A 288,358-nucleotide genomic window follows, 5' to 3' on the forward strand; every position below is an offset into this window, starting at 1 on the left:
ATGTTCTGAAAGCAGAGCCTGCATTGTATTTGCCAAACATGCATAAAAACACAAACAAAACTCATGTTTGCAAGCCCCAAGTAAGTCCTTCTTACGCCTTAAGTGCCTCTGGAAACCATCAGAGCCACAGTGGGTACGCTGTCTGAACAGTCCTTCATAATTGTGTACGCAAAGGCTGCATAGTCACGGTTGCGCGAATGTCTCTAATTGCCTTTGATTATATGGCACGCTCTGTCCTACTCTCTTGAAACGAGGGTTCTTTATAAACCAGCGGCTTCCTAAATTTGATATAGGTTCCCGTGGAGTGAAATTCTGTACAATGGAATTTTCTAATTGGAGCTGGGAGGAAAAGAGAGGGAGGAGAAATGGAAGGGGACACCAAATTCTAAACCGATAAAAAGAAAAATCCAAATGTAAATTATTACATCCCATTGCTTTTCTCCCAAACAACTCTGTAGGCAGAATAGAACTGGCACTTTGGCTAAGTTCTGCTAGGTGGTAGACTTGCGTAGCCTTTAATGGCATCTGATGCTTCTTGGAGCCTTGTTGGATACATAGAAAAGTCAAAAGGGCCAACCATAGGCAAGACAGAAGATGTGGCGGAATGTGTCTCACATTGTCTGTTCATGCCTTCATAGGGCCCAGTATCCACCGTCCCGGTCCACGCTGGGGATGGGGGTGAACAACTTATAAGGGACCCTAGTCACCAGATGGTCGTTGCCCGGGTGGACTGTTTGGATGGGAGCTGGAGAGACTCTTAGGGACCACCCTCACACCAGATGACAAGGACTAGTGAGCTGCCTCCTGACAATCATAGAAAGTGATGGAGAGGACAACAGCTTAGCACTGTCTTGGTTACTCAAAACTCTTCAAAACTCATGTGATAAAGCTGAGCTGGCAGCCCAGCAGTTAGGAATCTGCCTGCCAATGCAGGGGACACAGGTTCAACTCCTGGTCCGGGAGGCTCCCACATACTGTGGGGCAACTTCCCGTGCCCACAGGAGAAGCTACAGCGAAGAGTAGCCCCTACTTGCTGCAACCAGACAAAGCCCGTGTGCAGAACAAAGACCCAATGCGAGCAAAAATAAATAAATATATATACACACTTTTGTAAAAGCTGAGCTGATTCCTGCCTTCTCTGAGTCCATTCATGTCCCTCAATGGTGAACCTACATTTTTGCTAATGTATTTTATGTAGTCTTTCACATTAGGGAAAAACTAATCAGATGTAACAAGCATAGAGGCTATGCTGACAGGGAAACATTTTATAGGCTACACATTTTATTGCTTATACCCCGTTTTCACCCAAACAGGGTACATGTGCTTCAAGCAGGAAACTTAAAGCCAGCAGTGATACATCATAACCAATTTTCTCTGGAGTCTCAAGAATACTGTTGGCCACACAGTGTTTAAAAAAATCATCTTTTTCTGAGTCATAGGTTCCCAGCTAAAATTTTTTGTAATGAATTGAGCCTGAATTTCCCATTTTACAAAAGGCAACCAGAGTACCAGTCACACAAACGGAACACATATAACACACCAGAAGGCAGAACTGCCACAAATCCTCCCAACTGATACTGAATCCCAAAACACTTCCCAACACAAATGGGTCATGATGACAGACACTCGTCAGAACCAACTGGCAAAACACCAAAATAACAGTGCTCACAAACGGTCCTCAACACCAGACTCATGTCAGAACCAGTTGGCAAAGACGCCCAAATAGCACTTCATGCTCGAAAGAGAAGTTAGCCGGGAGCTCACCGACAAACTTACTGGGTCACGGGGCTTGTCAGCTTGTCCAGGTGCATGATCCCGTTCCACCAAGGAAAAGCGTACACTGCCGCCAGCGCTGAGCAGGGGAGAGACAGGGAGAGTCTCCCCCCAAAAATGGTTTCAGCAGCTGCTGGGAACATTGTCCCAAACCACCTATCTGGGAGCAGCGGCTCCCTGAAGGCTTCCCGGCACGTCATCATGGTGGCGGCTCTGCTTTGGGGAAAACCCCAGGAGCCAGATATCGCGAGAGCACAGCCTCACACTGGCACCGCAAACTTACCTAAAGTGGGTTCAGGTGTTTGCCGCTTAAAAGCCAATATTGAGGCAAGGTTGTTGGAAAGGAAAGCTTTATTTTGGAGGCTAGCAACCAGCTGGGGGGTAGAGAAGAGCTTTTATAGTTGCAGGGAGGGGGCTCCATGCAGAAACAGCACGGTCAGCTCGGACAGTCATCTTGGTACTGGCCTTCAGTGGTCTGATCAGTGTCATCTTGCTTGTTTTAAGAACAGTTAGTCTTCAGTTCTGGGGTCGGTTTGTTCCCGTCTGTTTGGGGCCAATTCTCAGGATTGTGGCAGCTTGCTTCATGCCTACAGTTTGTTCCTCATGTAATTAACTTCTTCCATGTGATGGGGGTTTCAGTATCTACAGAACAGCTCAAAGGATATGGGTTGTCTTCCTCTCCCTTTCTCCAGTGTCTTGTGTCTTGTAACATCAAGTTTCAGACAGAAAAAAACCGCTCAATAAAAAATGCAACTCTACTTTTCTTAACTGTGCTCTAGACCATAGCTTTTTTGGTTAGTATTGTGGTTTTCGTTTGGGTTCTTCACAGGATAAATCCAATCCAGCTGTTCAGAGTTGGGGAATGCAAAAGTTCAGCCAGTGGGAGTGGGGAGCATAAATATGTGTCTTTACAATGAAGTACCATGTATTGAGCTATGTGCACAATGGGCACTGCATTATGGGCCTTTTGAAACATTTTCTCCTCTGACAGACATTCAAGAAACTTATTATTCTTGCATTTAAACCAATGGGGAGACTATGGGTCTGAAAGTATCAGAAACTTTCCAAGGCTTGGAATGTAATCAAATTTGTCTGAATCCAGAAGACATGATTTTTCTGATAACAGTCTGACTCATTTTGGAATTCCCAGGGTCTGGCCTCCTGTCCCCATTTTCCCTTGGATTCCCTTTCCTTAACTCCCAGTTCTCAGTGACAAGTCCTAGGGTGATCCTCTAGCATATTGAAGACTGATCTGATAGCAATAATTTATACTATGCATTGCTGATGTTGTTTCTGTTTTGGAATGCATTTCGGAAATGGGGTTTTGGAGGCTAGATCTGTGTAGAATGTTCCGAAAGGGCCTTTCAGATGTCTGAAGATGCTGGAATAAGGTTTGCCAACATTGCTGCTTACAGAGTTTTGGTGAACAAAAGTGAGGCCAAGCGATTGCAAAGGGACTGTGCTGCTGCTCCAATATCCCGAGGGGTTGGACCATTCCCAGCTGCCCTAAACATTGGCTGCTAATGTTTCACACCTGGAAAACTGTCCTGGGCTGAGGGAAGACACTTGGCCTGAAGAGCTAGGGAAGTGACTGATACGGGAGCGTAAGCTCCGTTACTTTAGGCAGTAGTTCTCTGTAGATCAGGACAAGGCCAGACTAACGATACCTGAGCCTCTTTCTCGTCTCTTTGTTCCTCAAGTTCTTCACCTATGAAACAGAAATAACAGTAGTTCCTATCTCCTAGCATTTTAGTGAGTATTAAGTGTGATAGACAATCCATGTGTATCACTCAAGGTTCAGTCAGAGAAGCAGAACTACTTTAAGTTACATAGAAGACAAAGCTATTATAAAGACTGGAATATGCAATTGTAGAAAATGACAGAGGAATCTATGCCAGGCTGTGGTCACTTCTTCTTAGTTAAGCAGGTCGGCAGTAAGATGGGAGAACTGGGTGTGGTTAAGAACAAAGACAAACTGGAAGCCATGAGAATAAACTGGAAGGCATGTCTGTCTCTCCCTACCCACAAACTCAGTGCCATGGCTGACATGCAGGAGAAGCTGGTTCCCTTCACCAAGAGCCATAGATGCCTGGGGAGAAGCTGCAGGAAGAAACAGAGCAAGAGCTGGAGGAAATGACGATGATCACATGAGACAGCTGCCATAGTGTCTAGTGCCTCATACTGACCTTTGGAGCATAAAAAATATGGTGACTGCCTCACTTCCGTATTTCATGTCTCATGCAGAATTTCTCTTGTGACCTGCATTGACCTGAAACCCCTCAGGAAAGGGAATTCTAGGAGATGTAGTTCCAGCTTAGCTATGTGGTCATAGTGCAAAGCCTATGAAGGCTCCAGGAGAGTTAAGAGACTGAGTGTGTGGCATTGTAATAAATGTTAAGTATTGGTGTGGCTGAATTATGAGAAGACGGAGGCAGAGGGTTTCTAGTCTGAGAAAACCAGGAATAAGGGTAGTGGTCCCCCAGGGTCCACTGGAGGTTCACATTTGAGGTGGAGAGGGTTACTCTGCAAGCTGGAAACCTTTCTGCTTCTCGCTGTCATAGCTGCCGACGCTGTCCCAAGCTGGCAAGTTGGACTTCGCCTTCTCAGAGTAGTCTCCCCCTCTTGATGCATAAAGGCCCTCTTCTTAGCCCCTCTGGAGCTCTTTTCCTTCTGATTGCAGAAGAGACTGTAGAAAGAGGCTGGCTGTAACCATAGAAACTCAGCTTAAAGTGGGGTTTTGTGTTCTCCACGGCAGGTACCACAGACTTTGGTGCTCTGGCTTATGGGCTGTGCAACGTGATTCACTCAGATTGGTTTTTTTTTTTAAAGATTTTTTTTTCTTGATGTGGACCATTTTTTAAAGTCTTTATTGAATCTGTTACAATATTGTTTCTGTTTTCTGTTTTGGTTTTTTGGCTGTGAAGCATGTGGGATTCTAGCTCCCTGCCCAAAGATCGCACCCGCACCTCCTGGGTTGGAAGGTGAAGTCTTAACCCACTGGACCACCATTCAGACTCTCTACTCAATCAGTGCAGCCCCTGCCGCAGCAACATCAGCCCCTCCCCATCCTGTCCCATAAGACTGCTAGTCATGTTAGGAGATGGTGAGCTTTCTTCAAGAAGTTATAAACATGCTTTCTGGGGATCCGTGCAAACACTCCGAGCATTTCCATGAAGCACTGGCTGGTCTTCACATATAAACTGAAAGTAAATAAGAGTGAAGAATCTGTACAAAGCCCTCTGATTTGTGCCCCCATGCCTCAGTTTATTTGAAGGGAAGATAAGGTTGTCAGCCACCTTCCTCAAAAGGCTATTCAGAGGTTTCACACTGGAGACTTGACATTTATTAACTAGGGTTAGATGAAACCTCTGATTTAATCTCCAGAAAAAAATGCTCTGAGTGTTTTAGTCATAGGGACCATATAAGCATGAAGAATTTTACCCATAGCTCTTGAAGGAGGCTGTGGTCAGTCAACAGGGGCATGGGCCAGTCCTTGGCATGTTCTGTTTATAGCTGTGTCCAGACAAGTGGAGAATGAGAGGAGATCAGTATATACTAGGTTGACTTATTAACTTTTAACTGTTCACATACTGAACAAATATATTCCAAAAATATTTACCATAGAAGAGGATAGAATCATTTTGGTCAACAGGTTACAACTGGACTACAGCTTCTTAGTAGGGTAAGACCACTCTTGGGGGACGAAACTGTAAATATTGTTGAGCCTTCTGTGTGCCAGTCACTACACTATACACTTTCATATAAACATCTCCTTTAATTTGCTCAATAATTCTTCCAGGTGAGTATTATCAATATTATCTTTGAGGCTCAGAAATGTCAAGTAATTTGTGCATGACCAGAAGCTAGGGGCTTCCCTGGTGGCTTAGTGGCAAAGAACCCACCTGCAATGCAGCAGACGTAGGTTCAGTCCCTGGGTCGGGAAGAGTCCCTGGGGAAGGAAAAGGCAACCCACTCCAGTATTCTTGCCCGGGAAATCCCATGGACAGAGGAACGTGGCAGGCAATATAGTCCATGGGACTATGAAAGAGTTGAACATGACTTAGCTATTAAACAAAGACGATGACAATACAAGCTAGGCAGGAACTAAACCAGAATTCCAACCTAGGCTGTATTAAAAAAAATCCATGCTCTTCTCACTATATTATGAAACACCAATAGTTGCTTTCTAGGTCAACAGCTGTATTATTTAGCACTTACTATTTATGTTATTTTTGCAACAAATAGGTAATCTAAGTAAAGATAAAACAACCTTTTATGGACTATAGCAATTATATTTTAGAGTACACAATTATTATTAATTCTTATTAGTATAATAATAGTATTAATTATAATATTAGTATAATATATAAATTATTTTTATACCTAGGCTTATAAAAAAGCAAATAATGTTACTATTCTTATGCATTTGTGAAACAGATTCTACTCCTTGAAATAAAGATTAGTAACAGATGAATTCTTGCCAAGGTGAGGCCAATTGCATCTAGCTCTGGGAAGGAAGCTCCAGGGATCCAAAGGATACAAACATCAAAGAGAAACCCGAAGCATCATGTAAGAAATCTTACTTGTGCAGTAAAATCATGGTACTTCAGGTCATTCCATTCCTCCTGTTTGGATTAGGGGTGTAATGTCTATTTCTCCCAGAGAAGGCAATGGCACCCCACTCCAGTACTCTTGCCTGGAAAATCCCATGGACGGAGGAGCCTGGTAGGCTGCAGTCCACGGGGTCGCTAAGAGTCGGACACGATTGAGCGACTTCACTTTCACTTTTCATTTTCATGCATTGGAGAAGGAAATGGCAACCCACTCCAGTGTTCTTGCCTGGAGAATCCCAGGGATGGCGGAGCCTGGTGGGCTGCTGTATATGGGGTCGCACAGAGTCGGACACGACTGAAGCGACTTAACAGAAGCAGCAGCAGCAGCAGTCTATTTCTCCGAGACTAAACCATCACCAAGAATCCCTCATTGTTTCTTGTCTGTGGTATGCTGGAAAGGTGACTTTTCAAATGTCATCTATTTGCTGTAATTATCCAAGTTTCAAATCAGAAGCACAATAAAAATCATTTTGTGTTTAGCCTGAAAGGAAGACACTGATAAGCAAATGAGTGGCATTTCACTCACATCAACAGTCAGCTGAATAAACTGATCTTACTCCATACACTTTACTTTTTTTTTTGACTATTACAAAAGTTTATTTAACAAAAAATATCAGTTAAGAAAATGTACATGACCCAATTTTTCTCATAGTGAAATGTGGAGAGGGGATGCACGGAAGAAGTTGATTGCTCTGGTGAACACAGCTATTGTTCATACTCATTCCAAGGCTTCTAACATGATGATAATATTTCTTTGTATTACCACCATTCCAATACATTTTACTTTTAATATCTCTTGTAAATGGAGATTTAAAAATCATAGAATGCAAACTGTTGCTGTTCTTCTCCCCCATTTCCCTACGCAACCTGAGCTGTCTCCAGAAGCAATAGAGGTGGGAAGCGGTAGGTGTACAAAGGGGCCTTGTGGAGGCAGCCATGTCAGCAAGTGCTTGTGGAGCTGTTTTTCTGGAGGTGGTGATGGATTTACCTCACCTTGTGACCTGGACTGCACTCCCTGCCCAGGACAGGACAAAACCACATCTCGAGTCTAGGCTCTGAGCCTGATCTCTGTCTTGGTGGACTTTGCTGACTGATTTTACAGGCTGTAGGCAGACATCATGCTCATCTATTGCCATGGCCTGGATGTGCTAATAGATTCTGTGCTGATCGTGACAGATGGGCTTGGGGATTTTTCTCACAATGTCAATACTCACAAAACTCTGAACTTACCATAACGAGAGCAATTTCCTTCTCCAAGGCAATCCACCCTGGCATTCTACCCTCAAGGAGTTTAGGGTCTATTCACTGAAATAAATGTAAAAAAAAAAAATTACCCTCAGTCAAATACAAAGTGACAGATGCTAACTAAGTGGTTCTGGCCAGGGCCACTCAGCTGGGTGCTGAGCTTGCTCTGGGGTCACTCGACTCACTTCTGTAGAATCTGGGAAGCCACTGGAAGCTTTTAAGCAGACAGGGCAACAGGATCAAAGTGATGCTGTAGGAAGACGATTCTGGCTTTGAGACTGACTCTGAAAAGACCCCCACCAGTCTTCCAGGTGGCACAAACTGGAGTTGTGATGTGATCCTCATGTGACAGCGATTGCTGTAATTTCTCTGTTAAAACTCCCTGACCCTGGGCCTCCCTGGTGGCTCAGTGGTAAGGAATCTGCCCGCCAGTGCAGGAGACACGGGTTCGATCCCTGGTCTGGGAAGATCCCACATGCCATGGGGCAACTAAACTGGTGCGCCACAACTGTTGAGCCTGTGCTCTAGAGCCTGGGAGCCGCAACTACTCAGTCCATGTGCCTTAACTACTGAGATCATGCGCCTAGGAGCTGTGCTCCGCAACAAGAGAAACCAGCTGCACAACTCAGCTACAGAGCAGCCCCTGCTCGCCACAACTAGAGAGAAAAGTCTGCACAGTGACAAAGACCCGTCACAGCCAAAAATAAACAAATAAAACTATTAAAAACAAATAAACCCTCCCTGACCCAATATTGAAGTTTTCCAAGAATATTTTCAGAATCTCTTCACTCAGCACTGGTTGCTTTACTGTTTTCTCCAGGGAGTTAAAGATAAAAACTTACTTAGGAAATTACTTTGGTGATTCATCCCAAATGTAGAAGAGGAAGCCATGGTGGAGATTTTCCTCCAAGGGCTGGCACTAAAGACGTGACCCAAGGTCCTTGCAAGGGGTTTCCCAGTTCAGTCCCTCCTCATCTTTGACAAAGCACATTTGAAAAATAAATAAGAATGTGGATGACCTGAATGCTTTAAGCACTTATTCAGTAGATATATATATTGAGATTTATAGATTGTGGACATAGCTTTTATTTTTCTGCCAGCGTCCACTGAACATTTGCAAAGATGACTCACACAGTAGAGCAAAAAATAAAATCCAATGAATTCCTCAAAGTAGAAACCACGTGAACCATATTTTCTGAAAGTGTTTTTAATCACACACATACACATGAAATAAAAACCTGAGAGAAAAATCAAAACTGTAATTACAGAGTACTTTAAAATGAGTGAAAATATGGTCAAAGCTAAACTCAGAGGAAAAGTCATAACCTTGGATGATTTTTTTTTTATCTTAATAAAGAATGAAAATAAATGAGCTAAGCACATTTTCAAGGAGCTGGTTTAAAAGGAATACTAGAGATAGAGTACTGCCGTGCATAGAAAACCATGGGGCCAGGTGAGTAACCTGAGATCCTGAGTAATGAAACCAGTGAAGGAACTCTGAAGAGGACCCATCGTTCTTCTCGGATACAGGTGCTTCCTCTTCCAGGGTGTGTGTCCAGTACTTCAGTACATCTGAGTTCCATGAAAACACGGAAGATGTTTATTCGCTGTTTAAACTTGATGAGACGATGAGAAAATCTTCCACTTTTTCATTTTTGAAAAGGAGTTATAAAATGCATTGATATTACCTTGTTAAAATTTCAAGGTACAGTTAAAAGCTTGTTACCCACAGGAAGACTGAGTCGTATTTAAAACTCCTTTTTGGAAGCTAAGGAAAAAACATTACATGGGTCAAAAAACACCAGGTGTTGTACAAAGCACACAACAGGATAGCAACTGAGAAAAATCTAAGAGATCATTACGGGGTGTCATTAAACTAGTTTTAATTTTTTTGGTCTGAGTTGTTTGTATGGGTTTTCTGTTTTGTGATAAATCTGTGGAGCACACCTGCTTACTCACTTTCCTGGAAGTGCTATTTTGGGTGATGCTGAACTTTCTTTTAGTCTCAGATTTATACCAGCCTAAGCCCTGCTGGTCAGTATTTGCTGACGTTATCAGAGCATGAAAAAAACGACTCTTCCTCCTGAGTTTTTTATCCCAGATTCAACTTTCTCCTACTCACTGCAGATGCAGATCCCAGAGCAGACTGTCTTTCAGCCTTCATCTTTTGACTAAGATTGTGCACTTTTGTCCTTTTCAAAACTTCATAGGTATCTTAGGGAAATGCAGGAAGAAAGGGGCTAAAATATTATATAGGAATTCTGAACCAAAGATTTTGTACCAAACTATGCTCCTATCTAGCTAATGCTAACAGGTGTTTCATACTTCTAAATCACTCTCTTTAAGCCCCCACAGTTTCTATCTGAGCACAGGACACTTTTTCACAGCTACCTGGGCCTGACTCTAGGCTGGGGCTGACAGTAGGTTTCCTTCTTGGCTCTGTTGTCCTTGGAACAGACAGTGATCTGGACCAGTTTGTGAACTTCCGTGGTGCTTTTTCTTTTGTCTTGTCTTTTAGCAGTACTTGGCACCAGGCTTTTCACATGTCTTGTGATCCTCCCACTGGTTTTATTTTTCTTCCTTTAAAAGCAATGAGGACAAAATCTAATAAGCTCCTGCGTGTGTACTAAGTCAATTCAGTTGTGTCTGACTCTTTGTGACGCTATGGGCTGTAGCCCACCAGGCTCCTCTGTCCATGGGATTTTCCAGGCAAGAATACTGGAGTGGGTTGTTATTTCTTCCTCCAGGGGATCGTCCTGACCCAGGGATCGAACAGACGTCTCTTAAGTCTCCTACATCAGCAGGCAGGTTCTTTACCACTAGTGGCACCTGGAAAGCCTCAGTACCTTCACCATGTACCATCTCACTTGTTGCTTTCAATATGTAACTTTGATGCTGAACTATTCATTCTGATGGGAGTGTGTATGTGCGTGTACTTGTGTGTGTGTGTAGTAGCAGAGTTGGGGTGGGGGATGGTCTGTGAAATCAGTCCTACTGGTAGCCAGCTGGACATCTACACGTGGGCTTTCTTTGTAGCCCACTGCCCACACTGGAGGTGTCACGTGCTAAGCCGCTTCAGTTGTGTCCAACTCTTTGTAACCCTTTGAACTAGGCCCCCAGGCTCTTCTCTCCATGGGATTCTCTGGGCAAGAATACTGGAGTGGGTTGCCTTGACCTCCTCCAGGGGATCTTCCTGACATAGGGATCGAACCCACGTCTCCTGTAGCTACTGGATTGCAGGCAGATTCTTTACTGCTGAGCCACCAGGGAAGCCTAGAGGTGCCACAGATGTCTGCTAATGATAGGGTGAGAGAAGTTCTATTGTTCACCTCCTGAAGCCTTGAGAAAGGTTCAACCGGGTTCTTCACTTCAAATTCACCACAATGGAATCCAATCCCATGGTACCGGTGGTGAAGCGCAGGGGCCGGCGCCCGTGCTTTAGCTAAATGTGTGCCATCCCTTAGCTGGAGGCAGGGGGAGCTGAGGGGGGACAAGGAGATTCTCTCACACTGTGAGGAATATTCCCCAACCCCCGTTTCCTTCTTCATATTAGCACTTTCCTCTCATTTCCTGTCCCCTCCCCAGGTTCTGTCTCCCGAAGTCTTCATCTCATCTTTGTTTCAAAACTGTGGTTCTTCTTCCAGCCATGTCTTGAGTCATAGAGACCTTCCATACTTTGGTAGGTCACAGCAATCCCAGTTCTTGCCATTTCTGCAGATAGGCAGGGGGAGAAGAGCGATAGCTCCTAAAATCTCTCTCTCTGTGAGTATCCATGGCAATCTGTGCTGTGAGGAACATTTTGCTTTTCCTCTGATATCTAGATAGCTCTAGAACTTCAAGGAACACTAGCCGTCGTGCATTTGGAGGGTGCCTGCTGTCAACTATAAATTGGCACTTACCTAGAGCATTGCCAACAACTCACAACAAAGGCATTTGGCATCTGCCTCTGTGGAAATTGAGCCTCATGCTGCTACAGCTGTTGACCTTCAGCAACCCCAGAGGGAGTTCAGGGTGGAGGGAGGCACTCTGTGCTCCAGGGAATCTGATGGGACAGCTCTTTAGATAGTTGGATGTTTTTAGGAACAGATCTTAGGATCTCAATCCCTGCATCTCCTCATATCTAGAGAAGCACTGAATCCCTTCATGGTGACATCAGTGTTAGGGACCAAATGACGGTCTCTAGACCTGAGTCATGTTTCCTTGACCAAATTAGAAAGACTTCCCACACACACCAACCAGAAAGAGACAGGACATGCGCTCATCCTGCCTGGCCAATCATGTAACGCCAGCTACTCCTGTAACTGAGACAAAGAACTGCCTGTATATAAGCCACCATACTCCTTTGTTTGGGGCTTTTGTCGGATTCCACTGTGCTGGATGAGACTTGGGCCCTAGCGCGCTAGAAATAAACTCCCTTCTTGCCTTTGCATTACTGCGGTGGCCTTGCTCTCTCGGTCGGTTCAGAGATACGGGCTCGGTGCATAACATTTGGGGGCTCGTCCGGGATCTCCATCCCACCAGGGAGGACAACTCTCCTGGTAGAAGGGAGTAACCTTGTTAGGAGATAAGAGCTCTGAGCACCGGTGCTAACGTTGCAGAAGCCCAGATTAAGTCTGGGGCCCAGTATCGTACTGGGGAGGCATCCAGGTGTAAAGTGCAGAGGCAAGTCCAGCGTGAGGCCGAGTCCCCGGTAGCGTACCGGGAGGGCAGCTGGCACTGAGGACGTCCTGACGGTAAGACACTTGCAAGTAGAGAAGGGGTTTCTAGTGCTATAAAGAGGACTGAAAGTAATAGTGAGAGTTGGAATCTGTTTGTTGTGTCGTTTCTGTGTCTCTGTGTGCCGGCACTGTCCGTGTGAGTCTCGTTGTTGTTCGTGTTCTTTGTACCCATGGGGCAGACTACTTCTACTCCGCTGTCTCTGATGAATGACCACTTCTCTGATTTCAAGTCTAGAGCTCAGAATCTTTCGTTACTGGTGAAGAAGAGCAAGCTGGTGACTTTCTGTTCCACCGAGTGGCCCACCTTTGACGTCAGATGGCCACAAGAGGGAACCTTCAATCCCCAAATTATCTAGGCAGTTAAAGAGAGGGTGCTTACTCCTAGTCCTGCCGGGCACCCAGATCAGACTCCCTACATTCTGGTCTGGCAGGATCTAGTGAGAAACCTGCTGGAATGGCTTAAACCCTTTGTTCTCGCTCCTTCTAAACCTCCTAAACCGCCCCGTCCCTCTTCCCCAACTCCAACCTCGCCAAGCCCACAGGTGCTAGTCATGAGGGCTTCCGAAGAAAAAGAAGGAAAAAAGGACGAGAATCGACCAAAGCCGGTCTTCCAGGAATCTTCTCTGTATCCTAATCTGATAGATCTGGAGACCGAATTGTTCCCACCCCCGTATGTGGATCCACATCCGCCCTTGCTTCCACAGGTTCCACAGGTTTCATCGGGAGAAACCCGGAGGAGAACCGAGCCTTCAGCTCCTCCCAGAAAAGGGGGCCCTGCCCAGGGAACTCAGGGAAGAACAAGGGAAATGGCCAGCATAGCGGAAGAAGAAGACCCAGAAGTCCCCTCCTCCACCGTTCACGCGTTTCCGGTCCAGGCGGGACCAGCCAGAGAGGGTCGACAGTATCGGGCCTTGGGTGCATTGCAACCACGTATGCCCAGCTACTTCAGCAGAGCAGGAAGAAGCTAAAAAAAAATGGGAAGCGTCTCTGCACCCGTCCAACCCCCTGAGGCTGAAGTTCCGGCATTGTCGACAGGACCAAGACAACTCGTCTGGACCATCTTATGGATGACCATGTTACTCTGCTCCGAAGCTGCCAGCGTGAACCCGCACCAACCCTTCAGAATCACCTGGAAACTGCAAAATGGACTAACACGTGAAACGCTTAACTCCACCACTGCAATACATCCACCAAATACTTGGTGGCCAGACTTATACTTTGACCTTAAGCCGATGGTGAATGTACCCTGGAAGAGGGGCAAGCTCCGGAATCATGCATTCTGGGCATGTCCAGGTGCACCCAGGCATAACTGGAAGATCTGTGGGGGGATACAGGACTCTTATTGTAAATCTTGGGACTGCGTAACTTCCAATGATGGGTCGGAGACTCCAGGGTATAGACGGTGGGATGTAGGAAATCGGGACTTGCTTAACTTCTCATTTGTAGGACCCGTACCTCCGTACTCCGATTGGGAAAAGGATCATAACGTTGGCCAGGTAAAAATACGGTTTAACATTGACAAAGCAAAAAAAAAAAAAAAAAAGGCCTGGGTCAACGGGATATCATGGGGGCTTCAGACCAGAACTGATGGGTTCCCACACCGGGAGTATTATAGTGGGATCATTGTTGTGAGTCAAGTTTTAGAACCGGTACAAATGTATAGTATCAGTCCAAACCCCGTTGAACAGGTCCATGCAACTCTCTACCCGACAACCTCCCTACCTACATCCCAGGGACCAACAAAAGACCTAGAGGCGGGCCCCCTTGCTAAACTCGGACAAACAGATCCACTAAGGAAATTAGTAAAGGCAGCTTATGCTACCTTAAATCAAACCCATCCTGAGGCAACTAAATCCTGTTGGTTATGTTACAACTTAATTCCCCCTTATTACGAGGCAGTAGGCCTCAACGCCTCTTATGACCTGGACAACGGCACCGATCCTCCTCAGTGTCAATGGGGAGACCTAAAAGTAGGACTTACAATGAGAGAGGTATGGGGAAAAGGGTTATGTATGGGCAAGGTATTATCAGAGAGGTCTCCACTGTGTGCGCATGTCGTTGAGCCTACGGATTTGCCCATAGCCAGGTGGCTAATACCACAGATGGGAGGATGGTGGGTCTGTTCACACACGGGGCTGACTCCATGCTTACACAGCTCAATCTTTGATCCCAAAGAAGAATTCTGTGTTATGATAGCAGTCGTGCCAAAGATTCTGTACCGACCAGCGAAAACAATACATGATTACTGGGCCCAAAAATTGACCCTAAATCCTCAAGAAAGAACTTAAGTCAAGAGAGAACCTCTTACTGCCATAACCACAGCAACTATGTTCGGTCTTGGAATAGCCGGGGCCGGAACAGGAATAACAGCTTTGTCCCTGCAAAGCCAAGGATTTAACTCCCTGAGAGCAGCCATAGATGAGGACATCACCTGTACAGAGCAATCTATTAGTCATTTGGAATCGTCTTTAACTTCCCTATCTGAAGTAGTTCTGCAAAACAGAAGAGGATTAGATCTGCTCTTTCAGCAATGGGGGGACTCTGTGCTGCCCTAGGAAAAGAGTGTTGTTTCTATGCTGATCACACAGAAATAGTTACAAAATCTATGGCCAAAGTAAGAGAGGGACTAGCCCAATGTAAACGAGAACGTGAGGCTCAACAAGGATGGTTTGAGTCTCGGTTTCAACAATCCCCTTGTTTGACCACCCTAATCTCCACCTTGCTGGGACCCCTGCTAGTACTTCTACTGATGCTTACCTTTGGCCCATGTATTATCAATAGACTTGTAGCCTTTGTAAAGGAACGCATAAATACAGTACAGCTGTTTGTGCTTCGGCAACAATATCAAACTGTGTCTCAGGACCGAGAGGAAGATTCCTCTATATGATCTAAGGACAGGGGGGAATGTTAGGGACCAAACGACGGGCTCTAGGACCTGAGTCATGTTTCCTTGACCAAATTAGAAAGACTTCCCACACACACCAACCAGAAAGAGACAGGACATGCGCTCATCCTGCCTGGCCAATCATGTAACGCCAGCTACTCCTGTAACTGAGACAAAGAACTGCCTGTATATAAGCCGCCATACTCCTTTGTTTGGGGCTTTTGTCGGATTCCACTGTGCTGGATGAGACTTGGGCCCTAGCGCGCTAGAAATAAACTCCCTTCTTGCCTTTGCATTACTGTGGTGGACTTGCTGTCTCGGTCGGTTCGGAGATATGGGCTCGGTGCTTAACAATCAGATCCTCATGACTAACAAAAACCTTTTGTAAAATGAGTGCTTCATGGTATTGAACTCCCCCTTCACCAAAACCTTATATATTGACTCTCCCCCACTGCCGCTTTGGAGCAGTCTCTCAGAGCTATCTGAGAGGCTGCCTCCCAGGCTGTAGTCCTCATTTTGCCCCAAATAAAACTTAACTCGCAACTCTCAAATTGTACATCTTTTTTAGTCAACAGTTATGGCAACTGATGAAGCGACCCAGAGGGGACTTCCTTCCTTTGACTGGACTCCATGAGGAACCCGAGCTTTGGTACCAGCAGCAGCCCCTTGCACCAATCTGCCTCCTCAGGGAGTGCAGACGAATTTGGGTGTCTCTCCCAGTTCTTGAATCTCCGGTATTGGTTGAGACTCTGAGTTTTATTTGGCTGTGGAGCAGGTTACCTGCCCCCTCCCAGTAGGAAAGATACTGGGAGAGGGCCTGGGTGAAACATCCGGGGCATACCCACTCATGGTCTATACACTGAGTGGTGCTTGGTTGAAAGATACAGAGAAATTCCCACCCAGGCAAAGATACTGGGAGTCGGTGGCGGGGGGGTGGGGGAGGGTGGGAGGGGAGGCTGCTGAAAGATGCCAGGGGAATTACCCACCTGGTGGAAAGGTACTGGGCAAGGGGGCTTGAATGGGGGAAAAAAATCGAGTAATAGCCAGGGCTTGGCTGAAAGATGCCAACAAGTTCACTTGTGATTTTAATTGACAAATTCAGCTTAAAATGGGAAACAGACTCTCTCAAAAACAGAAATGAAGGAGTGTCAGAAAGCCAGCCTCTGACTGACACTCTAGCCAGATTCACGTAGGGAGCTCATACTTGCAAGTACCTAGTTAACTGGAGAAATTATACTAAAAGAGATCTCAACCTAAAATGGCCAAACTGGAGTTCTTTTGATATCCCCAAATTGATATTTTTGCATGGACAGTTAGAAAAGCCTGGCCGTGTTTACTTTGACTGGTATCTAGAAGCTTCTAAAATAGGAAATGATAGAGTAACTTCTTTGCAGGAAACCAACAAGAAATTGCTTGAAACTATCAAAAAAGGCTGCTAGCGCTGACTTGGCCAGGTCAGGTCTAGTGGAACTGGAAAGTCACGTTTGGCATTTATGCCATTTGGCTTTTGATTTTGGGGCTTCTCTTTGCCCTTTGTTTCATTTGGAATGTGACTCCTGGCTGGTGAAGTACTGGTTCGGTTTGGTTTTGTTGGTTTGGTTTGAGTGTGCAGACATCTGGTACAAATTGCTCCAGCTAATATGGAAATTGCTTACTCTAAGGTCCTACACTTCACCTGGAAACCCCGTGGGGAAAAAAAATTTTTTTTGACTGGTTAATCTATAGCTGTGATCCAATGACAAGAAAAAGCAGCCTGGGGTTTATCAAACTAAGACCCCTTACTTCCCCAGAGGACAATCCTTGATGGGACCAATCTGCCCTTGTTATCGGGGTCCATTTGAATATTGTCTGGTCCAAATTCTGGCTATAAAACTATGAGCACAGAAAAATACGATTTTTTACAATGTGGTCACAATATTCTTCAGTCTCCAGGGAAAGCTTACAGAAAAAAAAAAAAAAAATTATTGCTTTAAAAATTCTTGCCCTGAGGAAACAATTCCTCCTATACCTTTAGACCAGAGCTCTCTGGATCACTTATCTAGACCATCTCTAATTCCTAAAACCAAAAGAAAAAAAGGGGAACAAAGCCTTTAAAAATCTTATTCCAACCAATTTTTACAACTAGTATTCATAACTAAGTTTGGAAAACAAAGCTCTAGGATCTCCTATGTCTATTTGGATATATGTATGTCTCATCTCAGATCATGGTCCCATCACTTCATGGCAGATAGATGGGGAAACAGTGGAAACAGTGTCAGACTTTATTTTTTGGGGCTTCAAAATCACTGCAGATGGTGATTGCAGCCATAAAATTAAAAGATGCTTACTCCTTGGAAGACAAGTTATGACCAGACTAGACAGCATATTGAAAAACAGAGATATTACTTTGCCAACAAAGGTCCATCTAGTCAAGGCTATGGTTTTTCCTGTGGTCATGTATGGATGTGAGAGTTGGACTGTGAAGAAGGCTGAGCGCTGAAGAATTGATGCTTTTGAACTGTGGTGTTGGAGAAGACTCTTGAGAGTCCCTTGGACTGCAAGGAGATCCAACCAGTCCATTCTGAAGGAGATCAGTCCTGGGTGTTCATTGGAGGGACTGATGCTGACACTGAAACTCCAGTACTTTGGCCACCTCATGTGAAGAGTTGACTTATTGGAAAAGACCCTGATGCTGGGAGCGATTGGGGGCAGGAGGAGAAGGGGACGACCGAGGATGAGATGGCTGGATGACATCACCGACTTGATGGATGTGAGTCTGAGTGAACTCCGGGAGCTGGTGATGGACAGGGAGGCCTGGCGTGCTGCGATTCATGGGGTTGCAAAGAGTCAGAGACGACTGAGCAACTGAACTGAACTGAACTGATGTCTCAGTGTGTGTCTTTGTTTTTTTGAATAATATTGCTGAGATTAGTTTGTAAATGAGCTCTAATCAAACTGACCTTAAAAAAAAAGTTAGCACTTACAAATCAAATAATTCTAAATACAAGAGAAATTAACCTAAATGAATTTCAGGTTCATGTGAACTGGGAAATATTCAGTATTAAATACTTGATATTAATGTTTGTTGATCTAACTAATGTAGACATGTCTAAGAGTAATTAACATTAAGCAGAATATTTTCATTGTACCTAGGTTTAATATAAGTTAAATATTATATCTGTTACAAGCTTGTCAGCAAGGAAATTACCTTGAGTGAAGAAACTTCTAAAAAATGTAAATGAGATTATGAGCCTTTAGATAAACTCTATTAAGAATAATTATGCTTTAGGAATATCTGTCTAAAATAGTCTCTCCAGATTGGGGTAACTTGAACTTCTAAGGGTTGTGCTGAACTAAGTGTTGGAAGTATACTGAATAGCTGTTTCCAAATAAAATAAGATTTTGAAACATTTACTACCCTAATTTCCTCTTATAGAGAAACTAAAGAGATTTGGGATTAAAAAAAAATGAATGATGTTTGGTGCCATCCTAAAATGTTCTAAGAAAGCAAAGGTTTTAGAAATTATCACTGATATTTATGCTCACCAATCTATAAAATGCTAATATAAAAGTCAGTTCTTGGTTGCTTAAGGGTAGTAGGAAGTGTGTTTTCGGGAAAGAAGGTATGAGGAATGGAATTGCATTTTGTGAAGGGAAAAGGAAGTAAGCCTGACTTACAGGTGGATTTTTAGGATGCAAGAACACAGTCACGGGTGCAGAAAGTGATAAGGGTTGTGAAAAATGAACCATGAGGAAAGAGTTTTGTACATGGTTAGGACTAAGTTTAAAATAAAGTTAAATTTACCTTTTAAATAAAGTAAGCTGGTGCAAAACTTTGAATTTACCTTTTCTCTCTGTTAAGAGGACATCTTTTCTTCAGATATTGAACTGCCTTTGATAATAGATTTAAGTTTCTTTATCTCTTAAATGACCTGTTCTGAAATCCTTTATTGTTACTTTGGCTAAGTGAATAGCTACTGGTCCACAATGACCTATAGTCCTATCTGACTGAATGTTCTAAACCTTTTTGATATTTGTTGACAAAACTTCCTAAATCATTCCACGAAGATTTCTAGCTAACTTTGGGATGCTTCAGAGAGCCCCTGAAACATCCCAAAGAGAGAGATTACACTAATTAGGTTCACTTTGCATACAGAATTACATGGGGAGTATTGTCAAGTGAGTAATAAGTCTCAGGTTATAGTGTATGGTAAATGTTACTAATATAGATATTCTAGAAATTGTATGGAGTTTCTAAAATTCTGATATGTTTGGGTAAAATGTTATCAGGCATAATTCTAGTTGCTATCTCAAAATATTGTCATAGCACTAAGCAAGTTTAGCGAAAATGCTCCTCTTCAAGAAGATTTATAGATAGGACTTTTGGATAAATACCAGTTTCTGAATTGGGTAAGGATTCTAATGGAAAACTTGATGACTTCATAAAGGTTAACAAAAGGCTGAATGAACTGGTGAATATGCTTATAACCTTTAAGGTTTCTATCTGAAAGATTACTGATTTGAATTTGTGTTTTCCAGGTGTTAAGACACACCTTCCCCTCAAACTAATTATGACAGTAATTTGGTAAAATTGTATTTTATAAACAGATTGAAACATTTATCTTTTCTATCTGAACCCTCCAGAGATTGGAAGCTCTTAGTTTCCAGTAACTTTATCAGATAAGTTAGGAAGGTTATCTCACTAACAGGTAGAGAAATCTCAAGGAATATTGGAGACCTTGAGAAGGGAGGAATTTACTTAGATCTGTTAGGCAAAATCTGTGATAAGCCTTTGGCATGACTTTCCTAACCCTGAAAGAAAGAAAGATAGAAAAGAAAGCGAAGTCGCTCAGTTGTGTCTGACTCTTTGCGACCCTATGGACTGTAACCTACCAGGTTCCTCTGTCCATTGGATTTTCCAGGCAAGAATACTGGAGTGGGTTGCCACTTCCTTCTCCAGGAGGTCTTCTTGACCCAGGGATTGAACCCCGGTCTCCTGCATTGTAGGCAGATGCCTTATCGTCTGAGCCTTCAGGGAAGCCCTGAAAGGTTTTGTTTTAAAAGTTCAGTCTGAGACTCTATAAAGTCTCAGCAAAGCAAAAAATTCTATGATCATTTATGGTTATATAAATCATCAGGCCAAGTTTATTGGGACCAGACCTATATTACAAACAAGTCTTAATTTGGTTATATTTGGTAAAAGTGATGGTGATTTTTAGGGAGAAAAAGATGTTTCAATGAATGTTAAATCCCAGTTTGTTAATGGAGGTCTGTATCTACTAAGAGTCATTTCCTGGATAGTCCTTTGCTGTCAGGGTATATTAATGTAAGATTTAATTGAATTATTAAAGGACACTCTAGGGTTGTTTCTGAAGCTTATCTCAGTAATCTGTCTTTGGATGAAGATCAGATGCCTCATGCATGATCTGCAACCAAGATTGGAAAAAGACATCAATTAAAGAACTGTCTCCAACCTGGATGGACGGACCTTTCTATTAGGTACTCTAAACTAGCTCATGCCCAGTGAAATTTATGAGAAACTGACTCTTGAATTAACTCCCATTTCCAAAGGCCCCTATGCTGGGCTGGTCTATGGAGAGGTCTGCTGACCTCAAACTCACCTTGCTCAAACGGAGGAAACTACACCACACTAGGAGAAGACAACGTCAGAAGCAGACAGCTTGCCCAGGATGCTGATCTGACCTGTGTGATCATTTATAATGTTTTCTTGATTCCTTGGACCAATGGCTATCAATCAAATGTTTTTTATCATGGACATGATTCTATGCTAGTTTAAAACTCAGTCCAATTGTTGGGTTGTGGACAATTACCTGTATCTAGAACGTCTGGGTTACCTTGGTGGATTTCTGTTCTCTAGGGCTCTGATTGGATACCCCCTAGGAAATTTATTTTAGATGAGGGTTCAGTCCTGTTCTATCTATTCATGATACTACTAGATGAGATCCTCTCACCTGGCCAATGAATAATACCTGCTCTCATGCTGGCCATAGATTTAAGTTTTCTCTTATGGTCATTCAAACTCAATTGGAGTGCTGAGCTAAGTCTCAATTAAAAAAAATAACCTCTCATCTATTGAAAGGAAAATGCCAACTGTGGAGTGGATCTACATGGTTAACACCAGGCTATGGTCATTTAAGTTTAAAAGCTCCTCTATGTTGGGAAGGGTTAAATCATACTAAAAATGGTCAACCTAGTAATTATGAGACAAGGCTGGGTGCTTTATGAACTATGTCTATTATTACCCTTAGAGAGATTGATTGGTATGGAACTCAGTGGATTTGTGGCACTAATTTATGGCCTTCACATCTACAGGGATGGATATGAAGGTGTAGCCTGGGATTCCCATGAATTTAAGGTCATACATTTTAACAAATTAGAGGTAACCCCAACCAATCTACCATTGGTATGATCCCAGTGGGTCAAGGATCTGTATTCTACTGGTATGACCACTTAGCAGCTTGCGTGTGTGTGTGTGTGTGTGTGTGTGCCTTCAATGGGGATAGAGGATGTAATTGGCCATATTGAAGCCTTAACAACTTTCATCAGCTTTAAATGATAGTAGCTGGGCTCTCAGCTTATTGAATTCTGAGATCTCTATGAGAAAGGCAGTGCTACACAACTACAAGGCCCTGGACACCTCACAGCATCTCAGGGAGATGTCTGCCCTACAATTCAAAGTTAATGCCATATTTTCATTCCTGATAAATCCTTTCATGTAACACATTTGATGAACCATATGAAAAATCAGATTTCTGCTTTAAATGATCCATTCCCTAGTCTTGATGACCTTTTAGGAAACTGGTTTGGTGTGGGAGGCTCATAGCTTAAATATTTACTTTTAATTCCACTAATGTCATTAACTATATTATTTGTATTTTGCCTCTTTCACAAGATTATCGTTTCTTGTGTTGCCAAGTGTATGACTAAGCCGCCAACGAAAATAATGGCGACTAGACTTGAAGCAGCTGATCAAACACATAGCTCGGTATTTGATCAACGATCGTATAAGTCTAGATATGGGAAGATGCAACAGAAGGGAATACTTTCCTGGGCCATAACTAGAAGACAGGTGTCCAGAGATCTTTGACTATGAAGACTTAGTCCAGTAATAGCACAGTGAGTGGCCTATCAACAGAAACCTTCTTCAGAACTGGGAACGAGCCTTCCCAGCAACACGGGACAAAATGGTCATGAAATGCCCCCCAAAGCATGGTTGGATTTATGACCACAAGGGAGCCGTGTCAACTATAAATTGGCACTTACCAAGAGTATTGCCACCGACAACAAAGGCGTTTGCCATCTGCCTCTACGGAGACTGAGCCCCACGCTGCTTAACACCCCCTGAGGGAGTTCAGGGTGGAGTGAGGCGCTCTGTGCTCCAGGGAATCTGGTGGGACAGCTCTTTAGATAGTTGGATGTTTTTAGGAACAGATTTTATGATCTCAATCCTGGCATCTCCTCATATCTAGAGAAGCACTAAATCCCTTCATGGTGACATCAGATCCTCATGACTAATAAAAACCTTTTGTAAAATGAGTGCTTCATGGTATTAAACTCCCCCTTCACCAAAACCTTATATATTGACTCTCCCCCACTGCCGCTTTGGAGCAGTCTCTCAGAGCTATCTGAGAGGCTGCCTCCCAGGCTGCTGTCCTTATTTTGCCCCCAATAAAACTTAACTCACAACTCTCAAGTTGTACATCTTTTTTTAGTTGACACTGCCAATACTTCATGTTTGCAAAAACTTATGGGCCACATTGTGCAGAAAGTTTTTTCCTCCTTTCTAATGCTGGCTTCAATGACAAAGTCCCCATTCCAGTTATCTATATGTGTATAACAAATCACTTCCAAATCTAATGACTTCAAAACATCTTTATCTTGTTCATAAATCTTACATTTGGGCAGAGCTCAGCCTGATGACTGCCGCTCTGTGAAGTCTGGGTTGTTTGCTGCTGCAGTAATATGTGGTCTCACAACGGCTCTCTCCGGGATCGTGGCCTCAGAGTAGATAAACTTACACAGTGGCTCAGGGTTCCCAGGGGTAGAGATCCCAGAGATCAAGGCAGAAGCTTCGGGGACTTTTCTGACCTAGCCATGGCTGTCACGCAGGATCACTTCTGTATTCTGTTGGCCACAGACCAGCCCTGACTCAGTGTGGGAGGGGAACTACACAAAGGCAAGGCTATCAGGAAGCAGAGCTCAACCATGAATATTTATTGGAAGAATAGATGCTGAAGCTGATGCTGTGATACTTTGGCCACCTGATACGAAGAATGACTCATGAGAAAAGACCCTGATGCTCCTTAGAAGAAAAGCTATGACCAACGTAGACAACATGTTAAAAAGCAGAGACATTACTTTGCCAACAAAGGTCTGTCTAGTCAAAGCTATGGTTTTTCCAGGAGTCATGTATGGATGTGAGAATTGGACTATGAAGAAAGCTGAGCACCAAAGAATTGATGCTTTTGAACTGTGGTGTTGGAGAAGACTCTTGAGAGTCCCTTGGACTGCAAGGAGATCCAACCAGTCCATTCTAAAGAAAATCAGTCCTGAGTAGTCATTGGAAGGACTGATGCTGAAGCTGAAAACTCCAATACTTTGGCCACCTGATGTGAAGAATTCACTCGTTGGAAAAGACCCTGATGCTGGGAAAGATTGAAGGTGGGAGGAGAAGGGGACAATAGAGGATGAGATGGTTGGCTGGTACCACCAACTTGATGGACATGAGTTTGAGTAAGCTCCGGGAGTTGGTGATGGACAGGGAAGCCTGGCGTGCTGCAGTCCATGGGGTCGCAAAGAGTCGGACACAACTGAGCAACTGAACTGAACTGAGGATGTGACCAAACTGTACCCCAGAGCTTCAGTGGATGTTCCAGTGGAAAGAAGAGATCAGGACACATGTTTTCTGTGCTCCTTCCAGCCACTGTGTTGTCTTTATTAGATGGGATTAAGAGGCAGAGAGCATTTGTATTAATTCCCTTCAATGGACTGGCAGTCACGTTATCCATCCTGGCTCTTGAAGAATCCATCTTGACTCTGCACACTCAGTTTTCATATTGTATCAGAGATGGAGGACATTCTGGATGCTGGCTTTAAAATGAGAGTAAGGCATCCAAACTACTGCGGAAGCAGCAGCCATCCTGTCTCAGCTCCTAACTTCACACTGAGTGGTAAAAAAAGAAACAAATGGAGACAAACGGTGCTTTGGTTTGGGAAATAATGTTTACGTGCACAGGATGCATCCACTTAAGTCTTTTAAAAACCAATTGTTCTAATGACTTTATTGCTCTGTAACAAAATAAACCAAACTGACATTGATTGCAAGGTCACTGAACTGAAGTTTAACTGTATTAATAAGATGCGAGTCTGAATGCTAGGAGGAGGCTGGAGGAGGAAGGCATCACAGTATATTGCGTTCTTGTAAACAATAGTACATACAGAGTAAGAGGGACTCCTCTAGTTGATGCTAAATAGGACCAAGTGCCTCCGCTTGCAGAGGGATGAAGCATTATGGATTACATTCCATTTTACATCTGCTGGGGCAAAATATCCTGCTCTAAAGAAGAATGGATTCTAATCTGGCTACTTTCCTCCTAAGAGGCTGTTTCTGTTTCTCCTCCATGATTCCGGTTCCCTGTAAGGTGGGCTCAACCTCCGAAAGGGAGTCCTACGGGATGGCAGGAGGGGGAGCTTCCCCCAGTACAGAAGATGTCAAATGAAGACGAAGCTCTCATGGAGACTTTCTGCCACATTCGCATCCCCAGCTCCATCTCCTCAGAGAAAGGACTTCATCATTGAAAGGAAAGGGCTGTATAGTCGTCAATAAATAAGAGCTCTCTGCCCTACCTTCCCCCACTTGACCCACCATTTCCATGCTTCGTATCCACATCTGGTAGTGAGAGTGGCAGGAGGGACTGCCTGACGGCAAGTGCAGGGCAAATCAGGTCTTCAGGTTGCTGCCACATCAGCTTAGCCCGCATATATTAACACACACCACCAGGAGGTGCTCTGAGGACAGAAATTCGGCTGGATTGTAACGTGGGGCTGGGGGTCTGTGGGGAGCACTGGCATGTTGTTAGGGGTTAGGGAGTAGGGCTTTCTGCTGCTCTGCAGAAAGACTGCAGGGTTCTCACATGTGACGATGCTGACTGGTGGGTACTGGGGACAAAGGTCTGGAACCAGAATCACACTTGGCTACGTGGATCCGAGCCTCACCCGGGGGCCACCCCTCAGACTGGAGCGCCCTCCAGCGGGTTAACTTACACCACATGGAAGGGGAGGGAGGTGAGTTCTGGGGGACAACAGTGGTTACCACCTGCTGGGTACCGCACTTGGCTCCACAAGCTGAAGCTCTCAGCCTCACCCCCACCTTGGGCAGCCTGGACGTGCTGTGCCATGGGCCCCCTGCCTTGAGGCTGTTCCCCCACAGTCTCAGACCCTTGAGTCTCGTCTCACTGTTTCCTGGGTAGCTGGTCAGTGCGGCAGCTCCTCTGGGTTAACACAGTGTGAGATGAGGCGTCACCCCAGGGCTTGCCGACTTCCAAGGGAGGGGTCGGCAATCAGATGTTTTCTAGAACATCGAGTGGGACCAGGCCTCTCTTCTTTCCACTGAGCACTCTGATAAAGCCATCTTGTTCTTCTTCAGAAGCCACACAGATCTGAATAAAAGGAAGGAGAAAAAAAAAGACATGTGTAAAAAGGAAAGAAGCCAGAACCCACGGCTTGTGTCACTGCTGGCTGAGGTCAGCGGACACCAAATTGGAAAAGAGGGACTGGTTTAGGGAAATTCTGGCTTGGACAGAAAAATAATTCGTAAGAAATTAGGCACCACCCTGGGTTTGGAACTAGATCCAGGCATTGAATGTTTTCTGAGATTCAGCTTTATGAATGAGGATCAGCACAGCAGGACTGGAGGTGATGATTCTGTGTTCCCTTCACAAGTGTCCTTGTTGAGAGACCCCAGGACAGAATGAGATAACATTTAGCACAGAGCCTAGCATGCGCCACTCAGTGAGTCCTTGATGCATTAGTTTATAATCCAAAATAACAGTCTCTACTTAGAGGGTTCCTGTCATATACCTGGAAGTTTATACGTAAAATATCAGGAAGTCAAAGGAAGCTATTTCATTCCTGGTCCCAAACAAACAGATGCTAATATCTTGCATACTTTGGGGCTTCCCAGGTGGCACAGTGGCAAAGAACCTGCTTGCTAATGCATGAGACACAAGAGACGTGGGTTTGATCCCTGGGTTGGGAAGATCCCCTGGAGAAGGAAATGGCAACCCACTCCAGTATTCTTGCCTGGAGAATCCCAGGGACAGAGGAGCCTGGCAAGCTACACTCCATGGAGTCCCAAAGAGTTGGACATGACTGAGTACACACACACTCATTTCTTGTATACTTCAGAGCAGGATCGCCTACACTAGACTTTAAAAGGAGGTGGTTAATATCCACTTGGGTACTTTGTCATTCACCCTTTACATGACATTGAAGGGCATGTAAGGGCTTCCCTTGTGGCTCAACGGGTAAAGAGTCTGCCTGCAATGCGGGAGACCTGGGTTCAATTCCTGGGTTGGGAAGATCCCCTGGAGAAGGGAACAGCTACCCACTCCAGTATTCTGGCCTGGAGAATTCCCTGGACTGTATAGTCCATGGGGTCACAGAGTTGCACACAACTGAGTGACTTTCAAATGGAATGGAAGGGTGTTCCAGCTGTAAGTGAGAAGTGGTTTCAAAGGGCTGTTACTGTGTTGTGAGTTTCTCCTGTTGAACTTGCTCCCAAGGGTGGTGGGTTGTGTCTTAGGTTGAATTCTCTAGGAACAGAGCCTGAGATAAGAATCCTTGCACAAGTGGCCTGCTGTGGGAGTGCTCTGGGGAGGTGGGAAGTGAGGGAAACAGGATGGGGCAGGAGAAGGAGCTGGAAAGCTTGTGGGCTCAGCTGGACGTGAACCTCAGCCTGATCCCACAGCAAGCTCCAGAGTTTTAACTGTGTCATTGACGCCCTTAGAAGCAAGGGGTCTGGCAGTTTGGACCACATGTTAGATATTAGATATCACTGTAGAGTGAGAAGCATAACCTCTCTGGGAGGCAGCTCTCTGGGGGATTCGCTGGAGAAAGGGCAGCTATGAGTTGTTAGTCACTGAGGCAGCAACTAGAAGATGGTGCCCACGTCTAGTGAAGGAGATGCAGGCAGGGCACCAACAGAAACCAACAGAGTGGGCTCTTCTTTGACACAGAATAAGGAGCTTTATAGTTACATAGCAGGATACTTCGAGAGCCTGATGTGTGACTCCTGATGCTGGGGCACACCACGGACTGGTGTCTGATTCATGTTTCAGAAATCTCCTACCTGTGGGTCAAGTGCCCCCCTTGGCTCCATCCCATGTTGGGCCTATCTGGCTAAAGTCCTACAGTCTAACTCACTTCTGAGAGCACATATGCTAATAAGGTTTCCCCTTGCATTGCCTCCAAGCTAGTGTGTGTGTGCGTGCTCAGTCACTTCAGCCCTGTTAGACTCCTTGCAACCCTATGGACTGTAGCCTGCCAGGCTCTTGGTATTGGCATTTTCCTGGCAAGAATACTGGAGTGGGTTGCCATGCCTTCCTCCAGGGGATGCTCCCAACCCAGGGATCAAACCCATGTTTCCTGCATCTTGGGCACTGCAGGTGGATTCTTTACCTCTGAGCCACTTGGGAAGTCCTGCCTTCAGGCTCATTAACATTCAAATATGCTGCCACTTAAAGCAGATAAACAGTCATTTTATTTCAAAAGATTTCTTGCCTACCACTCTTGGATTCAGTCTTCCTCTCAAAATACCTGGGAAAAGATAGGGAACTGGAGGTGGAGGAAAAGTGTCTAAATACTCAACACACAGACTGACAACCATTCCAGAAGCCGAAATTTCTCTAAGACCTTTGGAGGTGAGCTCAACTGAGGACAGGAACAAGTTGTGCTGCTGGACTAAGGATAAATCTACCAGACTAAAAGGTGCCACAGCCATGCTTGGTTGACATCAACAGCCATCACTGCCCTCTTCCCACGCAGCAGAGTGGGGACTTTTGTTCTGTTGTTGCTCTGTAGCCTGCAGGACTCAGAGAAATCCTAATTGGTCCAAATGTGTTTCTGTCCTCTGTGCCAGTGATTCTCCTAGTGGTTCCCATGGGACTCGTTCTAGCCAATGAAACAGGAAGGACTATCTGCTTGGAAACTTCTGGGAAGATTTCTTCTCTTCTTCTAAGAAATGCACTGGGAAGAAAAATCTCTTTCTTCTGGCAAGGATTCTTGGAGGGCCTGCAACCCTCTATGACCATGAGGGGAGGTGGCTAACATTTCACTGTTAGCAGAACAGAGGGATGGAGGAATCTAGATCCTTGATCCTGGGATCAAACTGCTGAATTACAAATCCAAGAACTGCCCTGTATCCAGATCTCTTATTATCTTAGTAAAACATACCTTTGGAGGGGGACTCAATTGGAGTTTTACGACTTGAGATATGTATTGGTTTACTACTGCTATCATAACAAATTACTATGAACTCAGTGGCTTTCAACAACACAATCTAATATGTATACATATAGCTGACTCACTTTGTGGTACGTTGTAAAGCAACTATACTCCAATAAAAATTAATCTTAAAAATAAAATTAAAAATATTGGGGCTACCAAAACAAAACAAACACCCCAACAGTCTGGTGTCACAGTTATCTAAGCCCTATATCTGGTGGGCTTGGCTAGTTTTCTCTGCTCTGGGTTTCACAAGGCCAATATCAAGGAGTCAGTAGGTCCTATTCCCTTTTCTTCTCTCCTGTTTCTCTAGGAGAGAATGCTGTTCCAGGCTGATTTAGGTTGTTGCTGAATTTAGTTACTTGTAGCTGTAGGCCTGAGGTCCCGGTTTCCTTGCTGGCTGCCAGCCCTGGATCATTCTCAGTTTCTAGAGGCTACTGGAATTCCCTGACTTGAGGCCCCTTCCTACCTCTTCATCCAGCAAGGGTGGGCTGAGTCCTTCCCACACCTAATCTCTCTCTGACCTACCCTTCTGCCTCATCTCTCTTCTACCCTCTTTTGCAGCATCTTTCTGGCTCCCAGAAGCCACACTTCACTGCCTTTAAGGACCCAAGTGATTAGGTTTGGCCAATTTGGACAGTCCAGGCTACCCTGGCCACAGGGTCCATGACCTGTGACATAATTACGTCTGCCAAGTTGGTTTTGCACATGAAACAAATCTAGATTGGTTTCCTGTGGTTGCTGTAACAAATTACAGTAAGTCCCTTAAATACAAACCAGCTCCATTCCAAGACATGTCTGTAAGCCCAAGTTGTTCATAAGTCCAACAAAGTTAGCCAAGTTACCCAACTAACACAGTCAGTTATATAGTACTATACTGTAAAAGGTTTATAATATTGGGTTAGATAAAATGTACCTTCAGTTTTTAAGTAAAAATAAAAGACAGTTTTCATTTTCACCAAGAACTTTATTGAACAACATATTCACCATTTTGTTCCACTACCTTCTGCCTCCATCTTCCCAACTTTTTATCTTTTTGAGCAAAGAACTATTCCAGGTGCCTTTTACAGTCTTTCCATGATCTGAACTTTTTTTCCATTAAGAGAATCTTATAAAGACTGAAATAAATAGATACCTGAAGGTGCAGTGTCTTGTGAATACAGCAGATGAATCATAACTTTCCAGCCAAGCTGTAACAGTTTTTGCCTGGTTATCAAAGAAATATGCAGTCTTGCATTATCCTGTTGGGAGACTGAGTTTTCTGTTGACTAATTTCAGATGCTTTTTATCAAGTGGTGCTTTCATTTTGTCTAACTGGGAGCAGTACTTGGACTTAGTTGTTTCTTTTTCTTGGAGGAGCCCATAACAGAGGAGTCTCTTCCAACCCACCATATACAAAACATCACCTTCTTTGAATGAAGAGCAGCCTTAGGTCTGGTTGGTGGTGGTTCGCTATCTCTTCCATTCTACATTATTGTACAGGACCCACTTCATTGCTCCTCACAATTTGTTAATGGAATACATTTTTGATACATTTAAGAAGAGAATTGAATGTGGAAATATGGTCAAGAAGGTTATTTTCACTTAACTTATGTGGAACCCAAATATCAAAGCAATGAACATAACCAAGCTGGTGCAAATGATTTTCAATGCTAGATTTGGATATTTTGTGTATGTTGGCTATCTCCCAAGTGGTGTAAGGTTGACTGTTCTCAGTTAATGTCTCGATCTGATCACTATCAACTGCAACTGCTCTACCTGACTGTGGAGCATTGTCTAGTGAGGTATCTCTAGGATGAAAAGTGCAAAAGTGCACTTTTGGCACTTTTGATCAGTCACAGCATCTTCTCCATACAGTGCACAAATCTTTTTCTGCATTTCAATTGTGTTTTTATCTTTCTTGAAATAATAGAGCATAATATGCTGATAATGTTGCTTTTTACTTCCATCTTCAATATAAAAATGCTACACAAAAATTCACCAATTTTGATTTTTAAAAAAAATGCATGCTGACACGACAGATGTCACACTATACAATCCAACAAAATTGTTTTGAATGAAGTGAAAGACAACTAAGCACTACTAGAGCCAACTTATGAAAAAAACAAAAGGAACTTTGGGGCCAACCCGATACTTCCCATGCAAATAACACATAACAATGAAACACAAAAAATAAAGAAGACATTTTTACAGGACAGTACCTTGAAAAGTACAGCAGTACAATACAACAGTTGGCACTGCGTAAACAGGCAAGAGGAGTTACTGACTAGAGGACGGAGAGAAGGTGGGAGACGGTAGAGCTGAAGGATCGTCAGCAATAGAAAACGGAGGGCAAGCTGTAATTTCACTCACACCTGACCCTGATGGCAAAGGTTCTGGTTCCTTGCTGGATTCAATTCTATCTACCCTCTTGAAAAAAAATGATCCAGCGATGTCTGGGAAGTAGTTCTTTTTTCCTCATCATAGATGACACAGAAGCACTGGACTGCATTCTGAACAGCTGCTTCAACCTTCGTGGACCATTCTATGTTCAGGTCCTGCATGTCAAAAGCTAACAGTGCCTCCTCAGATAAAGAAAACCCCTTTGTCACTTCCTGTGGCATGAATCCCTTCAGTTCCTCAGCAGTATCAGCTATATCACCACTGCTTTCACACGTGTTTCTGGACATCCTGGGTTTGAAATAAAGATACTGTCTTACTGTGCTCTATACAGAACTGCATGTAAAGTACATGAAAGCGCAGCCACTGTGGAGGATACATGCACAGACAACACACACCAGACACGTGAACTAATAACTACGTGACTGGACATGTGAACACATGTTCACATCTTTGAAAGTTTGCAACTTCAAGGTTCCTATGTAGGGTACTTACTGTGCCACAAATTTGGTGAACTAAAATAACACAAATTTATTATCTTGCAGTTCTGGAGAGCAGAGTCCCCAGATCAGGGTGCTGGCAGGGCTGTGGTCTCTCCAGAGGCTCTAAGTGAGAATCTATTTCCTTGCCTTCAGCTTCTTGAGGCCACCCGCATTCCTTGGCTCGTGGTCCCTTCCTTTATTTTCGAGGCCAGCAACACAGCATCTTCACATTCCTCTTTCTTCCTCTCTCTACTTCCATTGTCATCTCCTCTGACTCTGACCCTCCTGTCTCTTATACGACCCCCTGTGATTACATTAGGTTTACCTGGATAACCTACATCTCAAGATCCTTAACTGAAAGACCTGCTGCAGAGGAAAGAAGGCTGATTAAGGAGAAAACACTGTGAGGAAATAAACACTAAGTTAAATTCAGTGTCAGGAGTGATCGAAGTCTGCATAAAAACTTCAGAAAAATGAAATGAAGTGGGGGACTATCTTGAAACATTCTCCTAAGAAGTGAAGTGATACGTGGGAAGCAATAAAGAGATTGAAACTGTAAGGACAAAACAGTAAAACAGATGATCCAACTGAAGAGTTATTAAGCTCCTGAAGGAAGAAGCATTAAGATCAAAAGGCAAATGACAAACTGAGGGAAATGTTGGCCACGTATGGCAGATCAGGTGTCAATAGTTTTAAGGGAGAAAACGTTTTCAGTAGCATAAGAAAGTACGTAAAGAGATTATTCATAAGGAAATATAGGGGTTTCTCTGGTGGCCCAGTGGTTAGACATCAGCCTTGCAATGCAGGGGACATTGGCTGACTCTCTAGTCTGAGATGATTCCACACGCCGCTGGACAACTAAGCCTGTGTGCCGCAACTACTGAACATGCTCTAGAGCCTGCAAACCCCAACTACGAGCCTGTGTGCCACAGCTGCTGAAGCCTGAGCGCCCTCGAACCTCTGCTCCGCAACAGGAGAAGCCACTGCAATGAGAAGCCCAACCAGAAGCCCGCAGCTAAAAGAGTAGCCACTGCATAGCAACAGAGAGCCATCACAGCCAGAAAGAAAAACAGACAATTTCTTTTTAAAAAAGAAATACAAATGCCCAATACATACACGATAAAATTTCAACTTCCCTAACCACCCAGGAAATAAGGATTACCATGAAATACTACCCACTTCTAAAAATGACGGATATCATTTGTATGCTATACAAATACGTAATAAACAGTAATACTCAGTTCTGGCAAGGATGTGGTAACCTAATTATTCTCAAAAATAGCTAATGTGGGTGTAAACTGGCATAAACTTTTGGGAGGCAGTATGTATCAAGAACTGGAAAAATGGTTTATTGGTTTTCCTGTAAATTGTAAAGTATTTTCTAAAGAAGGAATCAGAGTTATGGAAAAAAACTTAGATTTAGAGGTGTTCATTGCAGTTATCCATAATAGTTTTTTTTTTAAATTCTGAATATCCAGTCACAGAGGAATACTAAATACTTTCTTGTCCATCTGTACATCCTGTACAGCTGGCAAACTTTTCCTGTAAAGGACTAAATAGTAAATATTTGCAGGCCTTGTGGTCTCCACTGCAATGACTCAACTTAGCTGTTGCAGTATGAAAGCAGCCATAAGCAATATGTAATGAATGAGTGCAGCAACGTTCCAATAAACTTTGTTTTAAAAACAGGGCCAGACTGATGCAACCTCTGATCTATATGATGATATAATTGCTAAAACCTGTGTTTTGATAAACATTTAATAACTAAGTTGATAAAAGTTGGGAAACTAAATAGAATATGATATCAAAATAAGAAAAATTTGGTGGGAAATAACACAAAGGTATTTATGTTGATCATTGCTTGATGGTTGAACTACCTTGATCTTGGTTTTCTTCTTTATAATTTTGGGGGGTATTTTTCAAATTTTCTCCACAATAAATGCATTTTAGTTTTATAATCTAAAAATGATTTATACATTAAAATGCTTTTATAGAACATAAGAATCAATTAAAATAGTTCTCCAGGGATGATGGAATCATGGATGAATTAAAAAATAGTTTTATGGTATTTAAGTTGATCTCATAAAGATAGTTTTTAAAATTTTAAAAACGAAGAAAACATACTTTTATGTCAGTGCAAACTCTAGATATGTTCTTGACAAAAAGATAACTTAATTCTGTTTGTAGCAAAAGTTCTGTGGAAACAATAATGTAATAATTGTAAGACAAATGAACCCCAGAGGCAGAAATGTGATTTAATCACAGAGATGTGTTGAATTTGTTTTCAGAATCAAATTTCTTCTATTTCCCTGCTAATGACCATTTGTCTCTTTATATTTTTAGACTTATAAATAGCATGCTATTTTCTGATGTTTGCTGCTGTTGTTTTAGTTGCTAAAGTTGTGTCTGACTCTTTTGGGACCCCATGGACGGTAGCCTGTCAGACTCCTCTGTCCATGAAATTTCCTAGGCAAGAATAATACTGGAGTGGGTTGCCATTTCCTCTTCCAAGGGCTCTTCTCTATCCAGGGATTGAACCTGTATCTCTTGCACTGCGGGCAGGTTCTTCACCCCTGAGCAACCAGGGAAGCTTTCTGATGTTTATTAGGTAATTTCTCGGGAGGCCTTGGCTGCTGCAGATGGATGTCCCATTTAGGCAGCAAGGGTAATGGCTCTGCTCAGCACTGATCCGTGGTGGCTGGGCACTGTGCTGGCACTTTACACAGGTGATAGACGTGACTCTCATCTCCATGCCAAGAGGTAGACACTGCTGTGCCAATCTTACAGATGAGAACACTGACATTCAGAGGTGATTTTGCCAAAATCACACAGGGTATAGACCATTTCTGTATGACACTGGAATCTGTGCTTTTGCTACTACAGTGAACTCCCCTCAATCAATAAGCAAGATTCAAACTTTTACACCTAAAATAGTTTAAGACACTAAAGTGGAGATAAATTTAAATTTTTTCTCAATAATTGATTTTTTTAAATGTAATTTTCTTTCAGGGGGCTGATATTTCCAAAAATTGCTTGCCACATTGATGACAAAGACTGAAAACAGAGAGTCTGTGTAGAAGCAAAGAGACCTCAGTGCATTTTGCTGACGCACATGTAACTGGAAATAAAAATGCCTTCAGTTGTCACAGAACTACTAGAGGACACAAAAGTGAGAAATGGAAATGAAGGTCATTCTCGAATTTTAGCTTTGATCGGAACACTCAGGAAGTCTGTAAAAAGACTAATTCCCTGCCTTTGCCCTGAAGGTTTCTGCTTCAGCAGATCTGGGGTGGAGTCAGAAACCAGCATTTTCAACAAGCTCCCATATTATTCTGATTCAGATGGTGCAAAGGCCACCCTTTAGAAATATCAGGCTGGACAACTACCAGAGGTTATAGCATTTTCCTACAATTATCGGCAGATCATGTGGTTCCAGGTTCAAGCTGAAACGCTGTGCTGGGTCTTGAAGATGACTCATTAAAGATGCTGGGTGGTTTGTCTCTCCCCTGCCCCAGCAGGTTGTCAGCTCAACCATGAGAGTGGAACACACGTATACGAGCTCATTTCCAGAAAAAAATTGGGGGTTGGGGGGATATGGTCCAGGGATTGGCGGAAGTCATTGACTGAGCAGCTGTTCCACTTTTGGAAACTGATCAACTTAAGCACATTTTAATTTGCCTTCTGGTTGGTTTCTTGCCATTCCCTTCTCCAGGGGATTTTCCCAACCCAGGGATCAAACCCGGGTCTCCTGCATTGCAGACAGATTCTTTACCCTCTGAGCTATCAGGGAAGCTCTATTTGTATTTTAGTAACATAAAATAATGTTTAATCTCAAATGGGGAAGCACAAGATTATTCTGAGAATAAAAATCAAACAAGCTAGCAAAATTACGTAATAATGCTTTGCCAATAAAGATGAACATCCTTCCTGGATGTATTTCATTCAGAAGACTTTCCAGATTTTGTAACAGGAAGGATACAGTTGAGTAATCTTGGAGAAGTTTGAGACATTGACATGGAATCCAGATGGGAAATGTGACCGTTTGCTTTGTGGGGTGTGTATGGCGTTAGAGATGGGGTCTCAGTCTGATGTGGGTGACTCCATTGCCTGGAATCAAGAATGACTCACTAAGGCTTCTGTGGCTTCTGTATGAGCAAGAATTTGTTCCCAGGGGTCCTTCTGGTCCTAGGACACTTGCCTTTCCTGGGAATTGACTATGCAAAAGGCACTTTGCATTCTGAGTTTGTTCCACATCGTCCAGGGCACATGGCTCAGTGGAAGGCACTGACTTGAAGCTTGCAGGTCTATCTTTAAGTTCCAGCCTGGCCACTTGCCAGGTTTTTGCCCCCGAGCAAGGCACATCACCTCTATGAGCCATTGTTTCCACATTTATAGGGCATGTGTAAAACTTCAACAAATAAAATATACTGGGTTGGCCAAAAGGTTCACTGGATTTTTTTTCTATAAGATGGCTCTAGTAGCATTTAGTTGCCTTAATAACTTCATTTGAAACAATTTTGTTAGATTGTATTGTGACATCTAGCATATCAGCGTGCATTTAAAAACACATCAAAATTAGTGAGTTTTTGTGTAGTTATTTTAATACTGAAGACGGAAGAAGCGACATTTTTATTATGCTTTATTATTTCAAGAAAGGTAAAAATGCAACTGAAGCAAAAAAAGATTTGTGCAGTGTATGGAGAAGGTGCTGTGACTGGGCGAATGTGTCAAAAGCGGTTTGAGAAGTTTCATGCTAGAGATTTCACGCTGGAGGATGCTCTGAAGTTAAGGTAGTGGAACAAAATGGTGAATACGCTGTTCAATAACGTTCTTGGTGAAAATGAAAAATATGTCTTTTAGTTTTACTTAAAAACCAAAGGAAATTTGTAGCCAACCCAATAGGTATATAAGCTTTGTAAGTATTATATAAGCTATATGTTTGGTTCCCAGGGAAGGCAACTGAGCTTCCTAACATTTTGGTTTTGCCTGTTTAGATCCTGCTACACTAGTATCAGGCTTCCCTGGTGGCTCAGATGGTAAAGAATCCGCCTACAATGTGGGAGACCTGGGTTCGATCCCTGGGTTGGGACGATCCCCTGGAGAAGGGAAAGGCAACCCACTCCAGTACTCTTGCCTGGAGAAGTCCATGAGGTCACAAAGAGTCAGACACACTGAGCGATTAAAACACACACACACACACACACACACACACACACACACACACACAATATCATTGGACTAAGAATATCTTTTCTCAAAGTGAATACCCTCACGTGACTCTACTCATTCAGATTTATTGGTATTTGTCAAATGACTATTACTCTATTTTGCTCACACTTGGTGTACTCTGGTGGGCTTTACTCACCTGATTCTCTTTCAGTGTAATCTGCCCCTGTTCCTTACACCCAATGAAGGTTCTAACACATCTAAAAATCTTCTCATTTTGGTGTACTCTCTGAACAAAGTTGGCTGGAAAGAAGCCAATTCTGTCTTGAATTTTCCCCTGAAAGCAAAAAAGAGGCATGCAGCCATAATTGTAGCATTCATGGTAATGATAGTTACCAAATGATTTTTCTTAAAGACAAAGAAATACTTACTTTCCACCAGTCTTCATTAGAGTCCTCTAGAAGAGTAATCATGTCTCCTGGCCTAAAATGAAGAATGAATGAGTTGGGTGGAGGGTAGAGGGGGTGAAAAAGAGAAAGATGGTATTTTCAAGTCAGAAGTGGTAGCTTTTCACTCACCCAAATAATACTAAAATAAAAATGACTTTTATCTGCTCTTCCCACCCATGAAAATAGCTTTGTTAGAGGCTGAATGTATTAAAAAATTTTTTTAAACTTTATTTTTATACACAGATGATCATCTCTGCATTGTAAAAAATTCTAAAGTGTGGAAGTCTAAAATATGAAAACCGGAGTTTTTTCATATTCTGCTCCGTAATCCCCCTCCCGCCGTCCAGAGGGGACCACTGTTAATAGTTTCCTGTGCCTCCTTCTGGACTCTTTTCCACACACTGACATTTACACAGAGATATGTAGGTGTATTTGCTGTTTCTTTTGTCTTCCATCGACATCTAGCATGAGGCATTGTCTTTATTATTAGCTGCATCTTCTCAGTACCTTCTTGAAACCACTTTTACTTAATTTCCATTGCCCTTGCCTGTCACTTTTTATATTGGTATAATCAGGAAGCTTGTTTTAGACTTGTGTGTGTGTGCATGTTATATCCTTCATTAGGAATTACTTGGGTTTAACTGAAGACATATATGATGTTTCTGCTATGGGTGTTGCAGATACGGTGATTATTTGCCATCTCTAATTTGATTTTCACGTCCACCTCTGCGTGCGTGTGCGTGTGTGTGTATGTGTGTGTGTGTGTGTGTGTGTGTGTGTGTATGTATCTTTTATTCCTTCTACTCAGCACGAATGGCACTTTTACTATCTGAAGACTCATATTATTTTTCAACTGGGGAAAATCTTGTCCATTATTTTTTCACTCTTTTCTCCCAGTCATTTTCTTTCTTCTTTTTTCCTGGAATTTCTAGTCAACATGTGCTGGACTTTCTAGATCAATCATCTATATCTTTTGTCTTTCTTACACATTTTCTGTCTTTAACAAGAAATCTAGTCTAAAATTTTTCTCAATTTAATCTTCCTAATTGCTTAGTTTGTGTATGGGCTTATCTCTTGTAATATTTATATTTATTACAGTACTGAGGGTTTTAGGGAAATTTTAATTTCCAAGAGTTCTTTATCATTTTCTGAATGTCTCCTTTTCACATTTGTCAACTTTATCTTATGGACGGAAGAGCATGATGGATGTTGCTGAGGATATTATTAGATACTAAAAACAATATTTCTTCCCTTTATTAAATTTGTTTCCATTAGGATTAGTTATATTGTTCTTTGTCTTATTGCTTCTTTTTTTGATTGTGCTGAGCAGCATTTGGGATCTTAGTTCCCTGAGCAGGGATTGAACCCGTGTCCCCTGCAACAGAAGCACAGTTTATCTTAACACTTTACTTTTCCTTCATGCCAAGGGATTTTGTCCTGCACCTGTGTTTCTTGGCTATTTCTTTATATTCATAACTGAAAACACAGGGTATGACTCTCTGGGTGATTCTCCACTATCAAATACATCTGCGTCTGCAACGAGTGAGGACTAATTTCAAGCTCTGCTTAAGACAGCAGGGTGTGCCAGTTGATGCATCTCATCTTCGGATGCTTGAAAGTATAGCAGACAAGCAGTTTGGGGACTCCCACCACCACCCCAATGGCAAAAACAAGAGCAGCTTTCTTAGCCCTGGGAAGGAGAAGGTTCACTTCTTTTCCTCCATGTAAAGCTGCCTTTTCTTTCCCTACCAGTCTCTACAAGCTCTGGAGGTCCAGAACTACCTCCAATTCTTTTTCTTTCTCAGTCTTTTGGGCCACACAGGGGCACACTTCCCTGGGCACGGGTTCCCTTTCTTAGAGCGCAGGTGATGGTTTAATTCTAGAGTCAAACACCACTGCTGCCTATTGTTCATTCTAAGCAGTAATAATGGGTTATGAATGAACACTGTTGGGACTCTGTATCAGTTATATATTGCTGTGATAATGCTGTGTAACAAACAATCCCCAAATCTCAAAGGTTCACTGACATTCTTGGGTGCTGGCTGGGATGACCGGGGTGATTTTGCCTTATTCCATGTTTCTCATACCCAAGAAGGCCAGTTTGGACATTCATGGCATTGCCAGGGCAGCAAATGGAGATGTGAAAAACACGTAAGGCTTCTAATGAATAGGCTCAGAACCGACACATTGTCATTCTGCCTCAAAGCAACTCTGGTGAAAGGAACTGTAAAGTCTCAGGGCAAAGAGCATGGATACAGGGACAGTGACGAATTGGGGCTATTAATGCAACTCAGCCACTGGGACACTTGCACGCTCTTTTGTGAGATCAGTGTCTGTTTGAATATGCTCTTACATAGATGTTTCTCTCTGAGCATTCTTTGGACTCTGGTCATCTTCTTTGACTCTATTTGCTGTAGTCTCCCAAGAAATTCCTAAGATTTTGGGGTTTCTGATCGTGTTTTTCTTATTTTCTAGTACTATTACGGAGATATTCTTGGAAAAATATATTTCTCACACTTTAAGGGATTGGCGCAAAAAGGGAAGCAGATTTGTGTGCTCTGTTTGCTATTCTGGTTCAATCTTCTCTGCTGTCATTTTCAATTCTCAGTTAATATCTATCTTTGTAGGGGACTCCAAATATAACAGGCTTGTTACACCTGAAGCATTAAACACAACTGGCATTTTGGTATTTCAACAGTCACAGTTTCATGCTGATGCCACAGAAAGTGAGGAGGATGAAAATCACTCTTTTCCCAGGTGAGGGATTTAATTAAGCAGCACGGATGAAAGTCAATGTAGAAAAATGCTTCTAGCTCCAGCAGGTTTATTTAACCTAGTAACCTAAGAAACTGTGTGTTAGCATCAACTAGAGTGACTTTGCTGATGGTTTGGCAGAAATTATAAGTAGGGAATCAAGATTGGAAGAGGCATCTTTCCCTGGGTGTAAAACAGTGCTGCCTGAATCCAACCTCTATTAAAAAAAATGTATTTATTTATTTGACTGCACCAGGTCTTAGTTGCAGCATGCAAACTCTTAGCTGAAGCACATGGGGTCTAGTTCTCTGACAGGGATTGAACTTGGGTCCCCCTGCATTGCAGAACGTGGAGTCAGCCACTGGATCACCAGGGAAGTCCCTCCAACATCTATTTTTATGGTCTGGATGGTCAATCTTGACCATGCCCAGAGGTGGACAGGCCCTGAGCCCATGACCCATGTGAAATAAACCACACATTAGAATAAAGCATTCACTGGAATACAAGCTATAATTGTATGAGAAAGATCAGATATCCTGACAGTGTGATGGGGATTCTGTCTTAGGAAAGAGCACTGCCAGCAAACTGCTGAAAATTGCTTGGTGAGTGAGGAGAATTACATTCATCCCTTTATCCTTTGCTGTTCTGTTTACCTGCTCATTCCACAAATATTCTAGACCACTGACTCTGAAAGGATGATTTTACTAGGGATTGGGTATACTTTGCTGAGTAAAGGCCTCACGGGAGCTAATATTCTAGTAAGAAAGATGGATAATAAATAAGCAAATGCATAATTAAACATTTCATAAATAATAAATATAGAATGTGTCTGCATAACTAATAAATATATAATTGCAAATTGTCTTCAGGGCTATCAGGGAAATAAACAGGATGCATAAAGAATGAGTGATTCCTACTGATATGACTTAAATACTCGAATCAGGAGGCAGAGACAGCTAATGTGGTTTTCATTTTGGGAAGGATCTTGCTTTAGGGTGGTACTTGAACCCAAAACAACAACAACTCTCTAATATCTGGGTCGGTACATGTGTGGCTTGTGGGGCTTCTGCAGCCCTCATGCCTCTGCCTGGCACCCCCCCAGCAATCTCAGCATTCTTTGCCACTGAGCCCCCCTTAGATCCTTTCCCACTCTGGGCTCTGGGCAGTTGATCTGAGCAGGCATGTAAGGTAAAATCATTCAGTGTAATGTAATATTTTTAATTTATTAAAAAAATGCCTTGACCCACTTTGAAACTCTGTCTAGGGACTGATCAGTTCCTCTTAGACAACTGATTAAATTAACAACCCACACCACCTCCCTTTTGGGGCTTGAATGCTCTGGGGCACTATGTACCAGCCTCATCCTTAACTGCCCTGGCGTGGGTTCCGGACAGCTCAGGACAGCCTCTGTGACTGGAGCCTGGGACATTATTCAAATTAGCTAACCCGTAGGGAGCCTGGGAAACCTCATTAACCCAGCTGCTGACCACCTGTAAGCTGCCCCTACAGCTCCAGCTGCTGTTACCCCGACTCCCCAGTCACTGGTGTGGTCCTGTGTGGCCACACCACACACTTCACTCTCAACTGTGGGTTCTCTTCTAACCTGTTCTCAACTTAGTCCTCTTCCCCTTCCTTCTGCCCACCTGCTCTCCTGAGGCAGAGCCTTGCCCTGGATCTTGGTAGAATGGAGGCTTAAGGCTTAAAATTCTCCTTCCCTGGGTTGTTCCTAGGATGGACACTGCCAGGGTGTGACTCTGCCTCCAGCTGTTTTACGCCTCTGTGTTGACTGGAGCCCTTTCCATGAAATAATTCTTTCTTATTTTGTGTTATCACACTCTGTCAGTAGAAAGTCCTGCTCTGGTATATCAGTTATTTTCTTTCTTTGAGGTGACTTTATATTCTGATCCATTATATATAGATTTTATAATTTAACTCTATATTTCCAAACCTTGGAGATGAACTCAAAAGAAAGTGAAAGTCACTTAGTTGTGTTGGACTCTTTGTGACCCCATGGACTATACAGTCCAGGGAAGATGAACTCATCTGGCTCCCAAATACTTAAAAGTAATACTTTAAAGTATTAATACTCCCAAAGTTTGTGCATGCTAAGTCACTCAGTCTTGTCCGACTCTTTATGACCCTACGGACCATAGCCCACCAGGGTCCTCTGTCCATGGGATTCTCCAGGCAAGAATACTGGAGTGGGTTGCCATGCCCTCCTCCAGGGGATCTTACTGTTTCTTTTGCTTCATGCAATCAATCAGAACATCCTAAGTTCAGGTAAAAATTCTGCTGCATTGTAACCCAAAGTTATGTTGTTGTTTTTGTTCAGTCACTCAGTCGTGTCCAACTCTTGCAGCCCTATGGACTGCAGCTCGCTGGGTTTCCCTGTCCTTCACCATCTCCTGGAGCTTGCTCAAACTCTTGTCCATTGAGTTGGAGATGCCATCCAACCATCTCATCCTCTGTCATCCCCTTCTCCTCCTGCCTTCAATCTTTCCCAGCATCAGGATCTTTTCCAATGAGCTGGCTCTTTGCATCAGGTGGCCAAAGTACTGGAGAATTATATACATTGATAAAATGTACAATGCACTTCAGAAACAATCCAATTTGGAGCAGAGAGATCAGAACACCGCAGCTGGCCTTTTCATTTGCTCAGTGAAATGGGTCTTAAACCTTGAGGAAGACTTTCAGGTTGCCAATATCATGGTTCAGGGAACATCTTAAAATTCTGAGGGAATTGTGGGCTATCCACAGGAGTAGGAAGAAAGTAACAAAGCTAACTACAGAATCATGGCCTTGCGGTGAGGAGGACAGAGTTTATTTGTGAGTGTGTATATGTGTGTTTACGTGTATGTGCATGTAAGTTGGACGGTTGCTGTCTGGGGTCGTTTCCAGAAGTCCTCTGCTTCCCTCATGTGGTTTCCACTCGGGCACAGCAACCCATCTCGCCCTCACCCAGGTACACTGGTTTCAGGGACTGTGAGGGCACAATGTTCACAGAGTGCATAAATGATGCAGGCAAGCCCAGCCACCTACAGGGAGCTCTTCTGCAAGGTTAAGTTATGAAGATGCTTGAGTCTTCCATGGGTGGGGGCTCTCGAGGGTCGACTGTGAGCTGTCTCGAGGCCCCCCCATCCAGCCTGTCTCCGGTCCCCACATCGAACACAGATTCCTATGGTTGGAGATAGTGACACCTTTTTAATGAGGTCACGTGTTAGGTCTTAAGTGTGTATTCAGGATAAAAAGATGCTTCAAAGCATCAGTCATCTTAACTGTCAAGTGAAGATAATAATAGTACATTCCTTACTTTTTCAATGATTAAATGAGTTAGTACTTGAGAAACACATTTAGATAAGCCCACAAGAGATGGTGGTTATTATGGTTGTTAAGACATAGTTACTGTCCTCAAGATGTTGGTGATCTCAACCGGTAACTTAACAGTATCACTGCTAAATGAGAAGAAATACACTCAAGGGGCATAGACATGTATGGAATTAAGCCCAAACAAAAATTCCAAACAAATATGCTTCTTTGAGACTGAGCTACCTCGATGATATTCACATAAGGACATACTCCAAGGTATCTATATCTCCATCTCTCTATACAGTGAACTATATTGACTTTGCAAAGTTGCTATGTGGATTAAATGAGAAGACCTATGTGGAAGTCTTCAGCACTGTGAATGATATACAATAAAGGCTTAAAAATTATAATTTCCTTCTAAAAATTTAGTTTTTCACTGGGATATGAGAAAATTCAGTGTCCCCTTAGGTTTCACAGGGACAATTGCTTAATGTAATAACTTTAGACCTCCTAAGTGGCTTCCAAAACTGACCTTGGATGTAATTCAGAGTTTTGGAAAAGTTTCTCTCTCTTCACATCCCCAACCCCCTTCTCTCTTCCCCTTGACTCCAGGTAGAGACCACAAAGTTGTGGCAGGGTCAAGGTGGAGGGAGGAATCTACTGCCCACATAGCTGACTTCAGGGGAGATGCTGGAAGGGTGCAGGTCCCCGCTACCCAGAGCCTGGGGGACAGCAAAGTTCTCTGAATGAAGTGGGGGAGACTAGTAGCAATTACACACAAGGAAGAAGATCCAGAGAGACTTTCTCCCTAAGAGGGTTTGATTCCACCACTAAGTCCACTAAATCATGCTGCCTCTTGTACCGCTGAAACTTTGTGAAACTCCTTAAAATTGCCCATGTTACTCTGCAACTATCTGGGAATTAAAAAAATTTTTTTTACAGTTTCCCATTCATTTGGCAAAAAGAACCCCAAATCAAGCTTACATCAACCACTCTTACTCAGGCCAAACAAATCTCCTGGAGAAATACAAGCCAAGGGGAACAGAAAAGTAAAAGTGAAAGTCAGTCAGTTGTGTCCAACTCTTTGTGATCCCGTGGACTATAGCCCACCAGGCTCCTCTGTTCATGGGATTCTCTAGGCAAAAATACTGGAGTGGGTTGCCATTCCCTTCTCGAGGGGATCTTCCCAAATCAGGGATCAAACCCACGTCTCCTGCATTGCAGGTGGTTTCATCACCATCTGAGCCACCAGAGAAGCCTCAAGGGGAACAGAGAAGGAGCCAGCCGAACTGCTCCATTAGCTTCAGATCTATTGCTGAATTTCCCCCTAGACTCTTTCCTTGATTTCCATTATCCTGGTCCGGAGCCTTTAAAATCTTAGCATATGGTTAGGGAACAGGGAACTCCTAAACTCTGCAGTGTGATTTTGTCTTAAGCTTGGCATCCAGATGACTTGCCTGCACCTTCTCAAGTCCAGAGACCAGCTCAGAGAGAAAGCATTCAGCTAAAGGGCCATTTGGATGAGACTTGGTAAATGTTCCTGAACTGTCACATATCATGCTCTCTAGAACCTAATTGAAAAAGGCATTTGAGTGAGAGAGAGGCTGCTAAACACATTAGTGATATTCGGGAAGATCTGGGTTTCTTGACATAGCACAGCGTCAGAGCATAATATGCATCAGAGACTTTCCTCAAATAGCCCTTAATTGTATTTTGATGTCCTGGTGACTGTGAAGATTATTTTTAAATCAAATTGGTGCATTAGAATTACATTTAGCTTTAATTAAGTTGATGCATTTGCCAAGCAGTAATGTACTTAAGAGAATGGAAACGAAACACCAAGTCTTATTTTGTCTAACACTGTCTCGAGGGCTCTCCTTTTCTTATTTTATGGAGGATTTATAAAACCTTATAGAGTGAAGGACGTTACCAAATAAACCACAGGCCAAAGCCCCAGTGCTGACCAGTGTATTGAGCACTGGCTGAGGATCAGAAACCTGCATCCCATTTGGGTCGGCCGCTGGCCCACTGTTCATCTCAGGAGAAATCAGTTAAGTTACAGTTGTTCTCAAACCTGGCAGATTACCAGAGTCTAAGGGAATATTTAACCATACAGATTTCCAAGTGGGAATTGAGTCTCCAGTATGGGTGTAACCCAGGAGTCTCTATTTTAATAATGTTCTCCTGGAGATTCATACGGATTGTAACATGTGGTTTAACCATCCTAACCATTGTTCTCTCTTTTGCAAAATACTGCTTGCTAGAACCACCTGACATCAGTTGAAAGAAGGCAAGGGGCTGTCAGGGACAATTTGGAAGACTCCGAAATGGGCAAAACTGATGATTGATCTGGGGTGCTGTCTGGTGCCCCCTTCTGGGTCACCTCCCCCTTTCAGTGTCTTTGAGTTACTGCACATCTCTGCAATAATGCAAATGAGCCTTACCCCGAGAAACGTTAGTGAACTGTGTCTGGCAGAAAGTAGTCAATGACTACCCTGTGAATATTATCTACTTTTGCACCTATTTGTAAGTTCACATCAGCACTCCTAATTGCCTATATGTGGGTGCTGAGTGAATTTTCCTTTGAATCAGATGTGAAAGTGTACTGGTTCTCTCATTCATTAGTGATTCGAATTAAAATTCTGACATTAAAATGATTTTAATTTTAAAAAATTATCCTTGACCAGGAGTGACTTTTCATGAACCCCACTCTATAATCACACAGTTCTGTTCTTTTGAACCAAATTTAACAATCCAAATAGATTTATAAGGAGTAATGTGAGTGGCCAAAAAGGGCAAAATTAACACATTATCTGAATCTGCTAATATAAATTGTCTTTCTTTTCAGAGAGGAAACCTGCCACCTCAGTGTAGGATGGAAAGCCTGGGGTAGAAGAAAAACAAGTGGATGAAGGGTCTGCCTCCCCAGGTAATAGCTCCAAGCCTCCACTTCCGCCTGTGGGTTCCTGGACTTGCTTCTCTCTCTCTCCCCTCAAAAGGGTAAAAGACCATAAATTGTCTCCTTGGAATATGAACTAAACAGCCAAGTGTCCATTTACTAAGGTTTACTGAATTTTAAGTCAGTCTTTCCAGAATGAAGGCTGGGATGAATATAAGAATCTAAATATGCTCCTGCAGTGAATTTCCACAACTTCTTTTGTAATGGGATTTGCGATTGGCTTGCATCTGGCACCAGTTGTTCTTATAGTTGAACTATTCTTCTGTTACCCTTTCCTCAGTGGAAAAGAGAATGACTGCTCACTATTTAAGCCGTACAGGTACTCATGTCCACCCTTTCTGAAAGTCTTGGATGGGTTGCGATGCTACTCCTTAAATCTTCCCTGGCTTCCCAAGGCTGCTTCAATGCCTTCTTTTTATTTTATTTCTTTAAAGATTTAAATGAAATGGTGTAGTGTAAATAACTTGATACACAGTGAAAGTGTTAGTCGCCCAGTTGTGTCCAACTCTTTGCACCCCGTGGACTATAGCCCGCCAGGCTCCTCTGTCCATGGAATTCTCCAGGCAAGAATACTGGAGTGAGTTGCCATTCCCTTCTCCAGGAGATCGTCCCCACCCAGCAACTGAACCCAGGTCTCCTGCATTGCAGGCGGATTCTTTACCGTCTGAGCCACCAGGGAAGCCCTGGATACACAGTATATGCTCCCTAAATATTAGCTTCCTTCTAAGTTTTAGATCACGGTTCTATTCTGCAGTGGGATGATGTGGTCAGAAGACCTGATTCGTCCCAGTTGATGTTTCAGCACCTCCCTGAGGTGCAGCAGCAGCATCTGGAACTACCTCTCCGCCCACAAGTCCTCGTATTGAAGGGACTTTCTTTCGAGGGCCTGCAGCCTTATGGCCATGGGAGCTCTTTGATAACAGAGCCTGTGAACTGTGGACACTGCAGAGAGCACATACTCATTCACCACGAGATGAGCGGTGGTAGATAAAACAAATCCTGGAGATAGCCGCACAAGGGTTAGGGTCCCCCTTGACCTTAAAGTGGTGTTTTCAATAAATCAGGAAGAGGTGAATTCAGACCATCCCACCTCCAGAGGATTTTGTGAATATTAGCTAATGGGACAACTGGTTGCCTGGTTTTGTTCAGACTCACACACAGAAAAATCTGGGACTTATGGCTTCCAAGAAAGAGTCTGGCAATTCAAGACTTTAAATCAGGAATCTAATTTGGAGTTACAAAAGAAGATATGTTTTTCTTTTACGGGCCCCAAATTTAGGTATTCTGACACAAACAGATTGAGAGGCAATTAATTTACATCTCTCTTAAAATTTAATAATATTCAAACAGCAGTTTCCTCATTCCCTCTTTTGGCTCATAGGAATTTTTCCTCTCCTCTTCACCCCTTATGAAACATGGCCATTATCATATAAATCTGTTTGGAGAGAACTAATAAAAATGAAAATGATTTAGATGTGGAAAATGGATTCTTTGGAATAGACATACGTGGTCACTTAAATATGTATTTGAACCCTTGAGTTTCTTGTTTATGCTTGATCTTTTATTTCAGAGTCCCTACCAATGTTTCTGGGGTTCATGCTTCCTCAGAGTTATTTATATATGCCTACTATTCAAATACTATGTCAACTTGGCCAAGCCACTGAAGTTATTCTTACAGATTTTAAAAATATGCATCAATGTGAATTAATAAGTGATATCTCCAAGAATATTTTGCAGACTTTCAATGAGACAGGTTACATTGTAAATATGGACGGCAGGATTTACTTTCATCAAAAGGCTAAGCATGGGTTATCAAGCTTTTGCTAATATGTGTGTATAAATGCACATGTATTTGAGTGTGTGTGTCTGAATCTGTGTGTTTGTGTGTGTGAGACTGTGTGTGTTTGTGTGTATCTGACTGTGAGTGTGTAGAGATTATGTGCATATGTGAGTGTGTCACACACAGTCACGTACATGGCCAGGAGAATGATGGACACACGGCTTTTGTGAATTTATGAGACCGTCTCTGATCATGATACCAGTCCTGATTATAATTGGGTTAACCAGTTTGTATTTCAAGTAGCATTTTGAAAAGCTTTGCTCATTAATTAAGCTGGCATTCCATAAAGTGTAATTTTCAGGACTTTTAAAAAACTAGACAGTAAAGGTGTTTGGTGGAGACTGTCTAAGACCCTTAATGACAGAGGTTATCTACTATGCAGGCTCATTACACTCAGACAGAGGAATCCAGGTGGCTCTTTGATGTTATCAGACCTCAAATTATCTGCAAGGACAGCTTGGAGAGTCCTCACATGATGGCATCACATCTTGTATATCAGTGGTGAGATTCCGTACCTGGAGCATGTCCTGTCAGCAACCACAAAACCTACTCAGAAGGTAAGAGACAGGGTGTCACAGCCTCCTTATCGCCAGACTAATTAGATAAAGTCTCCTTGGATGTGTTCAAAGATTAGACAGAGTTTTGAACTATATATCTATAAAGATATATATACTATATATCTTTAGAGTAATTGATCAGAAGACCAGGAAAATAAAATGTATTATGAAATGATACAAATGATGAAGAGATGGTATCTAAATATACTGTACACCTCACTTTGTACTGGGCACGAAATCTCATCTCATTTTTTTTTTAACATTATCTCATTGCTCAGTCTCCCTAGGAAAGAGAAAATGGAGGCTGCAAGAGATTAAACAGTTTGCTCAAACTGATGCAGCTAGGATGTGTCAGAGCTGGAAGGTGGACCCAGGTCTTTGTGACCCCCAGACACCGCCTGCTCCTTTCTGCCCTGCACCCTTGCTCTCCCCTACTCTCTGCCCATGATGGTGGGAAGATTATCATGGCTTCCATCAGTGCCAGAGTTTTGGGGAGGTGACAGCAGATGAATTTATGAAGGAAGTTTGCACTGAAAGTGTAGCAAAGCTGACTGTGCGGAGCCTCTGCCTTCAGGCAGTGTGTGGAGACTAACGATGGGACCACAGCCATTCTGAGAGGGGCAGGCACTGTTCTGGGAATAAGGAGGCAGAGCCCTACACCCCCTCTCCCTGAGGCTCACCCTACCATGCCCAAACTGTGTTGGCTTAGCAGCACCTCTTCCACATTGTCTTCAACTCTTCGCTCTCTGTGAATATGACTATGGGCTACTGTTGGTCTCTTTTTACAACTTCTTCTCAACAAATCATATTCATCCTGAGTTCAAGGCCCATCTCCTTCAGGAAACAGGTCCTGGTAAACCACTCTGAGCTGGGTTAGCTTCCTCCTTTATAGTTTCCATTCTATTATCATGGACTCTATTTGCCCACTAATTGTATATGCCAGCGACAACACTAGTTCATTTATTTAATCTCCACAATACTCATTCATTCATTCATGGAATATTTAGTAAGCATCTACTAAGTCTCAAGAGAAGAAGGCACTGGCAACCTACTGCAGTACTCTTGCCTGGAAAATCCCATGGACAGAGGAGCCTGGTGGGCTGCAGTCCATGGGGTCGAGAAGAGTCAGACACGACTAAGAGACTTCACTTTCCCTTTTCACTTTCATGCACTGGAGAGGGAAATGGCGACCCACTCCAGTGTTCTTGCCTGAAGAATCCCAGGGACGGGGGAGCCTGGTGGGCTGCCATCTATGGGGTCGCACAGAATCGGGCACGACTGAAGCGACTTAGCAGCAGCAGCAGCAGCAGCAGCAAATCTCAAGAACTGGCCTATACTCCAGGGACACAGGGTTATTTAACAAATACAGATTTGTTCTCATGGGCTTTACAAGGGAGAGGTAAGTTAACCAAACATTCCCAGAAATATATAAATACAGATAAGTGCTTTGAAGAAAAGAAATATGGTGTCATGAGAGTATATCATAGAGGATCTCACCCAGGTTGCACCAAGGAAGACTTGAGATCTAGTGGGTGCATAATAGTCAGTGGAAGAGGGTGTGTGTGTGTGATGGTGGTGGTGGTGGTGGGTGAGTAGAAGGGTGGGAGGAACAGAGGGCAGCCGTTAAAAAGACTTCATTTGAATCAGTTCTGATGAGATGGATGAAACTGGAGCCGATTATACAGAGTGAAGTAAACCAGAAAGAAAAACACCAATACAGTATACTAACACATATATATGGAATTTAGAAAGATGGCAATGACGACCCTGTATGCAAGACAGGAAAAAAGACACAGCTGTGTATAACGGACTTTTGGACTCAGAGGGAGAGGGAGAGGGTGGGATGATTTGGCAGAATGGCATTCTATCATGTATACTATCATGTAAGAATTGAATCGCCAGTCTATGTCTGACACAGGATACAGCATGCTTGGGGCTGGTGCATGGGGATGACCCACAGAGATGTTATGGGGAGGGAGGTGGGAGGGGGGTTCATGTTTGGGAACACATGTAAGAATTAAAGATTTTAAAATTAAAAAAATAAAAAACTATTAAAAAAAAACCCCCTAATCCACTTATAAATTGAAAAAAAAAAAAAAGAAAAGAAAATTTCTTTGGCAAGAGTTGAAAGTGAGTGTAAAAGTCGCTTAGTTGTGTCCGACTCTTTCTGAGATCCCATGGACTATACAGTCCATGGAATTCTCCAGGCCAGAATACTGGAGTGGGTAGCCTTTCCATTCTGCAGGGGATCTTCCCAACCCAGGGACTGAACCCAGGTCTCCCGCATTGCAGGCAGATTCTTTACCAGTTGAGCCACAAGGGAAGCATGGTCCTTTGGGGGAACAAATGATGGAGCAGAGAGGCAAGGAGGACAGTGGTGCCAGAAAAGCAGAGAAGTCACCAGGGTGAGAGAAGCCACCAGATGTCTGTAAATATTCTGGTCTAGACCCAAGGGAAGTGGGAGGGCATTAGACAGTTCTAAACACACTTGTGTGTCATGAGCAGACCTAAGGCAGGCGCAGTGATTCTCTTTGTGAGTGTATTATAAAAGCAGAAGCTTGATGGCTTGTGGAACCGTCTCAGGCTTCATGGGGGTCACACAGCTAGTGAGCGGCTTGGCTAGAGCTTAAATCCAGGTCAAGTGATGCCCACACTTTTTATTCTTAAATATTCAGTGAATCCATGTTATATGTCATTCTCTTTCTCCCTCATTTTTTATGTCTGCAAAGGAAGCATCTACCTCTGGCATATGAACAGAACTGACTGGAATTAACACTGTTAAACTCCTACTATGCTATTTTATTTAATGACAACCATCCTATAACGGCTTCCCTTGTAGCTCAGTTGGTAAAGAATCTGTCTGCAATGCAGGGGACCCGGGTTCGATTCCTGGGTCAGGAAGATCCCCTGGAGAAGGAAATGGCAACTGACTCCAGTATTCTTGCCTGGAGAATCCCATGGACAGAGGAGCCTGGTGGGCTACAGTCCATGGGGTTAAAAGAGTTGGACATGATTTAGCAACTCAACCACCACCATCCTACAAGGGCAGGCCTTATTATCTCTACTTTCAAGATGAGAAGACAGAGGTTCAGAAAGTTAGGTAAGATGCCCTATTGTCAGCAAACAGAGGAGCAGGGACGGGACATGAATCCATTCTGTTTGACTCCAAAGTTTAGACGATCCCAGGACACTGGGCTGTCTTTGCAGCATCCTTTCCAACCAAAGTAAATGGGAAGGGAGGAATGGGGTGAGGGGGTGTAAGACTAGACACAGAGACCAGGTGGATCCCACAGCAATCCAGGGAGTGGTGAAGGTGGGGCTGGATAAAGCAGATCTGAGGCAAAGAGAACCAGTAGGAACTGAACATTGAATGCATTTTGGGCATGGGGTAAAAGAAAACCTCAGGTGGCTGGCTTGAGGCCTGGGCAGATGGTGACATCATTCACCCTGGGGACAGGTTTGTGCAGGGGAGGACAGAGGTCCTGGGTGCCAGGCACTCCTGGGGTAGGCATGGAGGAGACCCTGGAGGTTTGGAGAGAGGTCTGGACTGCTGGCTGTTGGCAGAAAAAGCTTTCTTATTATTGAGCAGATATATAGCAAACTCTGGCTGAAGTGATGGTCCATCTGCTTTGATCTGTGACTGTTGGCTTTGCCAGTTGGACCTCCTTTGTCCTCAAGCTCATGCCCTCAACATTCCCTCCACTCTTGTATCCTTTGTTTTCTTTCCTGAGGATAATCTCCAGCATGCCCGCTGGGTCAGAAGGAAGGTGGATGAAAATAGAGTTTTGTTAAAAGGATTTTTACTACCTCATGGTTTAAGGAGAAAAAGATAATTTACGAAGCCCTAGTTCATTCAAGGAATGATACTAAATCCCCAAAGCATTGCCTTACACATTCTAAATCAGAGCTTGGCTTCTAAAATGGGAACCTACAATCTCTTAGCAAAGAAAAAAAAAGTTAAGTATGATTTATCACTTCAATCTTGCAGTCTATGCAATGCAGACATTTCATTCCTGGGAATGAATAGTCCTGTTTGCCTGGGAGCAGAGTGTAAACGTTTGATTCGTGACCAGACAACTTGACTTTTAATGGCCTGCAACCGACTAACATAAGCACAAAAACGTACGACCACCACCAGGCAGTTAAAACTTCACTCCTGAGTCATATTTCTCTGGAGCTATTATTTCCATCTAATAAGTTCAGGACAATTTTCTAAGATAAAGCTGTGGGACCTGCACAATGGGGTGTCGTTAAATTTTTAATTCTAGACACTCAAATGATAATCTCTAGAAGAACCCAATATACTGTTCTTTGCAAAGTAAATATAGGTCCTCCTTGTCTTCATCAGCAAGATAGTTAACATGGACTGTCAGTTGAGGGCAAGGGACCACACCAGTAACAAATCCTAGGTAGGTTCTGACTGGCAGGGTTTGCTGTACCTTGATAGAATGGGGCTTCACCTGACAAACACCATCTCATTCTGCTGTACCTAACCAGGCTGTTTAGGTAACATTTACAACTCCAGCCAGTGAGTTCAGCATAGTGAGTTTTCCTCAAGGATGGAGAAAATTCAGATGTACAAGAACCTAATTGTCTGAACGAATCTAAGGAGGTAGGAACCAAGCCTGAACTCTGCCTGGGAAAAGCCCGAGAATCAGCTGGAAGCAGACCACAGATGAACTATGAAAGCTGACCTTGGGTGTGAGCTAGGGGAGCTGCCAGGCTTCGGCCGTCACCCACATCTGCTACGGGGCCCACTGGGCGTTGTACCAGGAAGGGCGGCTGAGCGATCCAGGTTGACCCCAGTGGCAAATGGGACCAGGAAACAGGGTCTAGATGGAGGCTTTTGATAGTTCTTTTCTCTTCAGGGACTTTGGAGAAAGTGGCAGAGGAGAAAGCTGATTTCACTGAGGAGGAACCATGTTCAGGCAAAAGCCAGAGGAGTCACACCAGGGAAATGGACAGACCTGAGATGTGAAAAGGACTTCCCAGGTGGCGTTAGCGATAAAGAACCCGCCTGCCAATGCAGGAGATGTCAGAGATGAGTTTGATGCCTGGGGTCGGGGAAGATCCCCTGGAGAAGGGAATGGCAACTCAATCCAGCATTCTTGCCTGGAGAATCCCATGGAAGAGGAGCCTGGTGGGCTACGGTCCCTAGGGTCTCAAAGAGTCAGACACAACTGAAGTGACTTAGCGCACGTGAGATGTGGGAAAGCTCAGAGAGCTCCAGGGTGCAGACAAAGGGTTCCAGAGCCTTCTGCAGGGTGGACCAGTGACACAGCACGTGGACAGTGGAGTCCACCGTAAAATGGAGGCTGTTTTCCTAATGCTCTGACATATAAATGGTTTTCTGTGCTAGTTTTTCTCTCCATGCTCTTCAGAAGAGGAAAGAACCCATCTCTAAGGGCCCGTGTGGCTGCAAAAGCAGCCCCTCGTATCCTGCTCCAGGGCTGGAAAATACCAAGTGCTTGTCTTGAGAGCGCTTGAGGCTTGGGTCACGAATAGAGGGAAGGAGTGAAGTCTTTTCTTTGAGACAAGCTGGGGAACACGGCATTACATAGACTGTACTGATGGCCAGTTTCTGAGTATCTACCGTTACTGTGCTATATACTTTATGAACCTTATTCACTTTATCCTCACAAATGCCTTAAGGGGAAAAGGTCATTTTTATCCTTTTATCAGTAAGGAAACCTGGGAAACACGATGTTTGTACATTGCTTAAAATCGCACAGCAAGGAGGATGTGGACACAGTACGGACTCCAGCCACACTACCCCTGAAACATGAGACTGTGTTCCAGAGAAAGGTTTAGATCTCATGAGCGCCCTGAGGCTCACCTGTCTCTCTCTTTCAGTGACCATGAGGTGGGATGGTTCTGAAACAGAAGAACCTCTAGGTGCGAGCCAGGGGGAGCAACCAGTCTCTGGCAGGGATAAATAGAGTTTTAGCCTGATTTGTCAGTCAGTGTTAATTTGGGCAGCAAGTACATTTTTGGTTCCCTATTAGACCCCACAGGATGCCAAGTGCATCTGATGCTCAGCCTTCATGAAAACTCCCGGTAGCAGCTCTACTGATGATGTACTAACCACGCTTCTCAAGGTGTGGTCCCTGGGAAGCAGCGTCAGCACCACCTGCAGACCAGTTAGAAACTCGGATTTTCAAGCCCCACCCAAGATGCGCTGACTCATGCTGAGTCAGAAACTTCCAGAAAAAGGCCCAGCAATCTGCATCAACCGGCCCCGCACACGCACATTTGAGAATCACTGCTCTAAGGCCCTTGGACGCAGCGCACATTAAATTATTTTCACATTGAATTATTTTCACTGACTTTAAATCTTTCATTCTTCTTCTTCCTTTAAAAATATTTTTACCTCATTTCCAAATCTTCATTCTCTTGTGGTACAAATTTGTACAAGGCAACATAGGTGTTCATCGGTAATGGGTCTTTGGAAAGAGGTCCCTGAAAGAGAAATATAAAAGAAAAATGAGAGGAGGAAGGAGGCAGAAATGGAGCAAAGGAAGAAGACAGGAAATGGAGAAGTTGAATGTAATTCTAGCATAATCTTTCGCGTTAAAATACCTAACCATTATTATTTTGTTCTGAACATAGGTTTATTTTTAATTTCCTAGCTGAGTTTGATTTCCTTACAAACTACTTGAAAGCACTTATGTGGAACGTTTTGTCAGAAATACTACAGTTTTCTTCAAATCACTTTTTTCCTTTGATTTAGTTGTTCATGAAAGGTGATGCAGACTTGAGTCCAAGCAAGAGAATATTCTCTCTATAGAGAGGGGGCAGGTGGCGAGTAGTAAACAGCTTCTATTCCCTAAAATGGACAATTTTGTATCTAGTATATCAAAGGGATCTGGGTGTATTCGTCCAGAAATAAGTTCATTCATGCTGTGGAAAAATGAAAAATGTTCGCCTGAGGCTGATTTGATTTGTTACGGTATCACCATCCACTGACTATGAAACTGCAATAACGATAATAAAAGCTACCCTTTTTGGATAGCTTGCTATGTGAGAGGCATGATGGTATATGGATTAGCATATGCAAAGCTAACAACAGCCCTGTGAGGTCGATTTTATTGTGTCCCTAATTTGTAAACTATATAAGAGTTTTACAGGTATTATATAAACATAAGCTGTTATTAACTACACAAATATTATAGCTACATAATTGTTTCTGCTTTATAATATACATGACAAATTAAAATTATACAACATGTAATATTTATAGTGTATTATTTTACATGTATGCAGATATATAATGTATAACTACACACTTAAAGATATAATAATATAATGAATAGATGCCATATCTAGAAAACATAAACAAAAGCTGCACATAACTATATTCTTTCTGTGATTCAGTTTGCTGCCCAAAGCTCAAGTACTTTATGCAGTATTATTCCATCCTAATGATATATGTAAATTAACATAAAATATAATACTTAAAAGTTGAAAGTGAAGTTGCTCAGTCGTGTCCGACTCTTTGTGACCCTATGGACTGTAGCCCACCAGGCTCCTCCGTCCATGGGATTCTCCAGGCAAGAGTACTGGAGTGGGGTGCCATTTCCTTCTCCAAGGAATCATCCTGACCCAGGGATGGAACCCAGGTCTCCTGCATCGCAGGCAGACGCTCTAACCTCTGAGCCACCAGGGAAGCCCACTATGAAATATAGTCATAATATATAATTTACATACTGTGGGGCACATATCAGCTTGTAGGTAGCACACATAACAGAAACAAAAGCACCCAGTAGAATATTTATCCTCTGTACCTTGGGTGCATTGGTATTTGTTTCGCTCAGGGCTGCCTATGCTATATACACCATGGTACCTTATTCTCTAAAAGTGCTAGTCTGGGCCCCACTAAATTGATTTCATGACCCACTTGGGGGGTGACCCACAGAATAATCTAAGGACCCTGTCTGGCCAGCCTTCTGAGATGTCCATAAATACCTGGTGGTTTATGTTCTTTGCTTGGTCTCTGAAATCGTCGGTGCCATTTTCTGGATACGTGAACACTGAAAGAGACCAGAAAAAGGAGGAGATTTATGAGCCCAGTCACCACATTTGGGAAACACACTTGAAAGACGTAGCTTTATTTATTCCCTGTACCACAGTTTCCTTTCCTTATCCTCAGCGACCCAGCTCGCGTGTCATGCTCCATCTGTTGCCCTCTGCACCCCCTGCAGGGTCCGCACCACACTCTCTGCACAGCCACACCCTCGTCCACGCCTCCGGGCCAGCACACATCCTCCTGCATTGCTTGGCCTCATTTGGCAGTGCCCTTCTCAGGAGCAGAAACCATGTCATTCATCTTTGTTAAATGTATCCAGTCGTTTGTTAAGGGGAGGGTAGCGACTTCACTTTCACTTTTCACTTTCATGCACTGGAGAAGGAAATGGCAAGCCACTCCAGTGTTCTTGCCTGGAGAATCTTAGGGACGGGGGAGCCTGGTGGGCTGTGGGGTCACAGAGAGTCAGACACGACTGAAGCAACTTAACAGCAGCAGCAGCAGCAGCAGCAGCAGCAGGGTAGGTCAGGTATGGCACAATTAAACTGTATTTGAATACACTTTTCTAAATACCAGACTCTTTGATCTCTATTCAATATCTTCATGCTAGTTTCCTGATGATCTCTGTATTCTACTTGCAGATTAGAGTTTCAAGCTTCAAAATACTTCCTCGATCTCTTATTTGGCAGTGCACTGGGGGCTATTTTTGAGAAAAAAAATTAAACAGTGGTTTCTCATTTAGTATGTTCTTAAAATACATAATTCTCTACCTTTTGCATTTTAGCAGCCATTCTGTGACCTTTGATGAAGAAAAAGATGGGTAGGAGTTGTCACTGTCTACACACACAGCTGTGGAAGGTCCCTGATGGGTTGATGGGTATTGGGGGGCTCTGCCTTAGCTAGTTCAACCATCTAACCCAGGAGACCAACATCATGTATCTTTCTTAAACAAAAATAAAAGATGGCACATGTTTCCAAGTCTATACGATAGGGCCCATAGGGTTGAAATCAATCTACCTTGTAGAAGCTTTGATAATCAAAAATAATACATTGCTGTTTTAGTCTTCCCTTTGGGTCTCCTTCAGAGGGTCAAGGAAACCAGCAGAGGAAGAGAAACACATCACAGAAAGCTCTGTACCCTCTGTCAGTTAGCCCTGACAGTCTCCACTGTCCTGCAAATGGACTCAGTAACCGTGATGAAGGAGACACACTTCCGAACAAGAGCCCCTGTAAATGTACCAATGCTCAGTAAACACCTGTTGTCCATGGTTTATGGTTCCAGGGATCTTCCCTGGTGGCTCAGACGGTAAAGCATCTGCCTACAATGCGGGAGACCTGGGTTCAATCCCTGGGTCGGGAAGATCCCCTGGAGAAGGAAATGGCAACCCACTCCAGTATTCTTGCCTGGAGAATCCCATGGACGGAGGAACCTGGCTAGGCTACAGTCCATGGGGTCGCAGAGATTCAGACATGACTGAGCGACTTCACTCACTCACTATGGTTCCAGAGCCTGTAGACGCAGCTCCATTATCCCTAGGAAGTCAATATGCAGTCACGGGAGGAGCTCCGCTTTGTAGGCAAATGGAAAATGAAGGGCTGATGCTTACAGACCTTGTCTGTCTGAATATTTGGCTATGCAACTTCCTGGTTTAAGAAGAGTAGAGACCAGCAATACTTTTCTCTGTTTTAAGTGATTACTTGAAATCTTGGCATAATACTTGATTCTATAAATATAAAACTGGACACATTTAACGAATACTGAGTAGTTGAATGGAAACAACAAGACCGTCTTCTTAGAAAATTATTGATTGAAACTAAAATTGAGACTACACAAGATGCATGTGCAATATTCAGTTTGATTTTACAGTTTTGTAATTTCAAGTTATCTTAGCTTTTCATGGACTATCCATTAGCCATCACAACAATGTGCATCATTTTTTGAACTATGCTGAACATTATTTGAAGTGACTCCAAATGTGTTTTAAGTCAAATGGTTACAGGCAGAAATGGAACACTGCAAAAATGATTTTTTAAAAAACCCATTCCTTCTGGCTATTTCTAAGATGTTGATTTGAGGGGAAAGGTATAAAGAAAGGTATAAAGAATATTTTTTGGGGTACTATTTTACCAAAATAATGTGTCAGATGCTTTTTTATGTTTGGTACTTTCAATTCATTTTATGAAAAATAATTTGGCTGTTGATGGAAACATACACAATCTGTGTTAATTCTACAGGGATGTTTTCTAATGCTACAGATGCAAAATCAACCTTCAGTTTTTGCTAGTTCCCCTATAGCTTTCTTCTCTTCCTTTTCTACGTTCTGTCTTTCTCTTTTACTTCGCAGTCCTGGGAGGCCCATGTCTCCAACAAGCTGATGGTGTGGACTTTCAGCTTTAACCTGATCATGTACAAGTGACATTATCAGCTTATTGACACTGACTCACCTTGTATCCCTGGAATAAATTCAACGTGGCAATTATGCACTGCCTTTCTAAAATACATTACTGGATTCAGTGTACTGAGGTGATTTTGTTTCAGATTTCTGCACCCATATTCAAGAGGGGGATGAGCCAGCGATTTTCTTTCTCATGCTGTATTCCTTTGGTTTTGAGGTCAGTATTATACCAGCCCCATAAACTAAGTCAGAGAATGCTGCTGGCTGGCACTATCTGTTGTCCTGAAAGAGCTTAGCTAATCTGGAAATTTTATCTTCCTTAAATGTTTGGTCACGTTTACTTATAAAGTTGTCTGGGCCTGGCATTTTTGTTGTGAAAAAACTTAACATATTGATTCTGTTTCTATCATAATTGGAAGCCAAGTCAAGTTCTCTAATTACTGATTCCTCTTGAGTCATACTTTGGTCACTGATAACTTTCTTGGCAGCTATCCATTTGAAGTTTTAAATCTGCTGGTGTGAAGTTGGTCGTAAGATGCTTTCCGGTCAACCTTTGTTGACATTCCTCCTTTTAAAATTATTACTTTTGTTTCATCTTTCTCTCTTACTCTTGAAATTATCAATTGTAAATTCTACTTTTTTAAAGAACGGTTTTTAGAATTTACTGAGCTACCTGTGTCGCATAATAATTCCTTGTCTTTATTACTGTTTCCTTACCTATTCTTTTTCCTTTTACTGACTTCTTCTCTTTTTTAATTTCTTTTTTTACCGACTTCTTGAATATGATGCTTAGATGATTACTTTTCAGCTTTAATTTTTTAATGGAATAATTTTAGAGCTAAATACTCTAGGCACAACTTTAGCTGCATCCCACAAGTTGTGATAGGGATGTGTTCTTAAAAATTATTTATTTATGGTTGTGTTGGGTCTTCTTTGCTGCATGAAGGCTTTCTCTAGTTGCAGCAAGTGGGGGCTAATCTCTAGTTGTGGTTCACAGGTTTCTGGTAGCAATGGCTTGTCTTTTTGCGGAGCAATGCCTCTAAGGCACGCAGACACCAGTATTTTGTGGTGTGTGGGCTCAGTAGATGCAGCTCAAGGGATCTAGAGCTTGGGCTCAGTAGTTTTGGCTCACGGGCTTAGCTGCTCCACAGCATATGGGATCTTCCAAGATCAGGGATCAAACCCGTGTCTCCTGCATTGGCAGGCAGATTCTTAACCACTGGACCACTAGGGAAGTCCGGTAGTGTTTTCATTATTGTTTAGTTTTAAATATATTTCAATTTTCATTATGAATTCTTTGACATATCAGCTTTCAAAAAGTATGTCTTTAATTTCCTAAAGTGTGGGTTTTCCTAGTTATAATTTGGATATTCGTTTCTATCTTGTTTGCATTGTAGTTAGAAAGATGTGTTCTATATCATATTAATTCTGTGAAATTTGTGAAGTGTGCATTATAGTCTAGTAGGTAAGCAATAGTTCCATGTGTTCTTAGAAAGAATGTGAATTCCTCATTTGTTAGATGAAGCATTCTTTTTAATTTTAATTTTTTACTATTTTTAATTGAAGTACAGCTGGTTTATAATGCTGTGCTAGTCTCAGGCGTACAGCCAGGTGATTTAGGACACATATGTATGTATGTGTGCTGTGCCGATTTGCTTTAGCCATGTCCAACATTTTGCTACCCTATGGACAGTAGCCTGCCAGGCTCCTCTGTCCATGGGATTCTCTAGGCAAGAATACTGGAGTGGGTTGCCATGTCCTCCTCCAGGGGATCTTTCCGACCCAGGGATCAAACCCATGTCTCTTACGACTTCTACATTGACAGGCAGGTTCTTTACGACCAGCGCCGCCTGGGAAGCCACTTTGTAATATATTAATATATTCATTCTTTTGGAGTGTTCTTTTAAAGTTAAATGCAGAGTGAAGTAAGCCAGAAAGAAAACACCAATACAGTATACTAACGCATATATATGGAATTTAGAAAGATGGTAATGATAACTCTATATGCAAGACAGCAAAAGAGACACAGATGTGTACAACAGTCTTTTGGACACTGTGGGAGAGGGCAAGGGTGGGATGATTTGGGAGAATGGCATTGAAACATGTAAATTATCATGTGTGAAATGAATTGCCAGTCCAGGATCGATGCATGAGACAGGGTGCTCGGGGCTGGTGCACTGGGATGACCCTGAGGGATGGGATGGGGAGGGAGGTGGGAGGGGGTTTCAGGATGGTGAACAGATGTATACCCATGGCTGATTCATGTCAGTGTATGGCAAAACCACTACAATATTGTAAAGTAATTAGCCTCCAATTAAAATAAATAAATTTATATTAAAAAAAGAAATCAAGAGAGAAAAAAAGTTAGTTAGGTTAGGATAGTCAAGTACGTCCTCAGATCCTCCATGTCTATACTGAATCTCTTTGTCTATCTGATTTGCCAATGACCAAGAGGTGTGTTAAAATCTCTGATTATGAAGTGCAATGCCAATTTCCTAATAGTTCTGTCAATTACTCCTTTACTTTTTGTCATCTTGAGGCTATGTATTAGATAGATGCTTCACACTTTGCTTATGACCTTGCTTCCAGGGGACATTCGGCAGTTAAGGCAAAAGCAAAGACCAATCATTCTGCCCCTGTCAATTTCGGAGGCACCAAGGAATAATGTTGAAAACAACAACCAGAAATCCGCAGACCTGCCCAAGAGATTCATAACATAAGACAGAAAGCAGAGACTATATTTTTATCAGTAAAGAGATGAATATGAATTGTACTTCTTCTGAGGTGGCCTTGGAAATATTCTTCAAGAATTTTGACACAACACCTGGCTGGCAGAAATAATACCTGTGTGCCCTGTGTACTTTTCAGAACGCACATGAAGCAAGTAATACAGAACAGGAAGCTCTCCTTGCCAAAACTGTGAGAAGGTGAGTGGGAACTTGGGCTCTATGTAAGCAAAGTGTTTTCTCTATGTTGTTTCTCAAACTGCACAGGCAGTGCATTAGATCCAAATCAAAGGAACATGTTTTGAAGCAAACTGCTGCATAATTACTCACCCTCGCTTCTAAGAGGGCATGTGAAGAAAGCTACCGCTGATCAAAGGAATATTTGATAGATCTCTAAAGCGTTTTAGAGGTTTACCCTTTGCTAAGCTCTTTCAACAGATTTCTTTGAATAAGACTGTGAAAATGCCCCTTAATGGGAAAAAGAGACAGCAGATAATCAACTTGTGTTCTTGGGTGTATTACTCAGTGTCTCAATTTCCTTAATCTAACTGGTATTTGTTGTGTATGTATGTCTATGTATCCTTGGGTGTGTATGTTGGAGGAGAGGGTGTTGGACTAAATGGTCTCTGATCTTGCTTCTCAAATGTTAACAAAAATGTGAACCACAGAGTCATCTGCAAATTCTGATTTTGCAGGGCTGGGGCAGCCTGAGAGTCTGCACTTCTCATGGGCTCTCAGGTTCTGCCCAGGTTGCTGGTCCATGGGCCACACGTGAAGTAGTGAGGCTCCCGATTGTATCTTCGACACTCTGTGACCTTATAATGACTTCAGTAATAGCAATAGTGCTTCAGGGTGATGATCCTTAAATACGGCTGTTCATAATCTAAAACTCTAAGAAGACTCCCTTTAACAAAAAATAATGTATGGTTGTGCTGTCTTTGCTGCTGCATGCAGGCTTTCTCTAACTGTAGCAAGCGGGGCTGCTCTTCATGGCTGTGCATGGGCTCCTCATTGCTGTGGCTTCTCTTGTTGTGGCACATGGGCCCTACAGAGCTCGGGCTACAGCAGCTGCAGCACATGGGCTCCGGAACACGAGCTCAGTGGCTGTGGCGCATGGCTTAGTTGCTCCATGGCGTGTGGGATCTTCCTGGACCAGGGATTGAACCCATGTTCCCTGCATTGACTGGACTACCAGGGAAGTCCCTAGAAGACCACTTTTTGAGTAAAGAAATCCCCAGGGCAAATAGAGACCTCATCTACTGAGGAATGGCTGACAGCATCCATCAAGCTGGTTCAGGCTGGTGGAGGCAGAGAGGGAAGTGGTGGGCACAGGCTGGGTGTGATTCTGAAGACCAGCATATAAAATCTGCCAACAGACTGGACAGGAGGTGTGAGAAGAAGAGTGTCAAGGATGATACCAAAAGCCTTGGCCTGATAATCTAGCAGAATGACTTTCCTACAAGTGAGTAGGAACAATGAAGAAGAGCCAATTTCAGTGGGTGGGTGGCTGGGTGGGAAGGCAAGTGAGGGACTCAAGAGTCCGCTTGGGTGCGTTAGCTTGAAGATGCCTATCCTCCATTCACGTGGCCATGTCCAGTAGGATACAGGCATCAGAGGCAGCCAAGAGGCCTAATGCTAGGAATGAAGCTTCCGAGTCTTCAGTGAATGGGTAGTATTTACATTCATTATCTCATTTAAAGATCACGAGGCTTTATGGATTTGGTGTTATTAGCATCGTCATTTTAGAGGTGAAGCGACTAAAGCAGAGAGAGGTGAGGTCTCTTGAAGGCCACATGATCACTAGTGAAGCCCAGCCTTCACTTTCAGAGCAGGCAGGGGCCCAGGGCCAAACACATCCAGTGCAGTTAGTAATGAGAGGCCACCTGTGGTTTGGCGAGAAGTATCTGGGGCAGGTGTCAGTTGCTCAGTCGTGTCCAATTCTTTGTGTCCAGCTCTCAGGCTCCTCTGTCCATGGGATTCTCCAGGCAAGAATACTGGAGTGGGTTGCCATTTCCTTCTCCAGGGGATCTTCCTAACCCAGGGACTGAACCCGGGTCTCTTGCATTGTAGGCAGATTCTTCACTGTTTGAGCCACCAGGGGAGCCCACTGTCAGGGGCAGGAGATGGGCAGAATCAGACTCAGGGGAAGACCAGCTGACCAGACCTGAAGCACTGAGATGCAGCTCTGGCTTATACTCGAGCCTCTGGTGAATTTGGTCCTGAGATTCTGATGAACTCCAGGGCTGCTGTCCCAAATTCAGTTGCTGGATCTGCAGTGCTGGACAGACCTAGGCTGGGTGCGTGCAGGGTTATGGCTCTGCCTCGAGGGCCCCAGCAGCTGGCGTTCTCTGGTCTGTCTCCCTCACGGCACTGCTAAGTGCTCCCTGGGTATCTGCATGGATCCCAAAGTACAGTTTTCCCCATGTGATGCCAAGGCTTCTTACTCTAGCGGTGTGCTTTAGCAGCCTATTTACAGGCTTGGCAACAGGGGCACCCTGATGGATGCTGACAGTTATTTAGGAAGGAGGGTCATCACAGAGGCACAGTCCTAACTGGAGAAGAGACATAAGTGAATTCCTAGAGCTAAAGAAGTGGAAATGGTACCTCATTGTATGACAGCTGCTGACAAGGCAGCTACAGGGTATTTGATGTAGAAGTTCTGTTTCCAGTCTGGAAAAGGCAGGGACAACCAGGCAAGTAGAAAATCTGTCCAAGGCAGCATTCTCCAGTGCTTCCCACATGGGGATTAGAGCTGTGAGGGGTAACTTCTGCCAGGAGAAGGCATTCAGCCCAAAGTAACAACACAGGTCAGGGCCTGCAACATTGCTGGGTTATGAATGACCTGAGCACAGCTCTGTGACATATGTAGTTTTGCTGGTGGTAGAAAACACTTCATAATTTTTTTTTTTGATAAATGAGAGGAAGTTAAGTAGTTGTTGACATCAAAGAGGCTCATCAAGATTCAAGTATTAGGTGCTGGTTATGTTTCTTTAAGCTAAGAGGAGATTCTTTCTCAATGTTAGCAAGCGGTAGCATGTAGTTAGTATTTAACAAGTATTCTAGGAATTATTTTTAAAAGGGCTTATGCTATTAGAAAACTAAATGATATTAATATAGAATATCTGTCTTGATTGTGCAGATCAGTTTTTGAATCTTAGTCATCTCTGCTGTGGAGGAGCCCAGGGGAGGCCCACACTCCTCAGCACCACCCCTCACTTGAGCAGGCACATCACTGTGAGTACTTCTGATGTTTTCTCTCTGGATGCCCTGTTCATCCAGTGTAGGTCAGTGGGGGAAGTGACATGTTAACAAAAAGCTCTGGAAGGACCTCCATGTCCTTATAGCATGAGAACTCAGGAGCCAGAGCTCAGGGAATGTTATAACTGAATTCCTGAAATCCACCAAAATTTATCTGTTCCCTTCCATATTATCAAACACTGTCCAGTCTGAATTCCAGAGGTGGCCGAGAAAGAGGGGCCTGGAGGTCACGTGAGCCTGTCCGCTGACCTGGATGATGGATGAGATTCCCGTTTGCACTGGACGGTGGTGCCTGATCCCCGACTTACCACTGTTGCTCCGCTTCCGCAGGTCATACCCGTCTCCTGGCCCATCAGCCTCTTCGGGAACCTCCACGAGATCTGAAGTCTTGAAAAGAGAGTATAGCAGTGAATGAGCAATGTCATTTCAGTGACTCAGTGAGTAGAGACTGTGATACCAGTAGAGGAACTAAGGTGGAATTTGCAAGATACTGTCTTAAGCATCTCATCATTGCTCTCTTGTCTGTTTGGCTAACTTCTGAGAGGCTGTGGACTCCCTCTTGGGCACTGTCCCTTCCTCCTGGTGTCTGGGGCAGGCTCAGGGGCTGGCACAAGAAAGATGCTCAGTGACAGGTGAATGAGTGCCTACATGCACTGGCCACAATTAGTCTGCTTCCCAGGAACAGACGACAGACAGAAATCAGAATTCCTGCCCACATCCTGTTACTTAAAATGTTCAGTAGAACTATAGCTCTTTCTAGGTGAGTGCTGAACATTAATTCTGGAGAACAAGATGCACTTTTGAGGTTGCATTGCTTAGGTACGAGTTAAAGCCTGTTTCCATTGCTGCAAAAAGTAATTGTTTCAGTAACATCAATACTTTTTCTGCCCTTTCTTATGTATAGGAAGAGTTATAGTCATTGTGGGGCTTCCCTGGTGGCTCAGACGGTAAAGAATCTGCCTGCAGTGTGGGAGACCTGGGTTTGATCCCTGGGTCGGGAAGATCCCCTGCAGGAGGAAATGGTTACTCACCCCAGTATTCTCACGTGGAGAATCCCTTGGACAGAGAAGCCTGGCAGGCTAGAGTCCATGGGGTCACAAAGAGTTGGGCATGACTGGGAGACTAACGCTTTCACTTTTTTTTCCTATAGTCATTATTTAGGTTCCAGAAATAACAACAACAATAATAAAGCAGCACTCTAAATAGCTAATTGTAACCAGTCATCTATCGCGTGCTGTTTTTACGTCCTTTATATCAATCGTCTCATTTATGCTTCACAATAATTCTATGATAAACCTATTTTTCAGATAGGGATCTGAAGCCCAGAGAGAACTAAGCTTGAGGGCTCAGAGTTCCTAAGTGGTAGAGCAGGGGTTAGACCTCTGGCATTGTCTCCAGAGTCCATGCTCTTTTTTTAAAATAGAGTTGATCTACAATATTATGTTAGTTTCAGGTATATAACATAAAACGTCAGTATTTTCTGCAGATTATACTCCATTAAAGGTTATTTCAAGACAATGGTTATAATTCCCTGTGCTATACAGCATATCCTAACTGCCTGTCTACTTTGTAATTGTTTGTGTCTATCGATCCCATAGGCCTAATTTGCCCCTCTCCCCTTTGGGAACTATAAATTTGCTTTTATAATCTGTGAGTCTGTTTCTGTTTTGATGTACATTCATTTGTATTTTTTTTAGATTGCACATATAAGTTATATCATACAGCATTGGTGGTTCTCTGACTAATTTCAGTAAGCATAACATCCTCTAGATTCATCTCCTAAGCACTGGGAGATGCTTATTTTTGCTTATTTTCTTATTATTTTTTGGCCATAATACACGGCATGTGTGATCTTAGTTCTCCAACCAAGGATCAAACCTGCGCCCTCTGCAGTAGAAGCATGGAGTCCTAACCACTGAACCACCAAAAAAGCCCCTCACCTCTCTAAAAGAGGAATTCAGGGGACCTTAGAGGAGAGTCACATACTTTTAAAACAATTTACATCTTATTAGAGAGGAACGCGTCGGCCTTCCTAGCTCTTCTCATCAGCTCTAAAGTCCCATAATGCTGCCTTTCTGAGACTGATTTCTTGTTACAGTTTAGCTTTAAGATTTGTTTCAGCCATTCTTCCTTTCATGACACATCAGAAAGAAGAAAAAAGTAAATGTCACAGGTCTCTAAGTCACTTGGACCCTTCTCCTCTGAAGCTCACTGTTTCTGAACAAAAGTTGCCATTATGATGTTAATTTAATCTCACAAAACTGAAGGTCATTCCTAAATGAGCTAACCAACTCCTAGAAAGTTTTTGAATTTGGTTTCTGCTGGCTTTCCCAAAGCCATGAAGCTTTTTATATTCTACAGCGTTTGAAAGCACATGAGAGGAAACCTAATAATTTAGAAACAGCCAGGCAGCCACTTCCCGACAATGTAAAGCAAATGCCTCTATAGCCCTGGAAGAAAAGAAACCTTTGCTACGTGGGAATATGTTCCCTTCAGGACATAACAACACTGCCAGAATGGCAAGAGGCTGAAGTTCATTACTACTGACCCTGCAGGAAGGAAGCAAAGTCATTTTAAAGTAGCGATCAATTGTTTCTGTTTGCTTCCACCAAGGCAAGTTGGGCTCCAGGGAAAGAGTGAAGTGACAGATATTTAAGCACAATTTGATTTGTCTTTGTCTCCCTGCAGCTCTCAGAATGATGCCTTCACAGAACAAAATTCCAGGAAATATTTCCTGGTGGAACCAGTGCCAGGAAATATAAGCGGACCATGATGAACCAACAAGTTATTGACATACAGCAAATATGCTTTTTTGCCCCTAAAGCCAGTCTGTAGGGTCAAGACAGACACGAAAGGAGACTGGACATCTCTCAAATGCGCCTGTGATGTTCCTTCTGCTCCAAACACCAGTCACAAATGCAGGGATGATGTTCACTGCCTCCCGCCGAGTGCTCCCTGCGATGTCTCTGTGCTAAAACTAGCTAACCAACTAGTTAGTGGAGCTAGTTCTAGCAGAGCTCACAACTGCAGGAGTGGACATTGCTGCTGATGTGGCCAGGTCAGACCTATCTCTGAGGTGCCTTCTCTCTGCTACAGAGCTGCGTGGCACCTTGGGGCATTCACAGAAATTCTGGTTAGGACAGCCAGAGAGGACGATGATACCAGGTCACAGAAATGCACAGAACACTCATTTTTAGGTCAGTTCAAACGAAGGAGCATCCCTGGTGGCTCAGATGGTAGTAAAGAATCTGCCTGCAATTCAACCCCTGGGTGGGGAAGATCCCCTGGAGAAGGGCATGGCAACTCACTCCAGTATTCTTGCCTGGAGAATTCCATGGACAGAGGAGACTGGAGGGCTACAGTCTGTGGGGTCACAAAGGGTCAGACACGACTGAGTGACTTCACTACTATACTACTAAGCGTGGGAGAGGGGCTGGGGGGATGGTGATGTGTCCCATGGAGGCAAACACCCCATGCCTCCGGGGAGGGCAGTGTTTGTGCAAAAGAAATCAAAGGGTGGATCTTGCCTTAAAGAGAAAGGACTGAGGACATGTGAAAAAGGGCTGTATTCTTGAACTGGGACGTCGCTGGAAGGAGAACTGGACACAGCTGGGACATTCCAGCTTCTGCCCCTTGTCTGGGTTGAACCTTTCTACCTGTTGGCAGATACGCTGTCTAATGGAGGGAGGGGGAGAGGTACACGGGGCAGAGTCAGGATGGTGAGGCCAACAGTGTGGTCTCTGAGGATCTCCGGGGACCTGCCACAGGAAGTTACCCTTCAGTGCCCCAAGGCACTTGGAGGCCCCTCCGGAGGCTGCGTGACTCCCGCGGACGCCCCTCCTGAGGCGCTCTGAGCTGCTCCAGGTCTGCCCTGCCTGGGACCACGGCGGGTTGCGCGAGGGGGGGGGAGGCAATCACCGAGGTTCTGTGAGGCGAGTCGGAGCCGCTGCCTGAGCTGCTCTTCTTCGTCCTCTGGGCCAGCGAGGTGCCGAAGCGGAGGGTCTCATACACAGGGTCCACCTTATTGCCGCAGGCTGCGACAGAAGAGAGAGCTCGTCTGAGACAGCGTTTCCTCAAGTCACGGTCGGGGACACAGCCAACCACCGACCACACCTCCTGGGTTAACGACGCCAGAAGTAGGTTCTGCACAACGGACCCGCTCACCCCTGGGAGACCCCTGGGGAAGTGAGGCTTCCGTGGTCAAGTATCCTTGGGGATGTGCACCTCCCCCCCCATGACATGACGTGTGCTCCACCGCACTCAGCCGAACGTCCCCTGACTGGCTGGCTCTCCTCTTTGTTATCCATCGCCAGGGCTCCAATGCCAAGGTTCTTCCCAGAGACCGGCTTTATTTCCTCTAGTGAAAGGCTCTGCTTGCCAAGGTACAAAATCTCGTGACACAAAGCGGGCAGGAGGAGGCAAACGTTTGGAAAGAATGTCACATTACTAGGCCTCCTGAATGTCTAATTAAAAGCTTTCTAGTTCGTAAATTTCTAGGTTAAAACTTGTTCCCCTTGCCTCCACCAAAAGGCAAACATAAATGTAGAGATTTTCAGAAAGAAAGAAAACAGAAGAAAACTGAAAGATACTGCTGAAGAATATGTTCAAGCCAGAAATATCCGTAAGACATTATTTGTCTTCGTTAAAGAATAACTGATATTCAGTGAGTTCCTTCCACACATTGGTCTTATAATGTATCTCTGTTTATTTTCATATACAAAGAACTATGAAAAGCAGCCAGGGCTGTTCTCAGTGTATAGGGTCCAGCAGGCTGAGTTACTTGCTCAGATACACAGCTGGCCAGTGGGGGAGCTGGGCTCTGACCCAGGTCTCGGGGAAGCCATGATTCACCCTGCTTCCACTCTGCCATGGTGCTGAGAGCTGGCACAGCACGTCAGCAGCCTTTGGGACCTGGGTGTCTCTCAAGTTTCATCAGGGAAAGGAAAAAAAACTTCAGGGGAATTTGGTCCACCTTCAGCTTCCCCTCCAGCAAAACAAATGACCATAACCCAGTTATCCACCAAATAAATGCACTCAGCCCTGCCCCTGCCACCCCTGCACTGCTGCTGTGGCCCTGGGACCCTGGAGGAGAGCAGCCGTCAGCGTGGATGTTGCTGCTCAACCCCACTCAACCCAACAAGGTCTCAACTCACCAATGGGCATAACTTCTTTAATGCATCCAAACTGTTCATGAATGAGCAAGGGGGAGCTGTAGTAACGCCGAAACCCCTTTGGCTGGAGAGAGAGAATGGGAAAGAAAAGCGTTCAGTGTCACTGCTGAGATGGAGACAACCACTGGAGAACTCTAAAAATGAAACCAGTTGGTTTCTCTAGGGACGCCTCCCTGTTGCCCTTTAAGATGCTGACATGGCCTGTAATTTCTCCCTGGTGGGGGCGGGGAGGTACAGCTGTCAATAAGCAAGCTCACTCCCTCCAGAAAGCAGGCCCCCAGCCCTGCCCTCCCGTCCTGCCTCTCCTCTGCCCACTGCCTGCTCCCGCCTGCTTTCCGCTGGGCTCATTAGCCCCTAGGATACAAATGGACCCTCGTGCAGTATCTCACCATATGGTTTATTACACTCATTCAAAGGCCTGGGCATGGGCAAGCGGACCTCACAGGGAGACCTCAAGTCCCTTGTATGTCTGATGAGCTGTGTGTTCCAGATCCCGTTCTGTTTTCCTAACCTCTCATCCATGGTCTCTGCCCTGGCTTGTGGGAATCACTGTGGGAGGAGGAGGAGGAGGGGGGAGCAAGTGAGGCAGGGGTTTTGGAGAAGAGGATACTGCCAGTCAAGAGTACAGAGAGGAACTTACAGAGAGGAACTCTAAGAATCCTGATTTTTGTACCCCAGGGTCAAAAGGGAACTTCAGGGCCCTGCCCCTACAAGAATCCCAGAATCCTCTCCAACATTCCTGGCAAGCGTTCCTCTGGTGAACACTGCTGGGGACGTGGGTGGCAGGAACTCTCACTAACCTGGGACGGAGGACCTTAGTGACATTATCTCTGATTGTTAAGACGTGGAACCTACTGATCCGAGGTGCTTTCCCTGGAGCCGTAGAGGACAACAGAATTCTGTGTGACAGATCTTAAGTTTTTCTGAATCAGCTATCATGACCTAAGTATCTCTAGGGCAGACATTCTTGGTCCCTTCTAGTAACAGAATTCTTTGACCACCCCAGTATCAAATATTTTCAAAAGTGTTCTGGGTGGCTTTCTATCATTGTGTAGTACCAGCACGGAAGCCCACTCCTGAGATGGGACGATCAGCCAGCCCGGGCCAGGCCGAGGCTCCCTCTCTGGGTTTGGCCGTCACGATCCATGATAGTAGTGTAGATTTTTACTACTCCACTTCTGTGGGGTGGTTAATCTCCATCCCATTCTTGATATCCTCTGAGCTGTCAGCCCATTAAACTGGGACTGAGGAGGTTCCTGGGATGCTTGACTTTTACTTTCAAAACCTGGACAGTCCCGGGGTGTGGGACTTGGGTGCTAACACTGACAAAGTCCTGACCCGAGACAAGCTGTCCACTTTACTGAAGACCCGGAGTTTTTTCTACACACAGAACTTGCACCTCTTCAGTTGATAAAGCTCCTCCTTACTCAATCCTACTAGGAAGCCAGGCTGACCAGCCAGAGATCTGGGGTGGGGTGGGGGATGCTTCCTGGGGTCCAGTTCTCAGGGTGCTTCCAGGAAGAAGTTTGAATGGAGTGATTTCATGATTTCATCAGGCAGGCAAGTGCTCTGAGCAGGGTTCCAGGGTACACTCTGGGCATGAGCCCTTACCAGCTTGCCCATGCACCGCTGGGGTGCCACGCCATCCATGCACTTGTGGTGGATGCTCATCTTACAGGCCTTGCAGCGCAGTCCGTGCTTAGCATTTGTTCCTGTTGGATATATGGTGAGCTTTGGTTAGGACATGGGCCACACGGTAAAGCGTCTGTCTACAATGCGGGAGACCCGGGTTCAATCCCTGGGTTGGGAAGATCCCCTGGAGAAGGAAATGACAATCCACTCCAGTACTATTGCCTGGAAAATCCCATGGACAGAGGAGCCTGGTAGGCTACAGTCCATGGGATTGCAAAGAGTCGGACATGACTGAGAGACTTTACTTTCCACTTTCACTTTTGGTTAGGACACAAGGTACTTTCCCAGCTACTTGTATGAATTCTTTCCTGTGACTTATACAAAGCTTTCAAAATGGGCAAAATATTATGGTAAATTCTTTTACCTTCTTCCCTATTTTCTATGCAAAGTATCAGCTCTGGTTTCCCTCCACTCCTTTCCTATTCATTTCTCCGGGAAACCTCAATCTTCTCTGCTTTCATCTCTCATTCAGTTCAAACTCGCAAATCCCACTGTCTTGGCTCTTCCTATGGGTCACATTTCTGCTCTTTTATGTACCTCACTAGGTAGCCCAAGTCCAGACATTCTGTCCATTTACCTGAATTCCTATCACAGAGTCTGAACTCGTGGGCAAACTCTCTGGAAAATGCCCAATACAGGGGAACAGTGTGGTCTGTGTGAAATCAGGGCTGATGAGGCTCTGAGGTGGGCGAGAGAGGGCTCGACCAGACACCAGCGGTGGCCTGGGGGAGGAGGAAGGGCAGTGGGTGGCAATTAAACCACCTCTGCAGTGAGTCACTTAGTGTCCTGGGACAGAGTGCCATAGCACGGTGAGAAGGAAGAAGGCAGAGGAGGGGAGGACAGGAGAGAGGCACCCAGGGAACTGTGTCGCTGCACCAGGCCCATGGCAGCAGTGCTGGAGCGGCACAGGGAGGACAGACCGGCGCGCTGGATGTGGCAGCTTCAGGAAGATGGCGGTGGAGCTCATGTGTTGTTTTAGAAAGTGGCTAGAAGGAGACAAGGAGGGGATGTTAAAATGGGCTGTGTCGTGTCTCCACTGAGTCCAGGACAGAGGATACAGACGGCACAACAGGTGCGACCGACTCTGATTTATTAAAGGGAAATAGGTGCTTGGCTTCCAGGCGGGCCTTAGAACTTTGGTGCTGAAATGCACTTCACAGTTAAGTGACCGAGCAATTCAATCCTATCAGGAAAGAGGAAGGGAGGTGGGAGACTGGAGGGAGCACTGTTTGGGCATTAAGAGTTTCATCCCTAAAACGATCCTTCTCTACATAATGAGAAGAACGTGGTGTTTTCTTCTCAGTCTCCTCCTACTGAGAGGGGTTTGGAGGAGATTTGGATGTAGGGCTGTGGCCACATCCTTGGGAGAGTGTAAAGGTGAGAGATATGGGTGACCAGTGCTCCTGGCAGCCTGTCCAGGAGACACAGCCATAGAGGCGAGACCTGCATCCTAGAAGCTTGTCAGCAAAGGGATGTGTGAATACCTGCTGTGGATCACGCTGAATGCTGCCTGCGAAGACCAGCTAGAAAGGCAAAGGGCCTCCCTCAATAGGAATTAGTATGTCCATATACCGTGACACATGAGGGCATGGGTCTCCCTCTGCATATCGTAGCTGGCAGGCAGGTCTGGTGGCTCAGATGGTAAAGAATCTGCCTGCAATCGGGAGACCTGGGTTTAATCCCTGAGTCAGGAAGATCCCCTGGAGGAGGGCATGGCAACCCATTCCAGTATTCTTGCCTGGAGAATCCCATGGACAGAGAAGCCTGGCAGGCTCCAGTCCAAATGAGGAGAGCTCGAGATACGTAAGATCCACCTCCATCTCCTCCTCCTCATCCAAACCACCACCATCCCTTGTCTGGACTAATTCCTGACTGAACTGTCTTTACCTGCTTTTATGTTCCTCCCTGGTGTGTAGAAAGGCCAGACAAACGTACTCAAATCCACTCCTCCTGCTTAACTGTCTCTCAGGAGGTTCTTCCTGCCTTTCTGATGTTATACAAATGCTTACCGTGGTGGCAAGACTTTGTACGATTTGGTGGGAACCTTCACCCGGGTACAGCTACCTGGCCTTCTTCAAGTTCCTTAAATGCACACGCTCTTGAATCTCCGGGAGTCTTCACACATGCTGCCCTGTGTGCGTGGAGTGCTGTGCCTGTCCCTCCTCACTCGCGTCCCTGCTCCTCATCCTTAGGGTGGCTTGTCATTTCTTCAATGAAGGCGTCTTAGAACACTCCCCTTTCCCTGTCTAAATTACATTTTTTCCCATTAGTCTTTTCATGGCACTCTGTTGCCATCTTTCACAGTATCTATCACAATTATTACTTACTTGAGATCTTTTTTTTTTTCCCATCTGAATTATGAGCTCAGCAAGGCTAAGGACCGAGTCTGTCCATTTGCCTCTGTCTACCAGCTGTGGGTGTGGTGCCCAATAAGCACACCTCAAAGAAATTAACGAACAAACTCTATTCTATTGTCAGTCACACGCGTCCTGAAGTCAGCAGTGACTGATCCACATAATTAATTGGAGTGTTTTCACTGATGTTGTAGAACAGCATTCAAGAGCTGAAAGAGGATTTGGAGAGCATCTATTTCACAGGTGAGAAGCCTGAGGCTCCAAGCAGTAGAGTGACTTGCCTCCGGTCCGAGGAAGTCCTGCCTCATTTCACTCTTTCTGGACTGGATCCAAACATTTCCTTCTTTTACTCGATTGTTTCACTGACAGGAGGATGCACTTGGGGATGCGGTAAGTAGCTTCAGTCGTGTCTGACTCTTTGTGACCCCATGTGACTGCTCTGTCCATGGATTTCCCAGGCAAGAATACTGGAGTGGGTTGCCCTGCTCTTCTCCAGGGGATCTTCCTGACCCAGGGATGGAACCCGCATCTCTCATGTCTCCTGCACTGGCATGCAGGCTCTTTACCACTAGCACACTTGGGGAGAATGAAATGACAAAATAAGGAGCTATGAGAACCCGACGTTCAGCCAACAAAAGCAGCAAGAAAACCCTTGACAGGACAAAGTCCTAGAAACTCTTCAGCAGCTATTACCTGAAAATCCTATCCTGAAGGCACATTGGACAAAAGAGTGTCTGCTATTACAAACACAGAAAGTTGAAGTGACACATAAATGCACCACAAATTACTGGATATGTGTGTTTGTTCATAAATACTAGTTGGACAGTCTCTTCTTCACTTTGACAATAAGCACTTAGTTGAAAGGCTACAGTGCCTTCAAAAGACTGGACTTTGAAAGCAGTAACTTAATTTTTGTTTTCAAATTGAAGAATGCTATTTGTGCCTTATGTGAGAATGTAACTAAAAGCTTCAAAGAGGAAAGTTATTTCATTGTGTGCTGGACTCTGAAATAGAGCCATTATATATTAAGGTATGTTTTCTTTCAGACTTGAACACTGTAATTTCAGTTTTCCTTGTTTGTTCTAACACACTCCACTGTATTGAGTCAGACCACTAGCAATTATTCGGTTTTAGGTGTTCCTACCGTGTAATAACAAAAGTGATTGAGGAGGAAAGCTTGTATTCTGTGACTTAGAGAATAGTTCAAAGGAATAATTTACCTCCCAGCAGTGGCATTAGTTTACTGTAGCAAAATATGGAGAAGCTATGATCTAACTTGTTTTATTACCACCAACCTCCATCACAAAGGCATCACTGAACATGACCCTTATGCCTCAATAGGGTGGGAAAAGTATGGTTTTAAATTTTAATCTCTCATGCAGGCTCTTTAAACTAACATTCTTGGAGCCCTAGCTGTCTTATCGTCAAATGGAAACAGTACTAACTACTATCAGGGTTGCTAATAGTAACAGCATCATAATATATACAAAGGGGATAACATGGGTTTACATACTTGAAAATATAAAAGTATAAGTGGATTTTGAGTAAGCTTGGTGGACAAGTCACAGGAATTTCCTACTTACTCATACCAAAACTCCATTAAAATTAGCAAGGAAAAAAAGATGGTATAGACCCCAAATAATATGATTATCAGAAGGAGTTGCAAGGGTATAAGAAAGTTCAACATATATTTGGAAGATAGCAATTGGAGGTACCATAAGAAGTTAAGCAGAAGAGACGAAGATTGGATTTCTCAATAGCAACTTGGAAACTAGAAGATCATGGAGCTTTAAAAACTGTGGAATTTCAAATATCTGAGAGGAAATAATTCCCAACCTAGAATTTTATACCCAGTCAAATTACCAACAAGTATGAAGGCAGCATAAACACATATTCAGATTTTCAAGGAATTAAAACTGTTTACCTTTCACATACTCTTTCTTAGAATACCAGCAAAGAATATGCCTTAAAAAGATGAAGAAATAAATCAAGGGAGAGGAAAATATCAGACTCAGTGTGCAACACAAGAGCCACATAGAGGAGAGATAATGATGTGCACACAGGACAACACTGTAATAGCCCTAAACAGGAGCCACAGATGAAATGAAGCTAGGGGGGAAATGAAACTTAAATGTTTATGGAGCTTTTAAAGATTTGGGTATCTTAATAGATATGGCATTTGATAGGTATATGGGGGCATATAAAAAAACAATTACAGGTGTACGAAAAGTCAAGGAAATGATAAAGGCAATTTTCAATTTGGGGCAACATAAAACCTGTGTAAGGAAAGAAATGTAATAGTACAATACTTGAATCAGATGTCAGCAACACAGATTTCCCTAGGGAACCAGTGGTTAAGGATCCTCCTGCCAATGCAGGGAACATGGGTTCGATCCCCAGTCCGGGAAGATCCCACATGCCCTGGGCATCTAAATCCATGAGCCACAACTACTGAGCCCGTGCACTCTGAAGCCTGTGCTCCGCAACCAGAGAAGTCGCCACAGCGAGAAGCCTGAGCACTGGAACTAGAGAGGAGCCTCTGCTCCCTCCAGGTAGAGAAAAGCCCCTGCAGTAAAGAAGACTCAGCACAGTCAAAATAAATAAATAGTTTAAAAAACTTCAAAAAGAGAAGTTAGTAGCAGCCATAAAAATGCATAAAATGGCCAGCTAACACCAAATTGTGATATAACCACTTGGGAAGGTGAGAGAGCAAGGGAGCAGCAAAGATTGTGATATTACCCTTATGAGGAGGACAGAGCGAGAAGGACAGGAATAGGCAGGCGTGTTGGAGGGTGAGAGCTGCATCCTCATCCTCTACAGCAGGAAGCCAAGACACGTTTGTCAATAAGTATCAATAGTACTGGAAGCACAGGATTTAGAGATATTGACGTAAAGGCCAGAAGCAACTATTAAAGAAGATGAAAGTGGTTGCCTTTCAGAAGCAAGATGATACAGTTTCCATTGTAGTATTTTCAGTACTATCTTTAAACTAGTCTCCTATACTACTGTAACGAAAAGCAAAAGCTGAAGATGCTGGAAACTGGCTCAGGTCAGGCCCTTGGAATGAAGTGGTCCTTGGAACATGGAGACACAGGGAGGATATGGGGCCAACACATCAGTTCTTCCCTGGGATATGAACTCCTAGGATAAATCTAAGATAGCTCTATGAGTTACAGTTGAAAATTGTTAAGAATGTGAGCTATGATCTTAAGATGGATTTTGGAATGGATCGATGCAAACAAGTAAAACACTGATTAATTGTTGGGCACCGAGCTGTGTTATGAGCCTAGTATCATTTGCCACTATGGATAAGTGAGCTGTCCATGGAAAGCCAAGTGCTGAAGCTCCAGTGAATGAACATGTTCATACAGAGATGTTGGGAGAAAATACTGGAGGGGTTTTCTGAATGCAAATGACTGAAATAACTACAGTGGATGACAGGCTTTTTAAAAGAAATGATATTGATTACAGACATCTAAGAAACAATTGGCCAGGCTCATTTTGATAAGATTTTGCCATTGAGGCACTGCTTAACCCTTGGTTGAATTTCATATATTAATAGTATCAGAGTTAAAGATAAAACTGTGGTTGCCCCTGAGGTCATTTACCTAGAGAAATAATATGGAGAATGAGTAAGAAAAGAAAGGTATAAGAAAATAAATGTAATCATAGGGAAGGGAAAGTAGCTCAGTCGTGTCCGACTCTTTACGACCCCATGGACTTTATAGTCCATGGAATTCTCCAAGCCAGAATACTGGAGCGGGTAGCCTTTCCCTTCTCCAGGGCATCTTCCTAACCCAGGAATCGAACCTGTCTCCTGCATTACAGGCGGATTCTCTACCAGCTGAGCCACAAGGGATAGTCAGTACTTAATTTAGCAGTGAACAATAGTTATAATTGTTACCGATAATTAGTTTGCTTCCAGACTGTACAACCATAGAAACACTTCTATAATTTATTTGAAAAAATTAATATAAATTAGACATTAGGAAAGATACTTTATGGGACTTCCCTAGTGGTCCAGTGGTTAAGAATTTATCTTGCAATGCAGGGGATGTGAGTTTGATCCCTGGTCAGGAAACTAAGACCCCTCATGCTGCAGCGCAACTCAGCCTGTTTGCTGCAGCTACTGACCCTGAGTGCCATAATTAGAGAGTGCGCATCGTAACAAAAGACCTGAAGCAGCCAAAATAAGTAAAAATAAATAAATATTAAAAATAGAAAGATGCTGTGATTTGTGGGAAAAAAAACCAGAATATAGAAACATATATTATATATCTATGAGTATCTAGAAAAAGATACATTAATATTTCTTGGATTACATACAATATGTATAAAAGATTCAAAGGTAAATATAGATGAGATAGTTCAGAGATGTTCCAGGCCCCTGTTCCTATCAGTTTAGCCACTGGACTCCCCTCAGCCTTGGGCAGGACAGGCCAGGGGTAGGAGAGGAGAAGGCAAGCAAGCAGGAGACTGCCGGCATCAAATCTGCAGTCTCTGAGGACCAGAAGCCTGGATCACAGAACGGCCTCTGAGCCGGAGACAGGAGAGCAAAAGCCGTGGGTGAGTTTTCAGTGCCTGGGCCGATCAGAGGCATTTAAGGGCTAGGGACTGCGCAAACAGTAGTAAAGATGACAGAGTCAGTATTTTTAAAGTAAAGGTGGCAACCAAACCTCTGCTGGGTAATAAAAGCCGGTACTATAATGCAGCTAGCATTATTCACGGGCCATTTGCCTTTGAATAAACACTAAAACAAGAAATGAAACAGAATTCCTTAGGATCCCCTCCGTGATGGGACCCCTGCTGATTCTCTTTGCTTCATTTTCAACAGGCTCCACCTTGATCTCCTCCTCAGTTTTACCAGATCATTTGTGGCTCCTGGCAAGTGTGGCCAGATCACGGCACTCGAGGGTTGCTCACACGCCTCCTCTGCCTTTCTTGTTCAATTGCTAAACAGCGTCTCATTTTCTTGAAGCCCTTCTAAGGATTTTTCAAAGCCTCCTGCACACACATTTTCCCTGCTTCCGCTGTCTCAGGACCCGCACTCTCCTCTGTGCTCTCATCGTTGCCAGGTACCTTTCACAAGGGGCCCTTGATAAGGAGTATCCACCTCTAGAACTCCTGTGGCCAGGAGAGGGCTTGGCACAAAGAAGACTACTGCCCGCGAGGAATGATCAGCCTTTGCAGATCGGGGCCAGAGAAGCACCCAGGCTGAGAAAACGCTGAGGCTCCACCAATCATGTTATGGAAGGAGTGAGGCTCCTTCTGTGGCCCCCGGTCCCTGGGGGTTTGTGTAACTGTCTGGTTCTAGTTGCCTGCACATCTTTACTGCCTGGGCTTCACCTGGCTGGCTTGCTTTTCATGCCAATATTCCAGTGTGACTGCATCCTGGTTTGCTGGGACCTAGAACTCTCCAAGCTTCCGGGACCTACAATCCAGGCCAGATACTGTTTCACCTGATGCTTGCCTGACCTAGGAAGAGGGCTGAAAGTCAATTCTGGGAAATCATGCTTTCCACCTCTACCACTGGCTCTTCAAACCCTCCTCAAAGCAGTTGCTGACAAGTACCTGGACCTGTCCTCCTAGGGTGGTATAGTTGAAAGAGTTGGAGCTTTGGCATTAGGGCAGTATAGCTTAAATTGCCCCCAAACTTTGGGTATCACTCAATAGTTAGAAAGTTTTCTGATAAGGGAGGAAAAGCAGGAAATTTTTCCCATCACAGTCGAACTCTAATCATGAGACCTTGATTAAAAATAACCCATGCTCTCTCTCCCCTACCATGAGTTCAACTGAACAAGATGGTTTCCAAGTTTTCCAGGAAATTCACTAATATAGTCATTCACCAGTGACTTGAAATAACATTAAGCAAGCAGGAAGGATCATTAAAGATATAAAGACCCCTGGGCCACCTTTCCCTGAAGACTATATTCCCCACTCCCTGACACATTACTTTTCCAACTCCTTCCTAGCTTAAAAAAAATTAATGGCATTCGTTGTTTATAAATGCCTCTGTTGATCTTTCCTATTTCGGTTCCTGACTGCTAGTGGAAAATCTCTCCCCACTTCTCCTGGCCCTCACCCGCACTGAGCTTCAAAAATAGCAACGGGAGTTGGGTTGGTTCAGGGCTTTTTGTTTTGAGTCCATAGCCTTTGCCCTCCAGGTCATCGGTTCATGGCCTAACACCATGGCCAGCAAACTTTCATTCTGTTACATGTGTGTGGCTTGAAGTTTTGAGGCCCTAATGATCACTTTCTCATGACTGTCTTGAACACCCTTGAGCTCGGTATAAATGATCTCTGCTCCTGTCTTCTCCTTCTCTTCTCTGAGGTCTGCAGATTTCACAGTCTTGTTGGCTTTCTTCAGAATTGTTCTTTTAGCTTGCTGGTGCTGCTGCTAAGTCAATTCAGTCATGTCAGACTCTTTGCAACCCCATAGATGGCAACCCACCAGGTTCCCCCGTCCCTGGGATTCTCCAGGCAAGAATACTGGAGTGGGTTGCCATTTCCTTCTCCAATGCATGAAAGTGAAAAGTGAAAGTGAAAGTTTTCCCAAGAATGGATTGGCTAATCTCTGCTAAACCACTTCTCTCCATCCCCAAGGTGCCTGCTATTAAGCTCAACTGTTCATACAAACAGATATATCTAACCATCAGTTCAGTTCAGTTCAGTCACTCAGTCGTGTCCAACTCTTTGCAACCCCATCAATCACAGCACGCCAGGCCTCTCTGTCCATTACCAACTCCCGGAATTCACCCAAACTCATGTCCATCGAGTTGGTGATGCCATCCAGCCATCTCATCCTCTGTCATCCCCTTCTCCTTCTGGCCCCAATCTCTCCCAGCATCAGAGGCTTTTCCAATGAGTCAACTCTTCACATGAGGTGGCCAAAGTATTGGAGTTTCAGCTTTAGCATCACTCCTTCCAAAGAAAACCCAGGACTGATCTCCTTTAGAATGGACTGGTTGGATCTCCTTGCAGTCCAAGGGACTCTCAAGAGTCTTCTCCAACACCACAGTTCAAAAGCATCAATTCTTCAGCACTCAGCTTTCTTCACAGTCCAACTCTCACATCCATACATGGCCACTGGAAAAACCATAGCCTTGACTAGACGGATCTCTGCTTTTTAATATGCTATCTAGGTTGGTCATAACTTTCCTTCCAAGGAGTAAGCATCTTTTAATTTCATGGCTGCAATCACCATCTGCAGTGATTTTGGAGCCCCCCAAAATAAAGTCTGATACTGTTTCCACTGTTTCCCCATCTATTTCCTATGACGTGATGGGACCGGATGCCATGATCTTCGTTTTAAGCCAACTTTTTCACTCTCCTCTTTCACTTTCATCAAGAGGCTTTTTAGTTCCTCTTCACTTTCTGCCTTAAGGGTGGTGTCATCTGCACATCTGAGGTTATTGATATTCCTCCCGGCAATCTTGATTCCAGCTTGTGCTTCTTCCGGCCCAGCGTTTCTCATGATGTATTCTGCATAGAAGTTAAATAAGCAGGGTGACAGTATACAGCCTTGACGTACTCCTTTTCCTATTTGGAACCAGTCTGTTGTTTCACGTCCAGTTCTAACTGTTGCTTCCTGGCCTACATACAGGTTTCTCAAGAGGCAGGTCAGGTGGTCTGGTATTCCCATCTTTTTCAGAATTTTCCACATTTTCTTGTGATCCACACAGTCAAAGGCTTTGGCATAATCAATAAAGCAGAAATAGATGTTTTTCTGGAACTCTTCCTTTTTCCATGATCCAGTGGATGTTGGCAATTTGATCCCTGGTTCCTCTGCCTTTTCTAAAACCAGCTTGAACGTCAGGGAGTTCACGGTTCACATATCCTGGCTTGGAGAATTTTGAGCATTACTTTACTAGCATGTGAGATAAGTGCAATTGTGCAGTAGTTTGAGCATTCTTTGGCATTGCCTTTCTTTGGGATTGGAATGAAAACTGACCTTTTCCAGTCCTGTGGCCACTGCTGAGTTTTCCAAATTTGCTGGCATGTTGAGTACAGCACTTTCACAGCATCGTCTTCTAGGATTTGAAATAGCTCAACTGGAATTCCATCACCTCCACTAGCTTTGTTCATAGTGATGCTTTCTAAGGCCCACTTGACTTCACATTCCAGGATGTCTGGCTCTAGGTGAGTGATCACACCTTTGTGATTATCTTGGTTGTGAAGATCTTTTTTGCACAGTTCTTCTGTGTATTCTTGCCACCTCTTCTTAATATCTTCTGCTTCTGTTAGGTCCATACCATTTCTGTCCTTTATCAAGCCCATCTTTGCATGAAATGTTCCCTTGGTATCTCTAATTTTCTTGAAGAGATCTCTAATCTTTCCCATTCTGTTGTTTTCCTCTATTTCTTTGCATTGATCACTGAGGAAGGCTTTCTTATCTCTCCTTGCTATTCTTTGGAACTCTGCATTCAGATGATTTTATCTTTCCTTTTCTCCTTTGCTTTTCGCTTCTCTTCTTTTACAGCTATTTGTAAGGTCTCCCCAGGCAGCCATTTTGCTTTTTTGCATTTCTTTTCCATGGGGATGGTCTTGATCCCTGTCTCCTGTACAATGTCACGAACCTCATTCCATAGTTCATCAGGTACTCTGTCTATCAGATCTAGGCCTTTAAATCTATTTCTCACTTCTTACTGTATAATCATAAGGAATTTGATTTAGGTCATACCTGAGTGGTCTAGTGGTTTTCCCTACTTTTTCAATTTAAGTCTGAATTTGGCAATAAGGAGTTCATGATCTGAGCCACAGTCAGCTCTTGGTTTTGTTTTTGCTGACTGTATAGAGCTTCTTCATCTTTGGCTGCAAAGAATATAATCAATCTGTTTTCAGTGTGAATAATTTTTGAGTTTTATACTCCACAAAGAACATTCACTTGTATCAATTTATCAGTAAATTCTATGAAGCAGGTATTGTTATTTTTAATCTCATTTGTAAGATGCTGGGATTAAAAGATCCTCAATAGTGCTAACTGAGAAATGCAAATCAAAACTACAATGAGGGAACTTCCTTCACGGTCCAATGGTTAAGATTCGGCACTCTCAATGCAGGGGGCCCAGATTCAATCTTTGGTCAGGGAACTGGATCCCCATTGCTACAACTAAGAGTTCTCATGCTGTAACTAAAAGATCCCAGTATGCCACAACTAAGACTAAATAAATAAATAAATATTAAAGAAACCACAATGAGGTATCATCTCACACTGGCCAGAGTGGCTATCATAAAAAAATCTACAAATAATAAATGCCAGAGATGACATGCAGAAAAAGGAACCCTCCTACACGGGTGATGGAAATGTAAATTGGTACAGTCACTGTGGAGAACAGAATGGAGGTTCCTTTAAAAACTAAAAATAGAGCTCCCCTATGATTGAGTGATCCCACTCCTGGCCATATGTCCAGAGAAAAACAATTCAAAATGACACATACATCCCAGTATTCACTGCAGCACTATTTACAATGGCCAGGACATGAAAGCAAGCCAAGTGTCCATCAACAGGTAAATGGATAAAGAAGATGTGGTACGTATAGACGATGGACTATCGCTCAGCCATAGTACAGAATGAAACAGAGCCATTTGCAGCAACATGGATAGGCCTAGAGACGACCATACTAAGTGAAGAGAGCCAGATGGAGAAAGACAAATACCATACGACATGGGTTATAAGTGAAATCCAAAAGCTGACACAAATGAACTTATTCACAAAACAGAAATAGACTCAGAAACACAGAAAACAAATTTATAGTTACCGAAGAGGAGCCACGGCAGGGATAAACTAGGAGTTTGGAATTAAAATATACACCCACCACTATATATAAAATAGATAAACCACAAGGATCTACTGTATAACACAAGGAGCTATACTCAATATCTTATAATGGTCTATAATAGAATAGAATGTAAAAAGAGAATATATATTTATGTATATGACTAAATCACTTTGCTGTACAGCTGAAACTAACGTAAGACTGTAAATCAACTGCATTTCAATAAAATTTTTTAAAAAAGACATTGGGATTGAGGGAAGGTAAATTAATTGTCCAAGGTCATCTGATCTACCAAACACAGAGCAGAATGCAAACACCCACCCTGACCTCTCTGCACCGTTGTGCCTCTCTGCTGGATCTGTCTGCAAGCTCTGTGTTTTGAATCTGCTTGCAATGATCCACTTGCAGGTGTTCACTAGTGCCAGTGATGATGACTGTCAGGGCAGTGGACAAAGTTTCACTTCTACAAATCTGATGGTACAGAGCCCTTATTTCTTTGCCTCTGTCAGCTACTGGAGGTTTCAGAGTAAGCATCAAGCTAAGGAGCTTGAGCACAATTCTTTGGGCAACCAGGTAGGGCAAGCATTCCTAAGAAAAGCAGGAATTCGAAGGCAGTTTGCTTTCAGAAGAGGGTTGGCAGCAGTGTAAAGGGGATGAGGTGGTAGAAATGGATAAGAGAACACAGTTTAGGAAGTTCTTGAGACAGTTCAGGTGAAGTGTGCTGAAGCCTGGACTGGGACAGGAGCAGCGGGAACAGAGGAAGGACCTGGCCATGGAAAAGTCACAGAAGGAGAACTGACAGTGTTCCGCTCAAGGGGAGGGTTTCTAGAGAAAGGGGTTGGGAGGAATCAAAGGTGGCCTTGAGGTCCTGGGTGCTATGAGCCCCAGCAGAAGAGGCCAGCAGTAAAGCAGCAGGTTTTATGGGGGCAGGCAGTGCTGTGGGAAGATGTAGGCGTTTCCTCATCCACATGGCATCTGGGCAGCAGAGTTCTGGTAGCCGAAGTGAGAGACCGGAGCCTGGGAGGGAGGCTGGCCAGCAGCAACACATGCCTTCAGGATGGCAGGACAGGAAAGCAGGGATCCCCGGATCTCACTGTCTGTTAACTGAGCATCACTGTTTTGGGCACTGTCTCATTGAATCTCTATGCCACATCTGTCAGAGAGGTATTTCTATTTTTAAAATGAGAAAATGGATGCTCAGAAAACATTCCGTGAAATCTTCCCAAAGAGGGCTGTCAGGGTGATCTCACCCAAAGGGATAGAGTCCTTCTGGGTCAAAGTCCAGCTGGTTTACTGTCTCTAGTTACAGCTAGTCATTCTTGTCACTTATCTTTATGGCCTTTTGGTGCTTGGATATTAGACTGTAAGGGATCAGAATGAAGCAGATGTCAACTCTTGAAACCATGTTCTTGCCATGTTAATGGAAACACGCATTTCCCTGACTGGAGGTGAAGTGTGTGTGTGGTGTGCACACAAGCACACAGGTATATGTGTACTCCTGTGCTTGCCTGTTGTCACACTGTTGGGGCAAGGAATACAGGGCAGCTATAAGCTTCTGGATTTTCTTTCCAGGTAAGCTTAGCACATGATAGAATAATCTATGCTTTGTTTTTTCCTGTTCAGCAACCAGTGTCTGCATCACAGTGCATAAGAAAAGTGTAAGAAAGTGTTAGTCACTCAGTTGTGTCTGACTCTTTTTGACCCATGGACTGTAGCCTGCCAGGCTCCTCTGTCCATGGAATTCTCCAGGTAAGATTGCTAGAGTGGGTTGCCATTCCCTTCTCTAGAGAATCTTTCCACCCAGGGATTGAACCTGGGTCTCCTGCATGGCAGGCAGATTCTGAACCACCAGGGAAGGCAGTGTGTAGGTGTCTCCCACAGACACAGACAGACACACACACATACACACCTGCCAGATGCTTTGAGCCCCAGACACACACAAAGGGCTGTCCTATTTTCTTTCACTGCTGGCCCAGTTCTGTCATTTATGTGATATCCCTGTGGCTGTGCAAGCAAAGGGACCTTTCTAAAGTAGGTCAGTGGAGCATTCCCTGCCCTACACACATCTTCCAACAGGTCTCTGCCCCACGTCTGTTAACAGGAGATGGCCTGTCCCCGGAGATCCCTAGCTTCCAAACACAGAATTAATCATGGGCCCTTTCTACATTTGTCTGTCATGGCTTGGTCTTAACTTCAAGCAGGAAAGCATAAATCAGCAACATCACAGTAAGGAAAAAGCTTTGCAGCTGCAAGTTTAGAAAATGCTTAAAGTGTATCCAGAATGCACTGTCTACTTTCTGTCTCAACTCCACCTTGACTAATTTCTCTCCTTTCCTCTGCCTTAGGCAGCTTTTTAGTTTCTTGGCAGGTGGGACAAGGAGAAAATAAATGAAGCCCAGAAGGTCTCAAGAGGACATGGAAGTATATATATTCAGAATCTGTTGGTTATGATATTACTACATAGCATCTAGCTGGTGACCTGGACCTGAAGGGCATAACTAAAAATATAATAAAAGACCACTTTGAATTAGCATTCTCCCCCATCAAGCCAGTTATTTATGCACTGAAAACACTCTCCTGTGTTGTCATTTCTTTCCACTAAGATATGATCTTGAAGGGCTCTTGAAGTGCAGAGCTCTTCTTTGGGGCACAACAAAATTATTTCTCTGAAAATCACCTCAATGTCGCAATTCTAGAACTCACCAAAACACTTGCAAACATCATGTTGGATGATTTAAGAGGGACAGCCTCTCTCCTCTGGCTACCTTTCTTTTTTCACATTTTCCTCCCAAATTTGACCATTTAAGACTTTGGCCAATTACCAGTAAAATGAACAGTTGACAGAAATGAAGTCCTGCATTTTCTCTCTTATGCTGAGAGGATAGCAGCAGTGCCTGGCAACTCGGGGAATTTTTATGCATATAAAGATTCATCACCACATGCCCCTTTTTTAATGATCATGAGATGCCTAAGGACAGCGTGGGAGGCAGTGTCCATGGCATCCCAATGTCACAACACGTGTACCTTTAGAAAAACAATTTCAGACACAGATGTGGAAGTATGGCCAACAGCACTGACATGACCCAAACTCCAGCAGTTTCTTTGGGTCCTGACTTCCCCAAACTGGTCCCCCCGACAGGATTCAGATGTTCTCCCATCGGTGATGTGGCTTTAGGACATCCCAGTCTGATGCCCCTGGATGGGAGTGAGAGGGTGGGATGGCCCTGGCAGGCAGGCATCACGGGGCCTGTTAAACCCACCCTGCCCAGTGGACACTGCAGGATCTGCACGGAAAGAGACCAGTAGGTCTTCAGCAGGAAGAGTCCAGGGCTTCTCCTCACTTCTTCCAGTTTCTACATAATTCCAGTCCCTTTTCCTTTGGTACCTCCCGGTCTCCTCACTCGAACTTATGAAGGTGTCAGACATCAGCACTGGGCTGGTACACAGTTGGTGCTCAATGTTTGATGGATCTATAGCTATTGAGATTACCCATAGTTCTATCTTTTTAATGGTGAACATTTTTGTGTGCAATAAAAATAATCATAATTCTGATGATAATAGTTATCAATGGCTGATCATCCATTTATCTATTCATTCACTCAACAAATTCACATTGAACACCTGTTACAGGCTGGGTGCCAGGCTTAGCGCCAAGGTTGCCACAGCAAACATGGCGCATCACAGAGAAGCACCCTGCCCTCAGGAGTACGCACAGTGCCATCGGCCATTCACCTTGTCTATGTGACAGCATTCATTAAGGATTATATTATACTAAACAGAAAACAATTGTAGACAGCATCAACTTTTAGCTGACAGTAAAATACAAGAGAATCAGATACTATGATAAAAGAGTCAAAAGACGGAATAAAAAACCCTGAAAGAATGCATAGGAAATATAGGAGAGCAAACAACTTTCATAATCAAAATCCTTATTAGGAGAAGTGAGGGTCAAAGCTGATGGTACAGATGATTTAGTTACTATCATAAAGTAGAAGTTCTAAGATCTTTGGATTTCGTGTACTAAAGTAAAAGAGGAGACTGTGCAAACAGTATCAGTGAGAGCAGACTGGACAGAGGAAAGAGCTGCAGAACAGCCTGAGGGACATTAAGTGGAAGCCATGAGAATTCCTAGATTGGACTCTGCTCACCATTCTGCTCCATCCTGCGAGAGGTTTATCAGCTAAGCAAGGGGGCCCATGGCAATGACCTCCCTTATGCCTTTGGTACTCATATCCTCTGGGAAAATATTACTGAACAAGTGAGACACAAAAATAAGAGTGAAGAATGGAGACATTATGTAAGAATAGAGCTGGTGGTAAATACTGCTGCTGCTGCTAAGTCGCTTCAGTCATGTCTGACTCTGTGCGACCCCCATAGACGGCAGCCCACCAGGCTCCCCCATCCCTGGGATTCTCCAACACTGGAGTGGGTTGCCATTTCTTTCTTCAATGCATGAAAGTGAAAAGTGAAAGTGAAGTCGCTCAGTCGTGTCTGACTCTTAGTGACCCCATGGACTGCAGCCTACCAGGCTCCTCCGTCCATGGCATTTTCCAGGTGGTAAATACTAGAATCACTTAAACCTGGAAATGTCTAAATTGATGTACAAATCTTGTTATAAAAAGGTATATGTATCTTAAGGTTTATTCTCAATCAAATGTCTGAATTGCAAAATATTGGAATAACAATAAAATTTTGGATTGGTAAGAGTGTTGTACTTATTTACAAAAACAAGAAGTTGAAATACTATTGCTGGAGGATGGGAGTTGTGATTAAAACCTCAGTAGGCTTATTTGGAACAACAGAGCAGTAAAAATACCATATTCTCACTTTTTAATAAATCTAAAATCCAATTATGTTTATTTTCAAAAGAAGCACATAGAACGCATGAAAAAGAAAGGTTTGAAATTACAGGTTGATAAAGGTGTATCAGGCAAATAGGTGGAGGCATTAATAGTGGAATTCATGACAAAAGTATTCAGAACACTTGCTGACATAAATCACAACAAGATTTTTTTTGACCTACCTTCTAGAGCAATGAAAATAAAAACAAAAATAAATAAATGGGATCTAATTAAACTTGAAAGCTTTTGCACAGCAAAGGAAACCATAAACAAGATGAAAAGACAACCCTCGGAATGGGAGAAAATATTTGCAAATGAAACAACTGACAAGGGATTAATCTCCAAAACATAGAAACAACTTATGCAGCTCAGTATAAAAACCCCATCAAAACCTGGGTGGGAGATCTAATTAGACATTTCTACAAAGAAGACATGCAGATATCAAGAGGCATCTTGACATCTGAAAAGATGCTCAATACCACTAATTATTACAGAAATGTAAGATAAAACTACAGTGAGGTACCACTTTACACTGGTCAGAATGGCCATCAACAAAAAATCTACAAACAATAAATGCTGGAGAGGGTATGAAGAAAAGGGAACCCTTCTACACTGTTGGTGGGACTGTAAATTGATACAGTCACTACAGAGAACAGTATGGAGGTTCCTTAAAAAACTAAAACTAGAACCCCATATGATCCAGCAATTCCACTCCTGGGCATACCTGGAGAAAACCGTAATTCCAAAAGATACGTGCATCCTAATGTTCACTGCGTCACTATTTACAATAGCCAGGACATGGAAGCAACCTAAACGTCCATCATCAGCAGAGGAATGGATAAAGAAGAGGTAGTGTAGGTACACAATGGAATATTACTCAGCCATAAAAGGCATAAAACTGCGCCATTTGCAGAGATATGGATGGACCTAGAGACTGTCATACAGTGAAGTCAGAAAGAGAAAAACGAGTATCATGTACTAAGGCATATATGTGGAATCCAGAAAAATGGTACAAACCTATCTGCAGAGCAGGAAGAGAGACAGAGACATAGAGAATAAATGTATGGACACCAGGGGTGGGGAGGTGGGATGAACTGGGAGATTGGGATTGACATACATACCCTACTATGAAGAAAATAGAAAACTAATGGGAACCTACTGTATAGCATAGGGAACTCTACTGAGTGCTCTGGTGACTTAAATGGGAAGAAAATCCAAAAAACAGGGGATATACATACACGTATCGCTGGTTCACTTGGCTATACAGCAGAAACTAACACAACATTGGAAAGCAACTAAACATCAATAAAAAACATTTTTTTTAAGTATTCAATGAAATTGGATTTCATTTTATTTGGCTATGGATATAATTCACAAGGAAGGAATCCCTGCTATAATCCTTTGTGTGCAGGGTGACTTCACCTTAAAATATACAACACAAAGGAGAAATGAAGAGAAAATTGTCAGATGCGAAAATAGGGCTTCTGTCCCCAGCTTCATTTTGGGCAGGGTGGAGACCTGACATACCAGGGGAGCAGCTTTTAAATGATTAGGGAGGTTTCCATGTTCTTCTGTTTCTGTTGCTGGGTATTTAAGGCTGATGACTTTTCTTCCCACTCACTCACTACTCTTTAAAGTACTCACTATGAGCCAAGCGTGTGCTGCGCTGGCTGCTGTGGGAATAGGCACCTACATTAGACCAGATCATGCCTTAAAAAAAAAAAAAAGTTCTGGAAAGAAGGTATCTGGCAGTAAATAGAATGGAGTCTCTTGGAAAAACCTCCTTAATTGATGGAATGGACTCATGCAATGAGTTAGTTATTCTCATAGTACACATTGACTTGTTCAAGTCTTTAATTCCAATGAGATGCCGAGTACCACAAGGAACATCAGTGCTCTCCTGAAATGAGTCATTGCAGACAGTTCAATGTAAAGACAGAGTGCCCTAGATGGAATACATGTAGTGGGTGTCCAGTGAAGATGAGTCCCCGACACTGCTAAGATCTAAGGATGGCAAGAGTGGATTGTTTTCACAGAGAAAGCATTTTCCTTCTAACCAAGTACTAGAGGATTCTCCTAGTCTAAGACTGGGTCCTGAGTCCTGTTGGCTCAAAGGATGTGGTGTCCAGCACTGGGGCTGGTAAACACACCTGACTGCCAACTTCTCTCATGTCTCCGTGAAGAGTGGGCTTGATCATCTTTGGTTTGCATAGGTAACAACATTTCTGGGATGGAGGTGATCAAAAAGGCTAGTCACATCCTGGAGGCAAGATTAGATTAGTAGGGGCCAGGTCAGCAGGGGAGGAGCAGTCTCAGGTGTCAAGTCCAAGGTCAAGGGCAACACTGGCACTAGGATGGAGTAAATGCGTCAAGGCCATGGGCAGGGAATGAGACTGCGGCACCCGTCTACTTTTATTGCCACCTTCCTATGGCAAATGTTTAGCCTTTCCAGTTTTCAGGCCAGGCAGCCAGGGGAGGCACACGTGTGAGGCCTTGTAAACCCAGCTCTGCGTGTCTGCTCCAAGTTAGAAATTCTCGACAGTGGCTGGATTCTGTTAAATAAATAAATGTCCATCAGCTAGAAACTACACAAGTGAGATCTGATTTTTCTTGGTCATCATTAATGTTACCCTTGGTTCTCAGTTGAAAGGAAAAAAAAACTTGCTTTAATATGTTCTCTGGAATGCCATTCTAGGGGGTTAACAGCAGGTGGTTTTTCCTTAGAATTTAGAATCTAAGGACGACCTGTGGCTTGAAGAAAACAAAGCTTCAGTTGATTATGTAGAGACAGGACATCAGGTTTGCAGAATAAAGAAACAGGGCAGGACTTCCCTGGTGGTCCTTTGGTTAAGAATCCACCTGCCAATGCAGGGGACACTGGTTCAGTCCCTGGACTGGGAAAATTCCACATGCTGTGGAGCAACTAAGCCTGAGGGCTGCAACTACTGAGCCCATGCTCTAGAGCTCATGAGCCAAGAGGTCATGGCTTACTGAGCCCATGAGCCCCAGAGATCGTGCTCTGCAACAAGAGAAGCCACTGCAATGAGAAACCCATGTACTGCAACGAAGATCCAGTGCAGCCAAAAATAAAAATAAATAAACGGATAAACACTAAAAGAAATGAAAAGGGGAAGATCAGTCAGCTGTGCTCTCTCACAGATAACAAGTCCTGTGCAGTGTTTCGGGAAGGATGACGCCCATCAGCCTCTGCTTCACCTAACTCCTCACCTCTCCTTACCTCCTTCCCATGCCATCTCTCCTTACCTGTCCCCTTTGGCCTCACATCACCTCTCTAATCCCTTTTCTCCATTCACAGAAGGAGCCTCTATTTGCTTTACTTGGTTTTCATCTTTGAAAAGAGCAGTGTGCCTTGTTGATTGTTTTTATCTCTTTCTTAAGATAAAAAGGCAGTTACACTATACATTTAATTCCAGAAGAGAAAAGTAGAGTGAGATTCTCTTTAACACAAAGCGTTTTGGGGGGTGTGATTTTCAAAACAGAACCTTTCCAAACTGTCGCTCTACTTGAGGTGTACCTGGAATCCTCCTTAGGGCTGAGGAATGTTACATTCCTCAGAGATGAATTCATTTCCGTTACTTGTTTTAAAAAGACATGGGCTGTTTGTCTTTTTACACTCGTCACAATGAAATGGAAAATAGAGACTCATGATCACCTATTTAAAGGTTATGAATAGCAGTGCCTTGAAAAGGCCTGGTGGAAATCTGTGTGGAAACTGACAGTGAAGCATCAGATTCCAAAGCAAGGAAGGCAGACACGAAAACTAAGTTGGAGACCAAACTGCCTCAGAGTTCTGAGCATGAGAGATGATGAACAATCTATCCCACCTCCCCCGCCCTCCATCCAAACCCCTGCCACGGAAAGAGTCAGGAGCCAGGCATCACTTCCAGATGCAGAAGGGACATGGAAGGTCGTTCAGCTCCAAGAGTCAGCAGTGTCTCCCAGACAAACAAGGCTCCATGAGGCAGAGCCATCCTAAGCCTGGTGATGGGCTGGATTATTAACATTTTTCACCCTGTCCTCTGCCAGGTGTCTCTGCTGTTCCTGCTGCTAGGGGCAGAGTGTATTCTCCATTCATAGACAAGGGTTTGACCCACATCCTTGGTGGAGTGTCCGCAGAAGTGACAGGGTACCATCTCCATCCCAAGGTCCTGGGGAGCTTTGTACAGTTCCACTTGTCCTTCCCATTAGAAGGACATGGCTTGACCAGATCATGTATCCAAGGAAAAGGTGAGAAATAAGGAAGAGACAGAAGATGCAATAACTGAGCTGAGTCTGGATCAGCCGAACCCCAGCAGATCTGAAGATGCTAAGTAATAGTAAAAGGAAGCTGGAATCTTAAATTAGTTGTGACAGTTTTTCTGGAAATCCTTGACTGACGCAAAGCACTGTTGCTAAGTGTGGCTTGTTGGAAGGAAGAACGTGAGTAATAAAAGTGACTAGAAAATGACAGTGTGGTTATGTAAGGGTTTTCTGAGGATGAGGACAGGCCTGTGTGCATGGTTGCAAGACGGGCTGATGTTGCTCCCCATTTTGAATCACCTCTCCCCCTTAACTGGGTCTTGGCAAAGGGCACCACTCAACCTTGGTTCCGGCCATTTGGGAAACCACTGATACGTCCCTGGCCAATGATGACACACACTGAACTCTCTGGGAAGCAGCACACATTCTAAATCTCATTTCAAAGACTATCAGACAGTTAAGTAGGGGGCCTACTTCCAGATGACCTACACCTGGGAGAAGTTAAAACTACTTGCTACTCAGAAGGTAAACCCTTCAGTTACCAATTACATCAGTTACATGGCTATCTTCTCCCTGAAATTTATTTGCCTTTTAACTTTACCCCTTGTCCCCAACTCTTCCCTCTAAAGCCATAGCGAGTGAGTCTCTTGACTTTTCCAATACAGGATTTTAAAACACCATTGCACACCCAAAGTCTTTTTCAAATCAAACTCCCAGAGTTTCCTCACAATCTTATCCTGGTATGCATTCAACATTCTGATCACTCTCTTCTAGATGCCTGCTCACTCGTTCACATCCCTCACAAAATAGGCAATGCAGAATCATAGACAATCTTTAGGGTGAACAAAAAACATGGCTGTGCTAAGTTGCTTCAGTGGTGACCGACTCTTTGTGACCCTACGGACTGTAGCCCGCCAGGCTCCTGTCCATGGGGTTCTCCAGACTGGAATACTGGAGTGCATTGCCATGCCCTTCTCCAGGAGATCTTCCTGACTGAGGGATCGAACCAGTGTCTCCTGGGGCTTTGGCATTGCAGGCAGATTCTTTACTACTGAGCCACCAGGGAATCTATGGCTGTGTAGATGAGGGACTAATTATTTTGTGTTACCTAGACATTATTTTTTCAAATTTTTATGCCTATAAAGTGTAAAAAATTTTTTCTGATACACTAATTTGGTCTACCCTCCAAATAGCTTTCTCTTCCTTAGAAAAATGACTATTTTCTTGTTCCATAATAATGATAATGATATTAACTCCAATGGCCCTCCTTTACCGAGTGAGGTGTATTAGATGCCTGATACCTTCCTTCTGCCAGCTCATTAATCCACACAAAGTCCTGAGGGTTGTATTATCATCTCCACATAAAATGAGGACACAGGTTCAGAGATGGTGAGTCACTGGCACCAGGTCACACAGCTACATGGGACTCAAATCCAAGCTCCTAGTCTTTCTGCCATCCTCACACCCTCATTTCATTTTATCTAGGAAGTGTGTTTAGTCATTCAGTTGTGTCCAACTCTTTGCAACCCCATGGACTGTAGCCCGCCAGGCTCCTCTGTCCATGGGATTCTCCAGGTAAGAATATTGTAGTGGGTTGCTAGTCCCTTCTCCAGGGGATCTTCCTGACCCAGGGATTGAACTCGGATCTTCTGCACTGCAGGCAGATTCTTTATAATCGGAGGCACCAGGGTAGCCCTTTACCTGGGAGAGGAAAGGGCTAACTGTGTCATAGGAATAGTCAGGAGCAAAACAGGGGTCAGGGCTTTATCCATTCTGTGCACCATATGGAAAGGTACCTCTCTGCCCACTTCAAACAAAGATGGTCTCTCACCCTGTGACATCACAAAGCCTGCAGTGGGAATATAACACTCACATGATTGGCATCAGGGCCAGGATGGAAAGGAATCAACAGAGGCCAGTCCTGCGATCTTCAGCTCAGGTTTCCTTCCATTGCTGTGGTTGGCACTGCTGATGCCCTGCCCAGATACCCTTTCCTGGGCATGAATAGGCAGAACAGTGGCCTCCCAAAGATGTCCATGTCCTAGTCCCCAGAGCTTGAATGGTTACGTTATGTGGCAAGGGGAACTCAAGGGTACAAGTGGAAGTAAGGCTGCTAATCAGGTGACTCTGAGATGGGAAGGTCATATGGCTTATTCAGGTAGGTCCAGTGTAATCACAAGGGTCCTTTGGGAAAGGGGGAGAGTCAGGACCAAAGAGATGGTGGTGAGACCTGCCGTGGCCTTGCTTCACTGCACTGAAGATGAAAGGGGCCACAAGCCAAGGTGTACATAGCCGCTAGAAGCCGGAAAAGACAAGAACATGGATTCTTCCCTCCAGCCTCCAGAAAGGACCGCAGCTCTGTGCACACCTTGATTTCAGCCCCGTGAGACTCACTGTGGACTTCTGATCTCCAGAACTAGAAGATGATAAAACTATTGTTCTAAATTACCAAGTTTGTAGTAACTTGTTTTAGTAGCAAAAGCCCACTAATACACCAGTGGTATCTCTGTGGCTGGTCAGAGCTCACAGCTGCCCCTTTTCTCGAGAGAACTGCCTTTAGCAGAGCACGAACCACTTTGCTCAGGGGTTTGAAATGGCCTCTGTTGTGGGAGAAGGGGAAGCCCACTGATGCCACAGGCTGGACTCGAGGAAGGACCAGCTGCTCAAACCAATGCTCCAGAGCTCCCGCAAGATCCACCTGAGACACGTCCTAGCACAGTCCCTCCCTTGCCCACTGGTTTCCATTTCCCCTTCTTGTCCTCTCAACAGATTACGGGCATGTGTCTCTGCTCTGCTTCTGGGGAATCCGGCCTAAGACAACTGTCATGCTCAGAAGAGACTCTGGGCCATGGGAAGTGGGCACTTAAGGGGAAACTGGGGGCTGGGAGAGGTGGGTGTTGGGGCTGAGGAGCCGGAAGGCGAGAGGAACAACATGTCAGGGTCACTGGGGCCCTGGCTCTCAGCTCGGGAAACAGGCTCTTGATCTTAAAGTGTTCTTGTCTCAAGCCTTGGCGGCCCAGCCCAGCGCCACAGCATCCCGGCCATAAGTGAGCAGAAGGCACGGTGTGGGCCCCGCCCTGGGACCCCAGCTGGGGAAGGGCTGTCTCCCACACCTGCGTCCCTCTAAGCCACGGTCCAGGTGCTCCGGGTTTCACTTGGCTCCGTCTCTGCAGGATAAGTTCCCAGCTCAGTCAGCTTTGCGTCTTTTTGATTTTCAGCCTCATTTCCTCTCTTAATTCCAGGCTTCTGCCCTTCAACTTCTCCTAGGGTGGGTGCATCCTAACTGCCCCCTTGAGAGAAACGTGGGCATCTCCTTCCCCCTTCCCCCTTGTTCTGTAGTGGACCAGTCGATCACTTAGGACATGCTGCTGTCTTGAAATAACTGGTTTCAATTCACTCTGGGTCCCACCCGAAGTCCCTTTCCTTTTATGGTTTCCTCTATATGTTTGCTCACTGGGTTTCTGCCACGAGGCAGGGGGTGCCAAGTGTGGAGCCTCTGTGCGTGAGATTCCAAATGGCTGTGTTTTCCTTCCAGTTGGGACATTTTATAGGTCGCCTCCTTCTGGGCACAAACCCTAAGACACTCAGGCCACCACCATTTCTTTGTGGTACCAGGAGTGAGTCCTCCCCAGGGTCCAGAGTTGGTAATCACCATTACCACTGAATCCTCTGTTCTGGGTCAGTGCCTCCCTGAGGTCTCCTCCCTTCCACACCTGCCTGCCTCGCTCATTCACCTGTAACTCACCATGCCACAGATCCCCTGCCCAGGCGACCTCAGGCAGACACGGCCGCGCAAGCACGAATGGACCCTGCAATGCAGTGCTCAGATCCCCTTACAGAACGGAGGCATGCGAACTCCAGCTGCCCAGTGTCTTGGTTGCCTCCCACAGCATCCCTCTTGGCTAACTGCCCTTGGGAGTTTTTAAGAGCTGTTTTGTCCAAGATGTGGCCCTCTACCTGGGGGCTGCCGATATCCAGTGAGAGGTGATGCAGGGTACAAAGTCCTGGACTTCTGGCCTCAAAGTGAGATGACTGAATGGGGCTGGAGAGCACCCCGGGGAGCAGCTGAAGGCTCTACACACCCACACCATTACCCAGCTGCTCCGCTGCCCAGCCCTGCTTCCCTTACCTTTGACACATAGTGTTCTCTCATGAGTGGGTGCATGCTAGGTTGCTCAGTCGTGTCTGATTCTTGGTGACTCTATGGACTGTTGCCTGCCAGGTTCCTCTGTCCAGGGGATTCTCTAGGCAAGAATACTGGAGTGGGTTGCCATTCCCTTCTCCAGGGGAGCTTCCCAACCCAGGGATTGAACCTGCATCTCCTATGTCTCCTGTATTGGCATGTGGGTTCTTCATCACTAATGCAATCTGGGAAGCCCAGTGTTCCTCCGGAGGATCCCAAACAATCCTCCCCGCTGCCAGACAGTCCAAGAGTCTGTCCACAGGGACCTCGACTCAGATGCACCCCTCTCACCTGGCTTTCCAGAGATGTGGGGACCTGCAGGAGGCGGGCAGGGGCAGGGCTTACCCACGATCATGTGGTTGCAGACGTCACAGAAGGTGGGCTTCTTGAAGATGTGCTCCTGAAAGGCATGGGCCTTGCCGCCACCGCTGGGGTACAGGCCGGCCCTGGTGGGTGTGGAGGTCAGGCTTCCAGGGGCAGGGAGCGGGCTGGAGCTGGGGCTGACCTCCGCCAGCACGTCCGCCTGCAGCTTCACGTCGCTGTTGGTTCGCTGGAAGAAGTTGTCAGCACTTTTGCTCCGTAAACTCTTGGTCTTGAAAGAAAGTGATCGTTTTAGTTTCTGGAGCTGCAATGCAACGACAGAACAGACTTACGATCAACCATGCAGACTCCTGCTCTGTGTGTTGGGGGGGGGGGGGGGGGTTAGGCCTGCTCCGTGGGCTGCTCCGTTCCTGACACCCTCAGCCTCTGTGGAGGCGCACAGCGGTCTCTGTGGGGGTGGCTGGTGTCAGCAGCCCCCACTCCACCCCTCCTCCTCCTCCTCCCTGCCTCCCTGGGCACCCACCCGTGTGCTTCAAAATAGCTCATGGTTTTTGACACTGTTTGCCTTTTGAATTGGAATCACTGGAAACATTAAGTGTATGAACTCCTGGGATCACAGGCTGGGTCCATCATGCTGGGGTCTGTGCCGGCCTTTCTCTGCTGTGGTTCCTTGGCCTCCATTTGTCTGTTTATACAGCAAAGCAGAGGAAGCCATCGACCGGGAATTAAAGTGGCTAAAGCATCACAGAACACAAACCAGAGCCTCCCAAGCCTGCTGGGCTCCAAAGCATATGGCTGTGTGTATGTGTGTGTGTGGGTGTGTGTGTGTTTGAGGAGAACACCATGTGGAATTATCCACCTGACCTTCTCTGCTCCGTCCCCTGCCCTGCCTCTTGGTTTTGATCCTGGCAAAACAAGGCCATTTCTCCTCTGCCTTTGGGACCTATGCAGAAGCACCACATGGGCTGGAGGAATCCTAACGTGGTTTGGTCCAGCCTGCTTCTCCAATCTAGTCTTCCCATGGGAGCTGAGAGGATATTTTGGGAACACAGATGTGACCACGTGAGCCTGTTGTTCAAAATCCTTCACAAAGTTCCTTTTGTCCTTTATAAATTAAATTTGTTTTATTCTTTTGGCCATGAGGCATGTGGGATCTTAGCTTCCTGACCAGGGATCGAACTCATGACCCTGCACTGAAAGTGCAGTCTTAACCACTGCACTGCCAGGGAAGCCCCTGTTCTCTATAAATTTAAAGAAAAGCTCCTTGCCACGGGCTCCAAGAACTGGTAGATTCTGGGTTCCAGTGACAGCTTAGTTTGCCATCCACCTTGCTCTTGCCATCCCAGCCACAGTGACCTTTTAAAAGTCTAGGTTACTTATTATGCTTTTTTTTTTACCCTTCTACCTCATTTTGATTGCTTGGTTTTTTTAATTTATTTTTTAATTGAAGGATAATTGCTTTACAGGATTTTGTTGTTTTCTGTCAAACCTCAACATGAATCAGCCATAGGTATACATATATCTCCTCCCTCTTGAACCTCGCTCCCATCTCCCGCCCCATCCCACCCCTCTAGGTTGATGCAGAGCCCCTGTTTGAGTTTCCTGAGACATACAGCAAATTCCCATTGATTATCTATTTTACATACGGTAATGCAAGTTTTCATGTTACTCTCTCCATACATCTCACCCTCTCCCTTCTTATTATGCTTTTAAATCATCAGCTCTTAGTGCAGAGTGTCCCCTCTGCCCAGACAAAAGAAATGAACCACTTGGCAGGCAGCTGCATGACCTGTCATAGGTCACTTCACCTGAAAGGTAGCTTTTCCCTTGTAATTGAATATCCATGCCTGTTGCCTGGAATTAATGTCTAAGCCCCAAAAGCTGTAGACAGAAAGTGCTGATCACACTGTTCTAATGAAGCCCTCCATTTATTACACAGCCCTAGTGGACATACAGATGACTTCATCCGGACTTGCCGAGTCTAGCTTGATACCTCCGTATCAAGCCCCCAGCCTTCCCTGCAGGAGATCGGGAAGATGTGGTGGGTTTAGTGCTTGGGGTGGATGCCACAATTCTCTACTTTACCCTTCCCATGCTCCTTGGCAAGGTGACCTCAAGATTCTCCCATCCAAGCTGGAGCTCCGTGAATCCTGTTGGCTTGTGGGTATTTGGCCAACAGCAGGTGGCAGAAGCAACTTCAAAGCCATTTCCAAGCCCAGACTTGAAGTTGTCCTGCACACCTGTCTTCTCCCTCGGAAACCTGCCCAGCTGCCATATGTACAAACATGACGTAGCCTGAAGGACGATAGGAGACACACGGTCCAGAAACCACTCCCATCACTCGAGTGACATCCCAGAAGCAGAGCCACTCTGCTCGCTGCAGGGAATCAAGGATCCAGATGGGAACAGAGGAACTGCCCAGCTCAATTCTGGTCAAACTGTCGACCCACAGAGTCATCCACGGAAGAGATGGCTGGTGTTCTGAACCATTAAGTTGGGTATCTTCTGTGTGTAAGTAGCAATTCAGTGCTGTTCTCCCCACCTTTTAGATATGTGCTAGGAATGTGCTTTGCTGTCCATCTGAAGTTGGCAGTGGCTATATGAAGCCAGTGCTCCGCTTCAGGGAGCTGTCTGGGGAGGGGGTTCTGGGGGAACACCCTGCAGGGCCCTCAAGCTCCACTGAGACCAGTGATGGAGCATCAGCAGTCAGAAAGGGCTAGCCAGAGAGGCAGCAGCAACCTACAGAAAAGGTCAGAAACTGGGCCGTCAAGACTCTTGTCCTTTCCCTCCGACCTACAGGCCAGACGCAGCAGAGGGGCTAGACCTGACAGGAGAAGAAGGTGCTCCTGGGTTATCCTGGGGTGTTTGTCACTGAACCATAATCTTGCGCATCCTCACTGATACAGAAGAAGGAAGTCATGAGCCCTTGTGAGCACTGCAATTATTTTGAAGAGAAACTTCCACCTCCATGTAAGCTAACTGCGAGGGGGCTATGAACCACTCACTCTGTGAGCCTGAGCCACACAGAGGGGAGGCCCTGGAACTAGCAAAGAAGCAGAGCATGCGCTCTTCACGTCAAGTTCTTCTGGCTATAAACTGGACTGGTGCTGAAGGAAGGCAGACTTAAACTGGAGGCAAGTGACTGAAATATATTACATACATATATATATATTGTATATTGATATAATATCAGTTCAGTTCAGTTCAGTTGCTCAGTCGTCTCCGACTCTTTGTGACCCCATGAATCGCAGCACTCCGGGCCTCCCTGTCCATCACCATCTCCCGGAGTTCACTCAAACTCATGTCCATCGAGTCAGTGATGCCATCCAGACATCTCACCCTCGGTCGTCCCCTTCTCCTCCTGCCCCCAATCCCTCCCAGCATCAGAGGCTTTTCCAATGAGTCAACTCTTCGCATGAGGTGGCCAAAGTACTGGAGCTTCAGCTTTAGCATCATTCCTTCCAAAGAAATCCCAGGGTTGATCTCCTTCAGAATGGACTGGTTGGATCTCCTTGCAGTCCAAGGGACTCTCAAGAGTCTTCTCCAACACCACAGTTCAAAAGCATCAATTCTTTAGCGCTCAGCCTTCTTCACAGTCCAACTCTCTCATCCATACATGACCACAGGAAAAACCATAGCCTTGACTAGACGGACCTTAGTCGGCAAAGTAATGTCTCTGCTTTTGAATATAATATCTAGGTTGGTCATAACTTCCCTTCCAAGGAGTAAGCGTCTTTTAATTTCATGGCTGCAATCACCATCTGCAGTGATTTTGGAGCCCCCAAAATAAAATCTGTTTCTACTGTTTCCCCATCTATTTCCCATGAAGTGATGGGGCCAGATGCCATGATCTTCGTTTTCTGAATGTTGAGCTTTAAGCCAACTTTTTTGCTCTCCTCTTTCACTTTCATCATGAGGCTTTTTAGCTCCTCTTCATTTTCTGCCATAAATTATACATATACAATATATAATATTAAATACTATATATATGGCTAATAAGAGGTTCAAACTACTACTATTTATTTATAAAATAAGTTGCATGGGTGGACCTCCAGATTGTCATACTGAATGAAGTCAGTCAGACAGAAGGGGAAATATCATATGACATCTATTATATGTGGAATCTAAAACCAAATGATACAAATGAACTTACAGAACAGAAACAGGTTCACAGACTTAGAGAACGAATTTACATCGCCAGGGGGTAAGAATGGGGGAAAAGGACAGTTAGGGAATTTGGGACAGTCATGTACACACTGCTATATTTAAAATGGACAAGCAGCAAGGACCTACTCTATAGCTCATGAAACTCTGCTCAATGTTATGTGGCAGCTGGGATGGGAGAGGAGTTTGGGGGACAATGAACACATGTATATGTATGGCTGAATTCCTTTGCTGTTTACCTGAAACTATCACAACTTTGTTAATTGACTATATTCCAATAGAAAATAAAGTTTTTAAAAAATAGTTGCAAAGATGGACAGCACAGGGAATATAGCCAGTATTTTATAATAACTTTATATGGAGTATAATGTATAAAAATATTGAATCAGTATGTTGTACACTGAAAACTAATACAATATTGAAAATCAAAAGTTAAGTTACTCAGTCGTGTCTGACTCTTTGTGACCCCATGGACTGTAGCCCACCAAGCTCCTCTGTCCATAGGATTCTTCAAGCAAGAATACTGGAGTGGGTTGCCATTTCCTTCTCCAGGGGATCGTCCCGACCCAGGGATCAAACACAGGTCTCCTGCATTGCAGGTGGATTCTTTACTATCTGAGCCAGCATGGAAATCTACTATAAGTTAAATATACTTCAATTAAAAATAAAAACTTGACCCCAAGTATCTAGGTCCACATCTGGAGACCTTTTTCATACCCTCATTCTTCTATTTTGTATTGTGTTAACTCAAGAAAAACTTGCTTGGGTCTTAAAAAAAGTGGTTAATGGATTAAGTCAATTTATAAGCTGAATCCTTTGTGTATTTTATATGCTATGTCTGATCCTTGACTTTTCATTTTCAAAGCACTGCAGAACCCCTCTAAAGCTGCACATTAGATTTATAGGAACCCAGTAAACGATTTTGGTTTAACAGCCTGCACTTTGTAAAGGCAGGCTGGAGAATCAGAAGAGCATGTAGAATCCCATCTCTGTTTAAAGCCTCACTGATGCATTCTTTGGTTTTAACATCTACTTAGCTAAAGGTAAGATACGGGTTAGGGGCAGTTTCCTTAGTCAAATGAACAGAATTGCTACTTTCAGATAATTAAGAAAGAAACCCAGAGTTAGGTTATACCAAATGAGGGGGAAAAATTACTGATTTTAAACATTAGCTATTAGATGGTTAGAAAATTATTCGGAATTCTTCACTTCAGCAGGGCTCTGGAGTGTTTCTCTATGAAAGACCAATCCAGTGAGAACTGCATGACCTATTCTTTTTAAAAAAAACTTTTATTTAAAATAACTTTAGTAATACAAAAATTGCAAAATAGTAGAATCCCTATATAAGTTTCACTCACTTTTCTCTAATGTTAACATCTTATATAAGTATAGTAAATTAACTGTAACCAAGAAACTAACACGGATATAACTATTACCTATAGATCTTATTTGATTTTTTCCAGTTGCCCATAATGTCTTTTTCCTGGTTCAGGATCCAATTCAAGATTACATATTGTATTTAGTTACATCCCCATAGTCTCTTTTTTAAATTGAAGTATAATTTATTTATAACGTTGTGTTTGTTTACTTATTTACTTTAAATTTTTGACTGCACCCTGGTACGTGTGGGATTCTGTTTCTCCACCAGGGACTGAACATGCACCCCCTCCATTTGAAGGTGGAGTCGTAACCACTGGGCCACCAGGAAGTCCCTCCAAGTCACAGTCTCTTCAGTCTATATCAGGTCCTCACTTTTCTTGTCTTTCTTACTTTGATTTTTTGAAGACCGCTAAGCAGTATTTTGTAGAATGTTCTTCAATTTCAGTTTGTCTGAGGCTTTCTCGTTATTAGATTGAGGTTTATATATATATATATATGTGTGTGTGTGTGTGTGTGTGTATATATATATATATTTATATATATATATTTGGTAAGATTTGGGCAAAAGTGATGTGTTCTTCTCAGTGCAGCATATCAGGAGGTATTTGATGTCAGTTTGTCCCGTTACTGGTGATACTAACTTTGGTCACTTGGTTGAAGTGATATTTGCCAGGCTGTTCTACTCTAAAGTATTTTTCTCTTCGTAATGAATGAGTTTCACACAGGGGGACTACTTTGAGACAGTGTAAACATCCTGTTTCTCATCACACATTTGTTTTCTAATTTCAGCATCCACCAATGACCTCTGCCTGTAACACTTCACTACTTGGTGCTTGCCTAATGGTGATATTCTACTTCCATTATCCTTCTATGTTAATTAGTATTCTACTGTAGAATTCTTCTTTTCATCTATTTATTCAATTGGCTATTTCTTTTAGTATGGACTGATGGATCTTTTCTTTATTCTACGAGTTACAGTTTACTACTACTGTTATTTATTTTGTTGCTCGACTTGTCCCAGATTTGGTCACTGGAAGCTCCTTTAGGTTTGAATCTGTGTCCTTTTCCATGTGCCCTGATTATCTCTGAAGACTTCCTTACTTTCTGACACTACAGGTTCTCCAGGCTTATCTCATATTCTCCTCATTCCAGTCTTGCAGCCAGCATTTCTCCGAGGAGCCCTGGTTAGTTTTACTGGGGTTCAGTTCAGTTCAGTTGCTCAGTTGTGTCCGACTCTTTGCAACCCCATGAATTGCAGCATGCCAGGCCTCCCTGTCCATCCCCAACTCCCGGAGTTCACTCAAACTCACGTCCATGGAGTCAGTGATGCCACCCAGCCATCTCATCCTCTGTTGTCCCCTTTTCCTCCTGCCCCCAATCCCTCCCAGCATCAGAGTCTTTTCCAATGAGTCAACTCTTTGCATGAGGTGGCCAAAGTACTAGAGTTTCAGCTTTAGCATCATTCCTTCCAAAGAAATCGCAGGGCTGATCTCCTTCAGAATGGACTGGCTAGATATCCTTGCAGTTACATGACCACTGGAAAAACCATAGCCTTGACTAGACAGACCTTTGTTGGCAAAGTAATGTCTCTGCTTTTCAATATGCTATCTAGGTTGGTCATAACTTTTCTTCCAAGGAGTAAGTGTCTTTAAACTTTAAACTGCTATCTGGGTACCAGATGTGCTTATTACTATTGGGGTGTCAGTGCCTTTAGTTGTCTCAGTGGACAGAACTAGGAAATACATTAACGACTACTCATAAGCCCATATTCACACATCTATATTTATTTTTACATGAATCTATACAACTATTAAAAAACCACGCATTCATACTGAAGCACTCATTCATTTATTAAAACATGTTTGATTGTACCCTGGTTGATATACGCATGGTTGGACTTTAAGATAGTGTTCTTGGGACTTTGCTGGTGATTCAGTGATTAAGATTCTTCCAATGTAGGGGGCACCGGTTCCATCTTGGGTCAGGGAATAAGGATCCCACATGCTGTGGGGCACAGCCAAAAACTTAAAAAAATAAATAAAAAATGAAGTTAGTGCTCTTAAAGTACAGCCAGAGGAGATGGGGATAGAAACTGGTTGGGAGGAAATAAACACAGAACAAAGTAGAGAAACTGGAAAAAATTTGAGGAGTGGATAAGATACCTGAGAAGACTCATGCAGCCACTGAATAAATGCTTTTTAAACTAAGTGGGTAAAAGGATCTTTTCACTTCAGTAAATACTTATTGATTATCTGCTTTGTCACATATTCCACTAGGGACAAGGAGAAGCAACTGGTCCTCAAGTTTTCATCTCACTCAGAGAGATACATGGAAAGATCCATGATACTCATATTATAGCACTAAACTCAGTCTTGTAAGTGGAAAAAAAGCATGGGGGATGTAGGTCTAATATTCCATAAAATGGAGGCATTGGATTAACTATTTCTCCATTGATGGATATTTGACTGCTTCTAGTATTTTTGAGGCAGAGATCTGCTTTTGTTTGCCAAAATTCACTTCCATTTCTTCCTGGCTATACAGTTATATTACATATCCCAAAGCTTTTGGCAGGTAAGTGAAGAAACGAGACAGCGTTCTTGCTCATGGAATATACTGAAACGATACGTGTCCCTTCTGAAGCTAGACCTGTAGGCTGGGTGCACACCTGCACATCCTCTCTTCCTGCTTCACTCCAGCTGCAACGTGGGTGTGATGCTGATCCTGCTTCAACTGTGGAGCTTACAACATTGCCTTAGAGGATGGTGGAGCACGTGCTGGAAGGGAATGGGTGCTTGGGTGACTCCAGGGAGCAGAGCTGCCCTGCTGACCTAAACAGTTTACCCTGAAGTCTATGTGAGGGAAAAGTAAATGTCTGCCTTTTTTGAGGCACTGACTACTGACTGGTGTGCTTGTTACAATAGTCTCTCCTTACTCTCACTAGCATATTTTCTATTATAAACAACACTGGGATGAATATTTTGTACATACATCCTTGTACACATGTGCAAAGATAAACAGCTTTAGTGCTGGAAGAATACTTGCTTGTCTGTATCTGTATTTTTACAGCCACAGTCCACTAGCTGGTATAGGAGAATGTCTTTCTCTCCATACCTTGGTTGATACTTCTTATAATTAACTTTCAAAACATATGCCAATTTCATAGGCAAAAAATGGTTATAAACTTCCAACTCTCTAATTGTCAGCAGGGATAAATTTCCTTCTTATATATTTATGAGCTAAACTATGTGGCTTGTATGGGCGGAAACTAACTGCTCAAAATTCGATCAATTTCTAGGAGGTGACTAGATCATTTTATTGTTATGTACATATCGTAGAGATTTATAGAAACTTTGCCATTTGTGTGGCTAACATTTATCTCAGTTTGTCACTCATCTTTAACTTGATTCATTCGACATGCGTCTGGAGGATGAATTTAAAATTTTACCAAGTCAAACTGATCAACACTGCTGCTGCTATGAGCTCCCCAGGCGCCGCGGTGGTAAAGAATCTGCCTGGCAATGCAGGAGACAGGAGAGGGACAGGTTCCATCCCTGGGTCAGAAAGATCTCCTGGGGAAGGAAACAGCAATCCACTCCAGTATTCTGGCCTGGAAAGTCTCATGGGCAGAGGAGCCTGGCGGGCTATAGTCCATGAGGTCGCAAAGAGTAGGACACAGCTGCGCAATGGAGCGCACACACACAGCTGCTGCCGCCAACGGCCAGCAGGTACTGAAGGTGCACTGTCAGCTCTTCCATGTGATTCCGGAGGCTGCTGTGTCAGTCGGCTAATGATATGTACTTACACTGACCTCTCTTCTGGCTCAAGACATAACACAAGGACTCGGACAACATCTACGTGAATATTCAGGTGATCCCAGGTGACTTTTCTCGCCACATTTAGGCAGAAATTCCGGATCTTGAAAAGCTCATTTCACTTAGAAATTTAAGAACATAAAGCATCATATGGTGCCTGTGAAACCTCTAAAACATAAAATAAGTAAACACTATAACACTCGGGTGGTAAAGGGAGAACATAGTTATGAAAATGCTTACTACTGGAATAAAAAGTAAATTTTATTTACACTCTATTTTGTGCTTTCAATACATTTGGAAAGGTATAATCTCTAAAAAAAAGATACGAAAGCTGAGATGATCAAACTCAATCAGAAAGGAAGAAGAGATCTGCTAGAGTTAAGAAAAGAATTTACAGCAACCGGTAATACCAGAATAAAATTTAAAACAAGAAAGGTAAAAGCAAAAAGGACTTGTTCTGCAGAAGGGTGATCTTGTGAGGTGGGGGCACGTTTGAGAAGCTCTCACAAAACACCAGACTTACTGTAAAGACACAAGACGTGGACAATCATCAGAGAGGATAACATGAGAGAGGATATGAAGAAACAGCTGGGTCCTGAAGAAGAATTTGGAATGACTAGAGCAGAAGCATTATCAAAGATAAGAGAGAATTCCTGGGCTAAATGGGGGAAGGGGACTTAGACCCATCAGCGAGGGAACCACCAAGGGTCGGGTCATCCGGCTAAAAGGACACAATCTCTTTTCCTGCCAGCAGGTTCAAGTGTCCTGTCAGAACATCCAGGTGCCAGAAGAAAAGGAGGACATCCAAACACATAGGGAGGAAAGTGGGTCTCCATGAAGAAAGGAACCGAAGACTCACTTCAAGTTTCTCTTCTCCAATATGAAACAACGTAAGGCAAAGTTATGACCAAGTCTCCTTAGCCCAGACAAATGACTGTTCAGGAGCAGAGAAAACAAAAGCATTGGAAAATTTGGAAAACACAAGGCGTCAAAGAACTTGTGCTTGAAATAATTCAAACGTGGTTAAGTTAAAATGGTATAAACGGTTCACAAAGACAATTCACCTGTTATAAATACTTAATGAAACAGATGACATATAATTTAGAACAGATGACACATAATTTCATTTTCACAGTAATAAAAATACCACAAGTTGTAGTAACAAAACGCAAGTAGTGAGGGGGTGGAGGATGGGGGAGGAAGCCAGCTTGTGTTAACTTCCTCATTTTATGTGGAGGAGAAAACCAGGGTATTAGTTACAGCTGACATTTGAGTCTTCAGGATGTGTCATGCACTCTTCCTAAAACTTCACATATATCAGCTCCTTTAATCCTCTAATCCACCCTATGAGGCAGTTACTGTGTGGCAGACACTTTGCATGCACTCTCCTATTAAACCCACTCTACGGCTCTTGGAGGGACTATTATTCCAATTTGCAGATGATGATCCTGGAGGTCATAATGTAAGTGGTAAAGCCAAGTGGTAAGCCACAGTCCTGCTTATCGTGACCAAGCCAGCATTTGCAACAAGCCCAATCTGACCATATTCCTCACTCGGAATTTCAGCCACAAGTGACCGAAGAGGATGATATGTTCCTTCCTCTGAGCCTTTGTTCATGCTGTTCCTCTGCCTAGGTACCTTGCAAATACCCTCTCCCCCTCAGGGAAAGCCACCTGCTATGTTGGACTGTCACAACTGGAGTTCATTTTCTTTATTTGTTCATTTGTTTCTTGTGTCTGTCCTTCTTTTTAAAGAGCTCCATGTGAGGGCAGGCAGGTTTTCTGTCTTGTTCACTGGGGAGACGTTAGCAATTAGTGTTGAAATGCCTGGTACAAAGGGAGTGCTCAAAGAGATGAATGAAGTTGCCTCCATCATTCCAAGCAGAACTAATTGCTCCTTGGGTCTACAATAACAATGTTTGCATCACAATACAGTTCTTACTTCAATTTGTAACACTTTACTATCTTTTTGTGTGTCCTGCGTGTGTGCATGCATGCTTAGTCACTCAGTCGTGTCTGACTCTTTGCAACCCCATGGACTGTAGCCCACCAGGCTTCTCTGTCCATGGGATTTTGCAGGCAAGAACACCAGAGTGGGTTGCCATTTTCTTCTCCAGGGGATCTTCCCAGGGATAGAACTCACGTCTCCTGAGTTTCCTGTACTGGCAGGTGGATTCTTTACCACTAGCATCACCTTTTGTGTGTCTCCCCACCCTAGATTTGTAAATTCCTTATAGACTGGATTACATCTCGATCAACTTTAGATCTCTCCCAAAGCACTTCTCAACCTTTTGTTTCCCTGCAGGACTCTGCCTCCCCACTCCCCGATCCCCACCCACGGCAGACTCTGTGAGCTGTGTTTCCAACTCTCAGTCTCTACTTCTCTTTCTCTTACAAACCCTTCATTCTTCTTGAAACACCAGTACATCCAGCTTTCCTTACAGCTGGAAATAGCTTATGACGCAGTCCTGACCAAGGCAGTGCACATCCAGCGCAGATTTCTCCAGAGTTTTGCTTTCCTGATAAGAGAGGAGGGACTGGGTTTGTCTGACCTTTCTCTCTTCCTGCCTGTCTTGACGTAATGTCTAGAGCCACAGCAGCCCTCTTGCTACCCCATGACAATGAACAAGAGGACATAAGCCAACAGGCCAAAGTGACAGAGCGGAGATGAGGAAGACGGTGATGGCTTTGCTGAATGACTAAGCCAAGGCCAGCAACTTCTTATCTCCAGGCTTCTTACTATGTGAGAAAAACCAACCCACACTTGTTTACATTACTGTAAGTTGGATTTTTTGGGTCACTTTAACCAAAATTATCTTTAACTTGATCCTGCTGATATTTTGAGTTGGTTCAGCACTTGCATGCTACACTCCCATAGGTATATGCAGATTTTTGACAAACCCAAACTATTACTGCAGAAGCGTGAATCATTGCAAAAATTTGAACTATGAGGAGACTGAGACTCCAAGAGGTTAAGTGTCCACCCACTGTTACTCTGACAAGAAGCAGTGGAGTCAGAAATCAAATCCAGGCCTCTCAAGACTGCCAAATCCATGCTTGTGCCCTCGTCACCCCATCACAGTGGGCATGTGTGCCGACTGCAAAGCCGTGTCCCCTGGCCTAATGGAGACACGGAGCCTCTGACCACCACTCTTCAAAGACTTCACCCTGGAGGAACACTCTTTCTGGGGGTTAGCTGCCACGACCTCACTTCCAATGATGGGGGTGTGACTTTGTTGGCCAAATACTGTCTCCTCATTCTGGATACATTTTTAAGGGCCACTTTAGGACACCCCCCACCAGCATCCTGTGATCCTGGTCATCCTCCCAACCTAAGCTGGAAATGTGTTCTGTGTGTGTGAGGAACACAGGGAGCTTAAGCACCAGTGAGTGGGACAGACTGAGAGGGAGAGGAGGAGGCAGAGGATAAAGGTAAGGTTATACAGGCAGAGGCTGATCTTACAGGACCTCAGAGGCCTCGGGAAGGACATTGGATTCTTGCCCAGTGTGATGGAAAGTCAATGCCCGGCTCTGAGTGACCTGTATCTGTAAAGGATCGCACTGGTTTACATGCGGAGAAGGGCTTCCCAAGTGGCACTAACGGTAAAGAGCCCATTTGCCAAAGCAGGAGATAGGAGACGTGAGCTTGATTCCTGGGTAGAGAAGATCCCCTGGAGGAGCCAGTGGCACCCCACTCCAGTATTCTTACCTGGAGAATCCCCATGGACAGAGGAGCCTGGTGGGCTACAGTCCACAGGGTTGCAAAGAGTCGGACACGACCGAGTGACTTACCACGCACATGCATGGAGAAAGGACTAGCATTTTCATAGATGACAGCTTAAGCGAGGGCCACTGCGGTGGAAATGGTAAGAAGTGGTGTGTTCTTGGCATGTTCTGGAATAGAGTCCACAGAGTTTCTCAGTGAGTTGGAGGCGCAGTGTGAGAAAAAGAGAGAAGCTAAAATGAGTTCAAGGCTTTTTTTCCTGAGCAGTTGCCATTGGAGAAATGGCCACTTACTGAGAATGATGGACAGTGGGAAGAAGCCAGTCTGGTGAGGAGAGGGGATGACTATTGGACAATTGTTTTTGGTGGGCTAATTTTGAGATGACTACTAGAAATCCATGTAAAGATGTGGTTAAAGAGAGTTCTGCTACTGCTGCGGCTAAGTCACTTCAGTCGTGTCCAACTCTGTGCGACCCCATAGACGGCACCCCACCAGGCTCCCCCGTCTCTGGGATTCTCCAGGCAAGAACACTGGAGTGGGTTGCCATTTCCTTCTCCAATGCAAGAAAGTGAAAAGTGAAAGGGAAGTCGCTCAGTCGTGTCCGACTCTTAGCGACCCCATGGACTGCAGCCTACCAGGCTCCTTCGTTCATTGGATTTTCCAGGCAAGAGTACTCGAGTGGGGTGCCATTTCAAATCCCTGAAATTTCCAGTCTCAAACATCACAGGTTTTACCAGCTAGAGGCCAGATGCAAGGCACCAGAATGAAAACTGTATGGGCTACGTCTGAAGATGAAGTCAAAGAACAAACAGGAATTACATGCAAACACACTGAGAGTTTAGCTTTTTCAATCTCATTTTGCTGCTGAACTCAGTATGTTACCAAGAAGATGGGTGTGTTTGTGAGAAATATAATTACTTATTCTACGGTAACGCAGATAACAGAACTGCCTCCCTTTAAGACAGGGCTTCCCAGGTGGCGCAGTTGGTAAGGAATCCGCCTATCGATGCAGGAGACACAAGAGACGTGGGTTCCATTCCTGGGTCGGGAAGATCCCCTGGAGCAGGAAATGACAACCCACTCCAGTCTTATTGCCTGGAGAATTTCATGGACAGAGGAGCCCGGTGGGCTTCAGTCCAAGGGTTGCAAAGAGTCGGATACGACTGAGCATGCACGCACCCCTTTAAGATTGTCTCCAAAACAAACACAAGATACACAAAGACACACATACACATGGTTCTGCAGCATGGTAATGTAATCAGTGGTCGAGGGCTCTGGGGAGCTGACTGCCTGAAATGGTCAAGCTGCCTGGCTCCAAATCCTGGTTTTGATTCCTAACAGCTCTGTTAACCTCTTCATGATTGGAAAACATAGGCTGCAGAGATAATTCAAGGAGATAATCCCCATAAGACTCTTAGCAGAGTCTGGGACACAGAATCAGCCCGATAAATATTAGCTATTATTACTTACATTCACGGAAACATGTAACACAGACACACATAACCCACTGAACACACACCTTCATGCCTGTGCACTAGATAAACACCCTAGTAAATCCACATCTGCAGTGCATGTATGCCTGCATACAAAAAAATGTCTTAAATTTTCTCATTCTCTCGCTGATATCATGCTTGTCTTTGACTTGAAAACATTCCTTTTTAATGATTTTCAAGAATGGAAGGATTATTTTCTTTTCTTCACAAGAGCTGGCTCTTACTACTGATGCCTGCCAGGGCTCAGGGCTGGCTGTCCTCCTGAATGAATGACAAATACCCTCAGCGAATCACTTTCTCTAAAAATAGACCGCCCCAAATGATGTTTGGCTTCAATTCTCATTTCCATGCACCTTGAAAAGAAAAGAAAAATTCCATTCTTTTTAGAGACTTAGCACTAATCTATCTCAAGTAATATGATTTGATAAAAATGAAAAAAAATCTCTCAAGTTCTGCAAAAGCCCTAGTTTTGCCTCATTTATTTATCAGATTTATAGAAAATATAAATGGAAGGTTGACCAATTTCTCCATATTCTGCCCATTGAATGTGCATTCTGTTTGGCTTTATGGAGCCACTTACTTAGAGTATGATACCTTGATAACTTAATGTATGACTTGCCTTCTCTATTTCTTCTTCCAGATGCATGTGAATGGGTTGAATGGCTACAAGATACCTTTCAAGTTATAGTCACTATGTAGAAACAGATGAATTGCTCTCAGCATTACTAGCCAACTAAACTTCTGATGGACTCAAATCCCCAAGAACTCATTTGACTTTTCTGAGTCAAGGACTATGCAGTTTATATCATCTGTACTGCTGAGATGCATGTTTGTGGCAAAAAAAAAAAAAAAAAAAAAAAAGGCAAACAAAAAACAAATTTAAAACGAACATTTAGAGTGCATTTTATATTTGGGAAAATCAATGCTGTTGGCCCAATGCTAATAGAGTATGAGCATGAATTCTATTAATCTACTTATAACCTTAATATGCATAAACCAACTAAATTCTGACTTGGACCACCCTGCTGCCTTGATGTGGATCAGATAGAGGCAATCAATCAAGATCTTAACACCAGATCATCAGCATCTCTTTCACAGTCTGTCTTGGCACACTTACTCTGGATGCTCAAACCGGGGAGCACGGAATCTGGAAGACTACAGGAAACAGGTCAAATCTATACTTATATCCTTCTAGATGCCATTCAGTAAAACCAGAGGCAATGGATTTGCATCTGTTGCACGCTGGTAACTTTGACGTCATTTCCTGGACACAGGAAGCCCCTCTGCACATTACCGCTGTTACTCTCGTTGTCTTCATCATCATCATCATCCTGCCAGCTGCAGTATGTAAAGCAAGAGAGCCACAATACTTCACACTGATTCACTCTGCTCTGGGGTGGGTGCCACAATTTAAGACTGATACCCGTGCACCCACTCACATACAATCATTCAGGTACCTACAGCTGCAAGTCTTAGGAAGCCCAGATTCAACCTGGCTTAAGGATAATGAGACCGCTTCACATTAAGAGAGGGTCCTAATGTGGGAGACGACACTAGAGACAGCTAATTCAGTGGCGGAATGACATCACAGAGAACTCAGGTTCTCTCTATCAGATTACTCTGCCTTCTTCATCCCAGACTTAAAGCTGGGATGGTCAAAAAAACGGCTGCCTGTTTGCAAATATTCAGCAGCAGAAGAGTGACAGCCTCTCCCTGTACGTCTGTTCTTATTGGCCTGCCTGGAAAACCTTTCCTTTGAGCTCATCATCAGATTTCCCTTCTCTTATTGGCCAGAATTGTAACCACATGTCCTTCCTAAACCTTTCTCTAACAAGGAGAGTGACTGGCTTAGACCAATCCGGATTCACTTCCTTGGTGCATGGGCTGAGAACAGTGTTTACTGAAGAACACAGTGATAGAGAGAAGGGTGGGCACCAGAGCGATATGGGCATTTTATCAGGAAGGAGAAAGGCAAACCCCTGTTTGTTGCCTGGGGTAGGCAACCAACAGGGGTCCTAAACGCATGGAGCCACGGGTGGAGAGCAAGTGGGTTAGTGAAGGAGGAAGAGGGGAGGGGGATGTTAGGAGAAGATAACAAGGACTTAGGGGAGCAAAAACACATTATTCCCTCCCCTAGAATATGGGAGTTCTTTCTCATATTCTAGGTTTCCCAGGTGGCACTAGTGGTAAAGAATTTGTCTGCCAATGCAGGAGGTGCCAAGAGACAAGGGTTTGATCCCTGGGTCAGGAAGATCTCCAGCAGAAGGAAATGGCAACCTACTCCAGTATTCTTGCCTGGGAAATCCCATGCACAGAGGAGCCTGGTGGACTACAGTTCATGGGGCCACAAAGAGTCAGATACAACTCCCTTGTTAGATTACTTTGTATGAGAAAAATGGTGGGATAATTGCTCCAGGGTTACTGTGCTGGGTCGTATAAGACTATCCTAGCAGGCTGGAATGAGATCACCCTGCTGAAGAAAGCTTGAAGAAGCTTCCATGTTGTAGGTGAGGGGGTGATGGCCTGTGGCAAGGACCAAAGTGGCTTCCAGTTACTGAGGCCATCCCTGGCCTGCAATTAGCAAGAAAACCTCAGTCATCCAGCTGCAAGGAGTTGAATTCTTCCCATAACGAGTGAGCTTGGAAGAAGATCCAGGCCTCAGGCGAGACTGCAGCTTTGGCTGATGCCTTAATTTCATCCCATTAAGATGCTAAGCAAAGGAGCCCACTAACCTCTACCTAGATTCCTGACCCACAGAAACTATGAGATTAAATGAAATATGTTAAGGTGCTAAATTTGTAGTATTTTGTTAGGCAGCAACCGACACTCATACACCCACTTTAGTCCATCAGGTGAGTGAGAAATAAACATGTTTTTTGTGTTAAGCCATTGAACTTCGGCAGTTCATAGCAGCATGTTATCTTAACTAAATAAATACAACAGCATTAACAAGGTTGCTCATATAAAGGCAGTCAAAGCCCCATGAAATGCGCTGTGACAATCTCCTCTGGAAATCTTGTCATAGAGACAGTTCCCTGGGGCTCACCACTGTTGAAATGGAATTCTGAACAGCTATGACCTATTCGTTGTCACTCCCAAATTACAGCACTTTTCACTTATGGGATCTGGCTTGCTTCAATTAATTAGAATCTGTGCCAGAAATTATGATACCTCTGAAAACCATCAGGAGGACTGCCTGTCATATTTATGCAGCAGGAAAGGCCTTGCCTTTCTGGCAGGTACTGAGGTCCTGCTTGTTTTTTAATAAAACAAACAATAGTCTACCCAAATAGGGACAAAGGATTCCAGCCTTTTTCAGCACTAAAATGTCATATAACTTTTTGAATAGACAAAATACCCTCAGCAAATCACAAAATGGCTCCCATTTTAGCGTACAAATAGCATTTACGAAGTACTGTGACAGAAACCTATATGTGCTTCCTCCTTTAATGCTTACCTCAACCCTGAAAGAGAAAATATAAATCCCATCGTACTGATGAGGAATGTGAGGCTTAGAGAGGTTGAACAATGTACCTGAGACCACAGTATCTGAATGGCAGAGCCAAGCATCAAACACAAGTTTATGTGATTCATTCATCCATACATGAATTCATTTGCCATTCATCCATACATGAATTCATTTGCCATTCATCTATACATGAATTCATTTGCCATTCATCCAAGATTCCATTTCCAGGCACCAGTGAAATTCCACAGGTTTACTCACATATACTTTTACTTGAAAATCTTCATCATCAAATGAGTACAAGGAACACTGGACAAATCTGAATAGGTGGATTGTATGAATGTCAATATCTTGGATATGATACTGTAACTTAGCAAATGTTATCACTGGAGTAAATGAAGTGTAATGTACAAGGGATCTCTCTGCATTATTTTTTATAATTACATATGAATCTGTAATTATTTTAATAAACACTTCAATTAAAAGAAATTGAAAAATTTCCATCATCTATCTTTTGATCTATTTAGCTATCATTTCAATACTTCTTACATACATGAATTATTCTATGCATTTTGTCCTGTGTTTTGCTTTTTCCACATCAGATTATTGACACACTAATTTCATGAATGTATTTTTCCATGCTATAGTGAATTGCACTTAATCATACTATTGATGGAGACTTGAGGCTGCCCTAAATTTTGCTATTGCAAGCACTGTTCCAGTGAACATCATCATATGTATATCCCCAAGCAAGAGTACATTTGGTAAGAGTAATAAACTAAAAACTAATATCAGTGGGTGCTACTTACAGATCGGTGTTTTGGTAAGTGCTCGGCACGTGTTACTCATTTAATTGTCACAATTACCCTTTGAAGTAAGTTTCATTAGGACCCCAGTGCTACAAATGAAGAGACTGTGGCTTGGATAGCTGGCACTAATTCCTCAAGAATGATGGCAGAATGGACTTACTGGTTTTCATTTTGAAAAAGCATGTTGTGGTTTTACGATTGGAAGTCACTTGAGTTTATGTGATTGACACCCTGACAATACTGAGTCTTCTCATCTAAAAATGTCATGCCTTTCCACTAATTTAGATCTCCTCATTTGCTTTCCATAATGTTGGCATGTTTCTTCACATTGCACATACATATTTCTTGCTAAAGATACTCTTCCGTATGTCACAGTTTTTGCTGGTGTAAAGAAAATTAATGGGTTTCACATTTTTTTATTTTGAACTTGTCACATACAGAATTGTCTTATGAGTCATAAGGGTTTCAACTGATTAAATAGACTTTCATGTAAACTGCTCATCATGGCAATTCTGCTCTTCATTTTACTATTTATTCTTGTTTATTTTTCCATCCTGGGACTTCTAGAGCAATACTGGGTAACACAGGCGACAGTGAGTTTGTCTTGTTCCTCACTTTAAGGGGATACATGGTTCACTGCTACATGGTATGTTTGCTACAGTTTTCTGGTGAATAGTCCAGCAAGTAAATACAGCCTAACTTACTAAGAATCTTTTTGATAATCAGGAAGTCTAATTGATTCTGCATTGGTGGCGTCAAAGCAATTTTCTCCCCCCTCCACTTTTTTTTTTAATCAAAGTAGTGAATTACATATTTTTAAAAAAGTTTTTTTGCCCTTGATTTTTGTGGGTCCGTTCTCCTTGGTTATGAGAAATTCATTTTTAAATCCACAGATGGCTTTGTGAATGCTTTATGCAGAATTTAATTTGTATCTATGCTCTTTTGGAAGATATGATGACTTTTTTTTACGGAGTCTTCCCAATGACTTGCTATTGAATTCCAAGTTGAATGTACCTTCTGTCACAGTCTGAAAACCCTGGATTTTCACTCTCAGTCCACTGTGACTCTAGATTCTCATTATGAGAAGGTCACCTGTTTTTTAGTTTCTGGAGACATTTAGAGATTTTCCTCTATTTTTGAAGTTTAGAAAGGTCATCATGACTCTTCTAACTGCGCATATATAGTTCTTTCAATTTTATTTTTCATATCATATTTTTGCTTTTACTGCCTAACACAACTTATATTTGACTTTTATTGCTCAGCACTTATTGAAACTTTTCAATTTTAACATATAAATGCAATTTCTTTCTATCCAACTTTTGATTACTTTTCTTTATTTTTTATATTTAAAAAATCCTTAAAGTTTTTTAAAAAATTATCTTGTCATCTCCATTTCAGCTGTTCTAGCGGAGGTGACCTGCTGGTCTCCTGTTTCTACTTTCAGTATCTCCAGACCTTTCCTTTTCTATCTCTTTTGGGAGATTCCCTACTTTACCTTCCATTTTACTGATGCAGTCTTCAGATCTGTTCATCCTATTTTTCAGACCTTTCAGCATTATTTTTTAAAATTTCAGAAATCTTACTTTTCCCCCCAAATTTATTCATAGCCTTTGTTGCCCCCTCTCTTTTTTAAAAATAAAACCCCATTCTTTTGATATGGTCACAATTCTTTTTGAATCTCTCTGAAGATACCAATTATAAAGTAATTTTATAGAGTTGCCATATGACCCAGAAATCCCACTCCTTGGCATATATGCAGATAAAACTCTACTTTGAAAAGACACATGCATCTCTATGTTCACAGCAGCTCTATTCACAATAGCCAACACATGGAAACAAGCTAATAGTGTCAGCCATGAGAGAAGACGTTCCCAGCAGAGCTGAGAGTTAGCTGATGCAAAGAGTAAGGGTGGATATTTGCTATCCATTGACAGATAAGAAGATAAAGAAGACGTGGTGGATATATACAATTGAATGCTACTCAGCCACAAAAAGAAAGAAACCATGCCATTGGTAGCAACATGGACCTAGAGATGATCATACGACCATACTAAGTGAAGTAAGTCAGAAAGGGAAAGACAGATACCATATAATATCACTTACATGTAGAAGCTAAAATACAACACAAATAAACTTATCTATGAAACAGTAACAGACTCATAGACAAAAAGAACAGACTTGTGGTCGCCAAGTGGGGGATGTGGGGAAGGGATGATGCAAGCTATTATAGAAAATGGATACAAAACAAGGTCCCACTGTATAGTACTGGGAACTGTATTCAATATTTTGGAATAAACCACAATGGAAAATAATTTTAAAAAGAATATATGTGTAACTGAATCAATTTGCTGTGCAGCAGAAATTAGCACAACACTGTAAATCAACTACACTTCAATAAAAACGAAGCTTATTATAAGTCATAATCCTTGTGTCATCTCCCGTCCCTGGGTTATTTAGCTGTGCACACATCCTTCTCCCCTATGCTTTTGTTGTCTGTCTGTATTTAAGGGTGAAGAACTAGCCTGGGCACAGAGGTGGTTGGGATGAGCTTCCTCTGCAGATAAGGCTCTGAGTAGGCCACACCATGGATCCATGTGACTTGGGAACAGGCAGCCTCTCCTGTAGGGTATCTGGGTGGGGATGACAAAGGCAGGATGGAGGGCCCCACAAATGCCAACATATAGGGGGACTTTACTTTGAGATGTGAATGCTTTCCTGTATTTCACTCTTGGATAGAGCTGTCTTCTGTGAACTATTTTCTTGTAGTTAAGGGTTTTTGAAATCAGGAATTATCTTGGGCTCTGCTTCTCTGTCTGGCCTCTGAAGCTACTCTGAGTGACTTCCTACGCTATGCATTAGGTTATTTAGACAGTATTCTGGAGGTGTTTGCCTCCAGCAGAAGCCTACACTGCTAGCTCTTTGCATCCTTGGGGGAACGAGGCAGAATGACAGGACCTCTGTTGTGTAGTTTGCTGCTGATACCACCCTGCTCTTTGCATCGGCTAACTCTCGGCTTGGGCAGGGTGGATCTCCTGAGCTCCATTGGGAATGTCTGCTCTCATGGCTGTGAACTATTAACTCCAGAACCTGTTTTGAGCAAGTTTGCTATGAATTTGCTTTCTCTGCTTCAGAATTTCCACAGTTTCCTCACAAATTCTGGACTGCGGGTAGTATCATTTCTCATTTTACCACCATTACTGATATCATCGTTTAACGTACATTATCTGTTATATCAAGGGATTTTTGTGAGGAAAGGCAATTAAATATCTCTCCCAATCTAGATTCTGAAGTATGCGTTCTTAATGGTCTTTAAAGTGGGGCTGACCAATCACTTGGACAAGTTACCTCCTCAGCCTCAGTTTGCTCACCTGTGGTTTGGATCGAATATTAACCTGTTGCAAAGGGACTGTTGTAAGGATTAGAAACTAGATTCAACATACCTGGGTGATGAGACTCGGTACACGGCACCTGCTTTTACTGTCTGCACCACAGTGACATCATTGTGCCTCGCTGGATGGACGGCAAGACTCAGCCTGACATAGAACACAGCCTGCACCACTTTCCTTATAGAGGAGAAACAGCGAGCAGCCTGTAGCACCCAGCCTCAGCCACACACAGCGTGGGGAGGCTGGGTAGAGGTAACTAACGGCTGTAAGCTTCTGGCTCCTCATCAGTAAAGCAGGCATGAAAACAAGGTCTGTTTAGGAAGGCTACTGTGTGGACGAAATGAAATAAGGTCCAGAAGGTGGGATGCAGTGACCGGTCCTTCCCTCCCCCTCTTTCTCTCCTTTTCATACTCATCCCCTCCATCCATCCACCTCCTTTCCTTCCTCCTCTCTTCCTGGGTTTCCACTCTTACTGTTGTGCACACATCCTCTCCCCCCTGCTTTTGTTGTCTGTATGTATTTATGAGCACACAGGTGGTTGGGATGAGCTTCCTCTGCAGATAAGGCTCTGAGGTGTTGTTGTTGTTACTGAACCAGAATCCAGAGAATTAATTAATCCTTTATCTCATTAAAAATCATTATTGAGTATTGACGTTCTTTAGCCTCGTAGGGGAAAAAATCTGGAAACAGATGTAAGTGCTTTTTCCCTACAAGCTGTTAGTGCTTTCAGAACGTGGCTGCAGAAAAGGTAAACCAAAGAAGCAGCAAACCAACCAGCAACCAATCAACCAACAGGGACTCAAAGCCAGAACTGGGTACAAATTTCAGCTTACACACACATCAGTCATATGCCCCCAGGGAAGTCACTTTGCTCTCCTGAGCCTTGACCTTTGTGGCTTCCTCATCTGTCAAATGAGGATGAATTGGAACCATGTACACAGATCACCCTGCACAGCAAGGCACAGGGAAATGTCCATCCCCTCTTCCTTCCCACGCCCCTCACTCTGCCAAACCCAAATCACCGGTGGTGACTGCCAAGCGAGGCTGGCTGTATGGGGTCACAAGCTGTGTGCTGCTGTGCTGTGCTGTCGTGCCCGACTCTCTCCGGCCCCATGGACTGTAGCCTCCTAGGCTCCTCTGTCCGTGGATTTTCCAGGCAAGACTACTGGGGTAGGTTACCATTTCCTCCTCCTGGGGATCTTCCCAACCCAGGGACTGAACCTGCGTCTCCTGCATTGCAGGCAGATTCCTTACCGCTGAGCCCCTGGGGAAGCCCCCACTTCCTGTGTACTGTCACCAAAAACCCTGCACCAAGAAGAGCCCTGGATTTGGTTTAATTCTCTGCTGCTGCTGTTGAAATTCTTAATAATGTTTGAACAAGGAGCTCTTACAGTCATTTTACACTAGATTCCTAAACTATGCAGCTGGTTGTGCAGGCTGTGGCATAATGCTTGGGAGAATCCATATTTCTGTCTTCTCCGTAGATAGGGAAGAAGCAGGTTCCCAGGTGCCCAAAGGCAGCAGCTACGGAACCCTACTGCTGGCTGTCTGTGGCCTCCCCTCTCCCAGCATCATTTCTATCCAAGTTCCCAAGGCAGCCGGTGCAGGCTTCCTTGGGTTTCCTGCAGCGTTTCTAACAATAGCGCTGATCTGACACACTTGTTATTTTCTCTCCAGGTCCTCAAGGTAGTTCTCTGCAAGGTTTTGGAAGCGATGCAGCTTCCTTTTTGTTAACGACTTTAAAGGAATGAGCATGTTTGTGGGGCAAGAAAACTTCTAGGAACAGGCTGGAAAAGGCAGGCTCACGCTGTGCATGGACTAGAGTACATCCTCTAGTGCGAAAGCCCAGCCAAGGAGACGTGCGGCTGGGAAGTGCCTCTGCTTCCTTCCTGAACCTTCAGTTGGCTACCAGCTCCTTTATTTTCAGAGGGGACAGAGACTGCTTTTCACAAGCCAGTACGACTTCACAAGGGAGGGACAGCAACTTCTTTGGAGGTTTGATTTCCCGCTCGTTTCAAAATGAATCCTGGAAAGTTGCTTATAGGTTTGAGTAAGTTAGTCTCAAACATGTGAAACTGATGTCCATTGCCTTCTTTATCCAAATCCAGCCCCACAGGGATGTTCCAGCCTTAAGGCAATACTGTAGGGTGCTCCACCCAGATCCTCTCTACTGGAGCCCCTGCACTCACCTCCCAGTGCCTGGGTTAGCAGATCACTCTTCCCAGAATTGCCTTTAGCTAATGGAAACAGACGGGGAAACAGTGGAAACAGTGTCAGACTTTATTTTGGGGGGCTCCAAAATCACTGCAGATGGTGATTGCAGCCATGAAATTAAAAGATGCTTACTCCTTGGAAGAAAAGTTATGACCAACCTAGATAGCATATTCAAAAGCAGAGACGTTACTTTGCCAACAAAGGTCCGTCAAGTCAAGGCTATGGTTTTTCCGGTGGTCAGGTATGGATGTGAGAGTTGGACTGTGAAGAAGGCTGAGTGCTGAAGAATTGATACTTTTGAACTGTGGTGTTGGAGAAGACTCTTGAGAGTCCCTTGGACTGCAAGGAGATCCAACCAGTCCATCCTAAAGGAGATCAGTCCTGGGTGTTCATTGGAAGGACTGATGTTGAAGCTGAAACTCCAATACTTTGGCCACCTGATGCAAAGAGCTGACTCATTGAAAAAGACCCTGATGATGGGAAAGATTGAGGGCAGGAGGAAAAGGGGACGACAGAGGATGAGATGGTTGGATGGCATCACCGACTCAACAGACATGAGTTTGGGTAAATTCTGGGAGTTGGTGATGGACAGGGAGGTCTGGTGTGCTGCAGTTCGTGGGGTCACAAAGAGTCGGACGCGACTGAGCGACTGAACTGAACTGAACTGATGAGAAGAGCCAACTCATTAGAAAAGACCCTGATGCTGGGAGAGATAGAAGGCAGGAGGAGAAGGGGATGACAGAGAACAATTGGTTGGATGTCTCACTGACTCGATGGACATGAGTCTGAGCAACTCAGGGAGACGGTGAAGGGAAGCCTGGCGTGCTGCAGTTCATGGGGTCACAAAGAGTCAGACATGACTGAGCGACTGAACAACAACAAAAGCTGTACTGACCTATTGCTTTAAAGCCAGGATACCCCTGTGTGGGCGTCCCAGGTGGCTCAGCAGTAAAGAATCTGCCTGCCGACGCAGGAGACACAAGTTCAGTCCCTGGGTCGGGAAGATCCCCTGGAGAAGGAAATGGCAACTTGCTCCAGTATCCTTGCCTGGAAAATCCCATGGTCAGAGGAGCTTGGCGGCCTACAGTCCATGGGGTTGCAGAGTCAGACACATCTTGGCGACTAAATAGCAACAACAAAACCCCACGGTGCTGTGTGTGCCCCAGAACCCCTCTGTGGATCAGGCCAAAACCACCGGAGATTACATTCCTGATCAGCCTCATCCTGTCCTATGCTGCTTTCCTTGCACTTTCTAGGTTTCTCTTGAGTGCATGCCCTCCATAAATTACATGCTTCTGATCCTCATGCTTTCTTTTAGAGACCTCAATTTAAGGTGAAGGAGAAAGGGAAAAAAATAAACTCAATACCTTCTGAAGCTACAGCCACTTTATATGTTGGAAGCCAGCTGCTTCAAAGTTGAACTTATATGATGTGATGATTCTGACCACTGGGAATGAGGTCAAAGTTGCTCTCCTCATTGGCCTCTCTCTGTTCCACAGCTGCTGTCAGAGCCTGGGAAACCAAGGGCATGGGCGCCAGAAATGAGATTCAGGCTCTCAGTGCAGCTGTCCAACCAGGTTGTGGACAAACTTACAAGACAAGGTCCAGTTAAGAACCAGAAAGTGTCCAGCCATGGAGACAGATGGCTTAGCATATTGCTCGTGGCTCTTGACAGACAAGTTTAAAATATCTGCCATCTTCAACCCCATGATTTACTATAAATTAGAGTATTAGGTTTTCAACTTCCTGTTGCCTGCCCAAGTCACCCTATAGGCAGTCTATAAGTGGAATTTTGCCAAAATAATTCTAACCACAAGAACAAACAAACAAACACATGTAAAACTATGTACACTGCTTTCTCAGACAAGTTCATAAAATTCATGAAATTCTAGAACACTTGGGTTATCAGAACCAGATTGAAGTTATTCCTTCTGGAAAAGAGACCATTCAGTGGTTGAGAATTTGCCCATTTGAGAGGCCTTCAGTGGGTTGAGCTGTGGTCTGACATGAAGCCTCCTAATTGTACACCGTGTTCTCGCTTGTGTTCACTGGAAGAACCATAAACTGCAAGCTTTAATTTTGCAAGTTGCACTTTTTTTCTTTTGCTCTTTTTTTTTTTTTTTTCTCATACAACATATTCATGGAACATTTATTTTGATCAGTTTACTTCCAGGCTATATACTTGGGGAGAAGAGATAGAGCTCAGTATAGCAACTAGAAAAACATCACTCCATAGAAACTGATAGTAATGAGACCTTCTATTTTGAAATTAATCTTTTCAAATGTTACTGGAAGGTCAGATCCACTGGGGATGATCAGCAGCAAAGTAATGAATACATGAAAGATCCAGTACAAATGGATTAATGAAAAAAATGGATACCAGCAACTTGAGTTTAATCAAGTTTTGTTTTTAACAAGAATTAAGAAATATTAAATTTACTGGGAATTCAGCAAGTGACTTATAGAAAATGCAGCTAAGAACCAGAAGATGTAAGCAAAAAGTCTGATGAGCCAATCACTAGGTAAAGTCACTAAGTAAAATAAAAAACAAAATACTGAAACCCCCAAGTCCTCTATTTACTTCCCTGATAGTCCACTGAGTGCAGTCTCTATTTTCTTTTAAGGAAAGTGAAAATCCCAACTAGTTTGATGATTTATTTTCCAGTATAAAAGCAAACAAGAAGAAGTGTATTAGAAGATTCAAGTAGCCTGCACAGAGAAGGTGGTCTTTGTGTAGAAAGAGTTAGAAAGTTGTTAGATACAAAACTAGGAGAGCACAGCAAAATGGGAGTCATTAATACAAGAAAAAATAAAAAAAAACCTCTCCTGCATGCAAAGAGTACAATAACTAGTGTTTACAATGGTGAACCTGATTAGGAAAAGGATATTACAAAAGTAATATAATTGCTTTGAAATTTACAAAGCATTTGCAACTCTGTTAGACTGAATGAAAATCCATGTGGCATATTCTGCTTTTGAACACACAGAGATGTGAACCAGATAATAGAGAGTTACAAGCAAAATTCTCAACAGGGAAATGCCTGGAACATGCAAGAGCATGTTCTCTGCTATCAGGAAGGGTTGACCCCCTCAGAATGACTCCTTTCCTGAGCATCTTTGCCTGAAAAGTTTGTCTGTACATTTTTACAATTGGAAAAATAGTGCAATCATTGTGCAAAGTCTTGGGAATGGCCGCAGAAGTGGGTGGCAACATGGGAGAGACTGGAAGGCGAGATCTTAGGAGGAGAAACGTTTAAGGACTTAAGAAGTCAGGACATTTGGAAGAGTCATCTGCAGTGTATGGAAACCATACAAGTGTTTGACAGAGGTAGGGTTGCAATGAGGGAGAGTGAGCCTGGAGCACGGAGAGATCTTCTCAGGTTGGTAGGTGACTGCTGATGTTAGCAGTGGGTAGAGGAGCCTAAGGGTGTAGATTTTAAAGCTATACATTTTAGAGGAGGAGAGACAAGATGCTGGAAGCAGTAGGAGATTGCCTCCCCAACTACCAAGCCTGATTGATGGAGAAAAGAGCCATAGTTTGAGAGGCTGCAGGGGGAAGGACTCGGCATCAGAGCCAGAAGTGAAGGATACTTCAGAGAAGCTGAGGAGAGGGGATTTGCTGAAGAGTCGATTCCAGGGGGGAGAGTAGAGGTATTGCCCGCTGAGGAGGGTGGCAGGCAGAGCTGATGATGTGCAGATCTGCATGGAGATTAAACTGTGAGAAAGGAAGGGGGCCCTGCTGCCCTGTGCTCGTCTGGTGATTGACATCCCGGGGGAACGGGTATTATGGGAATCTTTTCCAAGGTCTCCAAGTGACCTGGTTCTGATAAAACTGAGAGTGTTGGAGATGAAGGGAGGGAATGTGAGGATCTTGCCAGGGCACATGGAACTCTGGGACCTCTTTTCACTGCTCTCTCTCACGTCAGTTCGGAGGGCAAGGGAATAGGAGCATTCTTGGGAGCCTGGCGTGTTCTAGATCCCTCCTCTTTATTCCTTCTCTGTGTCTGACCTCAGTCCATGCTGTGGTCACAACTGCTCTCAGATCTGAGGAACACACTGATTCACACTTCAGCTATGGGGGCCCTTAGGAACAGACATCAGGTCCAAGTTTCATTTTCAGATAAATGAAGCACCCTCTAAGGGTTGACAGACATCCTGTCTCCTGTCCACTGGCTTTCAAAAACCTCTCTACTCAGGTTCCCTGGGGGTCATCAAGGATGAGTTTTGGTTTCAACCTGGCTGACTCACTCCATGGATGATGCTCGTCTCTGGATGAGAACACAGGACGAACACACAAGAACTGAGCTGGCATCTGAGCTGAGAATGAGTTTAGTTGAGAGTACGCTGAATTTAAAATATATGGAGGAGATCAAGACAGGTTGTTGAAAAGGCAGTTGAGTATGTTGGTCTGAAGCTCACAAGAGTGACTTCTGAAGTGTGGTGGGCTTCAGATTTGGGAGTTACTAGCTGCAAGATGAAATAGAAAGAATAGGTAAGACGTTCCGGAAAGACCCAAAGAGACTGTCAAGAGTGAGAAGGGCTGAGGGCAGAGAATAGAATGCTGGGGAGGACCAACCCTTGAATGATGGGTGGAGGAAGATGTGAGAACCAATAGGAATAGAGAGGAGCTGTTATAGCAGTTGAAAGGGAATCAAAGGAGAAAGGGATACTTAGTGAAAAGTGAAGTTGCTCAGTCACGTCCGACTCTTTGCGACCCCATGGGCTGTGGCCTACCAGGCTCCTCCGTCCATGGGATTTTCCAGGCAAGAGTACTGGAGTGGGTTGCCATTTCCTTCTCCAGGAAGGAGCAAAGACGAAACACCTTTTCTCTAGTAAGGAGGAAATGTGAGTACTGGTATTTAACTTTCCTGATTCCAGATCCAGACCTAAGGGATCACTGTTATATAAACACAGAGGACCACCATAAGAGGGTTTTCAGGAGATAGGAACGCATAGGAAGCCTGCTAGAAACTGAGTGAGAATAAGAGGAAATTGAAGGAAGGTGCCAGGGTGGTGCTATAATAATTAATCCAGAGATATTCTGATGATTTAAATGAAATAATTTGCTGGCAAAATACAAATGAACACCATTGATTCACATCAATTTAGAAAAAAAGACAACAGAATAAAAAATACAAAAATGTATTCAAAATTTATTTTAAAATAGGTGTAGGTTTAGACTGGCTTCCCATGTAGCTCAGTTGGTAAAGCATCTGCCTGCAATGCAGGAGGTCTGGGTTCAATTCCTAGGTTGGAAGTTTCCCTGGAGAAGGAAATGGCAACCCACTCCAGTATTCTTGACTGGAGAATCTCATGGACAAAGGAGCCTGGCAGGCTACAGTTCATGGGATCACAAAAGTTGGACATGACTTAGTGCTATCTTTCTTTCTTTCTTTGTTAGGTTTAGATATGTTTCATTTTTCTTTTTTCAAACATTCAAAGTGGAGATCTAGGCTCTACAAATTGTTTCACAGGGGAAAAAGACAAAAAGAACAAAACATGTATATCTTCCCAATAAAATTTTAAAACTTGGCATATCCTTAAAAATAAAAATCTGACCAGAGGACATAAAATGTCAGTTAAAGAACAACCTTTCTTATGTATATAGATATAAAAATAATAAAGTATTGGCAATCAAAACTTAGCAGTTTATTAAAAGAAAATCCCCATGGTCAAGTGGGACCATTTCCAGGAATGTAAGAAGAGTTTAATTTAGTCTATCTATTAATATAATCCATCACATAAAGCGGCCAAAGGAGAAAAAAAAAAATCACATGATTACCTTGATTCTTGCCAAAAAGTCATTTGAAACAATTCCACATCCATTCCTAGTGGAAATTCTTAGTAAGCTAAGAAGATTACCCAAATTTAACATAAGAAACACTGACTCAGTTTAATCGCAAATATAGTGGGAAGTCTGGAATTCATGTAGAAGAAAGACTTAAAAGAATGATTTAGTTGGAAATGGATTTGTCTTTTTAAAGTTGCAAATTACCACCTAATGTTTCTCAGGCTGAATGTGTAAATTTGCAGTAGCTTGCAGAGTAACTTGAGATCCAACCGATCTAAGAGCACCCCTTAGCACCAACACTGTACAATATACACCTATACACAATGGATACTCACAGGACAACTTTGGCAGCTCAGCCAGTCCATCCTAAAGGAGTCCAGTCCTGGGTGTTCTTTGGAAGGACTGATGCTGAAGCTGAAATTCCAATACTTTGGCCACTTCATGTGAAGAGCTGACTCATTGGAAAAGACTCTGATGCTGGGAGGGATTGGGGGCAGGAGGAGAAGGGGATGACAGAGGATGAGATGGCTGGATGGCATCACCGACTTGATGGACGTGAGTCTGAGTGAACTCTGGGTGTTGGTGATGGACAGGGAGGCCTGGCGTGCTGTGATTCATGGGGTTGCAAAGAGTTGGACACGACTGAGTGACTGAACTGAACTGAACTGAACTGAACTGAAAGTTAGTTAGGTACTCGCTCAATACCTCCACTAATATTTACCATATTTTGGGATATCTAATGAAATAATATCACGTCCCTACCTAGCCTACTCCTCCACCTCCCAAAAGAGAGAATTATAGTTAGAGAGGCAAAATTATTATAGATTTTATGAGAATCTAATAATAACAGTAACATTGCCTTACTATGTGCCACGCACTGTGTTAGGCATTTAGGATACACCATTAACCTAACCCTAAGGACAGTGCAACAGAAGGACATTATTATGCTAATCGTACGGAAAGACTAGAGAGGCTCAGGGAAGTGAAGGTCAGGGAAGCTTGTTAGGACTCACAGTGAGAGTTGAACAAAGTCTCACAGTGAGAGCTAAACACAGCTGCTTCTGACTCCAGAGAACACTCTCTGAATCAGTAAGCCACACTCTACCTCCTTGTTAATGAATAAGAAATGGAATCTAAATGATATTAGAGGACAATATTAATATAAAACTAGTATAAAATACCTAGGAAATAGCTACCAGAGGATCAGGCAAAAAGTACTTGAGGAAAATTTCTAAGCATTTATGAGTGACATAAAAGACATTTCAATAACTATATATATTATGTTCCTGGGTGATAAATCTTCATCATATGTAAAGATTTCACTGAAATGATCTTAAAAGTTTCATGCAATTACTCTCAAAATATTATATTTATAACTGCATGGAAAATCAAAAAGGTGAGTAGACAGCCATTAAAAAGAATATATTTGAATCAGTTCTAATGAGGTGGATGAAACTGGAGCCAATTATACAGAGTGAAGCAAGCCAGAAAGAAAAACACCAATACAGTATACTAACACATATATATGGAATTTAGAAAGATGGTAACGATAACCCTGTATGTGAGACAGCAAAAGAGACACAGATGTATAGAACAGACTTTTGGACTCTGTGGGAGAGGGAGAGGGTGCGATGATTTGGGAGAATGGCATTGAAACATGTGTAATATCATGTAAGAAATGAATCGCCGGTCTAGGTTCGATGCAGGATACAGGATGCTTGGGGCTGGGGCACTGGGATGACCCAGAGAGATGGTATGGGGAGGGAGGTGGGAGGGGGGTTCAGGATTGGGAACTCATGTACACTCGTGGCGGATTCATGTTGATGTATGGCAAAACCAATACAGTATTGTAAAGTAAAATAAAGTAAAAAAAAAAAAAAAGGTGAGTAGAGCTAAATAAATAAATAAAATTGATAAAATTATATTATCAATTATTAGTATTATATAAAACTACAATAATTAAAACATTATAATTGGAATGTCAAAGTATGGCATAGTAATAAATGCACAATCATTAAAATATAACAGATGATTATAAAAGAGAACCTAGTACATACTACCATTTATTACATAATAGATGTAACACTTCAAATCAGTGAAAAAATGAATTGTTCAACAAATAGTTTTAGAAATAATCATTCAGGAAAAAATTAAAAGTTCTTCCTTACCACATAGCAACAAATTCCAGATGGATTAAAGTGATGAAAGTAAAAAGTAAGTAATAAGGAGCTAGAGAAGCATATAGCTTAATATTTATTTATTGCCAGGAGCAAAAGACCTTTCTAAATATAGATGGAGGAAAGAAGCCATAGGTAAATAAATTTGAGACATTTAACAACATAAAAAAATAATCTGCTATGTTGAAAATGTAATAAAATTGAAAACCAAATTTCAATCTGGGAAAGTGTTAACATATATGAAAGATCATGATTTCAGTATTTATAAAATTTTTTGAAAATTAATAGGAATTAATTGCTCTATTAAAACAGACAAGGACATGAATATATAATTTGTAAAAGAAAAAATATAAATATTCTAGTGAATAACTTTAATAAAATAATAAAAAATTTCAGTATATCATCGCCCTTCAAATTTACTAATAAAAGGCTATGAATAACAAAAATTACTAGCAAAAAAAGAACAACTCAACTAAAAATGGGCAAAGGCCTTGAATGGACGTTTCTCCAAAGAAGATACACAGATGACCAACAGTACACAGGTCACCAACATCAAATGAAGTTTAACAACACTAATCATTAGGGAAATGCAAATGAAACCACAATGAGATAGCATCTCATACCTATTTAGGGTAAAAAATAAAACAGAAAATAACTAGTGTTGGTGAGATGTAGAGAAACTGGAATCCTGTTCATTCCAGGTGGAAATCTAAAATGGCACAGCCATTTTTGAAAACAGAATGGTGATTCCTCAAAAAATTAAAGAGAGAATTACCATGTTATCCAGCAATCTCACTTCTGGCTATACACCTAAAAGAAATGAAAGCAGGGACTTGAACAGATAATTGTACACCCAAGTTCATAGCAGCATAATGCACAATAGTTCATTGATGGATGAGTAGATAAAGAAAATGTGGTATATATACACAACAGAGTATTAATCTTAAAAAAGGACATTCTGACTTATACCACAATACAGATGGACCTAGAAGATTTATATAAAGTGAGATAAGCCAATTACAAAAGGACAAATATTATATGATTCATCATAGATGAGGTACCTAGAATAGTCACATTCATAGAATATTAGAATGCAGAATAGTAGTTGCCAGAAATAAAGGGAGGAGGAGATAGGGAATAACTGTTTAATGGGTACAGAGTGTCAGTTTGGGAAGGTAACAAGTTCTAAAGATGGTGATAGTTACACAACATATGAATGTATTTAATGCCACATAAAATTACATTTCAAATGTAACCATTTAAAAATTGTTAAGAAGGCAAATTTTATGTTATGCATATTTTAACTCAAATAAAAAAATATCTTTGGAAGATTGAATTTTACTGCCTACATAGAGAGGAGATTTGAAAAGAAAGAATGAAAAATAAATTTCTCATCAAATCAGGTCAGGTCAATGAGAAAGAAATCTTAGTAAAAACATAAGGTGGACAACAAACAAACAATTATTCCCTGGGAGTCATATCACTGATCTGCCTTCACACAGACTTGAAGTTTAAATTTATACAACACAACTTGGTTTGAGAATCCCTCAAATGAGAAAGAGTAGCATAGAGTTAGGTTCTCAGGTAATGATGCCCTGGGGCACTTGATGGAAGCAAAGCTCTGTGCAGTGGGCACTATTATTGGAAGAACCAACAGTAGGAGGATGTCCATTCTCTCCAAATGGGTGTAGATTTAATGCAACCCCAACCAATATCCTAGCAGGTGTTTTGGTGGAAACCGATTAGCTTAATACATGGAAATGTCAGGGCTCCCAAATAACCAAAACAGTTTTGAAAAAGCAGAGCAAAGCCAGAAGGCTTGTTCTGCCAGATACTAAGACTTTTGAATTAGGTCATTATATTTAAGTCAGTGCCATACTTGTACAAGGACAGAACAGCCATCTCTACATAAATCAAAAACACAGCCATCTGATTTATGGCACAGGTGGCAGTGCAATGCCATAAAGTGTCTTGACCCCTACCTCACACCTTGGCAACTTCAAAAGGATTATAGACTTATGTGTGAAAGGCTAAGTAATAGCATTCCTAAGAAATTATATAAGAGAATACCCTCATGCTTTTGGGGCAGGCAAAGGTTCCAAGGGAAAGTGAAAGTGAAGTTGCTCAGTTGTGTCCCACTCTTTGCGACCCCATGGACTGTAGCCTACCAGGCTTCTCCATCCATGGGTTCCAAAGGGGAACACAAAAAGCACGTAAGCAAGAAAATGAATGAATTGACCTCATTGAAGAAGAATTTTTGGGACTTTCCTGGTGGTCCAGTGGTTAAGAATCTACCTCACAAATGCAGGGGACGCAAATTCAATTCCTGGTCGGAGAACTAAGGTCCCACATGCTGTGGAGCAACTAAGCCCAAGCACCACAAGTAGAGAGTCAGTGAGCTGCAACGATCCTGCATGGTGCAGCGAGCATCCCGAGTGTTGCCACTCAACCAAGACCCGAACAGCTAAATAAATGAACAAATAAGTAAGATAGTGAAAAAAAAAAAAAAAAGAATTTCTGTTAAGAAAAGAGATAAGCCACAGGATGGGAAAAGATACCTACAACATATTTATCTCTATAAGTACTTGGATCTAGAATATGTAAAGAATTCCTACCAATTAAAAAATGACATACAGCCTAACAGGAAAATGGACAAAAGATTTGAATACCTGCTTCACAAGAGGACATTCAAGTGCCTCAATGTATTAAAAATGCTTAACTCATTAGTCACTGGGGACATACAAGTTAAAACCACGGCACAACACCACTAATCACCTACGAGAATGGCTGAACTGAGAAATACAGACAATAGCAAATGTTGGTGGGATAAGGATCAGATGGAACTTCTCTTCATGGTTGCTGAGATTATGAATTGGCACAGATACTTTGGAAAGTTGATAGTACCTACTATCAACTTAGGCATACCCCACAGCCCAAGCAATGTTGCCCCTGGATATACACTTAAAAATAAAAGTGCCACAAGGAATATGTATAATAACGGTCAAAGCAGTACACCTCTAGCAGACAAAACCAAGCAGCAATCCAAATTCCACCATCAACAGAACAGTTAAACAGTGGTCTGTTTATATAGTGGAACGCTATACAGCAATGAAAATGGAAAACTATTGCTACGTGTGATAGCATGGATGAGTCTCACAACACAATGCTAAGTGAAAGAAACCAGACATAAAAGAGTGTACTTTGTATGATTCCACTTATATTTATAAAGTTCAAAAATAAGGAAGGTTAATTTTACCTTGTGAGAAATCAAAAATTTATTTACCTTTGGGGAGCTAGTGACAGAAAAGGGTTATGAGAGAGATTCTTGGGTACTGATAACATTCTATTTCTTGATTTTTGTGTTGGTTACATACAAATCAGTAATTTATTTTCTGAAAATTCATTAATGTGTAATCTTATTATGTGTACACCATTTGGTATGATGTCATACTTCACTAAAAAGTTTACAAGAAAAAAAGGTATGATATATCTTTCTAGAGAGCACTGTGTCAGAGAGAATAAAAGATCTTTGAAGTGTTTATAACCAGACCTAGTAATGCTACTTCCCATGACACTAATCAGAACTGTATTCAAATGCTGAGGTATCAGGATGCCCATTTCAATATTTTTTAAAGCATGAAAGCTAAGAATCTAAACTATAATTAGAAGAGACTGATGAAACAGATATGGTACAGCAATGAAACATACCATCTTTAATATTTAATCAGAGAGTACAAAAAACTATGTACAACATTATGTATAAGAAAAAATATAACATGCATTTATGTATGTGTGCATGCATGCTAAGTTGCTTCAGTCATGTCAGACTCTTTGCGACCCCATGGACTGTAGTCCACCAGGCTCCTCTGTCCATGGGATTCTCCAGGCAACAATACTGGAGTGGTTTGCCATGACCTCCTCCAGGAGATCTTCCTGACCCAGGAATCAAACCTGCATCTCCTGCAACCCCTGCATTGCAGGTGGATTATATACTGCTGAGCCACCAGGGAAGCCATCATTTCAATTTTGTTTCAAGAATGTGTGTGGGTGTGTGTGTATAAAGAAATATAGCAAAAACTTCACAGTTCTTATGTCTAGGTCTGTGCTTACTTGCTCAGTCATGTCAGACTCTTTGTGACCCCATGGCCTGTAGTCTGCCAGGCTCCTCTGTCCATGGGATTCTCCAGGCAAGAATACTGGAGTGGGTTGCTATGCCCTCCTCCAGGGAATCTTCCCAACCCAGGTCTCCTGCATTGCAGGCAGATTCTTTACTGTCTGAGCCACCAGAGAAGCCTAAGAATACTGGAGTGGGTAGCCTATCCCTTCTCCAGGGGATCTTTCCACGAATTGAATCAAGTCTCCTGCATTGCAGGTGGATTCTTTACCAGGTGAGCTACCAGGGAAATCCATGTCTAGGTCATTATGTGATAAATTCATTTTTATATTTTCTCTGCTTTCCAGTTTTCTACATTTAGTACTTATTACTTTTACAATCATGAAAATACGGACATAGTCAGCCCCATAAATCTAGCTACATCTGAGCAACATGTGGATTCTTTGGCAGAAGGGAGGGAACAGTAGATTACCTTTGCTAGAGCCATCATTTGGATTAAAGTATAAATGGGAAGTGAAGAAATAGAGATAGAAAATACAAATGGTTCCTTCAAGTATCTTGGTTGGAAGGGAAAAAATCCTGCTTTCTTTCACACTCTATAGTTTTTTTTAGTCTAGACAAGTGTTTCTTAAATTCAGCTGTACAAGGAAGCTTTACAAAAATACTGATTCCTGGGACCTTCACTCACAGATTTCCATTTAGCAGGTCTAGCCTATGTTCTGGACTCGCCAGGGGATTTGAATGCAAGGCCAGGGTTCCATTTGCTTTCATCTTCCCTGCTGAGTAGAAGTTAGAAGTTAAATTCCTATCAATAATAGCTTCATATGTATGTAATGGGTCAGCTGGCCACAAAGTAGGCAATCCACAGTTTCTGATTATTGGACACAGAAGCTTTTCTGGGAGATGCAGGGCACATCTTCATTGTTAGGGATTGCTTCTTGCTAGCTTAGAGGGTCATCCAGGTTCAGAGAGAACCATTCTGGAATGAGCAGACACTTTGGTCCACGGCTCCAGTGGGGCCCTAGGTGGCTTACATCAGCCTTTCAAAATCAAAGTCACTTGCCAGGGAGTCTATGGCTTAGCTTCTTGGGGATGCAACACAGCTAAGATGAAATCTCACTGGAAACTGAAGTGCAAAGGGAGGAAAACTCAGTTATATTGTAAGAATGTCAGTTTTGATTACTGAAATTTTCCCAATGATGAAATTTGCTGTTGGCCAGTGACAGAGTCATCTAATTTGAAGCGGGAAGAGAAAGTAAACAATGCTTTATGCTTACAGAGGCTTTCAACATATTGGGGGTTTTACATATTCTCAGACCTTACCAAAAAACCCATGCCAATAGGGAATTAGCATCCTCATTCTAGATTTTAGGAAGCTGAGACTCAGAGAGGTTAGGCAGCTTCCCCGTGGACACAAAGATGGCATGGATAAGAACAGATCTGAAAGCTTATTTGTCCTCAAAACCTATAATCCCTTCACATCATCAAAATGTGAGTACTTGTCATATAAGTGATGGCAAAGGGAATCCATACCAAACTCCATGTGACACTCCAGTAAGATTTCTACATTGTCAATAAGTCAGTATAAAAAGAGACATTCATTGCAATAAAGGATGCTGAAACATGAAATTTTTCCTAGTATTCAATGATCTCTGTCAAACGCTTAGACAATGAATTAGATTGTGGTCTTTCTGAGATAGTTAGTAGAAAGATAGAGGGGTGAGGTTCATTAGTGGCTTTGAAACTCTTTCAACTCAACTAATTTTATGAAAAAACAAAACCACACAGATTACATTATAACTTGTGCTTACTGGAATTTACTCTGAGGAAACTGTCCTAGAGTATCTAAGGTCCTGTGCTTCCCTGGAAGCTTAGATGGTAAAGAATCTGCCTGCAAGGCAGGAGACTCCAGTTCTATTCCTGGGTCAGGAAGATCCCCTTGAGAAGGGATAGGCTACCACTCCACTATTCCTGGGCTTCCCTGGTGGCTTAGATGGTAAAGAATCCGCCTGCAATGCAGGAGACCTGGGCTGGATCCCTAGGTTGGGAAGATTCCCTGGAGGAGGGCATGGCAACCCACTCCAGTATTCTTGCCTAGAGAATCCTCATGGACAGAGGAGCCTGGTGGGCTACAGTCCATGGGGTTGCAAAGAGTCTGACATGGCTGAGCGACTAAGCACAGCACAACATCCAGGGTCCTAGCTGGGATTCTTAGGTGGGGGTATTGGCAGTAACTACCTTTGTGACCTTAGGCAAGTCACTGCCTCTCTCTGGGCCTCTATTTACTTGACAGAGGGAAAAAAGAGAGAGAAGATTTAAATAAACTGAGAAAGTTATGAGCACTTTATTGATTTGGTATAAGCTACGGATCCCTTCCCTAGATGATGCACATATACACGTACATGAGCAATTTTGAAAATTCTGGCTGTTCACACGTATTCCAAAGACAATATGTAGACCTCCAAAGACTATACTGACCCATGATTTAAAACACCTCCAGTATGTGATAAAGGATTGTAGTCATGTTTACAAAAAGAGCCCTTATTCTTTAGAGATACAACTGTAAATATGTACAAATGAAATGCTTTGGTGTCTGGTGTGTGCACATATGCTCAGTCGCGTCCGACTCTGTGACCTCATGGACTTGTAGCCCACCAGGTTCCTCTGTCCATGGGATTTTTCAGGTAAGAATACTAGATGGGTTGCCATGCCCCCCTCCAGGGGATTTTCCCAACCCAGGGATCGAACCCATGTCTCTTGCATCTCCTGCACTTGCAGGTGGATTCTTTCACCACCTGGGAAGACCCTTGATGTCTGGAATTTGTTTTAAAATGAACCAGTGTGTGTGAGGAAGGGTGGAGGTACTGGTGGGGGTTACAGATGAAACAAGATTGTCCGTGAACTGATAACTGGTAGAACCAAGTGATTAGGTACATGATGGTTCTTCATAGTGTATTCTCTGCTTTTGTGTGTGTTGAAGTTTTCCATAATGAAATAAATTTACATGATAAAATTATCCATTATTTAAAAAATACCCAGAGTAGATAATCTCCAGTGTTTTTGGTTCTTATATTTGATTCAGCATTCCAAGGAATCTGCAGAGGAAATGGCATTCCAGAAAGATTTTATGTGCTCAAGGCACTGACTCATTATCATTCTTCTCTAATGGCCCCTCTAGACTAAAGGGTTTGTCGTGGTCAAGTTTTCCAGATGGTTCTGTGAAGTTCCGTTTAATCACTTCCATAAATATACTTTTGGGGAAAGAGTAGCAAAATCAAAGAAGCTGGATAAGAGCTGGTCTTTAATCATCATTTTACATGATAATGTGGCTCAATTTATTTTCAAGGATTTCTTGAGAAGAACAAAACACAGTTGCAAATGGCTTTTAGGGGCATATGAAATACTTGGTTAGGATGTTAGGTGAAAAGGTATAGAATGTAAGGTGGACATGGGCGTAAAAGACAGCAGCACGGTGGTCATAAACTTGTGCTCCAGAGTCATGAGGCCCAGGTTCCTGTCATTGCTGTATCAGTCAACTCACTACACAACCATGGAGAAGTCACCTACCCTTTCTGAGCTTTCAGTGTCCTATCGATGAAACAGAAATAACGGCACAATGTCCCTCACAGGGCTATTATGAAGGGTCAAGTTGTGTCTGACACCCACCAAGCACTCAGTAAATGCCTACCATTGTTCTCTCAACTGGGTAAATATAAAAAACAATGAAAAAAGGAAAATAAACAACCAAGGCATTATCAGTAATTGCCTCTGGATTGTGACTAATGTGTGATTTTTTTTCCTTCTCTTTATTTTTTTTTCAGGACTTTTCAAATTTCCACAAAGTAGTTGTTACTCTTATCAGGAGAGAAAAAAAGTTATTTAAAAAATGCATAGTGAAATCTAATAATCAAAACAAATGAGCAAATATAACCAAACAGAAACAGACTTGTAGATACAGAGAACAAACCAGTAGTTGCCAGAGGGGAGGGAGGTGAGGTGAATGAGTGAGTGAGGTGAAGAGGATTAAGAGGTACAAGCTATTAGTTATAAAATAAGTAAGTCACAGTGTGCAATGGATAGCACAGGGACTACAGTCAATAACACTGAGTTAATTTTGTATGCTGATTAATCTAGAAAAACACGGAATCGCTATGTTGTATACTTGAAACTAATACAATACTGTAAGTCAATCAGACTTTAATAAAATAAAAGAAAAAATGAATTTCAAAAGGCCTTCTTGAGAAAGGTTACTGTTCAGGGGGCCTGAACCATGCCTGTCCCACACGGTATTTGGACAAACAGATCGCTTCAGAGGGGAGTAGTATGGGATGACGAGCTGTCCATGTTCTCCTACCAGACACTCGTTGTCGGATGGAAGATCCTTGTAAACGCCAAGAAACGTTCAAATGTGGTGCTCCTGGTGCAGAATGAATAGAGCCTGCCTCTGTTCCTGTTTCTTGCCATCCTGCTGATGCCTACCGCACAGCCTCCACATCAACAGTTTAGCCCTTTTGAGAAGCATGGGCCCCTTGGAGAGTATCAAAAACACTATGCCAAAAAAATTTCACATTCAGGCACAGTACCTTGCATTCAGTTTCTTGGGGTTCATGGACAACCCCCCATAGCCTGTCTCCACTGATCAAGAACACCTAAGCTATGACAGCACATTTAGGAATATATAAATACACATAGAGAAAAACTGACGTGTACAAGTCTGAAACCATAAGCCAGATAAATTGGTGGATAATGATGGGTATTACATATGTAGTCTTTGCTTTGCCAAAGAATTTACATTAGGGTATCTATAAATAGCAAGCCCATACAGTGTGTTTGAACCATGCTGCTATAAAATCAAATGCTAAGCCCCTTCCAGAACATACCTACTGCAGAGCAACAGGCCCAATTATAAAAGCTGATTGTTAGTTTCAGTCTTGAGTTTAGTTACATTCATTTCCAGGATTCTAGATCACCTGTGAAGTGCCCACTACCCCGTACCACTTAGGTGAAGGACCATCAATGACACACAATGGTAGAGAGCCAGTAACATCTGATTGCAGGGGCAGTGGTCCGTGTGTGTGGGTTGTGAGACCTATTTGGAGTGAATTGTCTGTGGTGAGATGGATCCCATCTCCTTATCTCAGGAAGGAAAACAGTGAACAAGACTGAATCCTTACTCTGTACTGGGTGGGTGTTAGGTCATCCCTCTCTGCCTCTCAATGATTCTGGAAGGTGGGGTTTTTGCCCCTGTTTACAATTAAGTTTTAGAAAAGTTGACACACATGTTCCAGGTCAGACATTTGCCCCCAAAATAAAGATAATGCCAAGCATTATCTTGGCATTGTCTTGGATTAGCATCTCTGATGGTTAACCTTCAGAGGCTGGGATACTGTCCAGAGGGCAGGATCACTTAGGATGGGAGTCACTTAGCTATGCTTGTGATCCTGCTGATTTGCTGATGGCTTCCAGGGATGGGTGTGAAGGCAGAAAAGGACGAGACTCTTCTTGGCCCCATCTGACCTGCTCTCCACACTGGCATCCTCCTCTCCTTCATTCCTCCACAAGAACTGCCCCACATTCCAAAGACACCCAGGGAACCCACAAGAAGGTCTGGAAAAAGAGCCAGGAGCCCTGCGCTTAAGGAATCCATATAACTACAAACCCCATCTTATGGTTTTTACTCCCGACTGAGATGCCATTTGGCATCGCACAGCTAGCAGCCGCATTTTACTTGATCCTCTTCCAAGATTTCCAAACATGCGCCTGGCACCCGTGAACGTTTCAGAGTAAGTGTAACAGTGACGGAAGTGCCGCGGGGTTGATTTTGTGTATATCAGTGTAACTCTCACAAAAGCAAGTTTAAGTTCGAGGACTAACTTCCACAAGAGGATCATCAACTTTCCCGAGAAGGTAGCATTTACCTAATTTTTCTGAAATCAGCGGTATCCGAGGTTAGGGATGAGTCCGGTTAGCCTAAGGGTCTCAGGCCCTTGGGATACAGGCGAACCTTTGCTGGTTCGCAAATGCCCCGGCTTTTCTGGAGGAGTGTCCTGGGCTGTCTGTCCCTCAGCCTTCAGAAGCCGCCTAATATCCACACGCGCTTTAGGCACATGCAGGTTCAAAGCACACAACAAGCACGCCACCACCACCCAGGAAAGCGATCCGAACCCGGAGCCACTGTGAACTGCGGGTGCTCGCAGGGCAGGAGCCCAGCGCAAAGCCCCGGGGCCGTGCGGACAAGAAGACTGGATCCCCAGCGGCGTGGTCCAGCATCGCCAGCAGCGAGTCCTGCCGGACATTCAAGTCTCAAGGGAGCACAGTCCTTGAGAAGAACTAGGGACGCGTCTTAGCCTCCGGCGCCAGCGCCAGTAGGGAGGAAACAGAGGTGGACAAGAGAGGAAGAGGAGTGAGTTTGTGTCCTCTTGGGGCAAGCGTGCGCGGTACCTTGGATTCCTGACTGCCGGTGGATGCAGGAGAGGGCGGCTGCTCGGCGCTCGCCGTCTCCTTGGGCAGCCCGTCCACGCCGTCCTCGCGGGCGCCGCTCGGGGGGATCATCGTGGCGGCGCGGGAACGGTGTTGGGCTCCCGGAGGAACAGCGAGGTTCGCCTCCCTCCGGAGCGCCCTCCCCGCCGCGCGCAGGCTCGCTCAGCTTCTGAGGCCGGGGACTCCCATCCTCGCCGAGGCGTCGCCTCGCCCTCCTCCGGCCTCGCCCCCGCCCCGGCCCTGCCCACCTCCCGGCGCCCGCCCGGGCTGGGGGAGAGCGCGCCCGCGGCCACCTCGGCGACGACCGCACAGTCGTGACTGCCGCTCGGCCGCTTGCGAGTGGGCTCCGGCTGACCCGCTCTCCGGAGAAGGGTGGGTGGGGGTGGGTGGCTCCGGGGCGGGGCTGCGCGGGCCCTCGCGGGGAACAGGAGGGGGCCGCGCCCTAGGGAGGCCCTGCGACCAGGCTGGGCGAGCTCGGGTGCTCGGCACGGTCCCGGGATGCTTTAGGAGGTAGAAGGAAAATTCAGACCAAAGCCCGAGTGATCCAGCGGGAAGGACCACCTGCAGCAACTCCCTGCTTCTGCACCCGGAGAAACTGCGACTCTCAGGGAGCCGGGATCCGGTGACTTAGCCAAGTTATTTATAGGGTTCAGTGACGGAGGAAGCAGAGCTGGGGTTTCCTGGCCTGAGGGCGCTCCTCTTTCCTCGGTTCAGCTTTGGACTGAAGCAGAGAGATACTGCAAAATGTAGATGTGCCCTAGTTTGGTTGTGCGTTTATGTGTTAAGCCGGTCACACTTTTTACATATTTAATCCTCAGAGCCACCCTATTAAGCTAGGTGTTATTAATATCATTCTCATTCTTAGATGAGAAAACTAGGAGACTAACTAATTTGCTCTAAGTGGCTGAACTATAAATGGTGGAGCTGGGATTTGAACCCATTTTGGCTTCAAAATCCATGCTTTTTGGACTGTGGGGCCTCAAATCCAGGCCAAATCTTCTCAGCTGTGGAGTGAGTGGGTATTGCAAGATAGCAAGAATGTCAGGGCTGTTTGCGGAGGGGCAAACCAGGGTGTCTTAGTACATCTTTAGGAAACAGAGAGATGGCCCCATGGAATAAAGGGGCAGAAGGACCTAGTACCTTTCGAAGAAAAACCTCGATGTGCAGGGGAGGAAATACATCTGGATATTTAAACCACCCTCTGCCCCTATACAAAACTGCTTAATTTTCTAACAGGCAACTATAAACTCATGTTCAGATTTTATTTATTAACTATAAATGTTTGTAAGGCCAGCTTCATGGTTTTACTGAATGCAAGCTCATGTGCCCAATGCACAGTGAAGCCAAACAAACTGCAAAGTTGGAGTTTGGGGCAGTACTCCAGGGCTTGTGAGGAGACAGGTGGCTCATGTCTCAAAACCCCCAAACTCCTCGCAGGGTTTCAGCAAAACACTTTAAAAAATCATCTGATTTATTTACTTACGGCTGCGCATTGCTGTGAGGGCTTCTCTCTAGTTGTGGTGAGTGGGGCCACTCTAGTTGCAGTGCATGGAGCACAGGCTCTCGGGCACGCAGGCTTCAACAGCTGCTGCATGTGGGCTCAGTAGTTTTGCTTCCTGGGCTCTAGAGCACAGGCTTAGTAGTTGTGGCACATGGGTTTAGCTGTTCCATGGCATGTAGGATCTTCCCAGATCGGGGATCAAACCTGTGTTTCCTGCAGTGGCAGGCAGATGCTTTACCACTGAGCCACCAGGGAGGCCCTCAGTTCAGCTCAGTTCAGTCACCCAGTCGTGTCCGACTCTTTGCGACCTCATGAATCGCAGCATGTCAGGCCTCCCTGTCCATCACCAACTCCCAGAGTTCATTCAGACTCACGTCCATCGAGTCCGTGACGCCATCCAGCCATCTCATCCTCTGTCATCCCCTTCTCCTCCTGCCCCCAATCCCTCCCACCATCAGAGGCTTTTCCAATGAGTCAACTCTTCGCATCAGGTACCAAAGTACTGGAGTTTCAGCTTTAGCATCATTCCTTCCAAAGAAATCCCAGGGCTGATCTCCTTTAGAATGGACTGGTTGGATCTCCTTGCAGTCCAAGGGACTCTCAAGAGTCTTCTCCAACACCACAGTTCAAAAGCATCAATTCTTTGGTGTTCAGCTTTCTTCACAGTCCAACTCTCACATCCATACATGACCACAGGAAAAACCATAGCCTTGACTAGACGGACCTTAGTCGGCAAAGTAATGTCTCTGCTTTTCAATATGCTATCTAGGTTGGTCATAACTTTTCTTCCAAGGAGTAAGCGTCTTTTAATTTCATGGCTGTAATCACCATCTGCAGTGATTTTGGAGCCCCCAAAAATAAAGTCTGACACTGTTTCCGCTGTTTCCCCATCTATTTCCCATGACGTGATGGGACCAGATGCCATGATCTTAGTTTTCTGAATGTTGAGCTTTAAGCCAATTTTTTCACTCTCCTCTTTCACTTTCATCAAGAGGCTTTTTAGTTCCTCTTCACTTTCTGCCATAAGGGTGGTGTCATCTGCATATCTGAGGTTATTGATATATCTCCCAGCAATCTTGATTCCAGCTTGTGTTTCTTCCAGTCCAGCATTTTTCATGATGTACTCTGCATAGAAGTTAAATAAGCAGAGTGACAATATACAGCCTTGACATAATTTTTTTCCTATTTGGAACCAGTCTGTTGTTCCATGTCCAGTTCTAACTGTTGCTTCCTGATCTGCATACAGATTTCTCAAGAGGCAGGTCAGGTGGTCTGGTATTCCCATCTCTTTCAGAATTTTCCACAGTTTATTGTGATCCATACAGTCAAAGGCTTTGGCATAGTCAATAAGGCAGAAATAGATGTTTTTCTGGAACTCACTTGCTTTTTCCATGATCCAGCAAAGCACTTTTAAAGGCAGTGTGAGGGAGGGGCATGGTTAGTTGTTGCAAAATTTTTGTCGTAAGAATTCTCTATTCTTGTAGCAGTCCACATAGTTCACAATGTTCATGTAAACCTCCAACAAGGCAAATGTTATTCTCTATTCTTATCTCTGTATGGATGGACGTTTAAAGGTCAGAGCCTTGAGAATAGTCTCTCCTGTATATTTCAGCCTATAGGCAACATTCTTTTACAAAAGGCACAGGGCCACCATGACTAAGCTCCTGGGCAACAGAACACAAAGATTAAAGTGAAAAGGCACAGGTCTAACACGGAGTTGGTGATGGACAGGGAGGCCTGGCATGCTGCAATTCATGGGGTCACAAAGAGTCGCACACGACTGAGCAACTGAACTGAACATGGAGTCAGATGTTTTCTTCCCTATTACAGCGGGTATATGGTCTATGCAGTCACACAAGGGCCCTGTGCTTGTGTGAATGCTCTTCCGTCACTATCTTGAAATTCTTGACACTTCTTGAGCAAGAGGCCTTGCATTTGCATTTTGCACTGGATCCTGTGAATAATGAATGTATTTGGTCCTATGTGTCTGCCATAGCTTATGTCCCTTGGAAAAAACAAACTTATTATTCTTTTCATCCTGGACATCACTTGAAAGCTTCTGTTCTAAGTGACAGTCTCTTACCTGGCACTTGGCTCTGAGAGCTCTATATACCCCCATGACCCTTAACCTTTTATATGACCAGGTCATATCCACTAACCTGAATGACTTTAGCTTTCTCCTCCTCATAACACAATTCTTGTTTGCTCAATAGAGACAAAATTCTAATAGTGAAAATCACAACAGAAGAGTACACAATGGCAGGAGCTGCAGAATCAACACATCTTTATCCAACATGTACTTTGTGCCAGACCTTGTGCTAGAAACTGACGATAGAGTAGAAAGAAAACAGATTAAAACTGTACTCCTAGAATGTAGAACAATTGCACCTCACACACATGCACACACCCACACAGACACATTTTTCATGAACTGTGATAAAGAACAGGGCAGGACTCTAGTGTGTACAAGTGCAAGGTCTGACCTAGTGTGGGACCAGAGGGGGGTTTCCTGAGAAAGTAAAGCCCTCAAGTTCAAGGAAAATTCTGACCTTGTTGGGCATGCACACTGTGGCTTACAACAAGGCATTTTTCATCTTTAGATTTTTTTTTTTTTAAGAATTGAAGAGCAGCTATAAGATGTCATCCTTCATTTTATAAATGCTTACCTTTGATTAACACTAGTAATTCTCCAATAGCTTAAGTTTAAATGTGGTCCCCTTGTGGGAAATGTTAAAGGAGCTAGTACATCCTTCCTCCTCACTGTACCCTCATCCTAGTAACAGAAATCTTTGGTCTGATAAATAATAGCTGTCTTTCCTAGGAGACTGTGGAATTACCCATAGCTGCTAAAACTAATCAAGCCTTTCCTCATGTATCGCTTTCACACACATCCCTTTCCATCTCATGTTTTGTTATTTAGCTAACTCCTTTTGTTCTTCAGCACACATCCCCAAACCTTTATTCTTCTTGAAGTCTCTCTCCTTGACTCTTTTTGTCTGATTTAGGTTTCCAAACCAATGCCGTGTTCTCACGGCATCCTTCCCTGAATAATCAGTGGCAAAGTTGCCTGCCTTCCTACTGGGCTCTGAGCTCCACGGGGGCAGGACCACGCTGTGCTCATCTTGTTTCTTCAGCCCTTGGCTGATGGGGAAAGGAGACTGCTCTTGTAGCCCTGGAGCTTTAAGATGGCCTAGGCATTTGATACTCCAAGTGTCCTACACAATCTGAATGGAGAAAGACTGGGATGCTTCTAGAAAATAGTAGGGTTTAAAATCAAACAAGCTCCTAGATAGCAAGGATTTTGTCTTCAGTGGCTTAAGAGAGGATCTCACACTGAGAGTCACGCTGTCTATGAACGTGGTGTTCACTGGTTTGGGGAGGTAGGGGGTCTGCACAAAGGCTGTTAGGTCCACAGCTCGTCTCTGGGATCAGGAGTGCAGGTGGCCAGAACACCACTTTGTCTGAGTCTGTGGGGAGAGGGCTGCTGGCAGAACTAGGATGCCCTGAGGCCTGGGTCATAGGCCACTTCCACTTTGGGACCTAGGCTACTGGGCCTGATTTCAAGTCCTGGAGTGATGAGAGGCCTCCTATGTTGTCATGAAAGCCTGCCCTGGCCTGGTACTAAGGGGACATTGGTATATTTAGAAGCTATGCCCAGAGGACAGTGGAGAGGACTGATGGTCTTCATGTACTGGAGTCAGTGGGTGGTGATTCCAGAGGCCACCTCATGAAGCTGACATCCCTGAGAAGTGGACTTTTTCACGTCTCCATGTGAGATGTCCTTTCAGGACTCCTAGGTATCCTGGGGTGAGACCTCAGAGAAAACTGGATGGAAGTGCTGCATTAGAAGCTGGGGTGACATTTCAGCCATGGCTATCAAGACGGCCTCATTTCTACCAGAGGCTGGGAAATTCAAGTTGCAGATAATTATCCTAAGTCTCGAGCCTGGAGCAGGACCCTGTGATTTTCATGATCCATTTCACTCCGGTTACTGGTTAAATATCAAGGGAGTAGAAGTGTGAGGTGTGCAGAAACGCATCTTCACAAACTTGATGCTCCCTCTCCTGGTTCATTTATTAATTCATTAATTTGTAAAGAGAGCAAGGCCCTCCTCATTAGTGCATGCAGCGGTTTTTTTGCAGTAACACTGATGAGCAGAAGAGTGTATACTGTTATCAACCTTCTCCCGTTGCTGTGCTCCAAGTGGGGGTAAAGAGACTGGACTTTCATCATATGGACTTTGGCTTCTTCTAGAGCCAGTAAGTAAAAAGATACCATCAAGCCTACTTAAATAAAACAGCCAACTTAAAAGGGTACAAAAAAGTACAACAAGGAGGGAATCCTCTGGAGGTCCAGTGGTTAGGATTCTGTGCTTTCACTGCCGAGGGCATGGGTTCAATCCCTCGTTGAGGAACTAAGATCCCACAAGCTATGCGGTGCAGCCACAGGAAGGAGAATAAGGACAACAAGGTAAAGGGGAAAGGGAAGATCATCAGAATGTCCTGGGGGTGGAGAATGACAGGGGTAAAGGAGAGAGGGTCTCAATAAAGGAGTGTTTCTCAATGTCTGATATATCTGAGTCATCATGGGTCATGACATATATGACTAGGGCACAGGGTTAGACAATTAGGTTGTTGATAATAACAATGGCTAACATATATTGGGCTCCTACTATGTTATAGACATTTTCTATTTTAGTTCACTTCACCTCTACAAAACCATAGCAAGACAAAGAGAATTAACTTAGATTCCACAGTGAGCTTGGGAACAGGATTTGAACTCAAGATTTGAACTCCTGCTTCTGGGCCAAGTTTTGGCTTTGCTCTGCTGATGTCCAGATAACAGTAGAACCCAGATCTGGCAAACAGGCAGCAGGACTGAAAGGGAAAGACTGACACAATTGAAGAGCCGCAGGCCTATTAGAAGACACAGGGAGAGTCCGCAAAAGAATGAAGGATTGTTCACTCCATTCTTTTGTCTTAAGAGTAAACAATAACCACATCTACACTTTGAAAGTGACAGCCAAGAAGTCAAGACAGACTGGGCATTCAGCTTGTGAAGGAGACACTGGGAATCCCAGCATGAAGCCTTATGCTCTGGCTACTTTGTCTGAAAACCTGCCTTAAAGCCCAGAGAAATCAAGACTTTAATTTTTTACAGCTAACACAACAACAGCAGCAGCTCCCACTGTTAATGACAGTCCGCAGTTCTCACAGCAACTCTGGAATGGTCTGGCCTCAGCACCAAAGTGAATCATTGAGTCTGGAGACTCTGATTGTCAGGGTGACTAAGATCCAGAGTAAGCATCCCCGCCCTGTTTTCTCTAAGTACCAATCAATAAGCACAACAGCAATGTGAAGAGGAAACAATATGTGACTAGTGCCGTTTGGCTGCATTGGAATTCATCTCCCACTGGAGATGCTTAGAAAAGGGCATGAGGTCCACACCTCATGTAGCTGCTTTCTGGTTAAAATCTGCCTCTTTTCTCTAGAGAGAGCATGTGTGGGCTTCTCCTAGTTGGTTATAATCTATGAGAAGAGGGTGCCTTGAATCTTTATTCTACATCTACTGGAAAGGCCATGTCCTTGAACTCCAAACATCCCAGCTCTTCTGCTCACAAGCAAAGAGATCTTGGACAACTAATTTGCTCTCTTTCAGTCTTGGTTTCCTCAAGTACAAACTGGGATAACAACCACTATTTCAATGGATTTCTATAAATATTAGAAGATTTATATTTATATTTATAAATGCCTGGTCCTGATATTATTAGTCCTATGATTTTGGTCAAATATATTAGCTATGAGTTAGCTTTTCTATTCATTACAGCCAAATGCATGCTGCTGCTAAGTCGCTTCAGCCATGTCCAATTCTACGCAACCCCATAGACGGCAGCCCACCAGGCTCCGCTGTCCCTGGGGTTCTCCAGGCAAGAACACTGGAGTGGGTTGCCATTTCCTTCTCCAATGCGTGAAAGTGAAAAGTGAAAGTGAAGTCACTCAGTTGTGTCTGACTCTTAGTGACCCCATGGACTGCAGCCCACCAGGCTTCCCTGTCCATGGGATTTTCCAGGCAAGAGTACTGGAGTGGGGTGCCATTGCCTTCTCCAAGCCAAATGCATAGACAATATCAAAAGCGAACCTTTTCTGCATTTCCAAAATTATTAATATCTCCTTTCTGAAGAGTTTGGATTCAGCAGATACCTAAAGTTTCTTATAGATTTTGCCCCTTTGGTTAGTCATTAGCATTGAGCTCTGGGTATCTATTCTGAGTTCAGGGTCACAGTTTAAAAGTCCCAGAGTCCAGCTCCCTCTGGCCACTTTGCTCCTCAAAAATGCCTGGTCTGTTCCTTCCCCCAGCTTCGGTGCTTGTCACTCTTCCCTGCAGCTGAGGAGCCCTCACCATTCCCAGTCACCACCGGACCTCAGCACCTGCCAGCTGAACACATCCTGTGTCTTTCTCTTAGTTGGTGTCCTTTAGAATGTAAGTCCCATGGGGTCACAGGCTTCATCTCAACTCTTCATCACGTGTCTCTGATGCTTAAGTGTTCATGTGATAGGTGCTCAGTGAATATTTGTTAAATGAATGAAAGAGAAAATGTCAGTGCTGGAGAGGAACTTGTAGGTCTAACGAAAAGGTATTTTTTAGCAAGAAAAATGGAAGCTTCTATGCGTTACATACTTATACAGAGTAGCCTAATATGTGGCACAGTGAACCAGTGTCTGATTATTGCTCACCAATTCCAATGGTCGTTGCAGATTCAGCTTTGGAATATACAACCAAATTACCAGCTACATATGTTTTTTCCTCCAAGTCTTCCAATTTATCATGATACTATGCATGGAATTCCTATGCATGGATTCATTTCCAAAACAATAGCTTTATCATTATTCAGGCAGTATTCAAAAAGAATAGTGAAGAAAGTAAGAACCTTCCAGAAATCCACAACCTACTGGTAATAATTATTAGCATTTTGGTAAGCCTCCTTTCTAGAAGCACAGTCATATATGAGTACATTTTAAATTTATATACCGTTACATAAAAATGATCTTGGGACACTAAGTGTTTTTGTGACTTCCTTTCCTGACAATCTGCCTGCCAATGCAGGGGACACAGGTTCAACCCCTGGTCTAGGAACTAAGATCCACATACTGAGGGGCAACTAAGCCCCTGAGCCACAGCTACTGAGCCCGCTTGCTGCACCTGCTGAAGCCCACAGCCTAGACCCCATGCTCTACAACGAGAGAAGCCTCCTCAGTGAGAAGCCCCTGCACCACAGCTAGAGTGTAGCAGTGCAGTCAAAAGTAAATAAATAAAAATATGAAACATAACAAAAGAAAACTCATTCTCTCTTTTATGCCAAATGTCAACCTGGTGAGGCAAGCACTATTAGACTCATTTTGCAGATGAGGTCATTGGAAGTCTGAGAGCTTTATGACTCCCCCAGTGGGGTATGGTAAGTGGAGAGTAGAGATTCGGGCCACATCTTCAGATTCTAAAGCTCAGGCTCTGGACAACATGTAGGCAAACCATAAAACTTAGTGAGACTGCAGCTGTTTAAGAAGCCTGCACAACACATTCGGGAGCATAGATGGGAAGAATGGTGCCCACCAAGTAGGGAGGGTGTTTGGGAAGCTCCCAGTGGAATCTGAAAAGTGACTACAATTTTTCTGTGGAATCTGTGGCAGAATGTCTACTATCAATACTGACATGAAAAGGTACTTGTGTAGGATCCATTGCAGCTTGTTACAAAACAGTTTCTTTTCTTCATGAGTAACATTTACCAATCACATAGACAATGCTCAACAAAGGGAAAGGCTAGAGAAATTCTCTGCCTAATAGTTTCAAGTACTTTTATAAATTGCCCTGGGGGGAGTTGGAGCTCAGTCAGTCTGGGAGGAACAGTATTGGTCAGTAACAGAGAGAAGAAAAAAAGGCCATTAAAAGGGTTTCTGGAAGGTTAAATGGGTCACGGAGTAAGAAAGGCCAGCATTCAGAGTTCTGAGACACACGGAGAATCATCACACCAGGCAACCAGGCACAGGGAGCTCTAATTCCCTCTGAAGCAGGAACCCATTCAATAGGTTCAAAACATATGTGTAACTTGCACATTGTAACCTCGAAAGGATTATGAATATTCAATTTGTGCTCTGTTGATCATGATGTATCTTGGGTTTTTATGTGTGTGTTTTTTAGATTTATTTTTAATTGGAGTAATATAATGTGCTTCCTGGGGCTTCCCAGGTGGCACAGCAGTAAAGAATCCACCTGCCAATGTAAGAGACACAGGTTCGATCCCTGGGTTGGGAAGATCCCCTGGAGTAGGAAATGGCAACCCACTGCAGTATTCTTGCCTGGGAAATTCCATGGACAGAGGAACCTGGCAGACTACAGTCCATGGGGTCACAGAGTCGGACATGACTGAGCGACTGAGCATATATGCATAATTGCTTTACAATATTGTGTTATGTAAGTTTCTGCTTTGACATCCCTAGAGGTGAGCAGTAAGACTGATGTTCTAAAACACAGAATGGGAACTCCAGAAAAAACACCTAATAGTTCTTGTTCTTTATCCATAAAGCTTTGCACTTATTTTGAAATATGTTCTAAAAGCTTGTAGAGTCATGCTGTGGGCAAATGAATCTCAAAAATTCTCTTTACAGTGTTTTCCAGGGAGGGTTTATATTACTGCTTTGTCCTTCTGCCTTTTGTAACCCTCTGTGTTCCTCTAATAACTCACTTGGCAGCCCTAAGGCATCCATCAGGCACTTGACAATTGGCCTGGAAAAGATGACTCAGGCCTTAGCTTTAAATGCCACTTTCTTCCTCCATAGCCAAGGCAGACTTAACCATAGAGCCTGGACTTAGGAAACATACCTATGCTTCATCTATCTTTATTCTTGCAGAGATGGCCAGGAAAATGGGGATTCTGTCTCCTCAGTTAGTAAGGATAACTTATCTGATGCAGGGTATAGTGAGATAGTATCGATGGAGTTGTTATTCAATAGACCTTTGGAGGTGGTTGTTATTTACACCTTATTCTCCTGTTTCCTTCTTTAAATGCAAGTTGCTAAAATGTCCCATGTCTACGAAGCAATGGCCAAGAACATTGAGGAAGCCCAGGCTGGCTAGTAATTCTACTGTGTGGGAACACTGAGTTCCTTAGAAGGCAGTTCGAGTTGCTAATGTATACAATGAGATGAACACCCAGATTTTAAGTAAGATTCCCCCTAGTTTACCATTTGCTTATCCTCAAAGCTCCCTCCCCGCCCCCCTGATTTGTGAGTGACCATGTCTTGCTGCCTCTACCTCTTACATGGTCTTGGAATAAGGAGTTAAGAGTTGGATACAACTGAGCGACTTCACTTTCACTTTTCACTTTCATGCATTGGAGAAGGAAATGGCAACCCACTCCAGTGTTCTTGCCTGGAGAATCCCAGGGATGGCAGAGCCTTGTGGGCTGCCGTCTATGGGGTCGCAGAGAGTCGGACACGACTGAAGCGACTTAGCAGCAGCAGCATTCAACTTTAGATATTTGAGATCATTATAAACTAAGGTAGAGATGTTTACATGGATGAAGTCCTTATTTTATTCACTGATTTACTTATCAACAGTTGCTGAGAACTGCTATGTAGCAAGCATTTTATTGTTCCAGCGTATTTCCTGACCCAAAGGAAAAATCCAGCTTTGTGAGGATGGCAGAACTGGGACAAAGAGTAACCCCTATGTATGACCAGCAGGCTGTAGGAACCAGAGGAAGAATGAGCTAATTCGGCTGAGAAGCAAAGAGGAAGATTCCCCAAAGGAAAGCAAAATGATCAATAATGCTGTAAGGTAACATAGTTTTGCAAAAGGAGCAGAAGGTCATTCTTGCTATCTTAAGATAAGTATACTTTTCTGCTTATATTTTCTGTGACTATTTTATTATTATTACTTTGAGGCTTTGAGGGGGTGGTGAAGGGATCTGGAATTGTCACCATCAATTCTTGTAATTCTCCTTTCTCATTGAATTTGCTCTAGTTATTGTCCTGATATAACCCAATTCTCACTCAAAATTCCCTTCCTTCCATGACACCCACTATGATGTTTTTAAAGCATATATCTTAGATCTGTATGCATATTGGAAAAGTATGGGCAGTTAATTCGTGTGTATGAGCATTTTAAATTGCATAAAACATATTGCACTGTAGCATATTTCCTCTAACTTATCTTAGGAAACACAGTTTGATTTTTAAAACCAGATTACAAGTAAAATATGTAAAAATCATTTAAAATGGATGAAGACCCATTCTATCGTAAGACTGCCATGACTGACTTAATCCATCCTCTATGGATGGTTAGGTTGTTTGCATTTTTTGCTTATCATGAAGGGTGCTGCTTTGACTATTCTTGTCTATGACTTTGGGTGCAAATGCATAAGCATGAATTATGGGTTCCAGTTGTTTTCCCCAATGTGGACACTGCACTATTTTAAAATTTTATCACTGTGGTTTTATTTGTATTTCACCATCGCGCTCTAATTTTCACATTGTCAGTATTCTTCCGTTGTCAGTCACTATCACTTTCTGGCAACCAGATGTGGGGCTGACCGCCTGCAAAGGAAGCTGCTCTTCACACTGACAGAGACAGCAGACACTTGCCATGCTGTGTTTTGCAGATGTGTTCAGACACCTGAGTTGACACGTATCTCTGGCCATTGTACTCAAATCCATGCAGCATCTCACCTCAGCTCCTCCTTTCTTTCTTGGACTTACATCCCCATGATTTCATATCATAACAGTCCCAGACTATATAAAGGATCATATAATAGTCTTTGGTCCCAGAAAGCCTGACATGAGATCACTCCATTTAGTCAGCCTCTGTCTTAGATGAGGGTTCGACTACACTGACTCTCGTGACTCATCCATAAACAGTGACCTAAGCCATGGCGTTTAAAACACAGGAGACATTCAGCAAGGGTCAAAGGCACCCCTCAGGAGCAACAAGCATGTACCGAGTGCTTTAACGACCCAGTCACTGTCTTAAGTGCTTTTACATGCATTATCTCACCTAATTCAGGAAGGTAATAACATTATTTACCCTTTGCAGATGAGGGCCCTGTGACTCAGAAAGGCGACACATTTTGCCCAAAGAGCACAAAACTAGGAAGTGAAGGCATTCTGATTAGAATCTTGCTTCTGTATGCTATACTCCCTCCAAACTGAGCACCCTGTTAGTATTCAAAATACAAGTGGGAAATTCAAATACACTCTTGTGACTTACCTTTCATTTACAGGCACATACAATTAGGGCCTATGGTATGAATTAGTTCAAACAAATTGGAAGAACTGAGGCTATGAACAAGGCTCTTATTGAAAAACTCCCTCAATTTCAGTTTTGTAGCCATTATGCATGTTCCGAAGTGGTTTGCCATTCCCTTCTCCAGCGGACCACTTTCTGTCAGACCTCTCCACCATGACCCACCCATCTTGGGTGACCCCATGGAAATGGCTTAGTTTTTGAGCACCGAAGAATTGATGCTTTTGAACTGTGGTGCTGGAGAAGACTCTTGAGAGTCCCTTGGACTGCAAGGAGATCCAACCAGTCCATTCTGAAGGAGATCAGCCTTGGGATTTCTTTGGAAGGAATGATGCTAAAGCTGAAACTCCAGTACTTTGGCCACCTCATGCGAAGAGTTGACTCACTGGAAAAGCTTCTGACGCTGGGAGGGATTGGGGGCAGGAGGAGAAGGGGATGACAGAGGATGAGATGGCTGGATGGCATCACTGACACAATGGACATGAGTCTGAATGAACTCTGGGAGTTGGTGATGGACAGGGAGGCCTGGCGTGCTGCGATTCATGGGGTCGCTAAGAGTCGGACACAACTGAGCGACTGAACAGAACTGAACTGAGGCATGTTCTTAGAAACATTCATCTTCTATGTTAAGATGGAACTCAGAATGAAGATTCAATAATATTCAGTTGTCTACCATTGTTTAACAATCTGCTGTTGTCTACCAAGAAACAGCCATCTGTAAATGTATTACTGAAGATATTTTTGATATAAGGAGGGATCTGTTACCTTGAACAAACTTTTACATTTCAGAATTACTGCAGTTCAGGGGAGCACTGAAGGTCAGGTGGAGCTTGGTTCAAAGGTGTGAATTGTTAGTTTACAACTAATTCAAAAAAAGGAAAAATATCAAAATATAAGTTTTGTACAGTATAATTACAGCTAGTTTAAATTTATGTCAATTTCTGACTTCCATTGGAATATGAATGCTCATGGCTGTGAGATATTACTTGAAGTTACTTAAAGGGGTAAGTAAATTAAACCTACATAATTGAAAAGGGAATGTTCACATATTTTCCTAATTGTGTTCCATTAGGACAGAATTTTCATTTTTAGGAAATTAATTCCATTGAACTTGATGTTAAAGACAGAGAAGTGGAAAGAATCAAACCACTTAGCACTTAATTTTTTCAGGCCATTAGCAAACCCTCATATCCTTCCTGTGATGTACTTGTATATTATATTCCCCATGCTTCCCCCATGGGAGATGAGTCAGAAGATATTATGTGCCACTGAAGTCACAGAAAACAGAAACTCCAGCTGCTCAGACTTTGCTGTCCAGAGTTATTGTTCAGTCACAAGTCATGGCTGACTCTTTGCAGCCCCATGGACTGCAGCACACCAGGCCTCCCTGTCCCTCACCCTCTCCTGGAGTTTGCCCAAGTTCATGTCCATTGAGTCAGTGATGCCATCCAACCATCTCATCCTCTGTGGCCCCCTTCTCCTCCTGCCCTCAGTCTTTCCCAGTGTCAGAGTCTTTTCCAATGAGTCGCTCTTCACATCAGGTGGCCACAGTATTGGAGCTTCAGCTTCAGCATCAGTCCTTCCAGTGAGTATTCAGGGCTGATTTCCTTTCAGATTGACCGGTTTGAGCTCCTTGCAGGAGCAGTCCAGGAGCAGCTCCTTGCAGTCCAGGGGACTCTCAACAGTCTACTCCAGCACCACATTTTGACGGCATCAATTCTTCGGTGCTCAGTCTTCTTTATGGTCCAACTCTCTTATCCATATGTGACTACTGGAAAGACCATAGCCTTGACTATATGGACCTTTGTTACATTGTCTAGGTTTGTCATAGCACTCTTTCCAAGAAGCAGTCGTCTTCTAATTTCATGATTGTAGTCACCATCCACAGTGACTTTAGAGCCCAAAAAGAAGAAATCTGTCACAGCTTCCACCTTTTCCTCTTCTATTTGCCATGAAGTGATGGGAGATGATGCCATGATCTTAGTTGTTTTTTTTTTAATATTGAGTTTTAAGCCAGCTTTTTCACTCTCCTCTTTTGCCCTCATCAAGAGGCTCTTTAGTTCCTCTTCACTTTCTGCCATTAAAGTGGTATCATCTGCATATCTGAGATTGTTGATATTTCTCCTGGCTATCTTGATTCCAGCTTGTAACTCATCCAGCCCTGCATTTCGCATGATGTGCCCTGCATATATGTTAAATAAGCAGGGTGACAGTGTACAGCCTTGTGTACTCCTTTCTCAATTTTGAACTAGTCAGTTGTTCCATATAAGGTTCTAACTGTTGCTTCTTGACCCGCACACATGTTTCTCAGGAGATGGGTAAGATGGTCTGGTATTCCCATCTCTTGAAGAGTTTTGTGATCCACACAGTCAAATGCTTTAGCGTAGTTGATGAAACAGAAGTTGATGTTTTTCTGGAATTCCCTTGCTCTATGATGCAGCAAATGTTGGCAATTTGACCTCTGGTTCCTCTGCCTTTTCTAAACCCAGCTTGTACATCTGGAAGTTCTTGATTCAAGTACTTCTGAAGCCTAGCTTGAAGGATTTTGAGCATAACCTTGGGAAGTGGGTGCAACTGTCTGGTAGTTTGAACACTCTTTAGTACTGCCCTTCTTGGGAACTGGGATGAAGAATAACCTTTTTCATTCCTGTGGCCAGTGCTAGGTTTTCCAAATTCGCTGACATATTGAGCGCAGCACTTTCATAGCATTATCTTTTAGGATTTTAAGTATTTCCACTGGAATTCCATCACCTCCACTAGCTATCCTGGCAGCAGCGCTTCCTAAGGCCCACTTGACTTTACACTTCAGGATATATGGCTCTAGGTGAGTGACCACCCCATTGTGGTTGTTCCAGTCATGAAGATCTTTTCTTGTACAGTTCTTCTGTGTATTCTTGCCATCTCTTCTTGATCTTTTCTGCTTCTATTAGTTCTTTACCATTTCTGTCCTTTATTGTGCCTATCGTTGCCTGAAATGTTCCTTTGCTATCTCCAGTTTTCTTGAAGAAATCTCTAGTCTTTACCCTTTTGTTCTTTTCCTCTGTTTCTCTGCATTGTTCATTGAAGGAGGCCTTCTTGTCTCTCCTTGCTCTTCTCTGGAACTCTGTATTCAGTTGGGTATACTTTTCCCTTTCTCCCTTGCTTTTTGCTTCTCTTCTTTCCTCAGTTATTTGTAAAGCCTCCTCAGACAATCACTTTTCCTTCTTGCATTTCTTTTTCTTTGGGATGATTTTAGTCAGTGCCTCCTGTACAATATTACATATTTCTGTCCATAATTCTTCAGGCAATCTGTTTACCAGATCTACTTGCTTGAATCTGTTCGTCACCTCCACTATATAATCATCTGGGATTTGATTTAGGTCATACCTAAATGGCCTAGTGGTTCTCCCTGCTTTCTTTAGTTTAAGCCTGATGTTGTGCAGAGACAATTGTTAAAAATAAGAAAAAGTGTATTTGGGGGGAAAACCCCACAGACTCTTGAGAGTTCCTTGGACTACAAGGAGATCCAACCAGTCCATTCTGAAGGAGATCAGCCCTGGGATTTCTTTGGAGGGAATGATGCTAAAGCTGAAACTCCAGTATTTTGGCCACCTCATGCGAAGAACTGACTCATTGGAAAAGACTCTGATGCTGGGAGGGATTGGGGGCAGGAGGAGAAGGGGACGACAGAGGATGAGATGGCTGGATGGCATCACCAACTCGATGGACGTGAGTCTTTGAGTGAACTCCGGGAGTTGGTGATGGACAGGGAGGCCTGGCGTGCTGCGATTCATGAGGTCGCAAAGAGTCGGACACGACTGAGCGACTGAACTGAACTGAACTGAACTGAACCCCACAGAACCATAACACTTCACCAAATAGCATTTTAAGGCCTATTATCTGATGTAAGAAACGCCCAAAATAAGCTGAAAAATCAATCAAACAAAAAAAATCACCATTGTTTATTTTAGAAACATGTCCCAGGAAATTTTATGACTTTAGTAATTACAGAGCATGAAGCACCCAAAGAACCACTCTTGACCTCCAGAAAAATTAAATACTAAATATAAGCATGTAATTATACTATTAGTCACTATCTGGTCACTATTTTGTAAGTACTTTATATGCATTATTTTATTTAATACTCTCAGCAACCTAAGAGATAATTACTATTATGATTTCCATATTATAGAAGTGGAGACCCAAGTTTCAAGAGGTGAAATAAATTATCAGAGCCACTGAATGTACCAATTAGTTTCTATTCTACAGCATACTTATTCTATAATAAACAGCTTCATTTATTCTGCTCAGAAGTCTGTGGGCAAGCAATTGGGGTGGGCTTAGTGGGCAGTTCTACCACTAACCTTGCTAGGCTCACACACATGTCTGAGGGTACCACCCTATTTCATAGTCTCTGATCAAACGATAGGCTATTGGGCCATGCACATGGCAGTCCCAGGAATCCAAAGAGAGGGCAGTTCCAATGCCCAAGCTTCTGCTTGTGTCACAAAGCAAATGACATGGCAAAGCCAGATGCAAGGAGTAAAGAAATAGACTCTTATCTCTTGACTGGAGAAGCTGCATAGTCACAGTGTGAAGAGGAATAGGATTTTTGGCTGCTTTGAAATCCATCAGTCAGAGCCAGATTTTGTCCAGATTTTGATAAGTTATAGAGCCAGCCTTTGTCCAGATTTCAAAATCCAAGTCCCTAATACTGATCCTACTGTATTAATACTGATCAGTATTAGTTACAGTATTAACACTGTAATTAATACTGATTAATATACTAATTAATACTGATTAATATCAGGATTAATACTGATCAGTCCTAATACTGATCCTCTCAAAAGTGGATTCCTTCAAAGTTTTCAAGATGACTGTTCCACTTTTTGAAGGGTACTTGACTTCTCTTCTTTTCTAAGTCCCTGCTAGGATTGCTGAGTCAATGGACATGAATTTGAGCAAACCCTGGGAGATAGCAGAGGATGGAGGAGCCTGGTGGGCTATGGTGTTGCAGAGTCGGACATGACTGGATGACTGAACTACAACAATAACAACAATCTTCCAACCCCTGACAAACATTAGTTCTGTGTACCCCTGTTCTGTGCATCCATTCACTAGAGCATTTATCACATTATAACAAAGCATTTATCATAATACAGTGTTTACTCTCTAGACTAGGCAGGGATTATGTCTATTTTCTATAGCTCTGATCCTTGACCCAGTCTTTGGTACAGAATTTGTGCTCAAAAACAACTTGCTGAAGAAAGTCATGATGATTTACATGTTTATAATCATTCACGTCCATTGTAATTGACAACATCATCGAATAGCTGGCAGTGTTTATGGCTATCACCTTCAGTTAAACATTCACAAATGCTTTGAAAAACAGCAATGATAAACATTTTACTTTTGGAAAAGTTTTCCATTTCTTTGTTATTTTAGGTGTCCCTGATAATATCAGTGGGCTTCCCAGATGCCCCTCATGGTAAAGAATTCTCCTGCTGGGGCAGGAGACATAGAGAAACACAGGTTCGATCTCTGGGTTGGGAAGATCCCCTGGAGGAGCGCATGGCAACTCACTCCAGTATTCTTGCCTGGAGAGTCCCGTGGACAGAGGAGCCTGGCAGGCACAGTCCATAGGGTCGCACAGTGTCGGACAAACTGAAGTGACTTAGCATGCACATAGTATCAGTAATATTAATTTAAAAAAAAAAGAAAATTAGATGCACAGAGCAAGAAAGGAATTGGGAACCAATTTCACATCCAGTTTAGTAATGTTGAGGATGGAGCGTGCACAAGGTTCTCCACCTTGTCTGAGCTTTTTAAGAAAGCCACCATCAGCACCTCAAAAGAAACAGGTGCTCAGAAGCCCCCTCCCTTCCTGGAAATTGAGTGGTACCCTTTGACATACTGCCTGGAAGGCCCCATGGCTTGACTGAGAATCACTGCTTTTCTTGTAAACTCCTCTTTAGTAGCCGATGAAACTCTGGGCTGCTTCCACAGACATTTCAGTTCTTTTCTCCCCCACACTCCTCCTACTTCTCCATGCCATGCAGGGCCTCACTCCTCATCTGCACTCTGCTGTTTGAATGTTCCCTGTATACTCTAGTGCGCTCAGAGGAATGTTCCTTGCACACTCTATGCACACTCAGAGGCAGGTATATGGGCACGCACAAAGGAATAGGAAGTTGGTGCACTTCACACCAGGTGCAGGAGTGAGAGAGGTGTAAGAGAAAAATACTGAGATCCAAAGCTTAACTTTTTCTTTAGTGTTTCTAATACCACCAAAAAGCTGGTAGAATGCTGATTTATCTATGTTCCCCGGATGATATGAACCAATATTTACTTTGACTGCTATACACATAGCACATCTGTACTCGACACTTGCCAGCTGGGAGCCCTTGGCAAGCTGCTAGTTTGTGAGCTCCAGTTTTCTCCTATGTATCTTGTGGAGCACAGTATTGATGGGATGATTAGACAGATTATGCAAATAGAGCAGGCCGAACCCAGGGGAAGTGCTCAACAAAATGGACTACTAGTTTTTACCATTGTTAGTATTAGTACACCAGGGTTCCTAATTAATCTCAATTCTTAGCTTAACTTTCTGTATTTTATTATTTTTGAGTTATAAAGATATTTTAAAGAATAAAGATATTTTAAAGTGAATTCCTTGGCTGTCCAATGGTTACAACTCCAAGCTTTCACTGCCATGGACATGGGTTTAATAAGGAAAAAAACAGATTAAAGCACATAAAATTTAAAAAGTAGAACCCAAATTCCCATACCATTAGCAAATCCAGTTGTCTTCATTTTCCATGTTGCTGTTCAGTCCTTATCCATACATATAGGTAGTTTTTCTCCTAGTTGTAATCATTACGAAGGGAACTACTTTGGTGTATGTAAATATTTTTTCACTAGTGTTATACCCTGAAATATATTTCAGTCTCCTGAATTTTAAAGGTTCAAGTAACAATAGCTAGCCAGAATGTTAGTTTTGTCATCTACAGTAAGTTACATAGTTCTTTTTGTTTAGATACTGCTTTGCAATTTTTCATATATGCATTTTTATTTAACATGGTAATCTTGGAAGATTATAATAATGGAATATGAATTACTATAAATAACACTCCTTAGTGCTTACTATGTGCCAAGTATTCTCATCATTATTATCCCTGTTTGACTCTCAGGGAAGCCAAGTGTCTCACTCAGTCTCACAAGTCCAGTGAAACACTGAAATGAGTCTAAAGACCCAATCCTCTAGCTACTACTCCAGTCTTCTTTCCAATTTACCCCCTTCCAGAATATCCTGGTTGTTGGGTCATTAAATCTGGAGCGCTCTCAGTGTAAACAATTGTTTTGTTGGTTCCTATGAAACAAAAGTCAAATTAACCTAGGAACTCTTTTGAACAAGAAAAATTGGTTTAGGAAGCTTCATTGAGGCCTTCTCAATGGGCTTTACAGATGGTAACAAGAACAATTAAGAATATCACAAAAAACTTGGAAAAAAACAAACAAAAAAGCTATTATTTCAATGAGGTAAATTTTTTTTTTCTTTTAAAAAGGGAGTTACCACAAATGAATTTAAAAAATTCTTTTGATGTTTACTTAGAATGGGATAAATAAGATAGATATTACTATACTATCTAAAGTTGGCTTTCCTGGTGGCTCAGACTGTAAAGAATCTGCTTGCCAATGCCTGAGACCGAAGTTAGTTCCTGGGGGCTGAAAGATCCGCTGGAGAAGGGAATGGCAGCCCACTCCATTATTCTTGCCTGGAGAATCCCATGGTTAGAGGAGCCTGGCAGGTTACAGTCCATGGGGACACAAAGCATGTGACACTACTGAGTGACTAACACACTTTCAAATCCTTTGTGGCATACAATCCCTCTGGGCACTTGTAAACTTTGCCTTGGCCACACATCGTGGGCACTTATGTTGCCAGGATTAGTCTAACCTGTAGGCACTTATGGTAGCATTTATTGTCCTGAATCTTTTAGACAAGTACAACCCCAGTGAGTAAACCAAGAGCAGAAAAACCAAGCATGTCAGCAGGAAATCTAAGCAGAATGGTCTACCCTTCATTTTAAATATGAATGCTCTTTCTGTGGGTATCTTTTCTACATTTCTTTATCTAGGGGCACACTAAGTCCAAGTATCATCAGGTCAAGAGTTCTTTCTATGTGCAGTCTTTTCTTCTGGCATTATTAAAACCTCACTAAACACAAGCTGGAATCAAGATTGCCGGGAGAAATATCAATAACCTCAGATATGCAGATGACACCACCCTTATGGCAGAAAGTGAAAAGGAACTAAAAAGCCTCTTGATAAAAGTGAAAGTGGAGAGTGAAAAAGTTGGCCTAAAACTCAACATTCAGAAAACGAAGATCATGGCATCTGGTCCCATCACTTTGTGGCAAATAGATGGGGAAACAGTAGAAACAGTGTCAGACTATATTTTGGGGGGCTCCAAAATCACTGCAGATGGTGATTGCAGCTATGAAATTAAAAGACGCTTACTCCTTGGAAGAAAAGTTATCACCAACCTAGATATTATATTCAAAAGCAGAGACATTACTTTGCCAGCTAAGGTCCGTCTAGTCAAGGCTATGGTTTTTCCAGTGGTCATGTATGGAGGTCAGAGTTGGTCTGTGAAGAAGGCTGAGCACTGAAGAATTGATGCTTTTGAACTGTGGTGTTGGATAAGACTCTTGAGAGTCCCTTGGACTGCAAGGAGATCCAACCAGTCCATTCTGAAGGAGATCAGCCCTGGGATTTCTTTGGAAGGAATGATGCTAAAGCTGAAGCTCCAGTATTTTGGCCACCTCATGCGAAGAACTGACTCATTGGAAAAGACTCTGATGCTGGGAGGGATTGGGGGCAGGAGGAGAAAGGGACGACAGAGGATGAGATGGCTGGATGGCATCACCAACTCGATGGACGTGAGTCTTTGAGTGAACTCCGGGAGTTGGTGATGGACAGGGAGGCCTGGTGTGCTGCGATTCATGGGGTCGCAAAGAGTCAGACACGACTGAGCGGCTGAACTGAACTGAACCAGCACTTCAATCCAATTATTCTAGTAGTAGTAGTATTCTAGTATGGATGTGAGAGTTGGACCATAAAAAAGCTGAGCACTGAAGAATTGATGCTTTTGAACTGTGGTGTTGGAGAAGACTCTTGAGAGTCCCCTGGACTGTAAGGAGATCCAACTAGTCAATCCTAAAGGAAATCAATCCTGAATACTCACTGGAAGGACTGATGCTGAAGATGAAGCTCCAATACCTGATGTGAAGAACTGACTCACTGGAAAACACGCTGATGCTGGGAAAGATTGAAGGCAGGAGAAGGGGACGACAGAGGATGAGATGGTTGCATGGCATCACTGACTCGATGGACATAAGTTTGAGCAAGCTCTGGGAGCTGGTGATGGACAGGAAAGCTTGGTGTGCTGCAGTCCATGGGGTCACAAAGAGTCAGACCCCACTGAATGACTGAACTGCACCCGCATCTGTCACTCTTGTTTAAAAGGTTCTAGACAGGTGCTTAGAGTTGTGATTGCTATTTACACAAAGTCAAAGTTAACTGCTATGGCATGCTGTAAAAACAGGACCAATCTGTTCACTGACATTCATCCCTGTCTCCTTTTGGGCAAATTGAGACCTTTGGTGAGATGTTCTTTACTTTTTTACTTGCATCCTTCCTGTACTATGCTTGTTTCCTGAGGTATTCACCTACCCACAACTACCTACTTTATTAACTGTCTAGTTGAAGTTTTTAAAAATTCTGTAAGTGCCATCACAAAGACATTCCCATGGGAGCATCACATGTGCCCAGTTTCCTATTAATATAACTACATTAAAGTGCCATTCAAGTTCTTTAGATTCTCTCTGTGTGGGTGCCTAAAGTATCTTATTCATTCACTCAACACATAAATTAAATATTAGCATTGCTAAAATTATAGACACAATGACTAATGCCCAGAGGAAGATACATAAAATAGCATAAATTCAAAAAGGAGACATAACTTCTAAAACTAAATTGCTTATAAGTATTTGGCCTTGTAATTTCTACTTTAAGATCCTCAGAAACTGGACATTTTAGAATTTATCTTTTGTTTGTAATTTACGTTTGGTTGATCTCTCTTATGAGATCGAGAGTTTGTCCTATTAAATCCATCAGACTTTTGAATGTATTAATTTGAAAAAGATAAATGTGGTACTTTGATAGCCATAGAATATAATCTATTAAAATGATGCATTAAGTATGAATTCTTTTAATACTGCTATAATTAGCAATTATTTTATGCTTCAAACAAGTGTTAGTTTCTGCATATTTTTTGTTTCCAAATTTGCCCAAATCCTGCAATCCAGATTCTATGATTTTCATTTTAAAATTCAAGAAATTGAGATTTAGTGAGTGACTTGAAACACTGATCTCAGAATTGATATCAAAGAGTAATTCAGTTTTTCTTTATGAACTGGTATAAAGAAAACCACCACTTGTTTATTAACTGGTCATATTTTGTTTCCTTGGGTGGGTATATTTTTTAGGTCCTTCCCCTCTTTCTTTCTTTCTCTTTCCTTTCTTCCCTTCCTCCCTCCCTCCTTCTCTTCCTAAATGCATATAAGATACATGACAGGATGGCAATTATAAATAAAAATAATAACTATAAACACTCATGTACAAGTGATCCAGCTTAAAAACAGCTCTATCAACACCTTCACTGATTCTCACCCTATGCTACGGCTTCCTGGGGAGTTTCCGAAGACAAGTTAATGGAGGAGGAAAACGATAGTATCTCAGTCTCTTTGCACTGCTGTAGCAAAAAAACCACAGTGAGTAGCTTTTAAACAATAGATATTTACTTCTCACGGTTCTGGAGTCTGGTTTCAGAGAGGGCTATGACTGAACTGACATTATCCAATGGTGATATGGCAGTTTTTGTGATCTCATGCATTCCCTATGTTAGAGTTCCAAACTCTTCTACTTGAAAATCTGGGTAGACTTAGGCAAAAGGGGTGAGTTCATGGCTATGTCAATCTATTTCACCTTTGCCTCTCAAAGTCCACTTCCCCACTGTCTCTTATACTTTCCATCCTGCTCTCTCTGCTCAGGGAGGCTGACCTGTATGGCATTTATAATGATCTGTCATCTAAAATTGCACATAAAATACATGACGCAGAGTTAATATTTGAATTTCAGATAAATAACAAAATTTTAGTATGTTCTATGAAGTATTTAGGATATATGAAAAATTCATTTGTTGTTAATCTGAAATTGAAATTTACCTACATGTCCTGCACTTTTAATTTGCTTAGTTGTGTAACCCTACTTCCATCCTCTTTGGTTTTTGGCTGAGAATCTCCCCTGGGGAACGTCAACAGGGAGGTAGGGGCGGGAGTCCACAACGCACACTTTCCTGCCTCCATCTGTGTGAGTTCCTTCACTGAAGCCCACTGCTCCTTGTAAAGAGACTTTTTCCATGGGACTCTCCTTCCAGGCTCCAGGGACCAGTTTTTCCCCTTGATCCTGAGAGATGGAGACAGCTCTACTGGTGTTCGCAGTTTTGTGTTACTGTACCATCCCTGTGATCACCTCAGATCTCATCATAGCTTTGTAAACAGTCTCTTTGAAAATTAACCCTCCTTAAATTATCTTACTGACAGAGCACTGCCTAGACCTAAGTCAAGGTATTTCCAAAAAGTTGATTCTGTTGCAGAGTGAAACATAAATAGAATTTAATCTTACAATTTCTTGTTTCCCTTTGGATCTGTTGGAGTCCTTGACGTGTTTAGCCAGAGGGTGTGTCTCCATCCTCATGGAACTTACGATCTAATAAAGACATCGAATGGGAAGGAGACCAACTTCAGTTCATCTCCAAAGGAAGGTAACTTTTCCAGTGAGACTCAGAAAGTTTAATAGGAAATTTAAAGCATATTTTCCAAAGATTTACCACCAGAACATGCCAGAACCGTAGTTCTTATGAGGTTCACTTTCTAGGCACCATTCTAGTCAAGATTTATTGAGCATATACTATAAGCCAGGTGTTGTTCTTAGCACTTTTCATATATTTACCAATTTAGTCCTCTCTAAACTCTGTGATGTAGATACAGATATTAAAACTATTTTCCAGCTAAAAAATTTAAGCAGAGAAAGGTTATTTTCCCAAGTAGTTTCACAAGAAGGATAAGTGGTGGGACCAGGGTTTGTGTCCATTTAGATAGGCTCCAGAGCTCAGATGCCCACCCATCATGCCTCAGGGTCATGTCTTGCTCCAAATGAGGGCTGCTCTTAATTCTTGTGTGCCAACTGCAAAAAAGCACCTGAGATAAGGCAACTGATATGGGTATCTGGAGCAGTAGCCTGCCTGGTGTTGGGCAAAGGGTTGGTCTTTTGTGCAATGAGATGCTGAGCAAGCCCACTTTTGGCTGTTCCCGGAGTTCGTCTGCACAGGGGATGGATGGTCTCTAGTTCGCAGAGAGCAGCAACAGCTGAGGGCCTTGTTTTCCTCTGGCCTTTCAGAGGAGCTGGTTGGCCTGTTGCCTCCAACTCTCCCAGCAAGACCTCACCCTCCAAACTTATTCTTCAGAAATTGGCTATACTGAATCTTCTACCTCCCTTCAACTCCTAAAAGTCACCATGTTATGGGAACTTTGAATTTTTCTCTGAACCTCAATTATTCCCATTCCAACATAGAGAGAGCATTTTCTTTCTAACGATATGAGACCATCTAATTAAGGAAGGTAGTTAGAACAGGGAAAAGGAGAAGGATGTAAGAGGGAGAGATGTAGAAACAAATTAAATTATTAGTATTATCGTTTTCAGATAGCATAGTTGTCTACTTGAAAAGCACAGGGAACTAACTTAAAGACTATTAAAACTCATTAGAAGATAAACCAGGTCCTACTGTATAGCACAGGGAACTATATTCAAAAGCCTTTAATAACCATAATGGAAAAGACTATGAAAAAGAATATGTGTGTGTGTGTGTGTGTGTGTGTGTGTGTGTATGTGTGTATCTGAATCACTTTGCTGTACACCAGAAGTGTGTGTGTGTGTGTGTGTGTATCTGAATCACTTTGCTGTACACCAGAAACTAACACAACACTGTAAATCAACTACAATAAAAAAAAAATGGTGTTGGGAAAGTTGAACAGCAGCATGTAAATAAATGAAGTTAGAACACATTCATTTACCAAACACAAAAATAAACTCAATATGGCTTAAAGGCATAAACAGAAGGCACGACACCATGAAACTCCTAGAAAACATCATAGGCAAAACATTCTCTGACATAATTTGTGCCAATGTTTTCTTAGGTCAGTATCCTAAGGCAATAGAAATAAAAACAAAATTTAACAAACAGGACCTAATCAAACTTACAAACTTTTGCACAGCAAGTGAAAGTGAAAGTCTCTCACTCGTGTCCGACTCTTTTCTTTCTTTCTTTCTTTTGTTAAAAAATTTTTACTTTTACTTTATTTTACTTTACAATACTGTATTGGTTTTGCCATACATTGACATGAATCCACCACAGGTGTACATGAGTTCCCAATCCTGAACCCCCCTCCCACCTCCTACCCCATATCATCTCTCTGGATCATCCCTGTGCACCAGCCCCAAGCATCCTGTATCCTGTATCGAACATAGACTGGCGATTCATTTCTTACATGATAGTATACATGTTTCAGTGCCATTCTCCCAAATCATCCCACCCTCTCCCTCTCCCTTAGAGTCCAAAAGTCCGTTCTATACATCTGTGTCTCTTTTGCTGTCTCGTATACAGTGTTATCATTACCATCTTTCTAAATTCCATACACAAAAATAAACTCAAAATGGATTAAAGATCTAAACGTAAGACCAGAAACTATAAAACTCCTAGTGTCCAACTCTTTTCGACCCCATGGACTATGAAGACCATGGAATTCTCTAGGCCAGAATACTGGAGTGGGTAGTCTTTCTCTTCTCCAGGGGATCTTCCCAACCCAGAGATTGAACCCAGGTCTCCTGCATTGCAGGCGGATTCTTTACCAGCTGAGCCACAAGGGAAGCCCTTTGCACAGCAAAGGAACCTATAAACAAAACAAAAAGACAGCTTACAGAATGGGAGAAAATATTTGCAAATGATCCAACTGACAAAGGCTTAATTTACAAAGTATACAAAGAGCTCATACAACTTGACAACAACAACAAAAAACCAAACAGCCCAATAAAAGAATGGGCAGAAGACCTAAACAGACATTTATCCAAAGAAGAAATACAAGGGCTAATAGGCACATGAAAAGATGCTCAACATAGCTAATTATTACAGAAATGCAAATCAAAACCATAATGAGGTATTACCTCACACAGGTCAGAATGGCCAATAAAAATCTACAAATAAATGCTGGAAAGTGTGTGAAAAAAAGGAACCTGCTTATACTGTTGGTGGGAATATTAGTTGGTGCAGCCACTATGGAAAACAGTATGGAGGTTCCTCAGAAAGCTAAAAGTAGAGCTACCATATGATCCAGCAAGTGGGCATATATCCAGACAAAACACTAATTCAAAAAGATCCATGCACCCCTATGTTCATAGCATCACTACTCACAATAGCCAAGACATGGAAACCACCTAAATGTCTATCAGTAAATGAATGGGTAAAGGAGATGTGGTACATATATGAATGGAATCACGCTGCTGCTGCTGCTGAGTCGCTTCAGTCGTGTCTGACTCTGTGTGACCCCACAGGTGGCAGCCCACCAGGCTCCCCCGTCCCTGGGATTCTCCAGGCAAGAACACTGGAGTGGGTTGCCATTTCCTTCTCCAATGAATGAAAGTGAAAAGTCAAAGTGAAGTCGCTCACTGGTGTCCAACTCTTAGTGACCTCATGGACTGCAGCCCACCAGGCTCCTCCATCCATGGGATTTTCCAGGCAAGAGTACTGGAGTGGGGTGCCATTGCCTTCTCCGGAATGGAATACTACTCAGTCATAAAAAAGAATGAAATAATGCCATTTGCAGCAACATGGATGGAGACTATCATACTAAGTGAAATAAGTCAGAAAAAGACAAATACCAATATCACTTATATGTGGGATCCAAGCTATGACACAGATGAACCTATCTGTGAAACAGAAACAGAATCATGGACGCAGAGAGCAGACTGGCAGTTGCCCAGAAGGAGGGGGTTGGAGGAGAGATGGAGTGGGAGGCTGGGATTAGCAGATGTGAGCTTTTATGTACAGAATGGATACATAACAAGGTCCTAATGTATAGCACAGAGAACTATACTCAATACCTTATGATAAAACATAGTAGAAAGCACATAAAAAAGAATATGGACCACTGGACCATATTCTTTACCACTGGACCTAGTGGTAAAGAATCTGCCTACAATGCAGGAGACCCGCATACATACAGATATAACACCAAAAGTTACTACATGCCCGACACACACACTAGGCACTTAGTCTGTAACTGCTGAAGCAGTAAACAGGGGACAAAACTGGAGATTTTAGTAAGTGGTGAGAGGTGTCTTGTTTCTGAATGGGAAGACATATTACCAAATGGATGTTGAGTGTCACCAACATAATCATCAATTTTATTTTCTGTAGTCCAATATTTGCAATGTTTGAACTCGGACAAGACAATGAACTCTCCTGAGTTTTTATTTCCTTGTCTTTACAATTTAAATCACCCCCATGTAGTTGTCAAAACAACTAAATAAAAAAATTGCCTTTGAAAGCTCTATAATGTGACTAATTATACATATGCTCTTTGGTAAGAGAAGTCAGACCTGTTGGTGGAGTCGTGCCACAGAAAAGAAGTCACTCTGTGGATCCACACTAAGATCCTGTTCTCTCCTGCCGGGACTCAGGCACTCACACACATTGCCACTGATCCCCACGACCGTGCGGGCAGCCAGGGAAACAGGTGTCAGATTCAGGCTCCTTGATACTACTTAGAATGACCAGGCAGAACATGCGTTCAGTTTGAGGACCGCCTCGGGGATCTTTGTGCTCTGATGTGTTGCTCTTTCAGCCTCCTCGTGAGTGACAATGGCAGAACATCCTGCAGGTGACTACCCATCCCATGTACATTAAAAGAGAATTGTGACCCCCGCAGAGTTACAAGGGGCTTCCCTGGTGGCTCAGAATATGCCAGCAATGCTGGGGACCAAAGTTTGATCTCTGGGTTGGGAAAATCCCCTGGAGAAGGGAATGGCAACCCACTCTAGTATTCGTGCCTGGAAAATCCCATGGACAAAGAAGTCTGGTGGCTCCACAGTGTCGCAAAGAGTTGGACATGACTGATCAGCTAACACTTTCACTTTCTTTTGGAGCTACTGGGTTTAGTAGAAAGCATAGAGGAGTATGACATTACAGGCAGATATTTTAAACTTTTTAACATAGAGGAAAAAGTGGGCAGAAGAGTTTGAGAGTCCTCTGCAGAGAATCCAACTGGAGCTTACATGGCTCCTAAACTGTGCTTACCCACCCACCCTCCTCCAACCTCCATCCTAATTCCTGCTTCAAGATTTGAGATCCCTGGGGAGAGCACTTCCTTGGAGTTGGTTGTGAGAAAGCAGCCACCCCTGAAAAGAAATGGAGCACATCAAATGCGGGACTGTTCCAAATTAGTCTTGAAGCTGGGAGCTGATAATGTAAATTACCTTGGTAGGACCACCTAACGGGAGCTTTCTTTGGAAAGTCTATTTTTAACTCAGGCCGAGAGCAACAAAGACCCAGCAAGAAGACTGCTCCCGCCTGACAAATGACGGAACGCACACACCCTGGAGTGGGCTTCCCATCCCCTTCCTCCAGCGCCACACTGGGAAGGAGGAAGGTACAGCCTAAGGATTAAGGATGTCAGCAAAGGCTGCACAGCCTCAGTTTCTGGCACGGTTGTGAGGATCCCAATTTTTCTCCATTTCAGTGGTGGAATTCTGTATTTTAAGGGACTGGAGAGTGGTAGGGAACTTCTCAGCTGAAGCACTGTCTAAACACAGCATGCCATCCCAGGACATGATCGGCATGGCGGTTGCCCCTTTCTGCACCTCGGCAGCTTTCCTCACTAGCAGGTGAAGGATGATTCTGTCTTTGCATATTTGTGCTTTTCCAGCCCCTTCACCGTTCCCGTGACCACCTCGCTTCCCACCCTCTGTCCCTCTAAAAGTTAAACAAAGAAAAATTTGTGAAGGAAAACAATACAGGACACCATCTCTTGCCTAAACTATTAAAATCAACTCCCAGATGGTTTTTCTTTTTCTTGTCCTCCTCATTCTTCTGAAAAAGTGCCGAAGGGATATTTCCAAAACAAGCTGACTGTGAACCCCTTGTAAGTCTACAGGCTCCTCCAAGGAAGTAGTCATCTTTGTGTCTTTGGCTCTGGACCTAGTGCCTGGCACACGGTAGATGCGGAACCAATGTTTGCTTAATTGGGACAGAACTGAAGGTCTGTCATTCATTAACATGCATGACCAAGCTTTCTCCTCAACCCGAGTGGAGGTCTTGTGTGGCTCCCCACTTCCACCAAATTACCACAGGCTGCATGACCTCACAGCTAGTCCATAAAACACATTGTTCTACAAGTGATTCCTTGGCAAGAAACTGGAATTACCTAACAAGGCATTAGTGGAAACACTCAAGCTGGAAAACCTTTGAGTCCTGTGTTACAGCCTTCCACTAACCCATGGGAGGTGCTCTGCTGAACAACCCATATGTCAAAGGTGTGCCTTAAAGGCTGTTCTTCTAAATTGCTAATATTAGACATTTATGACAAACAAAGCAGCAGTTTCACACAGTTCAATATATTTATTGAGAGCCCACTAAATGCTGAGGCTTTAAGGGATGTAGAGGGAGAATAGGCAGACCCAGTTTCTGCCTTCATGGACTTGAAAAGTCTCACGTATAACACATGCCCTGAGCTTTTTGACACCGGACGGTCAGGTGCCCCAGGAGTACATAATGGAAGGTGAGCAGGCAGCATCTGCTACCTTGCCAAAATCCATATTCTCCTCTTATTCCTGGGAATACAGCAGGATGAGACTACCCCATCTCTTTTGCAGTCAGGCATGGCCCTGTGACTGATGGAATGTGCAAAGACGTGATGTGTGCTGATGTTCAGTTTGGCCTATAAAATCACCCATATACACTCCTCTGTGCTCTTACCCTGATCCAGCTGCCTGGGCTGGAGGTTATCATGGTGATCTTGGAAGCCGCTTGTTGAAGGAGTTGATAACTACATGAGCCTGTGCACTTGAATGATCCTGCCTTGCATGGCTACATGAGCGAGACACATAGTTCTACTGGGTATGAGCCATTTTTGTGCTGAAGTCTATTTGTTATATACAGCAGTTAGATTTACCCTAATAATACAAGAGACTATTTAGTTTAAGTCAGAAGAGGCCTGGTGGAAGTAACATTTGAGTTGGGACCTGAAAGGTGAACTAAAGTTATCTGGGCCATGCCTGAAGGGGAAAGTTAGAAGGCTGCCGGATAGTGTCTGTAAAGGTGCTGAGGAAGCATCTGGGGAGTGGAAGAGAGGTCAGTAAAGTTGGGAAGCAGGTGGCCTGAAATACACTCAGAGAGGAAGGCTGAGGCCAGATTCCATAGGATCTTTCAGTGGTATTAAGGATTTTCAATGATATTAAGGGTTTTTTTTTTTTTTTTTCTGGGGGAAGAGCAGGAACCCTCAAAGGAGTTGAACCAGAGAAGTGACCTATTGCTCAGCTACATGTAAGCATTTTGTGGAAACATACATGTAACACTGTCCTCTTGGTGGCTCTGGTCCCTGATACTTGCCCTTGCATAGAGTTCCCTATCCCTGAGGACGAGTGTGCTTGTGAAAATGAAACACAATCAAATTACTTTCTCCTCCTTCACCAGTTCCTCCTCTCTTCTGCCTTGCAGCTTGAGATTTGTGAAATTTTAAAGCAAAGGAACAAGGAGTTACTTCCTTAGATAGACAGAAGAGCAAGTCCACGAAGGCAGAAGTGTTTCTGCCTTTCTTTGGTGTTTCTGCATTCGCAAATTTCCTTATCTTAGTCTTATTCCTAGAGTGTACTTCCTTCACTTCTAGTGTCTAGTATAGGAACACAGTATGTATTTAGTTTTTCAATAATTTAATAACAAAAATTTGGAGAGGGCCTACTCTGTGCCAAGAACTCTCTTAGCCTCTAGAATTGATGTAACAGTGAGTGGAGGAGGCAAAATTCACGTTTTGTGAATTTTACATTTTAGGGTATGAGATGGACAATAAGAAATATCATGCCATCATGCCAGTCAGTATAAATATCATGGGGAAAAAATAAAACAAGGAAGCAACCAACGAGGGGCTGCTATTCTACTAATATATAGATTTGCCAGGGAAGGGTTTTATTTGGAAATAACATTTGACTCAAAACCTGAGTGAAATGAGAAAGTAAGCCATGGCAATATCTGGAGGAAGAACTGTAGAGAAAGAAGGAGAAGCAAAGGTGAAACTCCTTGGATGGGAGTGTCTGGCATGAAGTTCATGAATGTGTCAGGGAAAGAGATGGTCAAAGAGATCCCTAACTGAACCATTCTTATTTCAGGAAACACTGCACTTCACTGAGGACAAACATCAGAGGCTTAACACTGCAGGACAGTGCTAAAGGGGGACAGACTTCACTAAAATAATCCAGTCAGTCACTGGACAAATAAAAAATCAAATAATAATAATAGGCCCAAGAAGGGGTACCAATATCCAGCCACAGTTGTTACAATATTTTATCTGAAGTATCTAGTTTCCAACAAAATTTATAAGGAATGCAAAGAAATAGGAAAATATGATCCATTTATCATAAAAATGCAGGCAATGGCAATTGCTTCTAAAAGAGACCAGATGTCATATAAAAAAACTTCAAAGTAGCCATTATAAATATGTTAAAGAACTAAAGAAAAGAATGTTTAAAGGAGTAAAAGAAGGTATGATGATAATGTTCCACCAAACAGGAAACATCAATAATGAGACAAAAATCATATTAAAGGGCAAAGTGAAGCTTCTTAAATTGAAAGTAGGGTAAGTGAAATAAAAAATTCACTTGAGGGACTCAACAATAGATTTCAACTGTCAGAAGAAAGAATTGGCAGACTTGAGGATAGAGCAATAGAAATTATGTAATCTGAAGAAGAGAAAAAAATAATAAAAATAAACAGAGCCTCAGAGAAACACTAGTGCATTAAGTGTGCCAACATGTATATGATGACACCAGAAATAGGGAAGCTGAAAACAACAGAAAAAATACTGATGAAATAATGGGGATGGAAACATCCCAATTTTATGGAAAAATGCTAACTTAAACATCTAGGAAGCTCAACAAACTTAAAGTAGAATAAACGTGCAAAGAGACACAAATAGATACATCATAGCAAAAATGCTGAAAGCCAAAGACAAGATCTGGAAAAGCATCAGGAGAAAAATGATTCATTATTAACAAGGGAACCCAATGAGATTAACATCTGACTTCTCAGTAGAAATAATTGAGATCAAAAGGCAGTGGAAAAAGAGTATTCAAAGTGCTGGAGGAAAAAAACCTGTCAATCAAGAACCCTAGGATTCAGAAAACTAAGATCATGGCATCTGGTCCCATCACTTTGTGGCAAATAGATGGGGAAACAGTGTCAGACTTTATTTTTTTGGGGCTCCAAAATCACTGCAGATGGTGACTGTAGCCATGAAATTAAAAGACGCTTACTCCTTGGAAGGAAAGTTATGACCAACCTAGATAGTATATTGAAAAGCAGAGATATTACTTTGCCAACAAAGGTCTGTCTAGTCAAGGCTATGGTTTTTCCAGTGGTCATGTATGGATCTGAGAGTTGGACTATGAAGAAAGCTGAGTGCCGAAGAATTGATGCTTTTGAACTGCGGTGTTGGAGAAGACTCTTGAGAGTCCCTTGGACTGCAAGGAGATCCAATCCATCCATCCTAAAGGAGATCAGTCCTGGTTGTTCATTGGAAGGACTGATGCTAAAGCTGAAACTCCAATACTTTGGCCACCTCATGGGAGGAGCTGACTCACTGGAAAAGACCCTGATGCTGGGAGGGATTGGGGGCAGGAGGAGAAGGGGACGACAGGGGATGAAATGGCTGGATGACATCACTGACTCAATGGACATGAGTTTGAGTGAACTCTGGGAGTTGGTGATGGACAGGGAGGCCTGGCGTGCTGTGATTCATGGGGTCGCAAAGAGTCGGACACGACTGAGCGACTGAACTGAACTGAACTGAACTGAGGAGTGATGTCATCAACATTTAATGACATAGGTTGTTTCTAACCTCACTCCTCCTCACAATAAGAACAACTAACAACTACTCAAGAACATTTTCACCACTGAGAGACTCATAGAACGTGGAGATGGGGCTGAATCCCTGCCCGGCACCACAGAGACCAAGATAGACAGCATTAGAAGGGTAAGAGAAGTGGTTATATCTGGGCCGGATGTCTAACATTGAAGCACAACTCCAGTGAGAAGTTCATGTAGCCAGGTAGTTGTTTACAACAAGGAAAGACTAAACTAAACATTTTTTCTGAAATGTATTACTTTCCAGTCAGGTAGACCTGAAAAGTGCTGTGAACAAGCTGCAGGGAACAGGCTGGGGGCTGCTCAGCTCTTTAATTTTCAGTTGCTTTGTGGTCTAGACTGCAAAACAGATTGCTGGAAGGCATTTGTAATGCATTTCCCATGGCCCTTGCTGGGACTCTGGGAGAGAAAACTGACACTTTTCAGGACACTGCTTTGTGGTAGGTACTGGGCTAAATTCATGAGTCCAATTTTAAGGAGAAGAAGACAGATTGAGAATGTTCAAATGGTGTACCCAAGGACAGACAGCTAAGAAAACCAAAGGCAAGGTTTATACCAAGGTCCAAAGCCCCCTGATATTTCTACTAAACCATAGTCTTCTTTTATAGGTTAAGTAAAGTTAAAAAGCAAACCAACTTATTTCTCCAAATCTGTCCCCAGATGTCTGTTCTGTAGAGGAACTATATTTTCTCAGGCAAAACCCATTGTGTGAAAATACTGAACATGAAGCAGAGGTTGGCAAACTCTTTTATAAAGGGAAAGACAGTCAATCTTTTAGGTTTTGTGAAGCTTACCATCTCTTATCCTAATTGCTCACTCTGCTGCTATACTGTGAAGGCTGCCTTATTGCAGATAATATGTAAACAAACAGGTGTGACTGTATTCCAGTGAAACTTAGGGACACTGAAATTTGAATTTCATATAATTTTCACTTGTCATGGTATTTATTTCTTTCCATGCCTCTCAATCATTAAGAAAGCTTTTCTTAACTCCTGGACTGTACAAAAACAGGATGAAGGATTTGGTTTGGTGTGCAGGCCATAGTTTGTATAGTAAATGAGTTTGTATATGAACAAGTTCTGTTCTGAGAGTGAATTCATGAGTCCAATTTGTTCTAAGTCCAACAAAGTTAGCCTAGGTACCTAAGTAACACAATTGGCTATAAAGTATTGTACTGTAATAGATTTATAATATTTCTCACACAAATAATACATAAATACAAAAAATTAAACATTTTTAATCTTGCAGTAAAAAGTGAAAGTGAAATCCGCTCAGTCCTGTCTGACTCTTTGTGACCCCATGGACTATATAGTCCATGGAATTCTCCAGGGCAGAATACTGGAGTGGATAGCCTTTCCCTTCTCCAGGGGATCTTTCCAACCCAGGCATTGAATTCAGGTCTCCCACATTGCAGGCGGATTCTTTACCAGCTAAGCCACAAGGGAAACCCAAGAATACTGGAGTGGGTAGGCGAACCCTTCTCCAGCGGATCGTCCCAACCCAAGAATCAAACCGGGGTCTCCTGCATTGCAGGCAGATTCTTTACCAACTTAGCTATCAGGGAATCCACAATCTTGCAGTATGGCACCTTGGAAAGTACAGTGATACAGTACAACAGCTGACATACAAGTGCTGGCATCCAGCGAACAGGAAAGAGGAGTTACTGACTGGAGGAGGGAGAGGAGGTGGGAGAAGGCAGAGCTCAAGGATCATCAGCAATAGGAGACACAGGGCAGGCTGCTGTAAAGGTTCTATACTATTGCACTCTAAATAGTGCTGTACACTGAAGCACAACCACTTGTCAAGTTGTGCACATGACAATGTACACCAGACGCGGGAACTAACTTACGTGATTGGACATGTGAACGAATGTTCACCCCTTTGAAAGTTCGCAACAGAAGGTTTGTAAGTAGGGAACTTACTACACACACACACACACACACACACACACACACACACACACTGCTTGATGGTACTCTGATCATTAAATTCCTTGAATCTAGAGGGTCTTTCTCATGCTGAATTTCATTTTTAATGCAACACACAGTGCTGAAATAGCAGTGTTTCAGAATGAGTAGAGGAGATACAGAACATGCTATGAGTAGGAAACAAACGACAAGCAACACAAATAAAAATGAGATGTGCTGAACTTCTAGAACATGGTTATGCACAAGTAATGTATTGATCAATTTGTTGAAACAATACTAGGTTTCTGTGTTTAATTTAAAACAGTCTCAAATAGGATTTTATAGAATTAATTTTTAGAGCAATCATTCAATCGAAGATTGAATAGAGACTCTTGTTAAATGAGTATAACAGAAAAAAGCCTTTAATGGGATTCAATTATTTTGCTGTTTGGCTAGTAACGTTGGAGTAGACTTCATGGTTAAAGGAAAAAAAGAGAAAAAAAGGAGGAATGAGTTTTACAAATGATTGAATGACAAGGGCTGTCTCTGGTTGGGAAACCATTTATCATATTTCATGTTCAAAGAATTGAATTAATGAAAATAACACCTAGCATTTGTGTAATATTTCATTAGTTACAAAAAAAGCTTCCCCATATGGCATCTTATTTAATTCACGTATTGATAAATGCTTTGCTGAAGTAGGTGTTTCACTAGCTTAATAATGGAAACTGAGGTTTGTAAAATTTAAGCGATTTTCAAGTTCACTTAAGAACTTGTGTTTAGAACTGGAACTCAAATATGTTCCGAGTCTTGTTTGACTGTCCTTTGGGATGTTGCTGGTATTGCATGAAAAAGAAAGTTCTATGACCAAACTATTTGAAAAATGCTGAGATAAACTGGTGTCTGCTTCAGGACTCCCCAGAACCTTTCATTAACTAACATGAAATGTAAATTCCCAAAAGGAGAATATAGGAGGTGGTGTTTCTCAAATTTATTTGGTTCTAGAATCCTTTCTAGAAACAGTGATCAAGTCCCTGTGTTTCATGTGGCCCTGAATAAGAATTAAGATTGGGCAAATTACCTAAACCTCTCTACATCCCTGTGTCCTTGTCTCTAAATGGAGGGATAATGATAGCTTTTCCACAGGGTGGTTGTGAGGGTTCAAAGAGTTGATGCACTTGGACCAGTGTCTGCTATATGTAATTACTTAATTACAAGTAATTGCTGAATTACACATAACTGTTTGATAGCCACATATACATCTGGCACACACATCGGCAAATCCAATCTCTTTTTAAAGATGAAGAGCGATTCAGGGAAATGAAATGATTCTCTCAAGGTCATGAGGCCAGGAAGAGGGAGCTGGAATACAGACAAGTCTTCTAAACCCAAGGGCACAGTTTTATTTATCAAAACAAGAAAAATGAAACCATATATCCATTTTGACATTCAGGTCTGAATGAAAACTGGAAGATCATGGTCCTTACCTAAAATTTTTTAAAAGAGATAAAATAAACATCTGAATATTTGTCGAGAGAGGGATGTCTGGCTGGTATTTTTGCTCACTTTCTGTCTGAGGGGTGCATTTTCCTCTTTGATGAGATTGATTTGTAACTCCCTGCACTGCTAAACCACTGATCTCAATTTAACTATACAACTTGGGAGAGCTGGAGCTGTGCCATTTTCCCAGAAAATGATTAAGACCAACTCTAAGAATATTGTGAACTTTATCAGGAAAATCAATTCCTCTAACAAGGAAGTGAATCACTATTGATTTTTTCCCTCTCTAATTGGACTCTGAGCCCTGATGGCGTTTCATAAGTGGTGGCAGCTTGCTTTCAGCAAATGCGTTTTTCACTCAGCAGTGGAGCATAGCATGCTCTCCAACACCTGTGACATTCTCTTTCTTTCTCTAATTTGTATTCCAACTTGAAGGTGAACACAGAAGCTTTCAGACACCTGCTATTCACAGCAACATGATGTTCATGAGACTTTTGTTGCCCTAAATGGACAATTTCTGTGTTCCTGTAATACGTAGATATATGGGGGTTGTGGAAAGGGCTTGGTACAACACAGATGATGCACAATGAGAAAATGGCTAAGATGTAACTAAGGTGACTGGTGAAGCAGCAAGCCATACACTCTCAATCCAAGATCCCTACAGGGATGTGCCCCTTAATTTATGATATTTGAATTACTTATAGTACAAAAAGGAAAGTTTCCAAATTATTTTTATCAGATGGATACACATTTTTAAAAAACTCTGCCAAATATAGTACAATAGAAAAAAAAAAAACTACAGACCAAATTTAGTTATAAATACTCATGCAAATATCTTAAAGTACAAGTGTATTCCAGTGTACCTGCTGTGCCTGATGCTTAGGAGATGTAGTAATGGTCAAGTTGCAGTGCCTGTCCTCAAGTAGCCTAAATTTAGACTGGGATTTCAAACCAGAAAAATGATTTTACTACACAGTCAGGTAAGATAAGGACAACTGCAGATAACCCATATATTGCTAGGAAGGCTCAAAGGAAAGCAACTGGTAATATTTGGTTTGGGCATATGAATAACAATTTGGAAGAGCTGCTCTTTGAGTTGAATGGTGAAGAAAATCATGGTTAAAGGTCTCAGTTCTGCCCTTGTTCTGCCAAGTCCAAATCCCAAGTCTGGGACTTCATTATTTTATGCTGTTTAATTGATGTATCTTCAGATGTGGGCTCATCTCTAGAGTCTGGGTACCTTGAATAATACAGGGACATAGTAGGTTATTCTTGGAACAGATCACTTTCCTCAGGTAACTGTTGCTGCTGCTGCTGTTGCTGCTAAGTCGCTTCAGTCGTGTCCGACTCTGTGCGACCCCAGAGACAGCAGCCCACCAGGCTCCCCCGTCCCTGGGATTCTCCAGGCAAGAACACTGGAGTGGGTTGCCATTTCCTTCTCCAGTTCATGAAAGTGAAAAGTGAAAGTGAAGTCGCTCAGTCACGTCGACTCCTAGCGACCCAATAGGGAACAGATAGCAAACATGACCACAATTCTTTGTAGCATCTCCCATCAAGAAGTGGAATTTGAGACTTCCTTGGCTGTCTGTCCAGTGGCTAAGACTCTGTGTTCCCAATGCAGGGGGCCCTGGTTCAATTCTTGCTCAGGGAACTAGATTCCACATGCCACAACTAATACCTGGAGCATCCCCCAAAATAAAAAAAGTAAATATTATAAAAGAAGCAAAATCTGTTTCCTTATCCCTTGAATCTGGGTTGGCTTTTCCATTGACTTGGATTAGCAATGGGATGAAAACGGCAGTGTACCAGTTTCATGCCTGGTCTTTAAGAGGTCTTATATTTCCACTTACTGTTATTTTCTTCTTTATTGTGTTTTGTTTTGCTAACATTTGTATTTATTTTTTAATAGGATTACAGAGCTGGAAAGGGTCTTGGAGATCTTGTCCTCACTCTTTTTAAAAAAATTTTATGCTGTAGTATAGTCGATTCACAATGTAGTGTTTGTGTCAGCTGTCCTGCCACTTGATTCAATTATACATAGACATATATCTGTTCTTTCTTTTTCTCTTTTCCTGTATAGTTTATTACAGTGTTGGGTAGAAGTCCCTGTGCAATACAGTAGATCCTTGACTCTATTTTTATATAAAAATATGGAACAGTTTCCAAATTTGCATGTCATCCTTGCACAGGAGTCATGCTAATATTCCCGTATGGTTCCAACTTTAGTATATGTGCTGCCGAAGCAAGCACTCATCCTCATTCTTTTAAACTTCTGAGAATCTTCTAAATTATAACCAATGCTCTTATGACAATTTCACATACACACTTCCCAGCCATAATTTGGCGCAGGCTCTTTTAAATTTCTGGAACTGTCCACCATTCCCTTTCACTGAGGAGAAATTCACTGATTTTTAAAAGATTTATATGTTATTGAGGTACATAAGTTCCATGTGTACAATACTATATTTCTACCTCCATATATCTTAGTTTGCTCATCACCAAAAATTTAGTTTCCATACATGACCATACAGTTGATACCCATTTTGCCCTACCTCACTCCCCTCCTCATCTGGCAACCACCACTCTGTTCTCTGTATCTACATGTCTGTTTTGGTTTTGATTGTTCATTAATTTTCTTCTTTTTTTATATTCTACACACGCATGAAGTCATATGGTATTTCTCTTTTTCTGACTCATTTCACTTAGCAAAGTGACCTCAAGGTACATCCATGTTGTCACAAATGACAAGGTTCATCTTTTTTTGGTGGCCTGTCTACTCACTGTTGATGGAGCCACATGAACAAGCCTGGACCATACTGCTGGAGGATGAGGCTGGGTAGAGAGGGAACTCAGTCATTCAGCTGTCCCAGCCCAAACCCAGACATGTCAGCCTCACAAGTCAAGCCTGGCTGCTGTCAGAAATTTCTGAAGATTTTCCACCTTTTTGTTCATGAGTACTGACTGCATTTAAAAGCTATTGTGTATTCTCTGAAGTGTTCTAGCTGTGTGTGAGACACAAAGTTGATGGGCTTAAGTGAACAGTTCTCATTAAGGCTGTGAGGCAATCTCATTCACCATTGCAGCAAAAAGAATAAAATACCTAGGGATAAACCTACCTAAAGAGACAAAAGACCTGTATGCAGAAAACTATAAGACACTGATGAAAGAAATCAAAGCTGACACAAACAGATGGAGAGATATAACATAGTGAAAATGACTATACTACCCAAAGTAATCTACTGATTCAATGCAATCTCTATCAAATTACCAATGGCATTTATCATAGAACTAGAACAAAAAATTTCACGATTTGTAAGGAAACATAAAAGACCCCAAATAGACAAAGCAATCTTGAGAAAGAAGAGTGGAGCTGGAAGAATAAACCTTCCTGACTTCAGACTATACTACAAAGCTACAGTCTTTAAGACAGCATGGTACTGGCACAAATACAGAAACATAGACCAATGGAACAAGACAGAAAGCCTAGAGTAAACCCGTGCACCTTATTTTTGACAAAGGAGGCATGAATATACAATGGAGAAAAGACAAGCTCTTCAATAAATGGTGCCAGGAAAACTGGACAGCTACATGTAAAAGAATGAAACTAGAACACTTTCTAATGCTATACACAAAAATAAACTCAAAATGGATTGAAGATTTAAATGTAAGGCCAGAAACTATTAAAGCTCTTAGAGGAAAACATAAGCAGTACTCTTTGACATACATCACAGCAAGATCCTCTTTGACCCACCTCCTAGAGTAATGGAAGTAAAAACAAAAGTAAACAAATGAGACTTAATTAAACTTAAAAGATTTTGCACAGTAAAGGAAACAGTAAAGAATATTAAAAGACAACCCTCAGAATGGGAGAGAATAATTGCAAATGAAACAACTGACAATCTCCAAAATATACAAGTTCATGCAGCTCAATACCAGAAAAACAGACAAATAAATCAAAAAATGGGTGGAAGACCTGGACAGACATTATTCCAAAGAAGACATACAGATGGCTAATAAACACATGAAAAGATGCTCAACATCACTCATTATTAGAGAAACACAAATAAAAACTACAATGAGGTATCACCTCACACAGGGCAGAATGGCTATCATCAAAAAATCTACAAACAATAAATGCTGGAGAGGATGTAGAGAAAAGGGAATCCTCTTGCACTGTTGGGAATGTAAATTGAGACAGCCACAATGGAGAACAGTATGGAGATTCCTTAAAAAGCTAGGCATTGAAATACCATATGACCCAACAATCCTACTACTACTGGGGATATATCCTGAGAATGTACCAAAAAATTGTTCATTGCAGCACTTTTTACAATAGCTAGGACATGGAAGCAAACTAGATGTCCATTAACTGATGAACTGTAACAGAAATTTTGGTACACATACACAATGGAATATTCAGTTCAGTTCAGTTCAGTCACTCAGTCATGTCCGACTCTTTGTGACATCATGAATTGCAGCATGCCAGGCCTCCTTGTCCATCACCAACTCCTGGAGTTCACTCAGACTCACGTCCATCGAGTCAGTGATGCCATCCATCCATCTCATCCTCTGTCGTCCCCTTCTCCTCCTGCCCCCAATCCCTCACACCATCAGAGGCTTTTCCAATGAGTCAGCTCTTCACATGAGGTGGCCAAAGTACTGGAGCTTCAGCTTTAGCATCATTCCTTCCAAAGAAATCCCAGGGCTGATCTTCAGAATGGACTGGTTGGATCTCCTTGCAGTCCAAGGGACTCTCAAGAGTCTTCTCCAACACCACAGTTCAAAAGCATCAATTCTTCGGCACTCAGCCTTCTTCACAGACCAACTCTCACATCCATACATGACCACAGGAAAAACCATAGCCTTGACTAGACGGACCTTAGCTGGCAAAGTAATGTCTCTGCTTTTGAATATGCTATCTAGGTTGGTCATAACTTTTCTTCCAAGGAGTAAGCATCTTTTAATTTCATGGCTGCAATCACCATCTGCAGTGATTTTGGAGCCCAAAAAAATAAAGTCCGACACTGTTTCCACTGTTTCCCCATCTATTTCCCATGAAGTGATGGGACCGGAGGCCATGATCTTCGTTTTCTGAATGTTGAGCTTTAAGCCAACTTTTTCACTCTCCTCTTTCACTTTCATCAAGAGGCTTTTTAGTTCCTCTTCACTTTCTGCCATAAGGGTGGTGTCATCTGCATATCTGAGGTTATTGATATTTCTCCCAGCAATCTTGATTTCAGCTTGTGTTTCTTCCAGCCCAGCGTTTCTCATGATGTACTATGCACAGAAATTAAATAAGCAGGGTGACAATATACAGCCTTGACGTACTCCTTTTCCTATTTGGAACCAGTCTGTTGTTCCATGTCCAGTTCTAACTGTTGCTTCCTGACCTGCATACAGATTTCTCAAGAGGCAGGTCAGGTGGTCTGGTATTCCCATCTCTTTCACAATTTTCCACAGTTTATTTGATCCACACAGTCAAAGGCTTTGGCATAATCAATAAAGCAGAAATAGATGTTTTTCTGGAACTCTCCTGCTTTTTTCCATGATCCAGCAGATGTTGGCAATTTGATCTCTGGTTCCTCTGCCTTTTCTAAAACCAGCTTGAACATCAGGGAGTTCACGGTTCACGTATTGCTGAAGCCTGGCTTGGAGAATTTTGAGCATTACTTTACTAGCGTGTGAGATGAGTGCAATTGTGCGGTAGTTTGAGCATTCTTTTGCATTGCCTTTCTTTGGGATTGGAATGAAAACTGACCTTTGCCAGTCCTGTGGCCCCTGCTGAGTTTTCCAAATTTGCTGGCATATTGAGTGCAGCACTTTCACAGCATCATCTTTCAGGATTTGAAATAGCTCAACTGGAATTCCATCACCTCCACTAGCTTTGTTCGTAGCGATGCTTCCTAAAGCCCACTTGACTTCACATTCCAGGATGTCTGGCTCTAGATGAGTGATCACACCATCATGATTATCTGGGTCGTGAAGATCTTTTTTGTACAGTTCCTCTGTGTATTCTTGCCACCTCTTCTTAATATCTTCTGCTTCTGGGTCCATACCATTTCTGTCCTTTATTGATCCTGTCCAAGAAGCAGTGGCTGCGCGGGTGCAGGAGAGCCTAGAGGAGCTATACCACGTTGAAGGTCAGGAAGGGCGGCGGTGAGGAGATACCCCTCGTCCAAGGTAAGGAGCAGCAACTGCACTTTGCTGGAGCAGCCGTGAAGAGATGCCCCACGCCCAAGGTAAGAGAAACCCAAGTAAGATGGTAGGTGTTGCAAGAGGGCATCAGAGGGCAGACACACTGAAACCATACTCACAGAAAACTAGTCAATCTAATCACACTAGGACCACAGCCTTGTCTAACTCAATGAAACTAAGCCATGCCCACGGGGCAACCCAAGATGGGCGGGTCATGGTGGAGAGGTCCGACAGAATGTGGTCCACTGGAGTAGGGAATGGCAAACCACTTCAGTATTCTTGCCTTGAGAATCCCATGAACAGTATGAAAAGGCAAAATGATAGGATACTGAAAGAGAAACTCCCCAGGTCAGTAGGTGCCCAATATGCTACTGGAGATCAGTGGAGAAATAACTCCAGAAAGAATGAAGGGATGGAGCCAAAGCAAAAACAATACCCAGCTGTGGATGTGACTGGTGATAGAAGCAAGGTCCGATGCTATAAAGAGCAATATTGCATAGGAACCTGGAATGTCAGGTCCATGAATCAAGGCAAATTGGAAGTGGTCAAACAAGAGATGGCAAGAGGGAACGTCGACATTCTAGGAATCAGCGAACTAACATGGACTGAAATGGGTGAATTTAACTCAGATGACCATTATATCTACTCCTGCGGGCAGGAATCCCTCAGAAGAAATGGAGTAGCCATCATGGTCAACAAAAGAGTCCGAAATGCAGTACTTGGATGCAATCTCAAAAACGACAGAATGATCTCTGTTCATTTCCAAGGCAAACCATTCAATATCACGGTAATCCAAGTCTATGCCCCAACCAGTAACGCTGAAGAAACTGAAGTTGAATGGTTCTATGAAGACCTACAAGACCTTTTAGAACTAACACCCAGAAAAGATGTCCTTTTCATTATAGGGGACTGGAATGCTAAAGTAGGAAGTCAAGAAACACCTGGAGTAACAGGCAAATTTGGCCTTGGAATGCAGAATGAAGCAGGGCAAAGACTAATAGAGTTTTGCCAAGAAAATGCACTGGTCATAGCAAACACCCTCTTCCAACAACACAAGAGAAGACTCTACACATGGACATCACCAGATGGTCAACACCAAAATCAGATTGATTATATTCTTTGCAGGCAAAGATGGAGAAGCTCTATACAGTCAGCAAAAACAAGACCTGGAGCTGACTGTGGCTCAGATCATGAACTCCTTATTACCAAATTCAGACACAAATTGAAGAAAGTAGGGAAAACCGCTAGACCATTCAGGTATGACCTAAATCAAATCCCTTATGATTATACAGTGGAAGTGAGAAATAGACTTAAGGGCCTAGATCTGATAGATAGAGTGCCTGATGAACTATGGAATGAAGTTCATGACATTGTGCAGGAGACAGGGATCAAGATCACCCCCATGGAAAAGAAATGCAAAAAAGCAAAACGGCTGTCTGGGGAGGCCTTACAAATAGCTGTGAAAAGAAGAGAAGCAAAAAGCAAAGGAGAAAAGGAAAGATATAAGCATCTAATGGAATATTACTCAGCTACAAAGAAGAATGCATTTGAGTCAGTCCTAATGAGGTGGATGAAACTAGAGCCTATTGAACAGGGTAAAGTAAGTCAGAATGAGAAAGACAAATATATATTAATGCATGTGTATGGAATCTAGAAAGATGGTGCTGATGAACCTATTTGCGGGGCAGGAATAGAGGCACAGACATAGAGAACAGATTTGTGGACACAGTAGGGGAAGGAGAGGGTGGGATGAATTTAGAGAGCAGCATGGAAACATATACATTACCATGTGTAAAACAGCCAGTGGGAATTTGCTGTGTGATACAGGGAGCTCAAGCCAGGGCTCGGTGTCAACCTAGAGGGGTGGGAGGGGTGGGAGATGGGAGGGAGGTTCAAGAGCAAGGGGATATATGTATACCTGTGGCTGATTCATGTTGATGTTTGGCAGAAACCAGCATAATACTGTAAAGCAATAACTCTCCAATATTAAATTTTAAAAAAGTCATAAAAAAAGATGTGAGGCGTTTAAAAGCTATTTCCTAACTTTAAACAGAAGTCAGAGAATCTGGTTACTGTACTAATGAACTACAGGGATTCAAGCAAGACATTTGGCCCAAAGGGTTTTGGTTCCCTCATCATGAAATGAGGGAGCAGAATCGGGTCTCCTGAGTTCTCGACTTCCTGCCATGCTGAGTCACTTTCCGGGTCCTCTGGGCACTAGGATTAGTAGCAATTCTCTGCTATAAGAGAAAATGATGTCCGTCTTCAAGCTTATATTATCTTATTTAGCTTTAACTATGCTAGTTACTCATATACCAGTGATCCACTAGTATTTAGAAAAGAGAGTATTCAGATATGGAAAATAATATTCCCATAATTCAGCTGTAAATTGTGTGAACACTGTTAACAGTCCATCCTTATTTCTAATCACCTGCCAATGCTGGAGCCATAGTAGACTTGGGTTCAATACCCTGGTTGGGAAGATCCCCTGGAGGAGGGCATGGCAAGCCACTCTAGTATTCCTGCCTGAAGAATCCCACGGACAGAACAGCCTGGGAGGCTATGGCTCAAATGGTTGCAAAGAGTTGGACATGACTAAAGTGACTTAGCACAGCACAGCACACATGTATTAAAAAATAAATTTGTAAAGTACATATCCCCCTACCAGTTGGTGTTTCAGTATTCTAGCCCAAGGATAGAGATTAAAGGGCTGCACTGTGTTCCATAGACAGACAGTGTCTATGGTTCCATGACCAAGTTATGCTGATTTTTACTCTTATCAACAATGTTGTGACAAACAAGGCTGAATTCCCCAAATCCGAGGAATAAATATTTGAAAAGCAGAGGACCAGGCAGAGATTTGGTGAAGATCTAGTGCACATGGTGAAAAGTAAATCTATATTTTGATATGTGTCATTGTGACATCACATATTAGCCACAGTTTCCTAAATTTGTGTCTGAAGTGAAACACTGAAAAATTCTATAGACGATGAAACTGTGTAGACCCCCTGCTGATTCTGATTAAAGCGAGGGTCTCCAGGGCAATCTTCAGATGCACAGCTAGCAAAAGCTTGCAAAGATAGCATTTCTTTCGTATACTTGTTTATTGACCTAATTAGAAAAGTGTCAGAGAACAAAACACTTTTAAAACCTTGTCCCCGTTAGCTATAGATGATGAGAGGTCCCCAGACTCAAAAACACATTCTGAGATCAATGAAACGAGCATCCAGAGAAATAACCTCCTGCTTCATTTCCAGACAGGCAGCAGGATTTCATTTTAGTCACAAAGAAGATTTAGAAGCCTGGCAGAAATGATGGAAGTGGGAACTGCCCCTGAGCACAGACCAGAAAATCTGAACATCTACAGATTGAGTGGCACATTGCTCCACAGATGGTCACAAGTGGTCTCCCATCACACCCTGCAGACCTTTACCTTCTAATAATTTTTCTTCACGCCAAAGAAATTTTGTATACCTCACATATATCTGGCCAGGTACATTTTTCAATACTTCAAGTCAAATCTGCCTTAAAATACACACACTCATGTCTTCTCTGTATCTCTTACTAGAGTGTGAGGCCACTGACTGCATCTGGCACGCAGGAGTGATAAGAGTTGTTACTATGTGCTGGACATCAAGCTGGATGGGTTGCATATACGGCAGGTTAACTAGACTACTTTCTTCCTTCTGGAGCTTCTGTCCTTTGTTGGTTATCAGTGGGCAAGCAGCATTTGTGTTTCTCTGTCACAGGGATCTTCACAGGACAGGAAGCAGATGTTGTAGGTATCACTCGTTCTCCCTATTGATTAGGACTGGAGAGCTTGTGCTTGGTATACTGGATAGTGAGGGAAGAGAGTGGCGGGTGGAAAAGAGGGCAGAGAGTTAGATTGCCCTTCCCCAGCTCAGACCGTTATAGGTAAGTTAGAGGGCCAAGTACCCAGAATGTGGGATATTTAGGTTTTAAACCACAAAAGTCTCTGGCAAACTTGGATGGCTGGTCACCCTAGATGAGATGACAGTCCCTCAGAGAAGGCAAAGCCTTCAGTTGGAGAGCTTGTGATATTCACCTGGAGACAGAGGAAGACTCCACATACAGGTGTTCCTACATTTGCCAAAGAACCTTTTGCTCCAAGTGCAACCCAGAGAAGACAAGGAAAGCCCTCTGGACTCAAAATTTTACTCTGTGGAGACACATTCACCTCCCTTTAGTCCAGTGTCTGGGACCCCTGTGTTTTCTTGTTTCATCAATTTCTCTGTCCCTGCTGCCTAGGAATTGCCCTGAGTCATTGACGTGTATGTAGTGTAAACCTCATTAAGTTGCAAGCTCCTTGAGGAAGTCTTGAATGCACCCTTGCTTTCTCTCTCCCTTTCACATAAACTCTCAGGGGTAGCTATTGACCAGCTACCCAGCAGCATCGTCATTATCTGGGACGGCATCCCAGCACCCCTGTCTCCAAGGAGCAAGCCCTGGGTTCTTCACTCTTAAAAAAAAAAAACAAAAAAAGCTGTTTTTGCAGCTTTTTCCAGAGTGTGGAGTAAATTTTATTTTGTCTCCCTCAGTCTTTCAAGTGTCTTGCTAGCCATCTTTGTATCACCAGTTCATCATGCAGTACTAGCCACAGGAGCTCAATAAATATTTGGTGACGTGAAGACATCAGAGAAGGAAGGCTCTAACTCTGGTTTCTCCTGAACTCCCTGTTGTTGCAGATTCTAGGATGTCTTCAGGCCCAGACTCCTTGTCATCTCTGGATGGCCGAAAAGAGACTGGAAAGTAAAGTGAAAATAAACTTTCACACTTTAAAAGTGAAAGTCAATTGAATGGAGAGCTTTCCTCTGGATAGCAGCCCGCCCCCTTCTCTGGAGGTGTGTATTTAAACAGAAAAGGCAAGATCTGGAGGGAAGAAGGTAGGAGATGAGACTGGCTTGATTACTTCTCTCAACAGTACAATTTGGGCCATCATGCTAAGGACTCTTCAAATTTTCCTCCAAAATTCAGAGAAGATCTTCACCCTCACTCACCAGACCAGTTGCCTTCAAATTTGGTTCGCAAGAGGGTGGTTCCAGGTCTCACTCCCTTGATTCAATCAGAATCACTCTATTTTTGTCTTGTTGTTATGTTTTACAGACTTAAATCAGTTTTATTCATGTTCCGAGTAAGCTGTTTGAAATCTGCTCTAAAGATGAAAGCCTCCATGCTGGACCATGACTGCGTCGTCCCTGGGAGTGGAAGTAGCTTCTGGTCACCACAGTGCCAGCATGGAGCCTGTCCTGGGGAAGCCCCATAGCCCCCCTCCCAGGAGTGCAAGGGCACGCCTGGGCACGTGGAGCTCTGGGAGAAGTCAGATGAATGGAAAGACAAAGGATTTGCACAAATTCCTTAAAAACACTGGCCATGCATCTCAAAATGTCTAATTAAGCAGAGCAGCGCTGTCCTCAGTCAGACAGAGAGAACTCTTCCTAAACAAGGCTGCCGCTTGTAAGTGCATTCCCTCCTCATGAATTACCAGTGAGACAGGCTTCCCATAGAGCAGCTCTTGGGATCTAACTGGGCCCAACATTTGTGTCAGGACAGCTCTCCCTCTAATAACATTACAGTTGTTTGAAAATGGGCTGAGACTCACTCAGCTGAATCCTGTAACAACTCCCTACAAATGTTACTAGCACTGCAGCCCTTTCTTCTCTTTCCCGAAATTCCCTCAAACTCAGATCGACAGTGCACATGTGTAATAACTTAGGGATAAGAAAGCAAAAATATGTAGTCAAACGCCCATATGAACACACTCCCGTTAGTGCCCTGGCAGGTGAGCTGCTCCTGCCTCCGACTGCCTGTGGCTGTGGAGAAGTTCATGGAAGCCTGCCTTTGGAAGCACCACCTCCATGGGTCTGAAGCCCAGGATCCTGTGTGGGGCTCTGGGCCACTGTTGGTTTGTAGGACCAGCAATGGGAAGAACAGCTGGACAGAAAGCAGGTGGAGGGTTAGGAGAAACAGGGCCCATCAGGTCCTCTGCACTGTGTGATGACCACATGTGACAACTTCGACCTTCTCATAGTGGTATCCTCAGCTCTGGACAATTACTTGTGTGTGTCAGGAGGTCAGGAGAGAAATCTGCACTTAAAAGTAGATGACTGGCTCAGATCATGAACTTCTTATTGCCAAATTCAGACTTAAATTGAAGAAAGTAGGGAAAACCACTAGACCATTCAGGTATGACCTAAATCAAATCCCTTATGATTATACAGTGGAAGTGAGAAATAGATTTAAGGGCCTAGATCTGAAAGACAGAGTGCTTGATGAACTATGGACGAAGGTTCATGACACTGTACCTGAGACAGGGATCAAGACCATCCCCATGGAAAAGAAATGCAAAAAAGCAAAATGGCTATCTGAGGAGGCCTTACAAATAGCTGTGAAAAGAAGAGAAGTGAAAAGCAAAGTAGAAAAGGAAATATATACCCATTTAAATGCAGAGTTCCAAAGAATGGCAAGGAGAGATAAGAAAGCCTTCCTCAGTGATCAATGCAAAGAAATAGAGGAAAACAATAGAATAGGAAAGACTAGAGATCTCTTCAAGAAAATTAGAGATACCAAGGGAACACTTCATGCAAAGATGGGCTCAATAATGGACAGAAATGATATGGACTTAACAGAAGCAGAAGATATTAAGAAGAGGTGGCAAGAATACACAGAACTGTACAAAAAAGATCTTCATGACCCAGATAATCATGATGGTGTGATCACTCACCTAGAGCCAGACATCCTGGAATGTGAAGTCAAGTGGGCTTTAGGAAGCATCACTATAAACAAAGCTGGTGGAGGTGATGGAATTCGAGTTGAGCAATGAGTGATTGAACTGACCTGAACTGAAATCCTAAAAGATGATGCTGTGAAAGTGCTGCACTCAATATGCCAGCAAATTTGGAAAACTCAGCAGTGGCCACAGGATTGGAAAAGGTCAGTTTTCATTCCAATCACAAAGAAAGGCAATGCCAAAGAATGCTCAAACTACTGCACAATTGCACTCATCTCACACGCTAGCAAAGTAATGCTCAACATTCTCCAAGCCAGGCTTTAGCAATACATGAACTGTGAACTTCCAGATGTTCAAGCTGGTTTTAGAAAAGGCAGAGGAACCAGAGATCAAATTGCCAACATCCACTGGATCATCAAAAAAGCAAAAGAGTTCCAGAAAAACATCTATTTCTGTTTTATTGACTATGCCAAAGCCTTTGACTGTGTGGATCACAATAAACTGTGGAAAATTGTCAAAGAGATGGGAATACCAGACCACCTGACCTGCCTCTTGAGAAATCTGTATGCAGGTCAGGAAGCAACAGTTAGAACTGGACATGGAACAACAGACTGGTTCCAAATAGGAAAAGGAGTACGTCAAGGCTGTATATTGTCACCGTGCTTATTTAACATCTATGCATCATGAGAACATCATGAGAAATGCTGGGCTGGAAGAAGCACAAGCTGGAATCAAGATTGCTGGGAGAAATATCAATAACCTCAGATATGCAGATGACACCACCCTTATGGCAGAAAGTGAAGAAGAACTAGAGATCCTCTTGATGAAAGTGAAAGTGAAGAGTGAAAAAGTTGGCTTAAAGCTCAACATTCAGAAAACTAAGATCATAGCATCTGATCCCATCACTTCATGGCAAATAGATGGGGAACAGTGGGTGACTATTTTTTTGGGCTCCAAAATCACTGCAGATGGTGACTGTAGCCATTAAATTAAAAGACGCTTACTTCTTGGAAGGAATGTTATGACCAACCTAGACAGCATATTAAAAAGCAGAGACATTACTTTGTCAACAAAGGTCTGTCTAGTCAAGGGTATGGTTTTTTCAGTAGTCATGTATGGATGTGAGAGTTGGACTATGAAGAAAGCTGAGCGCCGAAGAATTGATGTTTTTGAACCGTAGTGTTGGAGAAGACTCTTGAGAGTCCCTTGGACTGTAACGAGATCCAACCAGTCCATCCTAAAGGAGATCAGTCCTGGGTGTTCATTGGAAGGACTGATGCTGAAGCTGAAACTCCAATACTTTGGCCACCTGATGCGAAGAGTTGACTCATTAGAAAAGAACCATATGCTGGGAAAGATTGAGGGCAGGAAGAGAAGGGGTCGACAGAGGATGAGATGGTTGGATGGCATCACCGACTTGATGGACATGGGTTTGGGTAAACTCTGGGAGTTGGTGATGGACAGGGAGGCCTGGTGTGCTGCATTCCATGCAGTCACAAAGAGTCAGACAAGAGTGAGCGACTGAACTGAATTGAACTGTGAGTCAGCACCAAACTGATTAAAGATGGAACGTGAAATGGAGAGAAAGAAAAAGTTGAGGTAGGGGCAGAGGAGACAGAGTGTCTAGACAGGTGGGCAGAACCATTTCCAGTGATACCTCAACATCAAGCAGAGAGGTTCAGGGAGGACCTGCCATCAGCAGAGTCACGTGTAGAGGGGCTGAGTGAGGCCAGGAGCAGTTGGGCTCAGTGCTGCCTGAAAGCCAACTGGCCGCTCCAGAGTTCTCAGCACCTTCCTTCCAGGACCCAATATGCAGCAGAACCTTGCTCAGAAAAGGCAGCAGTGTGCAGTGTTTGGGTTCAGATCCACTGAATTTCATTATAAATATCTGATTCTGATTTTAAAAAAATTTGAAAAGTGGCCTGATCTTTTCCTATTTACTAAATCAGTCCATAGCTGTTTATCCTGAAACTCCCATGTAAAAAGTCTCTGAACCACATGTCTGAGTTCAGCTAAATTAAACACACACATACACAAACACACACACACCACCACACACACTCTGATATGAGGATGTATGTACACATATACAAATATAAAGAATGTAATTTTTTTCTAGCCATAATATTCATCATTCCTTCACCATGCCATTAAGATCATTCGGTTCTAAAATAAGAAAACCCTAAGTATCTATTTGAATGGTTTTCATAGACTTTGAAAGTTTTCTCTGTGGTATATTTTAAAATGTGCTCAATCACGTATGCTTCCACATGTTGTTCTCCTACATACTGTGACTTTACTTATTTCATGCATTTGATTTGTTGGTCTACAGATCCTGCCTGTTTTAATAAAGAGAGAACTGGAGTAAAAATATTACTTTTTTCTTTAAAGAATTTTATTAGGAAAAGTTAAGTATAAAAATACCTATAAACTACTCTTTAGGATTCAAAAATGTTTTTGTTATATTTTTGTATATTTAAAAATATAAGGCATAAAAACATGACTAATAAAATGAAAATCCTCTCTGTACCCCCTGGGATTCCATATACGATTTGCCTGTTATATAACAAATTCCCCTAATGAATTATTTTGTTTCTGGGTTATTCATTTAGACTTACTGTTTCAGATTCTTCTAACTATTCCTCCACTGGTGATGTAATTACTGGTGATATTTTAATTACTATATGTTTATTTTAAGCTTTGATATTTTTGCCTTTTGCTATAATTTTTAACCTTGAATTGCCATTTCTAGATAATGTTGTCTTGTGACTTAGAAAAGTGATATTGATTACATGGATGAATCTGGGGAGAATTTATCTCTTTAACATATTGAGTCATTTCATTCATGAGTACAACCTACCTTTCTCTTTATTTCTGTATCTTCATTTGTCCTTTATCTCCTATTATAACACTAGGTGATTTCTCCAGTAAGGTCAGATTTATCTTTTATTAGATATGTTCCCAAGTACCTTATGCTTCTTGCTCTTATTGTGAATGGGAACTTAAAAAAATTTACCTTTGGCTACTATTGAGTGACAAGAATGCTGTTATCTTCTGAATCATCTTGTGCTCAGAAACTCACTTATGGTTCTTACACTCCATGTAGACAAACACAACACCTGAACATACTTTTTCTGCCTTTTTATTTCTAGTTATTGTATCTCCCACTCCCCTACCTACTGGCTCTGTCTTCCTGAATTGAGGGGTGCCCTTTCAAATTGTACATTTTCTGACCTTGAAGTCAGATGTCTCCCATGTGGGTGTCTGTGCTGTCTGTTGCTCAGGTATTTTCTCATGTCTGTCTGTGAGCTCATTTTTAACAAGAGTCTTCTGTGTGGGTTTTACGTGGGTTTTCGCTTGTGCAGATACTCCTATTGGAATGACAGAGTTACCTTCTGAGTCATATCTCTTCAGGCCTCCTTCATAGTTCACAGGTTCTGGACAAGTTTTTGCATCAGGTCACTTTGTGCTTTCACATCACAGAGGTTTTGGAGATTGTGGATCCCCAATATCCTGGAATTTACTCAAGAAACTTGGCTTTCTTGCTGCTTGCTATGTTTCTACCCAGCCCTAGGGCCCTCACCAGCCCCTGGGTCCTATCTTTGGGCTGATCATGTGACCTTTCATAGACAGGAACACACTGCATGACTCCCAATTTTTTTTCATTGAGGTACAACTGAGTTACATTGTGTTAGTTTCAGGTATACATCAAAGTGATTCAGTGTGTGTTTATGTATTCTTTTTTTCCAGTTCTTTTCCATTATAGGTTATTACAAGATATTGATTATAGTTCCCTGTGTTATACAGTAAATTCTTATTGTTTATCTATTTCATATATAGTAGCATGAATACTATATAAAGTAGTTAAACAACAAGGATCCCAGATTTATTTTTGCAGGGAGCTCACAGAGGAATTGGGCTCTTGACTATCATAGCCCAAATGCATTCTTTAGGATAATTATTTTTTAAAGTGAGAGCAGACTCTACAGTTTGTAACTGGTTTGGTTACTCTGATAGACCATGTGATTTTAGTTTCACTCACAACTGAAGATTTTCTCTCTAACTTTCTGGCACTAGATAAAGTTTTTTTCTTCATTTTGAGCAGGGCTTTCTACTTTAAATTTTTAAAATATATTTCACAAGCATATGTGTGTGTGTGTGTGTGTGTATACTGTTTTGAAGACAGAGTCTCATCAAACATCAGTTTCTTTCAGAAAATAATCTAGTGCCAGGGAAAAGAGTCCAATAGCAGTGACAAAAGGTACTTCATGAGAGCACTGCAATCTTTGCTCCTTGGAGGTGGGGCAGGAAGAGAAAAAGACCAGGATATTTAAAGATTTAATGCATAATTTATATGCAGGGTTATTTTTGCAGGCTGTTGTAATAGCAAAGGAGATGAGACGGCATCAGCAAAAATCAAACGCTAGGGAGCTTTGATTAATCTCAAAATAAGTCTCCAAGAAAGAAGCCCCAGGAATTCCATAGTTCCCCCCTCAACAATTATGGGAAGGTATGTCTATTTAAGAGCCTCAAATAACTGTGAAGAAAGAAAAACAGGCAAGACCCCATTAGTTCTTCGGATGAAGTCACTGTACACGTCAGTGATATCCCTGGCATTGGTAATCTGCAGGGTAGAGATGGGGCATCTTGAAGCAAAAAACTGGAGCTCTTTAACCCCAAAGCTAAAGCTTGATGAGTGCTAGGCATTTATCATAGGCAGTGCACAAATCACTTGTTGGTGAGTAATTAAAAAAAGCTTATAAATATCTTTCAATAAATGAGTTACAACTGTGCTCTCAGCAACACCTATCTGTGGACTGCCTTCTGGGTCTCCAGCCCTGCTCTAGGTTCTGGGTGTTGGGCAGCCAATGAAATTCCTCTAAACTCCCTTCTAGCTGTGGGGGAGAGATGATAAGCACGTAAATAACTATCAATAACATAATTCTTGGAAGTGGGAAGTGGGAAAGTGGAGAGTTTCTAGGTAGGGAGAGTAGCCACAGTCAGAGCAGACAGAGGAGCTTGCCATGGACAGGAAGTCATTTAACCTGAGTTCTGCATTATGAGAAGCAGGGTGGTAGGGAGAGGAAGAACAAGATGCAGGAGGTAGTAAGGGCACTGGCCCTCAGATTGGAATAAGCCTAGTTCTAGACCCTGAGAGCAGCCCAGTGCAACTGGAGTGTGCAGGAGGCATGGGCAGATGGCACACTGTAGCGTGATGGAAGACATGCATCTGCTTGTCTAAACAGGACTTGTATATACAAATCTGGACTTCAAGGGTGAAGCCTAGAGTTTGTTGAATAACTAGAGGAAGGGTGGTGGGTATTTGAAAGACTTCCTATAGGATTCCTTTCAATAATAATGTTCCTTAACCACCTAGAGGGAAGGATGTAATTCACTGCTGTTGTTTTGTCACTCAATTGTGTTCAACGCTTTTGCGACCCCACGGACTGTAGTCTGCCAGGCTCCTCTGCCCATGGGATTTCCCAGGCAAGTATACCAGAGCGGGTTGCCATTTCCTCCTCCAGGAGAACTTCCTGACCCGGGGGTCAAACACACGTCTCCTGTGTCTCCTGCATTGGCAGGCAGATTCTTCACCACTGAGCCACCAGGGAAGCCCTAATTCACTGTGCATGTGTCAATCTGACTATACTTCCTTGTTTTATGTTTTCGGGTATGGTTATCTTCTAGGCTATGGACAGCCCGTGGGATTGCAAAAGTTGTGTCGGATACAACTTAGCGACTAAATGACAACAATGATGTTGAAGCTCAAGGAGGTGAAAGGACTCCCCAAGGTTATAAACCAGGGCTGGTGTACAACCCTGGCAGATGTCAGTCCCCTCATGAAGGAGGGCTATGGGACAGGAGGCAACTTCCCTGCCCCCAGCTCATGGATGGTGAACCATCCCACTGGGCATGATATCCCAGTCCCTTCATGGTTTGTAAAGGAAGCTGTGCTCACGAAGGCAGAAACACACCAGCAGTGCCCATGACACTTGCAAGAACCTCACATTTCCAGTGTAAACTGTCCTTTCAACAAAATAATTTCAAAAGACGAAAATATGAACAATATAGTTGTCCAAATAAGGAATGCACAAAATGCTAGGCTAAGGACAAGGAGGATTTGTCTCTTTAAGAATTCACTCATGCACAGATGTGTATAACGGACTTTTGGACTCAGAGGGAGAGGGAGAGGGTGGGATGATTTGGGAGAATGGCATTGTAACAGGTATACTATCATGTAAGAATCAAATCGCCAGTCTATGTCCGACGCAGGATACAGCATGCTTGAGGCTGGTGCACGGTGATGACCCAGAGAGATGTTATGGGGAGGGAGGTGGGAGGGGGTTTCAAGTTTGGGAACGCATGTACACCCGTGGTGGATTCATGTCAATGTATGGCAAAACCAATACAGTATTGTAAAGTAAAATAAAGTAAAAATAAAAATAAAAAAAAAAAAAAAAAAGAATTCACTCATGAAAAAAGTAGCACTTAGTGTTTGCTGAAATGACCCCACAATGTGTAAGAACAAGAGCAGTTTGAAACCAACTTGACAATCAATTTCAATAGTTCTAAAAATGTTCAGTCTTTTGATCCAAGAATTTTCCTCCTGGGAACCTAAAAAAAGTTGAAATACTGTAAGAATGTTACTTACACATGAGTATATAATTTATAGCACTATTTATAACGCATGAAAATAAAACAGAATGTAATATCCTCAAACAAGGCAAAAGGTAGATTGCTCATGGAACTGGCTCTTGATGAATTACTGTGCTGACATTTAAATTAATTCTTATGAAGATGACATAGCTCCATGAAAAATGACCTAAAATGTAATATTTAGGTGAATAAAGCAGAAAAGGAAAGAATGAGCTAACCTTAATAGCATTCTAAAAAATGTATTAGCACATTTAGAAGACCAAAAATGAACAAGAAGAAAATGTTAAAACTGGCAGTCTATACCTACGCTGCCATTTTAAGAATTTCCTTTTGTCACCCTGCCTTTTATTCTATTTCTATAATAAATAAAACACCTTCTAGCAAATAATTTGTTTGGAGACCTGCTTTTATCTGGACATTGGGAATCGCATCCTTCTATCACAGTCCTATCTTCTGTCTTCAGGTCATCCTGCCCAGAGCTGTGAGGCAAGGGGAACAGAGGCAGTAGGCAAGGGAGTTGGGTTGGGGGGCCCAGCATGGCCTACTCTTGCTCAGAATCATGGATGGATGCTGGTGGCAGAAGAACTTGAACTTCTTCTGACGGAGGTCATTCATCCATATCCTGAGAAACCTTCCTCCCTTGAAGATTACAAAGGAGATGCCATCATGACAAAGTACTGCAGACGGTCTGAGATGACAAGCCTTCCATCTGCACCTTCACTTTGTAGAAATAAAACTCAATGCCAGAAAAACTGCCAGATATAATGGGCCAACAGAAAGGCCATGTAAGATGTTTGTTTCTTTGGCATAGATGCATCCAAAATAATTGCACTCCCTCTTTTTCTCTAGTTCATAGTTATCGGCCCCAGTGGGGTGAACAGTACAAAGCAACTCATAATCCTAATGCCCTGAATGCCTCACTTGTCATTGTTAGCAGATTTAGCTTCCTACTGATCTTGTCATTGATATATCTGTGAAAACCCACATACAGACACAAACAAAGTCTTGCAATGTACTGCTAATGCAGGATATTGCTCAGCAATGGACTACATTTTTGTAAAAATTCCCCAAAGGAATTGAGAAATGTTGGAAGTTCAGTCATCCCTAAAGCCTGTCAAAGCAAGAGATAATGAGAAGGGCTTTTACTCCCGCCACTCTCACCCCTGTATATCCTTATGTTAGAAACTCAAGGTCTGTGTTGCTGAATATAACACCTGACTGAATATCCTCCCTGTCACCAAGCAGCACTCCAAGCCATCCACAGGCATTTGGTCCTCTCTTAACTATCCCGCTGGCCCAGCGGTACCACCCTTTATATGCCAGAGACAACTCTCAGGAATGTGAAGCAAATGAGGGTGAGAAAAAGGAAACTAACCAGTGCTTCCCGGAAGAAGAAGAGGCAGCAGTGGCAGGGATAAGAAGCCCACTGGGAACAGTGTGATAAGGGGATTTCACATCTGCTTCTTATACTGCTTCTTACATATGATTTTTATAATTATTTCAAGATAAGTCAACTCTCCAAGAGCCAGGTACTAGTAGTGCTGCCCTAGATATGGGCCAACATTTCTTATGAGCTGTGCTCAAACCCTTGCCCTCAACTGACTGAACTGACTGAATACCAAGGGAGAGGGTGATAGGAACCATAGAAACACTCCCCAACCCCGGGTGTTGGAAAATGTGGCCCCTGCTCAGAGCTCTCTTCATCCAATCCACAGAAATGCAAGTTAAGACTCACAGAGAGTCTCTTACATAACAGAAGGGACTATGTTTCCTGGATTTGCAGAGGAAAGGTGAATTTGTGAAAATTATTTCCAAAAGAAAAATCTTGCGAACATTTACTCTTTGTTCTCACTGATGTATGAGATAATATTGTTTATAAAATTAGAGATTAGGAGGGGAAAGTTACAAATAAAAGTTCAAGAATTAGAACGACCTTAACTTCCTGTTGGCAAAGCTGGAAAACACTACAATGGATGAATGTCCTTAATATACTGGGGAAAGGACTTCCTATCTGGAATCTCCACCCAGTTATAAAGATTGTCTCCTATGTGAAGCCTCACAAAGTGAACCTCCCATACTCTCTTTTTCAGAAGGCTGCTAGCACTCTAAATAGAGAAGAACCCTGAAAACCTAGTCTTTTGATGCCTTGAATGGCAGGGTGCAGGAGATGTCTTTCTTGCCTCTGGTTCCACACCCCATTCTTCACCTCTGAACTTTATAACCATCGGATTCAACATGTCACCAGCATTTCCACTGCACTATTTCCTGCACAATAGCTTTCTGAGAGTTCTGGTCTCTAAAAATGGGAGCAAGCAAAAATTTTAGATCCTTCAAAGAGCAATAACCACTTTGAATCAGCAATTTCTGGCCTAGAAAGCATCCCATGGACTTCTCACAGCAGGCTGCAGACACAGATGTATGAGAACCAACACTGCAGCGTTGCTTGAACTGGTGAAAAACTGGGGGTCCAACCCATCACTGAGTTCCCTCTAGAGTAATTCCACAGAATGAAATTCTATGTGACAATGAAAAAAGGAGGTGTATGCATAGAACAAACCTGCCTGAATGTCCTATGTTTATCAAAAGCCAGAGTTGCAGGACAGTAAATAAAACATGCCAGGGCTTTTCCACTGGTATTGCCCCCTCCATCATTTCCATGGGTCCTGGGGACAGACCTGTCCTAAAAACCTCAAACTATGTCCCTGCCCTCTGGTTCTGGTTATAACTCAGAAGAGACTGGAAGGAAGAAGTAGAGGGCAGACTTACTTCCCTGGTTCTCTGTCTGCAAGCTGGTTGGGCCCCATGACTTGGGCTTCTGTGGGGCGCATCTTCTCTGCCTTCAGGTCTAGAACTACTCCCTCCATTCTAGGGAGGTGACAGCACCTGCTGTTAAAGTCAGAGGGGCCTGCGATTTTCCTTCATTCACGCTGCTACAGCTTTATACCTAATTCGGATGCTAAACTTTTCTCACTTTGTTTTACTTTGATGTGCTAATTGGTTTATGTTTTGACCCTAACTGGTACATATAATACAATCTCATTTTTGACAACAATGCTTTTCATATATGGGCAGATGTCTGGAAAGATGAAACCAAACTGTAAATAGATGTAAACTGTAGAAAGTAGATTTGAGAGAAGAAAGATAAGGGACTATAACTTTTATATTACCTACTCCTGTATTACTTGAATGTTTGTAATGAATCTATGTTACATTATATAAAATGAATTATAAATTTCTTATAATGAACTACTAACTTAAATAACAAAAAACACCCACACCCAAATACAAAACACAAAACCAGTAACTTAATTTCCTGATCAATAGACCTTGGGTTTCTGAACCACAATCTAGCTAAGAAAGAGCTCATTTATCCAGCTGATTTCACGTCAGCAGGCTTCTGAATTCATAAAAATACACATTTCAAAGAATTTATTGATGTTTCTGGATATAATGGGGGTAACTTAGCAATTTACAAAAGTTCTTTCAAATTTCCTCAATGAGGCTTGATGAATGGAATTATTGGATCTCATGATTTAAAGTTTTACTTATAACTTCTGGTTCAAGATGGCAGTGTAGAAGGACGTGTACTCATCTCCTCCTGCAAGAGCACCAAAATCACAACTAGCTATTGAACAACCATTGACAAAAGGACGCTGGAACTCACCAAAAAAAAGGTACCCCACGACGAAGGACAATACAGAAGCTGCAACGAGATGCTAGGAGGGGAGCAATCACAATAAAATCAAATTCTGTACCCATTGGGTGGGTGACCCACAAACTGAGAACAATAATATGAAAGTTCTCTCACTGTTTTCAAGGTTCTGAAGGCCACTTGCCAGGCTGAGGACCTGAAAAGGGACTGAGAATCCCCAGGGAATCTGACCGTGAAGGCCAGTGGGATCCACAGGACTAGGGGAAACAGACTCTAGTCTTGGAGGGCACAAACAAAAGCTTGAGCTCACCAAGACTCAGAGGAAAGGAGCACTGACTCACTCCATATGAATTTGAACCAACACTGACTGCTAGTGTTGAAGGGTCTCCTGTGGAGGTATGGGTCAGCAGGGGCTCACCATAGGGATGAGGGAACTGGCAGCAGCTATCTGGGAAGGTCACCTTTGGTAAAAACCCTCTTGGAGCTCACCATTAACCCATCCATAGAGCCCAAAGACCCCAGAGCTGGGTGGCCTCAGGCCAAAAAACTACCAGGGAGGGAGCACAACCCCACCCATCCGCAGATGGTTGGATTAAACCTTTACTGAGCAAGGCCCTGCCCACGAAAGCAAGACCCAGTTTCTCCCATTACAAGTCTTTCCCATGAGGAAGCTTACACAAACCTCTTAGCCTTCTTCATCAGAGGGCAGACAGAAGAAGCAAGAAGAAGCACAATCCCACAATGACTAAAACAAAACCACAATCCAGAAAACCACATGCAGGCATGGCTTGGTTTCATTGAGTTAGACAGGGCTGTGGTCCTAGTGTGATTAGATTGACTAGTTTTCTGTGAGTATAGTTTCAGTGTGTCTGCCCTCTGATGCCCTCTTGCAACACCTACCATCTTACTTGGGTTTCTCTTACCTTGGGCGTGGGGTATCTCTTCACGGCTACTCCAGCAAAGCACAGCCGCTGCTCCTTACCTTGGACAAGGGGTATCTCCTTACTGCCACCGTTCCTGACCTTCAATGTGGGATAGCTTCTCTAGGCCCTCCTGTGCCTGCGCAGCCACCGCTCCTCAGGTTGCTCCTCCCAGCTGCAGGCCCTGGCCTCGGGCGTGGGTGGCTCCTCCCAACTGCCGCCCCTGGCCTCAGGCTTGGGGTGGCCCCTCAGGGTCACCGCCCCTGACCTCGGACACGGGGTGTCTCCTCCCAGCCGCCACTGGCCTTGGACATGGGGTAGCTCCTCTCTGCCGCCGCCCCTGACCTCAGACGTGGGGTGTCTCTTCCCGGCCACAAGATAAAACCCCAGAAAAACAACTAAATGAAGTGGAGATAAGCAACTTTCCAGAAAAAGAATTCAGAATAATGATAGTGAATATGATTCAAAATCTTGGAAAAAGAATGGAGGTAAAGATTGAGAAGATGCAAGAAACGCTTACCAAAGACCTAGAAGAAATAAAGAACAAACAAACAGATGAATAATACACTAGAAGGAATCAACAGCAGAATAACTGAGGCAGAAGAATGGATAAATGACCTGGAGGACAGAATGGTGGCAATCACTGCTGCAGAAAAGAATATAGAAAAAAGAATTAAAAGAAATGAAGACAGCCTAAGAAACCTCCAGTGAAGAGAAGTAAAGTCGCTCAGTCGTGTCCAACTCTTTGAGACCCCATGGACTGTAGCCTATCAGGCTTCTCTGTCCATGGGATTTTCCAAGCAAGGGTACTGGAGTGGGTTACTATTTCCTTCTCCAGGGGATCTTTCTGACCCAGGAATCAAACCCGGGTTTTCTGCATTGCAGGCAGACGCTTTTCCCTCTGAACCACCAGGGAAGAGACCTCCAGGACAACATTAAATGTACTATCATTCACATTATAGAGGTCCCAGAAGGAGAAGAGAGAAAGTGAAAGGATCTGAGAAAATATTTGAAGAGATAATAGCTGAAAACTTACCTAACATGGGAAAGGAAATAATCAACCACATCCAGGAAGCACAGAGAGTCCCAGGAAGGATAAACCCAAGGAGGAATACACTGAGACACATAGTAATCAAACTGACAAAAATTAAAGACAGAGATAAAATATTAAAAGCAACAAGGGAAAAATGACAAATAACATACAAGGGAATTCCTGTCAGCTTATCAGCTTATTTCTCAACAGAAACTCTACAAGCCAGAAGGGAATGGCATGACACATTTAAAGTGATGAAAGGGAAGAATCTACAACCAAGAATACTCTACCTGGCAAGACTCTCCTTCAGATTTGATGGAGAAATCAAAAGCTTTCCAGACAAGCAAAAGTTAAGAGAATTCAGCACCGCCAAACCAGCTTTACAACAATTGCTAAAGGAACTTCTCTAGGCAGAAAACAAGAGAATGAAAAGCCCTACCTAAAGAAAATAAACCCAAAACAATTAAGAAAATGGTAATAGGATCATACATATAGATAATTACATTAAATGTCAGTTCAGTTTAGTTCAGTTGCTCAGTTGTGTCTGACTCTTTGAGACCCCATGAATTGCAGCACCTCCCTGTCCTCCCTGTCCATCATCAACTCCCGGAGTTCACTCAAACTCACATCCATCGAGTCGGTGATGCCATCCAGCCATCTCATCCTCTGTCGTCCCCTTCTCCTCCTGCCCCCAGTCCCTCCCAGGATCAGAGTCTTTTCCAATGAGTCAACTCTTCGCATGAGGTGGCCAAAGTATTGGAGTTTCAGCTTTTGCATCAGTCCTTCCAATGAACAACCAGGACTGATCTCCTTTAGAATGGACTGGTTGGATCTCCTTGCAGTCCAAGGGACTCTCAAGAGTCTTCTCCAACACCACAGTTCAAAAGCATCAATTCTTTGGCGCTCAGCTTTCTTCACAGTCCAACTCTCAGATCCATACATGACCACTGGAAAAACCATAGCCTTGACTAGACGGAACTTTGTTGGCAAAGTAATGTCTCTGCTTTTGAATATGTTATCTAGGTTGGTCATAACTTTCCTTCCAAGGAGTAAGTGTCTTTTAATTTCATGGCTGCAATCTCCATCTGCAGTGATTTTGGAGCTCTCCAAAATTATAAGGAACTGAAATGCAAAAGTGGGAAGTCAAGAACCACCTGGGGTAACACGCAAATTTGGCCTTGGAATACAGAATGAAGCAGGGCAAAGGCTAATAGAGTTTTGCCAAGAGAACACACTGGTCATAGCAAACATTAAATGTAAATGGATTACATGCACCAACCAAAAGACATAGATTAGGCAGATGAAAACATGTGCATGTATGCACTTCCACTTACCATATCACTCTGCTTGAGCCCTCACATTGTATGTAATTATTTTATATTGTTAGGTTAATCATGTTCCCATTATGGCTTGCGGTTGTAATTGTCTTTTTTGTCTGGCTATTGACTGTGAAAACTGATAAACATTTTTTACTATTGTGATTATGTAACTATTACTCACTTAATAGCATTGTATCATGATTGGTCAAAAGATAAACTATTGAATTCTATCTCTCCAAAACCACCACTTAAGAGAAAAACTTGCAATCACTTTTTAAAATCTAGATGCATATCAGAATTATCTTGGAATTTTTTGAAAAATACAAATGCCTAAATATTGCTTTTCTTTCTTTTTTTTTTTTTTTTGCCAGAGCTCCAGATAGATTTTTAAAGAGCAGCTTTGTTTAAAAACAACTGGACTATATGAAGATCTTTTACAAGCTAGTTTGTTTCACCTTTTCTATTTCATATTCAGTGCTCCCATTTCATTTAGTTTATGTTTTACAATTTCTCCATCTCTCTTTTTTTTTAATGTTCTAAAAAACTCTTGTATACATATATACAAATGATATGTATAATATATTTTAGAAAACATGAATGTTTGCCTAACTAAAAAATTTATGACATTTTGATTCCACTTGTTTGATTTAGTATGAATAGGATGCTAGATTTCTAGTTTTGAAAAATAGATATGCAAGAAACAATAAAGTTGTACTGTATAGCACAGGTAACTATAATCAATATACTATAATAACTTATAATGGAAAATACTTTCAAAAATAACATATGTATATATGCATAACTGAACCACACACACAAAAAAGAATTCTACTTTTTGAAATTTAGTAATGTTTATCTTTTTGCCAGTTTTTCTAAATGTCCTATGGACATCTAATAACAACATATGAGATACAAAATTTTAAATATATTTCTGTAGGATATGATTAATATAAATTAAATCCATTATATTTAAGTTATTAATGAAACCATTCAAGATGCTCCTATTCTTTTTTCTGCATTTGATAAAATATTCTCTAAGAAATGTTAATATGTCTCACTATGATTATACATTTCTTTCTTCTGATTTTTGCTTTATATATCTTTGTTTCTTTGTTGTTAAGGTATCTAATGGTTTATCATGTCTATCTTCTTTGTGAATTGTACCTTTTATGATTAAAAATATTTCTGTTTCATTTAAAATAAATAAATGAATTAATTTAAATAAGAAATGATAGAATTTTTACAAAAACTAAAGTTTTACTTATATTACATCATATATCAACTTTCTTAAGATTTCAGCAACAAATGTTTTTATTTCATTTTCTGGAAGATTTTTTTTTAGAATATTCCATTACAGCATAATATCTGAGATTTAAAGTTATTTTTATGCTCTGTTTGTACTTAATTGGTGGGTTTCAGTTCCTCACATGGAAATTTCATTTTGTGTCAGGACTTTGGAATTGGAGGTTTTGCTACTTCAAAATATAGCACTTCCTTTGGGAGTTGGGGCCATTATAATAAAGCCAAGTGGGATACAAGATACTTTCCAGAAAAACCAAAGCATGTAAGAATGCATATTTTTTACTGCCAGAATTTTACTCCCATGAAATCAACACATGTCTAGTAAATTAGACATGTTAATTATCAAGTTTTTATTGAGGACAAATTTGATTTTTAAAAAGGCTATATATTTGAGGGGGCTTCCCTGGTGATTCAGTGATAAAGAATCCACCTACCAACGCAAGAGACATGGGCTTGATTCTCGGGTTGAAAAGATCCCCTGGAGAAGGAATGGCAACCCATTCCAATATTCTTGCCTGGGAAATTCCATGGACAGAGGAGCCTGGTGGACTACAGTCGATGGGGTTGCAAAGAGTTGGATGTGAATGAGTGACTGAGCCCCACCCACCCACACACACATATCCACAATCCTATTCACGAATCCATAGACCCCTGTTTAGGAAATTCTCATAAATACAATATCTATTAAGTTTAACAACATATCTATCTATTTAAATTAAACAAAATATAACAATGCAATTCTCAATAACATAAGTAGTAAGAAAACTATGGAAATGGACAACATGATTAGGAAAATGAAAATCTTCTGGGTGAACTGTTGGGAATGTTTGAGAAGAACTGAGAAGAATTTAATTCAATTTGAGAAGAATTACTTTTTAAATTTCACTGTTAAAGAAGGCTCTCAGGTGTTTTTTTTTTGTTGTTGTTTTTTCTCTCAGGTGTTTTTTAAGGGGGGAAATATTCTTTCCGTTGACTCTTTGTCAGAAATATTATAGGTTCCCCCATGAATTACATGTTTTCTGAAATACCGCTTTGCAAATGCCACTCTATTCATAACCGGAAGCTCAGCGTGTTCCTTAGAGCTGAATTCCAGTTGGCAAGGCTTCAATTTGTCTAATTCCTCACCAATAGAAGTTTGTTTTTAAATTCTCATTAGGCCACAGCAGGTCTTTGAGGCCACAGGTTAAAACTCATTAAGGTTCTGGAACATAAATGCTTAGTTTCTTGTTTTTTTAATTGCCAATTTCAACTTCTTTATGGCAGGTTACCTGGAGCTCAAATTTTATTTCCGGAATGGTCCTTTGAGTCACCAAACCCTGGGACATCCCTGAGCAAGAAATGCAATTGCCTAAAGAACAAGCAAATTTAATATGACAAATAACTTGTGCAGCCTAGCATAAAAACATCTGCATAGGTATATGTATGTATTTAAATGCATATAGCTACATCTATTTATAAAATGCTGAAACCAACATCAATAAGTAAACCTGCAACAAGTTGGGGACTTGGCTCTTGACAAGATTTATGCTGATTGGTGATTTGGATTCAGCACTTACACTTATAGTTCATAACTTATTTACCCTTTCACGCTAAACAGGGCAGAAACTGCTTTTACTTCTTCAGCTTTCCAGACCTGTTTCCCCCAATTGTCTGGAAAATTTATATGGTAATTTTTCCTTAAATTTTTTATAGTTCAATTACATTCTTAATGCCAATGATTCTAATATATAGAACAAACACAGACATCCTTGCTTCATGGCCCCAACCTTTCTTTTTTCATGGATAACCCTGTGAATAGATATCAGTGTGTCAGCCCCTTTTCTTGTACTTCATGTTTAGAAATGTCTTTCTAGTTTTCCTCGTCAACAGTATTGTACTGCATCTGTTTTTCAGAGGCACACATGTTCACTTAGCAGCATGAGTAGGGAACATTTTGATGTTACTAAATTATATTTATTTCACGATTTTAATGGAAATAAATACTCAGTTGGATTGATATCCCATAACTAAACATTCCCTTTCTGAGGGGCATTAAAGTTGTTTCCATTATTCCATTATGTACAATTCCACAATAAACATCCCTGACTGTCCAACTTTACGCACATGGGGTAGCCTGGGCTGGCTTCATGGATGGGCAATGTTTGCATCCACACAAGGCTGCATGCTCAGAAGAAGGCCCTCTCTGGTTTAATGTTTTGTTGTTACTGTCTTGAAATTCTTGATTATTTTTGAACAAGGGTCCTTTTGCTTTTGCACTGAGCCCTACAATTTAAGTAGCCAGTCACATGGTGGTCTTTTTGAAAGATTAGAATAAAATTTCTGGGTCACGGTGTGTGTATGCACTACCTTTTGTTAGGTCCTGTCCAACTGCCCTCTTCTCTAATACTGCACTAACAGAATGTGAGATAGTTCCTGTTCACAAGACAACTGTTTTTGGCCAATAGAATGCACACACACACAAAAAACATTTCATTGGTGGTTAGCATTTCATTTTCTGTTAATATTTCACTGTTATTTAGTCTGTTTTCCCTGAATAGTGGAGTTGAGATCATAATAGAGTTGGATGAATAGTTTTTGACCCCATTGTTTTACTTTTTTTCTACCTTTCAAGTATTTTTCACCTTGTGATGCTTGTTGAAGAGGATACCAACTCCCCTGGGAAGAACTGGAAATTCTAGCCAGCTGTGAGTACAGACCTGTGGGAGTCCTGGAGGAACCGAGCAGACAGAGATCTTGGCTACTGGGATCAGATCAGCTTTGTGTCTGTTTTCATTGTACCCTTGGACAAGGTCCCTCATTTTTCTGAGCCTCAGTTTTCTCATCTACCAAATAGGAATAATTGAAATCCAGACCTCATTTGGCTGTTGGATTCAATGAAATAAATTATACATGGGCCATTCTGAGTAGTGTTAGGAGTCACCTCACTGTAGTTTTGATTTGCATTTCTCTAAGGATGAGTGATGTTGATCATCTTTTCATGTGTTTGTTGGCTATGTGTATGTCTTCTTTGGAGAAATGTCTGTTTAGGTCTTCTGTCCATTTTTGATTGGGTTGTTTGTTTTTCTGGTATTGAGTTGCATGAACTGCTTGCATATTTTGGAGATATATAACGGAATATAGCTGCTGCTGCTAAGACATTTCAGTCATGTCTGACTCTGTGCGACCCCGTAGACAGCAGCCCACCAGGCTCCCCTGTCCTTTGGATTCTCCAGGCAAGAACACTCAGCCACAAAAAGGAATGCATTTGAGTCAGTTCTAGTAAGGTAGATGAACCTAGATCCTGTTATACTGAGTGAAGTTAAGTCAGAACAAGAAAAACAGATATCACATAGTAATATATATGGAATCTAGAAAAATGGTACTGATGAACGTATTTTCAGGGCCAGAACACAGGTGCAGACATAGAGAGCAGACTTGTGGACACAGTGGGAAGGAGCGAGTGGGGTGAATGGAGAGAGCAGCACTGAACTATGCATGACCACACAGAAAACAGAAAGCTAACGGGAAGCTGCTGGGTGACACGGAGCTCAGCTTGGCACCCTGTAATAACACAGGGAGGGATTTATGTCAATGTATGGCAAAACCAATACAGTAATGTAAAGTAAAATAAAGTAAAAATAAAAATTTAAAACAAAACAAAACACAGGGAGCTCCACTTGGCACCCTGTAACCACCTAGATGGGTGGGATGGGGCAGCAGGTAGGAGGGAGGTTCAAGAGGGAGGGAACATACGTATACTTATTACGTATACTTATGACTGATACATAGTGTTGTATGGCAGAAACCAACACAACCTTGTGAAGCAATTATCCTCCAATTAAAAATAAATTTTAAAAATTGCACATGGGGCTGGCTCTTTCTTAAGGCCCATAGGCTTAAGCAATCTTTCTCTTCTACTCACTCTCAAAACAGCTAACATTCTTACCACCTTTAGAAAATGCAGGGAAAGCAATGCACATTGATCTCAGAAAAAAAAAAATCTCATTTTTATCTGTGATGACATTTATAGACACTGGAAAGTTTTCATATACCTCTTAGATAAAGGTTATAACCCAACAAGTCTTTTGTAAGAAGGGTTGGAGGGGTGGGGGACCCAGGAACATGCATTTTGATAAGCATTTCAGGGGATTCTAATGCAGGTGGCTGATGCAACACACTTGGGAAATGCTGTCCTGGGAGCTGAATTTAAACTAATCTTTCTGATGCTGTTTAATTAAAAGACAGTAATAAAAATAAGCAATTGCTTTAGAGCTGCTCAAGTTTGCCTTTCCAGGTAAATGAGCAGGTCTTCGTGTCTCTCCTCACCACCTGTCTTCTTCCTGTTCCTACAATACTCATACTCTAGATATTCCAGATCTAACACATTCATACTTTTGCTCACACTGTTTTCTTTCCTGGAATGTAAGCTCCTACTCATGCCTTAAGGCCCTACTGAAAAACCTCGTTCCCTCTGGGGGTGTCTATTGCCACACTCAGGCGGCATCCCGGGCATCCCTCTTTGTGTCTTCATGGCACACTTGTCCTTTGAATGAGTCTTTGTTTATATGAGTATTGTTTCAGGGTTAAGCTGTGGCCTCCTTAAGGCCAGAGACCAAAGCTTGTGCATTTTTGTATTTTCAGCTTCTGATGCAGATGATTCCCACTGATATGCCATCTTTCTCCAACTGTGTATGCATCTATTTCCCACTTCCACGACTGGAGTCCTGGAATCTCCTCTCCATGCTTTGATCATTCTTTTAATGGTTTCTCATCCTCTGGTGAGTGCTTACATGCAGACAAGCTTCTTCCTACCAAAGGGATTTTGCACCTGCCATTCCTTTTGCCAAGAAAGTTCTGCCTGTAGATCTTCATGCAGCTTATTTTCTTCTCTTATTCAATTCAGTCTCTGCTCAGACTGTCCTCTAGAAGAAAGTTACTGACTACCCATTCCAAACACATCACCAACCCACAAGTTACTCTGTTATCTTGGCCTGATTAATTTACTGTATGGTACTCCTCATTATCTGAAATTCTCCTGGGTATATATGCACTTCTTTACAGTCTGACTTAGACATGGTATTGCCATGGTGGTGCCAGTGGTAAAGACCCTGCCTGCCAATGCACGAAACACAGGAGTCGTGGGTTTGATCCCTGGGTTGGGAAGATCCCCTGAAGTAGGAAATGGCAACTCACTCCAGGATTTTTGCCTGGAAAATTCCATGGGCAGAGGAACCTGGTGATGGGGTCACAGAAAGTCAGACATGACTGAGCATGCATGCATGCAAAATAGAGAAGAGCCTTATTCATTTTTGCAACCTTGGCATGAAACTAATACCTGGCATCGACAGCGGATGTTTGCATTTTATTGAATCAGTAATGCTTGCCTTTTTATGGACTGAAAGCCAAGGAGTGATCAAATCTCCAGAAGAGTTGTTACAGACACTCTTGGTGCCCAGCCAGCCTTCCCTTAATGACAACCCACTCCTCTAACTTCCATTAGTGCTGGCAGTTAAAGCTGCCTCTTCTCCGAAGACTGGGAGTGCCCTGAACAGGGGATTACACATCTCTTTTCCTGGGGCTGACGGTAGTCAATGACTGATTGGTATGGATTTGCAAAAGGCCAGCCCTTGCTTCTAGACAGGAAGACCTACGCAGTGTGATTTATGTGCCACAGCCTCCTATGGAAGAGGACAAATGTAGAGTTTCCAGAGATTATGTCTTCACTCAGTTCCTTTTCTTCCCTTCCATTATTCTCTCCTTCCTTTTCTTACAGATTTATCTTGAGAGCTCGTCCTCAATAAATCACTGGTATCTGCCTCCCTGTCTCAGGCTCTGCTCCTAGTGAGTCCATTCCATGACAGTGGTGTTCCCTGGAGGAATATAAGACCAAAAATCTATGTCTTTATTCCTAAGAGGGCAGGAAAATACAGAGCTAGTCACGGATACATCAGGAAGACAACCCGAAGTGAAACAATAATAGATTTAGGATTGGATGCTATTCATGTCCTGCTGACCAAACTCGCTACCCAAAGTGAAATAAAGCAAATCTGATTCCCAGTTTTTTACTCTGGCCTCCAGTATCAATTACCAGACTGATGGGCTATTTCCTGAATCAGATTTATTCAATAAAAACTACATGTTGGGCATTGATTTCAGTGATGAGTTTTCAATAGTGAATAAGACCAACAGTCTAGGCTCTGGGGCCAGAGAGCCTTCGCTCAAGCACATCCCAGCAATGACTCTAGACATATCAGTGAACTTCCTGATCCTCATTTCCTCACATGAAAAGTATATCAATACCTGCTTTATGGGGTTAATATGGGGATTCAACCACTCTGCATGGCATTTAATAAGTTCCAACTTGGTGCTAGCAATTAGAGCTAGCATAAAAGACTGTTTCTCTCCATAAGTGATTCATGTGTTAGTATGGGAATCCCGTGATTCCTAGCAAATTGAGAAATCAAACTTGATCAGGGGACAGAACATCTGGGAGCTCTTTGAGCTATAATATGAAGTATCAATAGATTAAATTTAATACAACTAGATATATAAACTTATGCAAAAGAGATATCATCTCATTCTCATTATAATATTGATGATGGTATCAGCTTTCAACATTTAAAGAAAATTTAAAACAGGAAAATAATTTAGGTTAAAATGTAAGTATCTGTTTCTTCTGCAAATTTGAGAAAAACAAAACAACCACCTTCTATTTTGTTAGTGGTGTCCCCAGAAAATACTAAGTTCCCGAGGGAGGCTCACTTGGGAGCCTCTGATCTGAGGTCTCTTCTGGCTGTGGTCTACAAAGTAAATAGCTGGAGGCTTTTTCTTTTATTTCTTTCTGCAGTGGAAACTAAGGACAGGGATTACATCATTAGCTCAGGTGAATTTTATTTTTCGTATTAGCTAAGGCCCTGAAACATTGCTGCGAATCAATGCTTTGCCAGTCAATTTCTGTTTTAATTGTGTGAGAAAGTTAGTATTTAAAGAAAATAAAAATGCTTTGTTGAAGCTTACATAAATCAAAGTTCATTTTTGTTTTCAATGAGAACAACCTTTTGCCACTCCTTTCTTCTTGAATTATGGTCTGTCCTGTGTGGATTATATAAATGTGTGCCCCAGAGATGATCCAGCTGGAATATGCCAGCTTTTCACAAGGCAGTTTGACCCAAAAACTGGGTGGCAAGGATGGGACCTACTGGCTCCAGGGGTATGCACTGCAGAAGGAAGGAACGACACCCTAGTTTGCTTTTTCCCTGCACAGTTCTAGAGAAAGTTATGATTTTCCTTAAGGAAGAGGGTTTGAAATAGAGAGCATTTTTCTGCCCTCAGAAAACAGAACTCTCAGTTAAGGTTCAACACCTTTCTCACGTGTCCTCATTTCCAGACTCTGGAAATGTTAATATGGGAATTAACATTAAGAGTTCTGGCCCAGTTGGGGAGACACACTTTGCTTTTCCTCAGGGGTCTGTTTCATACACTGTGCCTGCCGGGAGGCTTATTGTACTAGTCAGTTACTTTGGACACAGCGGCGGTGCTGCCGTCTCAAGGAGAAGCCTGAGCCTTTAGCAGCGACAAGGCAGCTGCCTACACACTTGCATCCTTCCCTGGAGAAGGGTGGAACGCGGCTCGTCTCTGGTGTCCTCTGATCTGTGTTCCTCTTTGAGGACTCCTGTCTGAGGGAACAGCTGCTCCTCCTGCCCTCGGGGACTCCGTGCACAAATAAAAGCTGAGGAGTTACAGGACGAAGACTGTGGCAATAACCAGAGCTGGTGAGTGCTTTAACTCAAGAGGGCAAAGGAGGTTCTTTGAGTTGGAATAAATACCTAAAAGTTTTAACAGGTTCTTCTGCCTTGGTCCTGCCTATTACAACATCATTGAAATAAAAAACAGTAGATTTCCATTTCCTTCTGGGAAAATTAGAGCCTGGGGATCCAACTCGATGATTTCCTTCCTCCTCCCCCACCCCTCCCCATGAAGAAGCCTTGAGTTTAGGGGCTTGAGTTCCTAGGAATGAACTTCCTCTCTGTTTTTTCAATGTAAGAAAAAGTATCTTTCACATCTGCCTTCCCTTCCTTCCCACCTAGGCTCTAAGTTGTTTGAGGACAGGGGTAAAAACCTGTTTTTTTATTTACGTATCTTATGTCTAAACCTTAGTGGGTTGTTTTGGAAAGAACAGATGCTCATTCCTTCTTGTTGAATGAACTTAGGAAGGAAGGAAGCAAAAAATAAAGGAAGGAAAGGAGGGAGAAAAGGAAGGTAGGAGGTTGTGGGGAGGAAGATCAGTTTTTGAATAATTACCACATGCATAGGTCTGAACACAGAAAAAGAAAATAAAAATAAAATTGCTTTATATATCATTACGAAGGATTACTATATTTCTGATTCATCTTCTAAATAATTTGTATGTAATATATCCATTTACCCGTACAGTACCCTTTTGAAGAAGATTTTCTCTCTCATCCTCATTTTATAGATAAGCAAGCTGAGGCCTGAGCCAGAATACTTTAGAGTTAGGGCAGAAACACTGACCACTCAATTCCAAAGCTTCAACTTTAAATGTTATTATTAGAATTTTAGTTTACATTCTTTGCTTGATTTTTAACAATTTTTTATTTTTGAGAATCAGAAATTAACAAAATTGTAGACATAAATTTAGAGAAATATCAATAAAATTACTAAGAGAAAATGGTCTATACACCACAATTAAAAGCCCCAAATTGTCAGACTGGATAAACTAGCGAGCCCCAATATGTGATGCTAATACAAAATTCAATTTAAATAAAAAGAGACAACTAGGTTAAAATCATAAGGCTAGAAAAATATATACAACATTTATACTATAAAATATGTAGTGACCATCTTTAAATGAGATAAAGTATTGTTGTTGTTGTTGTTGTTCTTTAGTTACTAAGTCATGTTTGACTCCTTTGCGACCCCGTGGGCTATAGTCCACCAGGCTTCTCTGTCCATGGGATTTCCCAGGCAAGAATAATGGAGTGGGGTGCCATTTCCTTCTCCAGGGGATCTTCTTGACCTAGAGACTGAACCTGTGTCTCCTGCAATGGCAGGCGGATTCTTTACTGCTGCCATCAGGGAAGCCCTGAGACAAAGCATATGTTTGAACAAATATATTACCCTGGATAAAGATGTTTCATAATGGTAAAGGGGTTAGTTCATCAGCAGAATATAGTAATCCTAAACTTTTATGCACCTAATAAAAAACTACAGAAGACATTAAGCAAAAACAAATATAAGTGAAAGAAGTACACAAATTCACAATTATTTTCTGAAATTTTTAACTTCCTTTCTTAGAAATTGTTAGGGCAATTAGATGGAAAATCAGTAAGGATATGGGAGACTTGAACAAAATGGTGGACTCAAACTGGACCTAATTTTCACTTATAAAGTACTCAAAGAGTTGGACACAACTTAGGGACTAAGCAACAACAACAATCCAATACAGAAGGACAAGCTTTTCAAGTACACATGGAACGTTTACTAAGATGGTAAAATTTTGGCCTTTGAAACAAATCTCAATGAATTAAAAAGATTCAAAACATACAAAGATCACAATAGAACTTATATTAGAAATTAATATCAGAATGATCTCTAGGAAGTCCTCAATATCTGGAAACTAACATACTTTCAAATAAACTATGCATCAAATTAAAAAATCAAAAGGGAAACGAAATACCATTTCATTTCTGTACTGGATGGAAATATGAACAACATGTCCTAATGTGTGGTATGCAGCTACAGCAGTATTCAAAGAGAATTTTATAACGCTAAATGTTGATATTAGAGGAAAAAAAAGTCTCAACTCAGTTACCTCAGCTTCTATCTCAAGAAAGCAGAAAAAAAAAGAGCAAGTTAGACCAAAGCAAGCAAAACGAAGAAGAAAAAGAAAATAAGAATGCAGAGTAATGAAAAAAATCAGAAAAACAGAAGAGAAAATCAATTAAACCAGAATCTAGCGTTTTGTGATCATTGTAATCAATAAACTAGCACTCACGCTGGTCAAGGAAAAAAAGAGACAGAGAGACAGAAGGTATATAAATTATCACCATCAGGAATGAAAGAAGTGACATCCCCACGGATTGTCTAGATATTGATAGGATAACAGGCAAATATTTTGAACAACCTCAAGCCATTAAATTTTGCAAAGTAAATGAAATGGATAGATCCCTTGAAAGATAGACTGTCAAAACTCATTCAAAAGGAACAGATAACTTAGTACCTCTAAATCTACTAGAGAAATTGAAAACTCCAGACTCAGATGGATTCACTGATGAATTCTACCAAACATTTAATGGAGGAAATATTAACAATTCTAAAAACCCCTTTCATAAATTTTAAGAGGAGAGACTACTTTGCAACTCATTTTATGAGGTCAGTGTTTTCCAGACAACAGAACCAGGTAAATACATTACATGGAAAGAAAGCTAAATACTAACATCCCTCCAGAGACATTACTTTGTTGACTAAGGTCCGTCTAGTCAAGGCTATGGTTTTTCCTGTGGTCATGTATGGATGTGAGAGTTGGACTGTGAAGAAGGCTGAGCACCGAAGAATTGATGCTTTTGAACTGTGGTGTTGGAGAAGACTCTTGAGAGTCCCTTGGACTGCAAGGAGATCCAACCAGTCCATTCTGAAGGAGATCAGCCCTGGGATTTCTTTGGAAGGAATGATGCTAAAGCTGAAGCTCCAGTACTTTGGCCACCTCATGTGAAGAGTTGACTCACTGGAAAAGACTCTGATGCTGGGAGGGATTGGGGGTAGGAGAAGAAGGGGACAACCGAGGATGAGATGGCTGGATGGCATCACGGACTTGATGGACGTGAGTCTGAGTGAACTCCGGGAGATGGTGATGGACAGGGAGGCCTGGCGTGCTGCGATTCATGGGGTCACAGAGAGTCGGACACGACTGAGCGACTGAACTGAACTGAACATCCCTCATGAGCACAGATGCAAAATAATTTTAGTAAATTAAACAATATCAAAAGGAAGTTGCATCCTGACCAAGTAGAGTTTATCCTAGGAATGCAAGGTTAGTTGAACATTCTTAAAGCAAACTATATAATTTACTATATTGAGAGACTGAAAAAGGAAAAACAAAAAAGATGTGATAATCTCAATGGAGAAAAAGCATTTGGTAAAACCATAACCCATTCTGGATAAAAGCTCTCATCAAACCTCAAAAAGAAGAAAACATCCTTAACTTGAAAAAAGGCATTTACAAAAAGTATATCGCTACTAAAATATTTAGTAGTGGAAGACAATGCTTTCCTCCCAAGATAAAGAACAAAGCAGGAATGTGTCTCTTCATCACTTTTATTCAGCATTGTACTGGAGATTCTAGTTTGTGCAATGTGCAATAAAAATTAAATGAAATGCATCTGGGTTGGCAGGGGAGAAGTGAAATTATTTTTATTTGGAGACAAAGTGATTATTTGTACAGAAAAAATCCTACAGATCTACTAAAAACCTACTAGAACAAATGACTAAGTTTAGTAATTTTCCAAGATCAATATACAAACATTAACAGTATTTCTTTATTCTAGCAACACATAATCTGAAAATGGAATTGAAAGTGCCACTTGCCATTGCATTAGACGTTGCAGTTATTGGGGAAAGTTCTGCAGCTAGGACCCTCTCATTCTCTCTCTCTCTGAGTTAGGTATCCTGGAGAGTGAGCTATTTTCAGCACTGCTTTCACTTGTCCCCAGTCCAGAGGGCTCAATTCCTGCTCCGACAACTCCACCAATACTGTGCTCATCGATATTGCCAACAGCCTCCATGTGGACCAGTATATTTCCCCATATACAAATGACTGTTCCATAGTTTTCAAGGCAGAAGCCTGGTGTACCTCCCTTTGCCTGGCAAAGCCATAAGGCTATCCTTTTTAACTTCACGCCCCCTCCCACCCTTCAACCAGTAAATAAATAAATAAAAATTACCCTTCTTTCTTAATCTCTTCATTGACTCTCTTGGTTCTTTTAACACCACTAGGAAACATTTCAATAAATTTTGTGGATTACATTCTGGAATGATCTCCATGATTATGATGTTTCCTTTGTCCATTAAGTGTGCACTGATGCTGAAACTGAAGCTCCAATACTTTGCCCACCTGATGCAAATAATTGACTCACTGGAAAAAGCCCTGATGCTGGGAAAGATTGAAGGCAGGAGGAGAAAAGGACGACAGAGGATGAGATGGTTGGACAGCATCACCGACTCGATGGACATGAGTTTGAGCAAGCTCCGGGAGCTGGTGATGAACAGGGAGGCCTGGCGTGCTGCAGTCCATGGGGTCGCAAAGAGTTAGACACGACTGAGTGACTGTGCACAGAATTAGCCATTGAATTTTACATATTGCATTAAAAATGCACTTATATTGTGGGGATGATATGCCCAAAAGAATTCTTGTTCTAGGGGAAATATACGCACTTCCCATGAATATGTGCTTCAGCAGCGTGGGGCAGGGATGGCACTCTACGTGGGAAGAGCATGGACTAAACATGAAGACAGAAAGTAGCTAAGTGGGTAAAATATTTATCTGGCCTTCTGTTTTTGAATAATTTGTCTAATTCATAGTTTTCTTGTCTAATTCTCTTCCTGCTATGATCCAGGATGACAAATGCCTGAATGAATGACTCAAAACATCTTGAGTTCATATTCAATGATCTCCCACGGCCACATCCTGAACCTTGCAATCCCTGGAATCTGCTCCTTTGCCTCTAAGCCATAAATTTAGATTTTCCAGTTTCTGACCACAATTTCCAGTCATTTCAGCCTGCTCAGGGAGTTTCTCCCATATCCTCTACCCTTTGACCTCATCTAATTCTCCCAGTCTCTCTAACTTCTCTCTATTTAACTCCTTCTTCTGTCTCCGATACCCTCAAACATTGCCTCTGTCACTCTTTAGACTGACAACATTCTTGGTTTCCTCCACCCTCTGACCTTTGGTGCATCTCTGTGTGCTCAGACTTTCCAGTGCCTCTGAACTGATCTGATTTCTGGAGAAGTAAATTAAGTAAACCAAGACATATGCACCCAGTAAACTCACATGCATGTGCAGGACATGTGTTTCTAATCTACCACGCCATCTTACTCTGTGTGTATGGGGTATTGTATGTGCTTGAGTGTGATACATGTGCAGTGTTGGGGCTTCTTATGTTCTCAGTCCAGGCTGTCTTTTTTTTCTGGTGTGGAAGTACTTGGAAAAACAGCTTTGTGATTAGAAGAATGTCTGGTTAGCATAACATGTGAACAAGAGTAATGGTCCTTGTGACCGAGTTATTTTTACCAAGCAGACAATTTTGTCATCATTTCTCCAGGGCACCCACTTGCCTTAGGGCTGAATGGACACCACAGTATTTGCTTCCCTAACTTCATTCCTTTTCCCAGTGTTTCTTAGTCTAGACAATTGCTTCTTCTTGGACCATTCACGTTTAGAGATATTTCTAGCCTCACTCAGGATGATGTCAAATCTTGCTGACCCTGGAATCATTTTATTTCTTTAAGGTAACTTCACATATTTCTGTTTTGATCCCTTAACATGTTGATTTTTTATTTTGGTACTTATTTCCAAATTCTAGGGTTCTTCTTATGTACTTACTGACACATACAAACAAGCACTCACACACACACATTCATGAGCACAGAACGTTCACAAATAATTATACAACTATGTTCAATCCAAAAGGAGGAAGGGTTTCACCAACTACATATTTTATGATAGCATACACACAGATGTCATCAGCTTAGCTAAATGACACAGTGAGTCACCAGAAACCAGTGGCACTAAAGGAAATGGGGGATATTTCCAACTTTTTGACAAGCTATGATTGCAGCCCAGGCTCAGATGCAGAAGGACAATGTGCACAACCTGGAGGTAATGGCTGCTCCCCTCTTCCCTTCTGGTCTCTGAACTGCAGCTGTCACTATACATCACATAGCAAATTGGAAGCCAAGTCTGTTGAAAATGAATGTCTGAAGAATGTAGATAAAACTGGGGACAAGGACCTCTCTACCTTAGAAACTTGCATATTGAAAAACAATCACATACTTCCTGGATTCCTGGTTCACATGAGGTTTTGAGGATCAATTCAAACATTTGCTGAGAACCAAGTAGGTGAAAAGTGCTGAGGCAGATACTGAAGGAGAGGCTCAGATAAGTACAACTTGGGTCACTGACAGGGGAAAAAAAAAGTGCTCACAAAGCAGTAATTGATGAGTAAATACTTCAGAAAAAAATCCATATCAGAAACACATCATATATATGTATATATAGATACTATAATCCTAAAAGAAGCAGATCTGTGTTTGTCAATTGGTTGATTGACAGTAGACTTTAGTCAGTTTTTAAGGATCTGATCTCCCAATCTTCTCCTTTGTAATTACTAAGAAAACTTTAAGTCATCTGTCTATGGTCTGCACAGGTATGATCTCACTTTAGGTTTTTGGTGAATTTATGTTACCTGATTTCTCTTATGATACTCTGGTTTCTCTTCAGACCGTATAAATCTTACGCCTTTTACTAAAGATTTCCGTGGAGATTAGGGCTCAGAGGTTAAAGCGTCTGCCTGGAATGCAGGAGACCCGGGTTCGATCCCTGGGTTGGGAAGATCCCCTGGAGAAGGAAATGGCAACCTAGTACTCTTGCCTGGAGAATCCCATGGAGGGAGGAGTCTGGTAGGATACAGTCCATGGGGTCGCAAAGAGTCAGACACGACTGAGCGACTTCACTTTATGTTACCTGAACTAACCCTTAAGTGCATAAGCTCTAAAATAGAAACTTAAGGCAGCAGGAGAAGGGATGAGCTCCACCCTCCCTCAAGAAGCTGTGCTGTGCTATGCTTAGTTGCTCAGTCATGTCTGATATTTCACAACCCCATGGACTGTAGCCCTCCAAGTTCCTCCGTCTGTGGAATTCTCCACGCAAGAATCCTAGAATAGGTGGCCATTTCCTCCTCCAGGGAATCTTCCCAACCCAGGGATCAAACTCAGGTCTCCAGCATTGCAGGTGGTCTTTTTACCATCTGAGTGACCAGGGAAGTCAGACCCCAAGAAAGAGTGGAGCCATTAACATCACGCATCCTACAACCACTTACAAAGGATTATAGGCTGTTTTCCTTCAACCCCATAGCCCTGATTTAAGAACAGTATGAAAACTGAGGGGATGAGTCATTCCAGGGAGGATAACAACATGGGATAGGCAAAGATGACATATTCTTCAACTGCCCTAAAGCTTAGGATATTTGAATCCCTGTCAGAAATGGCCATATGAATGACATACTCATCTGTTGCCTATCGCATGAAATCTATTTATCTATCTAAATCTACCATCTGGCAAAGGAAAGTTTCTGTATTATTACAGAGGGTAGAGTTAGCTATAATTTATCTTTTCTTTCAGAAATTCCACCCTAAGTTGACTTTTATTCTGTTCCTATTATTCCCTGAGAATGCTGCTGACAAGCATGACATGGCAGTCAGTCAGTCCAATCTTTTGCTCTTCATTTGTTCACTCATTCACTCATTCGTACAGAGCTGTTCAGGTTCAGGGACAATGATATGAAAGACATAGCCTTTACTCCCCAGTAGGTCTTAGAGTAGTGAGTTGGACAGATAAATGAATAAATGACTCAAGGGCAATTATGCAAATAATGAGACAAGATGATAAGACTTTAAAGGAGGATCAGCTGAGCTAGAACTGCAAGTGTCAAAGATGGGAAGACGTCCCAGAGAGGATAGCGTCTGAGGTGTGTTTGGAGGGAGGAAAAGAGCCAGACATATCCTTGAGAGGAGTTGTATCATATGCAAGGTTCTGTGTGACAAATATGTTTTCGAACCTTTGAAACATGAAAGGCTAACTGGGGACTGTGAAGAGATGAGGTTTGAGAAGAAAGGTAGGGGTCAGATGAGGACTGTCTTGTAATCTGATAAAGTGAACTGAATCCCATAGAGGGAAACAGAAGGCTACGTATGATCAGAGCTGCATTTGGAAGGACCCATTGGGCAGCAGGAAGCTGAACTGATTGGGGAGTAATGAGAGGGAGGTACAGAGATGAGTTAGGAAGCTGTTAACAACATCCAGGGAGGAAAAATGAAGGTCTGAATGCAGGTAGTGATGATGGAAAGGAAAGCAACACCCTGAGCGATGTTGAAGAGAATGAAACGGAAATGAGAGTAATAAAGAATCACTGGTTTAATGGAAGAAATGTCCTTTTTCTCCCATTTAATGCCTAGTATAAGTCTTTACATACAATAGGTGCTCAAAATCTGTGAAAAGTGGGAAAAACATTTCTGATGTGCATGTCACCTAGATGCCTATGTAATTCTTTTAAGGATTGTTGATGATGTTATTACCCAGTTTTTTGGATGAAGAAGGTGAAGCTTAAGAGAGCAAATAACTTTCCCAAAGTCACATAACCATACCTGCCTTGTAAGCCATTAAATTCCATTACTGTACGCAGAACCTTCAAGTAGTAGTAGTAATAATAATTGTAGGTATCATAGAGAATACTCTGAACAAAAGGCATAGCAGTTTGACAAAGAAAAACAAATGGCAAATTAATAAGAAAAAATGTTCAATCTCACTATTCAAAGTAGTACAAATCTAAAGTATTTTAGTAGTGCCGTGTTCACAAGAGAGCAAATTCAAAAATAAGGATGTATGATATCTTCTTCAAAATTTATCAAGTGGGCAAGTATTTTTTTAAAATAAAATGATACATGTAATATTTAAAACCTGGGAAACATATATTTGGGAGGTAATACACTTTTAAAATAGATTTTCAAATAATCTTACTAATCTATTTAATTTTTAGGGTGCAGGGTCTTCCCTGCCTGCGGGCTTTTTTCTCTAGCTGTGGTGAGTGGGGCTACTCTCTAGCTGTGGTGAGTGGGGCTACCCTCCAGCTGTGGTGAGTGGGGCTACCCTCCAGCTGTGGTGAGTGGGGCTACCCTCCAGCTGCGGTGAGTGGGGCTACCCTCCAGCTGTGGTGAGTGGGGCTACCCTCCAGCTGTGGTGAGTGGGGCTACCCTCCAGCTGCAGTGAGTGGGGCTACCCTCCAGTTGTGGTGAGTGGGGCTTCTCACTGCAGGGGCTTCTTTTGTTGCAGGGCACAGGCTCTAGGGCATGCAGACTTCAGTAGCTGAGGCTCTTGGGCTCTAGAGCACAGGCTTAATAGTTGTGGCATCTGGGATTAGCTGCCTCAAGGCACGTGGGATCTTCCTGGAGCAGCGATTGAACCTGCATCCCTTGCACTGGCAGGTGGATTCTTTACCACTGAGCCACCAGGGAAGTCCTGGTAAGACACTTATATTAAAGACAAATTATAAAGTATAACAAGTGCATTGAATGGTTTATGAATCAAAGGTACATCGCCTGATGTGCTTTCATAAGGAAAATATATTGTTGAATGCTGACAGCATTCCAGAAGCTTCCCACTCACCATCATCTTCCTATCCAAAGGTCACCTCTCTCCTCACTTTAACATCGTAAGTTTATTTTGCCTATTTGTGGATTTTGTATAAATGAAATAGTTTGGTCTTGCTTCCTTTATTCAAGATTATGTTTATGAAATTTATTCACAGTGCGGGTATGTGGCAGTACTTTGTTTCACTGTGGTTGCTGTGTAGCATTTATAGGGACATATCATGATTGGTATATTGTTATTCTATTGTTACCTAACAGAAGCAGAAGATATTAAGAAGAGGTGGCAAGAATACACAGAACTGTACAAAAAAAGATCTTCACAACTCAGATAATCAAGATGGTGTGATCACTCACCTAGAGCCAGACATCCTGGAATGTGAAGTCAAGTGGGCCTTAGGAAGCATCACTACGAACAAAGCTAGTGGAGGTGATGGAATTTCAGTTGAGCTATTTCAAATCCTCAAAGATGATGTTGTGAAAATGCTGCACTCAATATGCCAGCAAATTTGGAAAACTCAGCAGTGGCCACAGGACTGGAAAAGGTCAGTTTTCATTCCAATCCCAAAGAAAGGCAATGCCAAAGAATGCTCAAACTACCACACAATTGCACTCATCTCACATGCTTTGCTAGCATACCTTTGCTATGCTCAAAATTCTCCAAGCTGGACTTCAGCAATACATGAACTGTGAACTTCCAGATGTTCAAGCTGGTTTTAGAAAAGGCAGAGGAACCAGAGATCAAATTGCCAACATCTGCTGGATCATTGAAAAAGCAAGAGAGTTCCAGAAAAACATCTACTTCTGCTTTATTGACTTTGTCAAAGCCTTTGACTGTGTGGATCACAATAAACTGGAAAATTCTGAAAGAGATGGGAATACCAGACCACCTGACCTGCCTCTTGAGAAACCTGTATGCAGGTCAGGAAGCAACAGTTAGAACTGGATATGGAACAACAGACTGGTTCCAAATAGGAAAAGGAGTACATCAAGGCTGTGTATTGTCACCCTGCTTATTTAACTTCTATGCAGAGTACATCATGAGAAATGCTGGGCTGGACGAAGCACAAGCAGGAATCAAGATTGCCAGGAGGAATCTCAATAACCTCAGATATGCAGATGACACCATCCTTATGGCAGAAAGTGAAGAAGAACTAAAGAGCCTCTTGATCAAAATGAAAGAAGAGAGTGAAAAAGTTGGCTTAAAGCTCAACATTCAGAGAACAAAGATCACGGCATCCCGTCCCATCACTTCATGGCAAGTAGATGGGGAAACAGTGGAAACAGTGGCTGACTTTATTTTTTTGGGCTCCAAAATCACTGCAGATGGTGATTGCAGCCATGAAATTAAAAGACGCTTGCTCCTTGGAAGGAAAGTTATGACTAACCTAGACAGCATTATTAAAAAGCAGAGACATTACTTTGCCAACAAAGGTCTGTCTAGTCAAGGTTTTTCCAGTAGTCATGTATGGATGTGAGAGTTGGACTATAAAGAAAGTTTATAAAGAAAGTTGGACTATAAAGATTGTGGACCTTATATCTTTTAAAACTCGCAGCATAAATCAAAACCACAATGAGGTATCATCTCACGCCGGTCAGAATGGCTGCTATCAAAAAGTCTACAAACAATAAATGCTGGAGAGGATGTGGAGAAAAGGGAACCCTCTTACACTGTTGGTGAGAATGCAAATTAGTACAGCTACTATGGAGAACAGTGTGGAGATTTCTTGAAAAACTGGAAATAGAGCTGCCATACGATCCAGCAATCCTACTGCTGGGCATAAACATTGAAGAAACCAGAACTGAAAGAGACACGTGTACCTCAAGGTTCATTGTAACACTGTTTACAATAGCCAGGACATGGAAGCGTAGATGTCCATCAGCAGATGAATGGATAAGAAAGTTGTGGTACATATACACAATGGAATATTACTCAGCTATTAAAAGAACACATCTGAGCCAGTTCTAATGAGGTGGATGAAACTGGAACCTATTATTCAGAGCGAAGTAAGTCAGAAAGAAAAACACTAATATGCAATGTATGCATAATATGCATATTTTAACACATATATATGGAATTTAAAAAGATGGTAATGATGACCTTATATGCAAAACAGCAAAAGAGACACAGAGGTAAAGAACAGACTTTTGGACTCTGTGGGAGAAGGTGAGGGTGGGATGATTTGAGACAACAGCATTGAAACATGCGTACTACCACATGTGAAACAGATGCCCATTCCAAGTTTGATGAATGAGATAGGGCACTCAAAGCCAGGGCACCGGGACAGCCCAGAGGGATGGGAGGTGGAAGGGGGTTTGGGATGGTGACGTATGTATACCCATGGCTGGTTCATGTCAATGTATGGCAAAAACCACCACAATATTGTAAAGTAATTAGCCTCCCATTAAAATAAATTAATTAATTTAAAAAAATTTAAAAAATAAAATTTGCAGCATATATATGAGCCTTTTTTTATATCTGTTCTAGATATCTTCTCCCATTCTTTGGGATACCCTTCCAATATCTTAATAAAACAATTTTATGGACCAAAGTTCTTATTTTAATCTAATCTATTACTTTTTTACTTTTTGGTAAGTGCTCTCTGTTTCCTGTTCAAAAAAACTTTTCTATTCCAAAGTCATGAATAAACTATCATAGTTTTCTTCTAAAACCATTATTATTTTACTTTGCGTATGTAGATTAAATAGCTCTAGTATTGATTTTTGTTTAAGTTAGGCATCAAAATTCATTTTTCTATATGAATGTGTAATTGACATAGCATTAATTTATTGAGATGACTACCTTTCTCTCACTGTTCTGAAAGAACTTCTTTTACTTAAATCAAATGTTCATATATTTGTCTGTTCCTAGAATATTCTGTTCTATTTGCCTTTTTGTATGTCTTGCTTCCGTACCACACTATCTCAATTATTGCAAAATGAAAATGTTAGTTGCTCAGTTGTGTCCAACTCTTTGTGACCCTGTGGACTGCAGTCCTCCAGGCTCCTCTGTCCATGGGATTCTCCAGGCGGGAATACTGGAGTGGGTTGCCTTACCCTTTTCCAAGTATCTTCCCCATCCAGGGATTGAAACTGGGGCTCCTGTATGGCAGGCAGTTTCTTTACCATCTGAGTCACCAGGGAAGATCCTCAATTACTGGAGCTTAATAGTAAGTCCTGATGTGTGCTGGTGTAAGTTCTTTAACTCACTCTTAGAATTTCACCCTCAAGACTGTCATAGACACTTTTAGTTCTTTGGATTTTCATCTAATTATTAGAATTAGCTTGTCAACTGAAAAAAACATGCTTAGATTTTGACTGGAACTTCTTAGTCTTTAGATCAATTTAAAGGTGTTCCAGGTGGCACTAGCGGTAAAGAACCCGACTGCCAATGCAGGAGACATAAGAGACGTGGCTTCAGTCAGGGTCAGGAAGATCCCCTGGAGCAGGGCATGTCAACCCACTCCAGTATTCTTGCCTGGAGAACCCCATGGACAGAAGAGCCTGGCAGGCTACAGTCCATAGGGTAGCAAAGGGTTGGGCATGACTGAAGCAACTTAGCAGCAGCAGCAGAAAAGGTAATTTAAGTCTTTGCAACATGAATCTTCATATCCATAAATTTGTATAGCCCTGTTTATTTAGGTGTTAGGTCCTCTTGAAAATGTTTTGTAGCTTTCAGTGTAGTGATGCTACAAATCTGTTAGACTGATGTCTAGGTATCTGATATGTTTTGAAATATGTTGAATTATATCATTCACCAAATTTTATTTTCTAATTCATCACTTGGAAATAAAATTGGCTTGATACATTGATCTTGTACCCAGTGATTTTGCTAAATTCACTTATTAGTTCTAATAGGTTTTAGATTTGTTTGGATTATCTGAGCTTTGTCTTTTTGCTTTCCAGTTGTTTCTTCTGTTTTTTTTCTGAAGACATTTGGGGAATTTTGAGAGTTATTTGGGCTGCCCCTGCTATCAAAGCCTCCTGTTATTCTTTTGCTTTATTATCTCCATTTTGAACCCTTGTATTTCCTCTTTGAGGTCTTATTTCATAGAGGCTGTGTCTATTTTTTTGAATAATTTTATAAAGATGTTGATCCATTAAGTCTCATGGCATAACTTATTGTTTTTGATGTAAGTAATTTGTTTGCCTTTGTTGCTGTTCAGTCACTAAGTTATGTCCAACTCTTTGCAACCCAGTGGACTGGAGTACACCAGGCTTCCCTGTCCTTCACTTTCTTCTGGAGTTTGATCAAATGTGTCCATTGTGTTGGTGATACCTGCAGCCATCTCATCCTCTTGTCATTCTTTTGCCTTAAGCTCAGAGAAAGACTTCTTGGTGCTACAAGTAATTCTGAGTAGCCTTGGTGCCTTAGGTAAAGCATCTGCCTGCAATGCAGGAGACCTGGATTTGATCCCTGGGTTGGGAAGATCCCCTGGAGAAGGGAATGGCAACCCACTCCAATATTCTTGCCTAGGAAATCCCATGGCTAGAGGAGCCTAGTGGGCTTCGGTCTATTGGGTCGCAATGAGTTAGACATGACTGAGTGACCAACACTTTCATTTTCACATATTGTTTATTTCTCTACAGCACTTGTACAGCTGTTTGACACCCACTTTTTTTTCTTATCCCCTCCTTCTCTCCTTCCTTGCTTCACATAACAATGTCTGGCATCTGCCGTGTATTGCTGGGTCATCTTTCTGCCTTATCAATCTTCAGTAGCAGGTAGAATCTTTCCCTGGGGAGGTTTGGTGAAGCTTCTGCTTCCTTTGCCAAATCTAGTCGATGCATCCTCCTCTCAGTTTCTGCTTCCCAGACTCAATATTTATGGCATTATGAAGCCCTTCTTCATAGAAAAGTTCATCAGTGTGGCTGCATTCTAGCTTATCAAAGATCTTATTCTATTTTTCTTTTTTTGCTTTTCATTGTCCTCTTTCATCAGTTTCAGGGAAGACAGGAGGACAGAGGCATCTTTACTGTTTCTAAATATACATTGATTGCTTAAACATATATAAAATATTACACAAAAATCATATGTGCACAGTACAAAACTCACTAAGATCTGGAAGGATTTGAATACTGGAAGGGATAAAAATAGCACTTTGTAGGCTGGAGGCTTGAAATAATAAAATTGACTTGAACTATCTGGGACTCAATTAAGTATGTTTTTTCACTGTTGCTTTACACTCTTCCATGAAAAACAAATGAATGCTTCTGAGAGATTCAGAAAGACATTTCAAAGTTTATATTGCTCTGTTTTACTGACTGATCTCTTTTTATTTGTTTCCTGTGTGCAATTTTTGCTCACATAAACACAGCCATTTGATGTTGCAATTGAGGCAATCCCCTTTTCTTTAAAACCTTGTTGATCTATTATGCAGGAAGAAGGGTTTTATCTTTCCATGAACAGATGGTGAAAATGTTGATCTGATTGAAACTAACCTTCAGCTCTTGCTACAGCAAGTGCTACGTGTCATTTCGCAGAAAGCAGAAAATTTACCATCCTTTGGCTTTTTCAAGTCGTTGAGTTTATGGTGTTGATAACATCCTGTTACTGACCAACAATTACAACCAGAGATTTCCATTGCTAAGTCCTCAGTCTACAGCTGTGGTTTTCACTCACAGCAAACATTCTATCCTTCCAAACAAGTGATACATGCCAGGAATCATCTCAGATTTTTGACTGAGTTTGCTTCTTTTTCTCCCAATTATCCTTTTTGACTCCAGAGATAAGTTTGGAAGCAAAGGCACAGGCCGACAGGGAATGAGCATAGCACTTACTGAATATTTTACATGACCTAGGGACTGAGCCATAAACATGTTACAGGTTTTTTACTGTATTTCATCCTCACAACTTCTTCATCCTTATTTAAAGCTGAGAAAACTGGTGCTCAGAGACATTAAGTACTTATTCGAAATCATACAGACAGTAAGTGGAAAATCTGGAATTTGAACTCAAGTTTTTCCTGATCCCAAAGTCCATGACTGGTTTCCATAAAGGGCTTCCGAAAATCATAGTTACTGAGAGACAGACAGTGTAACACCTGCTCTGCCTGATTTTAGAACATACTCTTTCCACTGTCTTCCTGGAGGGTTATTGTTGTTTAGTCACTAAGTTGTATCTGACTCTTTGGGACCCCATGGACTGTAGCCTGCCAGGCTCCTCTGTCCGTGGAATTCTCCAGGCAAGAATACTGTAGCAGGTTGCCATTTCCTTCTCCAGGGGACCTTCCCAATTCAGGGATCGAACCCATGTCTCCTACATTGGCAGGTAGATTCTTTATCACTGAGCCATCTGGGAAGCCCCTTCTTGGAAAGAAGAGTCATTTATTCTCTTCATGTAATGGTACAGGGCTGGATATACATCAGAGACTCAATGATTGTTTGTTTAAAAATGAAAAATTAAAGAAGTTGGCATTCTATATACCCAGCATGTTTTGCTGCTCAAATCAGAAAAAAACTATAGGCAAATAGATATTCCAAGGATGTCTGGGCTTCCCTGATAGCTCAGTTGGTAAAGAATCCACCTGCAATGCAGGTGACCCTGGTTTGATTCTTGGGTTGGCCAGATCTGCTAGGGAAGGGATAGGCTACCTACTCCAGTATTCTTGGGCTTCCCTTGTGACTCAGGTAGTAAAGAATCTGCCCACAATGTAGGAGACTTGGGTTTGATCCCGGGTTGGGATGATCACTTGGAGAAGGGAAAGAGTACCCACTCCAGTATTTTGGGCTGGAGAATTCTACAGACTGTATAGCTCATGGGGTCGCAAAGAGTCGGACACAACTGAGTGACTTTCACTTTCACTTTCTTTCACTTTCAAGGATGTTTATTGTCTTTATTTCCCAATGTTTCCTTGTATTCTATCTTTCTTCTGTGTAGTAAAAATCTGTAAGTCTATATAGCGGCTAGATATCAGAGGCAAAATGTTCAAATTGACAATAAAAAAAAATCACCCTAAACTGCATGGCGAAATAATCAGAATTTACTAAAAATGTTTCTCTCTATAGATTACTATGCCAAATCTAGGCATAGGAGGAAAATGTAAATATTTCACCTTTTTGAAAGGCTTTTAGTTTAGAAAGTTGAGATAAAAAAATCTGAAGATATATTAGGGTTTAATCAAAACAGCTCCTAGTTTGATCACTTGAATCACTTGATGGGATGGGTGATTATCATCTTTGAATCAGATTTCATCTCTTATACTTCACTGTCAGTTTTATACCATTTCATATAATAAGAATTTTACTCTTTTGGGAAGTGCTGTAACCATGTTCTAGTGAACAATATTTGTTCTGCATCCTGGTCCCTCAATAAATGTCTGATAATTGAGTAATATCCAAATTAACATCAATTTTTGATTATTGAGTGAAAGAATGAATGAATGGCTTTGCAGGTTTAGCCAAAGAACACTCCTCAGAATACCTGTAAGGGAAATGCAGAATGGGAGGGTGAAGGTGGAAAGAAGGGGACCCATCTACTTCTCCTGTACTATGCAGATGAACTGAGTTTCCTTTAAACTAAAAATGTGAGGGAACTTGGTCCAGAGGTTAGGACTCCAAATGTTCACTGCCAAGGGCACCAGGATCCTGCAAACCGTGTGGCAGGGAAAATTGAAAAAAAACAAAACAAAACAAAAAACTGTATTAAAAACTGAAAATGGCAAATCTTCTGTTCAGACTCACATCTTGTGGAAACTTTTTGCTATTACCAGTGCTTTTATTCCATAAACATGCTTATTTTACCTTTTGTTTCATTAAGGCCCAAATCAAGTCTGTTTGTCTGAACAGATCAATGCCAATTTCTCTGAATCCTCTGATGCCTCATAAACAGGGTCCATTTTGCTGGTTTTATGACCATACACTCTCAGTTATAGAACTTTTATTATTTATAATCTTTTAAGGACAAGTGAGCTTTTACTGTCTAAAAATTTATTTTTCTGAGAAAGTAGCTATTTCTCTTCTGTGAGGCTAGAAATATGTTTTGGTTAAAATAAAAGCAAGATTTGACAGATCTAGAGTATTGTTTCATTTCTGGTTTAATCCCAGGGTAGCAAAAATGCCTTTGGGGGCCCAAAGATTGCATCCGTCTGGTTTGGGAAGGCATTTGTAGATGACTGTACTGGGGATAGAGACAGTTCTTGCATTCCACCTACAATGGCTGTGCCACGTTAAAGCTTTCCTTGTAACGTGTTTGGGATTTTGGGCTTATTCTCTCAAGTCTGCCTGGTAGAGCTGCCCCCACCTTTAATGTGAGGTCCCACAGTCCCCAAGGTCCTTCCATCAGCAGCCTTTTCAGGCCATGTTTCCTTAGGATGTTGGATCCTGATTCTCCCTGGTGGAGACATTTCAGTCTGCTTTGGTCTCTCTCTTCCATGACATTCCTCTGGGCTCTGGTCACCGTTTGAAACGTCTTCACAGTTAAGACAACTCATATTTCTTCTGATTCCCTCTTTAAGAGTAGCTATACCTAGGCATATCTTCTTTCCTCTCTTATTTCCACCTACTGTGTCCTTTAGTATCTGTGTGTATGTGTGCTGTGCTCAGTTGCTCAGTCGTGTCCGACTCTGTGACCCCATGGATTGCAGTCCACCAGGCTCCTTTGTCCATGGAATTCTCCAGGTAAGAATACTGGAGCAGGTTGCCATTGCCAGGTTGATCCTACTTCAGGGGATCTTCCTGACCCAAGGATCAAACCTGAGTCTCTTGAGTCTCCTGCACTGGCAGGCAGGTTCTTTACCAGTGCGCCACCTAGGAAACTTCCCTTTAATGTCTAATTTCCTCCATGATATCTGCCTAGATCATAACATTGTGAAAGAAAGTGAAGTCACTCAGTTGTGTCCAACTCTTTGTGACCGAATGGACTGTTGCCTGCAAGGCTCTTCCGTCCATGGGATTGTCCAGGCAAGGATACTGGAGTGGGTTGCCGTTTCCTTCTCCAGAGGATCTTCCCAACCCAGGGCTCAAACCCAGGTCTCCCACATTGCAAGCAGACTCTGTACGGTCTGAGCTATCAGGGAAAGTTATAACATTGTAACCTTTATTTAAAGAATAGATCTTTTTTTCTTCCAGCTTAATCAATCTATCTTTCCTTATTTTGTCACAAGATGAATGTCACTTTTTAAATGTTTATTATTGCTTAATTTCTTGATTAATCTTAGTGTTTCACACAGGCTTATAATATTATTTATAATCTATTAGTCTGTAATAACTTCCTAAAAATATTTTTCTTATCCCTGAAAGATGCCATATTATTTCTAAAACAAGGACTCTCATTAAAAAAAAATTGTTTCTTAAATAAAACTGACCATTTTTCTATGGGTGAGGTCTCCATTTGGGTATCTGAAATCTATAGACAATGTTAAAACTAAGGTAAAAAGCAAGTCCAAAGTCATGTTGCATATGTGCTATGGGCAGTTTCTTTGAACCCATGGACAAGCCACACACAAACTCTTTTTGTAGTCCTAAATCCATAGTGTCTAGCAACTTGAAAGCACCAGAGTCAGCCTCTTAATACTAAAATAATTTAATCCTGCCTCCAACTCCCCTTTGAAACCAGGTGAAGCGGGGACTCTCTGGTTCAAGGTCAAGCTGCTGCAGCAGCTGCACCTTAAAGATCCTGGCCTGGCCCACCTCCTTTGTCAAAGCTTCCGGGCAGGGGCAGGTATTTGCTGAAGACCTGAGTAGATTGTGTTTTCCTTGTGCCCTGTCTCAGCTTCTCTTCCCAGGGCAAAGCAATCATAAGCTGCAGTGACTAACCAAGGACAACACTTGCTCAGGGTAACTTACAGCTCCAATCTAGACTCTGTTAGATGAAATCCAGCCACATACAATGTAAGCTGTCACAAGTCATCAAGATCAGAAACCCACAAGGCCAACTCCATGAGAAGTCTTAAGGCCTATTGTTCCTTTGCTATTCCCAACTGATATTCCCTATTTTTTAAGAGTCATAATCCATCGCTTAGATTTGGGGTTTGAGAGGAACCACATAAATGACTCATTAATAAACAGAAAGGATTCAAGTAGAGAGCAAAATTACCCAATTATTTTTTCTCAGCTGATAAAACCAGTCCAGAATGTGGTTTACATTAACATGTGCAAGCAGCTGAGCTTCCTAATACAAACCTAAGAATCACAGAGATTTTGCTACAGTAACTGCCATCACTGGGGAACGCAAGGATTCTCATATGCAAGTCTGTTATTGACTCTGTGAAACTCTTCATGGAGCTCTGAATAGCCTGACTCCCAAGAGAGAAGCAGACATGGTTTAAGCTCAAGGAGGTTATAACCCATTGAATAGGCAAATATTTCCTTACTTTGCATTTATCTGGTAACTAATGAGATTGAGCATCACTTACCACATGGCTAAGACTGGAGAGAGAATGCTTTGACCTTGGAGAGTCCCTTGGATTTTTACCTGCCTCTTCTTCTAGGGGCCACAGACAGGATTCACAGGAACACAGTAGCTCCATATTCTTTGAACACATAGACAACTGTAATTGATGGAAGTTTTAGAGTGGTGATATCTGCATAATTGAGTTTTCTGACCCTTTTAGAATTTCAAGGTGGCAAAATCTTATCTTTATAATAATGAAGATATTTGCATGATATACAAGTAACTATTATATGCATTACACAATCCTTTGCAATGACTTCTAAAGTAGGACATGTTGCTCTTTGTTTTATAAAGAAGAGAAAATTTTCAGAATAGTAACTGATCTTTGGCCTAATGCCATTAAAGCTGGTTAGGAAGAGGTGCAAAGACTTAGGAATCAATATATCTTGGCTGTAATCTCATTTCTGTTTCCACCAAATCAACCTCTTTACCAGGTGGCGCTAGTGATAAAGAATTCGCTTGCCAATGCAGGAGATGCAGAAGACTTGGGTGTGATCCTTGGGTCCGAAGGATCCGCTGGAGTGGGAAATGGCAACCCACTCCAGTATTCTTGCCTGGAAAATTCCATGCGCAGAGGAGCCGGGCAGGCTACAGTCCCTGGGGCCGTAAAGAGTTGGACACAACTTAAGAGACTTGCAGGCACGCAGGTAAGCAACTGAGCATACACACAGCCAGCCTCTTTTTTTCATAAGAAATGAAAAGACTGGAAAAGTATGTGTTTGCTAGTGGTATGCGGTCATGGCAAGGAGAAGGAAATGCAAGAAGGACCAAGAAATTCCTCCTCCCTCTGAAAGAGTGCTCACCTTTTATATATGTAAAGAACTGCTCACAGGAGGTTTCTTAAAGGCCAAGTGGGGGTGACTTATGGGGATGATGATCAGGACTCTTCCTCTTTCCCTCTTAAATTCAGGTGATAACACAGTTACCCAAGGTTACTGAATAAATGCATACCATTGTTTACTGGGCAGGAGAGCTAGCTTGGTAAACAAATGACCTTTAGTGAAGTCCAAAATGCTGATTACTTCCACTTGACATAAGAAGAGTAATATTACCTCAGCTGTTCAGAGACTAATTTAGTGATACTTTGCCAAGTATGAAGAATTCCTCATTTTGAGTTTAGCCAAAATAATGGTTTGTTAGGATATGAAACTTTTTTACAGCAAGAAATTGATCTATCTACAGAGCTGCTGTCAGAGTGATTCAGGATGCCTGAAAAAGCCACATTAAGACTGCTCATAAATCAATAATCATCCTAATGAAACTCAGAGAGAACAAAGACAATACAAAGTTTGTAAACTGTGGAGAATGAATGAAGCCTGTGATCAGAAAAGCTAAGAAATAAAGATTGGCTATTTCTTATTTGCTCTTTTTCAAACAGAACTGGAGAACATGCACGAAAACTTGCACGTGTAGTTTGTGAAGAAAAAGGAAAAAGAAATCAAGAATAAACTCCAAACTCTTTCTCACAGTATTTTGGTCCAAAGCCACCTTCTCTACTCTAAGGCTATAGACACACACACCTCCTTACCACACTCTAATTAAGTCTCACACTCTGACTCCTGGACAATTTCACCCTCCTGTGGCTTTTCCTGTAATAGTCCCTCTGCTAGGAACGCTTTTCTTTGCCTTGTATTTATAAAAGCTTTACTCTTCCTTCATGGTCCAGGTCAAACATCACCTTCTCCTTTACGACTTCTCGGATTCTCCTTGTTCAGAGAAAGGCACTGTGCTCTACTTTCTTCTCCAGTGTTCTAGAGACATCTCTGTTAGCGTATTTGCCACACTGGGTCATGCTGCCTTCTCCCTCAGCTTCTTAGGAAATCACGGATCACAGGGATGGAATCCATTTACAGTTACAGTAACTAACAATGGGCTTCGACTCAGTAAATGTTTGTTGGGTATAGATTGCATGTTACTGAGTCCAAGCTCGTATTGCTTGCTGCACAACAGGCTAATAAACTGAGAGACGAGTTGCTGGGGGCAAGGAATAGTGACTTGATTCAGAAAGCCAGCAGATCAAGAAGGTGGACTAGTGTCCCAAAAAACTATCTTACCTGAGTTAGAGTTTATGCTATTTCTACCACTTCAGTGGTTTTTCTTAAGACCACTTACACTAATGTAATCAAACAGCTAAGCAATTCATAGATGCTTTTTCCTACCGCCTGATGATGTTCCTCTGGCCTGGAACATCCTTAAAATATTTCAACTCCTGCCTTGCATTCCCTTCAAGATATTTTCATAGCACTTCCTGTTCCAGTCTTCGAGTCTAAAAGACATTTATTGAGAGACATCTTTCCTGATGAGTCTCACTTATGTCAGTTCCTTGCAGTTGTCTACTCTGCTATTTCCACCATCATATTTAAAGCAAATGGTGTCATCTTATTACTGCCTGTGATGACAACTGCACTGTAGACATCATGAAGCAGAGGCCAAGTCTCTCTTAATCATGCAGTATCCCAACAGTTAGCACAGTATTAGACATATTCTAGACAAGTGCTGACTACTGAAACTTAATATGAGCCATGTATATAATTTAAAATATTCAGGGAACCATATTAAAAAAGTACAGGGAAATAGGTGAACTTACTTCAACAATGTATTTTATTTAGTCTATAATATATATTTAATATTATCATTTCAATATGTAATCAATAGAAAAAGATTATTAGTGACCTGTGTATTACCTTTCTTTCTTACTGAGTCTTCAGAATCAGTGTTTATTTTACATTTACAGCATATCTCTTTTTGGACTAGACGTTTTTCAAATGAGCAATAGGCAGGACAATTGTAGATTGTCAATAAATATCTGTTGACTGCAAGGAAGCTACAGTCTGCTGAGTGTGGATGTGTGGGTGGAGCCATGACCAGTTCCTTTCAGATCCCTTTTATCCTCTCTGTGCACACATCCCCAGCTTCTCAATGCTTCACTGTGAACAGTTATACCTTCATCTTTCAGAGGACAGAGGAATGCTCTGGCACCCTGGGGTCTCCTTACTGGTACCTATAGCTGGAAGTGTCCAGGAGTTTTATATGCTCCCAACTCACAGACAACAGGAGACTCATAGAGCCTACCAATGACTAATGGGAGGACAAACTCCAAGTTCTTCTGTCTCCATGCAAGGCACTGAGGTCTGACTTACACTCCAGAGCTCCCTGCTGGATCAAGCTGAGACTTGGTGTTGGCCTGAGATCATCCATTGCTTGGATTTCTTTCCCTCTCTTAATTCTCCTACTGACTTGCTAAGTTCTCCTGGAAGCACTTTCTCAATAAAGCATTTGCTCCTAAATCCTTGGTTCAGGGTCTGCTTCTGGGAAACTCAAAGTGCTCCAATTGTATGGTGTTCCTAATGCACAGTTGTGGGTGTTGCAATGGCTTAAGCAAGAGCACAGGTGGATTCTGTGTGCATCAGGAGTAATCATAGTGTCCACTGTGTCTTCTTGACCCAGATACAACACACTCCTGATAAAAACTAATTATATGAAGCAACACGTGAAAAGTATGTGTTCTGCTCCCTCTCTCCCCTCCATAGTAATTGCTAATTTGTTCCATGTATCCTTGAATAAATTTCTTATGTAAATGTAGTATACTTGTATAAATATATTATCATATTTATAATATATTTATATTCATCAAATATAGTTAATATTTATATTGATATAATTATTAATAATGATATAAAATATTATATTATAATATTTATAATATAACACAATATAACAATACAATATATTATATTATAATTATATTATATATTATATTATATTATTATTATATAAGACATAATAATTCTATATAATACTATTATTATATATTATATACTTATTACATAAAATTAATTAATTATAATTAATTCAACAATTATATTTATATTAAGTAATATATTTATAAAATATACCTTCCATACAGTGAGGTCAGATATTTTCTTCTGCACATTGCTTGTTCCCTCAAGGTTTTCATAAAATATCTTTCATATTTTTATTGTTGTTCAGTCACTAAGTTGTGTTCACCATCACCCCATGGACTGCAGCATACCAGGACCCCCTGTCCATTATCTCCTGAAGTTTGCTCAAATTCATGTCCATTGAGTCAGTGATGCCATCCAACCATCTCATCCTCTGTTGTCCCCTTCTCATCTTGCCCTCAATCCCAACATCAGAGTCTTTTCCAAGGAGTCAGCTCTTCGCATCAGGTGGCCAAAGTATTGGAGCTTCAGCATTAGTCCTTCCAAAGAGTATTCAGGGTTGATTTCCTTTAGGATTCACTGGTTTGACTGTCATTCAGTCCAAGGGATTCTTATGAGTTTTATCCAGCACAACAATTTGAAAGCGTCAATTCTTCAGCACTCAACCTTCTTTATGGTTCAACTCTCACATCCACACAAGACTACTGGAAAAACCAGAGCTTTGTATGGATCTTTGTCGGCAAAGTGATGTCTCTGCTTTTTAGTACACTGTCTAGGTTTGTCATAGCTTTTCTTCCAAGGAGTGAGTGTCTCTTAACTTCATGGCCACAGATATTATCTGCAGTGATTCTGGAGCCCCTCAAAATAAAATCTGTCATTGCTTTCACTTTTTCCCCTTCTATTTGCCATGAAGTGATGGGACCAGATACCATGATCTTAGCTTTATGAATGTTGAATTTTAAGCCAGCTTTCCCCCTCTTCTCTTTTACCCTCATCAAGAGGCTCTTAAATTTTCCTTTACTTTCTGCCATTAGAGTGGTATCATCTGCACATCTGAGGTTGTTGATATTTCTCCTGGTAATCTTGATTCCAGCTTGTGATTCATCCATCACATTCTGATTCCAGTGATTTATTCACATGATGCACTCCACATAGAAGTTAAACAAGCAGGGGGGTGACAATATACAGCCTTGTTGTACTCCTTTCCCAATTTGAGACCAGTCAGTTGTTCCAGGTCCAGTTCTTGATTTGCATACAGGTTTCTCAGGAGACAGGTAAGGTGGTCTGGTATTGCCACCTGTTTAAGAATTTTCCACAGTGTGTTGTAATCCACACAGTCAAAGCCTTCAGCGTAGTCAATGAAGCAGATGTTTTCCTGGAATTCCTTGCTTTCTCTATGATCCAGCAAATGTTAGCAATTTGATCACTGGTTCCTCTGCCTTTTCTAAACCCAGCCTGTACATCTGGAAGTTCATGGTTCACGTACTGCTAGGACCTAGCTTGTAGGATTTTTTAGCATAACCTTACTAGCATGTGAAATGAGCACAACTGTATGTAATTTGAACATTCTTTGTCATTGCCCTTCTTCGGGACTGGAAAGAAAACTGACCTTTTCTGTCCCATAGCCACTGCTGAGTTTTCCAAGTTTACTGGCATACTGAGTACAGCATTTCAGTAGCATCATCTTTTAGGATTTGAAATAGCTCAGCTGGAGTTCCCTCACCTCCACTAGCTTTATTTGTAGTAATACTTCCTAAGGTCCACTTGACTTTACATTTCAGAATGTCCAGTTCTAGCTGAGTGACCACACCATCATAGTTATCTGTGTCATTCAGTTCAGTTCAGTTCAGTTCAGTCACTCAGTCATGTCCAACTCTTTGTGACCTCACGAACTGCAGTATGCCAGGCCTCCCTGTCCATCACCAACTCCCGGAGTCCAACAAAACCCATATCTGTTGAGTTGGTGATGCCATCCAACCATTTCATCCTCTGTCATCCCCTTCTCCTCCTGCCCTCAATCTTTTCCAGCACAGGGTCTTTTCAAATGAGTCAGCTCTTCGCATCAGGTGGCCAAAGTACTGGCGTTTCAGCTTCAATATCAGTCCTTCCAATGAACACCCAGGACTAATCTCCTTTAGGATAGACTGGTTGGATCTCCTTGCAGTCCAAGGGACTCTCAAGAGTCTTCTCCAACACCACGGTTCAAAAGCATCAATTCTTTGGTGCTCAGCTTTCTTTATAGTCCAACTCTCACATCCATACATGACCAAACCATAGCCTTGACTAGATGGACCTTTGTTGACAATGTAATGTCTCTGATTTTTAATATGCGGTCTAGGTTGGTCGTAACTTTCCTTTCATGGCTGCAATCATCATCTGCAGTGATTTTGGAAACCAGAAAAATAAAGTCAGCCACCGTTTCCACCGTTTCTCCATCTATTTGCCATGAAGTCACGGCATCCAGTCCCATCACTTCGTGGGAAATAGATGGGGAAACAGTGGAAACAGTATCAGACTTTATTTTGGGGGGCTCCAAAATCACTGCAGATGGTGATTGCAGCCATGAAATTAAAAGATGCTTACTCCTTGGAAGAAAACTTATGACCAACCTAGATAGTACATTCAAAAGCAGAGACATTTCTTTGCCGACTAAGGTCCGTCTAGTCACGGCTATGATTTTTCCAGTAGTCATGTATAGATGTGAGAGTTGGACTGTGAAGAAGGCTGAGTGCCGAAGAATTGATACTTTTGAACTGTGGTGTTGGAGAAGACTCTTGAGAGTCCCTTGGACTGCAAGGAGATCCAACCAGTCCATTCTGAAGGAGATAAACCCTGGAATATCTTTGGAGGGAATGATGCTAAAGCTGAAACTCGAGTACTTTGGCCACCTCATGTGAAGAGTTGGCTCATTGGAAAAGACTCTGATGCTGGGAGGGATTGGGGGCAGGAGGAGAAGGGGAAGACAAGAGGATGAGATGGCTGGATGGCATCACTGACTCGATGGATGTGAGTCTGAGTGAACTCCGGGAGATGGTGATGGACAGGGAGGCCTGGCGTGCTGCAATTCATGGGGTCGCAAAGAGTTGGACACGACTGAGCAACTGAATTGAACTGAACTGAACTGATGGGACTGGATGCCATAATCTTTGTTTTTGAATGCTGAGCTTTAAGCCAACTTTTTCACTCTCTTCTTTCACTTTCATCAAGTGGTTCTTTAGTTCTTCACTTTCTGCCATAAGGGTGGTGTCATCTGCATATCTGAGGTTCTTGATATTTCTCCTGGCAACCTTGATTCCCACTTGTGCTTCATCCAGTCCAGCGTTTCTCATGATGTACTCTGCATAGAAGTTAAATAAGCACGGTGACAACATACAGACTTGACATATTCCTTTTCCTATTTGGAACCAGTCTGTTGTTCTGTGTCCAGTTCTAACTGTTGCTTCCTGACCTGCATACAGGTTTCTCAAGACACAGGTCAAGTGGTCTGGTATTCCCATCTCTTTCAGAATTTTCCACAGTTTATTGTGATTCACACAGTCAAAGGCTTTGGCATAGTCAATAAAGCAGAAATAGATGTTTTTCTGGAACTCTCTTGCTTTTTCCATGATCCAGCAGATGTTGGAAATTTGTTCTCTGGTTCCTCTGCCTTTTCTAAAACCAGCTTGAACATCTGGAATTTCATGGTTCATGGTCCAACATCTGGGTCATTAAGACCATTTTTGTAGAGTTCTTCTGTGTATTCTTATTCTTGCCACTTGCTCTTAATCTCTTCTGCTTCTGTTAGGTCCTTGCCATTTCTGTTCTTTGTAATACCCATCCTTGCATGAAATATTCCCTGATATGTCCAATTTTCTTAAAGAGATCTCTAGTCTTTCCCATTCTATTGTTTTTCTCTATGCCTTTGTATTGTTCATTTAAGATCTTTTTCTCTTTCCTTGCTATTCTTTGGACTCTATATTCAGTTCGGTGTATCTTTCCCTTTTTCCCTTGCCTTTCAATTTCTCTTCTTTCCTCAGTTATTTGCAAAGTCTCCTCAGACAACCACTTTTCCTTCTTGCACTTCTTTTTCTTTGGGATGGTTTTGCTCAGTACCTCCTATATAATGTTACAAACCTCTGTCCATAGCTCTTCAGATACTGTCTAGCAGATCTAATCGTTTAAATCTATTCATCACCTCTACTGTAAAAACATAAGGAATTTGATTTAGAGCATACCTGAATGGCTTAGTGGTTTTCCTACTTTCTTTAATATAAGCCTAAATTTTGCAATAAGGAGCTCATGATCTAAACCACACTCAGTTCCTGGTCTTGTTTTGACTGACTGTATTGAGCTTCTCCATCTTCGGCTGCAAAGAATATAATCAATCTGATTTTGGTGTTGACCATTTGGTGATTTACATGAGTAGAGTTGTCTCTTGTGTTGTTGGAAAAGGGTGTTTGCTATGACCAGTGTGCTCTCTTGGCAAAACGCTGTTAGTCTTGGCCCTCCTTCATTTTGTACTCTAAGACCAAACCTGCCTGTTACTCCAGGTAGCTGTTGACTTACTACTTTTTCATTCCAATCCCCTATGATGAAAAGGACATCTTTTTTTTGGTGTTAATTCTAAAAGTCTTGTTGGTCTTCACAGAACTGGTCAACTTCAGCTTCTCTGGCATATTTTTATTTGTGGCTGTTTAACTTTATAAACGTATTTCAATTTACCACTTTTATTCTTTGTCTAATTTAACTTAATCTGCCTGTAAGGCAGGAGACCCGGGTTAAATTCCTGGGTCAGGAAGATCCCCTGGAGAAGGAAATGGCAACCCACTCCAGTATTCTTGGTTGGAGAATCCCATGGACAGAGGAGCCTGGCAGGCTACAGTCCACAGGATTGCAAGAGATGGACACGCCTTAGCGACTAAACCACCACCGTCAATTTAACTCTTCATTGCTTCTACTCCCTGATATAAACTCTGTATCTTTAGGTCTCCGACATGGTTCTCTGTTTATCTGCCATTCTTGTCGGCTGATTTCAACCAAAAATATTCAAATGAAAAGTAACTGCATAGTCTGAGCCCAAACATGTTTATGTGCCATTCTTGTCGGCTGATTTCAACCAAAAATATTCAAATGAAAAGTAACTGCATAGTCTGAGCCCAAACATATTTTCCTTCATCCTGAAGCCGAGGTTCTGAATCTGGGCTCCAGTGCAATCCTGACCTTAAAAGCATGTGTGTTATTGTATGTATGTATGTATTTCTGGGAAGAAGGATCAGCACTTTCACTAGATTATAAAAGACTTCCATGGTATTCAAGTGCTAGGCTTAACTGTACAAATATACACTGTGTGATGTACTTTATATAAATCTCTTGCAGTTTCATCTTCCTGTCTCTTCTCATTAGATTTAATTAATTAGCAGCTCCTAGATTAGAGTACAGATTCTTCAGAGGCTGGGATCCAGCCTCACCCACGTTTGTATTCCCCTGGCTGCCTCGTTCAGTACTATAGTGAGTGTAGTCGCTAATAGTTTCTTGAAAAATGGCTATGTTTTCTCTTTTGTATTTATGAATTCTCAGTAGGACACATTTGCTTTTCTTCTGTTTCTGTCTTTTACTCTGCTTTGCGTTGATTTTGGGGGTTTAAGGACAGAATTCCCTTTTCTGTAGAGATGGCACATAAATCACTTTGGACCATGTGTACCAACTTGAAGGCATCGAGCAAGAGGCAGACCAGAAACAGCCATCCATTCCTGTGTCCTCATTAGGGCATGGTTTCAGCTGCTGCCAGCTCCAGCATTCATGCCTCCACTCAGGTCAAGGACGCTAGTGCAGATTTGGTTTTTCCTATCTCTTTGATTATTGATAATCTTGTTTAGAAACACAAAGTAATTTAGAAATTTTTAAAAACAGTGAGTGGCCAAGCCATGTGCTGTGCCTGCCAAATCCATATGTTGAATCCTATGCATTAGGATTTAAATATATGGATTCTGTGGGGACATATACATTGGGGCTTGATTATTTAATCACTTCCATTCTTCTCATTCCTTCCCTAGTCTATAACATTTTGAGGGCAGCACCTATGTTTTACTTCATACATATTTTTTAGACCACCACTATGAAAATGGTTCACTGCTTGACACTAGAAATAAGAGACAAATGAGGCAGTGCCAGCCTCCAAGGGACTCAGGTTAGCATTGGAAACTCTTATCTCTTGCAATCAATTGCTCCAACCAGCTCCAGCAGTGGGGTGTGGAGACACAGAAGATGATTAACTTCCTTTTGTTTGGGCAAGATTTAGAGAGAGGTGACACTTGGATAAATAGACATTCAATCCAGAGGGAGGTTCTGCTTAGCTGAATGTTACACAGCCTTGAGAAGCTTTTGCTCTTTGCCTTGTCACTGCCTCCCTGGATGGCCTTGATCAAGTCTTCCTTTTTGCATCCTTTCTTATCTAGCTTCTAATGGGAGGTAACTGTTTCTTCTCTGAGTCCTCCATCTCAAGATTTCATTGCCAGCAGTTCAGTTCAGTTCAGTTCAGTTGCTCAGTCGTGTCCAACTCTTTGCGACCCCATGAATCGCAGCACGCCAGGCCTCCTTGTCCATCACCAACTCCCGGAGTTCACTCAGACTCACGTCCATCGAGTCAGTGATGCCATCCAGACATCTCATCCTCTGTCGTCCCCTTCTCCTCCTGCCCCCAATCTCTCCCAGCATCAGAGTCTTTTCCAATGAGCCAACTCTTCACATGAGGTGGCCAAAGTACTGGAGCTTCAGCTTTAGCATCATTCCTTCCAAAGAAATCCCAGGGCTGATCTCCTTCAGAATGGACTGGTTGGATCTCCTTGCAGTCCAAGGGACTCTCAAGAGTCTTCTCCAACACCACAGTTCAAAAGCATCAATTCTTCGGTGCTCAGCCTTCTTCACAGTCCAACTCTCACATCCATACATGACCACAGGAAAAACCATAGCCTTGACTAGATGGACCTTAGTTGGCAAAGTAATAGGGCACAATATATATGAAAAATAAAATGTTACAATTCTTTGAGAATCAAGTCCACTGGCAGGACAATGTACTCTTCTCATTTTATTTCCTCCATGAATGTGTTGGGAATTTAAAAGGGAAGAATAATAAAATTCAGGTATCTTATCATAAATATGTGGCAGTAAAATGACAGGTAGTAAATTAGTGTTCTATGAACAATTTCAACTAGCAGAGCCCCTAGCGTACCTCCAATACTAATAATGTTTGGTGAAAAGCTCAGCATCCCAAATGGGGAAGAGCTTGCTGACTGCATGGAGATAAGTGTGGCCTCGCAAGACTGGTCGCATCTCCGGTTAAAGAAGAGCCCAGGCTATGGATTACAAGCTGCTCTTGTATCATCATCAGGGCTCAACAAACCTCTGCAGTAAGTGGAAATCACCTTGTGCATGCTCAGTTATTACAGTTGTGTCCAACTCTTTGTGACCCTATGGTCTGTAGCCCACCAGGCTCCTCTGTCCATTGGGTTCTCCAGGCAGGAATGCTGGACTGGGTTGCCATGCCCTCCTCCAGGGGATCTTCCCGACCCAAGGATTAAACCCAAGTCTCTTATGTCTCCTGCCTTGGCAGCCCAGTTCTTTACCACTAGTGCTACCTAGGAAGCCTGGAAATTGCCTTGATTTGTAAGTAAACCTTCTTCTTGGGAAGGTCCGTGCCAGAGGATTCTAGACTTGCCCTACTCCATGCCAAGAAGGTACCAGGTGACAGTCCAAGTAGAGAGGAAGTGGATTCTCTGGTTGGATTCCTTAGGTTGGATTCCCTGGAAGCAGAACCCAGGGAAGGATTCATGAGTGATTCATTAAGGAAGTGCTTCTAGAGGAAACCAGTAAGGTAGTGGGAAGTAAGGAGGGAAGAAAACCAAGCAAAGTCTTATAGGGTAGTTCTTGGCCTGTTCCCACAGAAGAATTCTGGATTGTAAGCCATACCATGGGTGAGTTATACCACAAGAATATTTCAATGAATGGGAGACTAGGTTGACCTGGCAGGCTGTTCAGGATACAGGGAATGTAAATTCCTAGACACTCTGGGTTTTCTTGGTATGGGTGAGTAAGTCTACAAAAGCCTGAGGACAGTCCTCTTTGAAAGGGGCATTAGTACTGGAAATAAAAGGGCACTGAAGGGAGATATGTGTACAAAAATAGTAAAAGGAATCCAAATAGAGCAACCTGATTGTGTACTGAAACAGTAGTACCCCAAAAAGGGTGACAAAAACATCTTGACTAATAAGCAGCATAAGGAAGTGGAGGTCACAGAGAAGGCAACATGATGCTTCATGCTGCCCATGAAGTGTGGCCGTGTTGGAGCAGGAAGGTGGTGCTACCCACTGGGTTCCAGACAGGGTCCAGTCCTGAATGGGACTGCTGAGAACACAGGTTAAAGTGTCCCATTTAGGGCACTGCGAGTGTCTGCCAGGATGTCAAAGCCAGGATACAATGTCCAGATCTAGGCAAGCAGCCCTTGAGGTGAGGCTGAGTTACCAGAAGATGGAACTGGGCTTCTGAGGTTTCAGGTTAGGCCTGTCCCTGAACCTGATCAGAGCTGATCTGCAGTCCTGATAGCAAAGACAGGAGGGGCAGATGGGATATTTGCTACTTAAAGGTAGTAACAGGCCTAGTATAGAAACAAGGCAAGATTTTCAAGCAAAGAATGTGGTAGAAAATATAAGAATGTTACTCCATTCTTATATGCAGTAAAGGTCGTCAAGGTTCAGATTTTTGTATTAATTGTTTCAAGTTCATTTTCACTACCATATTTTCATCTCCTTTTACTTTCACATCTACTTCTAATATGTTATTTTTCTGTTATAAATATCCTTGTAAGTGATTTTAGTATAATATAAAACAAGGGTAAGTCTATCTTAACTTTAGGAAATGCATTCAACACATACTGATTGAATATTTCTACATGTAAAAATTTCCCTGCCAGAGACATAGAAATTATTCCTACATAGTTATTACCTTTAAGGAGGGCTTGTGCATGAGTACCTTTGTAGTTCTATCTAAAACAGTATTGCCAGATGAAACATGAGATACAAATATTTCTTGGGATGTACTTATACTAAAAGTTAATCATTAGTTATCTTGTATTTTCATCTGCTAAATCTGACAAGCTGCCCTAAGAAGACTCATCAGTGAGCATTTCATCTCCAGGAAGAAGGGCTCATCAGAGCTCACCAGGCAGTGGAGAGAGGCATCGCTGAGACTGGAGAAGCTTAGTCAAGGGAACTCAGAGGGAAGGAAACGCTGCCAGTTACCACCTATGGGTCCCTGAGCCAGAAACTAAGCTCTCTGAGCTATTTTTCATTTGTATAATAGGGACAAAACAACTTACTTTCCAAAGTGATCATTAGGTAGCAGATGTTCAGGGAAAAGCAATCTCAGACCTCTAAAACAGAGACAATAAGCGTGCATTCTTCACTGAAAATGCCATTTCCTCAAAGGAGAAGAGGGTAAAGCATTAGACAGAATTTTCAAGCTTCCATGGGTTGCAATTCAGTCAAAATTATAATTTTGTGAAAGGTGGCTGAGTTTGTTCTCCACCTCACAGGTGACAAACAGCAGAGCTCTGGCAGGTGAGCAAGGGCTGCACACGTCCACAAGTAATATGATTCATGACGACAAAGGCATATTTGGATTCGTGAGAGGCAGTAAACAGCCAGATCCCCTTAAAACTAGAATAATTTGTTCCCACAGTTCTTACTTATTTCAAACTCTGCCTTGCTGCCTCAGGAGCTCTGATTTCTAGGTTCTCCTATCTTTGATTGGTCTTTGGCAATGAGTACCATACAACTGTCCCATCTGAATGAGGATCCAGAAGCTCTTTGTCCACTGCAGCATCTCCATACCCACTTGTCACATGGACCACATGGTTTTACACATCTAGTCCCCTCTGCTTGATGTACCACCTTTGACAGAGCAACAGTTAATCAGCATATTTATCCCTTACTAATGTACAAAGAGAGCCTTAATTTATTATGCAAATTACAGCATGTTATTTTTATGACATAAAATGCATAAGTCACACCCATTCACTGTAGCAGAGTAGGTGAACATCCTCTCAGTAAGGTTCTTGTTTTCCTATTCAATCAACAATGCACCCTCCTGATAGCTACCAAGGAAACATACATTCCTAAGCCTCACAAGGCCCCATTGTGCACATTGAGAGAACTCATTCATTGAAAGCCATCTCAAGAAGTGGAATCTGGAATGACAAGGACTACCAGGTAGATTTTACTTCCTCTGGCACCCCAGAGGGAAGATATTCCTATTCCAATGATGAATAAAATAGAATATGGAGCAGCTGTGATTATATTCATTGATTTATTGTTAAGAACTTAGTAAATATCAGGTAAGACTGCAAGAGAATAAAGAGGGATGGACTGATGAGTTGGTGGCTAACAAAGACCACAGGAGCCTACTAAAAGAGCTTATAGTGACCAAAGCTGGAACAATTTGAGGAAAACAAAATAAATAAAGTAGTATTGGAATACAACCCAAGGTATAAAATAAACATCTATGATCCATACCTATATAAATAAGTGATTGAACTAAATAAATAAGAAAGATGATACATCTCCTGTGCCATTAAATTCCAAATAATACATGTAGATGCTCTGTCCTCCAGGGGGGAATATAAATTCCCATGTCCAAGTGTGCACACTAAGACTTTCTTCCAAAAAGTAGAGTATGGAAAGTGGAAAAAGAATAGCTTTACAGTGGAGAAATCTGACAAAACTGCAACAGCCAGGATCAAGGCTAACACCAAGAATGGTAAGCATGTACCCTCGATAGACAGGATGAGAAAGACACTTTACCTCAATGATCTTCCCCCCAAAACTCTACAGCTCCAGTCCAATTATGAGAAAAACAGCAGCTAAATTCCACAGGAAGGCCATTCTACAAAATACCTGTCCAATATTCTACAAAGCTGTCAAGGTCATTGAAAACAAGAAAAGTCCGAGAAACTGTCACAGACAAGAGGAGTCTAAAAAGACATGACAAATACATGTGATATGATAGGGTTCTGGAACAGAAACAGAACGTTAGAAAATAAGTAAATATGCACACATTATAGACTTTAGTTAAAAATACTACATCAACATTGGTTCATTAATTGTGAAAAATGTTCCCTACTAATTGAAAATGTTAACAATAGGGAAAACTAGGTGGGTTATACAGGAACTATTCATACTGTTTTCACAAGTTTTCTGTAAACATAAATTATTTTAACATAAAATTATTAAAAGAATATAAGCTAGTAATTAAAAACCTTCTATAACAAAAAATCAAAGGAATTGATAATTCGGGACATGGCGCTGTTTAACTGCTTATCTGTATGGAGAAAAAGCAGATGAAACAAGAAACCTACCTAAACCCACACACTAAAGAAAAAGCTGATGAAATAGAGGCCTATACATGAAAAAGTTGCAGCTATAAAAACTTTTTAAAGAGTCTTTATGACAAATGATCCTATCAAATTGTGGTCCCTTGACCCCCAAGATCAACATCCTCAGAGAATTTGTTAGAAATGCAAACTTCTGGTCCCCATCCAAAGAAACTCTAGAGGCAGCATCCACCTATTCTTGTTTTAAAAGCCTTCCAGATGGGTGTTATGTACGTTAAGTGTGAGGACCAGTGGGAGAGATAACACTTCCTAAACAACATAGGGAAAACAAGCCAGAAAATGAAAGGTTGATAAAATGCCCGTACTAATATTTAAAACATGAAATATTTAAGAAACCATCATCTTAGAAAAGGATAAGTGACCACAGATTAGCATATAAAATATTCAGCTTAGAAAAATATAGAGTATTGGTTTTCAACTGGAGATGACTTTGTCCTCTGAGGAATCCTGTAAATGTCTGATGACATTAGGTCATCAAAACTGCAGGAGGGCAGTCATTTGGTCGATAGAGGGCAGGGATGCTGCTAACAATGCACAGACAGCCCACATAATAAAGAAGTACCTGGCTCAAACGCAAATAGTGCTGAGTTTGAGAAACTCAAATGATTAACACATGTATAAAAAAAGGCTCAAACAAACTTGTTTGATCACTAAGTGATGTCTGATTCTTCGTGACCCCATGAAAAAGCACATCAAACTTCCCTGTCCTTCACTGTCTCCCAGGGTTTGCTCAAACTCATGTCCATTGAGTTGTTGATGGCATACAACCATCTCACCCTCTGTTGCCCCCTTCTCCTCCTGCCTTCAATCTTTCCCAGCATCAGGGTCTTTTCCAGTGAGTCAGCTCTTTGCATCAGGTGGCCAAAGTACTGGAGCTTCAGCTTCAGCATTAGTCCTTCCAATGAATATTCAGAGTTGATCTCCTTTAGGATTGACTGGTTTGATCTCCTTGATGTCCATGGGACTCTCAAGAGTTCTCCAGTACCATAGTTAGGAAGCATCAGTTCTTCGGTGCTCAATCTTCTTTATCGTCCAATTCTCACATCCGTACATGACTACTGAAATAAACCATAGCTTTGACTATACGGCCCTTTGTTGGAAACTAGTAGGTAGGCAGATGCAGATCATCACAACCCTCATTTTGGCAAAAACAAAACAAACAAAACAAACAAACAAACAAAAAACACCGAGTCTTACAACATTACATGCAATATTTACCTATTGCTGTTGTAACAAATCACCAAAAACTTAGTGGTTTCAAAAAACACCGTGTACTATTTTACTGTTTGGGAGGTCAGTTGCCCAAGACGCATCTCACTCGGGGAAAGTGAGGGTATTGGCATGGCTGGTTCCCTCTGAAGGCCCCAGAGGAGAACCTACTTTGCTTTTTCCGGTTTCTAGATGCGGCCGTGGCTAGCAGCTCTTTCCTCCATCTTCAAAGCCAGCAGTGTACAGTCTTCAGATCTCTGACCCTCTGACCTCTTCCATCCTCACATCTCTTTCTCCGACTCCTGAGTCCTCATTCTAAGGAATCCTGTGATGACACTGGGCCCACGCGGATTAACGCAGGAGTATCTCCCCATCTCAAACCTATATGAAAAGTACCTTTCGCAGTTATAAGGTGATGTTCCAGGGACTTGGCGTGGACATATGTGGAGGCCCATTATTCAGCCTACTAACTGTACCATGTTATGAGGAGGCTGTGGGGAAATTTTAATAGTTTTATTTTGGAAATGTAAATTGGCACTGTTACTCCAATGGGAAGTTGGGTGTATTTAGTGATGCTGAAGAACGTCTTTCAACTTATCAACAATCTTTCTCAGTGGCTACATCTAAAGAACTCTCACACAGGAGCACACAAAGAAATGTGCCCAGAAGACAAATAGGAGAACATTAATTGTAACAGGGATTACAATAGTATAAAAATAAGAACCCCAGTTGTCTCTTAGTTGTAAGGTTAATTCAAATTGAAATTATAAATGAATTAGATGCTTTGTATCAAAATCAATCTCTCAACTTAAAGTCGAGGGGGACAAAGGAAGCTATAATATGATGAAAGTATTAGACTATGATTTATGTAGTGTTAACCCTATTGGTTTACAGATGCATAATAGAGATACAAAAACATGCTGAGCATGGAGGGGAGGATGAGGAAGGGATAAGAGAGAAGTGTGGCTGTAGATATTTAACTGTTTATTTAAGAATTTAAAAAAAATAAAAAGAGAAATCTGAACTCAGTATGGCAAAATGTTAATGTCTTTTTAATTTCAGTAGTGACTACTGTAGTCACATGTAGTAGTGACATACATGTATGATAATATTTCAAAATAGATGTTTTAATTCACAGACATCCTGGACCCAACAGAATTATTTTTCCTTAGCTCATATCTTCTAGAGAGTTCTGATTATTAAGGCATTGCCACTATTTTTGTTTTTACATTTTTGTCCTGATAATCTATTTATTGTGAATTTGATTCGAGAGAATCATTTCCTTACAGCCTCACCATACTGAAGATAAGATATAACCTAATTTCTGCTATAAGATGGCTAGTTTCTAAGCCTAGTTTATTTGCTTTGCTTTTTTCTACCGACTATTCCCATAGCCATTAGGAAGACTATGCTCTGGCTATCACTTTTTGTGATTTCATGTAAATCATTCCTTTTTCCTGGGATTTAATATCTTCACTGATAAAATGATGTTATGAGACCAACAACATCTTTAAGGCTCTTCAAGTTTTAAATTTTGAGTCCTCTTCATTTTCTCTGACTTTTTAATCTATTAAGCATTCGTGCTAACTATCCTCCAGTATTATCTGCTGGGCTTGACAGAATTGCTTTGGAAAATACTGACCTCTTAATTGGTTTTTAAAGGACCACTGAAATAATTAGAGACTCTTACAGACTTGCATCAGAGAAGGCAATGGCACCCCACTCCAGTACTCTTGCCTGGAAAATCCCATGGATGGAGGAGCCTGGTAGGCTGCAGTCCATGGGGTCGCTAAGAGTCGGACACGACTGAGTGACTTCACTTTCACTTTTCACTTTGATGCATTGGAGAAGGAAATGGCAACCCACTCCAGTATTCTTGCCTGGAGAATCCCAAGGATGGCAGAGCCTGGTGGGCTGCTGGCTATGGGATCGCACAGAGTCGGACATGACTGAAGCGACTTAGCAGAAGCAGCAGCAGCAGCACAGACTTGCAAAGGAGTGACAGTACTAACCTGCCACCAGAGTTCTATTGATGAGGTGCTTGAAGATCTAATTTCAAGTGACGAGACAGTGCCCTAGTCTTTTTTCCAACACTTCAGTATTTAAATGTTAAAAGGTATGTTTATGGCTTGTTCTCCTGATCTATTAATAATCATATTGGAACAGCTGGTATCATAGCAACATGGCACATGTGACCTCTTTCCATCTTTTCCTGTGTGACCATATGATCTGTGGTCTTCCTCTGTATAATATGAATTAACTCTTTTTCAGCCTGGGGCATTAAATACTGGGGGCTCCAGGGCACACTGTAGCTCACGAAGGTTCCATCTTTCTTAGGAACATGCATAGATTATATGTAAGCAAGGTGAAAAGGCAGAGGAACCAGAGATCAAATTGCCAACATCATCAAAAAAGCAAGAGAGTTAAAGAAAAACATCTACTTCTGCTTTATCAACCACGCCAAAGCCTTTGACTGTGTGGATCACAACAAACTGTGGAAAATTCTGAAAGAAATGGGAATACCAGACCACCTGACCTGCCTCCTGAGAAAACTGTATGCAGTCAAGAAGCAACAGGTAGAATTGGACGTGGAAGAACAGACTGGTTCCAAATCGGAAAAGGAGTGCATCAAGGCTATATGTTGTCACCCTGCTTATTTAACTTATATGCAGAGTATACCATGAGAAATGCTGGACTGGATGAAGCACAAGCTGGAATCAAGATTGTCAGGAGAAATATCAATAACTTCAGATATGCAGATGACACCACACTTTTGGTAGAAAGTGAAGAAGAACTAAAAAGAGCCTTGATGAAAGTGAAAGTGGAGAGTGAAAAAGTTGGCTTAAAGCTCAACATTCAGAAAACTAAGATCATGGCATCTGGTCCCATCACTTTGTGGCCAATAGATGGGGAAACAGTGGAAACAGTGACGGACTATTTTTTGGGGCTCCAAAATCACTGCAGATGGTGATTGCAGCCATGAAATGAAAAGACGCTTGCTCCTTGGAAGGAAAGTTATGACCAACCTAGATAGCATATTCAAAAGCAGAGACATTACTTTGCCAACAAAGGTCTGTCTAGTCAAGGCTATGGTTTTTCTAGTGGTCACGTATGGATGTGAGAGTGGACTATAAAGAGAGCTGTTCAGTTCAGTCACTCAGTCATGTCTGACTCTGAGTGCTGAGGAATTGATGCTTTTGAACTGAGGAGTTGGAGAAGACTTTTGAGAGTCCCTTGGACAGCAAGGAGATCCAACCAGTCCGTCCTAAAGGAAATCAGTCCTGAATGTTCATTGGAAGGACTGATGCTGAAGCTGAAGCTTCAATACTTTGGCCACCTGATGCAAAAAGTCGACTCGCTGGAGAAGACCCTGATGCTGGGAAAGATTGAAGGCAGAAACAGAAGGGGATGACAGAGGATGAGATGGTTGGATGGCATCATTGATTCAATGGACATGGGTTTGAGTAAACTCTGGGAGTTGGTGATGGACAGGGAGGCCTGGCATGCTTCTGTCTATGGGGTCGCAAAGAGTTGGATACGACTGAGCTACTAAACTAAACTGAACTGAAGCAAGGTGGTGGCTTTAAAGAATAAGAATATTCTGCCAAAGACAGAGAACAAAAGTCTCAATCATATTCTCGAAGAGTTTACATGCTAATTTTAATTTACACTCAAAATAACTTCTTGTTGTTGTTCAGTCACTAAGTCAAGTCCAACTCTTTGCAATCCCATGGACTGCAGCACATCAGGCTTCCCTGTCCCTCACTGTCTCCTGGAGTTTAGTCAAAGTCATGTCCATTGAGTCAGCGATGCCATTCGACCATCTCAGCCTCTGTCACTCCCATCTTCTCTTGCCCAGGCTCAGGGTCTTCTCCAATGAGTTGGTTCTTCGCATAAGGTGGCCAAAGTATTGGAGCTTCAACATCTGTCCTTTCAATGAATATTCAGAGTTGATTTTCTTTAGGATTGACTGGTTTGATCTAATTTTATATAGTTATAATTATTATGCTTATTTTATGATGAGAAAACTTAGACTTATGATGAGACACTGATTTAAACTCTAAATTCACATTTTCTTCTGTTTCATTGCAATACCTCACCTACCAGTAAATATGAAACATAACAGCAAGCAAAATCTTGACAAGTTAAAAGAAATTACAAATTAGAGAGTTACTGAAGTCAGTTATTATTTTCTTAAAGCAAATTTCCTATTCTTTAGGAATGCTGAGAGAAAAGTTTCTTGCTAAGATGTGTCTAGTTGGATTTTGCAGCTTTAATTAATTTATTTTAAAAGTACTGGCTAAAAAAAAGGACGGACAATACCTCTCTACTGTGTGTTTGGTACTATCAGATAATTATTCAGACACTTTTAGAAAGCTATTTTGCATGTTATTTAGCTATTTGCATGGAGATTATAGTTGTTCCCTGTGAACTGCTGTTTTACTTTGCTTTCCAATTTCAGTTACCTGTGGTCAACTGTGGTCTGAAAATATTAAATGTAAGATTTCAGAAATGAATAATGCAAAAGTTTTAAACTGCCCATCATTCTGAGTTGCGTGATGAAATCTTATGCCATCCACCTCCTTCTGACCAGGGATTCCCAACTGACTACACTGTCTGCTTCTGACACCAAACCATCAACATTATCACTGCTGCATGAACCAGAATCACCCAAGGCAGAAGATCCTTCTGACTTACTGTCAGAGGTCAATAGTAGCCCAACACTCTCAGTTGCCTCACTTCAGCTCATCACATGGGTATTTTATCATCTCACATCACCACAAAGAAGAAAGGTGGGTAGAGTACAATAAGACATTTTGAAAGAGAGAGACCCCATTCATGTAACTTATATTACACATATTGTTATGCTTACTATATTTTACTATTAGTTATTACTGCTAATCTCTTGCTGTGCCTAACATAAATTAAATTTTATCATAGTTAAGTATGCATAGGAAAAAACAGTATATGCAGGGTTTGGGGCTTCCCAGCTGGTGCTAGTGGTAAAGAACCCGCCTGCCAATGCAAGAGATGCAAGAGATGTTGGTTCAATCCCTGGGTCAGACAGACTCCCTGGAAGAGGGCATGGCAACCCACTCCAGTACTCTTGCCTGGAGAATCCCCATGGACAGAGGAGACTGGTGGGCTACAGTCCATAAGGTCGCAAAGAGTTGGACACGACTGAAGTGACTTAGCATGCATGCATGCAGGGTTTGATGGCATGTGTGGTTTCAGGCAGCTACTGGGGGTCTTGGGATGCAGCCCCTGCAGATAGCGGGGCTACTACTGCATCCAACCAGTCCATTCTAAAGGAGATCGGTCCTGGGTGGTCATTGGAAGGACTGATGCTGAAGCTGAAGCTCCAGTACTTTGGCCACCTGATGCGAAGAGCTGGCTCATTTGAAAAGACCCTGATTCTGGGAAAGACTGAGGGCAGGAGGAGAAGGGGATGACAGAGGATGCGATGGTTGGATGGCATCACCGACTCAACGGACATGAGTTTGGGTAAACTCTGGGAGCTGGTGATGGACAGGGAGGCCTGGCATGCTGCAGTCCATGTGGTTGCAAAGATTTGGACATGACTGAGCGTGAACTGAACTGAACTGCATTCACACTTGAGGAGGTCAGTTGTAGTTTGAATGAGAAACAAAGTCTAAATCAGGATTGATGAGAGAGAGCAGAGAGAGGAGAAAAGGCAAAATTCAGGCAATCAGGGCATGATGAACCTAGTTCTTTGGTTCTGGGCTTTTTTTTTTTAATAAACTGATTAGTTGGCAGCTGTTGGAGAGGGCAGTCTGGGCACTGTCCTTGAGCAGGCTGATCAGTGGAGGCAACGTGCAGCAATTTTAGTTGTTTGTGGATGTCCCCTTTGAACTCTGAGCTGAGGAGCACGCGAGGGCAGTCTTCCTCTGAGTGGCATCACCTGCAGCCCCCCCGAGTGCCTCCAGCAGGGTGAGGGCTGATCTGCGCCACTCTCTCCTTGAGTGACTCAGTACTGTTCTGCCCTCTACCTGCTCCACGATGGGGAGGTGTGAGAAGAGGTTCCTGGAGGCTGCTCCACTTAGAGAAATGTGAGGCGAGTGGTAAAAGGCTAAAAAATGGAGTGGTGGGATAGGTCATCGTTTTAGAGAGGTGAGGAAATGACAGGCCAACAGAAGGCTGCGTGCACCAGTGAGAGGGACCACCAGCGTGCGGTCCTTTGGAGTACTGGGAAGGCAGCGCTAAAGCTACAAATGCCGCAGGGGTCAATCCAGAGAGGGCCCTGAGGACCTTATCAACATGTTAAGATTGTGTCCTGGGGGCAACAAGTGGGCATCAGAGATCTTTAAGCAGATGTCTGGCATGAGTAGGCTGGTGTTTCAGGATGTCTCCTCTGGCTGCAGGGAGAGCTGGAGTCTGGAACCAGAAGCCAGAAGTGAGCCATGCAGGAGATACCAGGTGTGTGGGGGGTGTGTTTTTGTCTGCATCAGGGACTGCCTGGTGGTATCTCATATTACTTTCACCTTTAAATATATATAGTTTTGGGTAATTTGAAAAATCATAACCTCAAACTTTAGAAATCAAAACCTTGTGAGAACTGGGGCTGAATTATTCTCAACTGCCTATTTACTCAAATATCTCAAACTTTGTTTACATTTTAAATTTGGTATTTGAAAATTCGTTTTGCTGTTTTAAGGCAATTATTCCTAAGCCCCTCAAAAAATTTAGCAATGATTTCTCACTTAGAGAACCCTAAGGAACATCCTAAATAAATGTTTCAAAGTTCTTGTGTTTGATACCAAAAGCTGTGTTTCCAAGGATACAAGAAATTCTAGGTCTCCTTTGCTGCATTCTTCATCCAGAAGCTGTGTTGTGTTTGAAGCGGAGTTAGAAGGTGTCACAAAGCCTTTTTAGCACTAACTCTCTTTTATGTGAATTGCTGCAACATGTTTTAATCGGCCTTCCTATTAGTAGTCCTGCCCCACTTCCATCCAATAGTCTCTATGGTTTGAGCAGTCTGATTTTCTACTTGAAATACTTCAAAATCTTCCTGTGGACTTTAGGGGAAAGTCTTTATTATTGCCCATGTAGTTTTTAATGACATGAGTGCAAGTGTACTTCTCTTTCCATATCCTTTACCATAAAAGCCACTTACATTTTATTTTTCTAGCCGTACCTATGATTCCTCCTAACATCTTACCAAATATGGCATGATATTTTTGTCTCTAGGCATTTACAAATATTCCTCCCTCAATCTCAAAAATAAAACCTAAAAATTATTTCGTCTCTCTTCTCTATGCTCAACCTCACAATCAACCATACACAGAAAACTTTCTCTGATAGCTTTTCTTACTACTATTCAGTGAAAGTCCAAAGAAGTGGGCTGTGTCCTTGAATGATAACACAATGGGATGACTAGATGTATTTTGTCTGGGGAAAAGCCATATCTGACTGCAGAAATAGGTCCTGGAGGGAGCAAAGAAAAGACATCCCATTTGCAATACCAGTTATGTGAAACATTCAGAAGGCTCTTGCCAAGACACTGTGTACACACTGATGAGATCCCAAGTCAGCCAAGCTGGCAGGTGAAGCAATGATTCCCGCAGGCTCCCAGACCAAGGCCTAGAGTTCACTCTAGGGGATGCAAATGAAGCTATGGCTGCCATTAACACCAAGAGTACTAGGAAAATGAGAACTTGAGAAGCCAATGTATCCTAAATGCAATCTCATTTCCAATAACCTGTGCCCCTGCATCAATGAAAAATGAAAGTGAAAGTCGCTCAGCTGGGTCTGACTCTTTGCAACTCCATAGACTGTACAGTCCATGGAATTCTCTAGGCCAGAATACTGGAGTGGGTAGCCTTTCCCTTCTCCCGGGGAGCTTCCCAACTTAGGGTTCAAACCCAGGTCTCCCTCATTGCAGGCGGATTCTTTACTAGCTGAGCCACAAGGGAAGCCCTTGTATTAGTTAATGGTACCTATTTAGTTAGGCTCAGCTGATAGCTCAGACGGTAAAGCATCTGCCTACAATGCAGGAGACCCAAGTTTGATCCCTGGCTGGGAAGATCCTCTGGAGAAGGAAATGGCAATCCACTTCAGTATTCATGCCTGGAAAATCCCATGGACCGAGGAGCCTAGTAGGCTACAGTCCATGGGGTTGCAAAGAGTCGGACACGACTGAGCGACTTCACTTTCACTTTTCTTTAGTAATGGAATTAATAACACTTCTTAGATTTAGATACTGTGAGGATTAATTTAGGTATTAATATAACATTTGCCCAGTCCTTAGCCTAAATTATCACAAAATTTTATGGATCTCTGTTGCTACCACATCTTTTAGTTCAGTTCAGTTCAGTTCAGTTCAGTTGCTCAGTCGTGTCCAATTCTTTGCGACCCCATGAATCGCAGCACGCCAGGCCTCCCTGTCCATCACCAACTCCTGGAGTTCACGCAGACTCACCTCCATCGAGTCAGTGATGCCATCCAGCCATCTCATCCTCTGTCGTCCCCTTCTCCTCCTGCCCTCAATCCCTCCCAGCATCAGAGTCTTCTCCAATGAGTCAACTCTTCACATGAGGTGGCCAAAGTACTGGAGTTTCAGCTTCAACATCATTCTCTCCAAAGATATTCCAGGGCTGATCTCCCTCAGAAAGGACTGGGTGGATCTCCTTGCAGTCCAAGGGACTCTCAAGAGTCTTCTCCAACACCACAGTTCAAAAACATCAATTCTTCGGCACTCAGCTTTCTTCATGGTCCAACTCTCACATCTATACATGACCACTGGAAAAACCATAGCTTTGACTAGACAGACCTTTGTTGGCAAAGTAATGTCTCTGCTTTTGAATATGCTATCTAGGTTGGTCATAACTTTCCTTCCAAGGAGTAAGCGTGTTTTAATTTCATGTCTACAGTCACCATCTGCAGTGATTTTGGAGCCCCCAAAAATAAAGTCTACTGTTTCCACTGTTTCCACAGTTTCCCCATCTATGTGCCTGAAGTGATGGGACCAGATGCCATGATCTTAGTTTTCTGAATGTTGAGCTTTACACCAACTTTTTCACTCTCCTCTTTCACTTTCATCAAGAGGCTTTTTATAGGATTTTATATTTTCCCAGCATCCAAGGCAGGTATGCAATGCATGAGTATTAGAAGCACAAAGATTCCCCATCTCTTATTCTTTGCTTACTGTCCTTTGACACAGGTATCAGAAGGCAAGTGGTATTTCAAGTAAGAAAACTTTTCTGATCTTCCTGGTGTCATTTACCATTTTCTTCCTAGTGTGGTCACATAACCCCAGATAATATAATAATTATGTCTGTATGTGCTGAGTATAACATAAGGCACTTTAAGGCAGGGCCTATATCTTATTTTGTTTCTTTATTTTTGTCATATAATACAGTAGTAGGCAGAGAGTGGAGAAGGCAATGGCAACCCACTCCATTACTCATGCCTGGAAAATCCCATGGACAGAGGAGCCTGGTGGGCTGCAATCCACGGGGTCACGAACAGTCGGCCATGACTGAGCGACTTCACTTTCACTTTTCACTTTCATGCATTGGAGAAGGAAATGGCAACCCACTCCAGTGTTCTTGCCTGGAGAATCCCAGGGACAGAGGAGGCTGGTGGGCTGCCGTCTATAGGGTTGCACAGAGTCGGACACGACTGAAGCGACTTAGCAGCAGCAGCAGCAGCAGGCAGAGAGTGCTCTGTAAATGTGTCCTGAATAAATGAATGATGAATAGATGAACAATGCATCTAGTGAAAGGACATGTGTATTCTTAAACAGAAGAGCATTTTATATGCTATCATTAAGGTGGCAGCTGTCCACAGCAGGGTCCTGAGGAATCTCTCTAATGGTTTCTTCTGACTCTGTGTTCATAGCCCTGAAACTCCCACAGCCAGGGCCACAGCCCACATCTCACCACTCACAGGCTTTGCCCATCCCTATGCTCATGCTCATACCAATCATGCTTCCAGAAAACTGAAGGAGAAAGGTTAAAGAATCACAGATTAACAGAGTATCAGAGGGCATTTTCCTTGCCCTGACCAGTTCTGAAGCTGAGTTTCAGCTAATGTGGGGTCCTCCACCTAACATTTGTGACCAAGTTCTTAGCATATCCCTCAGTGGATTTTGTGACAGACCATCCAGCTCTGCCGACAGGATTAAACGACTTATTCTCCCAGCTCCTAAGAGTTCTTTCTGCCAGCAGACAATATCTCAATTATACAGAGCAACCTTTTCCATACTCACACCCTGTTCCCAGGGCAGTTTATATACTATTAGCGGCTGAGGCCAGGGCATCATGGTGTGGACATTTTTCCCATCATGGGACACTTACGAAGGATCACCCCAAACTCAGAAATCCTTCAGCATCACTTGGAGCCTTTGTTGACACTGCATCACAGTCCAGGTTCTCTCTCTGTCCAATACCTTTTCTCTCATAGGCTATATGGATTCTGGTGTCTAGGATGAGGCTGGGGAAATGGTACAAATAAAGATAAGTCTTTCTAAGAAATTAGCCATCTGCAGGAACCTCCACAGAAATAGCCTTTATTACATGGTGATTTTCAGACTGACAGTGTTCAGGAATGTTTAGGAAAGAGGAAACAACCCTTTAAGCTGTAGTCATCACAAAACAAGCTGTAATTTTGGAAACTGACACATGGAAAGGTGTTATATGTTAGAAACTATGATCAGGAAACTGCTGGTCAGAATGGAATGACACAAAGAAGAGTCTGGTGGGAGAAAAGCTCTTTAGACACAGTTTGATTCCTGCAGAAAATTGCATGGTTGCCAGGTCTAGCCAGATAAAGCTCATTATTGGTGTTTAACTTGGTTTTTGGATGGTAGTATCTGTCCCCTGGTCTCCTCTGTAGTCAACCCTGAAGAAAAAGTACCTGTTCAGATCACCAGTCTCACCTTATAGGAGAGATAAATATGAGATATTATAAGTATATGGTAACTTTATGAAGTTAAAGTAGACTTCAGAATACAAATTTTATGTAACAAGTAAATTTTCTCTTTGGACTTCATAAGAAATGTGTGGTCTCCATGCTATATTTGAAGCATTGAGAAAGCACCTGGTTCATACCAGAAACTTAACAATTACATTGGCAATAGAATCCCTTCCAAAATCTTTAAGCAGAATGGTTTCAGTAGATTAAAAGGACTGAAAGAGATATACCATGCAATACTAAAATAAGCTGCAGTAGGTATATTAATATCAATGTCAACTTAGAACTTAGAAAATTAACAGAAATAAGAGGTATATTATATAATGACAAGAATCAATTCACCAGAAAGACATAACATTTCCAAATGTGTATGACCCTCTTAAGAGTCCTTCAAAATACATGAAGCAGAAGCTGACAGAACTGAAAGGCAAAATGGGTAGATTAGATCCACAATTTGAGTTGCAGAGTTTTGAAATTCTATTTTCTAAATAATCAGTAGTGCAAGTGAGAGAAAAATCAGCAAGAGGTAAAAGGCATACCCTTAACAAACTTGAATTTAACTGAAACTTACAGACCATTGTATCCAACAAGAGAAGATGACACAGTCTTTCTCAGTTCAAATGGAACACTTAGCAGGAGTCATTCTGCATCATGAAACAAATCAAAAACTTTTGAAGAATTGAAATCTTATAAATTTTGTTCTCTAAGTTTACTGGAAATAATGAAATAAATAATAGAAAGCTAACTGAAAAAAAAAAAAAAGAATTTTTTGGAAAGTAAACAGCATACTTCTAAATAATCCAGGGACCAAAGAGGAAGTCTCAAGGAAAATCAGAAAACATTTTGTCAGAACAAAAATAAAAATTGAAAATAGCAAAATTTGCTAAAACAGTACTTTAGAAGAAAGTTTATAGTGTTAAAAGTTAATGTTTAGTTTGCCGGGGCTATTGTAACAAAGCAGCACATACTGAGTGGCTTAAACAAGAGAAGTTCATTGTCACAGTTTGAGGGCTTTCATTTTGGATGTAGAAGTCAATAAGTTCACAGGGTTGGTTCCTCCTGAGGGCTGTGAGGGAGGGATCTGTTCCCAGCTTCACTCCTTGTCTAAGATGGGTATTTTTGTGTTCCTAACGATGCTCTCCCTGTATGCATGTGTATATCCAAACTTCCCTTCCATAAGGACACCACCATATTGACTTAGGGACCCATCCTATTCCAGAATGAGTTCATCCAGCCTCAACTAATTACATCTGCAAAGACTATTTCCAAATAAGGTCACATTCTGAGGTACTGGGGTTTAGAATTTTAGTATATGAATTTTGGGGGAACACACTTCAACTCATGTCAGCTTGTATTATAAAAGAAGATTTCAAATCAACAACCTAAATTTCTATATGAAGAAACTAAAAAAAGAAAAACAAAAGAGGAAGGAAGACAATCATATAGATAAGAGCAAAAGCCAATTAAATCAAAAACAGTAACAACAGAGAAAAACAATGAAACCAAACTCTTATTTTGGCAAAGATAGATAAAATTGATATACCTGTAGCCAGACTCACAAAGCAAAAAAGAGAATATGCAAATTACCATCATCAGCAATGAGAAGGGATATCGCTAGAGACTTCACAATAGCGGACTTTTGGACTCAGAGGGAGAGGGAGAGGGTGGGATGATTTGGGAGAATGGCATTGAAACATCATGTAAGAATCGAATCACCAGTCTATGTCCGATGCAGGATACAGCATGCTTGGGGCTGGTGCACGGGGATGACCCAGAGGGATGTTGTGGGGAGGGAGGTGGGAGGGGGGTTCATGTTTGGGATCGCATGTACACCCGTGGTGGATTCATGTCAATGTATGGCAAACCAATACAGTATTGTAAAGTAAAATAAAGTAAAAAAAAAAAAAAAGGATAGTAAGAAATGGGTAAAGAATCCACCTGCAATGCAGGAGACGCAGAAGCTGTGGATTCGATCCCTGGGTCAGGAATATACCCTGGAGGAGGAAATGGTAACCACTCTAGAATTCTCACCTGAAAAACCAACCCCATGGACAGAGGAGCCTGGTGGGCTACAGCCCATGGGATCTCAAAAGAGTTGGGCATGACTGAGTAACTAAGCACAAGAAAATATTATGACTAATTCTAAGCACATAAATTCAATAATTTAAACAAAATGGAGTAATTCTTTGAAAGTCACGAACTACCCGAACTCACTGAGGACAAATAGATAACTTGAATAGAACTGTACCTACTGAAAAAATTGAACTCACAGTACCAAAAAAAAAAAAATCCCTAAAAGGAAAACTCCAGGCTCAGACGGCTTCATTAGCATAGAAGAAAAGGCAAAGCCTATAAGACTGGAAGAAGGGCCTACTAGGGTCCCCCACCCATGGTTAGTCAGTCAGGATCTGCCCTGTTGGACTTGCAGGCTCCAATGCTGACTGACCCCTGGTGGGGTAAAGGGAGGATCTGATTACTCAGAGAACCAAGGCTCCCTTTCTAGACCACTCTCCATACAGGAGGACCTTGGAGTGATCCTGAACTTGCTACCAAGGCCTACATGGGTGTCATTCTGATTATACCCTTATGCTCAAAAGCTGTTGTCAGAAAGTATAGATTGAACTTGGACAAGCTCAGAAGATTCCGCACAGTTGCAGGAGAACACTGTGGGGCAATGCGAGGCAGGGGTGAGAGGAGGGGAAGGTGGGCTCCAGATGGGGCCAGAGGCCGGGGGCGGGACTCTCTCCCTGCATTGCCATGTTCTAGCAGGGAGTTTCAGAATTCTAAATTTGAATATGAATATCATAAAGGTATATTTGTAGGGAGGATGATAAAACACACATATTCAGGCATTTGTTAACTTGATGTCTAACCATTTACTATCTAGACATATCCCATCTGTACTCTTTTTCTGAGCCCCTGAATGTTAGCATTGGGTGGAGTGGGGGGGACTCTATTTACATTTGTTTAAGTTATGAGCACCTACCTAGAATAATGACTGGCACAGGTTGGGCAGTCAATGATAATATTGTATTAATGAATGTGTAGATGAACAAATGAGTTTAATCCTCACAACATTCCTGGAAAGACCCAGCTAAGAAGAAAGTGATGATGCTCAGTCCTTGACATGATAATGGATAGAGGATAACTTGAGAAGAAAATCTTTCAGAAGATTAGACATAAGCAAATGCTGATATCTGCTCTGATGACCTGTGAGCACATCTCTGATGAGTGTGCTGATCCCCAGTGGGCTGTCACATCCTCTGTTTCAAGAGCACTCATCTTACTCATCTTGTTGGGACTCATTAACGCTCTGCCCAACCATGAGATGATGTGGCAGTGACTCAGATGGCTTCCTTGTCCCCTAAGACTACTCATAATTGGTCATATTTGTCTAGGAGGGCTTGTTTCTCAGGAGAAACTTTGGCTCAAGAAAGATATCTGAACTTCTAAGTATCTCAGCTTTGAAATAACTGATGGTACTAAGAACATAGTGTGAGAAACTATAGTAGCACAATATGTTTTGGCCCATACTGATACTCTATTTACTCAACTTGAATTGAACTGAAACAGAATATTTAAACATTTCCAACGTAGTTATGTTCCTGTAACATAAAGTCATGGCTATTACTCAACTTCATGATGAATTATTTTCAGCCATTCTTTTTATCAGGGGTGAATACAGCAAACAAGCAATTTAATTATTTAAAAGAACACTGGAGCAATTAAACTTTTCCTAACAAATACCACATGAGTAAAACAGACGGACAGAAAGTAATCTATTAACTGTTTGCCATTCAAATGGCTCATTGAGCCTCCAGTAATCATATGCTATAAATAGGATGTTTGTATCACATGCAAATTTAGTGCCTAGAAAAGCATTGATGGTAAGCCTTCACACAGCTCGTTGGCTTAGAGTCTTTAATGATTGAGCCACAAGGGAGCAATTACTTCACCAATACCTCATTTATCTTGTCTGCAAATCCCTCTTTGGTTCTGTTAATTCTATAAATAAATGGTAACACCCACAATTTCTTTTAAAATAGAACTAACCTTTAAATAGAGAAGAGTAAGATAAAATATATTTCTAAATAAATAAATAAAGTTGATTGTTTTCATTGCTTTTGCGTTGTCAATCTGTCTCTAAAATAAGCAGACACAAGATATTGAATCTTGACAAAAGTACTTAACACATATATTTACTTCAATGTGCACAGCACAGAGCTTTAAAACTGTTAATATTGATTATTTGACTGGTTAAGGACGTTAGCCTCAATTAGACATGTTTATAAAGGAAAACTGAAAAACTTATTTGAATTTTAAATCCATCACTGTGACCATTCTACCATCAGCATGGAGCTATGAAGAACACAATGCACATGATGTTAAATATTGTAGTAAACTAGTGTACTTGGACTAAAGGTCACTGGAAAAAAGAAAGGAAAATTCTTATAAAATTGACTTTTCATATGTAAACGTGATCAGGAGCATAATTAATGAATGAGTTAGTAATTTTCATAATGTAGTTATTAGCCAGAGTTTCGCCTTCAGTTCACTGTGTGCTTTCTGTGTATGTTATTATTGCCATGGTATTTATGCTTGACAGACATGAGACGCATCTCTAATTTTTTCCTCCTAATGTTACTCCCTTCTTTGTGTTCTGCTTCCTTATCTTTAAGTACACCTACTGCACTTCATGTTATTATCATTTTTGTCTCTGATATTTATTCCTCTCCACAGTCTTTCTATTATTATATCTACTTGGAAAATAACAGAAATAATAATCATTTTTAATAATAATCATCATCATTTTTCCTTTTTATCATTAATTAATTCTTTGCTTTTTCCAGCTCTAAGTGTGGTCTTTTTTCCTTCTACATTCTTTTCTCTGTTTTTTGAATTTTATTTCTGTCCATGTTAAATGTCTTCCCAAATACTTGGCCATCTTTGGTTCTTAGCAACATACATTGAACTATTTGGAAACTCACCATGGGTTTTCCTGGGGATGACGGTGATGGTGGAGCAGGAGCACTTCTCAGTGGATGCACTTTATTATAAACTGACCAGGCGGAGGCTGGGCCACTGACATGTGGGGCCTCTCAAAGTCTATGGCGAGAGGTCTTGATTTTTTATCTTGAGCAGGCTTGTTTCCCTAGAGAGGAATACCAGTATGTTATATAAAGCTGATTTACAGGTTTGGGAGTTGAACAGGGATAGGGAGCTGGGGGCTCCCTTTTTAATAGGCAAATTGCTGCTTAATCTCTTGCTTTCAGTCCTAGAATATCACTCCTAACCTTCTTTGTGCCTCACGTTCTGAAGGTGCAGTCTTTTTAAAGTTAAGATCTTGAGAGAGTCAACATCCAGTCTTCTTCCATGGATAGGGAAAGGCAAGTCACCCAGCTTTGTAGGAAAGGTGGGAAGATCCACATGTCTCACTGCTCCTTCATCACACTAAGTGAACTTTCAACTAAGTTCACTGTTTTTACTGACATCTGGCTTCCCCAACTTCAGAAGTACCTGATGCAACAAGATTGTATACATTTGGAGATAGGATGTGGCTGTGGCAGGAGTGAGTTTGCTTCTTTGGGTCTTCATACTCTAGCCACCACATCACTGCCATCACCACCAGCTCAAGTTGTATTTAGCCATCTTTGTTCCACCAATTAAGGTGCTTGTTATTTATCCTCCATTTTCTCTGTCCCTCTCCCCTTTCCCTTATTTTGTGATTTTCTTTTATTTTGATAGGTTATAAAACCATCAAAAAGAATGACAGCAATACTTGGTGATGTGCCACTTTCTAAATATCTTCCAGGATATTTCCACTTCCAGGGAGTGGCCAGGAGTCAGGAAAAATGAAAACTAGGAAGGTGTCTTAGTGTGTTCAGGCTGCTATAACAAGCACCAGAGACTGAGTCGCTTCTAAACAACTGAAATTTCTCACAGTTCTGGAGGTTAGATGCCCAAGATCAGGGTGTCAGCATGGTCGGGTTCTGGTGAGGGCCTTCTTCTGGTTGCCAATTTCTTGTTGTATCCTCACTGGTCAGAAGGGTCTTGGGAGCCCTGTGGGGTCTTTTTCGTAAAGACACTAATGCCGTTCAGGAGGGCTCCGCCCTCATGACCTCAGTGCCTCCCAAAGGTCCTGCCTCCTAATACTATCATTCAGCCTTTGGAACTTAAACACATAAAAATTTGGTATACATAAATATTCAGACCTAAGCAGAAGGGTAGTAGATTGTATGGCCTGATGGCATGTGCATTGAAAGATATTTTTCTGTGGGTCTTGGAGAAAAGTAAAGAGAGAGCACTAAGCATTAAGGATGCCGCTGAACCTTCCCCAAGAGCCTGTGGTAGGCTCCCCAGGAGTCTCAGGTTGTGAGAGAGAAAAGTAGGTGCCACTCAAAGGGGTCCCAAGATTGGGTGCCAGTGAACCTGAGATGCTAAAGAAATCTTTTTTTTTTTTTTTTTACTTTACAATATTGTATTGGTTTTGCCATACATCAACATGAATCCGCCATGGGTATACATGTGTTCCCAATCTTGAACCCCCCTCCCACCTCCCTCCCCATCCCATCCCTCTGGGTCATCTCAGTGCACCAGCCCCAAGTATCCTGTATCCTGCATCTTAAAGAACAGGTTTGAGAAGATAAGGAGTTTTGTTGATGTCAGATAGCCTATTCCAGAAAGCATGATAGAAAGGTTTGGGAACTTGGTAAAGAGTGGACATTTGTTGGAAATTCCCTGATGGTCCAGTGGCTAAGACTCTATGCTCCCAATGCAGGGGGCCCAAGTTCAGGGAACTAGATCCCACATGCCAGAGCTAAGAGTTCTCATGCCACAGTTAAAAGATCCCACAGGCTGCAACTGAGATCCAGTCCAGTCAAATAGCTAACTAAATAAAAATATTTTTTAAAAAGGAGTTGGAATTTGTTAGGTTATGGACATATAGAGCCCTATGAGGAAATGTCCCAGTGTTAATGGGTGGCCTGGGTGGTTGAGAGAGTGATGGGTATTTAAGGATGAAAGGATTTGTCCTGGTGGTGGACGGAAAGGTAAATAATTAGTTCTAACTACAGCATTCTTCTCAGGCCTGGTCTCTTGTGCTGCTGTCGTTGGTGGGACAGGTGATGTGGCTACAAGAACTAAGCCATGATCAGCAGGCTTTGGCTGGGGTGGGGAAGCCCAATGTGTTCAGGTGTACACTGGGCTCCAGGGGCCTCCTTTTATGGACTGAAGTAAGTGCTGTGGTTTCCCCAAACTCACTGCAAACTCTGAGGCCTTCATTCACTCAACTGTGACCTGGATCTGCCACTGATGATATTCACAACCCCAGAGAGAGCAGGCATGGGCCTCATTTCCTTTATCCGCAAAAGGAGGACATTGGCCTACTTGAGTGCTTCTCACACTTTTCCACCACACATCTCCTGGAGAAGCCTGTGGAGGTGGCCTGAATAAACTGAGCACTGATGACATTTTAGACATTCAATGTGAAATTTAAATGGGAAATAATATTAGCCCATGCAGTATAATCATTTCCTGACATTTTAATTGGGTTTTATCTTTTCTGCCATTGAGAGCCATTAGGCCAATGTAGAGCTCTGTGTACTGTTTCCTGTATTTTCCCTCTTCTGTTTCAGGGAAGTTGCCAGATCCTTAACATTCCTACTTCACGGCTTTTTGTCAGAGTATAACAGAGACCCTGATGAATGTAACCATCCCACCTACCTATGAAAGTCTGAACTCCCAGAGCAGTCCCTCATAGGTGTGGGTTTGGATAATATACAGGGAAAGACATGAGAGACGGGGTATTTCCCTCCAGTCTGGGAGGACAGGGTTTGGGGCCTGTGCATAGTACAGCTCTGGGGCCCCAGTCTGGAGCCCAAAAGAGTGCGTGGTGCCCATCAAAGGCTTTACCCTAGGTCTGCGGGCTCCAGTATCAAGGTGATTCATTCTCATGTCTGAATTTAGCTCTGCGTCAACATGTTTGATGGTTTTGAGAGACTCCAGATCCCAAGATAAGATAGTCCTTATCCCATCTGGGAGACTTTGCAAAGGGCTCCAGGAATTTTTTTTTTAACAAACAGAAGTTTAATAACATATATACCTCCTATATACACAGGAGATACTTGAGTTACTCTCCTAGATTCCTGTATGACCCCAGAGGGATCAGTTGTTGCTCAAATCTACTTTAGTGCCAGCCATGCAGGAAATTTGGAGTTAAGACCTTGGTAAACTCTCTAGGCCTCCTTTGCCTCCTTAGAGAAGTGAGAAGGTGGGTCTACCTGGTTTTCATGGTCACATCCAGCTTTAAAATGATATGTGATGCTTTTTAAAAATCCTACTCCAATCCCTGGAGAAGGAAATGGCAACCTACTCTAGTATTCTGGCCTGGAAAATCCCATGGACAGAGGAGCCCAGTGGACTACAGTACAGGGGGTTGCAAAGAGTCAGACACGACTGACTGACTGAGCACTCTGAACGTACCCTGAAAATTCCTCCCTAAGCCCTCTCCCTGCCACCCCCTAAACCAAGGCCACACTCTGATTAGCACCAGCGGTTCCCCTGAACCAAGGCTACTCTGATTAGCACCAGCAGTTTCACTAAGCCACTGGCCTCCAAGGAAGCAAAGCATGTTTCTTTGCCAGCCTTTTTTCATGTTCCTGTGTACTGGAGTGCTAGAGGGTTCATTCTGAGCATTAAAATTAGGAAATGTTGAGTAATCTCTTTGTTCTTCCTCCCAGGGAAGCCAACTTCAAAAGCACAACAAATTCAGCATGAAACATGATGTAAAGAACAAACATTATTTAAGCCTATGGAACTCAGCAGCATTTTGAAAATCAGAAGAAAAACTAAGACTTTCACAAAATGCAAGAAATTAGAATTACTAAGTTTTAATAAACAATAAATTAAAATCTATTTTTTTTCCTCAAGCAAAATACCTTAATAGAAATTCAATCTTTGGCATACTTAAAAATAAACAGTTGTTCAATCCTTAAGAGTAACTTCTTTGGTGGCTCAGTGGTTAAGAATCTGCCTGCCAATGCAGCGCACACGGGTTTGACCCCTGGTCCTGGCAGATTTCACATGCCACAGAGCAACTAAGCCTGTGCACCACGGTGACTGAAGCCCATGTGCCTAGAGCCCATGCTCTGCAACAAGAGATGCCAATGGAATAAGAAGCTCGAGCACCACAACTACAGAAAGCCCGCCACGCAACAAGGAAGATCCAGCACAGTCAAATAAATAAATAAATTTAAAAAAATAAATAGAGTAGCTGCATGTATACCTTTGAAGAGAGTAAAGGGACAGTGAGGGTGACATGATCTTCATCTTTTACCAGCTCCCTCTCTACTGCCCTTCCCTTGTAAACCAGAGACCCGACAGTCACCGACCCAAAGCAATTATGTGAACTCATCATGCATCCTTAAGGCAGCGGAAACTCCTGAAGACAGGAGTTTCCTCTAGTAACACTAGTTTGTGGTGAAGCTGGGACTTGAGCCCTATGTTGACATTAACATTGTAAACATCTTACTATTACGAAAAGGTAAGCAATAGATCTAGTCAAGATTACATGCTGCTGCTGCTGCTGCTGCTGCTAAGTCGCTTCAGTTGTGTCTGACTCTGTGCGACCCCACAGATGGCAGCCCACCAGGCTCCCCCGTGCCTGGGATTCTCCAGATAAGAACACTGGAGTGGGTTGCCATTTCCTTCTCCAATGCGTGAAAGTGAAAAGTGAAAGTGAACTCGCTCAGTCGTGTCTGACTCTTCGCAACCCCATGGACTGCAGCCCACCAGGCTCCTCCGTCCATGGGGTTTTCCAGGCAAGAGTACTGGAGTGGGGTGCCATTGCCTTCTCCACAAGATTACATAGATTATAGATTAATGGATTAATGGTTAAGATTTTGGATTCAGACACCTGGATTCATGTTTCAGCTTTGTTATATATTAAAAGAGGCTTCTTAGTATCATGTAGCTTTCATGATTACATAGATCTTTCTTGTCACCAAACCACATAGCTGGATCCAATTTATCTAGGCCAAGTTCTAAAGCTTTACACTAGTGCTTCAGTGTGTGAGGACCTTGTAAAATGCAGATCCTGGTGAAGTAGGTCTGAGGAAGGGCTTGCGTTCCTGAATTTCTGACTAGGCCTCAGGTGACATAGTTGCTGTTGGTCCATGTACCACACCTTGAGTAGCAAGTCTTCCCACTGTATCACCAGCTAGAAAGTAATACACATCTGAAGAAACTTTTCAAATGCATGTTGAAAAGAAAATGCTTTCCCATATAATTTCAATAGAAACATCCATTTACTCCTTATAATTCGCAAAATAAACAATTCTATGCTAAGTAATGGCTCAGATGGTAAAGCGTCTGTCTACAATGCGGGAGACCTAGCTTTGATCCCTAGGTCGGGATGATTCCCTGGAGAAGGAAATGGCAACCCACTCCAGTACTCTTGCCTAGAAAATCCCATGGATGGAGGAGCTTGGTGCAGGCTACTGTCCATGGGGTCGCAAAGAGTCAGGCATGACTGAGCGACTTCACTCACTTCACTATGCTAAGTAAAAGTCTAAATATTATGGGGGTTTTAAGGCAGGAAAGATTACATCCCATGTGCTAGACAGCATAACAAAAGAGAGGCACATTGCATATGCATGGATAGATGAGACGACTCGGGTAGGTAAAAATGGAGAGGCCATCACAGCAGCTAATAAAATAACAACAAGCATCTGTCTGGTACTGCTTGCCAGACTTTTGTTCTAAACCTATACATACTAACTAATCTTACTCTGAAGTTCATTCTATAAGTGAAATATTTTTATTACCTAATTTTATGGATATAATTGGCATAGCTGGGGCACAGAGAGGTTAAGTGATTATACTTTCCCAAGGTCACGGAGCTTGTAAATACAGGAGCTGGAATTTGAAAGTAAGCAGGCAGGGTTCAGAGTGTGGGTTCTCAACTGCTCCGCTGTACTGTTTCATTGGATGGAAAACATGGGATGCTCATGAGGAACAGAATAACTCACTTAGGAGAACATGAAGGGTGCATAAACTACAGAGAATGGGTGGGAAAGGTGCCACAGAACAGTCAGACGTTAGTGGAAAAAAGCTAAGAAATTTGGACTGAATTCATTAGGTTAAAAAGTCATTAATGCTAAGCTCTGACACTGGCCCATTTATAAACTCCATCAGAATCTCCCTAAAAGGTGATAACAAATATGATTTTAAAATGAAATAGTAAAATAGCACATTGGCAGTCAGAACTTTTAATATACTGATCAACAGAGACATTGATTTCAATAGACTTGTGTTCAATTCCCTACTCTTCCATTTAGTGATTGTCAGCCGTTAAATAGATGGAACACTGATGCTGCTATTAAACAGCATGAACATTTGTAACTTTTTTGTGCTCTAATGACTATTGCAACCACAAACACACACATGCACACACAGATTCCCATGTGTGGTGGATGAAGCATGAGATAAAGTATTGCCCATCACTCTGAAGAAAATGCCAAAGCCAGAATTCCTAGTGACACTAAGTGGTCCCCAGCCTGACACACGGGAAGCTGAGGAAATGACATTTAGTATGATTGTTGGATGGCTCTTTAAACAAAGAGTGGCTAATAGCTGGGGCTGCTGCTATTGTTAGTGTGAGTATTCTTGCAGCCAGGAGAAAACTGGGACTGCTCCTCTCATTCTGTCCCTTGTCTTTGTGTAACTGTCCTTAAAAGAAATCAGAGCAGAGGTTTTATCTCTGGCATTCTACCCTGAGATCTCTTCCTTGTCATCTCAACTGACATCTGGCTCTTTCAACCCTTCCATTAAGAAGCCTGAGGGAGGACTTGAGTTAAGCAAAACAGTTTAGAGTCGCTGGGTCTATACTGACTCAGAGATGCTTCTTTCCTTCTTATTTCACACTTGGGGCCCCCCAGGATGCACTCAAGGTGGGAGGGGGTGTACAAAGAATACACAGCACAAGAGGAAATCCACCCCCTCCCAAGCACCGCAACTGCCCTCACTTTAGACTGCCAGCTTGCAAACTCGATTCTCCGATTTTCCTTCCTTCTTGTATCCTCTGAATGCCATCGAACACTATCCAGATACAAACTTGAATGTGCTTCAACTGTGATGTCTCCTCCTGACTGCAGTCTCAAACTATGCTGGGTCAAACCACATCCCCCTTGACTAGGCTTCAGGACTCCAACACTGACACCATTTTTGGGTTAGACTTCCATGATTTCTACCTCCTCCAACATTATACAGGGAGTAATTTTATAATACTACTACTGGATCGAATCTTTCTAATCTCAGGCAGTGTATTAACAACTTTAAAGCCATGATATGATTCAAGTCTCAGAATAAAGTAACTATTACTATTTCTATTTTGCACATGAGAAAACTTAACCACTGTGCTAAGTAAGTAAGGTTTACTACTATTATAATGATTAAACAATGATTTTATAGCACTGTGATGCCATGTGGTCAAATATACTGAGAAATTACATTTCAGTGTGGAAGGTATGTCAATGAATAGATAATGCTTTTAAAAAGCTCTAAAGGAAATATACCCAGGATAGCATAATTATAGCATGGAAGAGGATGTGATTCAGTGGGTTGCGGTGGTGGGGAGGAGTGGGAGTTGCTGCTCCCTCAGGAGGGTTTGGAAAAGTTCCGGAGCAGTTTGGTTGTCATCCTGACTTGGGAGAACACTGGCATTTAGTTTGTAGGGCCAAGCATGCTACATCCTGTAGTATTGGGGCAATATTTCACAACAGAAAATTCTCTTATCCAAAACACCATATTGTTTAATTATACAGTGCAAAATTAAAATGTGGGGCCTCCTGTTCAAAAGTTATTACAAATTTCAAGATGGCAATGGCAGAACATTAAACCAAGCACAGAGCTTTTTTCTAAACATGGAAGTCTGTACAGGTCATAGGTTCATGTAGCTGGCCATAGCTCTGACCCAGAGAATGCACTGAAAGTGACGGTGTACTCCTTCTAGGTCTAGCCTCCATGAGACCCAGCAGCTTGCATCGATTATATAATGGGCTTTTATAAGGAATTATCAGATATACTAAGTATACACAAAAACATTTTGTGAAATTCTGTGTATACTTAAATTCAACTATCATTTTACTTAATTTCACTTAAGCCTATAAGTCAAAAGAGTGGGAACTTTTGGTTCAAGATGGCAGAGTAAAGATGTGTGCTCATCTCCTCCAGCAAGAACACCAAAATTGCAACTAGCTGTTGAACAACCATTGACAGGAGGATGCTGGAGCCCACCAAAAAGAAGATATCCCACATCCAAAGACAAAGAAGGAGTTGCAGCAAGATGGTAGGAGGGGCATAATCATGATAAATTCAAATCCCATACCTACCAGGTGGGTGACCCGCAGACTAGAGAACAATCATAACAAAGAAGTTCTTGCACTATTGTGAAGGTTCTGAACCCCACATCAGGCTTCCCACCCTGGAGATCCAACAGAGGAACTGGGAATCCCCAGGGAATCTGGCCTTGAGGGCCAGGGGGATTTGATTATAGGACTTTCAGAGGACTGAGAGAAACAGAGACTCCAGTCTTGGAGGACACAAACAAACATTCTGTGTGCACCTAGACCCACAGGAGAGGACCAGGGACCCCACAGGAGCCAAAACTACCTGCTAGTGTTGGAGGGCCTCCTGTGGAGGCATGCAGGAGGCAGTGATCAAGACCATCCCCAAGAAAAAGAAATGCAAAAAGGCAAAATGGTTGTCCAATAAGGCCTTATAAATACTGAGAAAAGAAAAAATGTGAAAGGCAAAGGAGAAGAGGGAAGATATACCTATCTGAATCCAGAGTTCCAAAGAATAGCAAGGAGAGATAAGAAAGCCTTCCTCAGTGATCAGTGCAACAAAATAGGGGGAAACAATAGAATGGGAAAGACTAGAGATCTCTTCAAGAAAATCAGAGATACCAAGGGAGAATTTCATGCAAAGATGGGCACAATAAAAGTCAGAAATGGTATGGACCTAACAGAAGCAGAAGATATTAAGAAGAGGTGGCAAGAATACACAGAAGAACTATATAAAAAAGATCTTCATGACCCAGATAACTATGATGGTGTGATCACTCACCTGGAGCCAGACATCCTGGAATGTGAAGTCAACTGGGCCTTAGAAAGCATCACTACGAACAAAGCTAGTGGAGGTGATAGAATTCCAGTTGAGCTATTTCAAATCCTGAAAGATGATGCTGTGAAAGTGCTACACTCAACATGCCAGTAAATTTGGAAAACTCAGCAGCGGCCACAAGACTGGAAAAGGTCAGTTTTCATTCCAATCCTGAAAAAAGGGAATGCCAAAGAATGTTCAAACTACTGCAAAACTGCACTCATCTCACACGCTAGTAAAGTAATGCTCAAAACTCTCCAAGCCAGGCTTCAATAGTACAGGAACCATGAACTTCCAGATGTTCAAGCTGGATTTTTAAAAGGCAGAGGAACCAGAGATCAAATTGCCAAAATCTGTTGGATCATCGAAAAAGTGAGAGAGTTCCCCCAAAACACCTTATTTCTGCTTTATTGACTATGTCAAAGCTTTTGACTCTATCAGTCACAACATTCTGTGGAAAATTCTTCAAGAGATGGGAATACCAGATCACCTGACCTGCCTCTTGAGAAGTCAGTATGCAGATCAGGAAGCAACAGTTAGAACTGGACATGGGACTACAGACTGGTTCCAAATCGGGAAAGGAGTACGTCAAGGATGTATATTGTCACCCTCCTTATTTAACTTCTCTGCAGAGTACATCATGAGAAATGTTGGGCTGGATGAAGCACAAGCTAGAATCAAGATTGATGGGAGAAATGTCAATAACTTCAGATATGCAGATGACACCACCTTTATGGCAGAAAGTGAAGAAGAATCAAAGAGCCTCTTGATGAGAGTGAACAAGGAGAGTGAAAAAATTGGCTTAGAACTCAACATTCAGAAAACTAAGATCACGGCATCTGGTCTCATCACTTCATGGGAAATAAATGGGGAAACAGTAGAAACAGTTAAGGACTTTACTTTTGGGGCCTCCAAAATCACTGCAAATGGTGACTGCAGGCATGAAATTAAAAGACGCTTGCTCCTTGAAAAGTTATGACTAACCTAGACAGCATATTAAAAAGCAGAGACATTACTTTGTCAACAAAGGTCCATCTAGTCAAAGCTTTGGTTTTTCCAGGAGTCATGTATGGATGTGAGAGTTGGACTATAAAGAAAGCTGAGCACCAAAGAATTAATGCTTTTGAACTGTGGTGTTGGAAAAGACTCTTGAGAGTCTCTTGGGCTGCAAGGAGATCCAACCAGTCCATCCTAAAGGAAATCAGTCCTGAATATTCACTGGAAGGACTGATGTTGAAGCTGAAACTCCAATACTTTGGCTACCTGATGCAAAGAACTTGACTCATTGGAAAAGCCCCTTATGCTGGGAAAGATTGGAGGCAGAAGGAGAAGGGGATGACAGAGGATGAGACAGTTGGATGGCATCACCGACTCAAGAGACATGAGTTGGAGAAAGCTCTGGGAGTTGCTGATGGACAGGGAGGCCTGGCATGCTGCAGTCCATGGGGTCTCAAAGAATCAGACACAACTGAGTGAGTGACTGAACTGAACTGAGAGCCCTAGACCCAGGGCTGGTTCACCTCAGGCCAAACAACTACCAGAGAGGGAGTGCAACCCCACCAGAGAGGGAGTGCAACCCCACCCATCAGCAGATAATTGGATTAAAGCTTTACAGAGCAAGGCCCTGCCCAAGCAAGACCCAGTTTTTTTCCACTGCCAGTCCCTCCCATAAGGAAGCTTACATAAGCCTCTTAGTCTCATCCATCAGAGGGCAGACAAAAGAAGCACAAAGAAGCACAGTCTCACAGCAGCTAAAACAAAAACCGTATTACACAAAGTTAACCACAATGAAAACGCAGAAAGTTATGTCCCAGATGAAGGGACAAGATAAAATCTCAGAAAAACAACTAAATGATGTTGAGGTGGGCTGTGTTTCAGAAGAAGAATTCAGAACAATAATAGTGAAGTTGATTCAGGATCTTGGGAAAAGAAAGGAGACAAACATTGAGAAGACGCAAGAAATGTTTACCGAAGACTTAGAAGATCTAAACAACAAAGAGACAGATGAACCATACACTAGAAGGAATCAACAGCAGAATAACTGAGGCAGAAGAACAGATAAATGACGTGGAGGACAGAATGGTGGCAATCACTGCTGCAGAACAGAATATAGCAAAAAGAATGAAAAGAAATCAAGACAGCCTAAGAGACCTTTGGGACATTAAAAGCACCGACATTCATATTATAGCGGTCCCAGAAGGAGAAGAGAGAGAGAGAAAGGACCTGAGAAAATATTTGAAAATATAATAGCTGAAAACTTCCTGAACATGGGAAAGGAAATAGTCAACCAAGTCCAGGAAGCAGAGCAAATCCCAGGAAGGATAAACCCAAGGAGGAACACACCGAGACACACAGTAATCAAACTGACAAAAATTAAAGACAGAGATAAAATATTAAAAGCAACATGGGAAAAATAACACAAATAGCATACAAGGGAAAACCCATCAGGCTAACAGCTGATTTCTTAACAGAAACTCTGCAAGCCAGAGGGAATGGCATGATATAGTTCAAGTGATGAAAGGGAAGAATCTACAACCAAGAATACTCTACCCAGTAAGACTCTCCTTCAGATTTGATGGAGAAATCAAAAGCTTTCCAGACAAGCAAAAGTTAAGAGATTTCAGCACCACCAAACCAGCTTTACAACAAATGCTAAAGGAACTTCTCAAGGCTCAAACACAAGATAAGGAAAAGACCTACAGAAAATACCCACCCCCCAAATTAAGAAAATGGTAATACGATCATACATATCGATAACTACCTTAAATGTAAATGGATTAAATGCACCAACCAAAGGGAAGTCCTCACTTGGTCTTGGTCTTGGCTGGGTGGATGAGAACATGTGCATGTATGCCCTTCCACTTACCACATCACTCTGCTTGACCCCTGCTACCTGCTAAATTGTATGTAATTATTTTATATTGTTAAGTTAATCATGTTCCCATTATGGCTTGCAATTGTAACTATCTTTTTTGTCTGGCTATTGATTGTGAAAACTGATAAACACCTTTTACTACTGGGATTGTGTAACTATTACCCACTTAATACCACTCTATAATTATTGGTCAACAAAAAAATTATAGAACCCTGTATCACCAAAACTAGGATCTAATAGAAAACCTGTAGTTACTTTTTAAAATCCAGATGCCTATCAGAATTATCTTGAAAGTTTTTGAAAAACACAAATGCTCAGGTATTGCATTTTTTGCCAGAGCTCCAGATATGTTTCTAATGAGTAGTCATGTTTAAAAACAACTGTACTATATGATGATCTTTTACCTAGTTTGTTTCACTTTTTCTATTTCATATTCAGTGTTCCCATTTCATTTAGTTTATGCTCTCCAATTTCTCCGTTTCTTTTTTTTGATGTTCTTTTTCAAGCCTTTTCAAGTGTAGTAGAAGCTTTTGTGTACATATATATATACATAAACATGTATAACATACATATGTTAGAGAACTTATGAATTTTTACCTAACTAAAATAATTATGACATTTTGACCACTTGTTTGACTTAGTATGAATAGAATACTAGATTTCTAATTAAAAAAGCGATATGCAACAAAGTAACAAAGGTTTACTGGATAGCATAGGAAACTATAGTCAATATCTTGTAATAACCTATGATGGAGAATAATTTCAAAAAAATACATGTATATTTGTATAACTGAATCACCTTTCTGTGTACCTGAAACATTGTAAGTAATTATACTTCAATAAATTATATAATTTAAAAAAAAGTGAGAAATACTAGAAGGCATATTAGGAGAGACACTCCCTACTTCAATATGGCTCTCAGGAAAAGACCCATAAAGGTAAGACTTGTGTGTGAAGAACAGCCTTCCTAATCTATTGGATTTACTGAAAACAAGATAAGGAGGACTAACAGTATTCAAGCAAGGTCACGCTCTAGGTCTCTGGACTGTGCTAATGAGGCCATTCTGTTAGTCCTGGCATTCCACAAATTACCAGTATGAAAGATTTATGGTATTAGAAATAAATGGAATTTAGCAATTTTATTATGATGATTAATTATAGATGAGTCAAAATTATGTAAAAGGATTTATGGAAACAATTCAGGCTAGAATCTAAGTGGCCTGGTTCAAAATTACAAAGTATCATGCTAGAAAATTTGAGCTGGGCTAAGGAGTGGAGGCTTTATTTTAGAAGATTTACATGAAGCTAGACAAAGAGGTCAAGAGAAAGGCAGAATTTGCTGGTTCAATTGTGGAAATTCTGTCTCTTGCAGGTCCACCAGGCATAAACCACTATGTTCAAAACTGAGCAAACTGGACATGAAATGGGGTGTAGATAGAGTTCCTTCACTTGACCTTCTTATAGATGGGCACAGGAGAATGCTGCTAAATTAGTTTGATAAATCTAGGCCAAGAACAATATACTTATGAAGTGTCCTCTTGGTGGTCACAAAAGGCCATACAAGGGAAATACAGCAAAATGTGCAAGAGAATTTCTGGAATAGAAAATCATTGCATAGGCTTTAGAAATTCACTGTAGACATTTGCTACTGATTTATCACAACTGGGTTTAAGGTATGTTATGTATATCTGGAATTTGGAAGCAATGTAATTCCAAAGAGCAGGTAGATGATAACATCTGGAAAGATATATGGAAAGCTCCAGTATTAGAGTGAATAGAAAAACAACAACAACAACAAACAAACAGGAATTCTTGGGGTTCAGAAAAAATTTCCTATGTAAAATTACCTTGAGGAAGATCAAAGTTAGAAACCAACACTGGAAAAAGAGAAATGTGAAGGAATTCAGATGGAAACACATTTACTTTTTCCATCCTATACCCCCTTTCCCACCAAACCCCAAATTTTACTGAACATTTACTATATTCTAAGGCAGTGGTAGTATTTGGAAGAATCAAGATGTATGGGATGTGATTCTTGCTTTTATGACATAATAGCCTAGTGATCAGAGAGACAGAGCATTACAGATTCTAAATATGGCAGAAGAGACCCAGTTGAGGCCTAAGTCTCGTATTTAGGAGTTGAGGGAAGACAGTGAATGCCTCCAGTGGACTCACAGAAAACGAGGCAACTGAGCTCATTGTGGGCATGTGAATCACAGTTTGCCAGATGGGAAAAGACAGCTTAGCACATGAGAAAAAGGAGAGAATTATGACAAGTGATGATGATATCAGCATTTCACTATCAACAGGAATTTATGTTACTTCTAGAAGTTAAAAATCTCAACTAAGCAACACAGTCTTTAAGGTTCAGTTCTATGACCCCTTTTCTTTTCAAATGTTTCTCTGAATCTCCTTCCAGGTGTATGAGTTACCTTACTACTGTAACTCCTCCTGTTTTCAAAATGTACACTTGAATCTCTTTTCCAATATCAGCCATATAACATTAGACTACCATGCTCCCCTGCCCAAATTCCTAGGGAGATGGATGGGGGTGGATTTTGGGTTGTAGTCATTTACACAAGGAAAAAGATAATTCTGATACATTAGAAGCTCAGGAGAAAAAGTCAGAATGGCTTCTAGCTGTTGGCTCCCGCCCCCCCCCCTCCTTTTTTTACATGCAGAACTTGAGTAAATGAAAAAAAATTCAAAATAACCAGGTCTTTGGCCTAATTTCCATAACAATTTGGTGTTGTCTTGGTAGAATCTGGAGCAACAAGGACTCTTGGTGCAGCAAACTTAGAAAGAAAGTACACCTTGGTAATAAGACCTACCTGAGATGTTTATTTGAGTAAAGCTTTGCCATTAATCAAGGCTTCATAGACTGAGTCTCTCTGTCCATTTAAAGTCTATGTTACCATTCCCCACATCTTGGCTTCTTTTTTGTACAGTTCCATGAAAGAAGTTTTCATCCCTGGACTACAATGACGGAGGTAATACCCAGAAAATGATTTAAAGAGAAACACACTTCTGCTTAATTTATACTAAGCCATTATGGAAGTCAAGTTCCCTTGCAGTCTAGTGGTTACGATTCAGTGTTCTCTCCACTGCAGCCCGGGTTTGATTCCTGGTCAGGGAAGCACATCTTTGGGCTTCTCTGGTGGCTCAGCTGCTAAAGAATCCACCTGCAATGTAGGAGACCGGGGTTTGATCCCTGGGTTGAGAAGATCCCCTGGTGAAGGGATAGGCTACCCACTCCAGTATTCTGGCCTGGAGAATTCCATGGACTGTAGTTCGTGGGGTCACAAAGAGTTGGACATGAGTAAATGATTTTACCTTTCATTATGGAAGTCATTCTCCACAATCACTATATGACTTGGTATTTTCATTTCGTAAGTGAGGAAATGATGCCCTGGTGAGAAGTTATTTGCCAGAATTTCTAGCTGATTCTGTTATAGAGGCAGCATTTAAACCCCTGTCCATATACCTCTGAAGCCTATCCTCTTTTGAAAGATTTATTCTCAGGGCAGCTCCAGGAGATAGTGAAGGACAGGGAAACCTGGTGTGCTGCAGTCCATGGGGTCGCAAAGAGTCAGACACTACTGAGCGACTGAACAACAACAAAACCACGATAATCCCCAGGCCATCTAGACATACCAGGAAATTAGGAGATACTCTGAGAAGGATGGGGGCATCCATACTTCATCCTAGTCCAGAGACAGCTTCTTAAGGACCTTCTGAGATTTTCTGCAATCTCTGTTATTTCCTTATGGTTTGTTGCATTTATATTTCCTTTTCTGCACAGTAATGACTACAGTAAATTTCTTAAAATACTGTGTTGTGTTGAAGGGAACAAAATGTGGAGTAATTTCCTGGACACTGCAGTTTATGCTGGAGAGAAAGGAATCCCAGAGCAATAGCGGAAATAGGAATGAAGAAAGCTTGTGGGCAAATCCCAGTATGATGTTCCCCATAGTCAGTGGAGACTATTCTGTATTAATAAAATTTCTGTGGACAGAAAAAAATGGAGAAGATGGTCTTGTCCACTCTGACTGAACAGCTTTTACCAGGATCAGTTCATTTCAGTTCAGTTGCTCAGTCGCGTCTAACTCTTTGCTAACCCCATGAACCGTAGCACACCAGGCCTCCCTATCCATCACCAACTCCTGGAGTCTACCCAAACCCATGTCCATTGAATCGGTGATGCCATCCAGCCATCTCATCCTCTGTCGTCCCCTTCTCCTCCTGCCCTCAATCTTTCCCAATATTAGGGTCTTTTCAAATGAGTCAGCTCTTCGCATTAGGTGGCCAAAGTATTGGAATTTCAGCTTGAATATCAGTCCTTACAATGAACACCCAGGGCTGATCTCCTTTAGGATTTACCAGAATATCTGGGTTTTAATCAGGGCACCAATTTTTCCATAGCATGTTGTCAAACTGTGGCTGAACAAGAGATGAAAACTTTTGATTGTTCAAGTTGGGGAGACCATGAGTATGGCATATCAGTATTAAACAAAAAGAAGTGGAGAATGTTTAAGATGGAGGGCAGAATGAGAGAAAGTTTCCTTCCAATTGTGAAAATTTTGTTCTGAGGAAAACAGAACCAACTGATTGTCTAGACGCCTGAGAGTTGAGACAGATTTTGGTCATATAAATGCAGTATTTTCTAGTATAGGTATTTAAATATGAAAGGATGCAAATTCCTTTCCCTGGAGATGATGGGCATAGACTTGGCTGTTGAATGGGGTGGTAGGCATGGGACCGGGCTAACAAGCAACAGAGGTTTAATACACTCCAGCTTCTATGAAATTGTAAAGATCTTGGTAGTCAAGGGCTCCTACAGTTTTCAAACTGCATATGGTAGTTGCTTGTGCAACTGCACTTGGTAGTTGCTTGTGAAGGAACTGAGAAAAAAAGGCATTTGGGAAAAACTCTGGGCTCTCCATCCAGCCTTTAATCAGAGCCAGGTTTTCATATGCTTTCATACTTTGTTTTTCCAAGATTTTAATTAAACAAAGGATTCTATGACTTTGAAAACTGTGAAAAGTACTCATCTACAACATAACTTTGCCATAAACAAAACTTGGTTTTATATCAGTCTGTTGAATTGCTATACCTACTAGTACATAGAAATTCCCATCACGGTAGCAAATCATTCATTCATTCAACAAGTATATATTGGACATCTACTATATTCTAAGTACTCTTTTAGAGGCTGGCTTGAAAAACAAAATGGACAAGGTCTTTCCTGTCATGAAACAGACATTATAATGGAGGAGTCAAAAACAAATAAGCTAGATAGTTTCAGAGAATGATAAGTGCAATAAAGGAAATGAAACTATCATTTGAGGCCAGCTCAAATGCATTAGCAATATTTAGGTCACTGGGCTCATGGTCAATTACCTTTTCTTTCTGAATAATAAATGACAAAGCTAATTGAGGCCACACTCTAATTACTTCTATGATCTGAACAATGATATAATTTCAGAGCCAGATGAACCTATCCTGACCCCATTCATTCTTGGATAAAGAGACTATGACCCAAAGTGGCTTGGAGATAATGCTCAAGGTCCCCTGGCGAATGGTAGTTGAACTGGAGGTTAAAGGCTTGTCTTCCAGTTTTCTGTCACCTGAAAACCTGTCTGTCAAGAAAAGGAAAACTAGTGCAAAAGCTTAACAACAGTAACAGCAAAAGCAAGAACAATGTTTGACTCAGTAAACTTTCTCAGAATACCCTGAAGATACATAAGTCCTTACATATCTGGGATTTATAAAAACAAAACAAAACGATGCTGGGAGACAGCGTGAGGAATTCCACCCATGACAAGGTCATGCGGCAAGAGCTCTGATGGCAAGGCTAATCAGACCTCAGGTTTTTCCCCTGGAATTTCCTGAGCATCCACCCTCCCCCCAAAGTAAGAATCTGCCTGCTTTTCCACTCTTCTGATATTCTCTGGAAAAAGTCAAATCTGGGCTTTAGCCTTCTGCATTTGAAAGGGATGTTTCAGTTAAACCCCCTCTGATAGCTCTCTAGCTTGCCTAACAGGTTCCCCAGACTTCTTACAGCCTGTGAATTGCTTACAGCCCCTCAACTGCGAGAGGCACAAAGCTTGAAAGCATCTTAAAGATACAGAGCCTTTTCTAAAGAGTTAAAAATCATATTGGTGACGGGTTTTCACTGTTGACTCAAGGATTGCTGCCAGACCTCCATATTCTTTATCTTTTAGGCACCTGGAAGGATGTTACTCAATGTAAGCAGGATGTAGAAAAAGATACATAGTAGTTTTGATGTTAGCAACACTAGACTTTTGAGTTACTTGCTTCTCTTTTGTTGTAAATCACTGTACTCCCTCTACTTGTTATAAGTTGCTGTATCTTTGCTATGTAAGAATGTAACTTTATTTAGTGCTTTCTGAGAGTGGCACTAGACCTTGGGAAGATCAACACAAATAAGTCTTCTGGTTGACAAACCCTTATCAGAAAAAAGGCTGTAAAGTGTTAATTGGCCCGTTTGGCTGGAAGATGATGTAAATTACCTAAGACTTGTGTATACAATTAGGTATGCAGAGAGAAAAGCCTGGTTTTGATAAGAGTCTGGACTGCTAACTGTGAGAAACGCCGCAGGAAGAAAGGGCCACCCCTATGGACCGTTGATCAGGGCCTTTAATGGGCAGTTGCTCTCGGGCAGAACTCCCGGGGGTGGGTGTGCAAGGAAGCGAAGGGAGTCTGCGAGGTATGAAGGGTGGGGAAGGGTTTTATAGCCAGGGTCGGGCTCCCATATAAGGAAGAAAGCACGGGCTCAGCGGTGATTGGTGTCCAAGGGCTCTGTGTCGGCACCTGATTGGACGGCTTGGTTGTCGGCCCGCCTCCGGGACTTGTCTGCGGCACTTTTCTGGGGCATGCCTCAACACGCCCCGGCAAGCCTCAACATGTCCGGGCATGCCTCAACATGCCCGACCTTGCCCGACCTTTCACTAACGCTGCATAACTTTGTGTTACCCATTGATCTCCATGTTTTATCAAAAGTATAAAAGGCCTTCTGAACAACAGAGGATGGAGCTAGTTGCTGGACTGGTTTCCCCTGTGTCTCTCTCTCCTTTTCTCCCTTTCCCTCCCTCTGCTCTTTACTCTAATTTCAGGCTGAATTTCCACCTGGGGCGCGGAGACTCGCCAAGTCTACTTACTTGCCCTGGCTGTTAAGACTCTCGAGAAAGGGAGCCTAAGGTGAGGCACCCTTAGATATTCAAGCGAGTGCCGGTGGCCCAACATAGATGGTGCAAATTCCTTGTCTGGAATTTTATTGGTCTTCCACGTAATCCAAGCTATTCAGCCCTCTTCCTCCACTTAATTTTCCTACTACACTATTGTTTCTTAATCTAATCTTATATCAATCAATAAATAAGTTTTTCTCACGCCAACAACGTCCACCCTTCAAATTCCCTGGATCCACCGGGGCTGGACCCCGGCAAAACATGAATATTATAATGGGTTATTCAGAAAGCTGACTTCATCAGAAACTCCCAGTGATCTGAATTTAATGTTGCCTGCTGATCACTTGGGCTCTCCAAGAAGAACCTCTTCAGGGGATTTTCTGCTTCACTTTCCTCCCCACCATCCATTTTCCACATGGCCCAGGGTAAAGTTTTCGTGTGTGTGTGTGTGTGTGTTTGTGTGTGTGTGTGTGTGCTTAGTCGCTCAGTCAGGTCTGACTCTTTGCAACCTCATAGACTAGCCTGCCAGGCTCCTCTGTCCATGGGATTTTCTAGGCAAGAATACTGAAGGGGGTTGCTATTCCCTTCTCCAGGGGATCTTTGGACCCAGGGATCAAACCCAGGTCTCCTGCATTGCAGGCAGATTCTTTACAGGAGAATTCAAATATCACTCCTCTGCTTAAACTCTTCCAGCTGCTCCATAACCTGCTCAGAAGTTGACTCAAAACTCAATGACAGGGTCTAGGAGGCTCTCCATAATCTAGCTTCATGAATTCTCTTTTGCCATGCTCCTCTCCTGACACACTCTCCCTACACTGTCCCTACTGCTGCTTTCGGAATACATTAGCATACTTAAGTGTGTTCCCACTGTCCAGATCTTTACATGGTTAAGTATTTCACATTGTTTACTGAGCCCACATATCATCTGAGCTATAATTTCTCTTGGATATTTCCATCCATCACAATATCTAAAGCAGTGCCTCCTCCTAGTCAAATAGTACCTGCTTGAATTTTCCTGATGGTGGAATCTACCACCATCTAAAATGAAAATATTCCTTATTCAATGTATATTGTCTTTCTCTCCACTAGAATATAAGATCTACAAAGGCAATTCTCCTGGTCCTGTCAGTTTCATTCCACTAAACTTTAATTTCTGCATAAGTGACTGACACAAAGGAGTGACTTGCTCATATATGGTGAATGAATGCTGGACAGAAAGAAAATCAGTGATAGAGTTCTCCTGGGTCCCAGGTCCCCAGCTCAATGTGGGTGAAGAAAATTGTACTTGGCACTATGCAGCCTTGAGCTCAGTGCTCTGCTGTGTTTTTGCTCACCCTTAACTGGTATTTCCCCAAAGCAGTTATCTGACTGGAGTACCTGTGTACCACTGGGTATGGAGTATTGCAACAACAAGAGTTTGCACCAATGACTTTCCAAATAACTGTCCTTTCTCATGTGCATTTCATATTTAGCTGCCGCCATTCCTTTAAGACCCTGAATATTAAAAGTAAAATGGAATGCATAAATGCATACTAACTTTTTTGCCAATAGAAAGTGGCTCGATGGCCACTAGAGGGTATCTTTCCTCAGAAGATGGCTGTTTGACATTGGAGACTCCTGGAATTCTCAACTGGCCTGTTAATAAGAACAGACTACAAGGTCACCTCCAGGGTCTGAGCATGCTCCCTGTATTCTTTAAAAATCATAGGTGGCAGGCAACTTTTTTTATATGTGACCTTAGAGCTTTCCTGGCTGGGTCAGCATCTTCATTTTGGCCTTGTGTCACTGTGGCATTCCCTCAGCAGACTACCTTACTGTCAGAGGCGTTCATCTCCTGTGTGCTGGATGAGGGGTGGCCCAGTCTCATATGACAGCACCACCGGGGACTGTTATATATGTGTGAGGAGGGAGTGGGGACAGTGGGGGAAGGGGAGGAAGGAGGGGGGAAGAAGGGAGAAAGGATGAAACGGTGAACACAGCTTCTTCACTGGTAATGGAATCTTACACTTGCACTGGAGATTTTCCTGAAATTCTACGTGCTAAACTAGAACCACTGCTGTTTATTTACCTTTGTCTATGGGCAATCCTGTCGTTTGGGGAGATAGACTAGCTCAAGTGAGCTGTGTGCCTGCAGCAGGACAGGGGAGCCCTCGTAGCCAGGGGAGGACCAGGCTTTCGTGTACCTCAGGTGTTCTCTTCTGGGAGTCTGTCTGCAGCTCGGGGGCCTTATCTTGCTCCAGTCTGTGTTTCTTGATATCTTTCTGTAACTCTCTCCCTGTCATCGTGGTGGCTCAGATAGTAACCCTGATCCCCAGCGTTCCTCTGGGCTCTAACTGTGCCGCTTCCCACCTGCAGTGCTTCCCCGTAGCCATCCTATGTGTGAAGCCTATTTACTGCTCTTAGGGCTGGTCTGCCCGACCCAGGCTTCCAGGACACGGGCCTCCCCTGAACACTACTTACTCTGATTATCTCTCCATGGTGCTCAGTCTAAGTGTGCAAGGTTAGATGATTCAGCAGGCAGAGTGCCTGGTTCAAAGAGTGGTCCACTGCCAGTTTTTTAATCCTCTCTGGGACTCAGTTTACAAACCTATAAAATGGAGTTTATAATTAAATATTTATTGAGTTATTAAATGAAATGATACATGCAAATTGCATAACACATAACGTTTCTGCATAATGTCTGACTTGTAACAAAAGCTTCAAGTAAATTCACCAAACAGAGGAAAGGCTGTGCTTGAACTAAAACTTTGTAAAAGTCATTGGATAGCCTATAAATATACAAGCCATTACAGGCTGGCACAGATTACTATGAACAACATAATAGGCTACTCAGCACGGTGAGTGCAGGGGGAACTCCCAGTGACCCCAATTTAATGCTGTTCTTGCTGGTCGCTTGACAATTCCAAGAACAGTGTTAATTAACCTTACCCTAGTCTTTGACTTTAATGCTGCTCTGTATATTATCTGAAGAGTTTCTGCCATCTATCATGACAGCCCTAGCCAGCATGGAGATAGATCACCATTGCCCAGTTGCTTATTAACTGGGAAACATCGGAGTATGCACATGTATGTATAGGAAATGTATATGTATACACACAT

At 42.3% G+C, this 288,358-nt stretch overlaps 1 protein-coding gene and 2 non-coding genes across 4 annotated transcripts; 1 reads left to right on the forward strand and 2 right to left on the reverse strand.

Moving 5' to 3' along the window:
* Positions 1-25,792: 25,792 nt before the first annotated feature.
* Positions 25,793-140,714, reverse strand: STAC (SH3 and cysteine rich domain). 2 transcript variants are annotated; one of them, XM_052646396.1, is made up of 11 exons: positions 140,600-140,714; positions 97,654-97,933; positions 71,814-71,914; positions 70,185-70,266; positions 68,950-69,065; positions 65,340-65,418; positions 56,594-56,658; positions 54,999-55,087; positions 37,195-37,246; positions 36,963-37,100; positions 25,793-25,891 (listed from the first exon to the last, which is right to left on the reverse strand). In XM_052646396.1, the coding sequence occupies exons 1-11, from the start codon at positions 140,708-140,710 to the stop codon at positions 25,793-25,795; spliced, it is 1,212 nt and encodes a 403-aa protein (XP_052502356.1). In that variant the 5' UTR covers positions 140,711-140,714. The 2 variants fall into 2 exon arrangements, with proteins under 2 accessions (XP_052502356.1, XP_052502365.1); XM_052646405.1 differs by lacking the exon at positions 25,793-25,891 and adding an exon at positions 36,314-36,427.
* A 39,560-nt stretch (positions 140,715-180,274) lies between these two features.
* On the reverse strand, positions 180,275-180,380 carry LOC128058088 (U6 spliceosomal RNA). Its single transcript, XR_008200399.1, has one exon. It is a non-coding gene; the product is annotated as a U6 spliceosomal RNA (small nuclear RNA).
* Positions 180,381-220,433: 40,053 nt separating this feature from the next.
* LOC128058615 (U5 spliceosomal RNA) lies at positions 220,434-220,546 on the forward strand. The gene has a single exon (XR_008200503.1). It is a non-coding gene; the product is annotated as a U5 spliceosomal RNA (small nuclear RNA).
* Positions 220,547-288,358: the final 67,812 nt, after the last annotated feature.

Source organism: Budorcas taxicolor, chromosome 1 (assembly GCF_023091745.1).
Source record: "Budorcas taxicolor isolate Tak-1 chromosome 1, Takin1.1, whole genome shotgun sequence".
Classification (NCBI taxonomy): Eukaryota; Metazoa; Chordata; class Mammalia; order Artiodactyla; family Bovidae; genus Budorcas; species Budorcas taxicolor.

Excerpts from the sequence above, each read along its gene's own strand:
- STAC (XM_052646396.1), bottom strand. The coding sequence starts at position 140,710 with ATGATCCCCCCGAGCGGCGCCCGCGAGGACGGCGTGGACGGGCTGCCC. Across the intron at positions 71,915-97,653 it reads CTGCAACCACATGATCGTGG|GAACAAATGCTAAGCACGGA; the intron begins GTAAGCCCTGCC and ends TATATCCAACAG. Across the intron at positions 37,247-54,998 it reads AATGAAGATTTGGAAATGAG|GCCAGGAGACATGATTACTC; the intron begins GTAAAAATATTT and ends TCTTCATTTTAG.